The sequence below is a fragment of the Onychostruthus taczanowskii genome, unplaced genomic scaffold (assembly GCF_017590055.1).
Source record: "Onychostruthus taczanowskii isolate IOZ18803 unplaced genomic scaffold, ASM1759005v1 scaffold130, whole genome shotgun sequence".
Lineage (NCBI taxonomy): Eukaryota > Metazoa > Chordata > Aves > Passeriformes > Passeridae > Onychostruthus > Onychostruthus taczanowskii.
Window position 1 is genome coordinate 233635 of NW_024498463.1, and position 254610 is coordinate 488244.

The window sequence follows — 254610 nt, forward strand, 5'->3', positions numbered from 1 at the left end:
TTTGGGATATACCTTTTTTTTCCCGGGGTTGTGTTTTTTTTTTTTTTTTGTTTTTTTTTTTGGTTTTTTTTTGTTTTTTTTTTACATAGTTACTTTAATATAAAAAAAAATTTAAATAATGCTCTTTGGGATATGTCCACCTCAATCCCACCCACACATCCAGCAGAAGCTCCAAACAGATTCACATTAAAACAAAACAAACAAACAAAAAACTTTAAAAACCTTACTAGAATCTAACAGAGTTATAGAATAATTTATGGGAAAGGGAGTAGCTACCAGGCTCTTATGCATCTGAGTAGTTAATTATTAGTTATCTGTAATTTTTTTTAATTTGAAATTATTTAACTTTATGAAGTTATGTTCTTAAATAACATCAAAAGTAGAACTTGTCCATTTTTTTTCCACAGTATTTAATATCTGCATATCTGTGCAGTGGTCAGAGCTACAGATAAGACTTTCCTATAGGGAATTAATGCAGCTTCACTAACAGACATTTATCTATACCATATGTTAGACAAATAGGAAAATGCTGCTATATTTCCATTTCTTTCCCAAGGGTAACCATTTTAAAGATTTATTCCCCACCACCTACTTCTTTTATTGTGCTCATGCTAAAAAGAAAAACTTCTTACTTCTTCTTCTGTGTTCAACCCAATCAGTGGCAGTACACCCATAAAATAAGATCTCAAAAACTGTATGGAATGGACAGAATATCAATTATATCTTAGTTAAGATAGTAGAAAAACTTAAATATTAAAACATTAATATCAATCCTTAATTATTTAGAGGGAGAAGTTAGAAAAATACCTCTTTACTTCCATCTAAATATTCCCCCTTGAAGAAGACAAAGGATTCTGAAAGCTTTATAAATAATAACAAAGGAAATGGAATATACAGAACTTGGGCATGGTTTCCACACCGTAACTGCTAAAGCTAATTAATCAAATCATATTAGCAGAACAGTTGCTTATTTCCTCCTAAGGTTGTGGTGAGTGTTCCCCTGGCTCCAGGAGTGCATTTGGCAGGGCACTCAGCAGCCAGGGAATGCAGCTCCTGTGTCACAGCTCATCCCTCTGATGCTGTGGTGGGTGACCTGGGGAAGCTGCTCTGAATTCTCACAAGGAGAAGAGGGAAACACCCCCCAAAATAGCTAAAGCCAGTGAGATCCCTGACCATTACCTTCACAGGCAAAGCAGCCTCACAGAGTGTTAATTTATTATTAATTGAAGGAGATTTAGGTGGCGAGAAACAGAGGCAAACCCAAAAACAGCTCCCTCCACCTCCTTTTCCCAGGTCCTATTTCAGTCTTTCATTCCCAGCTCCTCCAGGCCATTTCCAGGGCTGCTGCTCCTTCCTCCTGTGCCTTCCCCAGCTCCAGCACAGATCCTTCTGTGTGCTGCAGTCCTCCAGGACAAACCTGCTCTGATTTGGGGCTGCAGCTCCTCCAGGAAACATCACTTCCCTGGGCTGCAGTGTGGGTGTCTCTCCAGTGACCCTTTCAGGCAGCAGGTAAATGTTGTGCCATGACATTCCTCTGCCCAGGCTGCAGGAATGTCCACTCCAGCACTGGGAGCATTCCCTCCTGCACCTAATTCCCACCTCAGTGCACACAAGATCGTTTATTTCCTTGCTTTTCAAGTGCTTTTTCACTTTTCTTGGCTGGATTTTCCCAGAGACATCACTGCCTTTGTTCCTGTCTCATCTGTAACACCTCAATGTTGTCATCAGATGGATGCCATGGATGGTGTTATTTCTCCTGAGAATACCGGGGGGGTTTAAATATTTTGGGGAAGCTTAAAATTCTTCTGGTATATCAATTCAAATAATCTAGAGCTTCGAGGTTTTTGAAGGCTATAACTTGTGGTTTAAAAAGGAAAAAAATATCTTTGATTCTTGCGTAATTGTAGTGATTTGAGTCTGTGTTGGTGCTGGTCTTTCCTGCTGTAGATTTGATTAACAGGAAGAAGTAGGGTTTATTTTATAAGTGGTACTTCATGATTTTATCAGTTCACATCTTTTCAATTTCAAAAGGCTTGAAAGCAACACTGTATTGTAGCATCTTATTAAATTGTAGTCCCTTAGCAATGCTTTTATATGAATGCAGATTTCACCTAAGAGCTAAAGGCAGGACTGGCAGCCAGGAGTCAGTAATGAGTAGATTCAGGTGTGGGAAAGCTTTGTTACACAATTTCTCACCTGAGGAGGGGCCTGGCCTGCCAAGTAACATCATGGTTGAAGCATTTGCGTTTCTGGTTTTAGGAGAGTCGATACTTTGTTGGGACCAAAAATAATTTTTTAAAAATTATTTTTATTCTTACCATTGGCTGTTTCAGTAATAATGCTGTTTTCCACGTAACATTTGCCTTGTTATTCTCTTCCCCCCTCACAAAATTTCCCAGCAGTGTCCCTAATTGCCTCCTGACTTTCCTGGTGTGGCCCTTCACACACTCCTATAGACAGCATGGCTCATGGAGCTTAATGAGACTAAGTTCATTGAATTAATCCTAGTAATTAACAAACTTGCTGCTTACTTCTCAGTTGTCTAATTTGTGACACTCTTGGCAATTGGTTTCCACTGGAAGCAGAATTGCATCCAAAAAACCAATAAAAGTGAAAAATAAATTCATCTTCATTAGAATTATAGTATTGAATTTAAAGCCTTTTGCTGATGCCTATTGACTTAGAAATGTGGGGGTTTTTTCCCCCCAAGGAAAAGAAACCAATAAGGAGAGAGTTCACTGCAGGAGCTTTTCTTCCTATACATCTGTGTCTGGAATAGGTTTTGGATTTTCTCCAGCTCCCTGAGTCCTTCTGAGCCATTAGAATACACCTTGGGCTCCATGGGAAGTCCAAGTGGAGAGGGTGGGAGGCAACCCATAACTGCATCAGCAGCCTGATCACTTCTGAAGGTAGCAGTGAATCTCAGTCCTGTCACATCTGGAGCTGAACTAAACTTGTACCACACTGGCAGCTTTCTCCTCAAAGTAAGTGCTGGGAAAACACCTGAAAAAATTCCCCATTTTATTTCTCTTCTCACAACATACATGTAATATTGCAGTGGTGGGGCTGGCTGTTGCTAAAACAAATTTTTGCTGCTAAACTGCAACTCCTGACCCTGAAATATCCAAATGTCTGTTCTGTGGACCCCATCTACAGTCACCTGGAGTGCTCTGACCAGCTGCTTCTGAAAAGCTGGGATGGTGCAGCAGCGATAAATCCATGGAACAGGAAAGCAGTGGGGACCAGGAGTGCACTGCTGAAGGAGCTGATGATGCAGAGACAGGATGGCCTGTCCAGGGCACCAGGCAGGATGAGCAGTTGTGGTAATTGCACGTTCTACCGACATCTGTCACTAAAAAAAAATCCCACCCCCTCCCAAAAAAACCCCAAAACAAAAACAAACAAACAAACAAACAAAAAAAAACCAAAACAAAAAAAACCAAAAAAACCCCAACCAAAAACCCAACCCACTATGTCATTAAATGAAGTTCAGCTTAAAATAACTTCTCTAAAGTTTAGGTTGTTTAAGTGTAAGGTGTTTTTGTCCGATGTCCTGCTCCCAAAATACAATATAGCTTTAACTGCAGAATAAGCAAAGCTAAGGAGATTTGTCTGATTAGACCATGGCAGAGAAGTTAGGGTGACATCTACTCTTGCAGATGTGAATTTAGTTTTAATTTTCCTGTTGGGTGAATGATTAACCATTTTGACCGTCCTAGCATTATTACAATTAGTGTTTGTCCATGGAAGAGATTCATGGTGCTTTTAGGCAGGTGGTCTAAATCACCTGATCTAAAATCTTTAGAAGTGGCCATATCTGCCTGGATTTTCAGCTTTATGGGTTTGCAAATCACTGGCCTGCATGTGAAGGGAGAGAGTGGTTTTGTTTTTTGGGGTTTTTTTGAACCTGATTTAATTCAGCTTTCCCAAGGGGATTGTGCTAATGATGATCTAATTCAAACCAGGATGCCTGGCTCTAAGGCAGGCTGTATTTCTGCTTAAATACCAACAGGAGGGAATGCTCTAAGAGAGGCAGAGAGAGGCTGAATGCAGCATAGATCACACTAAAAAGAGAAAACTTCTAGAAGGAAACATTTCTTCCTAAGATCACTGAAAAATTATATTTAATCACAAAATCATTTGGGGTGAAGAGACCTCCAAGGTCATCCAGCCTGATGCCCACCTTGTCCCCAGCCCTGAGTGCCACCTCCAGCCCTTCCTGGGACACCTGCAGGGATGGGCACTCCAAAGCTCCCTGGGCAGCCCCTGCCAAGACCTGAGCAGCCTTTCAGTGGGGAAATTTTTCCTGAAATAAATAATAATAAAAAAATTAAATACATTTCTAAAAAATGTTTTTTAAAAAAATCTGAAACATGTAACCAACTGCCTCTTTTTTCTCAAACAAAGTTTGTAAAGCCCCACAGCCTGACTTGTTTGTGCTGCCTGGAGCTGCTGGTCTGTGAGAACTCAAAATGTGTTTCAGACTGTTGTATTATGGGAACTTCTGCTTCCATCTGGTTTTTATGGCTTTTGATTTCACTAGTTGAGAGGCATCACACCTTTCCAATTACCTTGATTAGCTGCAGTTAGAAGGTTCTGAATGTCTGTCTATTTGTAATCTTCTATGATTGACTTCAGGAAAAATGTTTATTTTTAGTGTGTGAGTAACTGAGATCAAAATTATTCTTCCATTGTTTGCACTCATCCAGGTGCTTTCTTTCATTTAAAATAATGAAGTGGTTCAAAAAAAGAACTCAGACCCTTTGTGTGTGAACATGTGCTGCATTTCTGATTTCCTACTTTAGAAAAATCCAGAAGCAATCCTCACATTTAAAGACTTTAAAACCCTTGTTGAAATTTTGCAGCTAAGATTTACCTCAGTGGTTTTGAGTATGTTCCTAGGCATTAAACTTTGCAAATTTGTAATTTCTAGGATTCACAATTCTTTTTCTAAAAAAAATTTTCTTTCTAAATTTATAAGTGCTGAAGAAAAGCATTAAGTACAGTGGTAAATGTAAGGGGAATTGAGAAGCAATGGTAATTGAAGCATTTCAGACCCAACTTCAGTTATTTCAGTAGTAGAAATTGATAAACGTTTGTGTAAGTTTTCTAGGCAACTTTGCAAGCAAGAGTTGTAATTTAAATGGTCTGGATCTGCTTGGTACAAACTCTCTTTATGAATCAAAATTCAGATTTTATATGCAAAGTAAAGAAATCCCTGCAGGGACAATAGAAAACTTAGTACTTAGTGGTACTTGGTGAAATGTGGTATCAGTTTTGAGTGATACTGGGAAGCAAATAAAAAAATGTTTGGGGAGCAAATAAATGAGAATAAAATTACAAATAAAGGAAATTGTAATATCCTTGGAAAACTGTGGAGTAGCTAGTCCAGGTGGATAAATGCCTTTCTGCAGGGGTGGCTGGATGGAGACACCAAGAGTGGGAAGTGCAGTCTCTGTGCTCTCCTGGAGAATCTGGGCTCAGCTCTGCACAATGGCAATGCAAACCTGTGCTGACAGCAGCACAGCCAGGGAAAGGATGAGCTTGAAATGCTTTTAATTAGAATGCAAGAATTAATTTGCCAGTAGAGGGGCCTGTGGAATTTTGCTGTGATCACTGTGCAAGAAAGAAAGAACTGCTGAGGGAGGCTCCTATTTAGGAAAGCAGAACAATGTTGGATATGCTCTGAAAAGTGAAGTGTCTGTGTTTTGTTTTACCCTATTTTTGTGGCTATTATGTTTTGATAGAACCGATATCTTAATAACTGGTGAATAAACTGTGATAGCTGTTAAATAGAAGAGTGAAATTAGCATCAGCCTTTTAATCTGGATGATTGGTTTAAGACTAAGTCGTTAAAATCATAGTTGGTAAAAGTAATTTATTCTGTAATGAATTATGTAATCAATAACAATAAGGGATTTTGTGAAGTCATTATTTTCCTGAGTAAAAGGTGTTTAAATCCATTTTTAAAAATTATTATTTAAGATCTATTTATTGCTGTTCATGTTCTTTATCCTTGTACCAAGTCCCTACTTTGTGCGAGCTCAAAAACAAGAATACAGTCCTCCGTTAAGTGGCAGATTTAGTAGTCAGGGGAATAAAACTTGTGACTCCAGAATCACCTGTCCTGTAATAATTTACTCATAATTCTGAACAACGTATTTAAAAAAAAAAAACAACAAAAACCCCAAAACACACTATCTCTTATGTTGTAATTCATTTGCCTCCTATGAAGCAAAAATATATGAATTGTATTTTCAAGATGAAAGGATTACTTACTGAAATAATTGGGCATATTACTCTCAATTTAAAATAAGTATATGTTCAATAAGCCTGAAATGCAACAGGTTCTTATTCTAGAGAATATGGAACAGAGCCAGGAATTTCCTGAAGGCTGTGTTGGAATATGATTGGGTAATGATGATCAGTATTGATCTAAAAGCCTGAAACATCTTTATATTTTTTTTTCAATGACATGAAGACAGTTTTGATACTGAGGAGAAGGAAGAATTGAAACTGTACAGGTGATATGGTATTTTCTCAGTAAATTAGCAGATAGTTTTGAGTTTTCTATTAGCAGAGCTATACATATCCTGAAAGCTCTTTCAGGTGGGAAGAAAAGAATGCAGCCAAGTCTCTTTTCTGTTATGTGTTTGTCCCACAAGACCTTTGGCTTCATGTGAAATGAGAGCTGCAGGTCATGCACAGAGATGCAGGTAATGCAGAGAGCCGCATGCTGACCTAAGATAATTGTCCCTGCCATGCTTGATACTTGTCTGTCAGTATCAAATGAAAAAAATAAACCAACTTGGTGTAGACAGAGTAGTTCACTTCAGACCAAACTGAGCTGATTTCGTGTTTGCTTGGTATAGGTCAAGAGCAGAGACACAGCTGTCCTGGTGGTGAGAAACAGTTAATCTACGTTCCTGAAGCACTTTTCAGTGCAGTATTATTTGGCACTTTTTGAATTGCCATTCCAGAGATCTTGGCATTTTGAAGTCATTGCTTTGATGGCCAAACAAAAAGAAATAGTAAAAGATGGATGTTGTTTTTTTGTGGTAAAGATCTGGTAGCAGCTTGTGCCCTGCAGTGGTGCAAGGGGTGATGAGAAACACAGAACCAAAAAGCAACCATTGCTGACCCATTCATTTGGGGGAGAGTTCACAGAGTCATAGAATGGTTTGGGCAGGAAAGGACCTTAAAGCTCATCCAGTGCCTTCTCTGCCACGGCAGGGACACCTTGTACTGTCTCAGGCTGCTCCCAGCCCCAGTGTCCAGCCTGGCCTTGGGCACTGCCAGGGATCCAGGGGCAGCCACAGCTGCTCTGGGCGCCCTGTGCCAGGGCCTGCCCACCCTGCCAGGGAACAATTCCTCATTCCCAAGATCCCATCCAGCCCTGCCCTCTGGCACTGGGAGCCATTCCCTGGCTCCTGTCCCTCCAGCCCTTGTCCCAAGTCCCTCTCCAGCTCTCTTGGAGCCCCTTTAGGCCCTGCAAAGCAACTCTAAGATCTCCCAGGAGCCTTCTCTTGTCCAGATTGTCTTCTCCAGCAGTAAATTTGGAGTAATGCATGAATTTCTCATACACTTTCTTAGTGGTTGAGAAGCAGGAATTTATTTCCTATCTCTTATATATTTAACCACTTCCCAAGATATCCCTTTATACTATATGTGTTTTTTCAGTGCCATGATTCCTAAATCCTGATATTTTCTTGTACAGTGACCAAGTCACATCTACTGGGAGTTCCACTTCTCTCAGGTTAGTACTAGAAAACATAGTCTGTTTTATGCTTTAAAGCAACAGAACCGGGAAACTGTTTCTTTGTGTTCAAAGTTTTCCTTGCTTCTTTAAAGAAAAGAAATGTTGGTCACAATACTGTAATGTCTTGGTAGCCTTTGCATTTTCTGTTGTATCTTGAAACCTCACATGCTCAGCTTTTCCTAGGAAAATTAAATGATGCCTCAGGTTTAGCTTTTATATTTTTCAGATTCTGTGCTGCTTTACTGTGTAGTTCTGAGCTTTGTATTAGGGCATGGTGAGCTCTCTGTACAGAGCAGGGAGACAAAACAATTCCTGCTCTAGCTGGGGACCAAGGACAAATGATCCAAATCTCAGGCAAAAGAGCATAAACAACGTGGGTTGAAGAGAGAAAAACAAGAAGGATGGAACTTCATGGGCTAAAGCTGGAATTGGACAATGAACTCCAATATGCAAATGGAGCAGAACTGATCACAGTGAGAGACCCCGTGAGCGCTCGTGCATTTTGTGACCATTTTGGTTCATCTTGGGTGCAGCCCTGGCTGGGCTCTTGTGCTGCCCAAGGTGGTTCCATTAAAGGCCTTTTAGTAAATCCCTACTTTATTCTTTAGCTCTGTCCAGCCTCTGTTCTAGGGCAGCCTTCAAAAGGCATCAATAATAATACTGCAATGTTCTCCAGTTGTCAAACCCAGACATTTTTTCATAATTCAGATTGTGTACATGTGTGGACATTGAAAATATGACCTGTCATTCCACACCTTTGTTTATACTGGTCCTGTCTCAAAACATGTTAAGCCTTGTTGGTTTAATCCTGTGTTCTTCTTTTCCAATGGACTTAGATAAAACATGAAAGGCAAAATGGTGATGAGAAGTGACAAAAAGCCTGAATTTCTCCTGATTTCTTTATTTGTGGTTTTTTTTCTGTCCCAAATTTCGGGTTAAGGCATGTTGTACCAGCCTTTCATCCCTCTGAGTGTTAAAAGGAAGATCTCCATTATGTGCTGTCACAAAACCTTTTTTTAAAGGCAAATCTTTCAACATATTTGAGATGGAGAAGAGGATAAAACAGTACAAAAAACTCTCCAAGTTGTAAATGAACCTACCTGCCAAAACAAATCTGATGACAAAACTGAAGCATTTAAAAAGACAAGAAGCATTGAAAATAACATGAAGCTTCCTCAGAGGTGGAGGTATTTTTAGTTTGGGGTGGTGGGGTAGAGACAGCCTTTGGGAAAAGTTTCCAGTCTGTGGAAAATATTTTACTGAGTTTTGTGCATATTAAACAGCTGCTTACAGAAAGTGGACAACATGAGCATGTGCTTTTCTTTTCTGCTTGTGGATATTTTCAAGATTTGTTGGCATTTTTGGGTTTTATGATCACTTGGGAGTGATTGAGTTCATGGTTTGATTTCCACCCTCTGCCAGCAGACTAGTTTGTACAGGTTTTGAATCTCCAAACAACTTTCTGTAGCTACTCCATGGGGCTCAAAGTAATTTACCTCATGGCTCAGTCTTGACATAAGAATGCTCATGTGATTTGCTGACCTTTATCTCATACTTCAATGACCGACCCTTTTTTCCCCCCTTATCTTGCTTCATGTCTCTGTGGAGTGAATATTTTTTGGTAAGGTGAATAAGGCTCTCTAGTGCTAAAACATAGTAAGATTGCAGTGTGTTCTCTTTTCCCAGTAATGATTTCTCTTTGTATATATTTGTATTTTTATATGAAAAAGGCACATAGAGAAAGTATCTTTTATTTCTTGCATTAAAGGATGAACAAAGCAAACAAGTGGAAAAGAAAGTGAGATATAGCCAAGTATTATGTTACTCCTTTCTCTTGTTTACTGAATTGGTGTTTGCTCTGAGAGAAGATGTTTCCCTGCAGAGTCCAGTGCCTTTCTCCAAGTTTGAAATGTTTGAGGAAAATGAGTGGGTTTTTCTTTTGCTTTTGCTTCTTACACAAAGGCGATAACTAATTCAGTTAATCAATGTGTGCTAGCCTTTCAGAAAGGCTTAGAGATGAAATTTTTAGACACATTTTGATGTAAAGGCTTGCACAATGCTTTCTTTATTTTTTTTAGTTTAATAATAAAAATAGTGCAGGTGAGTTGAAGCAGACTTCATAAGTGCATGGTGAGGCCAGAGGTGTTTCAGGTAGATCTCAGGTTTTGGAGATACAGTTTTCAAAATCAGCTTTCACATACTTGAAACCTTTGATTGTGAACGTTTAGTAGTGATACCATTATTTCAGAATGAGGTTCACAAGGTGCTTGTACATAAGCTTCACTTTGGAAGATGACCTGGCAATGTGACATAAGAATAGAATATCTCAGTTCTGTGCCCTGAAACTCAGAAGATTGCAGATACTTTAAATGGTTATTGCTTAATGATAGCTGTTGACTTACAGGAACAATAGAATTACAGTCAGCTGAGTCAGCTGTAGAATTAAATACAAGTTCTTGTATCCTGGAATGCTGTAACTTGTACACTAAGGAGTTATTGCCTCTGTAGTTTTTAGCTGCTCATTTGTTTGAATGGTCTCTCGCTGGTCTGTAACCAATTTCTTCATCTTTTAATGCAGAGTGGAAGCAGTAACAGTAATGTTCATGTGATACTTGGGGATAAATTGAAAGAGTAGTGCCAGCAGGAGCTACTCTCTAATCCACTGGTACTCTTTCAGACCCAGAATGTGACAATTTCTTTGTCCTAGATTGCATTTCCAGCAGGAGAGAATACTCCAGCTCTGTGGCATTGTTTCCTCTCTCCGAAGAATGTGTCCTACCCTGTTTGTGTCTGAGGGGGATGTGATTTATGCAACCAGCAGTTGGTTTCAGCACCACAGAACAACTCTTTTAGAGTGAGTCAGATTATTTACGTGTTGTGGTAGCATTGCTTATATCTCTGCCTGGTGACTTCTGCTTCGATTTATGTCACTGCAGAAAGCATCTGGTTGTTCTTTCAGTTCCCTGACAGTTCAGGTTTGGGTTTCACACTCTGCTTGCACTGTTTTCACATTTCTGCCTTCTCTGGCTGACTGTTGTTATAAATCAACGTTTGGTCAATTTGTCTCCCACTCTGTCTCAAGGTTCCCCTAGATGCATGTTGACAGTCCAAAATGCTTTCTTCAGGCTGACCCAAATGGTTGCTGCTTGCATGTAAAACAAATTAACTTCTGCCTCCCCAGGATGAGAAAGGATTGAATGGACAAATTAAACCCAGACTATATTTAGCAAATAAGCGCTGCAGGAATTTCCTGCTCTTGCAGTGCTTTAGTAGCTCCCTGTGCTTCACTGAACCCCAAAGTCCCTGGTGGCTGTCACAGTGGAAAGCATCACCACCATGGTTTTGCCAAAGGAATGGTTGCTTCATTTAAAAGTTTTGGGTCAGGAGACAGAGTCAGCCCACTGGAGAGGAGCAAATAAGGTACAAATGTCAGAATGACCATTTCTTAGAGAATAAGAGGTTGTGCAACTCAAGAACTACTTGGGAATTTGAGACCTCCCCTATGGAGCCAGGCTGGAAGAACTGGGTCTGCTCAGCCTGGAGAGGTGAAGTTGTGTGGAGACATCACAGCACCTTCCGGGGTCTGAGAGGCTGCAGGGAAACCAGAGAGGGACAACACCTCAGGAACTGCAGTGACAGGACAAGGGGGAATGGCTCCCAGGGCCAGAGGGCAGGGCTGGATGGGAGATTGGGAATGAGGAATTGTTCCCTGGCAGGGTGGGCAGGCCCTGGCACAGGGTGCCCAGAGCAGCTGTGGCTGCTCCTGGATCCCTGGGAGTGCCCAAGGCCAGGCTGGACACTGGGAGCAGCCTGGGACAGTGCAAGGTGTCCCTGCCATGGCAGGGGTGGCACTGGATGATCTCTAAGGTCCCCTCCAACCCACACCATTCCACGATTCTATGACAGAATTTTAATAATTTTGAAATGGTTTGTGGGTTTGTGGGTTCTTACTTCAAGGAAAAAGGTGCAGAAACACTTTTGAGCCCTACAACCTCTCATGAAGCAAATAAAGCCTGTGAATGCAATTTGCAAACAAGGGAATTCCCTGCTTTGCCAAAAGATGAGCTCTAAGTCAAGTGCTGTGTATTTACTCTCAAGTAAAACCAGTGCTTTCATCTGGCATGTTGAGCCTATTTTCGTTGCTCTGGCAGTACAAACTCTGTAAGCTGTTTTTAAGTCTGAATAGGGAAAAGGTGGGAAAAATTCACCATGGTTTTGATGAAATCAAATTAAAAATTCATGGAAGTAAAGCACTGTTCTGCCTGATCCAGTAAGAGACAAGTTTGGGAAATAAAAAAGCATTAGGAGATGCAGAAGCCTCTGGTGCGTTATTTTATTTAATTTTAAATGTAACTTGTCTATTTTGTGGTGATATTATCACTTGCCTCTTGAATACAGTAATTCTCAGAGGAATAATCTTCCCTCCTACGCTGCTGATGTAGGAATATGCTGTATTTGATGATCAACAAGAGTATATTCCATAAAGGGCTTTAAGCCAGTAGTGCTTGGAGGAAAGAGAGCTTGTATCAGTAGCAAATCAATACTTTCCTTTTATATTTGTGGAACATACATATTTGTGCTAGATAAATACAGCACTGCCTAGCTCTGTTTAGTTTGCTTACCTGCACAAACTCCAGAGACCACATCTGCATTTTTGTCATTATCATCTCACAAGTCTATTTACAACAGACAGCCACAATACTAGGGTGGGGTTTTTTAACATTCACTTTTGCATGTTGGAAGAAGCCATGGCCTGGAAAAGAACTGGGAACTAACAGTAAAACTTGGTTAAATTAGCAGTGGAATTAGCAAGGAAAGTTAAATATCCCTCACAGAAAGAATTTAGCTTTTTCAGTGGGATACCTCACGGATGTCTGCTTTAAGCCAGAGCAAGGCAGGAGCACTAGGAGACTAATTTGCAGCATAGGAGCTCAATTAAAATGAGAAAAAATACAACAGTATGAAAATGGAATGGTGTGATGAACAAGTGCAAATTGTATCTCCAGTTTCATGCATTTTGATAATTACAGTTTCTTGACAAAGTCTCTGTACTTCCAGCAGTGTGTCAGGCAATTTACAGCAGGAGAGAAGGTCAAGTTCACTGAAAGTCCAAGTGTGGTCTCACATCATTCCAGCAGAAATAAATCAAGCTCCCAAGAAGTTTGGGGCTGCCCAAAGGCATACTGAAGTTTGCAAATGAGAACTGCTCAGTAGACGGGCAATATTTTGGGAACTGGGCACCTTGGTATGAGATTTGCAAGCAGCAGATGCCCTGAACGGGGAGCTGGAGGTGAAGCAACGTGACCAGGAGTGCTGGGCATGGAGGTCTGCAGAGCAGAGCTCAGTCCCAGTTCAGGGCCCCTGGGCTGTAGGGAGGAGAGGAGAGGTTTTGGTCACACAGCACAGGGGCTCAGGGTCTGGTGCTTTGCTCTGTCCGTGCTCAGCAGTGTCAACATTTTCATAAAACACACCTGATCCAGAACTCTTCTCTTGGAGTGGCTGTCTAAGCAACAGGAGACTTCCAAACTTTGAATTAAAACAGTAACCACCACTCCAAAGAGCCATCAGTGGGGAGAGGGGATTCACTGCTGCTGCTGCTGCAGAAGGGCACACAGAAGGAGGGTGCTGTGGTCTTCTGTGAGTGCAGATTGTTTCAGTTGCTTCAGTTCTATGTCCCACCTTAAATATTAATGATCTCCACGCAAGTGCTTGATATGGCTGTAATTCCCAGGATGTAAATGGTAGCCTAAAGGAATAGATTTTATAAAGTACTGGGAAATTGCTCTGCATTATGTTCAGAGGAGCATTATGCAATGGAAGCAGTACTTTAAAAATTGTGCTTTCCTCTCAAGATGGAGAAAATTTGGGAAACCTTTATTATCTAAAGTGTTTAGTGCCTGTGAATTCCATAGAATATCCATTCTGGATCTTGTAATAAACATTGTCCTAGTCTGCCACGGGACAATGTGGCAACTTCAGCTATAATAAATGAAGAGCATTGTCTGAGTGCTGTAAGTGGATTGGATTTAAAATGGTTAGATTGTGGCTTTGTCAGGGAGAGAAAAAGGACAGCTTCTCACTGAGATAGCTGTTGAACTGAATAGTCCTTTGGAGATAAGGCATCAATAACTTTCTCCTAATCTTAGTTGAGCTTAATCAAACACCTCACTTATCAGACTTAGCTGCTCTCAGGTAAAAGCCTCCTTATCTGGCATTCACAGGGTTTTATAGGAAGTTAGTTAACATCAAAAAGCGCAGATTTTGAGCATGACAAAGTCACCTCTACTCCTCAGAATACAAGCAATCACACTGCTCCCCACCAGGAAAAGCAGCTCAATCTGAAATCTTAAAAGGTTCCAGTCACAATTGGAAAAATTTTCTTTATTAATAATGATAATGGCTGGTATTTTTGTTCTTTAGAGCTGTTGTGCTCCTGAACAGAATAGCACTAGGTTATATGAGCAAAGAGGGTTGTAAGCCTTCTTGCTTGGGAAAATAAAATCTACAGGACAGGGAAAAAGACATAAATTTACATTGTTGAAGATGTAAATGTACAGATTACATTATATTTGTAATAATGCTGTACACCAGTGGGTGATAGTAGAAGGCCTGTATTGCCAAGTTAAGTTCTATATAGCAAACAAACTGTTAATTTTATTTGTTTGATGTAATTCTATCTCTGTGTTTTCACTTACTGCACATGCCAGCCCATGAAGCAGATGAGGGCTGCCTTTGTTCTGATTCTGCTAATTTGGGTTAGAACAGTGTCCTTTTTTTGTGAGTAAACACCCTGAGAAGATCCAGAGACAGGATATTGTTTGCTAAATGGCAAAAGAGATATGAGAGGAAAGATGAAATCCAGAAGGGGAATTGACTTGGCACTGATGTAAAGTAATAGGGGTGATATGAAAGTCTAAGGGAAATGTTTCATTTCAAAAGATAAAAAGCATTATGAAGATTTCAAAGACCTAGACTGCTACTGAACTCTATCTGGTGCAAGAAGAGTGTGAAATATTAAAGCATTTGAAATGTTTTGTTCATATGGGAATTCATTTGAAATTGTTGTTGATTTTATTATGCAGTTCATGTTAATGGATATTTGACTGTAAGGTTGATTATTAATGAAGGACAAATGAAATCTATGCTTAATGTTATGCCATAGTATGTCACCTTGAAACTTTAATTGTAAAAATTCAGTAGGGCCAGACTTGATCAGTATTTCAATTGAGAGCCACAAGACAGATGCAGTAGTGCTGTGACAGGGCCCTGAACAGTTCATTGCAAATCCTGCCACCTTTAGAGACAGGGGCAGAATGGCTGCAGCCTTTCATGAGAGTATATTATATTAATATGAAGAAGAAAGTAACCAAACCACCCCACAAACCACTTTGGAAGGCTTTGGTTGGCCACCAATCAACAAAATCTGCGTGACACTTTCTATAATAAAGAGGTTTTGCAGTCTTGCTGGCTGTAATATTTATTTCAGACCATTCTGAGAATGCTGAATGGTTGTTTTGTTTCATTCCATGATCTACAAGTACAAATTCTTCAGAATTCTAAGGGTCCCTTAAAAAAATATTTTGCAGAGGCACAGAAACACTCATTGGAGTGGGCCAGGACTTTGTGCATTGTCCATGGGGCTGTTGAGGGTGGAGCTCTTTGATAATTTGTTTTTTATTTTCAGATAGAAAGTATTGGTTTGTCAGAAGCGTTTCACTGAATATAAAATATTAGCTATAGGATGGGGTTATTTTAAGAGCTAAGGAAAAGCAGCCTCTATTCCCTTTCCACAGTCCCAAAGCACAGCTGCTGTCAGTCACCCAGCACTGGGATTGCCCCCTTGTTCCCACAGGCATTCCTGCAAAGTGGGAGCCCAGGAACCTCTGGACTGGGACCCACACTTGGAGGGGATGGGGACTGGGGGAGCAGTGCTGCAGAACGCCCCAGCTGCTTTAGGGGCCCCGTTCCCCGGCCCAGTGCTGTTTGGGGGCTGTGTCAGGAGCCTGGCTGCAGGGAAAAAAACCCAGGTTTGCAGTTGGAATGTCACAGTGCCACGCTGTGGTGGTTTGCAAGATCGATCATAGGCAGGAAACAGCTGGGGAGCCCTAAAATCAGGGGACAGGGCTCAGGACCTCGCTAATCGCTGCTGTGACAGCTCTCTGCACAAGGCTGGTACCTGGGAATTTTGCCAACATGGCTGTTTGCCTCCTGCTTTTCTTCTGCATTTCACTGAAACCAGCACTTGGCTTTGGGAGGGTTTTATAGTGAGTAACTTGCTCTGAAGTCAGCAGAGGGGAATATCAAGAGAAACAACATAAACTCAATAGTCTTCAGTTTGGTTTTGTTTTCATATTTTTTCTAAAGAAAAATAAGTGTCAGTATCCAGTTGCTTTAGTCAGGCTTTAGATGTAACCTGTATATTCAATATAATCTAGTATTTATTAAACAATTCTTCAGGTTGATTGTTCAAAAATGTGTCTGTCATTAGGGCATCAGATGGATTCTCCTAGGTGATCCCTGTGGAACTGTTCATCCTCAGAAATCCCTTTCTGATCTCATCTGTCTCTCCTCTCAATGTGCTTGTGAAATTAAAACCCTGCACAAAATCAAAGAAATAAGCAGGGAGGGAAGGACAAACCACTCCCTTAAAGCTTCTGCTTTCTTTCTCTGTGCCTCTGAAACAGCACAGGGCTCACCCTGGAAAAAGCAAGAGAAGTCACACTAAAGCAATTATCAATCTATTTCAACTTCTGTATCTTCAGTCTGATTTCTTCAGATGCAAGTAGGGAGCAGTGGAAAGCGAGTGCAGCCACTTGCATTTTATGTTGTTTGTGCAACAGGTCCTTGGATGCTGGGCACACAAATTTCAAATCTTTTGAATTACGGCAGTTTGCAGAGTTCTAAAAGGTATAAAGTAAAAGAAACATAGTCAGGAGTATAAAGTAGCTAAAGCAGAGCTAGAAAGAGAATTAGGAGTTTACTCTTCCACTCCTACATGTGAGAAGAGATTTCTGTAATGGTGTCAGGTCTCAATATTTTTCTATGAGTTGAGGAGAAAAATTTAAATCCATAGAAACTTTAAATAAGATTTTTAATGAACAAATCAATGCTCCTTTGTGACACGGGCTACTACTGCAACCTTCAAAGTTGAGATATATGGCCTTAACACAGGTTAGGCAACCTGCTTATAATTAAGATTACAGAAGCCTTCTCAAGTTATAATTACAGTGCAGTGTTTCAGGCACTGTTGTTTTTCTTGCATTCCCTGCTACCAGCAGCACATATGTGACTTGCCATTTAACCATGTGCCTTGTTCACATTATATCACATTAATAAGGTCACTGCACCTGAGGTGGAAGGAGCTCTTGCACAGCTTTCCCCATCTCTGCTCCTGCCCGTGTCACAGCAAAGGCTCCACAGGTCTCTGTGCTGGTATCTCTGGGCTTTCTTCTGCCAGATGGTTGGGTTGTAAGTGTGAGGTCTCATTTCTCATTCTTCTTTTATTTTTTTTCCCCTACTTTGGTACATCTTTAATTCTGAGTTTTTGTTAAATCTGAGTGCAGCAGGTATAATTTTCTCATTAAATCAAAGGACAAGGTCATTATATGTTAAAAGCAGGAAATAACTAGTTCACACATGTTATCTTCACAAAAATATGAGCTGAGCAATTCTGTACTGACCTTTCAATATCATTCAAAATTAAACCCCATATGCACTCTGCTACTGTCTTATGTTCTGCTGCTATGACACTAGAATGGCTTTTAGAAAAAATAAAAATGGGAACTGTTTCTTTATAACTATTCCATTGCAGTCACTTGGCCCTGATTTTTATTTGTCCATATTTAGCATTTTAATGTAACTCACACATGGTCTCACTGTATCGATCATGGCAGCATCAGGTATTTTCTAACTGCAATAAAAAACACTGTGATCGTTTGTATGCACTACTGTCTCCAGAAATATAGGCCTTGATATGCTTAAGAGTAACAAGTGGAAGGACTTGCATCATTAAATACTGTAGAAAAGACATTAATATAGATTTGTAGTCATAAAATGAATTGGTCTGTCTCGGTGGCAGGAAACAATTTCTTCAGGGTGTAATTCCAAACACAAAAGAACATTGCTACAAAGGTGCTGTGCAGACACAGAGCAGTAACAGATAAGCCCCCAGAGTACACATTTACTAGAAGAATATTAGAGTGATTTGAGAATGAAGAAATGGAATAGTAACACTCAGGGCTGCAGTGTTCACATCTGTGAATATGCTTAATTGTTTCATTGTAGCACTTTGAATGTGGTGCCTGACAAATAGGACTCTGTAAGAGGCCTCCTCATCCTGAGGCCTCAGGATGGAGGTGTTTCTGTTTGCTGGCAGGATTGTCCTGTGTGAGCCAATAATTTATGAAAAGGCTTGGAAACTGCTAAGGGAGGCAGGTACTTTGTGAGGAAAGCTTTGTCTGCCTCTGCTTTCAGAAACCAGCAGGGCTGGCTTGTAATAGCTCCTGTGGTCCTGGAAAACAGCAGAACATTGATAAATATTTGGGGTTTGAGTAGGGATAATGATGACTATAAACTTTCTGTGCCTAAAATGGAAGCGTTGAGGCCAGAGAATGTGTTGGATAAGTGGGTAATATTTTATTGAAGCCTCTTGACCGAGACTTGTTCTGATGGTGATGGAATTAGAGATGGGTAAGAAAGTGTTTCATCTTAATGTGGGGTTGGCTTTGGAAATTCCAAACAAAAGGTCTTTACAGGAGGAGAACAAACTTTGCTAAGGTTGAGGGCAAAATATTAAACAGCAAGAGGAGTGCCATGTTCAGATGGTTCTGCTCTGTTCCAGATTAATGTCCTGACCTTTGTATTTTATTAGTCTGGGATATCTCCATATCTTTCTGGGTTTGACCAGAGACCTTTTCCAGCACAGCGCTGTAGTTGATCTATTCTCAGCCTTTTGTCTATTGTCGCTAAAAATAGTTGAGTTGAGCTAGTCAGGAGTTTGGCTGTTTCAAATACAGACAGAGAGGGTGACTTGCCAAACTGGAGGGAGCACAATGAAATGGTTTCACTTTGAAGCTGAGTTCATCCCTTTGCTTTAAGATAAGAAATTCCTGAACTGAGAAGGCAAATACAACTTCCACTTTAAGAAAGGACACAAGGAAAGGTCAAAACAATTTAGAAGAGATTTGTCTCTTCAAATAAGGCAAGTAGTTATGTTGTTTTAAAAAAGGAAATGAAACCGTCATTGTGGAGGACTTATTCATGTAAAACAGATTAAAATATGCATTCATAATATGTAAATATAGAGTCAATTAATATGGAGCTTTTTTACAGTATAAGTGATTGTAACCTGCCAGCGTCCTCTGGGACGACTTTGAAACTGAAATGCTTCTTCTCTATAGTCCCAGTTAACAGCAATCAATAAACAGTAAACATAAAGCAGTCTGTTGCCAAGTGAGCAGTGTCTGAATAGGACAGTTTAATTTTCAACAGATGAGCAGAATTCACCAGGAGCAGATAGGCTCAGGAGCCCAGTATGCATTCCAGGACCAATTCCAGTAGGCAACAGAAAGAGTAAAATTCAGAAAGGATTAAAATCTGTGGGTTTGGGCTAACTCCTGTCTGGTTTCTCTCAGATTTCATCACTTACACCCCTGTGAAGTCAAGATGAAGAGGGCATAAAAACTCTGAAGCATTTACTTCCCACTTCCAGTTTGATCTTTTCTTTGATCCTTGAAAGATTCTGTCAAAGCAGGACAGCTGGAATCTGTCAGGAGGCCTATTGGTGAAGGAGGTCGTGGTGTGTCAATTTAGCAAAGGTGACATCTCTCCCCTGCAAAAGATGGTTCTGCTCACAGCCTGGGAAAGAGGTGCCAAGGGAAGAGGCCAAACTCATTGCAGCTCTCACTGTTGCCACAACTCCCTGTAAGCCTGGTGCTGTCAGGAATGCTCAAGTCATAGTAAAGAGGTAACATTATTTATACTTCAAATTATACAAGGGGATGTCTGAATATTTTTCCCTTGAACAGGTGCAGTAGTTACTTGATAATTAAATGATGCCATGTGACACAGTGTTTTAAGCAGTCATGCTCTGCTCCCCTTCCTAAAATTTAGCCTTTTGGAAGTCATAGAATCATAGAATATCCTCAGTTTGGAGGTACCACAGGGATCATTGACCCTGTTCCTGTCCCTGCCCAGACCCCCCAGCAATCCCCCCTGGGCATCCCTGGCAGCGCTGTCCAAACTCCTGGAGCTCTGGCAGCCTCGGGGCTGTGCCCATTCCCTGGGAGCCTGGACAGTGCCAGCACCTCTGGGGAAGCAGAACATTTCCCTGATCTCCAGCCTAAGCCTTCTCTGCCCAGCTCCAGCTGTTCCCTCTGATCCTGTTTCCAGTGACAAATCCAAGGGAACAGCACAAAGCTGTGTCTCCTATATGAAGTCTCCTTATAGGAACACAAGTAAGAAGGTATTTGGCCATTTTCACCTGTGATCTGGTTGTGTACAATGTTCTGTTCATTTCTCTGATTTTCACTTGGCACATGATCCTTGGGGTATTCATTGCTGCATCTTTAATTGCATTAATCCAAGTTGCAAATACACACACGTTTCTGGTGGTGCAGAGGTTGCCTCAACTAAGTACAAAACTCTTAATTTTAAGTAGATTGCGGAGGGTTTTGCACATTTGGTATGTTCAGCTTTTGAAAGCAGTTTCTGCTGAAAGTCTGGCTACTTAAAATTCAAGCACTCTGCAACTAAGGAACTCCAAAAAGAGGTAATGAACCATAAATTATTGCCGTTAGATATTTAATACTCAATCAGTATGTGCTCTCTCATGCATATCCCACTGGCATTGCATTTATTCTGACAGTGTGGTACTAGTTCAATTACTTTGCTCATTTACAATAAAAGATTAATGAAAAGAGGTATATTTTAGTTCACAGAGATTAATTGCATCCCTTACTTTCCCTACTCTAGAAATATTCAACCCATAATCCTGATAGCTTTTTCGTCAACAAGTACATGGAAAATTAATAGACTTCCTTCTGCTGGAATCCTCAGTAGGCTTGCAGATACAAACATCCACGGAAAAGCTGACTGAAAGTTGGCTTTCTGGTATGGAGGAATTAATTTACCTCCTCTCCCTCATTCTTTCTCTTTCCTTTGCTCTTTAATCCATTCTGATGACACTTTGAATTAGGCAGAAGAAAAACAGGTTTGTGCAGTAAATGTTCAAACCAGCATGTCCTTTGTCTTCTGTCATCCAACTAGAACTTGTGGTGTCATTCACCTCTGATGTATGCCCAAAGACCATTGTGAGAGGAGATGGACGTTCCAAGAGCTTACTAGGGTGTTAATGCCTTATAAAATTTAACACCCTTTATGTTTGCAGAGTACCAGCCAAGGTTACTAATAAAACTGATTTTTAATCTTGCTATGAATGTAGTTGGTACTTGTTTCAAAAAAAGCATGCTGTTGACATGTAAGAAGAGGAAAATATTTTGCTTTATTTTAGAGGACTTCTGTTTACATTAAGAAGAAAGTGAATCTAAGAAAAGGCAGTAAGTGCAATATCACAACAAAACACACCAGTGGCTATTATTTATAACAATACAAATTGTGATTTACACGCAAGCTGCAGAACCTTAGAGTAGATCTTCAGCACTAAAATTATAGCAGGGCAGATTTTAGAAGGGATTGCTTTGAGTTCAGCTTAGATAACCATCCAGAAGTTCAGAACTTATCACAAATTTCTAAACCTGCTAACCTTACAAAATTAAAGGGGAAATCTGATTAAAGGAATCATTCTTGTAATGTTATCACAGTTGTGGATCTGCCCATTACTGGAAACTATTGGTGGGGGGAAAAGGGATAAAATAAATATTTTAAACCTTAGACAGTGGTATAAAAATCGATGTACACTTTGAATATGTATCCTAGCACATGCACATATTTGTCTCTCCATGGTCATATAGAAAAGGCTCTTGGAACTACTTTTGAAAATGTTTCCTGGAAATCCTTCTCTAAAGCTTCAGTAAAATATGTAACAGCCTGCACTATGATCCTTTTTAATCTGTACTATTTTCCATCTTATTAAAGCTCAGTATTAATTCAGAGTGAGCCCCACAGACTTAGGGAGTAGAACAGAAGCTGTACTGGTTTTTGATGCGTAGTGCAACTTCTGGGGCAGTTTGGGCAGAGGTGAACGAAGAAGCACAACTTCAGGGAGTCCACATCCTCTGTGGTCACTGCACAGCCACATTTGCCTCTTCCAAGGGCTGAACAAAGACGTGGATACAATATTCAGCTTTGGATTGTTCCTGTCTTACTAATGAGGACTTCAGAGTTCTGTAGAATCCATCTGGAGTGGGGCCTGTGCCTCCCTCTTCAACCTTGTCTCACTAGCACTGGGCAGAATCAGGAATTCTGAGTCCTGAGCTTGAAAAGGAGGGTTAAACCACACACATGTGCAAGTTCTGAAGAACTGAGTGGGGACAATATTGCTTAATCCACTGTGCTCTCCCTCTATGATGCTATTGTCAATTTTTCTCCTATTGCGAGGCATGAGGATCTTTCTAGAAATGTCTTCACTGGGGGATAAATGTTCCTTGGCTGCTCTTCAGGCCAGGCTGGGTTTATCTCTTAGTTTGTTTTAATGAGAGTGGAATAGTTTGGTAGTGGCTAGATCTGATTTAGAAAACTGCAGCAAAACACTGCTGCTGTATATAATTCTTCCTGTGTGAAAACTGTTTTAAATCAGAATAATTTAGCTTATTTCATGTCTGTCTATGCACACTTTTTCTTTGAATGTTGGATGATTCTGTATTTAATTTCTGATCTTTCTACTAGGAGATTTTTTAATTTAATAATACAATAATATGCTTTAGAGCTGCCTGTAATTACTTGGAAGATATGAGTTCTCTTTGTGTAAGTTATATGTCTGTAATTAAAAGAAGATCTGGCACATATATCTCCAGTTAATAATACTCATGATAATAGAAAACTTGTGTCGATTTTAATAGGAAACAACTTTTTAATTTGCTTTTATTGAATCCTGTGTAAATTGACACAAAACTATTTCCCTCCCATTGCACAGTATTTCTTAAGGAGAAAATTTGATAAAAAAGACAGTTTTAAGTTCTGCATAGTCCTACTTTAAGCACCTTCACAGAATGTCCCAGGGAGCTGTGCTCAGCCATTGGATTTCTCTGCAGGAAGATAATACAGCATCTGAAATCAGAAGCTGGTTGAGTGTTTCTGCTCAAGTCAAAACTTGTAATGCTGAAGAATCACTTGTTGCTTAACCTTGTAGACACCAGAGCTGCAATACAGCTCAAATTTTGACCTTCAACCTTTTGCACAGAGGTGGAATTTCACATGTTTGTTATCAGTGTGTCCCTCTCCAAAGCCTGAGCAATGAGCTGGGAGCCTGAGAGTAAGAGCCGGTGGATTTAAATTCCCTGTGGCAGAGAATAGACCTGAGATAAGGACAGAGTTCCAAGTCCAGTGTGACAGCAGAAACTGCAAGAGGGAAAGCAGATTGTAGAGGCTTTTCTACAGCACCATTCATTGTCCCAACAAATATCATAAAATCATAGAATGGCCTGGCTTGGAAAGGACTGTATAAATCAACTTCCAATCCCCTGCCATGGCAGGGACACCTTGCAGTGTCCCAGGCTGCTCCCAGCCCCAATGTCCAGCCTGGCCTTGGGCACTGCCGGGGATCCAGGGGCAGCCCCAGCTGCTCTGGGCCCCCTGTGCCAGGGCCTGCCCACCCTGCCAGGGAACAATTCCTCATTCCCAATCTCCCACCCAGCCCTTCCCTCTGGCACTGGGAGCCATTCCCTGGCTCCTGTCCCTCCAGCCCTTGGCAATTGTCTCTCTCCATCTTTCCTGCAGCTCCTTCAGGTCCTGCAGGGCCACCCTGAGCTCAGCCCAAAGCTTCTCCTGTGCAGGTGAACAATCCCAGCTGTGCCAGCCTTTCCTCCCAGCAGAGCTGCTCCATCTCTGAGATCACCATTTCAAGTTGCTACAACAATTATGAACTGGTATGTGCTTTTAAATTTACCTTTTACTTTGGGAGTTTCTGTTCACCAAAGTAAAACATCTTCATTTCTAGTTTCCCAACTCCTCTGCCACTGTTCCATGTTCACGTGATCATTGCCCTTTCCTCTCCAGTGAAACTCCAGCTCCTTTGGCTGTAGTTGCCCTTTCCTCACTGCTGGAGAGTGGAATGAGCGCACCTTGGATAAGTCTAACTCTGCACTTCTCTTCTGCTGCCTCAGTCTGATCCCCAGCTGGTTGTTAATATTCTATGTGAATATTTATATCTCTGTGCCTCTGTTTCATACCAGAGAAGGACTTGGTGGTCTCTAATTTGAAAATGTAATTATTCTTCAAGCAGTGCTCTTGCAGAGACACCCCTTAAACTAAATTTATCAAGTCTTACATGCTTGTACAGTTGCATCCCAAGTCCTGAACCAATTAATTCAGTGTGGTATTAAAAGACAATAGCAAAGGATATTTGAGGGGGAAAGACATATTTTTTAACTGGGTTTGGTGATCTTTTCTCACTTTTTCTCTACTCTGTCTTTTGCCTTCTATCAGAGACCACATCTTAAATGGTAATATTTTAAATCTCCTTGAAACTCTTCCAAAACTGCTGCAAAACTCTGTATTTTTCTTCATCTTAAATCTTAACTAAGTCTTTATCTAAAATTTTGGGCAGATAATTTTCCACAGTCCTCATAGAATAAATCAAAGCATCTGTTTCTTTAGCATTTGATTTTCTTTTCTGCAGTCAGGGATGGACCAACCAAGGGAGAATAGAAGAGCATTGATCTCTTTTCTTCCACTTGGCTGAGTAAGATCTCTGGTGATGTTTGTTTCTAGGACATAATTCAAAAGTTCAGGAAAATCAAAAGTCTTCCCATTTGCTTCAGAAAGCTTTGAATATGGCTTATAAAAGATAATCACATTTATTTTTTGTGCACGTATATAAATATTAAAGGCAGGATAATATCTGTATGGAACCACCTTGCTTAATTAAAATTTGGCTTATACAGATATTGATTCTTTAGCTCAGCAAAAGCAAAAACAATGCCAAGAGTGAAATGATGACAGGTCTTGGGGGTGAATATTCTAGCAGAGCACGTTAATATCAAGCAAGTAAAAAGTAATGTGGAATAAGAAAAAGGGCCTGATGTGCTGAGTTCTTTTAGTGAACTAGAATGCTGACTCAGATCGTACAGAATCTTAATTATTTTTTAGAGGGGGAGGAAGATCAGCTTAGTACTACAACGTGTAATCATATGCACCTCTGCTCTACCTTTAAGAAAGTAAGACAAGATAAATTTTAGTCATATTACTTAAAATTGAATTCTGTTGAAACTTAGTGTCTAACCTTTATTAGTGCAATATTTTAAGTCAGAGGCACTCTCTGAATGACTTTGTGAGGCAGAACAAGCAGAAATCAATCACTGAATTAATAGTTGTGTCTAAGAGTGGTTCTTGGTGTCTTCTCAGAACTGTTCTCCTTTAACAATGTCTTTTTTTCTCCTGGAGTGAACAAGGAAGGACTTGCTTGAATACATCAAATATATTTTAACATTTTCCTAAATCTGTCAGATTCTCATCCTGCTCCCTCCACAGATTCTCATCCTGCTCCCTCCACACTCTGACACTGTCCAACTCCATGACAATAAATGAACTAGGTAAGATTATAGAAGGGTTTTGTGATGGAGGCTGTTGTATCATCAGGAAACTCTGTCCTGAGAGGGAAGTGCAGGCACAGTCTGAGCTGAAAAACTTAAAATTACTTATGCATTATAAATCATACAGGGGTGAGGAAAAGATCTAGAAGCTTAAAAGGTCAAGCTTAGGTATCTTGTTCTAAAATCAGGCTGCAGTGCTTCCATGATCACCCCTTCCATGGATTAGATCCTGGAGTTCTCAAAATTGGTCTTATTTGGATTTTATCCAGTTTAACTTTAACTATTGTTTTTTATCCTCCAAAAGTAATAGCTAAGGATGTTAAAATTGATTACCATTGGGGAAATTCACAGATGCTTCATAAAATAGATTCTCTTTTACACACAAACAATGCATCTGAATCTCCATATCTTCAGAGATTTTCTTGTGTTCTGTTTCAGCTCCTTGTGAGGAAAAGATGGAGTTTCGTTGCCTGAATCTGCTGTATAAAAATGTTACTGGAAAAGCAGCATATACTGATACTGGCTATTCCATGTTGTGTATTGCTTTTTATTACCAAAACTGCTGGAAACCATGAATTAAAAAAGCTGACATGAGACAAAATCCCAAAAATATCCCCAAAACAAACAAAAAACCTCCAAATTTTTGTTAGATAATGTTTATTAGCTGAAGAGTAGGCATGGTTGCTGAGATACTAAGCAAGTTGTTGTTAAGATTGGTCTCAATCTTAACAAAAATATAATCAGGTGAGAAAGATGATCAGGGTTCAATATCTTTTGCCTTTTATCACAAATTATTTAGTATCTAGTTCTATTTGGTTATGTGAAAAAAGCTTAACATCATTTATTATCTGAACCTTGTGGAAAGAAAGCCAAACACAACAATACTGTTTGGATAACTTGTTCTACATAATAGCAATTCTTGGTAATTTTGGATAAATTTAATTATATATAAAGAGCTGTCATTAAGTAGGTGATGATTTCAAGGAAAAGTACATAGCCGTCCAGGGGAAGTTATATCTGTTTGTTTTTCTTGCAGCAATAAGAAACACCAAAATAAATTAGGCTCTAAAAGCAGTTCTTTGTGGCATGCTTTACCCTGCTATTGCTCTTAAGCTTTGGCATGTCTGAGAGCCCAAACATTGACTCAAATGCTCATTTGGGAACATTTTCCTCATGAAGCTAACATGGATGTGATCAGCAGTTCAGCTGGACCCCTAGTTTGTTGTTCAAATAAAGAAAAGGATGAAGCAGTGTGTGTTGGAGGGGACCCTTTTGTAAAAGGTGTCTTTTGTGTATCCCACTGCAGCTAAGGCAAATGTTGGTGCTACAAAGCTGACTTGAATGGAACTTAGTTTGAATAATAAGGACTAAACAAAACAATTTACTGTAAACCCAAGGTATTTGGTAAAAGTGGTGGTTCTGTTGGATTACCAGGAAAAAAGCAAAGCTCTTGGAGCTCCTTTTTTTTGTTTGGTCTTTGTCAGAGTATTATTTTACTCAATATCTATTAAATGGCCATTAAATAGCTGTCAGGTTTTGCACTTGGTCAGCTGCTCAGGTGTCCTACTCAGTCTCTGTCCCCACTGACTCTCTTCTTGATCTTCTCAGCACCTATGTGTGGAAGACAATGCTTTGGAAGGCTTGTTGTGTCTTCCTCTAAAGGAGCTCTGTACCGTAATTTATAGTCATTAGGATTACACTTAGAGGGTAAAAATCTCCAAAGTTCCTGAAGTAACACTCGCATGAATTTGTTTTGTGGCTCTGGGGAGGAGTTAACTGCCAAAGACTAGCTAGTCCTGCTTTGAAGCACAAGAATGAAAGCAGCCAGGAGGTGCAGAGGCTTTCTCCTAAAAAATGAAAAAAAAAAAGAGCTGGGGAGTACACAAGAGAGTAGGGGGGTCTGGAGAGAGGAGAGTCAGGTCATTGTAAATGGGGGATATGCTTCTGGGCAGAGTGGTCAGAGTGACACCTGGAGAGAGGCAAAACAATTCTATGAAAGCTAATGACACTACTGACAATTACCAAATGTATTTCAGCATAGGACTTGATGTGAATACAGCTGAAATGACCAGCTGGTGCATTTATAATCTCTGAACCTTTTGGGTTTATCCTCTTCCAAACTCCAGTGATTTCCCTTCTCTGAATTGTTTTTTCTTTGCAATCTCTATCTCACTCTAGGGTTCTCTATTCAAAGCATAAAATGAAAGAGTGGAAAAAAGGAAACGGAACCATTTCACAAGAAATTTATTGCAGATAGCAATTTAGTAGACTCATTATCCCAGTGTGAGGAAAATATAGTAGAATCCTAAGAAAACCAACACAATAGAAATGCAGTGAATATACCCAGGGATTGAATAGACAATTTCATAATTTCTCAGTTCAGGTTAATAAAGATCGTCATTCATTTTGCTCTAACAGAATGTATTAAGTAAATGTTAAGTGCTAATTAGTATCCTGCTATTGAAAAAGCAAGAAATATATCACAAGAGATAAGTTCAAACTGGTAGAAATTGTTAAGTTTCTGGGTAATTGGGAATGGTATAATGAAGGTCTTGGCAGAAGCCTCAGTAGGAAAAAGGTTAAAAATGCTTGCAAGAATTTTTCAAGCAAGTCTAGTTACAAAATATATCCATTGCTGAGAGAAAGATGGAGAAAGGATGGTTTTATATTTTCAATATATATTTTAAGACTGCAGCAAACAAACATGAAAGGCAGTTTCAGCATTGCCAGTGCTATTAACACAGCTTTCTTGATTGCAGCAGTTTAATGTATGCTGTTTCCTGATGGGTCCCTCCCTGTATCCCCACTAAACACTTGTTTTGAAATGCAAACACACTCTTGTTAGTGGAGTCAACAGAGCTGGTCAAAACCAGTGAAAAGAGAGTAATTTTTTTGGACATATTCTGAGGCTATGAAATCAATAACACTTCAGAGAGTGCATTTAGATATATGCTTATCTCTGTGGTATATCTCAGGTTTTGGCTCAATGGGAGAGACTTCTGCCGTGGATGTGCAGGTCGTGCAGTAAACTCTGGTGTCCTGAAGTGGATTGTGTTTGTCAGGCAGCTTTGACAGCCTAAACTGTGCTCTCCCAAATCTGTGCTCTCTCCCCACTGCAGAAGCAGTGATTCTAATTTACCAAGTGAAGGGATCAGTAGTGCATCAATTTATTCTTAAAGGACATGTTTCACAGAATCATAGAATGGTTTGGTTTGAAAGAGATCTTAAAATAAGCTCATTCCACCCCCTGCCATGGCAGGGACACCTTGCACTGTCCCAGGCTGCTCCCAGCCCCAGTGTCCAACCTGGCCTTGGGCACTGCCAGGGATCCAGGGGCAGCCACAGCTGCTCTGGGCACCCTGTGCCAGGGCCTGCCCACCCTGCCAGGGAACAATTCCTCATTCCCTATCTCCCATCCTGCCCTGCCCTCTGGCACTGGGAGCCATTCCCTGGCTCCTGTCCCTCCAGCCCTTGGCAATTGTCTCTCTCCATCTTTCCTGCAGCTCCTTCAGGCCCTGCAGGGCCCCCCTGAGCTCAGCCCAAAGCTTCTCCTGTGCAGGTGAACAATCCCAGCTGTGCCAGCCTTTCCTGCCAGCAGAGCTGCTCCATCTCTGAGATCACCATATCAAGTTGCTACAACAATTATGAACTGGTATGTGCTTTTAAATTTACCTTTTACTTTGGGAGTTTCTGTTCACCAAAGTAAAACATCTTCATTTCTAGTTTCCCAACTCCTCTGCCACTGTTCCATGTTCACGTGATCATTGCCCTAAACCCTTTCCTGTCACTTATTCTGACTTATAGCCCAAAAACATGGGCATTTGATGCTTCCTGAGGGGTACTACCTGCAAATCTAATTTCAGGCTTCTGGTGAACAAGGGACTCTTCCAGTTCCTTCAAGGATTTCACTTTAGTGCTTGGCAGGCTACATCCATGCAATTGTTTGCTTAAACTCTGGGTTTGACTGACCTTTTTCAGCCTGTGGATGGTCTGGAGAGTGTTGAAGAGAAAACTTAGTGACACAGAAAACAAACTGTAGGAGTGCAGTCTGATGTCTCATAAAACTGACAAAATAGGTAAAAAGCAGATGCTCTTTCTCAGTTCATTCTAAAAAAAAAAAAAAGAATAGATGGCCTTAATCCTTCCTCTGTCTAGAAGAAAAATGTGTTCTTATAGTTAGTTATGTTAACTACTTGCCAGAGTCACTTTGTACCACCCAAAGACCTTGTAAACCTTTTCTAAGAGGTCTGAGCTATTGAAATACACTTTTAGATAGACTTCCTGTAATGGATTTGTATTTGTACTGCTGATACATTCAAGAGAAGTTATTGAGTCCTTCAGTGCCTCTTTACCCATTCACTCAAACACTGCCATAGAAAGGGTTTTCCAGGGCTAATGCTGTATTTTCTGTGAATAAATTTTTATAAACTCATTAAAATTACTTTTTATGTAAAGAGTGCTCCTCTTTGGGGATGAGATTTTAAAAAGTCTTCTGCTTGAGAGCAGTAAGGACAAAAATAAAGACCATTTAACAGTGCACCAGATTTGGCTCTTTTCTGTAAAATAAAGCATTACAGCAATGAGGAAAACTTGTACCAAATCAGGTGCTTCAGCATGTGAGATGGGGTTCTGTATGTGACACAAATGTGGGGAAACTTACTGTTGTTGCTGTACTGCTGCAGAATTAAGGGTCTAATTTTAATTGAGTTTCCATGTAATGATGACTTCAACAGTAATTTACTAACTTTAATTAAAATACTTTCCAGCTAATCTTTGGACATTATCCCTTTAATTATAAAAGGCATCTGTTATATTAATAGCCTTGGAGACTGCCTTATTTGCTTTAAAATGTAGGTACATGTACAATTAAACTTTTGCCATGTTTCACTGTGTTCTGGGCAGGATCAGTGACCATTATGCATTACAAGGTTTACAGAGCTGTGATAATGAAGCAAATTTGTGCTGAAAACCTGTACTTCAAGGGAGTATTAAAGCTCATTAATTTCATTAGCTGAATGTATCTTTTTCAACATAATTTTAAAGAAATCTTTCAACCCGTGTGAGAATACCCTGGCACTGCAGAATGGACCAATTTGTTTAATAGCTCTGACTTCATGGCAAATAAACATTTTCACATGATTAGTCTAATAGCGTGCTAAGATGGAATTTTCTTTCAAAGTTTGGCATTTTCTCTTTTGCATATTTCTTAACTGCATTCAGCAGTGACATGTTATATTCCACATCATTAGGAACCAGTAGAATCTCAAGAAATGACATTGCTTGGTACAGAACAAATGAAGCTCAGAGTTGCACAGAGCAGTCTGGAGCAAAGCTGTAATCTAGGATGGGAGGACAAATCAAACTGATGGCTGAGGAGCCTGGAGTTGGCTGCTTTCAGCTCAGCTCCAGTGTTACTCCTGCAGCTCTTTCAAGCTTCAGTTGTTGCATTTACCATGGATATGAATTGGAAAACCAGTCTCGTGGAACTGCTGTTCTAGTCCAATGTCTTTCTTCTGAGCTCTTGTGTTTATTGTAAAGACCACAGATCTCTACATGGTTGTTTTTTTGGTTTTTATTTTTTTTTTCCTTCCAGTAGCTGGGAAGGATACACAACATGGAGAAAAGAAAGCAAAGCTGTTTCTTTTGCAGAGAGTGTTGGTTGAAGAGAGCTTGAAGGTGCACAGTCATAGGACAGGGGACATTGGGGGTGTCAGAGGAGTTTGTGATCAGGGAGGGGAATTTCAGGAGTGAACTGAGCAAGGATGGCCTGAGGTGTCTCTGCCCCTGTTCAGTGTGAGTTGATGCAAACAGTATAGTAAAAACAGGGTGCCCCCGACAAAGGAAATTATTGTCATCTGACTCCATTGAGTCAGAATGCTGAACAATTGCTTTATTAAACTATACTATATACTATATACATTAATACTATACTGTAACTATATTACAAAGAATACTAAAGAAAAGCTCGTGACTGTCTCCCAACAGTCAGGACACAGCTTCAAGTGATTGGCTAAGGAAACAAAACAATCCTCAGCAGAATCCAATTGACAAATCACTTCAGGTAAACATTCTTCCTAACACATTCCACATGTGCAAAAATAACAGGAGCAGCAAGTAGAGATAAGAATTGTTTTCTCTTCTTCTCTCTGTGCTTCTCCAGGAAGAAACGCTGAGAGAGAGATTTATATCTCTCTGTTCAGAGAATGTAAATGCCACAAACAGGACCCAGAGTCCTTGGAGGGAGAAGGATCCTCCCTTCCACTGTTGGGGTGGGCAGAGGACAGGGTCACTCATACCTCTTTGGGTCAGCTCTAAGTACCTTCCTGAGCATTGTTTTGGGAGACCACCTACTAGACACCCACTCAAAAGACAAATTTCCCTTTTTCTAATGAACCCGTTTCCACACTGGTACAATGGAATTCCTAGAATGCCAGCTTAGAAGAGACTTCAGAGATCATCTGGCCTAACCTTTCCTGGCAAAAGTTGCTTTGTGTTTTTGAGAGTGCTGTCTTCTGTGCTATGGGAGTGGCTTTGCTCAGCTGCCACACTGGAGGATATCAGAGCTGACTCCTCTTGAAGGTTGTCTCCAGATTTAGGTGGGTGTCTGTTAGGTTTTCGTTTCTTCTCAAGAGTTTTGTGTCAACAATGAAAGATGGTTCTCTAAAGGATGAGGCTGTGGCATCTGCTCTGGAAGGAGCAGCAGCCCAATCTCCAATGCTGGGTTCAGCATCCCACTGAAGGTGCTAGTATTGTCAGGAAGCTGAGAAAAGATATCAGAATTTACCCTGAGTCAGTCTCCCAGAGATTGTACAGCCTCGGCCACTTAAGCAGTTCTGTTTCTTTACTGTTATTCCAAGGAATACTTGTTTTACTAAAATAACCTTCTATTGGTGAGATTAAGTGCTGCAATTAAGGACTGAAAGTGTCTAAATATCCTTTCTTTGACAATGCACTATTACATAAATATTTTCCCTTCTTTTTCTCTTTAATGCAAGTGAGATCGAAGTGTTTGGTTCTCTAAATTAAAAAAAATCTCTATAGCCCAGCTGTGTAGCTGAAAGTACTTATCAGAAATTGTTGCCTTCATATCTCCCACATCTTAATTGTTTATTTACATTAAGAGCTAAAACCAAAGAAACCCCTCCTGTTAAAGTCATGACAGATTAGTCTGAAAGAGATGAATCTTGCAGTGATAATATAGTCCAACTAAGAAGTGCTTTGCTGTGAGCTGAAGAACTCTATCCACTCAGTTACTAAAAATGTACTCCCCACAAATAAATACAACTCTTTACTTTTAGACAAGTCCCATATTTGTTTCTGTATTTGAGGAAGCAATTTAAATAACAACTTGATCATTATAATGATCATAATTCATCCTAAGATTGGTTGAGCTAATATTAACTCTAAGCCTCCTTCCATAGCTGTTCATCTGGAGTAAGACCGTTCTGTACTGTCTGAATTCTGGTTCAGTTTCTGACAGATCATTCTCCCTGCTGGCGCTGAGGTTTGGTACTTTGGATTGCCAAAGATGTCCCTTTCTTTTCTGCATAGTCACTATTTTTTTTTCAATAGGCAGAAGATACAACAAAAAGTTCAGGACAGCTTAAAAGTGTCAACTGTTTCTAAAACAGGGTAAAAGTTTGGTTTGCAATTATGAAAAATAAGTTTAAACGTGATCCCAAATTTTATCCTATCAAATAATGGCAGTATATTTTCTCATAAAAATGTTATTGCTTTTATCTTAAGAGGACAACTGAAGGAGTTAAGATAGGGAAACTGCAGCCCATAATATTTTCCTTAGTGTTGATCATTTCCAGGCTCTTTGCATTCATTCCACACACACAGCAGAGCACCAGTTACAGAAAGGACAAACACTTTGACACAAGATGTAAGGAGCAGCCAAAACTGAGATGAGTGAGGAAAGCCTTCATCCAGAGCTGCACTGGCAACTCCTGGTGCTCACCCAGAAGACTCTTCTGAAATTTTGCTTCTTTTCTTAATGGGTATCTTGTGACTCCAAGGGTTTTGTGTAAATCCTGTATCCTGGCTGAGAAGGGTTTGCATTCCAGCACCTTTACCCTGAATTGCATTGTTTACCTGTTTTTGTTGGAATGTAGGTGTGGTTCAGTTTTTTTTTTCCCTTCTTTTCCAAATTTGTCTGCTGTAAGCTATAACACAGCATTTCCCCTGATTTACACAGACAGGAGAAATCCTCAACCAGAAAACAATTGTTGTTAATTAGTATCACACTGCCTTAAAGAAGAGTGTTGAGCCTTTTAATTTTGCATAGTTGATTTTATTTTAATGTCCCTGCAGACTGCTTTCTCCACGAAGTTTAATGATGTTAATGATAATAAAGTCATTTGCAATTACTGTGATGCAACTTTGGTTAAGACAAGCTAAAAGGAGAATTGAACTAGGAACTAGTGATCCTCTCCTTATTCAATAGTTGCTTTTATTAACTAATTTAGTTGCAGGGTATTTATGAATGACATGGGGTGGTAAGTTTGGATGTTTACCTAAAATTAATCAATCACCAGAACTTTCTGACACAGACAATATTTCACAGTGGTAAAACTGTGGGCCAGGCTCTCTGCTTCGCTTAACTTGATTTGACTTCACTAGAGTCCATTAGTTCTGCTGCTTCAAAGTGACTTCAAGTCCCATTATCTTCCATGGAAACATTCATCCACGTCCTGATCTCTTTTGAATAGAAACCCATTTGGCAGAAGAAAGATCATGTGCCACCCTCTCCTTCATGTTTTCTTAATTTTGTTTTTGAAAATCTTAACATTGCAGTATTCCAAAATTTTTATTATGAATAGTCTATATTTGAAGGGGGGTAAAGGTAAAAATACAAGGCAGCATATGTTATACTTGCATTTTTTTAATATTCAGACTTTTTCTGGCTACAAAATGAAATTACAGGGTTTCAGCACACTGTGGATATTTGTAGAAGTAATGTTGTCTACACTTACTGTGATAGAAAACCAGAGAAAACAGCTCTCTGGAGTTGTTGAAGACTAAAATAGAAGATTTTTCAATCTAACTGCAAGGTCTTGCTGATGTCCTTACCCATGATTATACTGTTTATTCTACAATGCTGATATTCAACTTGGTGTTGTGGGGTATCTCACTAACTTCTAATTGCTGTATCTTTAATGGAGTGTTACTTATTAGGTCTTGCTCTTGATCTTTTCAAAATTATCTGTTTAAACCATCTCAAATGCAGTTCTTTTCAAGACTGAAATAGAAGAGGATAGATTTATCCTATTAATGCTTAACTCTTGCACACTACCTCCAGTTGGTGACATGGCTGATTAAACATCATGCATTATCTAGTGGGAATGACTCCTCACTCTCTGAATGTCTTGTTCTCCCTGTCACCACCTCCAACTTGCTGATACTCAGTACTGTGAAGCTGGTTTTTTTCTGCCTCTTTTTTTTTTTTTTTGTTTAAACCATAGTCTGCCCTGAGGTAACAGATGAAGCAGTATTATTGGTGTAAAAGGGCTCATGCCTATAATAATTCAGAAACTCTGACTGTTTCTGATGTATAACTATGTCTTGTGATAGTCATCTTGTCTTCAGGATTTCCAGAGGTTTTGGTTTTATAAAAATCAATCACGTAGTAGACATTTTTATATCAGACTTAGCTGAATAATCATTTGTTGCTTCAAAAATCATGGAATCGTAGGAGGATTTGGGTTGGAAAGATCATTAAAATCATCAAGTTTCATTCCCCTGCCTTAGTCAGGGACACCTATCCCAGGCTCCTGCAAGCCCCATCTAACCTGGACTTGGACATTTCCAGGGATGGAGCAACCACAGAGTACTTCCTGTGAATTTGGAGTAATCTGGCCTGGAGCAAGGGATTCATAAAAAGGCCCATTCATTCAACAGCTGACTGAATAAAGTATGGAATTTTATTTTTTTTATTTTTTTTTTTTTTAGCCTGCATATATCTTAATTTGAAAATCTTCCTGGTTCTTGCAGCCTTGGCAAGGTTAAAGGCACTGCCTCGTGTCTCTTTAAAAAAAAAAAGTGGACATTTTCTTTTGACTTCCAATGTTATAGAGTTTTGAACAAACTGCATTGATATCTTCCTAATTTAGAAATATTATGAACCACATATTTTTGAATTACTGTGGATTTTTGATAGGCAATCCTGCAGTGGCTTTTAATTAAAAAAAAAAAAAAAAGTTTTTATTTTGTCACTGGGGGCCACTTTGATAATCCACACCCGTCAGATGGGATCAGCTGGACAGCACAGCACTGCTGTGTTCTGCTGCAGGTATATGTGGGATGGAGGCCTAAGGCAGAAAAAACAAATGCTGGATATTCAAGGAACAGGTCATAGCATGGGAACTGAGAAGGGGACACTGGACGCTTAAAATTAGGTGGGCTTTTAGGAGAAATAAACCCAGAAGCTAAAGGACCTTGATTAAAGACAAGCAGTGTGAAGAGATTTCAAGATTATTCTAAGACAAATATCTCTTGAATATCCTGTGACACTTCTATATGATGCTTTTCCTTTGAATTAGCTTCATGATCCAACCACTTTTTCCTTCCAAAGGTCCAGCAAAGCATCTGAAATCATTTGCACTCAACTATTCTGAGTTGTATAAATATTTGATGACATGAGCTCCTGTGGGCGCTGCAATAATTATACAAATTGTAATGCTAATCCGTGGTATCAATAATGCCTTTGGAGAAAATAGCATTATATACTTCAGTCCCAGAGAATAATAACAATATTAACGCAGCACTGACACTTGGCAGCACTGCCTCTCCAGCCTGTGTTCACTTGGCAATTGGAATTGCAAAGAAGCAGGGAAAGCAGACATTTCTGGCTGCAGTTCTGCTTCCAGAGTGGCAGAAAGAATTTGGCATTTAATGATATGCAAAGTGTTGTTCCTGTTTTATTGTAGTATACTATACATGCCTTGGAGCATGACTTAGAGTAATTTAACAACTGGAATAACAGGCATTTGGGAAGAAACTAATTTCATAGGAAGGCAGATCACAGACACTAGGCTTGTTCATAAAAATGTTGCCTTGTCATGCTTTGTCACATTGCACCTCAAGCTAGCAAGATGTGGGGGGCAGCATCCCTCATTTCAGACTGGATGATCCATGTGAGAAAACACCATCATTAGTGGATGTAAACATGGTCCCTAACCTTTACAGACCGACATCAAAGATCCAAAAGGTTGCATTTTTTCATAATTTTTCTCAGTCTGTCAGTTTGGACTGTTGTACAGGCTTCCCTGTGGCTGCCCGATCCCTGGGAGTGCCTGAGGCCAGGCTAGATGGGCTCTGAGTACCCTGAGATAGTGGAACGTGTCCCTGCACATGGCACGGGGTGGCATGGGGTGGGCTTTGAGGAGGTCCCTTCCAAGCCAAACCTTTCTGTGAGATCCCAGGATGGGAGAGGCTGGCAGGGCCCACAGGCTGCTCTGGTGCCACCTCCCTGCTCCAGCAGGGCCACCCCAGAGCACAGGCACAGCAGTGTGTCCCTGTGGTTCTGCAATGTCCCCAGGGAGGAGACTGCACAGCCTCTCTGCACCATCTGCTCAGGGCTGGCACTGCCCAGGGTAGCAGTTCTGCCTCCTGGGCAGGGGCAGCTCCTGGGCTCAGCCTTGCCCGTGGCTCTGGGGCCATGGCTGGGCCCGGAGCAGAGCCTGGGCCTGCTCTGCCCTCCCTGCAGGATGGACACTGCCAGGTGAATCCCATCTGGCCTTGTGGGTGTCTAACTGGTCATTAGCCATTGTCCCCTGGGTTATGGGGGCTGGAACAAGATGATTTTTAAGGTTCCTTCCAAGCCAGGGTGTTCTGTGATTCCATAGGGGCTTCAGTCAGTCACCAAGTTCCAGCTCTGGGATCTGGGATCCTGAGATTGGTATTAAATGGAGAGAGGCAAGCAAGGCATGAAGCAGCTCAGCCTTTCCCTCATCCCATGACACTGTCCTGCCCTCTGCATCCAGCAAAGGATGGAGTCTCTCCTGAGCCTTCCTTTTGTTGCCAATGCCTTTATACAAATCTTTGTTCATTGCCTTTACCTGCAGGGGCCAAATTAAGATCCAGTTTGGCTTTGGCCCTTTCAGTTTTCTCCCTCCATAACCTCTCAACGTTCTTTTAATCCCTCCAAGGTACTTTCCCTCCTTCAAAGATGATAGACCCTCTTTTCTTTCCCTGAGTTCCAGCCTGAGTTCTCTCTTTAAGGAGTTTCCAGTCCTGCAATCACAGGCAGTCTTTTTCCTTCACAAAATTTAGAGCTCCATAATATTATGGAGCTCTAAATGATTATATAAAATGCCTTTCTGTGAGATGTTTTTGTATCATTATTTAATGAATAGGATGACCATATAATATAAAGGGAAAATAATTTGGAAGAAATCTATATAACCAGCCTTCAGTCATTGGACTTAGTAATGTCTTGATAAGAATATCTTGCTTAAAAACTCTACATATTTCCTAAAGCAAGTAAGAAATCAAGACTGAAAGTGGCATATTCTTGCCATTTCTGTGTTACTGTGAAGACTTCAGGGTGTCTGACAATGCAATAGAGAAAAAGCAGTAGGAGATGGGTGTTATATCCTGTTCTGAATTTTGTTACAGTTGCCATTTTTGGTGAATATTAATTCAGTTCTATGTGTCACCTCTCCTGAAACATTAGAATTCAATGATATAATGAAATTCAGAGTAGAACATGCCAATGCTCATTTGAGGCCTGTTTATCATATTCCAGTCAGTTGAATAAAAGAGATCACTTAGGAAATGTTTTAGGTGAAAGTATAGATTAGTTTTCTGTGTGTTCATGCTAAAAGTTGGGTTCAATTTCAGCTGTGGTGGCCTACAAATTTGGTATTTTAGAGGCTTTTTTCCACTGTAGTTCTTAAATTTTATTGTGTATTATCAAGTGATCCTTTTTGCTGCATTTTTAGCAAGTAATCTCTGATCAAAGGAATATAAAAACCTAAACATCAAAAGTGCTTCTTAAGGGTTTACAAATCTTTGCATTCTTCTATACCACAGAATGTGGCTAGTTTGGAGTATCTGCATATTATTTTGGGGATGGAAGCCTTCAATCACTTAAACAGTATGAGATTTACTGTTAATTTTTATTATTCTATGTTATATTAGCTTTTCCGTTTTTTCATCAGAGCCATCTGGAAGGTAGAAAGCAATAAAGACATTGACTATAATTATAGTAATTTAGACTCAAAAAGAGAAAAAAACATAACATTGTTAAAAATTCTAGTATATTACAAAAAAATTCTAGCAACTTTCAGTTTCTGAAAAAGAAAAGCAGCACAACTGACTTAAAGAATAACAAGTGGAGCAGAGAAGTCAGATAAACATCAGTGCTAGTTGCTGGCCATCTCCCTGGTTCTGGCAGTAACTGAACAGGTCCATGCAGCAAAATTTTACACAATTTATTTTTTAATAAATCACAAATAGATATTTCATATCCATTAGTGTTCCTCTCTTCAGGAATATTACTGTAATGAGAAAATCTGAACGCCCCCAAATGATGGAACATTTATTAAAGCTGTAGGTGTGAAGGAGCATGGCAGCAGTGTGGGGATGTGTGTTTGAATGTGTGACTTCATGGGGAAAGCACTGGGATCCTCAGGAGTGGTGCTGCCCTACCAACGAGGAAGTGAAGTGTTTGTCAGGGCAAAACCTGGCTAAATCATAGAAACATGGAATCTCAGAATGGTTTGGTTGGAAGGGACCTTAAAAATCATCCAGTGCCACCCCTGCCATGGCAGGGACACCTTGCAGTGTCCCAGGCTGCTCCCAGCCCCAGTGTCCAACCTGGCCTTGGGCACTACCAGGGATCCAGGGGCAGCCACAGCTGCTCTGGGCACCCTGTGCCAGGGCCTGCCCACCCTGCCAGGGAATAACTCACGCAGAATTCACAGAATCCACAGAATCAAAAGGTTGGAAGAGACCTTCAAGGTCATCGAGTCCAACACAGCCCCAACACCCCAATTAAACCCTGGCACCCAGTGCCACATCCAGGCTTTGTTAAACACACCCAGGGATGGTGACTCCACCACCGCCCTGGGCAGCCATTCCAGAATGTTATCACTCTTTCTGTAAAAAACTTTTTCCTAATATCCAACTTATATTTCCCTTGGTGCAGCTTGACACTGTGTCCTCTGGTTCTGTCAGTTCTGCCTGGAGAAAGAGCCCAACCCCACCTGAGCACAGGCACCTTTCAGGAGATGTAGAGAGTGATAAGGATTCCAATTCCTTCCCAATATCCCATCTAATCCTGCCCTCTGGCAGTGGGGAGCCATTCCCCCTTGTCCTGGTACTGCATCCCTCGCAAATAGCCTCTGTCCATCTTTGCTGTAGCTCTGTCAGGTAAATCCTAGGGTCAGTTGTTTATTGTATCCTAATATCCAACTTATCTTTCCCTTGGTGCAGCTTGACACTGTGGCCTCTGGCTCTGTCAGTTCCGCCTGGAGAAAGAGCCCAACCCCACCTGAGCACAGGCACCTTTCAGGAGATGTAGAGAGTGATAAGGATTCCAATTCCTTCCCAATATCCCATCTAATCCTGCCCTCTGGCAGTGGGGAGCCATTCCCCCTTGTCCTGGTACTGCATCCCTCGCAAATAGCCTCTGTCCATCTTTGCTGTAGCTCTGTCAGGTAAATCCTAGGGTCAGTTGTTTATTGTACATGTGCTGCTTTCACTGTTTTAATCTCCAACAGATCTCAAAAGAGTTTTCAGTCAGCTCTGCTTTCTGAAGTTTTTCAATGAAAATCCCCTAAAATCCTACATTTGCTGCCAAATTTACTGTATTATGATGATTTCTCATGTACTTTGCCATGACACTGTTTCTCTGAAAGCATATCTAATCAAAAAGCTACCATTCATGGAAGAGAAAAGAACACCTATTTTACAGGCCAGGTGAGATCTCAAGGTCTGTAAGACCCTCTGATCTCCTCTCCCTTTTGATAAAGTTCAGGTGTGGTCTCTGTACTGATTCCTTTGACTTTTCTGCTCTTTTTAACTCCTTGCTTTCTTCCCACTGGACACAATTCACAATGTCATCTGCTCCTGTTATTAACCACTGCTGGTCCTTTCAGATTGTCATAAAATCATAGAGTATCCTGAGCTGGAAGGAACCCAGAAGGATCATTGAGTACAACTCCTGGCCCTGCACAGGACATATCATTATTCTTCCTTTCTCACCTAATTTACAGGAGTTCCACGTTTTTCCCTTTTCCCCTCTTCCTGCTAGAGATTCATCCTAGTGTTATGGTTACTGAGTTTTTAATTTACTCTGTATTTGCCAATTTTAACTTTTGGATGCTTTTTTTTTTTTTTTCCCCTGCTCTCCTGCCGTAGTGACAAGCATAGGGAAGAGTGAGCTGCACCCCTGGGGGTTTGCAGAGCTTTGGTTTCCTGTGTGTAGGTGGTGGGACAGCTGTGTTGTCTCCACTTGCAGTAACATTTCATTCAGGAGAAACATGGTTTAAACCAAACTGTGACAGGCCATCACTTCACACTCATGGTGAAATATCGGGTTTTGTGCTGGGCTGTTGGGGTCCATTCCGGCTAGCTATGGACCCTTGCCCACACGATAATTCATAGACGAAGGTAAAAGATTGAGAAGCGCTCTTCTCCACGTGGGAAACATTCTCCTGTATTGCAAGAGACACACCAAGTGGACAAACCTATAGGAGAAAGAGGGCGTTCCCTGGTGGCAGGGAACTTTTATACCCTGGGGATGGGGACAGAGGGAGAGGTCCACAGCCAATGGATGCCAGTGAGGAGTGTGAGGGGAGGGGTAACCCAGGGGAGAGACCACCAGGGGGTACTGGGGTGAGTGAGGGAAAGACCATGAGATGGTGGAAAGGGATAACAAACCACATGATATAACATGAGCTATACAGTGCAATATAAAACTATTCTGTGCCAATTCCCAATCATCCAGTGCAAGAGAACAACTAAAACTAGTGCACCACAACATCTTGGGAGAATAAAGGAGATAGTAACAATGTCTGGGGAGAGGATCTGCTGCCAAGCCCTTCTGAGGAGGTTTGTGACCCTTCTGAGGTGGTCTGTGACCACCTGCCATCAGCTCTTGTGAAACACAGGGGTCCCACACTGTGTGGGGTGGCCCAGATGTACGAGGTACAGATTTTTAGGAGGTCTGTGGTTTCCCCGTAATTATCCAAGGTCACGGCATGGAATTCTGCATAAAGTAACTACATGGCTTTTCCTTTCCTGTTGCTCTTGTCCTGGAAAGTGATGTTAAACTCCTCATTGATCTGTGTGGGAGCTCAGCTGGACTAGCTCCAAAATGCTTTTGAAAGTCCAACTGTTTCTCCCCACACTTTGATTTATCCAGTCTATTCTAAAGGGCAATTTCAATCCCTAATGGAAACCATCAGTATTTTCAAATGAGGCACCTTTTAAAATGTGGAAATAGCTTGGAGAATAATTCCTGGTAAAGTAAATGTTGAGTGTTAGCTTTTTGTTGTTGCTGTGCAGAAAAATACAGTTTTGCTTGGGGTCGATAAGAGATTGAAAAGTGTGGGTAATAATAAAAGCTGAAGTGGGAGTTACTTTAATAATGGAATGTCATGTGTAAGCCTATAAAATAAACAGTAATTATCACATTTGAGAAACGACTCTGTTAGAATTCACATTGCTCTTGACAGCTTCATCTGTACATCAAGCCTTTCTGGAATATGCACTTTCTTGTTCCTAATGAGCAAACAAATGAAACAGGAATTCTTACCCTGATAGAAGGTGTTGATTTCAACAAAACCTAAACAAAAAACTAGATAAAAGAGAGCCAGAGCAGCAGACTGGAGGATTAGTTCTTGCTAACACATTTTGCTTTTACAGAGCAAGATAAAAAACAGAGCTGTAGTTTTATTATTTATGGTTTTCCTCCATCTTTTATATGGCACATGTTGAAGGAAATGGGCTTTATGTATTAAATCAGACTTTTAAAGAGCAGTAGTGGATTCAGAATAAACTTTGTAGATTTTGCAAAGACACGGTAACATCTCTTGATTGTGAATCATAAACTTGGGTGCCATAGACAGGTAAAAGAATTATGAAAGAAAGTTAAATTTATTATTTTAGCTCCTCTCTGTCTTTTACTTGTCCTTCATCCGTACTTGTGTTTTTGTCTGCTGTAAGTGTAATCTCTCTCCTGAGAATGGCTGCAGCTCTGTGTCTTTCTTCTCACCTTTGGTCCTCTCCCTACAGCATTCTTCATGCTTTTGGTCAGAATCCTTAGATTTTTTGGTCCTTTTGTCATCATCGTCAGAGTGGTGGTGCTTTTTCTTCTTCTGTTTTTTTAGCCAAGTGCGACTGACTTTGTGAGACTCTTCTACATCCTCATCCAGCACAAGGTTTTATTTGACATCTTGCTTTGGTTTTACCTTTTCTTTCAGAGCAAATTTTGAAGGTTTGTCACATTCCTTCTCATAGTCCTTGAAATTTTCCTTGGTAGATCTCCTTCCATTCACCTTTTCCCTTCCATTTAATCTTTGCAACAGACTGGCTAAAATCCACATATATCCACCTGTCATCTACCAGCACATTGACCATTTTGAGGCAGGCTTTCTCACAGTCTTCCTCCTTCTCAAACTCAATGAAAGCATAACAAAGAGATTCACCAGTCTTCCAGTTTTGGATCACTTCACAATTTTTAATGGGACAAAATTGTGAAAGTATTATCTGCAGGTCTTCACCTGTGGTGACATGATCCAGTTTACAAACAAACAGCACATTTTCTGGTGGCTGGATGTCTGCCTCTGGTAAGTCTCCCATTTCTAGAAGGATGACACGAGTTTTTGCTTCTTTTTCTGCCTGAACTTCTTCTATTTCATCTGCAGTCCGTCCTTTCATGTCATCAATTTCTTCATCTGCTCCTATTCTGCCACTGTTGAGCTGTTACTTTGTAGGTTTTGATAAGTGATCAGGAACACACAAGGCAGGTGAATCATCAAAGGGATCATCTAAAATTACTGTATGATTTATCCTGATATCTTGATATGGGATAAAAGCCTTATCTACAGAGGTTTCATTAATTGTCTTCAGTACATCCATGCCTTCTGTCACTTCTCCAAATACTGTATACTACGAAGGTAATCCAGGTTTTCCCCTGTGGTAATGAGGAACTGTGATCCATGCTGATCCCTGCCATTGTTCACCATTGACACAGTTCCCTTCTTCTTGTGCTTGATTCTGGGCACCTTTCCTGCCTCAAAAAAGCTGGCTTGATCACCATACAGTTGACAAAATATGGATTCCCTTCCATGGCCAGTTCCCATGCAGTTTGGATAATAAAATCCCTCTGTACATGATAAATAAGACAGTAGTTGTAGTCCTTGACTTTGCAGAGCTTCAGGAAATTCAGAGGAGTGCAGGGGTGCTCCTCCATGTAGAGGTTGCCCACCATGGTCCCCAGCAGCACGGCCATGGCCACATGCACCCAGCACGTGGCTCTCCCCTTCTCCCAAGATTATTTGATTATTATCAATTTTGAGTTCTTAGCTAAGTCTAGAACCTTGAATTTTATTTGCAGCAGTTCTTGAAAGTTTAGAAATAATTAGCTCTTGAGAAAAAATATTACTGCTCAAGCAGAAAAAGTTGTTTTAATCATGCACCTGGTTTATTGCCACAGCTCTAGAAATTTTTTATCTAAAAGTGTTTGCACCAAGTAATCTTTAATTGTTTGTTATACCTGAATCTACATTGCATAAATTTATAATGGATTTGTCACACCCTTTTCATTCCCTCCAGAAAAATAATTCTGTTCACAGATTGTCTGCAGTTTTGTTGTTAATAAGATTAAACAAAGGTCCAACATTGTCAGATTTGAGTAATACTAAGATATGTTTTGTTGATTTGATTAAGGATGAGTTCTTGGTTGATTTTGTTAAGTTAATCTCTGTTAATCTCTGTTAAGTTTGAGTGTTACTGAGTTCAGACAATGTCCAGTTTAATTGTTCTCTTTAAGCTATTTCCTGTTCTATTCCAGTTTTACTGAGATATATTTTCAGTTCTGTTCTGTTTTTTATTTAGTGCAAATTAAGTGTTGGTAAAATTACATAAAGTTAAGCCTCAGTATTTTCAGATTTGGAGTAATGTTAAATTACATTCTATTAATTTGATATCCTTTTTGGGCTGAGTCCTATTAAGTACATTTTGTTCTGTCCAAATGAATTTCTACCAAGTTTGAGTGTTGTGTAATCTAAGTTATTGTAGATTTTGTTAATGTTTTGTTTTGAAAGACAGGTGTCTGCTAAGGAAGAGCAGGTAGGGTGGATTCACTACACCATGTGTTTTTTCTTAATTGTTTTTGTTTGTTGAGGAAATATATCTTCAATAAAAGTGAATTCAGTGCACTGACTTCACTTACAGGCAAAATGTAATGGCAAAGCCATTGATTTGGACATCAGCAGGATTACAGATTTCTCTACAGTTTGTCTGAATTCAGCCCTGTGTCCGTGGGCACACTCTGGTGCCAAGGAAAAGGGGAGATGTGCTGTCCAACAGGGCAGAAAAGGGGCTCCGTGTTCAGAGAGCAGCAAAGGGCAGGAGCAGCACTGGCTGAGCCCTGCACGGTGCTGGGGACAGAGGGAGCCCCTTGGCTGGGCAGGGCAGCCCCGGCACGCCCCAAGTGCCACCCATGGCAGGGCTGATACCGACGTCCTGCCTGCCCACAGTGCCTGGGGAAGTGGCAGCAGCACACCTTGGTTCCCAAACCTGTTTGTCACCCTGCTCAGCACAAATGGATGTTACATTAGTCCCAGCGACAGCCTGGCGGTGGCAGGCTGGGCTGTTACTGGTGTCACCCCCGGGCAGGGGTCTCAGCCTCCAGCCAGCCCTAGGGCTGCTCTGGCAAACTGCTGTGGCAAACTGCTACTGCAAACACTCCTCAATTCCCTGGCAATTGTCACCCTGATTTTTTAAGATTTTCTAAGTCCTCTGATATTTACATTCTTGTAACGACCTTTCTCACACACTTTCTGTAAATAACTTGCTGTTTTGCATTCTTTTATGGAGGAGGAGAAAGTTGATGAACAGTTGGTTTGTCCGGTGTCATTGGAGAGGTGGCATTTTCACCTTCCATTCCAGTGTCACTTTTGGAAATCTATAAATGCTGGAGTCAGAAAATAAACTGCCTTTTTTTTACCTCGAGAACAGCAGCATGTTTGTGTCATGTTTTTTCATATTTTATAGTGACAGACAATTACACCACAGACTGAAGCCTTGCCACAGTAGAGATCCTTTTTGGATAAGGATAGTGTTTGAGCTAAACTCTGACGTGGAGCTGACACAAGAGGTGTTTCCTTGAAGCAGCAGGGCACAGGTGCCAGCATGGCACAGGTGGCCAGCAGGGCAATCAGAGTGCAGCACCTCAGACGCTCATTGCCCCCCTGGCCCCCAGTTCCAGAGAGGGAGGTGCAGTCAGATGTCCATTGCCCCCCCGGCCCCCAATTCCAGAGAGGGAGGTGCAGTCAGATGTCCCCACTCCTGGAATGTGGCACTGAGTGCTGAGGGAGGGGACCAGGGCCAAGTAGTGCAGATGGCACAAGGGGCTGTAAAACCCCAGAGGCATCTTCCTGGGCAGGGTTTGAGCAATATGTCTCAGGAGGGAAGAGCCATATTTGAAATCTGAGGAATCTGGGGAGTTTATCTTCAGCTGTGCTTGGCTATTCAGCGAGCAGTCAGGGAATGTGCAGCTGGAGCACTGTGGCAGGTGACTGGTTTGGGTTTTCTGCTGGTGCTGACACAGCTCCCAGGCACTGGAACGTGGTCTGCAGCTCCCTGGGTGTGTTTCCCCCAGTGAAGTGTTTGAACCTTTTTGATGGTGCCTTCATACAGCATTATTTTTTTATGGAGGTTTCCTTTGTGGTGATGATGCAAAAGAAAAACATCTTAAAGCCAGGGCAGGTTACACACAAGGAGTATGTGGCTGTAGGAGACTGATGTGCTGTGGAAGCCTGGAAGGAACAATCACACAGGGCTAAAACACTCTCCTGAACCTATTGAGCTCATGGATTGATTTTTTTTTTTTTTTGGTGGTTTTTGTCAACTTCCATCCTTACTCAAAGCTTTTTAATGTTCCAGAGAGCCAAATACAAAGGCAGAAAGGAGAAGGAAATCGAGGGGACAAATTAGCTGTGGTTTTGAAAGGGTGAAATGAGGAAACAGAATGAATGCTAGGTCAGTATGATATACCAGGAATTGTGTCCAATTCTTGTGTCCAAGTTCAACTCTCTTAGCTTCAAAAATCTTCATAAATGCAGAAATCTCCCCTGACTGTGGTCTGGGAGGAGCCTGTAATTTGTGTTCACTTTGTGCTGATTCATTGTTGCACATAAGTGTTTGCACTTTAGCCATGGAACAAAATCTCGTCAAAAATAGTTGTGATAAATCAGTAGCAGAAGACAGGACAGCACTAAACCCCAAGGATTAGGAATATCTTGGCTACTCCACACCATGTCAGGCAGTCAGGCCTGGGCTCTGGTTGTACATTCTTTTCACAGGCTCCATTCTCACTCCAGTCTAGAGTTAACTGGATCACAAAATATTTTCTGTAGGAAATATCAAAGGCACATCTACAGGTGGGGTTGAGAAGTGATTGAGAGCAGTCCTGGGGAGAAAACAACAGGGAGGATGGGATCTTGGGAATGAGGAATTGTTCCCTGGCAGGGTGGGCAGGCCCTGGCACAGGGTGCCCAGAGCAGCTGTGGCTGCCCCTGGATCCCTGGCAGTGCCCAAGGCCAGGTTGGACACTGGGGCTGGGAGCAGCCTGGGCAGTGCAAGGTGTCCTTGCCATGGCAGGGGAGGAATGGTCTCTTCCAAACCATTCTGAGATTCTGTGATTGCAATTCCAGTGGAAGACATTTATTTTCCAAATGTCTTCTTTTCAGCTGTTCACAGATAATGAAAGCAACTGTCTCTGGTGTTTGCATTTCTTTTCAGTCAATGTAATACCTATTCTTTGCTTCCTCCTTTTTTAAAGCAAGGATCATCCCATATGTGGTGGTGCTATAGCTCTGCAGTAAATTTTACCTCAATTCACAGACCCATGGGTGTTAGTTTGCATTTGAGGGAGAGGTGCTAGTTTTTCCTTTTAAAAATTAACATTCAGAGCTGTAAATCTTATTTACCAGTGTCCTGCTGTGTTGAGAATAACATTAATATATGACATAGCTTTAACTAAGCCAAGATTTCTATCTGGTAATTATTTTTTTCCCACCTGAATTTTTTTGTCCCTCACAGAGAAAATGCTTTGTATTATACAATGGAGTTTAAAAAGCCACAAACTGATTTAGATTTGTGGTGCATAATTTCTAGTAATTTTTATGTATATTAATGTTAAATCATGTTCTTGATTTCCATAAATGACCCACATAACATGCCACATTTCTTCCATGTTTTAAACAGCCCTGGGTTTTGATGAACAAAAATTGATAGGTATGAGATGAACAAAAGAATACTGATGACACATAATATAAGCCTTGATCTAAAGTTGTGAACTTGTCAGATGATCTGCCAAAAATGGATTATATTCTAAAAGTTTGAAATATGGCTGAGAAGCCTGCTGGCCATTATTCAAAGCCTTTAATTTATTACATTGATGCTGTTAGACAAGTGATAATCATAGGCTTTAATTTCCTGCAGAATTGGGCATAGGTGTAGAATGCTTTATACCATTTAATATGCAAAAAACCCCTCAGATCAGAGAATGGAATTTCTATCTGTGTCACTACAGGTTGTGTAATCTGACACAGATTGGTATTAATACACTACATAAAACTGGAATTTTCCTAGACCTCTGGTATTTCTTTGCATTCTTGATATTCACACTTCCAAAAAATGTGCAAGTTCACGTCCATCTTCAGTATTATACAAACTGTAGTCATTTGCTGCATTAAATGCCCTATAATTTTCTTCTGCATTCAAAATCCTCTTGTTCTTTACTGGAGCTGCATTGTTGAGATCTGTGGTGGGTCGAACCAATCATAAACTTGTTGTTTCTCTTGTCTCTTTCTGCAGTTAATGGTAGCCCACAGCACTGTTCCCAACTCATCCAGCACAGATAATTGTTTTTTTGCTATAGGATTTTAGATTCTGTTTGTGCAGTTTTGTCTTCCTTTGCAAGAGATAAAAAGACACTTGGTCCCCAGGGCATGGCTCCCCTGGCCCTGCTGAGTGCCTGAGCAGCTGAATAGAACTGATAATCTTTGGCATTTAGCAATAGGTTAATTTTACTCAGCTACATATGGGGCTCCAAGAACAATAGGTTTCCAAACATTTTAATTTTTTGAAGGCTTTTGTGAAAAGTATTTCATGCAAATTGTTTTAAGCTTAGCAGCTTACTTCAAAGCATCTTTTGCCCTCTGCAGGTTTACAGAAAACTTTCCATTTCCATTCTGTGTGCTTTTTCTCTTTTTAAAGTTTATTATTTTTATTAAATACTCTTCACAACGTGGAGAACATACTAAAGATATTTAACAAAAAGTGTCCATTCAGCCTGGAGAAGAGGTGGTTTCTTAATTGTGGTCCCTGAAGAACCTACAAGAAACATGGAGAGAGACAGTTGACAAGGGATGGAGTGCCAGGACAAGGGGGAATGGCTCCCACTGCCAGAGGGCAGGGTTATGTTGGATTTTGGGAAGGAATTCCTCTCTGTGAGGCTGGGGAGGGATTCCATTATCATAACAATTTCATTGTCTTTAATTTATATTACTCAATAATCTAACACAGTATCCGAGCAAGTGAAACATTTTTCTATTTAATGTTGTTTTTGGTGGACTAAGAGTATAAAAGGATCTGACTTCACATTGTAGCATAGAACAGGCTATGTCTGCTTGTAAGTAAAAGCTAATGTTTTGCATTTTAACAGGGAAGGAAATGAACAGTGGCACTAAAACCACATCTGCCAGAGCAGAGCCTAGTGGCAAAAGTTACCTCTTGTTACAGTGATGACAGTATCCAGATGTCACACAGTTAGGGGCATTTGCTAAAATCTTTCTGAAGTAGGAACACCTGTGACCGTCAAAAGTGATAAATATTAGATAATAAAATGCATTCCTGGTAGGTTCACAGTGTAACCAACACAGTCTGGGATAGCGCAATCACATTTCCTCCACCTCCCTTCAAAACACTTGCCTGCCTCTGTTTACTCCTATTTACATAGTGCTGAATCTTTGAGGGCCTCCTACTTTGTTTTTTTTTGCAGCTGTTGTATATATAACATGCACTATTGCAGAGTTTCTCATGTGCTTTCATGGGGCATTTTGGGGGGCCTTTGAGGGGAGTTTTGCATATGGATTTTTTTTTGTTGTTGTTGTTGTTGTTTGGTTGTTTTTATTGTTTCTGGACAGATATTCTGCAGGAATAAAGTTCAAATGTCTGGAGTTTCAGGTTGGGGGTAACCACTGAGAACTGAGGGTGTGTTTTTCTGTGCAGCTGCACGTTTGCTTGGGGCCTGCTGGGTGTTGCCCCATTAAAAGTAATGAAATGAAATGCACACATTGCCATGAGCTACATTTAAGCACAAACACTTGAAATGTCATTTTGAGAGAGGCTTTGCTCTCCTCACTTTCAGTGAATCTGAAGCAGAGTTTGAGGCTATTGTGGAAACAGAGCCTACAGCATGCCTGAGTTCTTAATTCATTTGAAGATGGCCTCACCTAAAGCAAAAAAATCCCAAAACAACACAACAAATCCCTTTGTTTTGCAGTGGCCCATAAAAGCTTGCCCTGTTGCAATCCCTCCTTCTGGAGAGTTAACTGGAGCCATTCCTAGCTCGGATTTGCTTTGCTCCCTCCTTACAGCTTTGAAGCTGCTGGTAACTCCCTCTGTTCTCCAAAACAACAAAGAGGGCAGTGCAACACTGTCCTCTTCCATGGAGGAGAATGGTGTCTTCTATAACTGCACTGCTTTTAAACATGCATGTTCAATTCCAAGAGAATATTTAAGGTATCCTCTGAGTATCTGTGTTTAAATGGAAATGGATGCAATTCTACATTTCAGGGAAAAAAAAATATGATTACACTTTTAGTTTTTGAATAAAAATGAAATTATTTAAGTCCTTGCAGTATCAAAATCCACTGTTTCTGTTTGATGCATCGATAGTGACCTCTGGGGTTGCTGTTCTGCTTCTCAAGGGGATTTTGTCTCTGCTCTTTTGGCTGGACTCCAGGTTTGGATGACAATTTCAAGGTTACAGTTTGTTTATTTTCTTATCCAGAGACAGGGGAGATCAATCCTAATCTACAGAGAGACTGAATCTCAAATGCCACAGTGCCAGAGGCTTGACCCTCAGGAGTGCTGAGCACTTGGAGCTCGCGGGCTGCGTGGCACCTCAGGGGTCCCTCCTGCCCCTGCCACCCTCTGCTGTGCCCTGCGAACTGAATTAGTCTCACTTTGCTTTCAGAGCAGAGGATTTTCTTCCAATGGACTCACTTGAATCCTGTCTTTCCAAGTAAAGTGGATAGTGGAATTCCTGAGTTTCTCTTCATTCTCAAAGGTAATGTTTGAGACTTACTGGCTGTTTTCCTTTTTTTCTTAGACTGTTTGCCACTAGTCTGTTCTGCTCTTGCATGCTGTGATCCTTTGTTTTCTATGTTAGCTCTGAAATATAAGAAAACCAGGCTACTGGTTCAGGCAGCAGCTCCTTTTTTAGGAACTAACCTTTGGTCTTTGGTGGACTTGAGGCAGTGCTGAAGAGCAGAAGGCACTGCTGCTCTGGGTGTTGTCAGCACCAGTAAAGAGAAACACAGACAAACTGATTCATTTCTTTCTACTTCAGATTAATCCTGAAAATATTTTCCTGTGGTCACCCAAGTGGAGGTCTCCCTCCACCTCCCTGGTGCTCGGTGACCTTTAGCAGTCCCAAAAGGAGGCTCAGTGCTGGTAACAGTTGGGAGATGTCAGCAGAACCTGAGCGAAAATATCCCAGCACAGCACTTCTCCAGGATGACTGAAATCCTATTTTTGGAGACGATAACATCATAACCTTTTAATTTTCCCTTCTATTTTTTTCTGGGTGACAGATTGACAAGCCTAGAGGATGAGGCTGTCTATTCATAGAGCAGGTTTGGCGTGGGCAGCAGCCCCCATTGTTCCCCATGCTGTCCTGCTGGTGTCAGCCCTGACCTTGGGATCTGCTCGGAGCCCAGGGCTGCAGCCCTTCCAGAGCCCTTCTCCAGGTGACTGATGCTCAGTGCCAGAGCAGAAGTGGCTCTGCAGAGACAACAGCTCCTCCCAGGCATTGCATTGATCACTCACCAGCCGAGCTGCTCCGAGCTTGCACTTCCAAACAACCATCTGAATTCCTGCCCCAGCCAATCTTTTTCATCCTGTCTCATCTTTCGTTCTCTTAACCACTGCTCACTTCAGATGGCATAATTAAAATCTAGGAGCAAAATATGGGTCTTTTCTCATGCAAAATTATTTTAAGTATTACTAGTATAGTCAAAGAAATAAGAAAATATCATTTTACAAGTTGTTGTTTATTTAATGTTTCCTTAATATAGACAGCAGGTTATAACACAGGTTAAAAAAAGGATGTGCCATAAGTTAACCTTTGCAGTTTATTTTTCTCTTACAGAATCACAGAATCATGAGGTTGGAAGAGACCTCTAAGATCATCAAGTCCAACCTATGCCCTAACACCTCAACTAGATTATAGCACCAAGTGCCATGTTCAGTCTTTTTCTAAACACATCCAGAGATGGTGATTCTACCACCTCCCTGGGAACAGCATTCCAGCACTTTATTATTCTTTTGGGAAAAATTTTTTTCCTAATATCCAACCTATACCTTCCCTGACGTAGCTTGAGACTGTGTCCTCTGGTTCTGTCAGTTGCTGCCTGGTGGAAGAGACCGACCCCCACCTGTCTGCAACCTCCCTTCAGGAGCTGTACAGAGCACTAAGGTCACCTCTAAGCCTCCTCTTCTCCAGGCTGAGCACCCCCAGCTCCCTCAGTGGTTGCTCACAGGGTTTGTGTTCCCAGCCCCTCTCCAGCCTCGTTGCCTCCTCTGGATGTGCTCAAGCATCCCAAGGTCCTTCCCAAACTGAGGGGCCAGAACTGGACACAATACTCAAGGTGTGGCCTCACCAGTGCCCAGTACAGGGGAAGAATGACCTCCCTGCTCCTGCTGGCCACACCATTCCTAATGCAGGCAGGAATTGCCTTCTTGGCCACCTGGGCACACTGCTGGCTTATATTCAACCGGCTGTCAACCAGCACCCCAGGTCCCTTTCTGCCTGAACACTGTCTAGCCACACTGTCTCCAGACTGTAACGTTGTAGGGGATTTTTGTGGCCAAAAACTGCTACTTTGATCAGTAGTTCCCCTTCTCTAATCCTTATTTTCAGTGCTGATGTTTGCACCATCTCCATTTGTTGTATGTGAAAGATAACACTTCTTGATAATGAAGATATTAGTCAATTACCAGAATTGCTGCTTCTGAGTGTTTTATAATGGAAGTGTCAGGGAGGGAGGCTTGCAGGAAGAGATTGTGCACAAGGAGAGTGATTCTGCTGTCCCTGCTCTTGCTGGTGGGGATTCTCATCTGCTGCCTCTGAGAATGAACAGCAATAAAGAATATCCAGAACCAAGATAGGATAATATCTAATCATTTCCTGAATGGATAAAGAAAGTTTTAGGGCGAATTTAGAAGGGTATTACTATCTCAGCTTTAATGATAGGATACTTTATATTAATTTAAAATTTCTCAACTTCAAAATATTCTTGTGGCCTCCACTCAGCCCACACAAAGCTAAGACAAGGTACCTTTCCAGGCTAGAAAGAGCCATCAGTCAGCAGCACACAATAGATATCAAAGACATCCCACTTCTGAAGGTATCATTAATACCAGTGCAGAACAAAGTGCACTGCAGCTTTTCATACCTCATCTGAAAGAAAACCACAGTCAATCCCACCTTGCCTAGCTGAGAAGGAGGAAGGGATGTATGCTTTCTAAGGTTTCTCAAGGATGAGCACAAATTATGTCTGTTCAGGCAGTGTTACTTGGCTTTCTATTTGCTTATGGATCACTTTAGTTATTCCTTTAGGAAATAAAGCATTATACTGTCAGTCTTCAAAAATATGTATTGTTAACATTAGCTTCACTTTACATTAAACATTTAAATTATGTATGAGACAGCTCAGGGTAAGGGTGTGCAGTGAGCTGTGGCATGGAGACTGGAAGTCTGTGTGAAGGCACTTTCAGAGAGCTTTGTGTGAAGGCCCTACACCTGGCTGAGCATGGCCGGGCTCAAGCACAAAGGAAATGATAAACCCTGTCTTAGTCCCAGCGACAGCAGAAGGAAGGTTTGCAAATCTCCCACTGAGCCCTCTGTGCCCGTGGGTATGGTTTGGGAGGACAGAGCCTGGAATGGTGCTGGGAGTCGCCCAGCCACCCTGAAGTGAGAAGGAAAGGCAGAGCTGCCATGGGGAAGCTCCCTCAGCTGGGTGGCTCCGGCCCTCCTGTCTGTGCTGGCAGCATCTTCACATTTTCCCCGTCAGCCCAAACACACAGACAGAGGATAAGGCAGGGGCCCTTCAGAACTGGCTGAGGTAGATCCCTGAAGTGCACCCAGCTGAACTCTTGGTGGGGGCACAGCTGGAAGTGGTTGCCACAGAATTTTCCATGTTCCCTTCCCCCTGCTGGGCTGTACCTGTGCCCAGGCAGACTGCTTTACTCCACATTTCAGTGGTGAGCCATTTGGACCCACAGTATGTCTTTTAGTCCTCATTTGTTCTGCAGATTAAACTTTTTATTTGTGAGCATAGTGTCACTTTTCACTATTCTGTACCCTGCCTGCCAGGCAGAAACAGGTGCCTTATTTGTGGAAACTTTAAAGCACAGTAATGCATAACACTAGTGGAAGCTCTCATGTTATTCCTACAGCCTCTTGAGCCTTAGTTAAGTGAAGTGATAGGATATGACACTGCTTTTTGTTTGTTTGGTTGGTTGTTTTTTGGTAACTTTCCCAAATAAATTTCCTGGAAATAAGGCATGACATTATTAGGCAGGTACTGAAGTGAAAGCTCGGTGCTTGTTTGCTTTGTAGCATTGTTTTACTTGTGCAGAGAAAAGAAAAGAATACTGTGGCAATGTGAGTGGCAGCTACACATAATGGAATATGTGTTTATCCCTGTTTATGATTGCAGCATCAGGAGTGTTAATTAGAAGATTCTATCTCCTGTGCAGTCCTAGCTGCCATATGTAAATAAATGTTACCTAGTTTGAGGTGAGTTATCCCATGTGTAAACAAGCAAACCAGACTTAGTTCAAACTTTTTGATAATTCACAAGATTATTCTTTCACTAAGACTTGATTTGTATGATTCTTTAATATTCTGCACAGTATTTGGACTGCATAATGGCAGTACTCCTGCCAGCAACCCTATGCATCTGTCTATCAAAAAATAACATTTCTGTAATTACAGGATGGGTGATGATGGGTACAGGGGAGGGAAATGCTGAGGGACAGCAGGAAGACAAACATAGCAACAAAACACACAATCTACAGAAGTCAGAGGAATATTGCAAAAATAAAATTAAAAAAAAAAACTTGTGCGAATTAGATCAGAGTATTACTGTTGTAAACAGAAAGAATGGTTTAACTGCAAAAAGCACAGTAACTAAATAGAGAGGGCCTCAGAATTTTGTGTGCTTGCAAATGAAGAGAATTTCCACTAAAGCATCATTAAACTGTAGCCTCTGATAAATCTGAAACGCTGATGAGTTAGATTTGATTTGTCACTGTTTGTCATTTGATTTTAATCAGTGTTTGTGCCAGTGCATGCAAAACCTGGCTTTTTAGGGAAAAGCTGAGACAGGCAGATCCCCGGCTGTGGGGTTTGTGTGCACAGCCAAGGCAGAAATGGGGATGGGAACACACTGAAGAAACAGAAATGCTGCTTTGAAGTGTCAGTTCTAGAGGGGAATATTAAAAGTTTTGGAGGTGTGCTAGGAAAAGAAACTTCTTTCTGGTAGGAGTGTAACGTGGGATGAATTTGGGTCGATTCAGAAGCTTTTTGCTTTAACTCTTCTGCTGTTTGTAGAATAATTGGAAAACTCTAGAGACATGAGGTGAACTGAATTAATGTTCAGGAAAGAATCTGTGACATCTCCAGAGAGATGATGGGGGGATTGTACCCCTTGTACCCCCAATCCTTTGCTATCCAATTGACCCTTTCTCTTTGCAAGGTGTGGATTTCCTGAGGATTCCCTGGAAGTTCCCAAGTGCTGCTTTCACGCCTGTGTCCTGTCAGGGATGAGTCAGATGCTCAATGGAACAAACATGGACAGAGACAAGGTTTATTTATGCTGGATTAACTCAAGTTCATCAGCATAGAGAGAGCCAAGCTAGACCTAAAATAGAAGAGAATAATTGAAGAAAAATGCTTAACAAAGACACAGCCCCTTACCAGCCCATTCAAGCAGGGAGCTGAGGCTTGTGGAAGTTCTCTTGTTCTCTCCTGAGAGCTGACCTTGAGCTGAAGAGGTAACATGGCTCTTTTCTCACTTTGTATTTTCATAGCTATAAAAAAAAAAAAAAAAAAAAAAAAATAAGCCCTTCCTTTTTTTTCCCATTATCTTAAAGGCATTTTACTAATGTAATAGATAGACAAGAAATATGTTAAATAAAAACATTTATTAGAGGGCATAATTTTAAATATTTAATGATATAATTAAGTCTTATTAATGTAATGGTCTTTATTCTTCAGTTTAAAAATTCACAAGGTTAATTTCCCTTTCATCTTTATTATGCAATGTTTGCCACAATTATTTGTTATATATTCTTATAAATATGTGATGAATATTAGAGATTTTAATTTAAATAAAAATATAGGTCATGTTTTATCATAGTGTTATTCCGGTGTTAGGCTGGAATTAGTGAAATTAGCACAGGAGTGAGTCAGGCCCTGCTATTCCTCCAGTTATTCCAGAGTTGGCTTCTTTGACTTGAGTGATCCACGGAAAACACACCTTTTATTACTCTCTCCTCACTTTTAAAGACTTGCAAAGAAGCTGAGGGTCACCAAGCTGTGGATCGGTCACATCATTCCCATGTTGTCTCCTCTGGGCGACATTATTTGTATCATCTCAGTCTCAGGTACTTATTCACTTGATTTTACTGCATTTGACAATAAAAACCACCTGTCAGCATTGGTAAATTAATTTAGACTATATTTCACGATATATTTACTTGATTCATTAAATTACTGGCATTAAAACCAGTTGTTTTGAGTAACTTGATTCTCCCTCTATATGCTCTGCCTGTTTAGCTCCTTATGAAGGAGGAAATTCCTTCAGCATGGAGTCCTGTGCATTTAAATGATTGATATTCTCCTTCATTAGCAGTACTTCTTCTATATGCACCAGAAATATTTTTAGGGGAAATGGATGCTTTATTTTACCACAGCATTACGATTTTTTTTAAGATCAGTCTGCCAAACTACAATGTCAGCAGCTGCTGAAAAAATCACTTTATGGGCAATATGTTGACTTACCTTCTTAATTAAATAAAAAACCAAAGCAGAACTCTCTGGAGAAAAGTACTTTGAAAGAAGCATATACTCCTAATCTGTCACTGCATTCAGAATGGAAAACTACCATTTGAGCTAGCAGCCAAATTTCAGCTTGTGCTGCTATTAAATTTGGGTTATGAGGTGTGCAAAAGTACCTTTTGGAGAGTTTCTTCAGGTGGCCCATGCTGAAACCTGGGCTTGTGCTACTTTTGTGTTTGTGCTTGTGTTAGTAACCAATGCTCCCTTTGGATTGCTGGCCTGCTGTAGTTTTCACCTCTCAGGGACCTAACATCTGCTGGTCTCCTCCAGATAGGGGAGGCACTTCATGGAGAGCTGGGCTAAACTGAAGGGATTTATTGATTTATTGTCTTCAGGACAGGGGTGGCGGAGTGCTGTCCATTTTTAAGGTATCCATTTTAGAAGCTGCCCTTGCCACTGACTGGTGTTTCCCCTCCCTGCTGCTCTCCAGGTGTATTTGCTGCTGCTGTTCACTCTTATCCCTGCAGTGATGAGGGCCGGACACATCTGGGGAAGTTGACTCAAATCTGATGGAAAGGCAGTTTATTCGCCCAGATCCCTGCCAAGACCTGTCTAACCCTGATGTACTTTAGCTTTCAGTTATGAGAGCATCTATTGCAGTTATTCCGGAATAACTCTTTTGTGTTGCTGGCAGCACGGTGCCTGGGTGCAGTGTGGCTGTTAAAATAGGGCATTGTGTGTTAGAAAACCTTGCTCTGTCCTGTCTGCCTCCTATGGATGCTAAACTGCACCAGAACTGTGTGTTCTCTGCAGAATGCACAAGCAACAGTCAAGGTACAAAAATTAACCTTCAGCAGAGCCAAGCTGGCAAACGGGAAACAATCCTGTGGGCTTCTCTCAGCACCTCACTTGGAAACCACAACTCTGCCACCACAGCCCAGCTCAGAGGTAGTGATGATGACTCTTTCCACTTATAGGAAGTCCTACTGATTTTACAACTCATAAAAGATTCAATTCTCTCACCCTGTGTAGCATATCCCTATTATAGGCAACCATTTCATCTCTCCTGGGATCCACCCATCCCTCTTACCTCAGCTTTCAGAAGTCCATTAAAAATCTGTTTTGTTTAGAGTATGCTTAGGTTTGCTATTATCTTGGAATTTTATGGTAAATCCTGCCTGAAAGTGAATATTTGGCTTTGAGGTCAGGGCACAGTGAAATAAGCAATGGGGAAACACTATTCAATGGTTTCCCCCAAAATGAACTCATCTGTTCAGTGGAGAAAGTTATGTGGGGACCTCAGGTGTTAAGCCTGCACTTTAAATACAGGGGAACCCTTAGAAATAAGCTTAAATATGTTAAACTTATTTAAAGTTATTATTAAAACTTATAAATAAGTTAAAATCCCTCTTGCTTCTTCAGAGTTTTTCATTCTTTGTTCTTGGAGCTGCAGCTGGTAATTTTACCTCTCCACACTTTTCTCTCCCAACATCTTCTCACTTCTCCTCCTGTCACTGTTCTTTGGTGTCAGGCAGCTGCTGCACAGAGCCTGCTCTCACTGACAGACACCATTGGGTTAGTCCAAACACATGATGTCAGAATTTTGAGGGAGAACCTCAGCATCACAGGACAGATGAGAACACACAGAACTTGTTACATGTGTGCCCCAGTAATTATTCTATTTATATTCATGTAGGCTTGCCTGTTTTCTAAACTGCAGATGAAGAGTACTTTTAAAAGACCCTAGAAGCATAATTAGTGGGTTTTTTTGTTAGTCTTGTTCTAGGGTCATGTTTTGTTGATGAATATGGTAATTTCCTTTTGCAGAGAGAAAACTATTGGTTTGGATCTGATAATACCAAAAAATGTTTGTACTTTGACATTTTCACAATGCCCAAAAGAATTATCAGGCTTTATTTAACTTATACATCTGAGAATAAAAATCTGACAGCAACAGGAATGATTTGATTTTGCATGGAGGAGATAATTCATTTTTAGCCACACAATTAATGCAGTGAACATTGAATTTCTCTTTCTCCTCGAAGAAAAGCAGTGTTACATATTACGTTGGGATTTAGGAGAGTAGCTATTAGGAAAAAAAAGGAGAAAAAACTTATTTTAACCTGCTTAATTACTGCACACTAGAGGGCACTTGAGGTAGAGCAAACAATATTTGCACAGCTCCTGCGACTGAGCCAGCTCCTGACGCTCACAAGGCAGAGTGAAAACCCACAGCAAAAGATTAACTTCCCAAATTGCATCCTGTACAACTTGCACTAAAAAAAAAAATAAAAAAAAAAATGGTTGAATGCCTTGCTGGATATAATTTCCTTTTGTCTTTCTCCTAGTGTTTGATGTACTAAAGGAATAATTGTTTTTCTAACAGCCAACCTGACAGCAACTAGTCAAAATTGCAAACAGTGCCTGAGGAATAATAAAACCTGATAATGCATTGTTATTTTTATGTACTCCCTAATATCACTGGTGTAAAAGGTACACAAATTAGTAGTTGGGGGGGTTATATTTTATAATCTCTGGAGAGTGGAAGTGGCTCAGGGCTAGTTGTGTTTTATAGTGCTAAATGAAGTGCTTGGGGATGGCAAAGGATGTGCTGAGGGCCCACGAGCCCAGGGCTGCTGCTGTGTTAAGCTTCTGTTTCTGTCTGACAGAACAGACTTTTCCTTGGGAGAAGGAATTTGAATGATTATAGGAATATGTTTGTCCAGTCAAACTTCAAAATCAATGCACATTTCTCCTCACATCTCAAGTAACAAAGGAATGGAGTTGGATTAGATACCATTCTCAGAAGGCCCAGAGTCAAAAGCAAGGATTTTTGGGTGGCTGAGAATCACTTCTGTCACTTCTGGCTGCTGCTCTTTCTTCAGTGGGGCTTTCCAAGCTTTCTCTTCCAGTGCTGGATATTGAATTTTAACCATGTGTGATCTCTGAAGGAATCTGGCATTCCTTTGCAAATTCCTTACTTCAGTCTCTCAGGGTTTCTAGCCTTGCCTGTTAAAATGTAAACACGAATTTCTTTCAGAGGGAAAAAAATTGAAACCAAACCTACCCCAACCCTTTACCTTTATCTCAGAGGCTGCTTGTATCATTTCCCTTGTTTTAATCTATAGGATCACTTGTAAGCATTATATAATGGATTTTTTTTTTCAAGTTACAGATGTCTTCAGTGACTTCCCAAACACAGGAGATCATTATTTTTCCTGATAACCAAGTTGTGATAACTGTATGCAAGCAGGTTTTAAAGGTTGCAAGACAGTGATAAGAACCTATGTTCTAAAGGTAATTATGTTTGTGTGCTGGCACAGGGAGCTGATAAAAGTGCATATTTTATTCAGAAATGTTCTGGACTTAAGATAAACCTTCTTGTTTCTTCTTATTTTATGGAATGTCAATTCTAGCATACAAAGCAAATTAAATTAAGGAATAATCCCTCATGTAATTTGAGCAAGAGGTGCCAATGATGTAGAGTGGGCATTGCCTAAAAAAACATCATTTAATGTGTTTAAAGATTTAATGAAACAATGGCAGGTGATGCCACTAGTCCATAAACTTGCTTTAGTAACTTGCAAATCAGTTATTAATTTCTTATTACTTTGAAGTGGCATTTTAGTGGCAATCCCTGTAAGCAAAAGTAGCTTGCAGTAAAGTCATTTATCTTGATCAAGCAATTCACTCTGGACTCATTAATTGCATGTAATTTTGGATCCATTTTATGTATTAAAAACTGAAATCAGCTACTGATGCTTTGAGGGAAATATCTCACTGGTAGGTGACCTGATGAGAATAAAATGTGAATATGAGGAATTAGCACAGTAGTTTCTTTTCCCCTGTCCAAGCCCTGACTTTGGCATTGTTATTTAAATGAGATGACCCCAAACACTGACTCCAGTAGTAACCCTGGCAAGGCTGTGCTGTGACTGAGTTGCCCCTGAAGAGCTCATTTCAAGCCACTTCTACTGGATATTTTTAAGCAGTAAGGTCTAAATTCTCTGTCTTCAGGAAACAGTTGATTGCACTGCTGAGGAACAAAAAATTAAATGATAATCAACAACTGTTTCCACAAAAACGTGAAACTGAGAGAAGATGGTGGAATTCCATTATGCCACATATTTTAGGTGACAGATACTTCCTGTCTGTATGTGTATGGGAACTCGCATTGGGGTTTTAATCCTTCTTACTCAAAAGCAAAGCAATATAGAAGTAAATCTCCCAGTTCTCTTCCAAGCTGAGGTTAATTTTTTCTCAATTCTCCATGACGACCAGTCAAAAAACCAAACAAAAACAACTCCAAAAAACTAAAACACACCTAAAAGAAAAAACAAACACACAACTCCCCCCCGCCAAAGAAAAAAACCCAACCAAGCAAAAAAAGTAACCAAAAGATACCACAAATTCAAGATGAAAAATAACCCCACAATAACAAAACCAACAGCTAACCCATACCACAAGCCAATATATTTTGTAAATAGTCTGGTTGGTTGTTTGTTTTTTGTTTTTTTTTCCACTGATCACACCATTTAATATGAAAAATTGCATTCCAGTTGGATCCAGGGTGGGATTCAATCATATGCATTTTGCAGATGACTTCTTTCTTCAGTACAGTCATTAACTAAAAATCTTCATCCCATTGCAACTGGAGGCAGAGCTGCTTTTTGCTTAAAAAATGAAATGGCCATTTAGAAGATAGAGGAATAATCTTCCTTATAATATTTATTTAAGAGGAAACAATTTCTAGCCAGCATATTCATCAGTGTAATGCAGTAGTGTGTATATATATATCTCACTCTGATAAATATCATTAAATCATTTCATCTGGATAGGATGCAGAAAGCTGCAAATGTTCCTTTGCTATTCCAAGCTTATTTTTACATTAATTTTAATCTATACACTTCTTCCTGTCAAGATTTACTCCATCATCTGAAAGGCTTTCCAGCAGGGGAATCCATGGATGGCATAATCCATTTTAACAAGACACTTACCATCCTCTCCCACAACCTGAAGATGAAAGAGCACAGCTTTTGCCCTGATAATTTCCAATTGCAAGAAAGGTCACGTAGAACAAATGGCACAAGTCAAAGGTTGAAATCAAAACAAAAAACTCAACTTTTAAGCTGCACTTGGAGGTACAACCTCTACCATTAGCTTTCTTCCCACACACAGCTGTGCTGCCTATTTAAAGCAAGGACACGAGGGTTCTTTTTAGGAAGAACTTTTATTCTCGGTTGCTTCCTTTAGGTGTTTTTAATAGAAATTAAAACAAGGTGTGCAACCACTCTTACTGAAACCTAAAAGAAGTTTGAAAACCGGCATTAATTCCCAGGAGTAAAGCCAGGTTGAGCATCCTCACGCTTTCTGTGTGACAGGATCTGTATTTTCACTGCGTTGTTCAGTTGGTGGAACGATGGGGGAGAAAAATTCTCTTTGCCTCAACAGAACCCCAGGTAAAAGGAAACCACATTTCTGACCTTATCTACTGCACTGCCAAGTGTTTTGTATTTCCCTCAAGGCTCTCTGCCTGCTTCAAGTATTGGGTATTTTCATATCCATCCTCCTCCAAGCAATCCTCCCAGGCTCACAGCTCAGAAAGTAAGTGCTTGGGCTGAGGGAAACAAAGCCATGGTTAGATGTTTCTTCATTGACCTTGAAAAATGGCACATTCTGGGTGCATTTTGCTACATCCCCATGAGTCTGAGACTTTTCAGGAGGATTTGTGCAAGCAGAAATGCACCTGTTATCTGCACTAGCTTGCATTTAGTCAAAGACAAGCAGGTAAGAGCTACACATGGAGGGTCTCATGCACTGTCATGCGCTCATAGGATCAGCAAGGAAAAGAAGATTAACAATCATGGAACTAAATTATACGGTATTCTAACTATATAGCAGAATATTAGGCTCCACTTTCTGCAATCCTAGGTAGGTCTTCAACAGCAGAGTAGTCATCTTATCTTTTGCTTAAGGTGGAGAGGTTTGCAGGTGCTCTGGAGGTTCGGATGACCAGCCCTTTAAAAATAAAGTTGAGCAATGAACCTGCTTTGTTAATGTAACACGTTCATTTCAACCACACCATCCTACTGGTCATGGAGAGTTGGAGAAGGATGGAATTGAGGGCGATTAAACTTCCCCAACAGCCCCAGCCCAGTGTGGAGCCAGCCCTCCATTTTAAAAGTCCCTGCCCGCACCTGACCACGTCTACACCTTGTGCTCTTACCCCTTCCCTTCCGGCAAACGTCGGACTTGGGGAGGATTCAGAACTAGGATGTATTATTAAAAATAATACATTTAATCTGCTAAAATATAATCCATGCAACACGACAAGGAGAAAAGCTCGGTGCATGAGGAAGGTGGGCAGTGGCCTGTCCCTCGCGGGGTGCTGGCCGTGCTGTTTGTCCGCCTCGGATGGGACGAGCCCCCCCAGCTCCGTAAGCCAAAGGCAGGCGGCGATGCCCAGCGCTGCGCTCCCTGAGCCTGCACCTAGCGCTCCAGCAGCCGGGGCTGTGCGGGAACCCGGCGCTGTCGGTCACAAAGAGGATTTGGGGACGGGGCGAGGGTCAAGGACTTACTGCGCGGTGCTGCCTCCATCCAGCTGCGCGGAGCTCGCCGGGCGCTGCCCTGGGGCCGAGGCCACCGAGGCTGCGGAGAGGCTCGAACCGCCCGCAGCTCGCCGGGCCGTGTTGGGAAAAGGGTTTTTAAAGGATGCCCTCCCTGTCCCCAGGGCGCCCGCCCGCAGCGCCGTCGCACGGAGACGAGCGGCTGCCCGCGGCCCATCGGGGTGCTGCCGCATCCACCCCCGTCCCTCTCCCGGCGGGCATCACCCCAAAGCGCGGGGGCGGGCCGGGGGGGCTCCTGCTCGCCGCCGCTCCGGGCACGTCCCAGCCCCGGCGGGCGCGTCCCCGGTGGCCCCGCTCCGGGCCCGGCCCCCCCGCCCCGGGTCAGCCGGGTGCCCACCCCCGCTCGCCCTCCTCCCTCCCTCCCTGCCCGCATCCCTCCCTCCCTCCCTCCCTCCGTATATCCCGGGCGGCCGGAGGAGATGCCCCGGCGCGGAGTTGGCGGCCCGGGCGCCCGGCAGGAGCGCGGGGAGCGAGCGGCGCCGCCGCCCCTGGAAAAGTTGTGTGCCTGCCGGGGGGAAGGCGGGCAGCGGAGGGAGGGGGAAAACCACCACCCCAAAGTGCTTACACGAATTTCCCAGCGCTAGACCTGCCTCCGAGATCAGCCCAATAAGAGCTGTCAGGGGAGGCTCCCGGCTCACTTTTCCACATCGCTTCACAGTTACGTTTGGCAGGCAGGCAGGCACGGTAGCGCGCTCAGCCCCGGAATTAGCGGATTTATTTGGAATATCCCTGCTTTCCTGGAGACGTGCGGCTGCCGCTGGCTCGTGCGAAGGGAGAAATTAATAACTGCACTCCAGCATGCAGGCACAGAGACCCGGGAAGCCCAGCAACCAGCGGCTCCGCCAGCATCGGCAGCCTCGGAAAGCATGAGAAGAAAATCTGGAGCGCCCTGCCTGTTCCCAGGGACCGGCTGATGGTTTTTTACCTCACCCTTACAATCCGTGCGTGAAGTGGCTGTGGGCGAGCGGCTCCTTTGCTCTTGAAAGAGTGAGTATTCATTTTATTCAGACAATTTGTGGCTGGCTGGCAGAGGGCTCTCGCTCCGTGGGTTTCTGGCTGACTTGGGCTCTGTGTGCGTGCAAGGTGCGCTGGGCGAGCGCCTTCCTCGTCCGTAGGTGCGGTATTAGACTGAACTGGGGTCCCTCATTAAGTCGGATGTTTCCGAATTGCCGATAATTGAAATGTCGTGGGATGCTTGTTAGTATTTTTTTATTATCATTATTGTTCTCTCGGGAGAAGAAGTGGTGGTAATTGTATTTGTCTTCCCGCTTGTTGGTGTTTATTTGGGGAGGTTTATTTTTCCTTCTGTTCTACAACCCTCCTTGAAAGAATCAGGAGGACTTTGGATCACAGAGGGTGGCTTCTAAGGCTGGCGAACCCGTTTCTTCTCCTTGTTTTCTTATTTAGTACAATAAGTCTCTGGGCTATTTCACTGTGTTGAATAGATGCAGGGCTGCATTCATGCATTGAAATAGATTGCAGTTTTCGTGCTGAGAATAAAAATCACCCACCAGCCAGATATGTAAATGAGGGAGGAGGAGGCTGGAAGAACCTTGAGGGGGGGAAATCCCCCCGATTTATTATCACCTTCCCTCACCACAAAGCTTTGCACCCCCTAAGTAAGTAAATAAATAGGAATGGCTTCATAGCTTCCTTTCCTACTTTGAGAGGGAAAAGCATCGCAGAAATACTGCTCTTGAAAGCTGCGATGGCAATGAATCTGTAGCCATAACTAGCTAGGAGTCATCCCTGTCCCACAAGTTGTTTTCCTTCCCATCCTTTGGCTCACTAAACAGAAGATGCACCCAGCCGAAACTTGGGAGAGGGAGAAAGCCCCTTAGCCCCAGCCGCTCCTTTGCTGCCAAGGCAGCAACGCAGGAGCCCTGCAGCCCCCTGGAGCTGCTGTGCCACCAAACGCTTCGTCTTCTCTTTGAGGACGGCAGAGGAGGAGCACATCCTTCTATTCTGCTTGGCTCCGGTCTCTGCTGGGTAGCAGCATCCCAGCCGGAGCGCCGAGCCGCCAGGCAGCATCCCTGCTCGGCAGCACCAGCGCCGGGCTCGCCCGGCAGGCACCGCCAGGCTTCAGCACAGGAGCCTGTGGCAGCCTCTGGGTGGGTAATAGAACACAGATTAATTCAAATCCTTATTTAGGCTCTGCCTACCGCCACGAAGGTGACACTACTTAACACAGGCAGGAATTCCTTTGCGGTTCGTTGCCGTTCAGTCGTGTCTTGAATTTGTCTCAATTCAAGCAGTTTGCGTTTAGTAGCAGACTAAATAGAGTGGAATCAATCCAACCTGGCATTTAACGGCGCTACACAGACCCGCCGGCGTTGCCAACAGGTATCAGACTGTACCCTGGCTCGCCTCCCTTTCAGACAGGCACAAACACTCTCTGTTTCACGCAGGCGAGTCTGTCTCCTCTCGCTGAGAGGGGAGGAAACACTCATACAACTTTTATAAAGGCTGACACCTCGGAACAGCCAACTTGAGCACATAGACGGCTCGTATCGCGGACAGGTGTTTTTTGGGAGGTGCTGATGGCAAGAACTCAAATAGCGACAACTGTTTATTGTTCCAAATGGAACGTGTTAGCGCTTAATGGCAGGGAAGTTAACAGCTGCTCACTTCAGTTTCAATTAAAGAATAGAGCTGATAACTACCAAAGCTATAGATAAAGAATCCTCTTAACTTCACTCATCCTCTTTTGGAAATTCTTCAAGAGTTTCTCTGCACCAAGGATAAGGAGAAATATGCCGTTCTCTTGTATGTTTCCCCTCTAGGTTCAATACTAGACTGCTGTGAACAAGTAGAGACTTCACAATAGGCTTCTCAGTATATATAAGTAAATAATAAATAAATTCAGAAGAGTGGGAAATTACTCTCGGGTACATTTCACCTGTCTTAGACAAGGTGGTGAATCTTCTGGAAGAAGTTAGTGTTTGACCTACCCATTTGGCATACCCATAAAATCTGATACCATCAGAATCCAAAAGCTCTCTGTAGTGTTACCTCCCAGCCTAATTGTATGGATGGTTGTGACAGAAGAACCCTAGGAAGGGAAGTAGTTATTACATTATATTTTCATCCTTTAAGCCTTATTGTTCCACCTCACTGCTTACAGAAGGAGCACATCTTTCTGGTAGCTTCCTCTAAGCTATTTATTAACTCCCTTATTTTTCCAAACTTGCATTCTGGCTGTGGAGGACTTTGATTTCCATGCTTAGTTGTAAGATGAGGGCCTTCAGTGCCCTTGGAGATTGAGGCATTTCATGTAAGTTGGTTCTTAAATTATCCAGGTGAGCAATTTGTTAACTGGGTAGGCTGCTAGCCAAGAAACTAACTTTGGACATTTTCTTCAATATTAAAAAATCAATAACACTCTGTGCGCCTGCTTAACAAATGCAGCTGGTTTTAATAAGAAGTATGGCTGTATATGACAGCTACTCCTTTTATGCCTTTCCTTAATAAAGCAAGTTTTAATGTCTGTGAGGTGAGGTAGAATCCTTCTTAGATGAAGTCTCTCAGTGCTTTTTGAATGTTGTTTAGTCATTCCCATCAGCTCCTGCTACCGAGGTGCAAAAAAGTACTGTAAAGGGGGAAGTAGTCCCACAATCTTTTTTGTGAAATTTGTTATATTTTTTTAATATTTTTGTCATTTGTGATCTTCAGGATTTTTCCAATAACATTGCACCTTTATCAAATCAATGTATTGATCTCTGGGCACTTTATTTGCACCACTGTTAACATATGAGTCATTGTCTTCTCTAAAAAAAATATCCTTCTCCCTTATTCAGGATGTAGAACCATTTCAAATGAGAATTCACAGTCAGCCATGGACATACATTTAGGTCTGTTAGCCTCCAAAGATCTTCTTGAATTTTCTTTCTATTTCCTCTCATAGAGCTGCAGATTTCATCTTTTAAATCTTGGCTTAGGAAGACCATTCCCACGGACTTTAGCTGGGACCTTTTTGGATGTTTATTGAAAATAGGGGCCTGGAGCCCTCCCACTTGACCCTTGGTACATACAGATTATTTGATTTCCAAAACCTGAGGGATGTTAAAGAGAGAGAAATACTGATCTCTGAGATTATGGACAAGTAGGGATGTGAACATGCCCTGTAATTTCTCGGAGCTGTGTATTTCCAAGTGATGATTGTGCATGTTTTGTGACAGAAAGCAACTGCTCATGCAGGTATTTTTATAAATCTCCCATACCTATCAGATACCCCACATCTCAGCAATATTCCCTTTCCATCTCAATATTATTAAAGCCTGACCTAATATTAATACAATTGTATGCTTGTAGTATACAGTAAAGTGGTATCATAAGAGTCTTTCATCTATGAGTATAAAATAATAAAACCTAAATTCTTTCAGTGGGAGGCAAATGCTACGGCAATTTGAGCTTGGAGCATTTTAAGCATCATTGCTACTGTAAGATCACATCAATAGAATTAAATTAGATCATGGAAACTCAACATTTTTCTTAGTGTTGTTGCCATAGAAAAGGTGGCTCACTTCAGAGCTTTCTGAACATAACTATTTGAGCAGTAGACAGACAGAGAACAAAATAAAGTCCAATTTGAGATTACAAATGTGTGTCTATATATATACACACATTTATTTTCCTCTCCTTTGTTCTAGAATCTGTCCAGCATGTTTCTCATTTTGTCAACCATGTAAATAACATCAACTCAGTGGCATTTCAACTGCATTAATAAAATTTTGTTCCCAAAATACACTGGGTACTGATGGTAGCTGGAGTAGTAAGTACATGCTGAAAAGAAAAAAAAAAATAAACCTGTGAACCAGTTCAGTTACCAACAGATAGTGTTTTACCTGGAGTCAGATGCTAAAAAATCTGATTTCCACCTGCCTTAGCCATGAGAGCAGCCTTTATCCATGGGTTGGTTGCAGTGATAGCACTCACAGAATTGATTTGCCAAGGTGTTGATCGTGATGTGTCTTGTGGAAATCGTTTGAAATTGGGAATGATGAGCACCCTTTACACACCCTGGCTCAGATTTGAGATTAGCACTGTCTCCCAGTCCCAGATCTGTGAAGGGGAAGCTCCCATGGGAAGTGTCTCCTGTATTCTGTGGTGCCCAAGCCCTAGACAAGCTCACGGAGGCGTTTCTCAGTGTGTCTTTGCAACAGATATGGAAGTGGAAAACATTATGAAAACAGTCTTGGCAGTCCCTAGTTCACAGCTTCAGCTTTCGTGTACATTCACCCAAAGTGGCTTTTTCCAGGGAAGCAATGCTCAGCCTCATTTGAGAACTTCCATTTACACCCATTTCCTTTGCAGTTGCTGATGATCAGAATCATATGCACATATTTTACGTTTTATAAAAATATAAATATAAAACATATTTTTATACATATATATTATTTCAAAGCCCTAAATACTACAGCAAACGGAGAGCAGGCACTCAAGAGGAAGTGCAATTCTCTAACTGAATTTTTCAACACTTCAGATGTGAATTTCTCTTTTGGATTAAATGTAACAGCTATGATTGCCCCTTAAGTAATACAATATCAAAACTTAATGTCACTGAAATTTAGATTGTGTCCTGTGTTTTGGTCTCTGACCTTTATTTTTGTGTGTTTTCCAAAGTTAGATGAAAACAAATGAATGGGGGGAAAACCCCACAAAATCTCAGCTTGGCAACACCAGAAGAAATAAGTTTAACATTGGAGAGTCCTAATTCTTTCCAAACAACTCATCTAAATTGATGGTACAAGTGCCATCAAATTCAGTGATGCAAAATTAGAAACCTTCACTTCTAATTTCACATATCTCAGCAGAGATTTGAGGTTTCCTGAAGCCATACTGAATACAGTTAGAAAAGTCCAGGTATGTTCAAAATTTTTCTCTTTAAAGATTTGTTTAATGCACACACATGCTCATGAATATGGCTGGAGAGTTTATGTAGCTTTTACTAAGTCATGATATCCAGTCATAATTTAGAATCTTAGTTTAATTGGAATGCATGTCAAGGGAAAACGTGGGTTTTTCCTTAGGTATTATATTTTGTTTAATTCTACAGAGAATGCACAATATTCGTTAAACAAGGAAAGTTCTGTTGTACATATTTAGATATTTTTAAAAAGGCTGAAAAAGAAGCGCAGAAAGCAAGATATTTATGTCCTCCATTAATATTTAAAGATTTTTTTCAGGAAGTGCAGGATAAGCACATCCCAGCTGCTGAAAGTCTCCTGATAAACAATGCCCCAGGCAGAGCGCGGTTAGCACCTCAGTCTCAGTCGCAGGCCAATCTGTTTGCCTTTTTATGAGCTCTGCATGTTGGGCACAAGTTGTCTTTTGTCCCTTCTCTGGTGGCAGTGCCAGAGGTCCCCAGTGATGGAATTCACCTTCCGAGGAGGGAGCGGGGCTCTGACAGCCCCGGCCCAGGGAGCGCTCGGTGCAGCGCGCTTCTGCTTCGGTCACGGCAAAACCACTCCGATCACTGGGCTGGAGAGAACAAAAATTACTCCAGATCGCTTCTTCCTCTTGCTATAGGATGAAAACAGTGCTGGTGCAACTGCTTTTCTTCTGTTTAAGTTTTTGGACCACTCTGGAAGCCTTGTCTGTCTCTCCTCTCTGTTTGAACCTGCATCATGAGATGATGTTCTGACACGCATCAGTGGAGTGTCTGCCTCCCAGAAAGCCAAACCTTTCTGTTTTCCTAAGTAGAAGAAGTTGAAAGGGAAGGTTGCAATTTCCTTTTGTTCCTCTGTAAAGCTAAAACACCTGTACTGCCATTTTGACACCTATGGCTTTAGTATCAGCTTTCATGGAAAAATAAATCCACACCAAAAAAAACCCCAGTCCAATCAAACAAAAAACCCACCCAACCAACCAAAACCAAAATTACCTTAAAATATTTTAAATACTTATTTCATTAGGGAGGAAATGTCACCTTCAGCTGCAAACTTCGTAGCACTTGCTGTTTCTTTGTCTTGTACCTGGGCATGTGTGGCACACTGGAAGTCCAGAGCACTGCACAGAGCAAGGAATAATAAAGAATAAAAATAGTTTGAAGGTTCTGATGACACACTTGGTGGGTTTCTTTAAAAGCATTCTGGTTCCATAAAGTAGTGGCTGCTTCTGGAAAGACTGACAGCTTTATATATAAAAAGTCTGAGTCTTGACAGCTTTAAAGTTGTCCCATATTGATTTTACTATCGAAAAGTAACAAAAATAAGAAATTCTATTGATACCAAGAGAAGTTGTACAAAAAGCATATCACTGGGTCAAGATACTCTTATGTGGTTTGGTTTTTTTTTAAGAAAGAATTACCTGATAGTAAATATTTGTCAAAAATTATAAAAAAATATTTAGCTAGTTGCATAAAACAGACTTTGTAGATATGATAAAGTACCATGTTAAGCACACATAATAACAAATAATTTATTATAATAGTAATTGAGATATATTTCAGTGTGATGGATGTTGTCATTTTCTCTCTATCCCAAAGCCTCAGTGAAGCTGTGACAGATAAACACCTATATCCTAAACCAGCCTTATCTCCACTCCAGAACACCAGGTTATGATGTTTCCCAGTTAAAGCACCAAAGTAAGGGAAAGAAGGCAGAGGAATTTATCTTAGAAAGGCTTTTCTAAACCTTCCTTCTCTCTGCTGCTGAAACAGAAGTAACCTGGTTTTGATAATGCTAATCTTCTAGACAGATTAATAAATCCTTCAGTAATTATTAGAGCCCTAAATGTTGAAGAAACTGTTGCATTTCTGTAGCTGCATGTCCATATTTTCCCAGTGCATGGATTCCCTCAGCTACGTCTGATGCAGAGGTTAACACTGTGCCTAAACCAGTCCTTTAGCATTTGACACAAGCTCAGGAATTCACTCAATAACCTGCAGAACTGTGCAGAAGACTTTAAAGAGTAGCAGAGCATGACTAAGCTTAAAAAGATAAAGTGACACATGAATTCAGCTCACTGAATTACTCCGTGTGTGGGTAGGGCAGAACACCTAAGACAAAAGCAGGAGAAAGGTGGTGCCTGTTGCTATTGCTGCTGAAATAAATAATGCTTTAGGAATCTGCTTTTGATTTCCCAGGCAGCCATAAGCAAATTGCCACGAGTTGTACATCAAGATGAACTCAGACAATGGATTTGCACTGGGATTGGCAGGGAGCTCTGACAGCACCAAGGATTTCGTGTAACATTTCCCAGCTCATTTCCCTCCCTATGCAACTTCAGGTGCGTGGCCGAGGGAAAGGATGTGTGGATAATGCTTTAATGCTTTTCTGTGTTACAGCTAACTCCAGGTGACGGAACAGTCCCTTAAAATCACTGTTAGTGAAATCTGCTGCAGCTACCTGGGGTAATTCTGCTTTGCAGCAGTGCCCGGGCCGTGCCTGGCGCGGGGTGTGGCTGTGGCTCTGTGCTGTGTCCAGCCTCTCTCCAGGGCTCTGGGCTGTGCTGGCCCACAGGAGTTCCCTCCTGATGGAGCCTGCTCTCTCACCAGCCCATCTGGGGGAGAGGTTTCTGTCCCTAAAACCTGCAAGCACCAATGCATAAAACCACGGCAGGTCACCGATAGCAGGAGTCCACCAGACATTTATTTAAGTAGTTTGCTGTCCCTAATTGCCCTAATTGCCTGTTTCTTCTCTTCTCCAGAAGTTTTCTTCCACTCAGTTTTGTTGATTCAACTATTTCTCAGCTCTCTGAAGTCTATAGTGAAACTTCATATGCTTTTTGTCAGCACAGTTGTTCTCAAAATTTCCTGTTGTTTGTCCTAAAGTTGATGGGTTCTTTAGTTCTGCAATGATCTGGGTTAGAGTCTTGAGGGAAAAGACTTTTTGGAAGAAGATTTTGTTGCAAATTGTGTTTGTTAACCCACATTTCACTGGCCTGTCTTACAGTGTTGATTGCAAATAGCACAACTGCGGGGACAGTAAACTGCAGTGGAGAAGGAATGGGAATGGAGACCAATTATTGGGAATGTGTAGCTTTAATGTTGTGGGGGCTGAGGGGGGGTAAGAGCCTCTTAAATGAAAATTGCTCTTGGTGGAATTATGGCATGAGCAATGGCCTAGCCCAGCTCTGTCAAAATGATTTGGTTTTAAAAACACCTTACTATTAAAGGCGTTTAAGTTAACAAGATCATTTTGACAGAACTGGGTTAGGGAGTGCCTGCACACAGTTCTGCTGGCAGAGAAGAGGCAGGAGAGCCTAGCCAGGGCATGCAAGTGGCACTCTGAAGTGGGCACTGCGAGCAGGATCTGAGCCACTGCTGTGGCAGCGTGGCTGATTACAGCCTCACTCCCTCTTCGTCTTGCTCTTGGGTGGAGAACTGCCTCTTAATTTGACTGTTTTGTGAGTAAGTGAGTAATCTTTACACAAACAAATAATCCCCTGAGGAATAAGCGTTGTTATTTATGGCAAGAAGTATTCATTCCTTTGCAGAGGAAAACATGAGCCTGCTGCCTTATCCAAGGTGATTTAAGTTGAGTTTAGGTACAATTTAATAGAGAGGTACTGGAAAGAGGATGAGTATGGAGCTAAGTTATGCAGGTGAGGATGACACTCTTATTTGTTAGATATGGTGTTTTGATAGTTCTTTTCTGATAGAATTTAGGCTTGTTCTGCTTTAATGGCAAATTAAAAACCACAGTTCTCTTGTGAGAGGGATGGAGCAGCTCTGCTGGGAGGAAAGGCTGGCACAGCTGGGATTGTTCACCTGCACAGGAGAAGCTTTGGGCTGAGCTCAGGGTGGCCCTGCAGGGCCTGAAGGAGCTGCAGGAAAGATGGAGAGAGACAATTGCCAAGGGCTGGAGGGACAGGAGCCAGGGAATGGCTCCCAGTGCCAGAGGGAAGGGCTGGGTGGGAGATTGGGAATGAGGAATTGTTCCCTGGCAGGGGGGGCAGGCCCTGGCACAGGGTGCCCAGAGCAGCTGTGGCTGCCCCTGGATCCCTGGCAGTGCCCAAGGCCAGGTTGGACACTGGGGCTGGGAGCAGCCTGGGCCAGTGCAAGGTGTCCCTGCCATGGCAGAGGGGGAGTTGGATGGGTTTAAAGGTCCCTTCCAACCCAGCTCTTTCTATGATTCTATGAAGGAGAGTAAGAAGAATTCCTACAAGTGGGACTGGAGCATCAAGACCTTTAATTTCTGTTAGTTAAAATGTAAGGCTCTGTTGTGCTGCCTAGCAGGGATGAGTGAGGCAAAGATAATCACTCTGCCCACTGTGGGAAGGCTTTGCATCATTTTGCTGCTTTTGGTGGGAAAGAACCTCCTCTGAATCCTTGAGAAAGTGGACAAGGAAGCAAAAGATGTAGTGTAGCCAATACCTAGAGAGGTAAGAACAAACCTAAAAAAATTAAGAAACAAGAACAGTGTGTAGAAAAAAAAATAAAATCAACAGATATTGTAAACCTGTGGGGTCATCAAATGAAGGCCTCTCATCAATTATTTGAGGTTTCCTGTATTGTAATGAGGATTTGCCTATATTAAATCAGCATCTAAGACAGAAACAACATATTTAATGTACAAAATATAGTGGATCCTGAAAATTCTACCAAAAAACTCTTTTGGGTAAAAATCATCAGGTTTTCTTTTGGTATCTCTGGAGTAACTAATTTAAAGAAAGCAGTACCCAAGGGTTTTATTTTACCTTAACAGCAGTTATTTTGTAACTCATAAAATCCATCACAATGAAATAGTGAGGTCAAAGGGCTGAGATGCTGCATATCATCATTGCAAATGAAATAATGGAAAAACTTTGCTGCAGTTCTGAAGACAACCCTCCATGTCTCTAGTGTGGAGAAACACTAGAGGGGCTCTAAAACCTTTTAAACTGAGATCACAGTGTAAATCTATGCAATGACATTGTAACAAAGTGATTTATTTGACCAGATGAATATTCTGTGCTTTCAAAATGAAAAACAATTTTTTTTTTTTGGTACAGCTTTTTATGATCTTACTTTGCTTCTTTGTCAATGGGAAGTTTATACCTTCAACTACTTTTATCAACTTTATTAATCTTTTTAACAAATTACTGCATTCCAGTGGTCACCTTTTAAAGCTATAAGATGATTTAAAAATGATTGCAGTGAAATAAACTCTGTTTATTATAGAAGCGCTTTCCTCCACTCATGCACAAAATGAGCTTTATGTCTCTGTAAGTGTCCACTGCCACACCTGGCTCTAACTCTGTGCAAGGCAGGAACTCCCAGCTGTGACTGCATAGATCTGACTTCCAGAAGAGGTCCAGTGTGTATGACAGTGTTTTCTGAAGCCGTGTGCTGGTTCTGTCCTCCTGTTAGCTTATAAATCTCTTGGTAATCGCTTTGTGTTGTACTTGTACAAGACTTACACACTCCATGGCTCAGTTTTATGAGTAGAGTTCAAAGATGCAAGTTCCTGTGAACAGAATAATATTTTTCTAAAACACCATCACCACACAGAATGCAAAACAAACCACTCAGCTTTATCTGTACTTCTCTATAGGTTGTGCATAGAGAACAACATTTATGAATACAGTTTTAAGTTTTTGAGGACATAAGGCAGTTGTTTGAATCTCTGCTCCATGACATAGTGGAGCATTTTCTTTCATCTATTTGCAACATTAAAGACATTCTTTATATTTTAAATATCACTTTCCCCTCTCAGGCATGACTGGAGAACTAAAGCTGTTTTGTAAACAGCTTTGCTGGGTTAGAATTGATCTGAAGTTGTATATAACCGACAGTGTGCAGGGAAACCACTCAGAAGATCACTGAAGTTTTGTTTAAGGCAACAGCCCAAGGCCATCTGAACATGTGGAGATTAAAAGCAAAAATTATACTTTTATCAACACCAGCAAAATCTTGATGAAGGTGGAGCAATGCCTCCATCCCTGGGCCCAGCACAGGAGGGACCTGGAGCTGCTCAGAGAGCCCAGAGGAGGCTCCAGGATGAGCAGAGGATGGAGCAGCTCTGCTGGGAGGAAAGGCTGGCACAGCTGGGATTGTTCACCTGCACAGGAGAAGCTTTGGGCTGAGCTCAGGGTGGCCCTGCAGGGCCTGAAGGAGCTGCAGGAAAGATGGAGAGAGACAATTGCCAAGGGCTGCAGGGACAGGAGCCAGGGAATGGCTCCCAGTGCCAGAGAGCAGGGCTGGGTGGGAGATTGGGAATGAGGAATTGTTCCCTGGCAGGGTGGGCAGGCCCTGGCACAGGGTGCCCAGAGCAGCTGTGGCTGCCCCTGGATCCCTGGCAGTGCCCAAGGCCAGGTTGGACACTGGGGCTGGGAGCAGCCTGGGGTAGTGCAAGGTGTCCCTGCCATGGCAGGGGTGGCACTGGATGGGCTTTAAAGCCCCTCCCAACCCAATCCATTCTATGATTCTGTGAAATACACTCTTGAAGAACCACGTGCCTATTTTCTTTTTGTAGCTTAGAAAAAGGTCATTCTGGCTTCACTGGAATAATTTTGCTGTCATTCCATACTCACCACTGCTTTAGACCATAGCATAACATAAGAAGGGAAAGTGCTACAGTGCCTCACCTTCTGGTCTTCCTTGATTTCCAAGTCTGCCTTTACATATGGCTTTCAATATGTTATGGCTTTTAATATGTTATCATAGCCTGGTTTAAGAGCCCTGTCATCACCTCCTAATCCAGAGGATTACAATTTAACTGCTTGGCACTTCTCAATTTTCCTATTAGCCAATGTGTAAATTGCTGGGCCACATATTTAAAATGCCTTCCATCAGCTCCCAGCCACACACAGTGTTCTGCTCCCAGGAATGGGGCAGAAAAGTAATTTCAAGATTTGGTAAAGAAACCTGGGAGCAATGCCACTTCCATGCATTGCATAAAGTGTATGCCCTGAGTCACTGACAGGGCCTGAATGAGAGTCTGTTTCACAAATAGCTCTTACAAGGCTCCTGCAGTCCAGGCTGACCTGTGGAGTGTAGAATGCAGGGAGCCCCTGACACAGGGAATGATTGGCATCTGACTCCATGATTCAGAATGCTTTACAATTGCTTTATTAAAACTATACTATATTACATTAATACTATATTATAACTGTACTAAAGAAATACTATACTACCAAGAATACTAAAGAATACTAAAGAAAAAACCATGACTGTCTGAGACAGCCAGAACACAGCTTTGACCCAGTTGGCCAAGGACACAAAACAATCCTCAGCAGAATCCAATTGACAAATCCCTTCAGGTAAACAATCTCCATAACACATTCCACATGTGTAAAAACAACAGGAGCAGCAAGTAGAGATAAGAATTGTTTTCTCTTCTTCTCTCTGTGCTTCTCCAGGAAAAACCCTGGGAGAGAAAATTATGTCTCTCTCTGTTCAGAGAATGTGAATACCACAGTGGAGAACTTTATCCAGCTCAACAGTTCCACACTGATCATATCCCTCTGCACGACTGGGACGTGCCAAAGTCCCTTTGGGATTTTTCCCTTTGCCCTGACCAAGTTTGCCCAACTTTGCTGCCAGTGCTCAGAATCTCCCAGCTTGGAGTGCTCTGAGCTTGTGTAACTGTGCTTCTCACAGGGCTGTCTCACTGAGGGGGTTAATGGCACGGTGTGTGCATTGCTAATATTTCTGATGTGCTTTGGACTCGTTTGCCTTAAGGTATTGCTGAACACACAGCTACCGTGAGGACAGCCCAGTCACAGTGAATCTTCTGTATTAGTGTGAGTGGATAGGACCTAAATTTGATTGGAGTAAATGAAGAGTAACAAGCAGGAAATCTGGGGGAGGAACCGAGGAGAGATGCACTGAAATGAACTTAATGCTTTCTAAGGATTGAGAGTGGCAGTGTGAAAACCAAATATCCTGTTCTTTCTTCAACCAGAAATTGTTCTGGGAGTGCCATATTGTTTTATCTCATTTATTTCATTTCTTTTAGAAGGCAGCCTGTGGGGATTAATTAGTAATTCTTTTCAAAAAGCTTCTTGAATATGAAAGGAAGTGTTTTATTATTATTCGGTTGTGTTGATAAAAAGAACTATACCAACTTGTGCTGCAAGTGTAAGGAAGTCAGTCATGCCCACTTGGGTCCTTTTCTCTGAGGGGTTTTTGGAGTTTATATACAAAGTGGTTTTTCACCCAGAAACAGTCACTCTAAAAAGAGAAGACTACATCACATCTTGCTCTGTTCAAGCCCTAAAAAGGACCCTTGTGTTTTCAGTTTCTGCCCCCCATTTTGAATTCAATCCTGGGTGTTGGTTGAAGATGCTGTCTCTTGCTCTGTTTTACAGTGGTTCTATTTCTCCTGTGTTTTGATTCTGGCTCCATTGAAGAAATCAGAAAAATCTGTCTCCTGGCAGGCACAGGCACCCACTCATCCAGTCAGATAGAAAGAGGATCCCATCTGAGCAAAACCAATCACTTTGAGTGAAATTTGGCCATTTCTCTCTTTCCATACCTTCTATCCCCAAACATGCCCCTGGAAATCTCTGCTTAACATGTGCCAGAAAGCAGTAGCAGTAAACTCCATTTAATTCCCTGGACTGAAGAGGTTTTTCAGAGGGTGACTGATGCATCCCATCATTAGACTGTTTGTTCCTCTCCCTTCTCTGGGATTAAGAGAATGTCAAGACATTTAAAGCCTCTCACTTCTCTGACATTTTCCCCAAAACTTCCTCTCAAGAGCTTGCTGTATTCTCTGATTCCTTTATTTCCACCCCAGTTGGCAGTGAGGCCTATAAAGCTCCAGGTTCTCCTGTAATGGATATTCCCTCATTCTGGATGCATTGTCAAAGCACTGCACTATTAGCTCACCATTCTTCCATGCTGCTTGAGAGATTGAGTTTCACTTTGGTAGCAGCTCCTCTTCCCTTCTAACAAGACAAGTTTCTCACAGTTTCAGGTTTTCATGCAACAGATTTCACAGTTGCTTTGGCAATTACTGAAGTTTAAAAAAATGCTTTCTACATTATTTGCTTTTAAAAGAACAGCCGAATTTTACTGGTCATGTAAAAGGTGTTCTGCATGTTTTATGCCATAAGTGTGTATGAACCTTAAAAAAGAACAACAAGCCACCACCCCCTCCCCCCCAAAAAAAAAAAAAAAAAAAAAACCACCCAAAAAAAACCAAAAAAAAAAAAAAAACCACACAAAACCCCAAAACAAACAAACAGATAAAAATTTAAAAAGGAAAAACAAAACAAAAACAAAACAAAACAAAACAAAACACACCAGAAAACACAACAAGGAGAAATTGCAGCATTGGTGGACATGCAGCATGAGGAGGGTGGGTTGTGTATCACCTAAAAAAACCCAACAAAACAAAAAAACCCAAAAAGCCCAGCTAAGCTCTCAGGATTTTCATAAACATGCAACAATACAAATCAATCTTAAAGTAGAAGAAAACCAGCCTAAAACACAGTGTAAGCTTAAGAATAGGCATTCCTACTCTCTTGTATATAGTGGTTTCTCCTGAGATTGTTTGGATATGAATCAAAGAAAATTTATCAAGACTCTTTTCACATAACTCCATAACCCTGTAATTGCAGCTCTTCTCTCTGAGCCCCATCCCATCTAGTTTTCCATGTGATCTATGGCTGCATCTCTGCCTCTGCCCATCCCTCTGGCATCAGCCCTGCTATGCTAACTTGCCTTTCCGTTTCAAAGATTATTTGCTCTGAGATGAAACGTGGTGTGACCTTTTAGTACATCAAAAGGTGGGCAAGGAAAGAAAGACAAAATGCTCCCAAGTGTCCATCTAGGGAAAATGTCTCTGAAATGAAACATGACTGTGCGCTTTCTCCAAAAATGAAGGAGAGACAGTGACACCTGTAGTGCAGAGGTGCATAAATGAGTTTCGTTAGGTCCTGGTGGTGGTCTGTTTGGCAATCATGGATTTCACAGAGGATTTAGCAGTGCTGTTTCTCTGCTGGGCTGTGAAGGGTTTGCTGGGCAGTGGTGCTGCTGCAGAGAGGTGATGGCTAAACTGACAATGGGCTGCTGGAACCTTGTACTCGGGAGAAGTTTGTTTTTTTCCCTTGTGGAGGAAAGGAGCATAAGAATGCAAGGATATGATTCTGATGTTCTTACATGACAGAATAGGTGTTTGTAATGACCACATTAACAGTGCAGGGTAGTGAGAAGGTTGGCAGCTTCTTCAGACCCTCAGATGAACTGCAAGATCCCAGAATGGTCTGGGTTGGTAGGGGCCTTCAAGATCCTCCATTTCTGCCCCCCTGCCACAGGCAGGGACACCTTCCACTAGACCAGGCTGCTGCAAACCCCATCCAATTCTTAGGCCTACATATTTTCCTAATTGTGTGTCATCATTTATCTGGCTCTTCTCTTGGTGTTTCAGCAATGAAAGAATACACAGAGTCAATTTAACTATGCAATAATATTATGAACTACAAATTTAAAACCTAACATGGCTTATTTATGATGTAAAAGTAAATAAGATATTTCAGAATGCTTTCCTAAGCTCTTTAGTCACTGATTTGAACTTTCTTTTCTTCTTTCCCTCACCAGGAATCTTTAATGACTGGAAAACTCAATGGATCATGTTTTTCTCATCTAAGCTATTTTTACATTGACTGTGCTGTAAACACATGGAGGAGCTGTAAGTAAATGTTCTGTACTGCGTGATGAATTGGATTGCTACAGTCTGGAGGAAAGCAAAATAATAATTTCATTTCTGCAGTGATTTGCGTAGCGTGTGGTACGATGCCAGAAAGACTAACGGAAATGCTTACGGATACATGGACTCCATTAATAATATTATGGATTACTGTCCTTCCTTCCATTTATATGGCTCCAATGAATCAATCTCAAGTACTACCAAGTGGATCCAGTACAGGACTAAAAAGGCTAAATGAAGAACAAAGAGTTTTGCACCGTTCCAAGAGAGGCTGGGTTTGGAATCAAATGTTTGTATTGGAAGAATTTTCTGGACCTGAACCAATCCTAGTTGGCCGGGTAAGGCAAGATTTGGGTTTTTTTCTCTGAATGTATAAATGTGTGACATGAGAAGGTCCTCAGTCATTCAGGCTCTTCTAAGGAATTTCAGACTGAGGTGCTTTGTGATTCCAAAATAGTTCTCTAATATCCACAGATTTGTGCTTTAAATGTTCCTGACTGTAAGGACACGATTTCCTAGTTAGCTAACCTGCTATTGCCAACAAAAATATGCATATTCCATTTGTCAAAAACCCCACAAGCATGTTCACATCCTTTCTTTTGTATCATTAGTCACCACTCCTCACCTCTGTCAGCTGAAGACTTTTTACCCAAGCAGCTCTTTGCAATATGTTCCTGTGCATTCCTAAAGGTTGTTACACCTATAGGTCATGTTCTATCTCCAGTCTGATGAATCAAGTTGTTTATGCTCTGAGGATTTTTAAAAAAACAGGAACCAAAAAGGAAAGTGTGGACTGTACAGCAAATTATGAGGTCCTAGTTTATATGGAGGTCTATGCACACATATGAAATAACATTATTGTCATGGATTTTTTAATTTAATGTCAGTGTTAGGAAGATAACACAGGGCAAATCATCATATTTTTCAGTGTCACAGCTTTGCTGCTGCCCTAAAGCTTTGCTTGTTGCCATGCATTAGATTATTCTGTAGCCTGCAAAACTCAGGGTGTTACCTCCAGCCAGTGAATCAGCCTTGCACTTGTATGAGCCATCTGTATCCATCAGGGATGAATTATCCTCAGAATTATTCTTAGAAAAGAATGATCTGTTCATAAATGCATGTTTGGCAGTGAGCAGGTATAAATACCTTAATTGTTTATCACTAAAGTTCAATTCCCTCTGAACAACCAAGTGCATTATTGTCTTGCTAGCTGGCTACTGAGGTTGAGTAAAAAAAAAAATCTAGACAAAATGATGGATAACAGTTAATTTCATGGTAATCTTGGAATTTCTATGGATAAATGAATAGCATATAGTATAATATAGGGACTGTCAATAGCTCTATTCTATTATTGAAGAGAACATAGATCAAGTGCATTCCCAAATCTTCCCTAGTGTAGCCACTTTCCAGGTGAGACAGGGTCAGAAGGTGTAATGAGCTTTCTATCCAGTGACTTTTGGTTCTGTGTCAATTTACATTTATATCAGCTATTTGGTATCTGTTCTCATTTGTTTTTCTGGGCTTAGTAACGTATCTCAATTTCACAGAGACAGCAATATGCATATTTCACATCTTAAAATGTTTTATTCAGCCCATTCTTTCTGGAATATTTTAGTCGAGCTTTTAAAATTATTTTAAGTAGCTGGGGAGAATCCTGGATTTGTACTTTGTGGTATTTTGATTTTCAGGGTATATCCAGGTCTAAATATTTCTACTGTTTTAAGGGTTTTTTAGGTGGTTATAATATCCTGAATTGTTTGAGTCATTGGTGAATAGAAGTGGGTAGGTTAAACTAAGCCAAACCAAGGAAGACATTATCCCATCTTCTGCTGGCATTTTAAATAGAATTAGCTAAAATGCTGTGACACTCTATTTGTTGAGACTGCTGCATAATTAAAACACTGCATGTTATAGACGGAAATGAGCAAGAAGCGAAGTTTGTTCCCATAGGGAGGAATTTTTGGTTTATTCATTAGAACGGCACAGAATATTTTTGGAATTCTTCTCTCTATTTTTTCTCCCTCTCCAGAAAAATCATCCATATTTTTGACTTATTTTTCTTTCCTAAGGCTTGTGAGTATTGAGAGTACTTTCAGGCTGGTGTGCAGCCAGTGGGAGCAGAGGTACACCACAGCTTTCAGAGCTGCTCTTAATCCTTCCTGACTGGAAAGCAGAGACTCCCTCAATTATACTTCTTGGCAATCCTTCCCAAAACTTAAGGGTGTACAGAATGTCACAAGCAAAATGCTTTCCTTTTCCGTGAAGTTGGGCTGTGGTTTGTCTTCTGTCACCCTCATTAGTTTCTTATGCACTGCAATTTAAAAATAACCTCCTTTTCAGAACTCGCAGTAGACTTGCACTTACCTGGTTCCTCCTCCTGCCTTTTCCATTTGCACTTTTCCTGAAGCCTTCTGAATTTTTCCTCTGCCAAAGGATTTGCACACCTGGGGTATCTCCTTTGTTCCAGGACTTTATTAACTATTTTTTTCTGCCCTATCACTTACCTTGATTTTCTTTTATTTTATTTTTTTTTTTTTTGCCAGACTTTGAATGAAGGACACTCAGTAAAAAAAGGATATAGTGAGTGCAGAGAGGCTTAACATTGTGGGGAGAATGATATCAAATGTCTGACCCATTTTTGCTGCATTTTCTGGATATAAATGTGCTTTTGTCCTGTTACAGAGTCAGTATTGATTGCTATGTGCTTTTTACATGTTGAAAGTTCTAGTATAATCTTCAAATATATCTCTTTATTTGGTGGTTAATTGCTTCAAAGAAAACATTCTAGAAGCAAATGTAATTATGTAGATCTTGGTTGCAATTTTTGTCTCTACACTGTTGTAGAGTGTACCTGGTGCTTTTCATGTATGTTTTGTACAAATATTTAATTAGGTGCTTTTTAAGAATAAATACAAAAATAAGTTTTGCACAAACAGAAACAAAACACACACAAGCGGAATTTGTTCTCAAATGTCCCATTAAAACCCCCTGAAAATTCAGCTCTTAAGAACTGCTCAGAATAGAACTGATACTTAAATAATGGTTTTCATGTTATTGGGTGGAAAGGCACTGAATAGAAGCATTTGGTCCTAATGGAATTGATGGAATACATCAGCAAAATAAAATTGAAAACTGAGATTAATTTTATAGGATACAAACAGAACACAAATCACTTTGCAAATAAAAGTCTGAGTGCAGAGATTGAGTGTTCCTCCTGTTGCTTAAAAGAGTCTCATACCAAAGTTTGTGAAGTGCAGGGAAATTTAGCAAGACAGGATTACAGAGGTCTGTAGTATCTTTTATTAAACTGCTCAGTTTTAGCAGGGGAAACAGCTTCCAGACATAAAGACTCTTCTCCAGAGTTTTAAGTGTTGCAATGCAACTGCACACACTTCAAAGGTGCGTGTTCATTGCTGTTCTGCATGGATATAGAGTAATAAATGCATTTCCAGTGTATTTGCTCTAATAAATGAAGTAAACTGGGGTGAGACTAATAGGAGGAGTTAATGTGAACACCTTTTAAAGTGTGGTGTCTTTCTTCAGTGACTCGAGTAAAGGTCCAGAGCAAATTTTTTGCTTTCATTCTTGAACCTCTTTGAATTAATTTGAGCTATATGCACTTTTAATGCCAATTTTTGTCATTATGTTTGGTAGGATCAAGCTCAAAATGAGAAACTCTACTCGAGCTCACACGTCTATAAAGAAGTGCTTTCTGAATTTATGAGATTTTGTATAAAAAGCCACAAATATTCTAGTTTTTAACTTACTTTTTTTTGGGCTTTATTAATATGGCATTTATTTTGCCACATGGTATTTTCATAGAATCACGGAATAGAATATCCTGTACTGGAAGGGATCCATCAGGATCACCCAGTCCAGCTCCTGTCCCTGCCTAGACCTCCAACAATCCCCCCTGGGTGTCCAAAACCCCCTGGAGCTCTGGTAGCCTCGGGGCCGTGCCCATTCCCTGGGGAGCCTGGGCAGTGCCAGCACCTCTGGAGAAAGAACCTTTCCCTGATTTTCAGCATAACCATCCCCTGGCACAGCTTCATGCTCTGTGTCCCTCCTTTGGACAGTCTCTTTATGATCTATATCATTCTTATTAAATTCTATATCTTCTGATTCCTTCTATATCATTCTGATTTATATAATTCTTATTAAGTCTCCTGTTATTTTGATCTGCACCTGTAGAAATGCATATGTGCATTTTGAGAAACCCGCAAAGTTACCTTTTTTGTGTTCATGCAACACACGTCAAATGAGTTAGGGTTTATTCCCAGCAATGGATCACCGAGTGACAGATTTGCAAATACCCTTTTGTACTTAATTTCTTTTTCCCCCCCTTCACCCACAGAAGCAGGTACATTACAAAGCTTCTGTGTCTCCTTTAGAAGCCTCCCCACCCTGCACAGTGCTGTCAGCAGCTTGCAGCCTCCCTGTGGCTGACAACCTCATTCAAGTGTAGAGTGATATGTCTTGTGACACTGCATGCTGTCCCTGTGGACTTGATTAGTTAGGTAGAACTTCCACTTGCTATACACTGCTGCATCTTCTCCATCTCCTCTGCATGCTCTTACAGCACCACGGCAGATGTGCTGTGAAATCTGGGCTCTAGCAAATGCCACTGTTCTTTCACAGGAGACAGCCTCTGAATCCACAATGACATAGGTAATAAAGTGAAAAAGCATTAGGAAGCTGCATTTGGGGTTCTGCAGCTCCTGGTTTATGGAACATGTCTTGTTCGTGATGCTTTAAACGGGTTAGGACCTGGTTTAATAGATGTTTTTAAGCAAAAATATGGGATAGTTAATGTAATAGCAGTTGTTTTTAATTAGAATTATACAATCTCCTCAGTCAGAAGGGATGCACCAGGATCATCCAGTCCCGCTCCTGTCCTTGCTCAGACCTCCCAGCAATCCCCACTGTGCATCCCTGCCAGCACTGTCCAAATGTTCCTGGAGCTCTGGCAGCCTCGGGGCTGTGCCCATTCCCTGGGAGCCTGGGCAGTGCCAGCACCTTTCCTGTGTCATGTCTCCAGCTCCTTGTTCCAGCCTGTCTGTACACCCAGGGTGCTCCATCCTTGGTGCAGGATCTGGCACTTGTTTGTCTTTGTTAAACCTCACAAAGCACAAAAGAGGCAATGAAGGCCACAAAAGTTGTTTCTTTATGTTTTCTGTCTTACTAATAAATGAATCCAAATTTACGTCCAGACACAGAAATCCAACAGCAGTCACTCAGGTTGATGCTGTCCGTGTCACACCCCTCCACTGGCAATACTTCCCAAGTTGTCCCAGAACCTCCCCCAGACTTATTTGATTTCCCTGTTTTCCGTCCCAAAGAAATAGATTGCCTGTTTTGTCTGTGAGGAGAGATTTGGGAAGTGAGTGTGGCAGGGAAGAACGGCCCCTGTGGCACACCCATGCCTGCTCCAGGGCTCTGGATAAGGTGCTCTGAAAACCTTGGATGGGAGGAAACCAGTGAGAGAGACTCTTGGTGAGGCTCAGAAAGCATGGCCAGGTTGTGGTGAGCTCAGGGAGGTTTTCCATCCATGACTGCTTCTGAATTCCCTGGTTTGTGTCTTTTCACTCAGTTCAATGCAGATTTTCTTGTATGGTTTGTGGGATGAGGGAGCTGGGTCACTTTTGCTGTTTGGAGCAACAGGGATTTTTCCCTTATGTTTGGGACTTGGGTTCAGGGCTGTAGAGGAGAAACAATTTTCCTGTAGGAGGAGCAGTGGAGAGGCATCCTGTTTTCACATCAAGTGCTTCAGGCTGAGCTACTGTAGAACCTGGAAATGCAGAGAGCACTTATAAATAGCTTGGAGCTGTATGTTCTACATTTTCCATTCTCTGTGCAATCCTTGATTTCTTTGCTAACATGCATTTTCTGTCTCCACCAGGAAATGGTAAAACGTTGCTTGTTTAAAATCATGACTAGTTCTGTTGAAGCACAAGTGGTGCAAACAGGCAAAATAAACAAGGTTTTAATTAAAGAAATTCCTTCCTCACATTTGGCTTTTCATTCCTGCCCTGAGCTTGTGATTATGATGGCTGCCTGAAAATACTGTTGTACTCAGGTGATGCAAACCAGAAATGTGTATAACTAAGGGTAGCAGTATTTTGAGGGGTTAATTACACGCTATTTCCCTGAGTGAAAAAAATCCTTGGGACATGTAGGAGTAGCAAAGTCCTAGCATAAGTTTCATAGGATATAGCATAATCCTACATTAATTGCTTTAATTACATTATAGCACAATCCTACATTGGTAAAGTTTTCACAGCAATCACAACATCATATTAAATAGATTCTACTCTTTTTTTTTTTTTCTAATACACACTTGTATGTTTTTCTGATTTAAATGCATGCCATAAAATATTTAGTATCTGAAATGTTGCAAAGTCAACATTGCTTTCTGAGCCTTAGATTTTTGTTGTTATTTTGCAACCATAATTACACACTAAGTTTTCTGCTTAAGTTTAATAAATTCCCAGAAGCTGAAATGTATCAATTATTTTGTTACTGTATTCTTTATGAAAAATATGAATTCCCCCTGCCTTTTGTGTTTTTGAAAGGGAAGAGGTGACTGTGTACTGCACGGAATGCTCCAGTTTGCATAGTCTCAATCAGCTTAGTAAGCAGGAGTATAACTAGCTGAGAAAAACCTCTGTAATTAAATGTTACTGCAAAGAAAATAAACATAGCAGACAACATTTTATAGACGTCTGATAAAAGTATTGTTTTTTTAAAAAAAAGTATTCCTGAGCCTGCACAAATTTCATTTGTTTCTTTTTTAGCTGAGAACAAGTTCCAAGAAGAAATTTCAATATAAAGCACAAATTTAAGCAAGAACAGTTTGACTGACCCGTGTCTACATTTTCTACTACAGTGTAAAAAGTATTTTACTGATTTCTCTAAGATTTAAGAAACAAGGCATATCTCCAGACACTGAAAATCTCATTTCTGTATATTTCTGGGAGTATTACTGCATACAGTTGAACACTTTCATGCTCCTTCATCTCCAGCCTGGGGCGTGATATAACCACAGTTTAAGCAGAGAAACAAGTTAAACCCCTTGAACATCAGCTATAGAACAGGACTGGTAATAACTTCAAAGAGGCGTTTTATCAGTTACTTATGAATCCAGCATCTTAAAGGGTCAAGCTGCAAAACACCAGGCACCTCCTCAGCTGCCTGTGTTTTCCTTCATGGAGTAGGAAAATGTCTATGGTGTGAAGAATAACTTAAAGTTGGGCAGGGGTTTTGCTGGTTTTGTTTGGTTGGTTGGTTTGTCTTTTGTTCTGTTTGGGATTGGTGGTTATTTTAAATTTCCTTTTTTTAAATAAAAAGGGATGGTATAAGCTATTTTAACATTATTCACTTAAACTTCTTGGTCATATTTTTCTAGAGCCACAAAAATCCCTGTTATTCTGAAAAAAGAGTGGCTAATATTGAACATTTTGTTTGTTTGTTTATAAAGAATTAGAAGCTTGGGTGCTTTTCAATATATCGATCTGAAAACTTTATCTTCCTCTCAGTGAAACGTTGTCCAAGCATGCATGCAAAATGGTGAAGTGACACTATGAAAAATTGAGTTGAGCTTTCCCCATGATATTCTGGGATGCCCTATGATTGTTTAATCTTTCCAACATTGCTTCAGTAAATGGTTTTCAATTTCTACCTGTAGGGCCCACCCCTCGTGCTGTCAGGATGCTTCAGTTCCAGTTGTCAATTTAACCACCAATTAGTGCCAATTGTGAGGGGAGTTTTTTGCTAAAAGTTTGTCCTTGCTGAACTTGACAAGCATATTTCCCATCCATCCATGAGCTCTCAGGTAGTTGTGATTTCCCAAAAGTGCCAGGATGTGTCTTTCAACCCATGAAGTGAAAGGGAAGTTTTATTCTTCTCGGGTCCAGACAGGATATTCCTCAATGTGCCATGGTTTTGTGTGACAAAAACCTTAATTTTGTATTAAAATGAGAAATGCTTTGGGACCAATTCCTTTGGTGACTGTAGGCTTCCAGAAGGAGCTGAGGAGCTCTGGTGGGTGATACCTCATGAAATGAGCTACAACTGAGAAAGGCTTTGTAGCTGCTGGACAGCACTGTATTTTTAGGATGTAATAAATATACAATCACAGGAATCACAAGAAAAATAAGTTTTCAAGTGAAAATAATGAGAATGAGTTTGCATAAATTATATTTCTTGAAAGTTCTGTTTTAAAAGTTGTGTTTTCTTCCTATTCTGATAAACTCAAAGAAGAAAAAGGGAGTCATAGTGTGTGTGGTGCAACAGACCAAGGAATTCACAGCTGGAGGTCTTTTGTTTGGCTTTTGGTTTTGGTTGTGGGGTTTTTTTGACAAAGCCACGGATGTTGATGTTGGGCAATTTACGGTGTCAGTTTCATTACGGAAGTAATTTGCTGCAATAAATATTTTAGGCAGTGTTTAAAGGTAACTATTATTTGCAAGCAGTGTGTGAGGCATGTAGAATTGTAAAATAAATGCAGATAATTTTCCTAAAGATATTTAGGCAAATATTAATATGTTTGAATAGACTCTCGGTGATCCCCGAGGAACACCTGTAGTGATACAGAGTACTTCATAACTTTCCTTTTTCCTGAGGACTCCCTGTTAGTGTAAAAATTCCCCGCAAGGATTTCTTTTAAAGCCTTTATTTTGCAGCAGTCATGCCAGCAGCTAAGCAAAAGTAAGTGCAGCTCTCCCTGGAGACTGTCAATGGCATTCCTGAATTAACCGCAGGAATCATTAGGAGCCACAGAAGACATCTCTTTCCTTGCTTCGGGCTCTGAGCTCAGCAACTGCTTCCCACCCAGCCCCCGGTGAGCAGAGGCAAAGCTGAGCTTTGCTCCAGCCTGGGAATGTGCTGGAATGAAAGGCTGGCTCACAGAGCATCACTGGAGGTGAGCAGCAGCGCTGCAGGCACAGCCGGCAAAAGGGATTTCAGAGCGGTTCAGGGGGCCCCGGGCGTTTGCTGGTTCCTATCCAGAAGCCACATTAGCTAATTCTCCTTTCCCTGGCTCAGGGAACTGCGAGTGTGCAGTAGGGGTACTGCTGCCAGGGAGAAAAGGGGATTTTGGTATGGGCAGAACCAGTGGTGGGCACCCAGCTGTGCAGCACAGGGAGGACAGAGGAGCTGAACCAAACCACACCTCTCCCATCCCGATGTTTTCTAAGCTCATCGTGCCTCAAACATCGTCAGGATCTATTTAACATTTTATTTTGACGCGTTGTACACCCAACCCAAGCAGTCAGGATTTTAAAACGAATGGGCAAAACCACTGTATGATTTTTTCCAATTAGTTTGGAATAATTGGCAGCAGAATTAGTGCAGCATGAACCTGTGTAGTAAAGCATGATGCAAAAGGCTCAGAATCTCCTAGTGCTCACCTCAGAGAGCTTATTAAAAAATATGCTGTATTTTTGCCGAATAAAGTAGTAGTTAAAGAATATAGAATACAGAATAAAGTTCTAAATGGAATTTCTGACATACTTGCTATCTTGCTATTCCCTTTTCAGTCTTATTTCCTTTTTTTTTTCTTTAAATTTTAAATTGCCTGCTTTTCAGGCCACCTGTTCTTTAATTATTATTCATTCTAAAGCATTTCACACAGACCACTGGCACAGTGCAGTTCCTGGTGTTGTCCTGCCATGCTGACAAGAAAATACAACGTCCAGAGGCAAAGGGAAAATGCTTGTACTTCTTTCTTTGCATAAAGTCATCTAAAACAAGACTTAGTGCCAACACAGTATTTCCAGCTTGTTCATATATTTCTGCTAATTAATGGGTCTTGATTATGCTCTTGGCTATCCCACATGAACTGAGAACTTTAGTGCTCTAAATGTACAAGGACTTTTTATTGAGTTTTCATATGAACAAATGGAAGTTATTTTAATCATTTAAATCATATACCAGGATTTTACTTGGTCTGTAAGACCAAACTGATGTTTAAACTATGGGCCTTTTTGAAAGAAATCTCAATGTAAAATTGTTTCTTGGGCAAATTTTTAAAGTATTGTACATGTCCTCAAAGCACCCTCACCATGAGGACTGATGCACCAAGTAGCCAGAAATGTGAAAAATGTTAATGCTGCCATTTATATCAAGAAGCCTTGGCTAAAATTTTCATCCATTTTGTTGAGCAGGAGACAATTCCTTCCTTAAAGCTGTTGCTGTCTAATTGAAATATTTAATTTATTAATCACTGAAATGAGATATAATAGGAAATATGTGTATGTTGAATATACTGGCCCAGTGGAGTTATCATAGCTCAAAAATAAAGAAAGAAAATGGACAACACTAAATTGTCAGGGAACATTAGTTTTCTCTTTCTGTGTAGAAAGCAATGGCACTGATCATTCCATTAAATAATTATTTTGTAATTGATCTAAATTCTGCCCTTCCAAAAGACCACCTGCTTGTTCCTGCCTATCACTGATAAGACAAGGACTGCATGGAGCTGAGCAGTCTGTATGCAAAACCAAATATTTGGATTTTTAAGGGAATTTTTCAGTAAATGTTTCTATCTAAATGCATTCTGCACAAATCCTGTAGTAGACAATTCTCTGTGGGGGACAGACTGATGGATAGTAAAGCAAAACTTTGCTCTGTCAGGCTGGAGGTCATCCCTGAGAAAGGAGGTTCATTGCAGAATGGGGGATGAAATGCATGTGTTTTATACTCACAGAGTGAGAAAAGCCATAGCATGGCTGAGTATTTATCCCTCAGACATCTATTCAGAATACGGAATACTTCTGTAATTCTTGCTGAATAACTGGATAAGACAGGAGATACTTTTCCAACTCTAAACCAGGCTCTGTTTGCCACTTTCACTAGGCATCCAGTCCGTCCTAATATATTTATTGTAAAGTCAAAAATGCAGTTTATGCAGGGTCTGGTGGAGCCAGGGAGGTGAAACAAAGAGTACTGACTACACTGAGATGAAAACTGGTGTGTGTGTGATATGTGAACAGGTTGGTAGGTGTGTGAGGGGATATTGAAGGGATTTCTGTTAAGGGGGACCACAATAACCAGTAGGGCAGGGGTTTAATTAGGGAAACTGTTGCTCTTTCTGGCATGAAAGTGTAGGGGCACAAGAAAACCACAGCACTTGGGTGGCTTCCTTGTCAGGTAGAATGGCCACCCTGAGCTCAGCCCAAAGCTTCTCCTGTGCAGGTGAACAATCCCAGCTGTGCCAGCCTTTCCTGCCAGCAGAGCTGCTCCATCCGCTGCTCATCCTGGAGCCTCCTCTGGGCTCTCTGAGCAGCTCCAGGTCCCTCCTGCGCTGCCCAGGCTGGGGCAGCTCTGCAGCTGGGCTCTCACTGAGGGCCAGAGGGGCACAATGCCCTCCCCTGCTGCCCATGCTGGGCCCAGCCCAGGGCGAAGTTTCATAGAATGGTTTGGGTTGGAAGAAACCTTAAAAATCATCCAGTGCCACTCCCTGCCATGGCAGGGACACCTTGCACTGTCCCAGGCTGCTCCAGCCCCAGTGTCCAACCTGGCCTTGGGCACTGCCAGGGATCCAGGGGCAGCCACAGCTGCTCTGGGCACCCTGTGCCAGGGCCTGCCCACCCTGCCAGGGCATAATTTTTTTCCTAATATGCAATCTAAACCTAAATCCATCAGTTTGCAATCACTCCCCCTCGTCCTGTCTCTCCAGGATTCTGTAAATAGTCTCTCCCCATCCTTCTTGTGGGCTCCTTCAGGCACTGCAAGTCCACATAGATTGACCCCTGTAATGTTCATGATCTTTCCAATTCTTTTAGAAATGCTGCTGAACTTTTCTCTAGTGTCTGTGCCTTCATCCTCAATGCAGCAGGATTGGGAGCTGAAAGGGAAAGAGGAAAAATAAAAAGAGAATGCACTGAAGGTAATTTTGCACGTGGTACCACGTTCTGCTTTGCAATAAGAAAAGATTTGCAGCCACTCAGAAATCCTTTATTTTATAATCACCCCTATTGATCATACCTGTATTGAAATCCTGAATGTGGGAGCTCAAACATTCTTTACTGGGCTTCTTAGAAATAATTGGGTTATCATTTATTTCATCAGAGTATCAAAAGGGGTAATGAGACATCCTTTAATCTTTAAAAGTGTTTTGTCATTCTGTTCATTACCAACAGAGCACTGGTCTGGATCCTTTGGAAGTGCAGATTGCTCATTAGGAATGCGTGCAATGAAATCATTTAAGAGCGGGAACGTTCATCCTGTGTATTTCTAAATCTCCACTGTTTTCAATTGACTCTTCATATGAAACATTTCTAGTTAAGGATGTTTGGAGAGGTATAAAGTGTATTGTGTGCTAAATCAAAGCTGCTATGGTTTCACTTATAGGAATTAATGATGGGCCATGTAAGTAGAAAAGATATTGTTATGTATAAGCTGTCACAGCCAAACTGGGGAAAGGTTTGTCCTTGCTACTGTTCTGGCCTTTTATTACAAAGAGAAGGAAGAACAGTCAATAACCACTTATTAATGATTTTCTCTGTCCTTTATTGTAGCTTTAGGTACATTAGGCTCTCAGTAATTATCTCATTCATAATCCTCCATAACAAGTAATACTTTCTGTATCTTGTGAAGCATAATTGGAAAATATTTTCTTTGGATGTACACTATTTCTATCCTCTTTTTAATATAACTTTCCCCAAGAGTATCTTGCCAAGGAAAAATGAGCAAGCATAATTTTATACAGGTAATCAAATCTCTCAAATGTTGGCACATTTTCCTTTATCTCCATGGGACCAAAAGCTAACCTTCAAATAGACCTAGGCATTAAAGGGGAGAATTTCAGCACACAATTAGAACTCAAACAAGCTTGTACAAGGCAGCTTGAACAGAAGTGCTATTTTGAGTTATTAGTACTGCATTTCTACTACAGAATATTCCATTTGATTAATACAGAACTGCAAGGGAACATATATACACACACGCACTATATATTAATCTAAGTGCATGTGTTGTGTCTTTGTGTATATATAGATATGTCTAATACATTATTTAAACACTGGCTTATAGCAGGAGTTTACAGCCTTTGTAAATAGTTCTATTTTTGCCCACTTAGAACTCCAAACCACATCTTGATGCAGGTTTTATCTTACTGTGCTGAGCAAAATAAATGTGAGGGGGAGGGAAATAAAGAAAGAAATCAGCATGTCTTTAGATTCCTCTCAGTTGCAATACCCAGTAGAACAGTTAATTTATTCCAAACTTTCTGACATAAATCACGCTGAAGGGAAGACAAGGAAGCCCTATGGGACTGCAGATACAAAGCTCAGGACTGGTTTCAGGCTGAGCAGACACTTTAATCTGTGCTGGACCTACAATGAAACCTTTCAGCCTCCATTTTTGTTGTGGAATTGAACATTCTCATTTCTATTCTCATTTCAGTATCAAGGGCTCTGGTGAGTACAGAACCCAGGGAAAGATGATACTGAGAGAGCATTTGAGTCCCCAGCTGTAAATAATTCACCAGGACTCTGTAGTGTAGTGTATAACCCAGCAAGATAGCTGCCATGTTCACTGTGCTTAAGCAAAGGAGACTCTAGATGGCTCAGGGAAGATTTTTTTTTTCTATTCTAACTTAAAAGTTCTTCTTGACTTTAGTTGCATATTTAAATGCAGCAGTTGGTAATTCAGAATTTTATGGTGTGAATATGCTCATTCGTCAAGACCTGCTTTTGGATCATTTAAAATTCCATTTTCAGTTAGCTAGTTTATTCCATGGCTGCCCTATGTAAAGTCTGATGATTGAGGTCAGAATTTGTTTTTTTATGTGCTTTGGTCAAGATTTTTCTATTTTGCTTTGCCACGAATATATCCACTGAGTTTTTTCCAGTTATAACACTTGAATTCTAAGATAATATGCTTAGTGAATCTTTGTTAATTATAGCCTTAATTCACTGTGAAAACATTGCTAAAAATGGGATATTCAGTAATTGGCTTTTTAAATCTGGTGCAAGTATCATTTAAAAAACCCCCAAAAACCCCAAGAAAGAACAAAAGCCCTCAATACAGAAGTAATATTTTTTTGCCTGAGTCAAAACAGCAATGGAGATGAGGTGATTTGGTAATAGTTTGGATGGTCTGCGTGGTTTATTTGCTGATGGAACAAGCTCAGATCAGCTGTCTCTGTCTGGAATTTAGGTGAAGGTAGAAAGCACGTGTAACACAACTTTGGTTTTGAGTCTCTCCAGAGTCAGGCTCGTAGCTCAGGCCAGTATTTCTTCTCCAGAGGAGCAAGGACCTTATTCCAAGGGCTCCTGACAGTCTGAGGTGGCTCTGTTCGGAAAGTTCTAACCTTTGCACAGCAAAATTGAATGTCATGAGCACAACGAAGACCAGGGATAAAGAGAAAGGTGTAACTGAGGAGGGAATTGAGAAGGGTGGGAACTGCTGTTCAGCTTTCTGTCCTGGGGAGAGGAATTTAAATACCTGTCTAATTGTCAAAAACACCAATCTCTTGTTTTAAAATTTTAAAAGTTTAATAGTAATAAAATGGTTATAAAAATAGTACTACAAATTAAAGCAATAAGAATTTGAGCAATAAGAATTTGGAGAATCAGAGTTATAATAAATAAAATAAAAGCAGAGAATTACGAATGTTTGGATGCTTTCCTCTTGAAAGCATGGCTCGCTAATGAAGGATTAACCCTTAAAAGCAATAGCCTGTTGCATATTCATATGTCTCATACTTGATGCAAAAATTCTTTTTAAACAAAGGGTATTTTCTGGTTATTGTCGATTTCCCCTCGTCTTGTAAATCAGCCATCTCGGTCCCCACCAAGTCTGGTCCTCCCCAATAAGGAGGCAATAATTCTTCTCTGGGTGATTTTGGTGTCTTGTTGCTGTTATCTCTGTGCAAAGAATTTATTCAGCTACTTAGAAAAAGTATTTTACATTGCATAGTTTCTATTTTAATATTATGTTACAGCCTGAAGCTTTATTTAACACACTACTGAAAAGGAGTAATACAGTATAACTTTCTAACATAACACATATAATATTAATTTTAATATTTGTGACAAGCCAATCATATAATACGCATTTTTCACATGAATCATGTAGCTAAAACACGGGGTGAGGGCACTGTCAGCACGTTTCCTGTTTCTCTGAAGGCTGGCTGTGGAACTGTCCATCATGCTCTTTGTGAGAGAGTGTGGCTGGTTTTACACCCTAGTGATGTGGAAGGCTCACATTGGTGAAAACTGATGGCTGGCAGCTCTTTTCCAGCCTGAACAAAGGCATTTTGTTGGTTCAGAGCTAGAGAGAATTCAGGCAGAGTTGCTGAAGCTGCTGGTGGATTTCTAGGTCTTTGTGCCAATGTCCAGATTAGTGCTAGAGCTGACCTCACCTGCACCTGTGAGCTTAATGACCTGGGCGTTGCTTAGGAAATCAGATTTTGTCATCCCCTGATGGCACTTTTTTGTAGGTGAGATGACCTCTAAGATTGCTTATTTCCTCTCAATATTCCTTGAACTATATCTCAGACTATTTTATATATAGATGGTCTTAACATTAGTCAGTGTTTCCTGTGAAGCTTGCACAGGCTTTGAGCCTGTCTGCAAATCAGGCCTTGCAGATTACCTACAAAATGTGTATTTGCGCATCTTGTCAAGTCTTAGGGCTGATAATGTGTTCAGTTTTTAAAATAGAAATTTAAAATAATGAAAAGAGCCCCCTTAGAGTGCAGATAGTGCAAAGGCCACAGCAGGGAAGTCAGAGGGGTGCCACAAGTCAGAACATATGTGGTGACATCTCTCTAAAGAGCTGCTGGGTGAGCTTGTACAAGTTCTGCATTATTTGCTGAACTAGAAACGGTACCATGCACCTTTCCCAGCTGCGTTGTGCCTCCCTGCTACTGAAATGAGCTTCCACAAACTTCTCTTCAGTGCATTTGACATTTTTGTTGTGTTTTGTATCCTTTTGTCCTGTAAAACAGTGTCCTTTGCACATTCAATTCGTTGCTCAGGGTCAGCTTCAAAAGGTTCAAGAACTTAGTGGAGCACTTCTGTTGTAAGATGAGGAAACCTTTGCTCCTCATACTTATTTTTCTCCTTCTCTGCATTGCTTTATGCTGATAAGGAAACTGAAGTTTGAGAGAGATAAATTGTTTTTTTTTAAATCCTTTGCCATTTACTTTCAATATGTCCAAGTGCAGCACATCTGTGCTGACTCCCTGTTCAGTGTTATCATTAGGACAAGTTAAGAAGCAGGGAGAAAGGATTGTGGGAATAGCAAAAAGGAAGATTTCAAAGGAATTAATCTTTATTTTTACTTAAAAAAATAAAATGTCCATTGTTATTTAACATACTGGTGAGCCTCACAAATGGATGAGACTTTCTCTGTTGGAAATAGGAATTTCAGAAAATTAGTTTCTTTCTAAACTTAGGAGATTAATAAGCTGAATAGAGACTCTGTGCTGTTGTACTTGTTAGTTTGAGACATCCATTGTTCTTGGAATTCTCTTGGAGCTCAGTGAACATTTGCATTACAACAAACACACCTTTTATTACCAAGACTTTGACACAGCTGGGCAGGTCTGGAGCAGGGAACTTCCTTCTCTGTTCCTCTTAGTATTCATCTTAATTCATCACACTGGGTTCATGTGGCATAAAAATGGGATGCACTTCACTGAAAATATGTGAATTTATCCTCAGAAATATGCAGTTGTGTGTACCCTGAGATGAGAGAGTCACTTTTAGTATCTATATTGGCTTTTCAAGCGGCAATAAAGGAAACTCTGCAATAATAACTGAGCACTTGTGACTGGCAAACACACTCCTGCAGCTCAGAACTGGAATATGAATGGGCACCACAGGAGGTTTGCCCATTTCTGATGAAAACAGTTTTAACAGCATGAATTTATGAATCTACTCAGTGCAAATGAGAGTTTATTATGCTGAGAGTCCAAAAATGATGCTTCATTTATTAAATTAATACAAAAATGGTATTCAGATAGTGTTGGAGAGTTTTGTAGACCTTCCTGAATATGAGAGCTGAGGCTGAAACCATTGACTTGGGTTATGGGAGGTAATGGAAAACAGGACAAGCTGCCAAAAATTTCCTATTCTTTGCTTGATTGAAATGAATGTGTATTTGGAACAGCACCTGTCACAGTTTCCCAATCTGTGCACTAGAGAAAATGGTGCTTGCCCATTTTGAAATTTCTGGTTTGTTTTTTTTTTTTTTTTTTTTTTTAATGAAAGCTTTCTGTAATTTTTTTTGCTCTATAAAAAAGCTTTTGCCCTTTTCAGATTATTCCTCCACCACATGGGTCAGCTGCAGTTATTGCTGCAAGATTTGAAGCATTGACATCTATTGTGGTACAGTCTGAAGCAGCTGCAAATTTCCATGGGTATGGCAGAATTCATAACATAAAATTCAGGCAAATTTGATACCTAGTGCCACATAACTGTGAGTCTTTTTGCCAGATTTGGATATCTAGTCTGCCAGCTGCAATGTGCACTGCCCAGCTCATTCAAACCATATGCCTTGAGCAAACAATCAGCAAAGTGTGTTAAAAGCTCTGAGAAGTACCACATTAGCCATACGTCAGCCAGCTGCATGTCCTGCCCTATTAATTTCAATAAAAGCTTACCCCTTCAAACCTGATTTTTTGACTTCTTTGTTCTAAAAATATGGCTTAAATAAAATCTGTGCATCTGGCGTTAGGTTTACAGCAACAAATTTATTCTATCTGCAAAATAATATTGAAATTTTGGTTCAGTTTTAAAAGTTTCCCTAGAGACAGAAGAATCCATTGCAAGCTTTTCCTGTAGCTGGAAAGGAAACAGTCACTCATGAGCACCCTAAAGCCATTTGTAGCACATATTCTTCATACTCTTGAGGGACTTTTGCCCAGAGTAGAGTGCTCAGTCTTGTGCCATGAGAAAAATGAAAAATGTATGTATTGTTTTTCTTCTTTTTGTTGGATTTAGCTGATGCTCACCCTGCTGGAGTCACTACCCTGAGGCTGTTTGCAAGAGTGAGTCAAGAATACACTGGTAGTAATAAACATGTAAACTGTGTATTTGTATGGCTTCCTACATCTGTGAGGCACTGCTTTGTCTCTACACCTCTGTATATTTGTTTTATGTGCCCTGGTTAAAATGGATTCTCTGGTGTTTACATTTATATAGCCACAGATTGTTATTATCTGCATATTAGAAGAAGGGGTGGATATGAAAAAAAAAGAGATAGCAGTGCCATCGTGACAGGTACAAAATATCTCAGGGCTCAGGGTAATATTATTTTAGATTCAGTTTTGTGGGGTTTAAAAACCACAAGAACAATGCATATTAATACAAATGTTACAGCATCTCTGAGCGGGAACAAAATATTTTGTTCCAAGATGTCTTAGCTAAAAAAAAAGGGTAGCAAGTATATTGTGAATGAAACATTTTCATTGCTGATTTTTACCTACATAGTCTTCTTCTTTGATCCTCTGAAATATTTTATCAAGAGAAACCAGTGTTGCAAGTGCTAAGGCAGAACAGCAGAGCAGCCTACTGGGGTTAGTTGTCTGTTCTCCACAGTGCTCACAGTTAAGCCAAAGTGAGGAATAATTAGGCAGGTAAATTCAATATACTTTCTATCAGTCCTACTGATTTATACCATTATCAATATCACCCTGCAATGGTAGGGGGAAAAAAAACCCCTTTAAATATTAGGGGTAGTAGAGAATCTGACAGACTTTTGTTGTTTCTTTTGACTGGAGCATCTGGGTGCCCAGGAAAGGCTGAGGGAGCTGGGGCTGCTCAGCCTGGAGAGGAGCCCCAGCTGAGAGAGGCCTCAGCCCTGTGTGTCCCTGTGTGTCCCTGTCTCTCTGTGTGTCCCTGTGTGTCCCTGTGTGTCCCTGTGTGCAGAGGGCAGGGCAGGCCCAGGCTCTGCTCCGGGCCCAGCCATGGCCCCAGAGCCACGGGCAGGCCTGAGCCCAGGAGCTGCCCCTGCCCAGGAGGCAGAACTGCTGCCCTGGGCAGTGCCCAGCCCTGAGCAGATGGGGCAGAGAGGCTGTGCAGTCTCCTCCCTGGGGACATTGCAGAGCCACAGGGACACACTGCTGTGCCCTGTGCTCTGGGATGGCCCTGCTGGAGCAGGGAGGTGGCACCAGAGCAGCCCCGTGGGCCCTGCCAGCCTCTCCCATCCTGGGATTGTGTTTTATTTCTCTCTTGATCTGTGAATTCTCACAGTAAACACAAATGACAAGGACACAGCTCTACTCTACAGGCCTTAGATTGTGTGCAGTAGATGTTAACACTCCATTGTTTATCCTTTTTTTCTGCTCATCTCATCTCGTCACAGACCTTTAATGACTCAGCTTCCAGTTTCCTTTTTCCTTCCATCCGAGGTCATTGCAGAGAGAATACATCTTGAATTGGCACAAGGTATCTCACTGTTCTATGTAGCTTAAAATTACTAAAGCTCCTCCTTTGTGCAGTAGTTCTGGATAATTGGTCTCCTCCAAATTCTGGTCCCCAGTTTTAACAGTGTCAAACATAGTTTAAGACACTGGGAAATTGTTGGAGCTGTACTTGTGGTGGAAGTGACTGGAAATCCAACAGCCTTTTACCAGGTCATGACGGTGGCTATGAAGTCTTAAGACAGATCTGCAGAGACATAATAACTGATAAAAATACATGTTTATAAAGGTTGCTTCAAGGCTGGGGAGGTGGCTCCCTGAAGAATTCCTCCAGTGTTAAACTGATACTACACTGGATGAGAGCCAACAAGCCCTGAACTTGCTCTTAAAAACCTGGAGCTGGAGATCTTTTCAGACAATACATCTGTATTGCTAATTTGCACCTTGAAGGAGGAAATTGGCTGGAGAGTTGGTGAGAATGAATAAATTGATTCACAGTGGGTTGACAACTCCCTGTGTCTGACTTTCTGTGAAACATCTGTGGGTGATGCCACCACAAAATTTGACTGCTGGCTTGCAAGCTGGTCTACTATCAATATGTGATTAAAAACCTGTTGCTCAGATATATGAACTGGATTCGTGGCTCTATTTTCCAGATTACTTTGTCTAGCTTTGAATGGGTGATAAAGGGGCTGCAGCAGAGCAAGGAAAAACCTGCTTCTTCAAAAAATGTCTCATAGATGTGCAAGCGGAATAATGCAGCAGAAAATCAAGCTCAGATCTGAAAGTAATGATTTATCCAGAAAATATTTTTCTTTAGAAAAAGTTTTGTTTTTACAGTTTTAGGGAGAAAAATAATGAAGATGAGTAAGTTTTAGCAAGCATTACAAGGTGAAATTTCTAACAGCTAAATCATTAAATGCACTCATTTGTAAACAGCACTGATGGAGATGACAAGTTGTATAGATCACAATTCTTCTCTTCCTGTCATGAGGAGCAGTGATTTATTATTTGAGTAATCATGCAGCACAACACAGGATTTAGATTCCCCAAGAAAAAGATTTGCAATCTTTATGAATGTATGGATGTATTAGTATTTCATTAGAAAATTATGAACTCAGAAAAAAAATTATTAGTTTCTAAAATGTGATGCTTGTACACTGAATAAAGCTATAAAGTAAACCAGACAGGCAGGCCTGTGAATCAAATGCTCCTGCACATCATATATTAAAGATTTTCCTGATTTGTGTCTGCTGTAGACAAAGAATACTCATGTTTGTGCCACTTTAATCCATGATGAAGGTGCAGCATGTACTCAGAAAAATGTCCTTATGTTGAGCACACTTAGTAAGTTTTTTTTCATCCTGAGAATTGTCCAGTTTCATACAAAGATTAAATGAGACAAGAGACTCAGATGTCCTGGCAGTCTACATGTGGTGCTGAAGAATGAACAGATTAAATATATGAAATTCTTAGTTAATATCCTTCTGCAAAGGAAAACATAACATTATGCAATTACACAGTATGGGCATTTAAATTTATTCAGCCCTTGTAGAATCTGCCCATGGTGTCTTTTTCTCCCCAAACAGACATTATTGTATCTTTATTCTGAGAAGCAATTTACCATATCACAGCTGGTCATCACTGAGGCATTGTAGCCCTAATTCCATGGCTGGCCCTCAGTGAGGAGCTGTGCTTCCCTCGTGCTGCTCTGTGCCAGGACACACTCAGTTCTTAACGCAGTGAGGAGTGTTGGATGTGGATTTGTTGGGAGCAGAAGCTGCAAGTTTGTTTTTTCAGGCTAAAGGGAAGGACTATTAACCACAAACTCTAGAGCCTCTGATTTTATAATTGGAAATCAATTGGGCAAAGCCTAGTTTTGCATATGCGACCTCTTCCTGTGACTGTATCCCAGAATGGCTTTCTCCTGAAATGATTTGCTTAACAATTTTACATTAACAGCTAATCTATTTGCAAAATCAGTTTGAAATACTAAATTACCTGTGTGCTTTTGGCGACCACATAGAAAAAAGTTTAACCAGCATGGAATTATCTGAATGGTGTTTTTTTGGTAATTTACATTTTAATCTCGTTGTTCATTTGCTTTAATTAAAAGGCATCACAAAAGTTATTGGCACTATGGAGTTGCAGTGACTTTGGTAAGGGCACAGTGGGGCCTATTACATCTGGAGTTTATATTGTTCTCTGGTGTCCGAGGAGGGTAAAATGCAGCTCAAGTGTGTTAGGCCAGACGTTGCTAAAAGACTTTTACTCAACTGGTTTGGCCACCATGGGCCTGTGTGGTGGCGTGGACTCATTTCTGTCCTGATTACCCTGGTGTTTGGGAATGCCCGGGTGGCAGGGATATAGCATTTCCTATTATTGTATTTCCTATGATTATTTCTCTGCTATTGTGCACAGAGAGCTGTTTAGCTCTCTGAAAAGAAGGTGCCTGGCCAGTGTATTTAATACCAATGACCTTCAGATGCAGGGCTGGACTAAAAGGACCCAAAACCTATTTTGTTTCCTGGAAAGTGAACTGTGCAAGCTGTTAAAAGTGACAAGTTCCTCAGGGGCCAGCATGGGGTCAGTGTTATTTCATATCTTCATTAAGGATTTAGGTGAATGGATGGGATGGGTGGATTAGATCAGAGATTAGGAAGAAGTGAGGGTGGGCAGGCCCTGGCACAGGGTGCCCAGAGCAGCTGTGGCTGCCCCTGGATCCCTGGCAGTGCCCAAGGCCAGGCTGGACCCTGGGGCTGGGAGCAGCCTGGGACAGTGCAAGGTGTCCCTACCACTACCATTGCTTTTTCCTATATTTGCAGTGCTTGTTCTTATACAAACATTTTGACATAGCAATGTAAAAAATACGTTGCTGTTCTGATTAATTTTATGTTGGAAATATAAAGCTCTTTCCATGTCAAAGGGGAAATTCCTAATTATTAACTCAGTATTTTTTTTATTTTTATTTTGCAATAATTAATATATTGTGGTGGTAGCAATTTATATGCTGGGAAGCAGGAAGGAAGAAATAATCTATTGGGTTTTCTCTTTCTGTCTGAGGTCTCATTATCTGTGCAAGTTTATTATTTACTACCTCAGAGTAGTGCTGTTGTAAAATGTGCAAGAATATTTGAGATTTGTAGTGTGATAGGGCTGAATTGGATTGAATTGGATGTAAGTAACTGCAGATGTGGCTGGTTTCATCTTTATCAGCTTATCTAAGCTTCTGCACTTAAAGGCTTCTGTCAGTTCAAAGCACAGGCACTGCTTGGTTGAACAGAGCTAAACTATGGTAGCACTTCTTAGCCTTTCAAAAATAATTCTAATTTTAATTCAAACATATGTACTACAGAACTTGGAGGAGTTTAGATATGCATCAATTAAAAATTCCTTTCTGTTTTTATAATATAAGGAGGCATAAAAAAAGGAAACATATCAAAGCTCTTGAAGTTTAATTTTAGTTTTCTCAAAAAATGTGTCTTCTTTCCATGTGAACAAATGTAATTGAGTTCTTTCCCCATTCCCTTGCTTAAAAAAAAAAAAAAATCACTAAAATATAAATCAAGATTTAGCATCAAAGAACAATTTTGTCAATACAGGCATTTGGGGAGATTCTTAGAATGTCGGAATAATTATAACATTGGATTTCTGTTCAGCTTAGGGATAGACAAAATTTTGCTGCTGCAGAGCATGCTGAGATATCTAAGTGCATTTTTGCTTTTGAAATGATGGCAGAGCCTACAAGTGCAGCAGGGTTAAAATGGCTATTTTTTATTTTTTGTCTTGGGTTTTGGTTTGTTTGCATCTCCAATTTTGATAATTTTGTCTTCAGCTGAACATCGTGGCATGTTCAGAAGAGAGCTGAATCCTTTCTTTTGATTGTGTTTTTCTCAAAGGGCAGAAATATGGGGCAGATATGGATAGATCTCTCCAAAAAGAACATAAAATTTATGGCTGGAGATTTCCACAGTGAGAGCAAATTCAGCCTAATTAATTTGCTAGTGAAATATATTCAAAGCAATCCCAGAAAGGGCTTTGCACAGCAATGGCTGGGTTTGTGCATCAAGACTTGTAATCCAAAATCCTTTGGCCGAGGTAGGGTCTGTGAAAGATACGCAGGAAGAAATTGCTAGGAAGAGACTGTTAAAGAACTAAGGAGATCCCAGGTCTAATAATTTCTTTTCTCTAAACTCAGTCCATCAGCTTTCACACTCCCGTGTGGTATGTGCCATTTATGAAAACTTGACCCTTAATGACCTCCTATGTAAGGTTAAAATATGTTTTGAAAATGCAATATTCCCATCTCTGGAAAAAAATAAGCAGTTGGATCCCCTGTAGTGCACTCAGCCTGGGGTGACAAGAGCCAAGGGATTATGTTCAGGAAGCTGCCTGTGGTGCCTTGAGATCCATGCTTGACCCTGAGGAAGGGATCCTTCATCCATGGTGGCCCTGTCCCCCTCCCTGTGGTACAGCACCATCCTTGTCACAAATCCCAGATGAGTCTCAGAGAAAGCAGCAGGATGTTCCCTTATGCACAGTGCCCCAAATGATGGGGAAAAAAGGGGAGAAAACAAAATTTGAGAGATTTGTTTGAGCATGTGAGGTCTTGATACCATGGGGTGACCCTGTCACTTGGCAGTCTCCGAGCACAGAAATCAATTGTGCCATCCTCCCCTGAGCCTCCTGCACTGTGCTCCATGTTCCTTGGCACTTGACAACATGTTTATTGATTTCCAAATATGTTTTCTGGGGGAAAATTGTTGCTTTCACAGGTGAGATTTCTCTGTGCTCATCTGTGGATTGCTGAGGAACTGGAAGGGACTCCTGTCACTGGGAATGATGTAATATACTTTAGGACGAGACAATATGGGGATGTTTGTCATCCTGTGATGCAGCTCAAAGATTTTCATTACAAACTACAAAAAAAGTAATAATTTAAAGGTCTTTCTAAATCCTGCACAAGGAGGAGTTTCAGTAGGTATTTGTACATGTGGAATTTACTCCAGTCTTAACTCTTCCTGCTGGGATTATTTATTCAAATTGTGCAGAAAGATGCCAAGTCATAGTTGTGACGTCCTTTGTCACAGACACACAACACACAATTTTTCCTGTTAAGATATACTAACAGGAGATACCTTGATCTGTATAACTCAGGAGCACAATCTAAGAAGTAGTTTTAGAGATAAACTAGTATTTACTAGATAAATGATTGGATGTGATTACTTATCTTCTGTTGATTTGAAGCCAGGTGACAACAGGCTCAATGTGAGTGACCAGTGGTACTACAGCAGAGAAAGCCAACAGGCTGCTGGGTCACACCAGCAAGAGCATTACCAGCAGAGACAGAGTCATTTTCCCTGTCCTGAGTAATGTTGGGAGTGTTGGGCTCAGTTTTGGTCCCTGCTATGCAAAAAATAGGTGGACAGGCTGGAGAGGGCCCAGAGAAGGGTCACAAAGGTAATCCAAGGGCTGGGAAGCTGCCATACAGGGAGAGGCTGGGAGGATTGAGTTCAGCCTTCAGAGAGGAAGGGTTAGGAATTTATCACTGTGTTCCAGTATTTAACATCTGGAAGATCTTAGAACCATGGATCAGCCTGAGTTGAAAGGGACCACAAAGATCATCCAATGCCACCCCTGCCATGGCAGGGACACCTTGCACTGCCCCAGGCTGCTCCCAGCCCCAGTGTCCAGCCTGGCCTTGGGCACTGCCAGGGATCCAGGGGCAGCCACAGCTGCTCTGGGCACCCTGTGCCAGGGCCTGCCCACCCTGCCAGGGAACAGTGCCTCCCTAATCTCTAATCCAAACCTGTCAGTGTGAAGCCATTCTCCTTTTTCACCAGGAGTCACATGGAAAAGATGAGGGGTAATGGGTGAAAGTTCCTTGTGGGGAGATTTCAAGTGAACATGAGGGGGGATAATTTTCACAATGTCAACAACCAGCCACTGGAATAATCTCCCCGGGGAAGTGGTGGATTCCCCAGCATGGGGTATTTCTCAGATTCAGCTGCTCAGGCTGCTGGGCCATCTTGTCTAGACCATGGTTTCACCATGCTCTGGCCAATCAAGGTGGAACCAGATGATCTTTGAGGTCCCTTCTGTCCTGGTGTTCTATGATTCCATGAAGTGTTTAAAGCACTCAATAAAATGAATATTTGCTGTCCACTCCTGAGTCGAATGCCAATTCTTGTTTATAACATTGTAAAGTTAAAAAGCAAGTCTGATAATTGTCTCCAGCAGACTCATTTGCATTATTTCCTCCTAGTAATTACATGAACAATGGGGATTCTCTACCTAAGAGCAAAATACATGTTGATCTGTATGTGCTGAAATATAATCACAGCAAATGTGTTTTAATTATGTGCAGAAGTAAAGGCACGGCAGAAAGCTGCTCTAATATCTACAGAATGAGTCATCACCTAAAAGGACTAAAACATTAAAATAAAGCTGGTTCTAATAAGGAAAATAATTAAATTATGATAAACAAATGAAATGAAATTGCTTTATTTTTGTTGGAAGGAAAGGTTTAATTGGAGGATTTGTGTAGGCAGTAGGGATGGCTTTGCTTTTAAAGGAAATAAGAATTTAATTCTCCTAGAACTTGAGTGCTGTTTCTGAGATGAATGACAGATTTTCATTTCATGTGCAGTTGAAAAGTTGAGGAGAAAAGATACTTTTGTGTCACTCAAAATACAAACTCCTAAAATACCAAAAAATGTTTTGGGGTAAGCATAGCATTTTAATTAGATGAAAATGAGACTCCTTACACGATAACAAATAAAATTAATTTAAAAGGACACATTTTGTTTACGTTTTAAACATACTAAAAAGAGAAACACTTCAGAAGAATAAGATTAATGCATATACAGGTATAAAAATCTTCTCAATAAAAATAATATTGCTTCTCAATGAAAAATAACATTGAAGAAAACAACATGTTGAGAAAAAATACTGCCTTGGTCCTTCTCTAAACTCTTTTTTTCATAACTTTTTAGCAGTATGAATACTTGGTGTCACTGAATCATTATTCAAAAAAAAAAAAAAAAAGAAAAAGAAAAAAAATCTATGCAGCTCAAAGGGTAGGGCTGGTATTTTGGGGGTGTCTTCTTGGTGGTCTGAGCATCCATCCTCAGTGCTCAGTTTGTTCTGTGTTGGACCTCCATTTCTGTGAGAGTTTCCCCAGCAGTGGAGTGGGCAGATTTTTGCTTAGCAGTGGAGATGTTCTCTCAGTTACTGTGGTGACACATTTGGCACGTGGAGTGACATCCCTGTATTCAGATCTGGATGTTGATAACGTCCCCTTGATTGCAGGAAGACAAATAAAAGGCTTGTTCTGGCCTGGGAAGCTGGGACTGAATTGCTGCTGTTCACGATGTGTGATCACTCAGCTCTGCACCCCAGGGCTGGATGACACGGCCACTCTGATGATGACTCTCTTTGCTTGGACTATCAATATAAAGTGTCACTTCTAGAAGAGAATCAAGCCAGAAGAGAGCTTTAGCCATAGGCAGGGAGATGAAACTATCTTGGCAGTAAGGTTCAAGGCAGAATAAACAAAGTCTGGGAGTATTCTTAGCAAAAAAACAGTCACTATTGAATAGAATGTTATCCAAGTCAGGTATTATTTCTGGGGAAAAAAAAAAAACAACAACTCAGAGGCTCCATATCCATCTCTTCTGCAGTCAGAGAAGGTATTGAAATCCATGTTATCTCTGCAAACTTGTGGACTGCCTTACAGAATGTAACTCTTTGTGTTCTCCTTGGTTTCAACCAGCTGCTATCCTGATTTTCTTTCATGCAGATTTCCTGGAAAAGCTTCTTCCCATCAAGCAACTCCCCCATCCTTCTGATGATGAGGGATTGCTTCTCCAGTGCTTGCCCACAGGCCTAAAAATTCAGTAATTGTCAAATCTCTTGTAGACAAGAGCAGGAAATGGAAAGAAATGTAATTATCAAATGTAAAACTCTCCAGGTAACCCTTAGAGTGAATATTTTCATAAGCATTCCTGGATTGTTGGGGCTTTTCCCCTCTTTGCTGAAGAGTGTGGTTTGTTTGGTTTTTATTAAAAAAAAAAAAAAAAAGGAAAAAAGAAAAAGAAAAGCTCCAACCATCTTGCAATCAATAAACTGGCATCTGGAAGTTAAATATTCTCAGCTTCATTTTCTGTGGCAAGATTTAAATTGCCTAACATTCCTGTAACTTTTTTCTCCATGTATTTTAGGAGCCATATGCTTGGTAGTTATTTTCTTTTGTTTCTTCCTGCTTTGCCATGTATTTACCACAGATATTTCTATTTCTTAGTTGTTTTCAGCATCCAAACTGGCTGATATTTTGCCTTTGAGTTTCACTACCAGTGTCCCTTTGGAACTACATTTCAGCAGATAGAAGAAAGCTGAGATATGAGGATTATTTTTTTCTTGTGACAATATAGCATAATTCAGCTGGAGGCTTTTTACATTTTTCTCTATTATCCGTCACCTAATCTGCATAACCTCATTCCTTTTTATTAGTAAGGGACAGATGTTAGACTTGTAACTATTTAACTCTTATATAAAAGTTATTTTTGAGTGATGAAAAGTAAGTACACTGCACAGAATACAATTTCACTATAATTTTTCATTTTGCCTTAAAAAGTCTTTTTAGATCTAGAGAATTAATGTGATGTTCCTCTAAACTGTTAGAACTGGACTGCATTGAGACCAGAGTGGCAAACAGCGAACGAGCTTTAAAAAGTTCCAGGTCAGCTGTAAGAAATCCCAGGTATTCATGGATCTGGTGGCACTGGTTCTTTAAATGGGGATTTCCATCCATCCTTATGGACACTACAGTCTCCACAAATGGGGTCCATCTGTAAGGGGCTGCTCGTGTAACACCTGAAACCTAAGAATTTTCCAGTCTTTCTGGATTCTTTCACAGAGCTGGACCTGTTTGTTAAACCTGCACATCAATAATATATGAAACCAAAGCAGACTATATAACTGGCACAGGAACTCTGCTTTTCTTATGGATTTCTCTCCTGTTATTGGGAATGTCAGTGCTGCAGTCCCACAGAATTGCTGTGTGTTTTCTCTTGGGTTTTGTGCTGGTTAGAAGCGCAGGGTTTCATTCAGCCTAATTATTTTGACTTGAAAATAACGCTTGAGCTTGTTGTAGCGCTGCATTCACACTTCCTCATCACACAGTCAGGAAAGGAAAGGAGACTGGGGAACCCAGGGGGTTTCCCTGCTCAGCCCCCTTGCCAGCACTGCTGCTGTATAATCAGCAGCAGTTATGCACCAGACTGGAGAAAATGATGGCTCCAAGCGTTCCCATCCTTCTGCCTTTTCCTGAGAGCTGCTACCAGTTAGTGCAGTTGGCACAGCTGAGACAGGCAACTCTCGGCCAGCTGGTAAACACACACCAAGCCACAGACCACTGCTGAGGTATTTAAATAGCCTGGCATTTTTAGTGTGGGTGGAAAAAGAATTTGGTTTCATGCTGGTGTGATTGTGATTTCTGACTGGCCGTGGTTCCAGCACGTCTCAAAATAGAGTTAATCTTTGATGAGCCAAGATATATTCGTTAACTCAATCAGTTTTTGTGTCAGAATATTCCTGACAAGACTGACCAACAGTGCATTTGACACTGCTGATATTTTGTTGAAGAACTTCATGCAGCAGATTATCTTTTCAGTTAACTTTGCCATCAATGTCCATTTACATACCCAATAATCCCATCTCCACAGGCAAACAAAACATTCCATCTCCTATATTCTGAGTAAATGTAAAAGGGCAGCTTTACTGACTTGATAAATAATCTCAAACATTTTACTTTATATCACGGTCTTGCTATTTTCAACACTTTATTATCTACCGGTCAGATAATTTTTAATCTCATTATTTATCTCGTTTGTATGGAAGCCAATTACACCTCTGTTAGTTATCAGAAAAAGTACAAAAAAAAAAAAACTGTAGGCCAGAGGTAAACTCTGATTTTAATTGGGCTATAAATTGTGGAGTCATAATATGAATTAATAACTAGATGTTAGTTATGAATGGGTTTTTTTTGAGGGGGTGTCTTTGCTTCTGTATCATTCTTATAAGTCTTCTCATAGAGTTTTGTCCCTTCAAATTTGATACAGAAACTCCTACTGAGGTGTTCATGTCAGGCCCGAAACCATTCAAATTAAAAAAATATCGTCTCAGGACTAGAAATTTGTGAAGGCATTCAGCTCTATTTTTCTGATGAGTTTGACTCATACTGAATCCATAGATGACAATTGTAGAAATTAGCCAATGTCTTAGAAACTTTTTTGGTTTTTTTCCCCCCAAATTATGTATTTTGGGTTCATTCTTCCTTGACTCTGGTTTAGAAACAGGGAAGGGGAAAAAAACCATTTGCTATTTCCCCATCAACAGAGGAGAGTGAGGTAAGCTGGGGAAGGCTATAGCACACAATATAAGAATCCTTGTTACATCAAGGACCTCTATGTGTTATTGCAGTTCAGGTAATTAATAACCATTATTTACAGCTCAGTACTGACTGCACTTGTCCCCTGCCTGGCTGCCGTTTGGTGCTCTCAGCAGATTTCCCTCAGGAACTTCTGCAGAAATAGCAGGAACCTTCATAAGATATTTAGATTTTGTTTAATTCTTGTATCCAGGGTATTATTTGGATCATTTAAGAACTGAACTTCACTTCTTAATATTGTACCTCTTCCTCATCTTTTTGGAGGTGGCTTTTTTGTGGGCTTTTTATCCTGAGCACACATTTTATTAGAGAAACCTCAGCAAAGTCCTTGGAGATCTTCAAAGTTCTCCCGCATGCAGCTGTTTCCCTCTTTTGTTGTTCCTTTTATGGAATTTATGTTCTCCAGTGGGCAGCCTGATGATCAGTTCTTTGAAGGAGGTGGAATACACATCCTGTGTACTTGAAAGGTCCTCAGAAATCATTATTTAGCTCTATATACCTCAAGTGCTGCCCCAGCCCTGGCCCCAGCACAGGAGGGACCTGGAGCTGCTCAGAGAGCCCAGAGGAGGCTCCAGGATGAGCAGAGGATGGAGCAGCTCTGCTGGGAGGAAAGGCTGGCACAGCTGGCATTGTTCACCTGCACAGGAGAAGCTTTGGGCTGAGCTCAGGGTGGCCCTGCAGGACGTGAAGGAGCTGCAGGAAAGATGGAGAGAGCCAATTGCCAAGGGCTGGAGGGACAGGAGCCAGGGAATGGCTCCCAGTGCCAGAGAGCAGGGCTGGATGGGAGATTGAGAATGAGGAATTGTTCCCTGTGAGGGTGGGCAGGCCCTGGCACAGGGTGCCCAGAGCAGCTGTGGCTGCCCCTGGATCCCTGGCAGTGCCCAAGGCCAGGCTGGACACTGGGGCTGGGAGCAGACTGGGACAGTGGAAAGTGTCCCTATGATGGCATTGGATGGGCTTTAGGGTCCCTTCCAACCCAACCCCACCCATTCTGTCATTCTGTGATTCTTTGCCTGCTGTTTTTAGCAGAGTGAGTATCCTCTCCTTCCTCCCCAGCAGAGGGGAATGCAGGACAGCTGCTCCTTCCTGTGAGGAGCATTAGGGACATCAGGGAACAGCTGAATGGGGACAGGGCCATATGGGGTTTGGGCTGTTCCATGCTCACAGAGTGCTACGAGCTCCCCCCAGCTTGTGTGGGCAGAGCAAACCGACAGTGATTCAGCCGTCATTAAATTAGTACAGATGTCTCCTGCTGCCTCCCACAGGAGTCTTTCCATGAGCTCAGACAATTTGGATAAAGGTCTAGACTAAATCATTGCTAAGTCTATATGGATTCTGGCTGCTTTGAGATTGACATATGTTACACACTTCCAGCTCCTGGGATACTGATTTGTATACAAGTTGGCTGTATCCATGCTTAGCCAGAGCTTCTTTTTTGATGGGATGCTGACTCCAGATTTTGGGTGTTTGGAATCACAGGTAGCTCAGGTGCTTATAGCAAATGACATCAATACTCTGAACAGTTCCCACACTTATACCACTGCTAATTTTTCTTCCTTTGAAACAATTAGGTTATCTGATATGTCAAAAAAAGGTGATAATTGTCCCTGAGACTTGAGTCTCCAAATGTCCTGGGCGAGGGACTGCAGGGCTCAATACAAGTAGCTAGAGGATCAGAGGTAATACATCACTAGGAATGAAACCCTGCTGGAGCAGGCGCAGTGGTTTATTTCTGCATATTTAATACTGTCGATGTGTAATGGTTTATGCATCCTCTCCCTGTTCAATTCTTCCAGAAAAGCATTAACAAAGGCAGAAGCAACGATCTTTCTCTAGTGGTTTAAGGAATATTTCAAATTTAATGGTGTTGCAAATTGATCGCATTATGAGAGACATAACCTTTGCAAGTGAGTTTGTAAGAAATTCACAGGAATGCATGACTTAGTGGAAATGCATGGGAAATTATATTAGGAAGCTTTGGAAACCACACAAGTGATGAGGCAAATAACTCCTTGTGAAACTGCATGAAATGATAATAACTAGTTTCAACCAGGTTCCTCCAAATAACTTACAATTCTGCATGAGTTATCCCTAATAAACATCTAACTGCAAGAAAAGAGGGAAAAATAATCAAATTATCCTCATGTTACATCTATTCATTCTGATGTATGACACTCTGATGTTGCTATGTAATTGCAAACAGAGCAGCTCTGAAGAGCTGGTTCTGGTTTGTTTGACATCTCATAAGGAGTTTGTTTTGTAGCATTTCCTGGTTGTGTTTATTTTCACATTCTAAGTAATTTGAAAGATATTTCAAGTAAGAAAAACTTGCTACTGCACCCCTGTGAACAGTTCACAGGTTAGTGTAAGTGCACTAGAAATCAGTCATATTGTCACCTGTAAGCTGATAGTTTATAAGAGAAGCAATATATAAGTACCCACAGTTTAATTTTTCAGCTCTCTTTATTTCACTGTTACCTTCTCAACAGCTTTCAATTTTAGCTCGAGCTGGCTGCAGAGCTGATGTTTATATTTCTGCACTGTAGCTGTGTTTGACAGCCAATTGCTAGAGAAGAGCTTTCTATTTGCACTGCCAGCTTTACACATTATGTGGTTTTAGACAGTACTTACTTCCTTGTTCAGACACTGAAGGATGTTAAGCAGTACTCTTAAATTTAAAAAATTACCTTCCAAAAAAAAGGTATTTTACTGCTTTCAGGCTGGTTTTATTAAATATTATTAGCAGAAGACATCCTGCATGGATTTGAAATTCTTTTATTAAAAAGGAAGACAGGTTAAATATATTATCTCTGGGACCCTCCCAATCATTTTGAGCAAAACATAAGCTGGGCTGGTGAAAGCAGCTGAAAGCATGACTTTGAAGGATTTTAAAATCATGACAGCTAAATATGCTTAAATAAATAGAAATATCTTCTCTGCTTTGACCACTCTGGCCTGTTATACTTTTCTGTGCCTTGGCTGATCTAGACTCTAAGCTTGTCTAGTTTGGCAGATTTTATGAGCAGCCTTCAAATTACTGCTGTGCCTACGTAGTAATTGACTTTTTTATTCCTCTTCTGCAATCCAAAGACTATGTGCTCTGAGATATGGCTTTGACATTCACTCGAGGAAATAATTTCAACAACACAAAGAAGTTGGTGCTCAACTTCAGTGAACTCTGGGCCTGAGAATGAAACCTGGCAAGTTCTAATAAGCTTTTAAGGAGGAAAGGGAAAAAAGAGCTTAAACACCACAGCAGAAAAGCTCAGAACATGGTGAATAAGATGACGATGATTAAATGGACAACAGAGTAGGATTTGGGATGTGGGAACTGCTGAGCTTCTGGCTAGCCTGTGGAATGGGAATTCCTATAGCTTATGGTTTTGTACAGCAACTCCATATTTTGTCTGTATTGAGGATGGATCATCAAGTTAGTCTCTGCTGGCAATAAAATTGACAGCCCAAAGGGAAGAGCTCTCTAAAGTCATTCCTGGAGGCTTTGCAAGCCTTACATATAGCAAAAAACTGCAGCATAGTTTGTGTCCTAGACAAGCTGGAGGAGGGAGCAAACGGCTTTGCTGCTCTTTCTCTGGGTTGGGAAAAGAGTGACAAGTGCAGGAGGAGGCACTGTTAATTATAATGCCTGAAGCACTGGAATTGTTAATGTAAGAGCTTGACCCCAGACAGTGGGAGATGACAGACACTTTTTTTCCCCCCATAAAGACACAAAAGAGGGAATGTGTTTTACAAGACTAAAGCTGCATGCAATTTTTGAGGCTCTCTATGCCCAGCTCTCAGATCTCCTGTGGTGAACCACTGTTCACTGTAGATGAAATAATAGGGAAGTAAATGAGATGGGAAAGGATTCCTCTTTGGCAGCGTGACACAACTTCATCTCATGCTTCCAAGTGTCAGGAACAACTGGGTTAAGAAAAATCCAGAGCTGCTTACAGGAGCAGTGTGTGCTGGAACAGGGGAGAGGAACAGCAGTCTGGGTTCAGAAATAGTTGCATGAACTCCCAGCTGGGCAGAGAGCCAGCTACAAAAAGGTGCCAGCCATCTGAGGCCACTTGACACGGGACACTTGGGCGTTAAGGAGCCGTGGGAAGCGGGGACTGGAGGCGTCAGGCCAAGCTGCGGTGGGACAGGGTCAGGTGTGGCACGGCGTTCTCAGGACAGAAGGGAAGACAGATGGTATTCCCAAATGGAAAGGGCCAAGGCCAGAGCTAGGGAAACAGAAAGATTTAGCTATCATCTGGCTTAACATGAGGACTCAGAAACAGCAAGGTATGTAAGCAATGGATGCAGGAAAAATCAGCCTGAGTGTTTAGGTGGGAAAAAAGCACCTTGTCCTCGTCACCATCACAGCCACAGGTGGGGCTGGGGAGTTGGGGAAAGCTTTGCGCCTTTGGGGAGTGGTTTCCTCCATCCTAGGCTGTTCCCCTGGCAGGGGGAACACAAGAGTGAAACAGCACCAGAAATACCTAAAAATTCTAATTGCAAATTCATATAGAGACTAACTGGAGATAAATGCATGAAGCTGTCTAAGAATGGCTTGAGTAGTCCCACGGTCTGGATGTTTTTTCCTAATGTGAATCTTTGTGAGACTGAATGTGGGTTTATCTTTTCCTCTGTTCCTCCCATCTGTAAAAACAAGTAGAGCTGTATTTTTTTTTTTCTCTCAAGACATTAAACAAAATTAGATATTAAAGATTGTTAATTCAGCCTGTTGAGGAAGGCAATAAATGATACAGAAAGGACCAATGGACCTGTGACCAGGAAGGATTTAGATCAAGATTCAGGCAGGTTCCTGATCTCTTTCCTTACATCAGCTGGTCGTAATCAGTGGATTAAAATAACCTGGCTGTTAGAACCCAAGCTTGTCTGCAGTTTTCAAACAGCAGTTCACTTCAGTGTACTGTGGGATGATACCAAAAGGTAAGCAATGAAAAATCATTCCTGCACAGTTGCAGCATAAATATAGACAGAGACAAAATTAGCAAATCAAATAGAATAAAAAAGCAGTAACAAAGAATAAACAGAAACATAAAAGAAGCCATCTGGAATCAAAGATACTCAAATGACACAGTAGGAAACTGAGGCAGATAAAAGCAGAGATTACACTCTTAAATGAAATTGTTAGGGATATTATTGCTTTAATTCCCTTTGAATCTAGTTATGAAACTGCAGCTGAGCAGTGTGAGCAGTAATGTTTTTTGACAGTTACTCCAGAGGCTTCAACTTACATGGTTCCTGGATATTAAATGGAACCTTTGTCATCCATGGACATGTCTGTTTCCCTTCTGAAAGTGTTCCAAGGACTGACATTATGTCAAGAGCATCAGCTCTGTGCCCCAATTTGTTATTACCCTGAATAATAATGCAGAATATTTGATTCTCCTCTTCCCTATTGTGCACTTCCCATAACTAAAGATAGGACCAGCCTATCCACTGAGAAAATGAAAGATTGAAATTTTAAACTGAAATTAAATTCACTTTATTAATTCTGTGTTGTGGGCAAGTGAATCAAATCTATTTATAATAGTTTAATTAGGAATGACTCTTTAAACAGTGGGTCAACAATAAACATGTTCATTGTCCATGATGTGTCAGAGCCCATCTGCAATACACAGCAAAACTTCCTGTAACTCCTAAAGAGGTTCATGTCTTCAGGAAAAAAAAACATCCCTGCAAAGCCATGTACAGAACGAAACACCTGAAGAGCAAGGTGCATTACAGTTTTTGAAAGCATTTTGAAGCCCAGCATATAGTTTTTGCTATATATATAAAATGGTTTTAAAAGTCACTAAAACCCTTCCATACTTTCACAGAGTGAGTGAGAGCTTCTTAGAAGCCAGCAGTTTCAGAAAAGAGTCATAAAAAGCTGAAAATTCTATCTCAAAGTCCATTAAATGGGGTCTGCCTCATAAATGAGGAATTTTATTGCAAGGCAAAGGTAAAAAATAGAAGAACCTGAAGCATTAGGACAGTGCTGGTGTCTGTGAAACATCAGGTGAAAATCAGTGAAGCACCCTTAAAAGAAAAAATTCCAGAGTTAGGACAGGGAAGGATGATGCAAAAATGAAGTTTTAAGGGCAGATGATTCCTTTTCCCTTGAAACAAGTACAGGGTAATTCCCTTGTAATTACATGAGGATGAATTAATTACTTTCTAACAAACTCAAATAAAAACTTGACTACATAATACTGCCTTCTCTTGCCTTAATTAAAAATGTCCAGGAGCATTTTCATAATGTGTAGATGCTTCCCCACATGAAATATCTCTATATTTATGCTTTTTTTACTGATACAAGGAAATTGGGATTACAGCTCCTCCCACTGATGAGGGATCTATTATGGGCTGTTGTGTATCACGTTGTGCATCAGCACCACACACCTGAGAGGGCTGGAAGTGCCCAATCCTCCTGCAGAGGAAAACCAACAGCTTTCTGCTCATCTGGGCATGGCCCAGCCCCAAGTGCAGGTTGCACTCTCCTGATGGTGAACACATGGAATTCTTTGTGCTGAGCAACCTGTTGTTTTGGCTGCCATGGGTTTGCCAGGTAGCTGAGTGAGAGCAGGTGAGGCAGCTCCCGTCTGCAGAGGAGGCTCGTGAATCTGCTCAGAATTACAAAGGAGCTTCACCCACCTTGCTCCCAGCCTTTGTCCATGCATTAAATCCCTGGCTGCAAATGCAGTTTGGAGCCAAGGACTTGCTAAGGAAACCTTGTTTGAAATATGCTGAACAAAGGGTTATGGAATAGGAAAATTTAATAACAACCCCACACTCCTGGAGTTGTGTTTTACTGCAGAATAACACTTTTGCATCTGCAGAATATAGAGGCTCTTAGAATAAAATTAATCTCTGCAGTTTCTCTGGCATGGATTTTAATTATACATATTTGCAATGTATATACATGAAAGACTATAAAGGCATTTTATACCCTTGGATGGTGTGTTGGCAAGACTTTTAGATGTGCATTAGTGAAAACAATGTTAATTTTGTTGCAGCACTCTGTATGTGCTGTTCCTGTTAGTCCTGGCTTCATTGATTACCATCTGTATTATCAGATAGAACAGCAAAGGAATTAATAAAGACTAGAAATTGCTTTAGTCTGAGGGTTCATTTGGAATGAAGGTAATTTTTTAGGGAAAAAAATGATTTGTGCTGAGGCTATAGGGGAGCTATTAGTAAGGTATTAATACAGGGCATCTGCATCACCATTAAAACTCAGAGCTGGTCCAAAGTAATTCCTGTCTCCATAAATCCAGGCATGAATTGGGTGATGGACTTGCATCTGCTGCTTTAAGAGAGAGAGGTGTGTGGATTTATAGTCCCCCAGGCAGGGCAGTGATGGAGGAAGATGATTTCACTTCCTTTGAAGTCTAATGAAGTGAATCTCACATAATGGGAGTGATTTTACCTCTCTCTGAACAAGATGAGGTCCTCCAGTAAATGTGTTTGTTTGTTTTGGGGTGCTCTCTGGCAGTGGGACATTGGGGCAGATACAGACATTTTCTGTTTCAAGCAGAAATTCCTGTTGCATGTGGATGTTTCTCTGAAAAAGGTCAGCTTTCAAGTATAGGTACAACAAATAAAGCTGCAGATGTGGAAAGCAGTTTCTTATTTACATTTGTGAGGCTTTTTGAGCAGAAAGCACTATTCATTTCTCATATTCATTATGCCCTTCTGTCATTCACCTAGATCCTATATAATTACGTGTTTAATGATCTTCACCCTTCACATGAACACAGCTTGCTGAAGCTTGACTCTTGCAGTAAATTATCATTCATGTCTGGTAGGAGAGAGGAAATATTACTTGGGAAAAATGCTGTGCTATCTGACTTAAGATTTCAGTCTGTGATATAACTTTGTAGTAGGTGATGATGACTTCATCTTAAATCTAAACAATAAAATGATTTTGGAGAAGTGGCTCTTCCATAGGTAATTTGTTATTCTATTTTGATATTAGAGTGTAAGTACTTCAAAACCTAGAAAAATTATCTTAATTATTTAAGTCAGTTTGGATGCTCCCCACAGATTGCAGTAAATCCACATTTATGTCTTTTTTTTTTATTTATTTATTAAAGAACTTTAAAAAAAGAAAAAAAATTGCCACTATAAATCTTTGGGTAAAAAACTGATCTTCCACTCATCAGACTTAATTTCAACTTTAATATTATAAAACGCTCCTATTTTTGTACTTTGTTTAATGTTTAGCCCTTCACCTTGTAGTGTTTCAAATAGCAATATTTGACTAACAAATAGCAATTCTTGCTTTTGATACAATGGAATTTAACTTATTAGAGGAAACGATTAATGTTAATCATAGACATTTTTATCATTTTAACTGTTGCTATATCACTAGAACTGCAAAGGTTTTATAGCTCTGCATTAATATCTACCAGAACTGTTTTATGAACCATAACTGCTGTTGCATATTATGGCTAAAACCTGAGATTATACAGACAGCCTCTCTTACTTATTAGCAAATAGCATATTCTAGAATGTTTAAGCCTTCTCAAATGTCCATGGGGAATATCTGATTTATTCTTAAAAGTTCAGATTTTAGCTTTTTATTGTGTGGCTGGGTGAGCTGAGATGTTCCCAGCTCCTCTGCTGAGCTGTGGGTGTCCAGACAATGCTGTGATATTACATCACTCTAACTCAGCTCTGAATATGCTGCCAAAACCTTCATATGCAATGTTAATGCCATATAGATTTTATTCAGGGAGCAAACAGATGCTTAAATTATAAACAATCTGTTTAAAACACAGATTCTGGATTGATCTTTACAGGCTCTGGGGCCCTGAAAACAAGGGTCATAAGGACAATAATCTTAAAGGCAGAAGGAGTCGTGTTAACTTTCTGAGCAGACCAATCTGACACCAACCAAGAGGAGAGGGCAGTGGCTCAGTAAATGGGGCTGATTGTTCTCAAGCAGGAGCTGATGGCAGGTGCAAAAAGAAAACCAGATTGAACTTTTGGAAAAGGGACTCAGCTGTCACTTGACATCTCTGTGTACGTTCCTGTGGGCTGGGTAAGAAGAGTGAACTGTTTTGAGTCATACATATTCACAGCTAAAGTGCTCTGAAAAAGTTGTTAAAACAATGGTGGTGTAACAAAATGCTGCCCAGCAAAACGGAGAGGATGAGTTTACACCTCATGTGGTTCGTGGGAGTTGTGCCATTATTGCAGAGCTGGGAATGCACTGGTGGCCAGGATTTTGTGTCTGTAACAAACCAGATCAACAGGGAAATCAGCCCTGGCTGCTGCTGTCCACTGTGCTCATTGCAACAGACAGAGCTTTGTGTTTCCTGAGCTCTTGAACAGCTGAATTCCTGAACAGATGAGCTGAAAATACAACTGTTTGTGACCAATTGTGGACAGAAGGACCTGCAGAGCCACTTGTGCCATAAGAATCTCCTGTGGTTTGGCTGTAGCTGGTGTTACAGGGCTTTTTTCCACACCTATTTTAATGTCCTAATGCCAGGTCTTATTCTAAACGATGCTGCTGCGTGGCCCTGGCAACCCCTGCTATCAATTGAGAGTAAAATGCATAACCAGCAACAACTTCTGTTGAGCTGTCTGCACAGAATGAGCAAACAGGAAAAAGTCTTTAGTGCTGGTTGTAACTCATGCTGCAACCTAAGCAAGTTGTACATATTTCCTTCAGACTGTCTTTTGTGAGGCAGAGAGAAATAATAATAGACACAAGTTACATTTTTAATGATGTTATTCACTTCTTATTGATCATGTTGAGTGTGTTAGACCTAACAGTAAACAGAATTTAAACCCCTATTACTGTGTATTCAAGCTATTATTCTGTATTTTTGATGTGTTGACAGTGATACATATGATCCAACCATTTCACACTCTCACAACTTAAAAATTATTGGAGATAATCTGCTATTCAGTATTTGGCTCTGAGCCTACCAAAAAAAAATCAATGGAAGTCCTTTGTCCCCTGGTTTTTAATTAAGAAAAACATTAAAAATAATGAATATATTTCTCATACTGCTTCATTTGTTATATTTCTCTCTTGTTTTTTGAAAAGCCGAATACAAATTTAATACAATATTTTTTTTCCTGGTGGGGCTTTGAAGAGAATGGGAAGATATGTGCGAGGGTTCTTCTACCAGGGCATGTACTTTTAGAATAAAGATCTTAGAACCTTTTAAGTTCAGCAGAGATCTGAGTTGTGATAGAGTTCTTAATTTTTCTGACTGCTGTCTGTGACAAGATTCCATAGATGCCAGTGTTCAACCATTTCCATTCACCTGGAAATAAGTTAAAAGTAACAAGTAAAAATAAGAAGTTAGATTAAAACATATGTTATGGTTAACCCTTCCCTCACCCTTTGATCTAATAGGTTAAGGACATTTTGTACTTGTTCATTTGAGCTGATAATGGTTCTGTAGGCATTTACATTTTAGAATGGGGATTTAAAATATATATAACAGCCGCTTTTTAAATAGAAAGTCTAATTATACCTATGATTGCATCAATTTTTGATTAGTATGCATACAAATCCCTGCTCTCTTGTGTATTCAAGCTGAGCTGTGGATCACTGGTGCTGGGATTGAAGCACAAAGGATCAGCTGACAAAATGTATAGTTAGACCAAAGCAAAAAAAAAAAAAAAAAGCAAACCAAAATTCAGTGTGTACATTTTTTTTTTTTTTGTTTCTAAAATGCCTTTTTTTTCCTTCCTTTTAGCTACACACAGACCTGGACCCTGGCAGCAGCAAAATCAAGTATATTCTGTCAGGAGATGGAGCTGGAACCATCTTTGTGATCAATGACAAGACTGGAGACATCCACGCCATGAAAAGGCTGGACCGGGAGGAGAAGGCTGAGTACACCCTCACAGCCCAGGCAGTGGACAGGGACACAAACCAGCCCCTGGAGCCCCCCTCAGAATTCATCATCAAGGTTCAGGACATCAATGACAACGCTCCCGAGTTTGTAGAGGGCCCCTACCACGCCACGGTGCCAGAAATGTCTGTTGTGGGTACGTATGTGTGAACAGCCCAGCCTCTCCCTGCTCACGGCTTGGGCTGTGCCAGGAGGCTGTTGAGTTGGTGATGAATAATAAGGTATTTATTATATTGTTAGCATTCATTTGCATATTTTCAAATCTTTTCTTGGCCAAAGCTTTCATCTGCAGCACAATAGTTGAGTCCCTCAGTAGTAAGGAAATGATTAACAGCTGTATTAATGTCTCTTTGTCCAACAACACTTTAATGGGCTAAATTTATATTTCCCTTCTGACACTGCAGTTAGAGAATTGTTATTGAGAAGGATTTATCAAGATTTGCTCCAGCATGATGCTTTAATCCTATTGATATTTTGTTGATGTTTAATTATCTGTTTGTTGTTTTCCTACACTTGCAGGGCATTGATACATACTTATTTGTTTTCCTCTAAGTGCAACTGTAATGAGGCAAAAACATTGAAATGAAAGATGCTGTGTCTGGGAATTGATGGTTAGGCTGTAGAGTGGACTTAACCAATTAGCCACAGGATTTGCATGGATGATGGAAGGGAAAAGCAGAGAAAGCTGTGGAAAAAAGATGGTGAAAAGGGAAATTAACTGTGTGAAAGCAGAAAAGAGAAAGGAGAAGAACATAATCTTCTTAATATATTTTACTTATATTTATTCATTTTGTCAGATTAGTGTGAGTCTATTTCTTCATGGATTAATATATTAGAATCTTTTCTGCATGGTTTGTCCCTGTGTGTGCAAGTGAGCATCCTTACAGAGGCAGATATTGACACTCTGCAGGACACACATCGAGTGCAGCTCATCTTCAGCTGCCACTGAAGCCAAGGGAAGCAAACCCACCAAACCAAGAGAATCCATTTCAGGGCAATACAAGAATTCAGCATAAGCAAAGGCATCAAAATCTGGCCATGAAATGCAGAGGAAATTCTAATGCATTTTAGTGTTAGGTTGAGGATAAAGTGCTTTTCAGTGATTTGTCTGCATCTGTCAAAGCAAGATAATTGAAGGAGTGCCAAGGCACTTTGTGGAATAAAGCAACATCCTATCACAAAGTTTCAAAAACACTGTCTCTGGTTTGGAGAGAGTTTATTTAGCTAAAAGGAGGAGGAATGTGAGGAGCCAGAACCATCCTCACTCACAGCACAGAGAGGTCCACCGAGTCATTGTCAAATACAGGTGTGAGTGCTGACTGCATGGTCAAACCTGAGGCTTCACCTTTCAAATCAACTCTGCTCCAACAAATTTTCATATCTTCATTGCACCAATTTACTTGTACCAAAAATGATATGTGAATTTTTGAGCCTGCATTTGAATTCTTTTATTAAACCATAGCTTTTATATGTTGAGTTACTTTTAATTATACAGCAGCACAAACATAATATGGAGCTGCTTTCAGAAGATATTTCAGCCAAGCTCTAGGTGAGCAAATGACATAATTAAATAAAATGAGAATAGAAAACCAAAACCAAAACAAAACAGTGTGGGAGAAGGAGGAAGAAAAATTGAATGCTCTCACTCCTTATGTAAATGGGATTTATATAGTATTCTAGAAGAAAAGAGAAAGATATATGCAAGAAAAGAGAAAGATATATGCAAGAAAAGAAAATATGGTTTCTGATCACAAAACCTATATAAAAATAATTTATACTGTACATATTTATAATTTGTGATAAAGACATGTCCACTATGCAAGCATTATTCACTGTAAAGAGAGGAGAAAAAAAAAAAAAAACTACCAAAACTGAAAACTTTGAGAGAAAACTAATCAGGAGATGAGGAAAAATCTAATAAATTGTTAACATGAGATTTAAAAGATGGTAAATGCAATGAGAGTAAGGGAATAAGAGAGAATAAAAGATAAAATATTAGTGGAAGAGAGGTAAAGTAAGAATGGAGAAAGAGTGAAAGAAGAGGGGAAAATGTGAAGAAAAGTAATGAGAGATGAATTATAAGTTAAAACTTCATCTAGAAAAACTATTATAGAGGATTGTAGCAGAAATTTCCAATGGCTGGATGTAGTTTAGGGAATAGCAAAAGGAGCTGGCTCCATAGGTTTCATCTGTTCCCCAAGCATGTTGGGAAAAGAGAGACGCTGAACTGCCTCTGAAATTACAAAGTTTCACTTTCTTGTGCTTTGTTAGGCTGCATGAAAGAGTTTTGCTAACAACAGAAATGGTTGTCACCATTACTAAAACTATATGTGTTAGAGATTTGCAATAGATGGTCTGACAGGTCTGGGGTTTATTACTCAGAGAGCTTAGCACATTTACCCCTTAGGATCCCTGGCCCTTCCAGGTGTTTTACAGGACATTCCTAGGGGTGCAGGTTTCCAAGCTGCTGCTCTACAGAAGCACCAACGTGCACTCCTGCTCTTTTGTTGAGAAACAAAATCTATTTCTCTGCTGTTGCTTCAAAGCTCAGAGAATGTTCCTGATTGCATTACATGGGACATGAGTGAGTGTGAAGTCTCTGAAGTAGAGGCAGTGGAGTCTGTGTCATAATCTCTGATGGAACCAAATGTCAAGGCTGGAAAGTGGAATGTGAGGGTGTTACCCTTCATTAATATTGCTGTTCCTATTTCCTTCTGCTTGCTTCTTTTCACCCACAAGTAGCAACATCAAGAGATGAAGGAAAAGATGCTCTGTAAATTATTTCAAGTTTTTAAAAGTTTTTTTAGTCCTCTTAAAATTAGATTAGCTCTTCTGTAATGTTTACCAAAAAATTGTCTTCTTTCAGAGTTCAAGGAATTTTTACTTTCCCCCTGCTAAGAGTATTTCACTTCCATTATCCACTTACTTAATTCCCTTAAAGAGATCTCCACCCACTGCCAATTTCTTGCCTTGACTTTTGTACAACACAGGCATCACTAGGCAGTGTTCTTACTCAGGATAAAACAAAGTTCTGCTGAACCTTTTCTTTCCTCAAAATGCTTATATCAATTTTCTCCTCTGAAACAGAACAGGAACTCATATGCTCTCTATATATAGTGCTTATGTAATAAGGATGCGGTACAAGGCACTTTATTTTTGGGCCTCAGGGGAAGGCAATGCATGAAATACAGATGAAGGCTTTAACCTTTCATTGTTCTAAGGCTCTAACACGATGCTGTTTTCCAATAGGTGCCTTAGACCTGGTCTTATGTTCCTGGCTAGAGGAGATGTATTATAGGAATGTCAGGGGTTATTTTGACTATCTAGCACTGGAATGAAACACTGTGGGGGTATGACAAGCGGCTTCAAACTGACAGAGAGCAGGTTTAGATTAGAGGTGAGGAAGGAATTGTTCCCTGGCAGGGTGAGCAGGCCCTGGCACAAGGTGCCCAGAGCAGCTGTGGCTGCCCCTGGATCCCTGGCAGTGCCCAAGGCCAGGTTGGACACTGGGGCTGGGAGCAGCCTGGGACAGTGCAAGTTGTCCCTGCCATGGCAGGGGTGGCACTGGATGGACTTTAGGGCCCCTTCCAGCCCATTTCTGGGATTCTGTGCCTACCTGCAGTGTGTGGCAGCCCATGTGGGGCTCCGTGTGTGTGCCAGTGTCCAAGAGCCGCACGTGGCCACAGCATCCCCTGCTTGGTTTTTATTCTGTGTTTCGGTGCTCTCTGGAAAATCCTGCTCCCCTGCTGAAACAAAAGGATTTGCATGGCTCTCTTCCCACTCCTGGTGCAAAGAGGATCAGTATTACCCGGAGCTCTCTCTGGGAGGAGTGCTGCTCACTTCTCAGCTGTCTGTGCAGAACACACTCCCACACACGCGCTCGCTGCTGGCCGCGTCACTGCGCTCAGAGTTATTCTGAAATCATTTATTTCTCTCTGTGAGTAAAGACATTCCAGAAAAATAAAGTTTTGAAAACTAAATTGAATTTTTTTATTGTAATTCCCACATTATCTACCATAGGAACCCCTGCTCCCCACCTCCTAAAATGATGAATTTGCTCGTGAAAGCTAATAGTGTATATGGAGAATATGTTCTTTGCTGAAACTGTGCACTTTAATCTTTTAATTATGATATTAATTTTCTTGAAGAATTAAAGATCAAAATGTGAAATCTGTGGAATTATGTCGTTATGGCAAGTATTACAAATAGGAAATAATTTAATTTTTTCTGTAAATCTTGTTTAATCACTTTTAAACATAAAAGGACACACTGGGGTAGAAACTCAGTTAAAACCTTAAAAAAAAAAAAAAGGATTTATCTGTGCTTCTGGGAGTAAGAACCCCAAGACTCTATTTTTTTCCCTCCCCATTTGTCTGTGAGCTCTGTATCTATGCCTGCAACGAAGACAGAATATTATGTAAATGAATGAGCAAGCTTAGAAGATCCATAAGGGTAATTGGAATGAGTTCTGTAGCTTATTTAAAGAAAAAAGAAAAAAAAACCAGGAAAAAACCACCCCACACCTTCCCTTGAGGGTGTTCCGTTTCTGTGTTACCTTCTTAGCTATACACAGATTCACAAATTCCCCAAAACACGTGCAGAGGTGGTAATGGGAGCCAAAGTGGATATTGTCTCCTGACAGCAGAGTTTTGGATTCCCTTTTTTCAGGAGAGGGATGAGGAGTGAAATCTCTTGATTTCGCTCTCAGCGAAGCCGGGAGTGTTTAGACAGCGAGTGTCATGTTGAAAGACAGGAGACGATGAAGCACAGCGACAAACGTGTTGGTGAAATAAAAAAGGACACAGATGGAAAAAGAACAAAAGCCATAAGGGAAGAGAATTCTCTCATAGTTTGCCTGAATTAAGGTAAACAGGAAAACTTTAATAATTTCCAAATATTCAGGTTTCTTCTGATAGTCATAAAAAAAATAGATGCAGTGGCATTCAGTCTGACATTGCTCTAGAAATGCTTTTGCCTTTGCCGCTTGAAAATAGTAACAATATGAAAAAGCTTAGAATAATAATATTTTTGTCCTTAAATGCTTCCATGAAAGGTCTTTACTGGAAAAGGTTTAGGCTTTCGGTTGAGTCAGAATATCAATTTTCAGTTTTGGCACAAGCACATCTCCTCAGGACTGTTTTCCCTTGAATCAAGGTTTACCTTTGATTACACCACTGCAGATAAGAAATTCTATCATCTTTTTTTTTTTTTTTTTAGTAGAGTAGAGTTCTTTAGTCCAGCCAGGTGTATTAGGATCTCTCTACATAGTGCAGCTTTGTTTTCCAGTTCTTCCAAAGATATTTATTCTCTTCCACTTACAAATTTTTTGCAGAAGGACAAAATCTGCCCCATATGAAATCAACATCGACATGAATAGTGATAAAATAACTTGACAAATCAGAAAGTTGTGATAAAAACCTGACCTGAAATGTCATCAAGATCAACCACACTGTCTTGCTGGGGTTTTTATCATTGATTTTTAAGGCAGTGAGCATGACTGTTAAATCAATGATAGTTTGTCACAAAATTGTGGAGTAAGGGGTCAAGTAGACATTAGCCCAAAGGGTAAATGCAAAGGCAGTGCAAAAGCTAAGGGAAAAAACAGCAGATGTTGTCAAATATGGCAACAGTGTAACAGCTGTTAAAAAAAAAGTATATTTTCATGTTGTCTTGTTCCTCTTGTGCATAATCACACACAGGAGCTGTGGCACCAAGGAGTTTTATGTGAGATTTCTTTGATGAGTGTGTGTGTGTATGTGTTTAAAATGATCACACACAACTTTCAGGAAGGGCTCAGGACATTCAGCACAGGGCTGGCTGGCTGTTCCTTAACCTGACTGGCTGTTGAGCCTTGAGAAAACACAGTTCTGAGCACCTGCTGCTATTTTTGTACTTTTGTGCTTTTATTTCTCGTGAGGTCTGACCAAAAATGTCATTATCTTTCCTACTGTCCTTACGTGCTCATTATGAGCTCAAGGACAATGATGAAATTAATATTCTTTAGGGGTTTATAGGCTGATCCTTTAGTTATCCCCCTCTATATTGTCCTATTGTGCTAAACCAGTTAATTGACAATACAGAATTACCAAAATCTGTGGGATTGCTCCAAGTAGTTTGTGCCAGTGGCAGGAAGTACTTGAGTGCTGAAGTTCTGAAGGCACTGTCTGGTCCTTAGGAGCAAGACCTGACTTTCCTGTGCAAGGTGTGGAACTACTGATGTGTGCTGGTTTCTGAGACAAACACTGCCTTTCTTCCCCTCCATTCACTGGCAGCAATTTGTCACAAATTGTCCACTTTTTGCACACATGCATTCCCTTGGCACGAAGGAAAGTTGTGCAGATGACACATAGAGAAGATAAACTCTGCAGAAAAAAATCTGCGGGGATCAGAACTGAGGACATAGTTCCTTATGGAATTCTTCCAAATAGAGAAATTCATCTTTCGATGATGTTCCAGTTCTGGGATGAGGACAGACAGAGCTGTCACATGTTCATAGTGCGATGGCAGAGCAGAGGAAATTTGGCAGTCTTTGGTGAATGTCCTGTGTACCTACAAGAATCCATCCTATTGTGGTTCTTCCTCTTGACTCCTAGTCACAAACACCTTGTGCTTGTTGCAGATATTCTGCTTCTGAAATCCTTTGTGGTCGCCTCCATTTGTACATATCAAATGCGTCATCGTGTTTGTGTTCTGTGACTGTGTGAAAATAAGTCTCTGACTCAGGTTTCTGATGCGTTCTCTTCTGGTTACAAGTTTAAATCTATTCTCAGCATGGATTTTTCACAATTTCCACAAATGTAAAATTTTGAAGGGGAAAAAAAATGCTTCAAAGAGTGATATGGTTTGGTTTTGCAGGCTTTGAAGTTGTGTTATCTCATTTTTCTAAGCAGCTTGGCTGGTGACATGAATCCATTTGCTGGCCAGGGGATGATGCCTAAGTAGAAAACAGAGGGATGAGAGGAAGTGGAGCAGCACAGGTTCCTGCCAGACTGATGCTCTGTGGAATGCCACAGAACTGGTCTGGAGCATAATCTCACCTTTTTCCATTACAGAAAATATAGACAAGGTCTCACCACAAAAGGTAGAAAGTTCTGGGTCAGAAAATTAAGTTCACTGTGGTAATATTTTCACCGAAACTTTGATTACTGTAATTTCTATTCTTCTGCTAGCACGAAGACTTGGCTTTGGAACATCAGGGACCAATACTCCTGAAATTCTTCATTCAGTGGCCTGTGTTAGACATCTCTCTGATGGACACATTTGATATTTGCCAAAATGAGATGCAATTCATTTTTTTTTTTTTTTCTCTGGCACTGGTCATTCCCCACCCTGCCCTGAGCTGACACCTCTGTCTTTGGTTAAGTGCTGAATCTGCAGCTCTTGTTTTTCTGTGAGAACAGCTCACAACTGCCTGTGGAGCTGCTGTCAGCAGGGCTTCCTGGGGAGCCAGCCCCGGAGCTGCTGGGCAGCTGATTCAGCTGTGCCCCTCCTGCTGCCATTTGCTGGCCCTGCAGTGGCCTGGGGGGACAATATTTCAGACCCTGCTTCTGCACCCTGTGTTACAGCTGCTGGCACTCCAGGCTTCACTCTCCAAACAAAGCCAGCAGAGCATCAAAGCTGTGAGATGATATCAGCCGCTTTCTGTTCTCACCACACAAAGTCATAAATGAAAGAATTTCTGCAGTAAACAGCCTAGGCTGCTTTATTATTTATTTCTAATTTTTTTTTTTTTTACAATACACCTGAGCATAACCTGAAACTTCCATTGGAATCAACAAGACTTACAGTACCTTTTTTTTCTGCTTGGTAATACAGTGTACAGTGATCATCCAATTTTACTGCCTTTGCCTGGGGACCTCGCAGAATGAATGCTGATGAAATAGTCAATTGATTAGAGACAAGCAGTCTTTCAAAAAGTCCTGAACAGAAGAGGAGCTATTTCCCACTTCTCTCACAAATATCAATTAATATTCTATAGTGAGGGTGATATCTAAAGGGAGAATTTAAAAAATAGCATGAAAAGAAAACATAATTCTTTAAGCCAAACATAAAATATATTTGACCCTTCTGCTGTTGCCTGTGATGTTTCAAACCATGTACTAATCCTAACAAACAGCCACCCAGGGGAATTTGCAAAGGAATACCTGCAGGCTCTCTAATGGCACCATCTCATAAGTTGTAGCAAGAAAGAACTGCCAGCCTTAAAGCTGAAAAGGAAGAAGGTCCCTTCTTGTTAGATCCACACAGGTAAACCCAGGTAACATCAGCCAGGATAATTGCCACGGAAGAAATCCATATCCCTAAATCTGAATATGTATTTCCGTTGTAAACTATTTCTGATTCCAAAATGTTACATTAAAGAGGCAGCATCAGGGTTCCAAAACAATTAGTTTATGCAGACAAGAAATGGTAGAATATGCAGTTGATTAGATTTCCCAGGCACGCTTCCCCCAGCCTCATTATACAGCTGTGAGGTGCGGGGCTGCCAGCTCGCTCCGCTCCCTGCATGCTCGCACAGCCTCTTTCTCCAGGCATAGCCAGCTCCTCTCGTACTTCTGCAGTCACACATTTGCATACAATATGTTTTTTCCATTTCCCTCACATGATAAGAAGCCCTTCAAACGGCACACGAGCAATGTGCACAAACATTGTTGTGTTACATGCGGCAGGTCATGCATTTGTGCAGAGGTTTTGACTCAAGCATGTGCTGCATGGCATTAACATTCTTTCAAGGTTTAATTAGTCTCCTAAAGGATCTACTCCAGCATTGAGAAATGTGTAACATTTGGGAGAAACAGTCTGGACACCTCTTCTGCTTATGGAGCTAAACATCACTTAGTGTATCAAAGGAATGAAAGGATTATTTTTCTGTTGGAACCAAGAAACAGCTTCTTGCATTTTCCTGCATGGTACTTAATAATAATTTATTATGGACCAAGCTGTTAGATTTTTCCAGATTCTTTCATTGAGCCAGATTTTTAGGTGCTAAAACCTTTGGTTTAGATTACCAATTCTTTAGGGCAGCATCTGCCATTTCATATAGGTCTGTAAAGTACTGAAAAATCTCTCTGTGCATTTCAGTGAGATTACAGTCAACTACTTATATAAAACAAAGTGGCAAAATAAGCAAGTAATGTTTTGTCACTCATGCTTAATATCAAAACCAAAAATTAACTGTATCAGTGGCAGTTTATTTCAGAAAGTGTTTACAGGTGTCTATATGAGTATGTAAGTGCACACAGGTGTTTAGACAGAGATATATACAAGAGGAAAGGGCCTTAAAGTGCTCTAGAGGAGGTTCATGTTGGACACCAGCAGGAATTTCCCCATGGAAAGGCTGCTCAGGCCTTGGCAGGGGCTGCCCAGGGAGCTTTGGAGTGCCCATCCCTGCAGGTGTCCCAGGAAGGGCTGGAGGTGGCACTCAGGGCTGGGGACAAGGTGGGCATCGGGCACAGCTGGGACTCCATGGGCTGGGAGGGATTTTCCAACATTAATGATTCTATGATTCTGGGATTCTGTGATGGAATTTAATGTAAACAAACCAGAAATTCTTGCAAGGTTCTCCTTGTCCTGTTTGGTGGAGTGTCAGCTCCACATGCTTGCAGTTCCTGGAGGGCTGGAAGGAGAGCCTGGGGTGGCCTGTGTTGGGTACAGCCATAAAAGAGAGCAATCACAGGACTGGAGTTTAGTCATTCACATTAGCTGGCCAATTCCATTTCTGTTCCTCTCCAGTCAGCCAAAAAAGGAGGATTCCAGGAGAAGATGATTCTGTCTTCCTCCCTCAGGTAGAGCAGGCAGCTGGTGCAGCAAGATATCTAATTTAGCCAGTTGAGCCTAAAACTGAGTTGTGTGAATAACCCTCTTTTCCTTCTTCCTTACCTTAATCATCATAAACAAGATCATGACAGCATCACACTATTTCACTACTTAGAGTCAAATAAATTACAGCTGGGAAAGACAAATTACCCTATTAGTTAATCTTCCTGTCTTTCTAGGGTTTTCCCTTAGAATACATTATTCCAGCATCCTGTGCAAGAGAGTGAACTCTTCACTGAGGAAGATTCTGTTATTTCCCTTGGGAAGCTATTCCTTCTTGTGCAATTTCTCATTGCAAGGAAGCTTTTGTTGTTGTTTTCCTCTTTGCAGAAGATAAAGAGAAGTCTTGTATCTGGGTATTTATGTGGTTCTTGTCACCAACATACCTGTATTACACCTGTACCATACACAAATTTTCTTTCTCATTTCTGCCTCTAGAAATGATTGCATATTGGATTCTGCCATGGAAACAGCAGAATGCATGCTGGCCTTCCTGTTTCTCCAGCATGGCAAGCACAAGTTGCCCATTTTTCCCTCAGTGGAGTGCTCTGACCTGTATCTCTATGCTTTACCTCTGCTCAGGATGTCATCTATTGCCTCATTCATGTTCATTAATGGTCTACTGGACACTTAAAACCAGAATTTTTTATTTTTTCATGCTTTCCTCTAAGTATGGGAAGATGTGAAACACTCCCCCAAGCTCTCTGTCATCTGTCCCCAAAGCAGTCCTTGACATTTCTGTGGTTCTGAGGTCCTATGGGCTCTGTTGGTCAGGCAGCAGCAGCACCACGTGCTGGCAGCATTGCTTCCAGGGGGATTTACATCCTCTCCTCACAGAATCATGATATCGTGGAATTCCTGTCTTGGGAAGGAACCTCAAGGATCATCAATTCCATCAAGCTCCTTGTCTCTCCTCGGTTTGTGTTTGTCTTTCCTGGTGCTTGGCTCTTGGGGTCTCTGGGGTAGAACCTTCCTGCCCTGTGGGACCTGATCCACACATTGGACCCCCAGAGCTTTGGCAGTGAAGTAGCTGTTAATAATAATAATAACAAAAATAAAATTACATTCAAATATGGGTGCAGAAGGTAGGGCTGAAATAATAACATATGATCTGCTAAAGAACCCTTAAACACTCGTGCAACATTCCCACAATTTGTGTGTGTATGTATTTATATATCTGCATGAACACCAAGATATGCAATGATATTTTATGTGGGTAATTTGCATATGTTAACAAGTTCTGTAGTGCTTTAAGCAGATTCCTATTTCATATACATTTTCTTTATTTGGTTAGTGAAACCTCTAATTCATAGGTTTTGTGTTTAGAAGGGGTCTCATGCAATAAAGCAGGATGGTAAGGCTTAAAACTATGTTTTTGCATTTTAAAAAATGAACAACAATGGAAAACAAATAAGAATAAGTTCCTTCAGCTTCGAGGCAGTCATAATTTACATGTCAAGAAGTTATGCAGGTTTTTATGAGATTATTGCAGTTTTATTCAATAAAAAATTGTTACCATGACAACAACTGTCATGCTACCTGTGAGATTATAGCAAAGAAGGACAGTGAAGAAAAGGCTTCATTTTGGAAAGAATGCTTATCTGACCTGCTGCCTACAAACAATGCTTTTTGTGACCACCCCTGGCTGCAGGGCTTCCATCAGCCCAACTCCAAAGCCAGCTGAAGGATTGAAGCTTAGGATGTTCTTAGGGAAACAAAAGAGTTGGCAAATAATGGTGAGGCTTTGTCATGCAAATCCTCTCCTAATACCCCATCAGGCTGGTAATCAGATCTTCAGAATGAAATGGAAAATTCACCCTGTCAAGATTTGGGAAGATTAGGCGAGAAAGAGTAAAGGAGACCGAAAAGGGCACCAGGAAAGGAAAAAAAAAAATTAAAAAAAAAAAAAAATCCCCAGAAGTCCTTGGGAAGATGAGACAACATGGTCCCACCAGGTTTCATTATGGTCATGTTATTTATTTTTACCAGCCATTACAATCATTCAACGAAAGGGTTGTTCACTGAATATGGATTCATGTAAATTCTTGGCACCAACTATGCATTACCTCCTCTAGAACATTCAAATTTGATTTTTTGGATTTTTTCCCCCCAGTACGCACATTTCACTGCCACACTAAAAGAATTTGCTTTCCTACTCCCTGAGGCAGCTTATGCATTTTTCTTTCTGACTAATGTGCAGAATCTGTACCCTGACTTGCACATAAAAACACAGCCAAAACAACAGAAAAGCACTAGCTGGGCACACACATCTCATTTTTTATGATGGTTTTTAATCTTAGTTTGCCAGCAAACACAGGTTTTCTCACCTAGCCATATAAAAACAGTCCTGTTGTTAATTGTGTCTCTGATTGCTGGCCTGTTGTAAAGACAGAGTAAAACAACCTGACACTTACAGAGTAAAACAATCAGCAATAGCTAATGGTTAAAGCATATTAGAAGTGGTCATTAATTAAAATCTGTTGAATCTCTGTGCAGTCTATATTTATGGTGGGTAAATCCATATTTAAGAGTCATTAGCATTGCAAAAGTGTACCTGAGGGAAAAACACACAAAGTTTTTTAACAGAACATCTTAAAATTTGCCTCATATCTCAAGAAAAAAAGATTTTGGTTTACCTAAGGCAACATTAGGTACATAAAGCAAAAAGAAACAGTGATTATGTTGTTGGGCCAGATTATATAAAACCTCAATATTATTGTAATTAGGACAACAGTGGCTTGGACTACAATAGTGGCTTTCTTATAAAAATGGCACCATTTCAAATTTATAGTCTCTGGCTAAATGAGTTTGTTGTAGCATTGACAAAGCAACAAACACAAGCCAAATGCAGTCAAAATTAAACACAAACAGAAACCTTAGCAGTTTATTTGCTGAGCAGAACCTAGAATGTTGTTTTTCCAAAAGCACTTAGTTAATAAATGCCCTTCCCTGCATTCTTACAGCTTTTTCAATGCAAAATTTTTATCTTTAAAACTTTAAGCACATTATGCTTGTAAAAATATTTATGTACATGTAGTTTATAACTGCAGTGTCAGCAATGGAGTAAAATCCTGCTTAAATATTGGTAATCCAAAGCTTGAACAGTTCTGGTGCGGAGGTTGGCTAAAAAACAGCCATGGTGGCTGAGAGTTTCTTTTTTTCTGCATTGCTTTTCACCATCAGGAATCTCTCAGTTCTCCAAACCTTATTTTTGCACAGGTTCTGTCACCTGTGGGAGTGGGATTGGTGAACTCTCAGCACATTGCAGGGGAACCAGGGCAGCACTGACTTAGCAACACCACCTGCAGCTGTGGAGGGCACGGGGTTTGTTCCTAAATATGCTGATTATTGCCAGTGTGAACAACATAAGTGGTGTGTTTCACACCTGCAGAAAATTTGACTCAAGGCATAAAGCAAAAAAAAAAAAAAAAAAAAAAAAAAAAAAAAAAAAAAAAAAAAAAAAATCAAATTAAAGGTGATAAAATTTAAACTATGCCAAAGCTTTGCTAATTTCAACAGTGGAAGCAATTTCTTTAATTTCTGTTTCATGATCGCTCACATCTTCCCTAAACAATTTTCATCAGTAAGATTGTTGGGAGCAAATTACTAGATTTGACAGGCCTAGAAGTGTGTGATGGTTGGAAATGAAGTGCTGAGTGGCAGAAACTGGCTGGGGAAGAAATGGATTTCTAGGAGGCAGGAGAGTATGTCAGTTGTCCATTCCCTTCATTAATTTTATTAGGTGAGATTATGATCACACTTCAAGTGACCTGTAAGGGAAAGAAAAAGAAGATTATGCCTTTCCCCCCGCCTTATGTGTACTGTAACTGGAAATACTGACACACATATTACCCATGTATTTTTAATACATTTATAAACTTCAGTTGAACTTGGGGTCTCAATAGGTGATTGAATTATTTTATATCACAAGAAGAAAACCTTGGTAGCTTAGCATCATGATTGGAAGCAGTGTTAGACACTGATTAACTCTTTTTATTAGGGTGTATTCAACTTTAGTATCTAATGAGCACTTAGTGCTTATCAAAGAATCAGCACATCCCTTCAAGTCTGGAAATCTTGAAATAAATATCTATAGAAAGTCTTCAGGAATCCTCAAGTGAAGTAAGATAAGAATAGAAATTATATATCAAATCTTTCTAAACAAGCAATGTAATTATTTCTGAAGGCCTTTGAAATGAGAGCCAGCTAGGAAAATCAAACACAATCTCCAAGAAGTCAACAGTTTTATTTCTTTATTTTCCTTTGTATATAAAATATATAATGGAAACAAAACGAAACAGTCTCAATAAAATACTCCAACGAAATTTTTCACTTTGTGATGAGCCTTATCTTTTTCCATCCCTGTCCCACTGTATGATGTTCTACACAAACCTCTTCTGTCTTAGGAGATTACAAACCACCAGTTTTATGATAGCAGCCACAGAAATGAGCACATCACCTGCTAAATCAGCCTGAATCCAGCTGAAAGAAGCTCTGAGCCTGCATTCATGGCTGGTGTCACCCTGGGACAGCAGCCTTGAGCTGCAGGGAGCCTGGGAGATGTGCTGGGATGTGCTGGGATGTGCTGGGATGGTGGGGCTCAGCTCCAGAGAGGGGAGTACAGCTGGGCTGAGGGATGGTTGTGTGTGGGAATAGCAGACAGAGCCCTGCTAATGGGTGTGAGTACAAAAGGTGAGCCAACAGAACTTTAGCAGGGAAATGATAGCTCAGGTTTAGCTTTTATGTTTTTCAGGTTCTGTGCTGCTTTAGTATGTAACTCTGAGTTTCATATTAGGGGATGGTGAGCTCTCTGCACAGAGCAGGGAGACAAAACAATTCCTTCTCTAGCTGGGGACCAAGGACAAATGATCCAAATCTCAGGCCCAAGAGCATAAACAATGTGGGCTGAAGAGAGAAAAACAAGCAGGATGGGACTGCATGGGCTAAAGCTGTAACTGGACAATTAACTCCAATATGCAAATGGAGAAGAACTGATCACAGTGAGAGACCCTGTGAGCGGTCGTAAATTTTGGGACCATTTTGGTTCATCTTGGGTGCAGCCCTGGCTGGGCTCTTGTGCTGCCCAATGTGCACCCATTGAGGCCTTTCAGTAAATCCCTGCTTTATTCTGTAATTCTGTCCAGCCTCTCTTCTAGGGCAGCCTCTCAAGTCATCAAACATGTGAGACAATCCCATCCGCTACAGCTCCTCAAACCCTGTAACTCCTGTGGCCAAGCAACCACGGTGCCTTCTGTCCCTCTCTTCCTGATACATCCCCACTCAAGCTTCCTGCAAACTCCCTCATTGTTGTTCCCTGTTTTCTGCAGCCTATGCTGTGGCCTCTCAGTGTGCCCAGGGCTGCTTCTCTCTTCCTCTCTCTATTGAAGGAGGGCATTGAAGGTATCTCCTGTAGGCTGAGGCTGCTGGACTTGCCACAGGGCTGGGCACCACACGTGTCACCTGTCCCCTTTATCATTTCCACTCACAGATGTCAGGAGTTGTCTGTTACTGTCTGGTTGCTGTCACTGGGCAGACAATACATTTCTGATGTTAATTCCTCACAAACTAACCACCAAGGGGAGGACAAACTCCATATCTCAGGCCCCCATGACAGGTTAAAAACTATTCTGTTAAAGGTTAGGTGTTAAGATCACCTTTCAGCATCAAATACAGTTAAGCTTCAAACATGCACAGTTTGCATATTTATAAAACAGGTTCAGCAAGCATCTGTCAAGGAGAGATGTGACATAATATTCCTTTTCCATGGGATGTGCACAGCTGCAGGACTCCTCTGGCTCCTGCTGAGCCCAGGAGAGATGCTGGGGGAACACTTATCCTCTGCCTCCCTTTGCTGATATTCTCCCCTGTAAGAATGGGTACATTTACACCAGAAATAAATGACCAATACCAGCCAAAACCATTTTTTTCTCTGGTGAGATGTATTTCTGCAACCCACATTCCCTTCACCAAGAATTATCCCATTAGTTCCACGTGGCAAACCTGCCACAGCTTCAGTCCCTGCAGAGCCTGTGCTCCCTAAGAGAGGTGTTCTCCATCCTCCCAAGCCCTGCCCTCCCAAAGCCAGCCCCACAGCTTGCCCTGGTGTTTGAAGTGCCCAGGTGGGAAATGGCAGCTCTTGGGTCATATGCAAATTTTATCTGGATATACGAACATTTCTCTAAATAATTTACATGTGCTGTAACCCACAAAACTGCCATGCAGGAAGAGAGGAAAAGGGAGAACAGGGCTGTGCAAAGGGATCTCCTTCCGTCTGCTCTGCTGTCCTGAAGGGCCATGGGATCAGGATTCACAGCACACACAGAGAAGGAGCTGGAGGCTATTTTTATTAGCATATCCAGAAAGGGTGATTTTTGGTGGGTGCTGTAATTATTTTCCTTTCTGAACATAATTCAACCCTTAACCTTTCTTCTTCTCTTGCTTTCTCTCCCTCTGTAGATATTGTCTTTATTGTCAGCCTAATTAACACCATCATACTTTAATGTCAGCCAAAAAAAACCCTCTCTGCAGCAACCTTAATGCAACCAACTGAATTTCATTCCATTTTGCTTCTTACAGAAATGGCAAGTGCTATGTTGTCTAAGAAATAAAAAGGGTAATTTCCTTTCTTTTTTCCTATTTATTTTTGTCAGAGTATGGAATTTATAACTCTGGCTGAACAATGGCCCCCTGAGTGGCAGAGACTCATTTCAGAGACAATTGTTGTTGTCCCAACTCTGTCACTGTGGCCACATCAAATCATTATCATGGCTGCAAGCCAAGGGAAGAAAAAAGAACCCTTTTTATTATTGTTTTTCTATCTGGTCTCTGTAACTTGGCAAAGTTCTTTTGAATGTGAATTTGCAAGTCTTAAATGCAACATATTATACTGTATTATTAACCTTGTGTTTTGTATCCCTTTGATATGATTCCTTTGCAAATGCTTGAAGACTACACAGATCTATTGGGTAGCTTTAAATGCATTCTACAAAGAAACTTTAAATAATACTGATACTGAAAGGGTTTTTATTTTGCCCAGAAATTCAGGCTGCTGGCACACATCAGCTTGAAGGAAAATGTTTTGTTTCTGTTCCACAAGTAATATATTAACTTGTTACTGATATTTTTCCTTCTTTTATTATTGTTATACAGCTCCCAAGGAAATGAATTTTTGTTTCAAATTAGTTTTTGAATAAGATATGCAAATTTCTAGTGAGTGTAAACATTAATTGTGTGTATTCTTTCTATTTAGGCACCTTTGTTACTAAAGTAACAGCTACAGATGCAGATGATCCAGTGTATGGAAATAGTGCCAAGCTGGTTTATAGCATTCTGGAAGGACAGCCTTACTTTTCTATTGAGCCCCATACAGGTATGTGACTCTGCACAGCAACCCCTGGCTTGGGAAATCACCTCAGCTTGCTCCAGCGGAGGCTTAGACTGGGGACTGGGGAAAATGACTCCATGGGAAGGGTTGTGCAGCACTGGCACAGCTGCCCAGGCAGTGCTGGGGAGTGCCCATCCTGGAGGGATTTAAAGCTGTGTGGATGTGGCACCTGGGACCATGGACAAGGTGGGCTTGGCTCTGCTGGGGAATGCTTGGGATCAATGTTGCAGGGACTTTTTCCAACCTGGAGTAATTCTCTGGTTGTATTTGCAGAGGGGACCATCCCAGGCCTTCTGTGCCAGGAATGGTGTGGCCAGCAGGAGCAGGGAGGTCATTCTTCCCCTGTGCCACTGGTGAGGGCACACCTTGAGTGCTGTGTCCAGTTCTGGCCCCTCAGTTTGGGAAGGACCTTGGGACACTGAGCACGTCCAGAGGAGGAAACGGGGCTGGAGAGGGGCTGGGAACACAAACCCTGTGAGGAACAGCTGAGGGAGCTGGGGGTGCTCAGCCTGGAGAAAAGGAGACTCAGAGGTGACCTTATCACTCTCTACAGCCCCCTGAAAGGTGCCTGTGCTCAGCTGGGGTTGGGCTCTTTCTCCAGGCAGCAATGACAGAACCAGAGGTCACAGCCTCAAGCTGCACCAAGGGAAATATAGGGTGGATATTAGGAAAAAGTTTTTCACAGAAAGAGTGATAAAGTTCTGGAATGGCTGCCCGGGGAGGTGGTGCAGTCACCATCCCTGGGTGTGTTTAACAAAGCCTGGATGTGGCACTGGGTGCCGGGGTTTAGTTGGGGTGCTGGGGCTGGGTTGGACTCCTGATCTTGAAGATCTCTTCCAACCCAGTGATTCTATGGATTCTCTGGATTCTGTGATTCTGTGAATTCTGAGTATCTCCTCACCCAGGTGTAACTCAGGTCTCACTTGTTCCTCAGAGTCTGATCTCAGGGAAAAACACAGGGAGAGCAGGGATTAATGGTGGTGGGGTGAAGGTGGTGGCAATGTCACAGAAGTTACTGGAGCACTGAAGGCAGAGGAGGAGCTGTGTGACAAAACTGCTCAGGGAATGCAGGGCTTGGCCTGAGGGGTTTGAGGAGCATAATGTAATGTTCAGTATGAGTCTGCAGCATACAGTTTAGCTTGGGAATTTCAGTGAATATATTTTATGCTTTCATTGAAAGTTCTTTTTCTTTCTTGATTGGTTGGATCAATTTGGGGAGACAAAGAGTATCAATCATGAGTGTTGGTGTGAAGTTTTATTAGCATGCATTTAGGGTGACTATTTCTCTGTGGTTTTGTAGTCTTGAAAGTCATCTGAAAGAAGTGCCAATAAATCCATTCCCTCTTGTTTTCTGTACATTGGTTGTCCATACAGCAAATTAATTTAGTTATGTCTAAAAAGCAAGTTTTAAGGTGATTTGATAATTGCTAATATACTGTCATCTGTTACTAGAAATCCTTTTAAATCACAGTGAGTGAAGCAGCTGTGATCTCTTAAGGAGAAGGAAATGAAAACTCTTTTCAAAACATACAAATATCCACCTGAATTTATACAGCTGCAAAGCAGTAAAACAGGAGTACAAATTCTTGTCCTTGTGCAGAGTAACACAACTACAAAAAAATGCTCAGATAAATTATTAAAGGATGAGTTTGATAGATTAAGTGAACTATGTTTTCTCATCAACATTAAACACAGCGCTCTTGTAATCTTTAAAAGCTGGAATTTCTTGAAATCTTTCTGATGAAACTGCATGGAAAAATTATTTCCCATTCCTAGAATTTCCCTAACTTTATGGGACTTTATGTAAGTAGTGTGCATCAATAAATATTAATGGATTAGTCCAAAGCAGATTTTTCTGGTTGAAGGACAGCTATCCTGAATGTGAAAGGGATCTCTGGAATGTGATTCAGCCTTTTATTTTTACACTGCATGTAAAATAGAATTTTACAGAGAAAAATTCTAGCACAGTACAATGGAAAAAGAGCAGCTTGTTCCAAAAATAAGTGTGTTAAGAGAGTGTTTATTAGTGAAGGCCCTTAGTTCCTGTGGCTCATTTGTCATAATCAAATCGAAATACAACTCTGACCATCAAGTATCGAAATATACTGTTTGGTTTCTTAAATATTACAAATGATTGCATGCAGTAACAACTGGTGTGAGCTGTCTTAATTAGAGAGGAATTGAGTGTACAGTTTTTCTCAGTTTCTACTTGGGAAAGTTAGTGCCTTAGCATGGGAACACGTCAGCATTCCTAAAGGAGCTGAGAAGTGCATTCTCCACCTACACAGATTTTCTTTGACAGAAAAATGGCCTGAAAGAAATATTCCAAATGTAAAAAAAAAAAAAAAATTCATTTTACTTAGTTTTCTTATTTGTATTTCATTAAACCCTAATGCTCAATCCAAAGAAATAACTATTCTTCACCTAGGAAAGTGGTTCCTGTTATCATGAAAGCCAGAGAGAGCTCCAAAGCCTCTTGGTGAACCTGAAAATCAGGGTTTTTCTCCTGTTTCACTGACATTAATTCCCCCCTCGTCCCTTCATTTCCAGCTACAACTATTCCTTTGCAGAGCAGTTCAGTTACCATGAAAATGACATGTTAGTGTCTAAGGGGAATTCAATGACAAAGAATTCAACTGTGGCCACAGTCCCCACGTGGCTTCATCTTGTGGAGCTGCTTCTGAGTGAATTAATGTTTTCAGGTCCCCCAGTTTTCTAGCTGTGGAGGACATCAGTTATGTTCTTTAATTCACTCTAACTGGGTTTCTGTGCTGAGGCTGTTCCCTGTTTCTTTGCCATCCCATTCCACTTCATCTGCAGTGGGATCACCATCCTGCTCTCACCAAACAGCACACTTTGGTTTGTTTAGGGTATATAAAATATAAATCTACATGAAAGTTTAATCATTAATCCAACCAGATGCAGGTTGTTATGTAGAAGCTGCAGCTACATACACAGGGTGAAGAAGATTGTTCTAAACCAAAATGTCCAAGCAAAGCAAATATGAAGTGTGCAGATTGTTTCTTTCTATTTGTCCAATCTTTGCAATGTGAACCATCACAACTCTCAGTAGCTAAGCCAGGAAAACACATTATCTTGTAGTCCTCAGGACCCTCAGGGGAGGTTTTTGTGTGGGAAGGTGTTTGGATACTGTTGTGACAGTGTACATTAATTAAAGCAGAGCAGGTATATTAGTATATCACCCCAAACAAATCAAACCTGAGGATGATCCTCCAAGTGTGGTACATGTTCTAGGGTCTGAGGGTTGTTTGGGGTTTTTTGGGCGTGTGAGAGGGAATGTGGATGTGTGTATAACTGCATTTTCTCTGTGGTTACAATTCATTAGTGCCCTGATAAGTTGAAAGCCTTTTCAGTTAATTTGAAGCAGAATTGTTTCTGAGCACAGACATTGTGTCTTCCCCTAAATGGAATCGGCATTTCAAGAAATGGGCTGTGTGAGAGTGATCCACTTCAGAAAGTAAATATCTTCTGTCATTCATAGGAGTGTATCAAGTGTTATCAAAAGAATAGCCATTGAGAGCTGATCTGTTTACAGTTTTTTCTAGATTACTGGCCTTTTGTCATGTTTCTTAGTAACCAAGAGTAAATGTAGATCTCTGCAGCTACCAACACCAGGGCAGTACTGTCTGTAATTTTTGATTTTCCTGGCTCAGAGTAAGGATTGTCTGGCCTTCCTGCTTGGTTTTAATGGCAGGTGGAGAGTGAACCATGAGGAGTGATCCCAGCCATGCCTCCTGATTCCTCTGCCTCTGTAACCCTCAGAGCAAAAAGAGAGAGCAGAGGAGTGGGGTGTGGCTTTGTGCCTGTGCTAAGGAAGGGTTGTCACACCTGAGGGTAAATGGCAGGAAATCAGGTGTTTGCTCTCCTGCATTTTGGTTCCTCCTGCCTTGGCAGGAGCTGGCAGTGCCCATATCTGAATCACTCTCAGCTGGAACTCACATTACTCAGTCTCCCCACTGAAACAATTCTATGATGCTGGGCACAAAGAAACAAGTGCTGGTGAGTGACCCATAAAACAATAATTTTCCATTACCTGAGATGAAAAATGCATATATTGCTGCAGTTCTAGTTTGCAATTTCTTGTGTAAGAGTTACAGACACATCAAAGGAGGTTATTTGGAAGTTATTTTACATTGAGTGCTCTGAATGTGGCTTAGGATAAATGCTTTTTTGATGGCTTGTTCTGAATATGTTTTGCTTTTTGTAGGTGAATTTTGTTATGACCACTGGTTTGTTGGATAGAGGGTGAATATAATTAATACATGACAAAGATACAGATTTAGATTTTTTTTTCTGTGAGAGCCAGATCTTGCAATGTGATGGCATCAGATTAGTAACAAAACTCATGGTGGGTAGAAATATATTCCTTATATCATTGTGGTTCCATCTCAGTAAGTGATGCCAGGCTCCCTGCCTAGTGTGTTTTATTTATAAAGGCACAGGAGCTGTATGGATTCTCTCATAATCCGAATGATGACAATACAAATGCTGGGAAAGGGGGTTCCTTAAGACTGCTAAAAGTAGCTGGAGCACACTTCTCACTTTTAAGCTTTTTCAAGGATATTAAATCATGACTGTCAGCTTTAAAATAAGATTATCATAATGAAAAGTAATATGAAGTGACACTATGTTCTACAATATAGGGATGGCAGAGGAAACACATTTTCAGCTGTGTCTGACTTATTTACATTTCACATGAACTTAAATAATGTCACTCCTACACATACCTGAAATACAGTTACATGAAGAAGGCAAATTACAGCAAAACCCTACTGGCAATGGAAGGCACGTGGGATCAGTGGAGCACAAACACTTAATTTGGCTGAAAAATCACAGCTTTTAAGCACTGCCATCTTGGATATGGGCATTGGTATAAAGCCAAGGCTCAAGGAGGTAAAACTGAGATGGGTGGGAAAGTCAGCAGACCCAGAAAGATGAAGACTCTCCTAACAGAACATGGATATCTTTGGAGAGTGGATAACTGTGGGGTCTTCCCCTAGACCTGGTTTAACTTTCAGCTGGAAGAGCCCATGCTTTAAACAGCAGAGTTTTTAATTTAGTGTGTGGCCCTCTCTGGTCCACAGTGTTGAATCCCTGAAATCAGACCATAAATGAATAGGCCTGGGAGGAATGAAAACTTCACTCAACAGAAGCCAGGTTTGAATCTTTTATTTTAATTTGCAGTCTTGCCTCCATTAGGACCTTATAATAGAGTCCAGCAGAATGGAAGCAGGTAAAGGGAGCAAGAGGGAATAAACCAGCACCTTTTCAGTTACAGATATGGTTGTGATGTTCAGGCTATTTCTTCTGTCTGGTTGTTAATGTCCAGTTCATTCCAGTGGTACAAGGTGCCCTCAGAATATTGTGTGTAGGGCTGATAAGAGCTGTCATCATTAAAAAAAAAACCAAAACCCACTGCTGAGATACTGAGAAAGTTCAAAGCAGGGTAGCTAAGGTCAGGAGAATATTACTTATAATGAAAGATTGATTGAAATAAATTTGTATAAACTGGATCAGAGGTGATTAAAGAAGGATATGAAATCACTGCACAAATATTTGAGAGGTGTTAATAAAAGAGAGACATGGGGACTGTTTTTGTAATTACTCATGATACAATGACAAGGAAGGAAGCACTTCAAGCTGGAGAGAAATGGGGAAACGGTTTTGGTCCAGGAAGGAATCTACTACTGCAACGGGAAAGTAATGAGCTGCTAGGAGCAGAACTCACTCATGTTCAGCAGAGCCTTCCTAAATAGTTCAGCTTCTAAATACTTTAGATCAAAACCCTCATGGGATTAGTGTAGAGAAAGTACTTGTTAGACATGAGTCAGAGGGTGGATTGAGCTGCTGCTTTCCAGCTCATGTTATTGACTGCTGCTGCTGCCATGGCTGTGCCAGTTACTGCAGATTTAAGGTGAAGTAAACTCCTGAGTGAAATAATAAAAAGAGGCATGAACTTGGATGGGTGGGTGTTGTTGTGCTTTAGCAAGAGCCGTGTAGAAACTCCTTTCCACAGAATGGTAGTATCACAGAATCAGAGTGGTTTGGGTTGGAAGGAACCTTGAAGCTCATGTCATTGCACCCCTGCCATGGCAGGGACACCTTCCCCTAGCAGCAGGCAGGTGTGTGCAGATCCATGGAGCCCAGAGAGCAGCATTCCCAGGGCAGCAGTGTGCTTCCAGCAGCATTCCCAGGGCAGCAGTGGGGTTCCAGCAGCATCCCTAGGGCAGCAGGGTGGTTCCAGCAGCATTCCCAGGGCAGCAGTGGGGTTCCAGCAGCATCCCTAGGGCAGCAGGGTGGTTCCAGCAGCATTCCCAGGGCAGCAGTGGGGTTCCAGCAGCATCCCTAGGGCAGCAGGGTGGTTCCAGCAGCATTCCCAGGGCAGCAGTGGGGTTCCAGCAGCATCCCTAGGGCAGCAGGGTGGTTCCAGCAGCATTCCCAGGGCAGCAGTGGGGTTCCAGCAGCATCCCTAGGGCAGCAGGGTGGTTCCAGCAGCATTCCCAGGGCAGCAGTGTGCTTCCAGCAGCATTCCCAGGGCAGCAGTGTGCCCCAGCAGCATTCCCAGGGTTCCTGCAGCACTCTGCTGCTCACTGCTGTGGCAGCGCTCGGGCGCAGCGCTGCAGCCAGAGTCTGTTCTCACAGTGCTGGGAGTCCTTTCATGTCTTTGTGTACCAAACAGTCTGTGCAACCCGAGGAGATGTGTCAAGGTGTTTGTGCCGAGGTGTTTGGTGGCCCTGTGAGTTGTCTTGGTGACAGCCCATTAGGAGAGGGCTGGGCTGGCAGAGGCAGAGCAGAGCTCAGTCAGTCCCTCAGCTCTCGCTCGTTAGCTCCAAGTACAAAGTGCAGCTATTATGGATCAGGGATTTAGGACTGGGCCCTTCAGTAGCACCAGGAGCTGTCCTTGCTGATTAATAAAGTAAGTGTAAAATCACTGCAAAGACGTTTGAAAACAGTTCTGCTGGTCTGCAGCTGGTAGAGCTGAGTGGCTTAAGATCAAGGCAGATTGGCATTTGGAAAGAAGCGATTTCTGCTTCTTGAGTTTATCAAATAATAGCAGTAACAAAAAAAAGCTGATCCCACATATATTTCTTGCATTTCAGAGCAATAGCTCTATCATTTTAGAAAGCTTGTGAGGTACTTTGAACTTGACTGTTGCTCATGCTGGGTAGGAAAACGGGCAACATGTCTAAATAATGTGCTTCAAGGGCCTGAATTAGAGAGAAGAATTTGAACTACACAGCTGGAGCTAGAAAGCACCTGAAAAAGAATCCAAGGCTACTTTCTGTAAAGTGTCTGTTGTAATCACAGCTATTAGATTGCTACAAATAAAATCCTAAGGAAACGAGGTCGTAAATGCAGTGCCAAATGTTTATTTACTGAATTTGTTCTCAGCTGGTGGGAGAGTGATCCTTTCACCATGCCATGAAAGGGTCCCAGGGAAAAGGGAACAGCTGGTAAGTAGAGCTGAAAGCTTTGAACCCATTCTCTAAACCCAGAGACAAGTTCACCTGAATTAAAAAGCCAACATTAGGTGTTATCCAGTCATGTCCTGTAGGATATACTTCTAGCAGAGTGCACGTAGACAACGGCAGGTAATTTCACATGCAGTAAGAATCTTGCAGGGTCTATTTCAGAATGAAAACAAGGGTAGAAACTACAAAGATTGTAGTAATATGGGTTAGAAGAGAAAAGACAATAAATCCTGGGTTAAAAACCCAAATTAATAAAACCATATTCAACCTTGAGCTCTCTGTTTACCAAAAAAGTGCCATCTTCCCATACACTTTCTAAAAATAAGCATTGGAATAAAATGTGTACACTATTAGATTCTCTATTGAAAATACAAAAATGGCACAGAAATAGGAAATAGCATTTGATTCTTTAGCTAATCATTATTTTTGCTGAGTTTAATGTCTTTGAAATCTATCTAGATCTGAATGTAGTTCACACAACTTCTGTAATTAATAACTTTTATAGAAAGTTAGGCAGCCTTGCTAGTGATTGCAGATATGTTTCCTGTCTTGCTTAGAAACAAAGTAAGAAATTAGAAGATTTGATGATAATTCTTATTAAGGAGATTATGATAAAGGTAAATAAAATTAAAAATAGTGCATCAGTATTCTTGTATCACACAATCAAACAACATTTTTTAAAACTTTGAGTAAAGGTAGTTATGATCTACTAATTTTTTTAAAATTGTGGCTCAAGTTTTCCACAGATCTGCAAGTAAACATTTTTTATGGACTGCTGAAACATCACTGAGGTCACTGTGCTTCACAGGAATACAAAGAATGCCACTCATGGCTCTGAAGAAATTGCAGGATTGATTTTCAGGAGTTTGGGTCCTAAATGACTGTTATATTTAATAAGAATCTCCACCAAGATTCTAGCACGGAAGAAAGATCAAAGCAATTACTTAGCTCTTGCAAAATGAAGTAGGGAAAGTTCCAAAGTATCCAAGTATTCAAGCTGAAATAGCAGGAAGTCTTCCACAAAGCATGTGTGAGATGAATGGGATGCTTGAGAAAGGCTTTTCAGGTTCCAATTTTGCATAGTGCTTGCTTGGTTTTGTTCCATGTGCTCAATTATTATTATGTATAGTTTTATAGCATTATCATAAAGAGATCTTTAAAAAAATGGAGACAAAAGTGAAATCCAGGTCCTTCTTACTGTTGCTTTTTTTGCTTCTTTCTTTTCATGAGCTGCAGCCTCTGCCACTTTGCCTCCTTTCCCCTGGACTTTTTCAGTGACACAGTGGATATTCTTCCAAATGGGTTTTTGAATGTAGTCCCCAGGGGTGCATTTGAACTGATTCAAGTTGTGAGGCAAATTGCTCAGGGTGTGCAGTCAGGACCACTGCAAAAGTAAATCCCCTTCTGCAGCTGCTTTATTTGCAGTGGGACTGTTCAGGAAAAGCAACTCAGCTAAAAAAAAAAAAAAACAAACCCAAAAAAAAACCCCAAAAAAACCCAAACAAACAAACAAACAAAAAACCCGCTTCAGTATTTGGAGGTTTCATGCTTGGAAGGAATAGTTTGCTTCTTGACTTCTTTACCTTCCAAGCTGTTTCCTGTTCTTTCCAGCCTGAGGGAGAGGATCTGTAGGGAAATTCTGGGGGGTGCATGTTCAGTGGTTGTACCACATGTCTGTGAATGTTTTCATGGCAGCAGGGTTTAGGAATTATTTCAGGCTACAAGGAGACAAAGCCTTGACTTAGACATTATGGAGGGAAGGAACCTCGAGTGAGAATGCAGTGAGTGCCATTGGCTCCAAAAAGGATCAGATTTGCCCTTCCCATTCTTGGCAGATGGTTGACTGATACAATCTTAAAAACTTGCAGGAATGGGAACGCTGCAAGTTCTACAGGCAGCCTCTGTGGGTACTCCCCTAATGTTCAACTGAACTCTCTGTTGGTGCAGCTGAAACCCATTTTGGGGTTATATTTTAGGTCCATTATTTCTTCTCTTACCCCCAGTAGAAAAGGAGAGTAGTTCCCAGTAATTTTTACATATTTGGCTGTAAAAGCTCTCCTTATACTTCCCTGACTATATAAATCAATATTTTTTTTTTTTTAAACTGGACCCGCTGTTCCAGCTGCAGCCTTACCTGTGTGAGTGCACTGGAAAGATTATTCCACACTTCTTGCACATAACATACTAACTAATATACCAAGAAATGCTTGAGCACTTTTATCAGCAAGTAGCTGTTGTCTCACATTCAGCTCATTTTGACTCCACCTTCTCTTCTGTCTTGTGAGTCATCTGCTCTATTGTAATTGGGAAGTTAATTGTTTCCCTCACACAAAATGCTTTTTGCTTGCCAAATTGAGTTGCATCCTGCTATTTTAGACTCTCCAAATTGTGAAAATTGTTTTGAACGCTAATCCTGTTCTTCCTGTACTTGCAATGGCTCCCAACTTTGTGTCATCTGAAAGGCTTGATAAGTTCTCCCTGCCTTCTGGCTTTCAGGAAATATTGAATGATTCTAGAAGCAGAACAAACCCCATGAACCACGTCATCCATCTCTCCACTTGACAGTAAGGCATTGATAACTGTTCTGAATACAATCTTTCAGCAGGCATCTACCTGCCTTACATTAGTTTATGGTAATTCTCTCGCTTTTGAACTACCACTGTTTGGCACATCTCCTTCCCATCCATCACTGCATGCTGAAAGTGATTATGATTTTATTCTCCATTTGTTTCTGGGCTGAACTGAAGCAGAGCAGGTTGAATGCTCAGTGAGTTAATGTTCTGTGTGCTGGGTGTGTGTTGGTGTTTGGTGAGCCTGGATTGTGTTCTAAAAATAAACAGATGGTTCCAGTGCTTCCTGCAAGCTTGGCCTGAGGACTGGTGAATAAAACAAAAGAACAAATAAATATCCTTGAGATTCTCCATGCAGAACTCTCCTAGCCTGTATTTGTCTTGATCATGATAGATGAGGATGGAGCTTTTTGTTGTTCATAAATTTGCCTCCTAAGAGGTATCAGCCCTCGCCTGTTGCTGACCACAATTCTATAGATTCTGAATGTAGTGGCAACAATCAGCCTGTGTAATTTGGATAGATTTGGTTCTTAAAAACCTGCAGTTCCTCTTATAGTAATTTAAATAGTAAACTTCTTTTTAGCCCTTTATTGTGTTTGAAATGGAAACTTGACTTTGACGTAGCTTCTGGCAGGTGGTTTATGGTCTGTGACAGTGGATATGTATAAAACTGTTGAAACAACAGATTGTGTTAGTACCTTTATACAGAAAAAAGAACCCCAACATTTTTATGTCTTAAAAGCCAAAATTTAAATGTCTATTTTGGCACTTGTGAAGGTATTCAATCTGCCTGATATATTTCAAACCATAGGCAGGGGCTAAACTGTTCAATACATCAAGAGACAAATTAAAATACCTGTCTGGGAAAAACCATCAATTTAGTGAAATAATTGACTTTTCTCAGTGGAAACTGCAGAATACAAAATATGGCATCTGATACAACTCATCTGTAGGCTAGAGCAAACTATGTAAATTAGGTTAAAAAACCAAAACAAACATAGAAACTCTGCCTAAAAAAATAATGGAGATAAAGTACAGTGCACTTAATGCAAGCCCTATTGAAATAAGGGTTCATTGATATTTAGATCTGCTATATTAGTGAAAAAAATGAATGTGAACCAAATTCTGATAGCCAAGTTTGCATTAGAATGCATTTTATGAGTCATTTCACTTATAACAATAGACTTATTTGCAGAATGCATCATTATTATTCGTCAGTAGTTACCCAGTCAGTCCAAACCAGCCACAACTGTCAGATGCTTTTAGAATTAAGCATCATTTACTTTCCTTATCCAGGCTGCCATGGAGGAAATGACCCTACTCTTTCACTGACTGTATTTTGCACCTATCAAATCTGATAAATGGGGTTTATTGTTCCCCTGCTTTCACTCAGAAAACTTAACACAAGCATTTTCTTCAGTGTGTGGCAGAATAATGTGGGCTCCCTCCTGAGGCACTTTTACCTGCTGGGCCATTGGCCTTGAAGCTCCAAACCCCTCTTACTGTGGGTTTTTATTACCTGTGCTGGAATAAAAACTCACTAATTGAGAGTTTTCCTGTCCCTCTCTCATGTTCCTGTGCCACCTGCTGCAGGTGACCCTTCCTTGGCAGAGGGGCTGGACCTGCTGATCTCCAGAGGTCCCTTCCAACCCCAGCCCTCCTGTAGCTCCCAGTTCCTTGGGAATAAAAGATTTCTTTGCCTTGGCTGCTGCAGACGTAAGGCAGAGCTTTCATTTTCCTGCAGAATTATAGAATATGTGAGCCAACAACCAAAAATATTGCATGGAAAAATATTGCAAGAGTGTAGGTTCCAAGCCTGCTCTCATGTTATATTTGGTGGTTTATGGAGGAAGTGTACTGCTTTATCATAAATGCCTTACACCCCCTTGTTCTTAGTGTGGTCCTCAGCCATGAAAAGAAGGTCTGATCAGGTTCTTAGTATTAGATTGTTAAAGATAAAGGGATATTTCATAAATAGTAGCATTTTCTTTATAATTTGTAAATTTTAGAATTTACTGAAAGGCATCTCTATTAATGCAAAGAGACAATTTCTTTATTCTATATGAATAGGTAATCTCAGCATTTCAGCCAGAGTGTCATTTCTAAAAAGCTTGGCTAGTACAACCCTGTGCCAGACAAAAGAGGAAGAGGTGGATGAAGTCTCCACAGCTACTCCAATCCCAACAAAGAAAACAAAAGATTTGTTGTGTTACTGTCAGTGTCTGCAAAAACCCACTATTTTTAAATGGAATTTTAAAAATGGATTAAAAAAAAAGGCCATATTACAATTGAACATTTGGAATTGTTTTCCCTAGGTTTAGTGGGGCTTCTTTAGTCCCTTATGATCTTATGATTATGGTGGACTTTGCTAAACTGCAATGAGCACTATTTAAATTTATCTTTAAACATTTAGTATTACACTTTCAATACATATTGTAAATGTGTTAGCACATTACAGGTGGAAAGATTTTGGAAAGAAAAAATAATTATTTCTTCTACTACATGTCCATTAAATGTATAGGGTTTACAGTGGATCTGGCCCCAGAATTAACCAAACTCTCCATTGTTGTTATTTCCTTCAGCCCACTGACATTTTATATTTTGGTATACAGCAGATCATTGAACTTATCTAGGTTTAAAAGCTTCTTACCTGATAAAGTAGGTGATGGCAGCTTCCTGTTCCACAGGTGACCCTCTTGAGCAGTGAGTGGAGTCTGTCTTTCTCCTGTTCAAATTTAGGCACTCAGTTTAAGGCTTAAGAGTACAGCTGTGGCCTGCAATATACACAGGAGCAGATTAAATAATGTTTATTGTTTAATAAACATTTTTTGGGTTTGGGTTTAAATTCTTTTAAAAAATATGAACAGATGTGTTTAACAGTGTTCACAGAGTCAGCTTTCTATGTGGTTGACTTCTGTGGGAATTCTGTGGGGAAAAGATGGATTTCTGTGGGAGGTAGGGCAGACACCAAGAAATTTGTCAGGAATAAAACGAAAAAGAAATATGTATCACAGCTATGATTAAGTCTTGGGTTTTGAACCACAGTTTCAGTGCACTTCCAATTAAATCAAGGTAAGTGGCCTCTAATACAGTTTTTTTCAAAATCTCAAATTATTTTTCATCCTTTGTATTATGAGGCAACCTAACCGGACCTTTGACATTTTTTGTATACCAATATTTGCATATATCCATAAAAACAGCTGCAAACTGAATTTGTGTCTGTACCTGATTGTTTCCTCCCCCCCATTATTGTAGCTATAATTAAAACAGCTCTTCCCAACATGGACAGAGAAGCCAAAGAAGAATATTTTGTGGTCATCCAAGCCAAGGACATGGGAGGACATATGGGTGGACTCTCTGGAACTACAACAGTGACAATTACCCTCAGTGATGTGAATGACAATCCTCCTAAGTTTGCACAGAGTAAGTGCCATGTGTGTGTGCTCCTATATGAGAAGCTATTATTGTTGGTTTGGGTTTTTTTAATCAAGTCATTTTTTTAAATCTTCATATTGCCTGGGTTATTAATGTAATTTAAAAGATGTAGTTGTGACTAGAGAAAGGTCAATTGTCCTCTGCCTGATTAAGAGCTTAGGAAAGAGGGAGTTATGTCCACAACAGTGTACAGATCTCTGCCTTCCTTGTTACCCCTCTTGCATCCACCCAAAAGGGCCTGGACACTGCTGAAAACATATTTATTTCCTCTCAGTGCAGTTGTTTCTGTATGCTTTGTTGCTTCCATCTCATGCAGACAAGTGACACCACCAGTAAAAGACACATATAACAGATAAAAGGAATAAAAGCCTTGACTAATTAGGCAATACTGAAGAAAACAAAGGAGATAAGTCTGAATCTAGATAATTGTTGATCTTTAATTCAAAATCCATATTTTCTACTGTGGTTCCAATGGGTATCTTGCTGAGCTAGGTTAAAATGAGTTGGCATCCTGCTGAGATTCTCTGCAAGCTTTGTAGTCTATTTCCAAGATGAAGACAAAAAATAAAAAAAGAGGAAGAAAAGCATAATGACTGGATTGATTTTATTTGGAGCGGGTGCAACCTAATACACTCTTAGAAACTTAGCATTTTATCCAGCTTGTTCTGGAAAATTAAAGTTAAATGTTTTTGAGGCTGCATCTAGATTTTGCATAATTTTTGTTTTCCTAGAAGTATGTTTTTCTAACAAGGTGCTCAGGGGGTCAGCATAAAGTTATTTTTTTTTCCATCTATGGATGACTTCAACTCCACTTTTGCTCTGTTCTGAGAACACAGAGTAAAATGGGTTTGTCCTACTGCTCAGCAAATGATAAATCTGCTTCTGTAACCTGTAGAAAATGTACATAGAGATGGAGAGAGAGAGAGAAATCTAATACAAATAAGCAGAGGCAAAAGCTTATTTTCAAAATATATATTTTATTACCTCATCTTAGTGTTTTTTAACAGATAAGCACTCTGCACAATAAAAGGTTTTCTCTCATAAAGCAGGAAATGCATAGATGTTTTACTCTGTGTCCCGTTGCATTGCCTTTCCCTGCGCTAGTGTTTTCCAAGAATTTCCCTAACAATGCAATGTCTACAGATGAACTCTATCACCAGCCTGCAGAGGGATGTCTCTTTTATACCTGCAGTGTCCTGTGCCTCCATCTCAGGGAGCACAGAAATGCCTTTGCCAGCCTACCTGGCTTTTATATTTTACAACACTGCCTCAGGAAGCCTTTGCTGCCAATGTGGCCAAAGTGTGACCTGGAAATCAGCAGCACAGCTGGTCCAAACTGGGGGCAGCCCAGGAGCACAGCATGTGGGGGTGAAACTGCCCTTTCCCAGTGCTTTTGGGGACAATGGCACACTGACCAGCAAGGCTGCATCCTTATCCCTGGTATACATTTGCTCCTGGATGAGTTTTCCTGCAGCAAAGAGGAAGGTGCTGCCTCTGAAGCTGTTACAGCCCTTGCAGGATTTGAGTTTCCCCTACGAATAACCACTGACCATTATGCAAATTCTTTAGGAAAAAAGCCCTGCCTGTTTTATCACTGGGTATTCTGTATTTATTGCTTTAATGATGAGCCATAGCAACATTAGAGCTGGGTGTTATTACAAATTCTGCCTTTTGAAAGGCAGCATTCTGAGCTGGCTGCCCAGCACCACAGATTAGCCACGACTCTGCCCTTGGACAAGAGCCAAGCAAGTCTGGCTTTTTTTTTTTTTTCCACTGTTGAAGCACAGTTTGCATTTGCCTGGAAAGGAAAATAAGAAAGGATCAAACTTACAATAAGCCCGACCAGAATGAAATCGAAATTCATAAGATGTAATACATGCTGCTTGCACAATAAATGGTAATGAGCTCAGGAAACAGGGTGTTATATCAGGTTATTGTTTCTAGGCAGGACAGAAATGTATATTTATGGTTTGATTTCAGAGCGTTAGCCTCCTGGGTTTTAGAAATGAAAAAGATGAACTTTCACTACTTCTGTGATCTCTCTGAAATAATTTTAGAGGCGTTTTATAAGTCACTGAAGTTTTTAACCTGGCAGTTTAGCACAGAATTGTAATGAGGGGAACTGTGTGCTGCTGTGGAAACCCAGGGCTTTCAAAGACGCCCAGTGTGGATATTTTGGTCAGCTCAGCACTACGACACAATTCATAATTCTGGAGAGGAATTTGTGTAAAAGAGTAATTTTTTCTTAATATTTTGTAAGCTATTTTAATAAAGCTGAGAGCAAAATTTCAACTTAACAATGCAATCAGCTGTATCTGGAGATTTAAACCACAACGTGTGGACAGCAGAGTAAATGATGAATGCATAATTTAATCTCCCAAGGCACTTCATTTCTTTGGCTGCTCATTGTTTTTGAGCCATTATGGATATTCTGAGCAATCTTGATGATCACCAAATTATCTCTAATAATTTAGCCTGGGAACATTAAAAACAAGTCACTTTGGGACTTCATTGTGTAGCTAATACATGTATTTGTGAATTCCTCAGTTTCTGTCCTATTTTCAACTGTTGCTACTGCAATCACCTACAACAGGTGAAGCAACAACTCCAGAACATTGTTTTTGGGAAATTATTAGCTGCACTTAACAGAGTGTCTTAGAACAACAGGGAGGACAGAGAAGAACAAGGCCAGAATCCTGTGTCAATACCTGTTTTAATAGTCTTTTCTATTATCCTTGAGTTCTTTTTGCCTATTTTAATTCCTGAGCAGCATTTTGTTTGATTAGCTCATGTAGTAACCTTAGCTTCAATAAGAGTCAATTATAAAGATGTAGAAATATGAGGACTCTAGAAGGAATTTTGGGCATAAAATGTTTATCTTCTGTTTTTTTAGAGTACTGTTAAGAGCAGGGAGATACCCACTTTCTTTTGTATTTTGGGTTTTGCCTTAAAAAATTCTGCCTAAAATAATATATCTAAATAGATTTTTGATGTTTTTTAGCTTAAAAGGTTTGAAGCAGGTGTAACAAAAAATAAAACATTGACAATTTGAATAGCAATTTCAGATGAATTTTAGTGTAACTCTGCAACAAATAGTAAACACAGTAATGATTACTATGAAAAGTTATTGTTTTCAGTAAAGGAAAAAAAAATTCGGGGGTTGCTTGAATGTTTCCTGATTAGTTTCTTACCACAAAAGAGAGGTGGAAGGGTTTAAACAAACAAAATCAAATTGCATTTTTAAAAGTAGTAAATATTTAAAGATATGTAGAAAATATTTGAAGTTATGTAAGCATTTGCATGAAAGATTTTTAAAGAATTAGACCAGGTTTTTTTCGGGGTTTTTTTTTTTTTTTTTTTTTTTTTTTTTTTTGTGTGGAGTAAAAGCCAAAGTTTCTTGGCTGAATTGTAACTCCTTGTCAATAAGATATCTGTATAAAAAGGTAAGTTCTGCAGTGTTGAAAGGAGCTCAATATTTGTGTTTCCCAACACAAAACATCCCTGCAAGGCAGAAGGAGGAAACTGCTGGAATGGAAAGGATGCTCACCTCCAGTGAAGTGAATATTCTTGTGTGAGGACCACACTGTGCTGCTTTCAGTCAATAACTTATGCAAATGGGGCTTGGATCAGCTGCAGATCTCAAGAGTTGGCACTGGGGATGTGTAAACATTGAAGAGCACACAGGGGACATCGGGAGCAGCTGTAATGTTTAGTCTTTTCCTCTTATTTGTAAGGTCTCTATCACTTCTCAGTAATGGAAGATGTTGCTCTTGGTGAACCAATAGGAAGGGTGAAAGCAAATGACCTGGATATTGGAGAAAATGCTAAATCATCCTATGATATTATTGAAGGAGATGGAATGGATGTGTTTGAGATTACTACGGATGCCCAAACTCAGGATGGCATTATTAGAGTGAGAAAGGTAAATCATAATCTCTGTTAAAAACATAAATGTTTATTGTACATGCAACTACCCAGCCGGACTTGGCTCTGTGAGAAGATGCTGGATTTCCAGGGATTCTTCCATCTATGGATGAGGTGTCCAGCCAGTGATAAAAAAGAGTCTACACCATGTTCCTCTGAATTTTCATGGAGAAAATTGACCACTGGGGAGACATCCACGGGTGCTGGAAATGTTAATCTTATCCAGGCTCCCATGTGGCCACAGGATGCAGGTTTTGCTTCCTTGGATCCAAAGGAGAAGAGTAGATTAAATTCCACTTTGGTGGTGGTTTAAACTTCTATAAAATCTTGGCTGAGTATTCATCAAATAACTTCTCTGCATTATTTGATTTCTTGTGTAGCTGTTCAGAGAAAAATAAATCACAGTGCATTAATTAAATTACCTGATATGTGAGAGCTTAGTCTTTCACCTTTTTCTCATGTTGAACTGTCTTCACTCAATGAACAGGGATTTCAGTGAATTTTATTAAGGAGATTGGTAGTTGCACATGAGAAGTGTCAAATTTGAGCCCTCAAGAAAACCATGTTGTCTTTTCTGTGCTTTTACAGTCTTGAAGTGTGCAAGGTGAGGTATTTGCATGTACACAACAAAACCACCACCCAATTATCAGAAATATGAGGAGAGGCAGCGTAGAAGAAAACTCCTCTAGTAAAGCCAGGGAAACATTAATTGCAGATTTAATTGTCACTATTTTCTGGGAAAGGACAAAAAGCTGTTCCTCATGCTGTGTTCTGAAAATAGGGAATTAATATAATTTATAGCAGTGGCAGAGGGTTTTAACTGCATAGCACAGATCACTCTAAATGAATCTTTGTTTATAAAAAACAAAAGTAAACAAAACCCAAACCATGATACTCCAGTGAGAAAAGGTGAATCCAATGAGCACAGGTAATTAATATTCCACTTGTACCTGTCATGAAAGAGGTCAGACAGATTGCCTGTCAAAACTTTGTGTTTTCTCTTTCTCAGTGAGTAGGTCAGCACTCTAGCTTTATTATAAACGGATGTATATTTATCTAAATTTACATTTGTTTTTCTAAAGAGAAAATTATGATATACATCCCAGCTATTCCTTACTGTTATTTATTGTATGCTGTGGCCTCTCCTGTAAGCTGAGGCAATTAGCCTTTTGCCCCAGTTCCCTTGGCTTTATTTCATAACTGAATCTCAACCATAATGTTGTTTCATATTTTCATTTTGACAGCCATAATAATTTTGGTTCTACTCCAGTAGATGATGTATGTAGGGTACTGCTCACCAACAGATTTTCTTCAGCATAAAATCATGGGCTTTAGACAATGCTGAGTAAATTTTCAATATGATATTCTGATTAGGCATGACTAAATGTATTGGGGTGCTGTCATTTCTGTAAAGCATATGAAAAGCAATTGAAAAAGTGCTACAGGAGCCATGATTGGCAAATTGTGAATATGCTGATTTGTAAATCCCCATTCATAATTTCAAAAGGGTACTAATTTAAGAGCTGCAAAAGAAGCAAGATTTTCTTGTGTTTACTAGAATTTGTGAGAAAGAGCAAATCCCATTAGAGCTTGATTCATACCTGAAAAAAAATCCACAGAATTTGAAGATATACATATTGAAGGCTTTGACAGACTTCCTGAAGATTCCTGTTTGTGCTCTTGCTGGTATTTGCATTACAGATTCAGAGTGTCTATGTCCTCTTCTTTTTATCCCTGAGACATTATAATGCAAATCTTAATATCTTTCCAATGCTTGGCAATTTGCATCTTTGAAATTTGAATCGTTGTGAGACACAAGAGAATTATGAAGTGAATATACTGATGTGCTTCAAGACACAAACTTGAATCTCCCATAATGAAAAAGTCTACCACTCAAAAGTGTCACAGATTTGGGGTTTATTTGGTATTTCAGTCCCTTAAATCCACAGAGTTTTCATCTTTTATGAGTTAATACAGGACTGTAAAATAGTAAAAACAGTGGTAATATGGCAGGCATATTGATAGAATAAAGTAATTTGTTTTTTGATTCTGTCTGTGGAAAAAAAAAAAAAGATAAAAGATACAGAAGTAGAAATTGCTACAGTTTTAAGAAATTCCTGAGAGATGTCTACCTCATTTAGTCCTATAAACTGAAATACAGAGGTACTTGTAGTGCAAGAATATTGAAGTACCTTCTCATATGATTAGCTCTACATTTTGCCTCCCCAGTCCAACAAAAAATAATTTCTAGTTCTTTGCATTTCTCACATTGTTCTGGAAGTAATAAAATATTTATTCTTTGTGGAACCAGTTGAATTTATTTTCTTATCTCCAGCCAGTAAAGCACTGATGAAGTGCATTATTGGTATGCAACTCGTGTCATCGCAAACAAATTTGTAGTATTTGTCTGATATGTAATTGTAATGGTATAATTCATGAGAGGGAATATTTCAGTAAATTTCTTGTGAAAAACAAGGAAACAGTGCTGTTTTCTCTGAAGCTGGTAAATAAACAGATATCTTGATGTGCCTAGAAAATCTGGAGGTTGGGCTTCTGGGAGAGGGAAGTGACTGCATTAAAACTCGTTCCATGTGCTCAAAAATGCACATAACTCCAATCCATCAGCATTACAATGACTTGCTCTCTATGGCCATCAGTGAATGACATTTATCTTTGTCCTTCTCAACAGCCACTGGACTTTGAGACCAAAAAGTCCTACACCCTGAAGGTGGAGGCAGCCAACATTCACATCGACCCTCGGTTCCTCAGCGGGGGCCCCTTCAAGGACACAGCAACCGTGAAGATCATGGTGGAGGATGCTGATGAGCCCCCAGTCTTCTCCTCACCCACTTACCTTCTGGAAGTGCATGAAAATGCTGCTCTCAACTCTGTGCTGGGGCAGGTGACAGCCCACGACCCTGATGTGTCTTCCAGCCCTATAAGGTAGGGTTGTTTTAAAGGGTTCTTTGGGAATGCTGCTGGCAGATCCCAAGTGTATTTCCCCACTCACTGTGTGGCTGTTTTCATGCTGTTCTGTTTCTGTGGAAATGCCTGGATAGGATTTAGTTGATGATGTTAGATTTATCAGTTCAGATCATTTTCGAAGTCCTCAAAATGCTCCTTGCCATAGGAGTAGTCTTATAAAACAGAGGAATGCAGTGAAAATAAGAAATGTGAGTGGCTCTTATGAGAAATGAGGTTGGATGGGGTTGAATCATCAGAGTGTATCTCTGCAGTGAATTTAAATAATCCAGTAGTGTCTGCACTAACAATACTGAGTTTGTGCCATGCAGTTGTAAGGTTGTCAGAACATATTTTGTATTCCTTTGTCTAAAGCCATTCCTGGTTTAAAGATACAAAGTCAGAGATGATTATGCCCATATGACTCCTGCATCTTTAGTTTATAATATTTTCCCCTTTTGATCTAATTTGAACAATATCTTTTATTCCAGTTGGATCAGATCAGTGGATTTTATCTAATTTGATGAGCACACGTGTTCCACTCCCCCTTGGTAGTGATTGCTTGGTGTGGTGAGTGCTCCAAAGCAAATTCTGCTCTGTGTAGTACTGCCTGCTAAAAGCATTAGGAAAACCAACACCAAAATGTGGAATTCATAGCAAAAGTATATGTGGAGAGAGTCTATTTAATAGTAATCATCACTGTGCATTGCTGCCTCAGGGATTTAAGCCAGGCAAGTAGTCAGCAGCATCAGGAGGATGATGTTAGCTGTTATAATCCATCATTTTCTATCACTATCATTTTCTAATCATTGTCACTTCCATCAGGTTTGTTGCAGAGCTGGACTTTAAACCTTTATATAGAGGTCCTGCATGGTGCATATCATAGCATAGTGTCTTCAAAATTAGAAATTCAGAAGTGCCAACACATTCGGATGCTTTGAGTCTTGTGTGTGAAGATGTTGGAGAGTATGTTTGAGTTTAACACAACTTCCTCCTGAGGGGCAGCTCTGATCTCTACTCCCTGGGCCAGGAACAGCACCCAGGGAACAGCTGGAGATCAGGGAAAGGTTCTGCTTCCCCAGAGGTGCTGGCACTGCCCAGGCTCCCAGGGAATGGGCACAGCCCTGAGGCTGCCAGAGCTCCAAGAGCGTTTGGAGAGTGCTGCCAGGGATGCTCAGGGGGGATTGCTGGGGGGTCTGCAGGGATAGGAGTCAGACTCAATTATGGGGTTTTTTGAAGGAGTTTTGAATGAGTTAGACATGGGACCTCTGAGTTTTTTAGATAACGTGATTTATTTTTCTTATCTTCTGCATAGGCAGCAAGGGTGAGTTCAGCTCACATCTTCACCACATGGTTCAGAAGGTCACAAGACCTTTAGTTACCAGGCCTTTTAAGGAGTTATTGACCAATAAAACATTGCCGACAAGGATATTTATGTTTTTGACCCAATCCTTAAATATTTCATCTTATGGACTCATGGTACAGCATAAGCTTTCTAAGTCAGTCATGTTATAACACAAACCTACAGTGGTCCATTCTAAACTCCTTGTTTACCTTTGTAGCTACTTTTATTTTTTCTGTATCTTAAAGTCTAAATCTCTAAACTTTACTTAGCTTAACGTGTCTCTGGTCTAAACTATAAATCCACATTCTTGCTTCTGTCACCTATGTTTGGAAGCCTTTTCCAAGGTCTCAGATCAAATCCGGTATTTAATTCTAAGCTTTTCCTTATAGGTCCAAAGTTCTGAGAATTCCCTGCATTTCAGGTTCTAACACTCAATAATAATCCTTGTGGGTCCCTTCCTACTCAGGGTGTCCTCTGATTCTATGATTCTCATTTCTAAATCAGACTTTCAAAAGCAGATAAACACAGCATCAGCTGCGTTATAAAATCATCATAGATTCCTAAACAAAAATACTGTAGAACATCAGGGTTCGATCTGTCACAGTTGAAGCAGTGGCTCCATCCCTGATTTTTTTGCTGCTGCCCACTGTGAAAAAGACAAAAAAGATCCTCTGTGAGGAATGTGAGACCAGCCATGGTGACAGCAAGTCTCTTCCCTGTATTCCAGCTCCACAGTAATCTCTCTCTCAGTGGAAACTCAGCTCCTTCCCTCTGCCCTGCTCTGCTTTGCTCTTGCCTCGGTCCTGGCTCCTCTGTCTCTGCCCCATCCCCTCTGTTCCTCACCCCAGCCTGCCTCCACCCCTGCTGCACTCTTACCTTGGCTGCTTTTCCACTCTTGTTCTGCTGCCCTGGAATTTTTTTTCTCACCTGCCTCAAACTCTTAATAATTCAGACCTTTTACAAACCTACCCCTGTTCTAAAACTTAGCCTTTTTATTCTGTCCAAGTCCAAAAAACGGATCTGAGTAAAAGACTTATCTAGTTTCTACTTTTTCATCATTTTATAAATCAAGAGACCTTCAAACTTCTAAAAAGAAAAATACTTTGTGTTTGGAAACTGAATTAGAATGTTATTGCTCATCAAGTCATACAAAACACTTAGCATACATGAAACAGAACTGGCCAAAATTCATTACATTTTTTTTTTAAAGGTAATTTATTAGTATGATTTATATATTTTCTTTAAATAATAGATACAGTACTTAAGATTTTATGTTTTCTAAAATATTGGCTTCATAACCAATTAAGGAATATACCGAGCCCAACTTTATGTGAAACTTTTTTGCTCTTGCTTGCTTACCTGATTAATTTGGCTTTATCTGGCAGAGCTCTAGAAAGCTCAAGTTCTTCTATTTTTTTCCCATTTTTTCCATAAAAATATTTTAAGGACAGAAAACGTTTCAAGTTAGTAATTCTACTATTAAAAGAGGGAAAATAGTAGTTGGAGATAAGTAGGGAGCAGAAATACAATTCCTTTCTCTCCAGTTTGCAACAAAATAGAAAGCTGGCAGGTTCTAACAGAAACATATTCAAGCACTGGTTTTATTGGTTGGAATGTACATTTCAGGTGTTTCTTCTGTTATTGTATCATGTATATGATGCAGATTTTATGCATATTTTCTATGACACCAAAAATATCAAACTTTAGTTAAAAATCTGAAAAATTACAACAAGCTGTTCTAAAACTGATGGACTGTTTTAATGTTAGTGTTGCCTGGCCTTTCTAAAATCCCTTTTTTTCCCTTCAAAACAGAATTTTAGCATGCCACAATGAATTGTACTTCAAGGAAATTACATTTTTTCAATAGATATCTGTTCTATCAATATTTAGCTTAGACAGAGCTACTGTGTACATTTGTTATAAAAACCCAGGCAGCACAAACAAAATATGAATCACCTTCTGTGCTCCCAATAGCATGTCTGCTTTGCATTAGTCTGATACACAAAGGCTCCACATGTTCAGAGGATTGCAGTGCCACAAATGAAATCAAACTTGGATATCTCTGAACATGGGAAGAGTCTGATAATTGAGTCAAAGGATAAAATGTTAAAGAATTTAGAAAAGTTATTATCAAATACAGCCTGGAAAGAAGGTTGTGGTCTTAGGGGAAGGTGTCCCTGCCCAAGTCAGAGGTTGGAACGAGATGATCTTTAGGATCCTTTCCAACCCAGACTATTCTATTGCTTTCTTTTCTTTTCTTTTTTTTTTTTTTTTTTTTTTTCTTTAAGGAAAAAAAATTGTTTTCCCTAATTTCTAACCAATTCACCAGTAGTTTGCTTTTAATGCTTGCATAGAAAATATAAAGCATTGTCTGAACTTTCTCTCACTTGGCCTAAAGGCACAAAGCATCTCACAGGCTTACAAGCAGGTGTGTAGATGGATTTTTGGGGCTGTCCTGTGCAGAGCCAGGTGCTGGAATTCAATTATCCTTGTGGGTTAGGATATTCTGTGATTCTATGATATTTTTTTCTAATCTATCAGCTTTAAAATACACAACACAAGTTCTTTTTGGTCCTTAGTGGCATGCTGCTTAAGAGCCTCCTATTTTTTTAAGGCTGATGGTGAAAAGGCTTTACAGAGTTGGGTAATAATTGCAGTTTGCTGTGTTCCAGCCCAGTACGTGCAGGATTTTGTGTCAGGGCCACATCTGGATGCATGCCTCTCCTTTGGGGAAGGGGCCCAGTGAGTCCAGCTGAGCTCTGAGGCTTTGCTGTGGCTGCTGTGGGCAGGGTGGAGCAGCTCTAGCCTGGGAATGTCATCCCCTGCTGGCACAGCTGTGGGCCCCAGCAGTGCCCACTCCATGCTCCTGCTGTTACTTTATAAGGATGCTCTCTTCATCTGCAGTGAGTTATGTGGGATGAAGCATGATCCAGGCACACAGCAAAACAGATGAGCAATAATGTTTCTTCCTATACTGCAAGTGCCCTCCTATAAATTACTGCCCTTCAGTGGCTTTCTCTATGGAGAGATAAGATTCACTGGAGCTGGTTTTCCCCATTCCTTTTGGCAGAGATTTCATCTTTGGCAGCAACTGATCATTTTCTTAATTCACAGCAGGCCTTAAAAACCCAGATCCAATATTTTGTACCTCCCCAATGGTGCAGTTGTTTATCTGTCACTAAGTACCCTGTCCAATCTGCCTGGCATTAATAAAAATGGAGATTTACCACTCCTGGGGTGTCAGTGCTGGGGTTCAAATCTCAGCAGGAGCAGCAAAAAAAAAGGTTTTTGTTCCTATTTACATTAGTGCAAATAAGGAGTAGATAAAATAAGTCATAAGAGCAGCAGTGCAAGAGCAGGACTGAGAATCCTTTCCAGGCTTCTGTTAAACCACTGTGGGGTTGTTCCTATAATTGCCATAGCAGACTCATAAACTAACCCAAACTTCCCAATAACCTGTGCTGGCTTTGTGGCAATTTCAAAAGATATTATTTCCCAAGATATTATTTTCTCATTTTTAGAGAAATATATGTTTTATGTATGTTTTATGGATCTGACAATGCATTCCCATTAAAAAGAGTTACAACACCATTATCATGAAAAGGAAGCTGCAAATGTATCATTAGTTTTCCCAGATTTATGACACTGAAGATTTTATTTTTTGGTTTTGTAACAAATATTTATCACATTAAAATCAGGAGAGAGTTTTACCTCTTTGTTGTCTTGCAAAGACACACAACTTATGTTAAAAATGTTTCCTCTTGAATTGCTGGGTTTGTCTTGTGAGTAAATACTGCTGGGATGAGATGAAATATAACAAACTCACGAATGTGTCACTCCCTCTTTTATAACTTCAAAACCTGCATGGCAGAAATGCCGTGAGTGGAAGTTTAAGGAAGGATTGATCCTTAGAGAAAAACTGACTTTCCTCAGTGGAATTTATGTCAAGCCCAGGTCAACTAAACACTGAATACCATATAAGCATTTCACATTTTATTTTGTTTGTGGACTGGGAAAATTTCTTATATGCTTGGATTCAGCAGAGTGCTTTCAGCATCATTGCATAAAACTTGAAAATGAAAAGACAGTTTTAAGTGATGACTTCTTACAAAGAGCTGACTGCTGTCTTTTCTTGTATTTTCTTGAGTGAAATCTTAAACCTGTGAAAGGTTGTAAGGTATTTTTTACTAACTTCACTAGTACCAGAATTTTACTTCTAATACTTTAAATGGAACTAGGGAGACATCAAAATACAGTTTCAAAAATGATTGCCTGAAGTTAAGTACCTGCAGCTTTATTCTTCCACACAAGTGACCTGATTTTCAGAAATGCTGAGTTTAGTGCAGTTCCCGTTAAACCATTGAGAACTGAGCATGTGGAGCTCATGAGAAAATCAGTTTACTTCAGTGTCCAAATACACATGCATGTGCCCAGCTTGAGGCACAGATATTTGGAATTTGACGTTGTATTTTTCTGGTACTCTTCTTACCAAACTAGTAATTTTTCAATGAGGAGAACTAGTTCTTCTGAGAGCTTCAAACAAAAAAAGTAAATATCTAACAAATCCCATTTTGTAGTTAAGCTGGGGTTTTCCCTCTTAAATGCATTACTTGTGAAGTACCTTACCAGTGTGGCCAGGTTAGCCTTGAACTCTGGCAATGCAGTATTTAAACACTTAAACTTTGAGATTTTGATAAGTTTTCATTACTTAGAGCTCTTTTTGAAAGTGAGCTGTATCTTCCAGAATGCATTGCACAAATAATCTAATTGCAATGTAACTTTCATTCTGAATATGAAAATATCTGATACTGAAATAAATAAAAAAAAAGATGAACACAATAATCCTGAGCTTTGAAATCAGATGCTAATGCCGTGTCTATTAAAATCGATTGTGTTAGGCTGGAATGAGTTTGAGTTCATTGGAATATATTTATTGTAGTGTATAAAGGGACCTCCAAATCAGAATATTTTGTGGAAATTGCTTCTGCTAAAGCACAAACCAGAATGGAATAGCTGATTTTCAGATAACAATGCCATTCTCACTGCAGTAAAATACATTCTTTTACTTTTATTGGGGTATTTTAACAATGTGCTTGCAAAAGGCAGAAAAGTGATGGGAAAGTGACAGTCTGGAGTCACTTTTCTGGCCACTCCATAAGGTAATTGAGTGTGATACCTTATCCTAACTCTCCTAACTATTGTGCCTTGCTGTAATGCAGAACAGATGTAAAAACTGCCAGTGCATGCTGGTAGCTTCTGTAATACACAGACATAAAGGCTTAAAAGGCTTTTGTATAAATCCACAATCAGGATTCAGCAAAACCCCTTGAAGTCAATTGCTGTTAAACCATATCAATAGTTTATCACTCAACTCCCTCTTTCCCCACCTTTCCTGTCAAGAAACTGAAGGCTCAATTTTGTCATTTAGTTTCTTTTCAAGAAGAATTCATTAATAAAATAGCTCTGTGCAAATGGACAAACATAAAAGCTTTCTGGAGATCTGGACCTGAGCTTTAAATCATCATCCTGCTTAATGCACCGTTGGAGCAATCCACTGCAGCTCTGGCTCCCTGCTTGGGCTGCAGAATTTACCTGGACATTCGCATTTGCAAACTCTGACTACCTGTCAGATGGAAATTGTTTGGCTAAAAATCAGTGATGTTAACCCAGAAAAGAATCAAGCCTCCAGCATTTCTGTGTTTTATAGGAAAAAATGGTGATTGACTGTGCTTTGCCCATGGAGCTGCTTGAACCATAAGCAAATAATGTGCTTGGTGAATCGTTCATGCTTCGTTAATCTGAAATTTATTGGCAAAATAATGTTATTCAGCCCTTTTTTAAAATAACCACAAAGCCCACTACTTTTGTGACTTAATACATTACTGTTGAAATTATCATCAGTTACTGTGAAATACCATAGAAGCTGTCCAATAAATGTGATGGATTGTGTAATTAACTCTTGATCAGCACCGTTTTTCAGAGATGCTACCCAGTGAACCTGAGGGCACTTTACGACCTTCACACTGGGTATACAGCTAATTACTCCTTGGGCAATAATTATTAAGTTTTTTTAGCCTCAGTTTGTCATTTTGTCTACTAAATTATTATGCTATTGAGCTTCTCAATCCGTTTGGCTATAAAACTACAGCTCTCAGAGGGCTCCCTAAATTGTCTCTGTGACTATATGGATTACACCAACTTCATTAAGTAGATTACAGGGATGTCTGTTTTACAGGTTTTCCATTGATCGCCACACTGACCTTGAGAGACAGTTCAACATCAATGCAGAGGATGGGAAAATAACTCTGGCAACACCCCTGGACAGAGAAACCAGCACATGGCACAACATCACTATTGTAGCCACTGAAACCAGTAAGTGTTTGAGTGTTCTGTTTGGTTTATAATTGATTTTGACAGGCTGTGCAATGGAAACTCTACATAATTCAGTAAAATAAAATGTTTTGGGTGTTCAAGTTAGAGAATTTTGGAAAGAAAGCTTAATTTTTGTGCAAGCTCCATTTCTTTTAGTTTTCACAACAGCATTTTTTTTTCCAGTGAAAATGGCAATAGATATTCTGAAGTGATAGATGAGTACATATGTACAGAGTATGCAGAGTAAACGTTAAAAAATAGTTTAAAAAGCCCAGACCTAAGCATTATAATTAGCTCTGTTAGGACAGAAAGAATTAAAGCTTTGCTATTGTAGAAGTAAATTGAAGGCTCAACCCAGACGTTCTTAATTCTGAGTGCTATTATGTTTCAGAGCCATAAATGATTAAGCACAGGGGTAATGTTGCATGAAAGTAGTGCTGTTGGATACATATGGATGAGTTTACTCACACCCAGCTCTCAACAAGAACCTGCATTGTTCAGGTCCACAGAGCCCTGGTGGCTGCTCTGCACACCTGAGTCAGGAGAGCTGCCCTGACAGGTAATACGGGTCAGAGATTTTAATCAAGGAGAATTCTTAATTAATTTGGAGCTGCTGACAGGATCACGCATGACAGCGTAATTTATTATTCATATTAGCACTGTATTTTAGACAATGCATGTGACACAAGAGGATTGAGGCAAAGAAGCAGGTGGGGAAGGCGGGGCTGGCACCCCGTGTCGTGCCCTGAACTGGAACACAAGCCCTGGAACCCTCTCTGTTCTGCACTCCGTGTGCAGCAAAACCCAACTGTGCACTCACTGGAGCCAGCCCAGGAGGAATATCTGTCTGCAGAGCTGGGTGACCAGGGCTGCTCTCTCCTGCACAGAAAGAACTGCCTGTTTGCTTTTCCCCAAATCTCTGCTTTGAAGGATACAGCATTATGGTGCAGAGCATTTGAAGCTCAGTTTCATAGTACTATAGCCACGAACATAATAAATTGGGGGATAAAATATGCTTATTTGGCCTGTTTTTGTTGTGTAATACCTTTCTTGTACTTGTCAGTGATGAAGAGAAATGGGGAAGACTGATTTGGTTATCAGAACCTGAATTTATTCTGGACAACCAATGTTTATATACTTTTATGTTTTAGGAAGACTAGTAATGTTTACTACAATGGTTAGGTTAAAATCACATGCACAAACTTATGCATATTACAACATCTCTTGCTTGCAGAGTTTAATGAAATTTTCTTTTTCTGATAAACCAGTCTGATTGAATCTTCTTTTAATTCTCAAAGTTCTCTTTGCTCTTGCCAAGGCATTCTGCTATCAAATCTCTTAGGCCAACCAGGTCCAAAATCCATCATCTGTCTTTTGTCCCAATATCTCAACAGTCCTTGATTTCAAAACCAAACCTATTAGGAATCCATGACACACATGAGTGGGAAGTGTGGTTCTGGGTGTGAGCTGAGCTCCCAACTTAGAATCCTTGTATCCTGTGTTGCTCTGACCCACCTCAGGAATTTGGGGATTTCATTGCCAGCAGTGCCCTGTCACCATGCCATCTTGCAGCCAAACAATACTTTGATAAATTAGCAGAAATGCTTTCTGCTTGCAGGGAAGCCAAGCCACAGGGAAGCACATGAGGAGAGAAAGGAAGCTGTGATTTCATAAGGCATACTTTTTCTGATTAATATCTAACCAGTTAATAATTTTAATGTTTTTAAAGGAAAAATACATAAAATGTCCATGCTGATTTTCTCAGATCATGAGATTTACCAGCAGCATGTAAAGAAGAATTATTAGTTTGTGATCCAACACTCTCAGATGTTGGAAATAGTAAGATGTAAAGTGAAGTCATTTTACAATTTGTTTCCTCCAAAAAGTTGAAAAGGAACAAGATAAAACAAATAATTTTGCAAGACACTCCTCCAGTTCTTTTTATCTCCTTTACATGTGTGTGTCAGAGCAAAGTTGCCAGAAGTGCACTTTACTAAGCCACACAAGCATGAAGTCTGCCTGTTGCATTTTCAGTTTTTTGAAACTTAATTATACTCAAGAATTTTGCAAGAAATCAGTCTTGTCATTAGACTTCATGGGAGCCTCAGCATCTACTGATATTGTAAAATTGCCTCTTATCAGACTGGCTATGAAAACAATAATGCCAATCTTGTTCTAAGCATTTGTGTTCCTGCTGATGGCTTATTTTTGCATTCCTAATATAATTATTTGACATTTACATAAAACAAGGGCTTAATTTCATAGACTACTGTCTTTGCTTATTTAAGTGAAATTATTTTTAAGCTCCTCAAGCAGAAATTAAATTTGCTTATAGAACTGTCAAACAGGGGAAAATGGGCATTTTTAGATTTTTTTCCCCAAGACAGTAATAGACAAAATCTCTGTAGTAAAATGACAGAAATCTGTTGGAGGCAGACACAAGTAGCAAATGCAAATACAAAGTGTGTCATTACAATGCCTTCACTGACAGCCTTATTAATGGACTGCTGATCTCTTGCAGGAAAATAAATATGTGGGAATTGTTCGTGCAGGAACATTTCCTCTCCCTGGGCTGGCTGCTTCCCAGAGCTTGTGCAAGGCTCTCCTCTCCATCTGCAGGGCAATGACCAGGCCATTTACCTGCCATTAAATTTGCTTACTACTCATAAGCCATCATACTGGATTTTTATTTCTTTATTCCAAGCATGGTAGATCCTAGATCATATGAATATGCCCTAATTTAGCAACACTTTCATAGATAAACACCAACTTTTAACAAACCATAATTCACTATTTCAGAGCTTTGTGATGGTAAGGTACCTGCATCTAAATTTGTGCTTTAAGCTGATTTAATTTTTTTGCAGTTTCCTGCTTGTCATCATGACAAAGTTATCTATTTGCATCATCCCTCAGCCAGTCTCTCAGGTAGGAGTCTTCCAAGGCAGGATTGGTGTGGCTGAATGGAGCGTTACTGCTTCTGCATTTTCACTTGAAATGGGGGTGAAGCTCCTCAGGCTCACACTGGCTGATCTTTTTAAAAGTGATCAGATTTAAAATGTGTGTGGATAATTTTAAACAGTTTTTATCTTAATGCTCCAAAATATGAATTTAACCCTTTCATGTCTAGGAAAACAAAGGGGAGGAAAGTGTGAGCCAGTGGGGAATGTGATTCTTCTATGTGTACTTGATAGGTGAAAGATGAAAGACCAGTTTGGGGGGTTTTTGTGTGGCTTTTCATTTGGTTGGGTTTTTATTTAGAAGAAAGACATTTTCTGTTCTCATTCATAGGCAAGTGTCTGGCCAGTGCTTGTTCAGACAAAATTCATGCTATTGGTGACAAATAGTATTATCATTGTATTCTGAGACCTGTGCAAAGTGAGACATTTTGGGTGGTCCTGTTCCCTCCTTTACTTTCCCACTGCTGACAGACTCTTTTGAAGGAGTTTCTAGTTTTCTGCAGCCTTTGTTTTCAGGGAGTTATACTGGCCAGCCAGACTGAAGAACAGCTGCCTTGAGTGGCTCTCCCTCAGACCTTTGCCCAGATTTTGTATTGCTTTTACATTCTGGTTCCTGAAATGTGTGGCCAGTGCCACACATTTTTGCCACACAGTTTTGCCTCCTGCTAAAATCCCAGTAACCGTTGTGCGTTCTGCTTGTGTTGAGGGCCACACCTGGTGCAGGTAGCTTGGTTTGCAAGCTGCAGGTTGAGCTTTGGGTTGGAGCTCTGAGAGACAGGAGGATGTGACCTGTGACCCTTTGCATGCCAAGGTGTCCTGTGGCACACTCTGGGTGAGGGACACCCAGAGTCAGGACAGGAGCCCAGGCTCAGGAAGAGGAGCCAAAACTTCCCTGTGCTTAAGCTGTGAAGGGATAAAAGTCCAGAGATAAAAGTCTTTGTGGGGGCCCTCCTCAGAGGCACAGGCTCGGGCTGTGGCTGTGTTACTGTGCTGGGAATAAATGGCTTTATGGAACGAGAGATCTGAGACTCTGCCAAGGGAAACCTGGGCTGGAACCAGTGAGGAAATCTGCTCTGGCTGTGAGCCAGGAGAAGCCCTGGAGCTGCTGTTGGGTCCCAGCAGTGACAGTGGTGGGAGTGTGCCTGACAGAGAATCCCATGAATGGTCACTCTGGGAGGTTCCCCTTAATAGCTGCATGCCCACAAGAGTGAATTCTTTAATCTTGTTGTGGTTACTAGAGATTAAACCAAGCAAAGAGCCATCTGTGGAAAAGAATGAACTGAATGAGATTATTGCAGGACAGGTGATGTTTAGGTGATATAGGTGATATTTAGGTGCTGGTTTCAGTATTTCAGATTTATTTATACATTTAGTCATATATTTTCCTTTAAATTTCTTCTGCAGCTCTGGTCCACTCAACTGTCATCCTTAAATTTGTCTACTCCTAAATATCTTTTGCACATTTTTCCTATTGTGTGATTTCTTACATCTCTTTCTTATGGGATCAAATTAATTTTTGCTTCTTTTTTGCTTAACTTTTTTTCTCGCTCGTCTCCTCTGTGCTGATGAATTCAGCCATATGGATTTTCAAGAAAAGATAATATTAGAAAGAGCCTTGACATCTTTGAAAGATGCCTCTGAAATGCAGGCTTAGGGTGTGCAGAAGAAATACACTCATGGCAAGGGCAAGACTCAAAGCTATTGAACCTGTGAATGGATTCTTAAATTTTCTTTCTACGTTGCCATTCACCAAGTTTACCGTGCTGAATGGAAAAGAGCAGGAATATCAAGGTGATGACAGGCTGGAGGAAGCAGGTCCACTGGCAAAATGATTTCCTGAGAATGAACCTTTGTGCTCTGTGGATATAAAGGGTGAACGTTGTCACTGACTCTGGACTTTAAGCACTGACCTAATGAGATTTCTCATTAGTTTGTGGTGTAGCTGAGACTTCCATGAGCTTAAAGTCGTAGCCAAGGTTGGGAGGTTTATTTTAAATTTAAATGCTTGAGAGAGGGGTGAATGTAGACTTGCTCTGTAAGTCAGGGTTGATAGTGCTGCTCATGTGTTTGAGCTCTCTGGAGCTGTATCCTGAACAGGAAAGGAATCTGGGGGCATGTGCAAGGGTTTTTTGACAGCCTGAATTGCAGTGCAGTAAGAATGAATGATTAAATTACAGACGTCTCTTTTGGTGCATCTTCTTTACATGTACAAAGGCTCATCACATCTTTGGTTCTTTGCTACTTGCTAGAAATGAATTTTCTACCATTCAGAAAATCTGGTGAAGTCCGGATCCTAACAGTCAGATGTGATCCAGTTCTCCTGAACCCACAAATACATTTTTTCATTGTGTAGATTACAATTATAGCTGTAACTCCTGCTCCCATTGTGCTGCTGGCATTAACTGGCTGCCAATTTTGCTGGGCAGTGAAGCAGAGCAGGGTTCAGGCTGGGCTTAACCTCCTCAGTATTCTCCCTGTTTCTTGCACAGGTTTTGCAGCACTTACCGCGTTGCGTGTTGTCAATGCTAGTCAGAGGAAAAGAAAATCAAATAGCCATGACTTATTTATTAGACCATTTTTTTCCTACAGATTCTGAATGGAGCTCAGAATCACTGATCATTCAAGAGATCAGATTGCCAGACATGGATAAGACATGTAATAATTAAACTCTTTCCTCTTTCTGCCTCCAGCTCCATGGATTTGCATTTCCATTTTCTAATGGCTGGCACAGCCACCTTGCAGATATTTCCTAGCACACTCACAATGTGGGCCATTAATACTAGGGAAATGCCCATCATTGCTGGTTAATTGACATAACAGCAGTAATAAATGGAGAACTAGTGTAGTTTGAAACCAAAGCAAAGACTTATGTAAGAGAAGCTGGTTTAACTTAGCCTAGAAAGAAACTTATTAGCAGTAGAATTTGACTGCACAACATTCCTCTGATTTAAATATGAATATCCTGATATTTGCATATTCATACCTCCAAAACTGAAGCTGAGATCTGCTTGAGATACAGGATTCTAGTGAATTCTTTGGAAACAGAATATACTGCAATGGCTTCATTATTAGCAATGCTTATCTGAAATTCTCTTTTTTAAAAGTGAGGTAATCTTTTTCCCCAGTATATTTGTATTACATAGTTTAGCTTCCTTGAATGATACCATAGATTTCAACAAGTAAAGACTTCTAAATATATTCCACTTGGCCAGCTCAGATTTGTGACAAATACATCAATAAATAACAGAAAGCCTGGCTCATTATCTCTAAAGACAGCTAAATGATGTTCCCTTTCAAGTCCCCAAGCTGGCTTTCACTACATGTAGCACTGAGTGGACTACTTAAGGTTTATATTTTCCTCTGAGCTGTGTTATGATTATTTGCAGCACTGGATTCTTCTCCCTCTTAGGCTGGATATTGGGAAGAACTTGTTCCCTGGGAGGGTGGGCAGGCCCTGGCACAGGGTGCCCAGAGCAGCTGTGGCTGCCCCTGGATCCCTGGCAGTGCCCAAGGCCAGGTTGGACACTGGGGCTGGGAGCAGCCTGGGACAGTGGAAGCTGTCCCTGCCCATGGCAGGGGGTGGAAGAAGATATTTTTAGCTCCTTCCAGCCCAAACCACTCTGGGGTCCTGTGATCCTCACACTCTGCACATCACACCCACAGACACACCACTGAGCAGTCCACTAGGGAATCCCAAAGCCAGTGCCTGGGACAGGATATTTCTTGTAGCCTTGAGCTGTGCTTTGAGCCAAGGTTTAAATCTCTGAACGAAGCGTTTAATAGAATTTCTGATGTCCTTATTCTGCAGGCACTGCAGTCACAGAGATGTTATTTTGAGTGGGATTGACTGCTTGATCAAAGCGTTCTTGGCACTCAGCCCCACGTGCCAAGCAAGCAGCACTCCCATGGCAGCCTCAGCCCCCTGCCCAAGAGCTGGGCAAAGCACCAGAACTCAACAAGTAGAAATTCTCCTGAATAATTATTCAAAGCAAGAGGTGAAAATCTAGACAAGATCTTGAAACACAAATGGTGATTTGACAACAATAAATACTTTCCAGGCCCAGAGCAGAGGCATCTCAAGGACAAAGCTGTGGGCTCTGACACAGGTAATTACCCACACCAACAGCATTCTTTGGAAATGAAGAAGTATGAGGCAATTTTGTCACCTAATGGGAAAGGGCATAAAGCCAGAAAGGCTCTATATGGTTTACCGAGAACATAAATAGCGTAATTGAATCATCACCCAGCACATGCACTGCTAAAGTTATCTATAATGTGTATTCCTTTAAAAAATGCAAGAACACTAATTAAAAAGGAAGAGAGACATATTTCTTCAGAACAAGCCTTCAGCTACAATGTACTTTTTAATGCCACGAATACCTGTGCTTTCACTATGCTTTCATTTATTTAATTTAATTTAGCCTTTTATGGTAAAAATAACTATAGGCATTATTAGCAATAATTCTAACATTTTAGAGAGTTACTTTGGTACATCATATAATTATCTCTAACTTAGGGCTGAGTAAATTTCGGTAAGTTTGAGAAAAAGAAGGAAATAAGCCTTTATGGAGGTTTAAACAAGGGAAGCTCAGGAATATTAACCTTTTCTGCTTGACCCTTTTTGCTTTGGTTTAGTGGAACTCAAACTGTATAATCCATCATTTTTACACTAAAACACAGAATTTGCTAAGGTGTTTTTTTTTATTATTTTGCACATAACTAGAAGGTTACACAGAGCTCCTCAGATCCTAAGGGGTCATAGAAGGTTTGCATTGGGCAGTGGGGGGCTGGTGCATCTTGTCAAGCCAGTTTGCAGCTGTGAAAGTCTGCTCAAACATGGCACAGATTTTCCCATTAGTGTTTCACACAGCTCAAGAATAGCAGGAGAGGTGATCCACCTAGCTAATAGCATGGGAGTGGCCATATTATGAGGAAATACAAATGGGAAAGGAGTGTGCTTGTGAAACAATCTCTGTGTGAAATGGCTTCAGTAGTTCAGGAGTGAGCACTAAAATTCAGGTATTGGGCGCTGAGTAGAAGCTGGAGACCTCTGATTCCAGAGGAAGGCATGGAAGGCAGCTGTGAATAAAGCATCTGAGTAATTCAGTAAAAAAAAAAAAAAAAGCTAAAAAAAGGCCAAAGAAAGTAATGAACATCATTATGACAAGGAAAAGGAGAGAGATTTGCAGTAACAGTCTAAATTATACTTCTGTTTTCTGGGCATTATAAATCCGGGTTGAACATCCGAGTTCTAGATTGGCAAATACTCATTTTGTAAAGTTATAAAGGAGTTCTATATATACAGAGTAATATATAAATGTATATATATACAACGGGTAATGAATAAAGCTTAAAATACAAAAGACTGGGGCATTGGGTGGTGTTTTAGAAGGAAATAAGGTTTTCTGGGGCATAAAGCAGGGAAGGATTCAAGTAAGAAATGCAATCAGAAATGTACATGACTAATTAGCACAGAGAATATTTATTAGTTATTTTGAGGAAATTCAGAGATTAACCTTATAGGTATATAGCTGATATATAAATATATGTTATATTAGCCAAGTGCATCTTTACCCTGACCAGCTACCAACTGGCCATCCTCACTTTGAACATTTGAATTAGAAGTTCAAAAGAAAATAAGATTAATGTTAGAAATACTGTGTGGAATTCACCTCATTTGAGAACCTGAGTTCATCAGCTCTGAGCAGATTGGGACTATCTGAAATCTCCACTGGTTTTTCTGCATGAGGGCAGGTCAGAGTAGGGGTTTGCAACTCAGTATAATTTCAGTCAATCTTCTTGAGGCACATTTCTGTCTGGAATAAAGACTGAGCAGCATGGTCTGAGCTTCTGGCAAAGGTGCAGGGCAGGAAAGAATGGAACTATTTTCTGTCTGAAAAACAAAGGAGATGTATTTTTAAAGGTGCATTCTGATGTGCTGGAGAGGTCTTTTTTGCTTATTGGTGAAGGTATGCAAGTAAGAAGGTTTGGTGCTGAACTCCTAGAACCTGATTCATATCCAGGATATCCAGCAATATTTCATCTGTGAAGGAAACATAAGATTAATTAAATTGTACTGTTAAGAAAATCAGTCTCAGAAAGCAATATGAGCTCTAAAAGTAATGACATTTAAATGCTTCCATAATAAATACTGCTTTAATAAAAATCTTTATTAAAGCATTTTGATGTTTTGTCTATGAGTAAGGGAGGGATTTCTTTTGAGCTATAAGTTATTTTACTTCAATCATGCAATCATTTTAAATAAAAACCCCCAAATATTCCTGACAACTCGTCCTCAATCAGTCTGCTTATTGTTATTATTATTGCTGCTAGTCATTAGAAAATTTCATAGCTAATTATAATTGACAATAAGACCTTGCATATCTAAGTCAATATTTTTATAAGATTTTAATATGCATGAGTTATTAGCATATTAATAATATAATTGCTCTAAAGTGTGGGACAGATTCCTGACTCTTTTATGGCAGCACAACTCCCTTGGTTAAGCTGGAATTGAGAAACACAGCAGCAAATAATGTCCTGGTACATTTGTTGTGTCTTTTTTTTTTTTTTTCAGTCAATTTCTTTTCCTGCCTGTCCACTGCCTTATTTTTAAGTCAAATTCTTTTCTGTCATCCAAGGACACCATATTATTTTCTGGAATTTTTTTTCTCATTGTTATATTTAGAAATTAAAATCTGTTACTTCCTCACAACCATTTAAGTCATTACACTGCCTCAGAAAATCTGGAATCCTAATTAGGCTTGTGGTGCTTTGATCCACAAAAGTACAGATCCAGTGGCATTTCATCACACTCGTATTATTCTAGAGTGTATAACAAAAGTGTCCGAAAGATGATTCTGAGGTTCTTTGTTTTCCTAACTTTTTTCCTTCCTAGTGGTGCTTGCCACAAGGAAATGGAAAACCTTCACTCAAAACCGTTTAGTAGCCTCTTTTGCTGAAATGCTGGGTCTGTAGATCATGCTTTCTTCTTGGAGATGCTTCCAGAGAACATAAATGTTGGTTTTATATTGCTCAGTCTTGACATGAGGTATCATTTTCCCATTTGTTTCATGTTTGTTTGATTTGCATTGGCCTTTTTCACAAAAATCAAACTGTAAAACTTCAAATATTTCTAGGTTGCCAGTTCTTGTAGTTGTTAATAAGTGCACTGCTAGTAAGTGCTAAAACTTTAGCTGTATTTTTAATTTTGCAGTTGTAATGATTCCCCACTTCAGTACTTAGCACAGCTAATTTACTGAGTGTGACATAACTGCAAACTACCTCCTGACTTGTGTCCTCGTTAGAGATAAATAAGGCTCAATTAGACAGTGCTTTATCACAAATACAGGTTGTTTTCTGTCAGAAGTTCTTTCAGTTTGGTCTCTGGATAGATGTGTGGGTGGAAGGATATCGGCAGTGTTGGGTTTTTTTAATTGTTTTCCCTTAAGGATTTACTTAGGATCAGTGAACAAACTGAATTGCTTCATTGTCCTGAACCTGATATGACTTCAGCAGCTTCCAATACAGTCCTCTCAAGCAGCTGTACTAATACTTTATTTTGAATTATGTATTTGTTTACTCATATTGATGTGTCACATATATCTTTATTATGTGTCACTGTGAATATAAACCTCACTGTGGTCAGAATTAGATATGCAGAGCAGCCTCTAAGAACATGCTGTTTTATCCAGAGCATCTGTCAAGAGACAGGGACCCATAATTCTTACTCAAATATTGCAAAGATGTTACAACTTCTGATTAGGATACTCATTCCAACACTTTCCAAGTCTCATCCCATCCATTTGTTCCCATTGCTTTCAAAGCCCACTTTTCTCTCCTGCTGCATATTCCATGCATTCACAGAATCCCAGGATCACTGGGGTTGGGAAATCCCTCCCAGCCCATGGAGTCCCAGCTGTGCCTGATGCCCACCTTGTCCTCCAGCCCTTCCTGGGACACCTGCAGGGATGGGCACTCCAAAGCTCCCTGGGCAGCCCCTGCCAAGGCCTGAGCAGCCTTTCCGTGGGGAAATTCCTGCTGGTGTGCACCCTGAGCCTGCCCTGGCCCAGCCTGAGGCCGTTCCCTCTGCTCCTGTCCCTGTTCCTGGGAGCACAGCCCGACCCCCGGCTGTCCCCTCCTGTCAGGAGTTGTGCAGAGCCAGAAGGGCCCCCCTGAGCCTCCTTTTCTCCAGGCTGAGCCCCTTCCCAGCTCCCTCAGCCCCTCCTGGGGCTCCGGCCCCTTCCCAGCTCCATTCCCTGCCCTGGACACGCTCCAGCCCCTCCAGGGCTCTGGTGGCCATGACAGGCCCGGAAGTGGCCACAGCCCTCGAGGTCCCTCAGCAGGGCCAGCCCAGGGGACGGGCCCTGCCCTGGGCCTGCTGCCACCCCAGGGCTGGCACAGCCCAGGTGCCACCGGCCTCTGGCACTCCTGGCTTTGTGTCCAGCCCCTGTCACCAGCACCCCCAGGGCCTTTGCCACCAGCAGCTTTCCAGCCCCTGTGCCCCAGCCCAGCTCCATGGGGTTGGGGTGACCCCAGGGCAGGACCCAGCCCTTGGCCCTGTTGTCCCTCAGCCCATGGATCCAGCCTGTCCAGATCCCTCTGCAGAGCCTTCCTGCCCTCCAGCACATCCACACTCTCACCCAATGTGATGTTATCTGCAAACTGCCTGAGGGTGCCCCCAGTTCCTTCATCCAGATCATTCATAAAGACACTGAACAGGACTGGGCCCAACACTGAGCTCTGGGGGACACCCCTGGTGCGCGGCACCAGCTGGATGTGGCACCATTCCCCATTTCTGCATTGGACCGTCAGCCAGTTTCTCGTCCAGACAAGGTGCACCTGTCCAAGCCATGGGCTGCAGCCTCTCCAGGAGAACGCCATGGCAGCCTCCAAGTCCCTCTCTAATGCAGTAATCCATGTAATCAGCACTCATGTTATCGTGTACATGGAGCATCTCCTGTCTCTTCTAGCATTTGCTCTTTGGAGCCCAATGCCGCTGAATAGGAAGTGATGACACCAAGGTGGAGTTTTCAAAACGTACATATTGGGATTAAAGACAAACCACCATTCAGAGTCATTTGGAATAACCAGCAAGCCTCAAGTTTTGGGGTTGTTGAGTTTTTGGAAGGATGGCACAAGGGGTGGGGGTTGTCTTTGCTTCCCAATCTCCTTCAGCCCCAAGGCGGATAAGAATTTCTTTCCGAATCCTCTGCTCCCTCCAGGACAAACTTAGAGCTCGCTCAGTGTGGTCCATGTTCTCATTCTCATTGCAGCAGAGGAAAACTTCTCCTCTCTCATCATGCACAGCTAAATCTAAATAGAACAGGATCTTCTGATTTTCCCTTGTAGCCAGGGTTGTGGTAGAAGAGGCCCTTTCCACACTTGTGAACTACATTTGAGGGGATGTTTTGCTTCTCTGATCTAGTCTCTCCTTTCCAAGCCCTTTTGATCTTTCTGTGCACTCAGACAAGGCAATATCATGCAAATACACCAAGTGAAATAAGATACTTCTGCAGAAAATTACAAACCTTTCCCGTTTTGCAAATGGATCTCACAATTCACAGAGTATCAGAGGTAATTACAGAGTAACTATTTGTGAAGCTGCTGAATAACTGCACATCTTCATGGCATGAAAAACAGCAGAGAGGTTGCATTGGAATGTCAAATTACAGCCTGACCTCAGATAAGCAAAATGAGGGCTAACTGATTCTATCAGTATGCATTGTACCTGTAAGAAAGGAATAGGTTCCCTTTTTAAAATCCATTGTCGAGTTTTATAAATCAGTGTTGATCCTTTGAAGTTAACAAAGCACCCAGTTGAAATTCCTGGTTCAATTTAAAGTATATTTTTATTTGGAATCCTAAATGATTTCAAATACAGTAAATAACTCAGTATTGCTACTTACAGTGGCAAGAAAAGAGCTGACAGCAGGGCTAGGTGGAATATCACTTATAAAAAAAAATTTGGTCTTTTTGCAGGCATGTCTCCATTTTCTACATAGTTTAGGTAATTGATTCAGGATCTGATTGGTGCTGAGTTACATTAAATAATTTTAATGTCTTATGTGCACTTATGTACCAAAAAAAAAATCTCACAGAAAAAGAAAGTGAGTGAAAACAGGACTTGAAGGATATTGTATATTTAATTAGCATATTCTGGGATGGTGTGTGCACGTATCAAATAAATTTTAATTTTTATTTTTTGTTTTGGTATTGTCAGTGACTTGAAAGTAAAATCAGTCCTTTAGTCCCAAGTGCTACATCTCATATATTAAATAAAGGTAGGTGAGCGTGGCCTTCCCGAGTCACCTCTTTACAGATGGAGTTGCTGAGCTTTGGGAACCTCTTAACTCCAAATCCAGCTTTGAAGAGGTGGATGATATTAAGCCACTTCTTGGTTAAACTTGTGACAGTTTCTCAGTGAGGAAATAGAAATAGAGTGTGACAAAGCTTTGCTCTTGCCTCATTCATCCTTCTGGAGCCCACAACAAAATACACCCAGGGAGCTACTGAAAGGAGACAAAACTTCTCAACTCCGTTATTATTTTTCTCCCAAAGAATGACTGAAGGAACAAACCTGAGAAATATGTTCCACATCCTTTCCTTTCCGCGCCCCTCCCACACATGCACACACAGACACTCGCCACAATCTGTGCTGCTCCGGCGAGTTCCATGCGCTAAAGAAATACAAATTGAATAATAATTAGGAGGCCGTGTTTGTTTCTTGTCTTAGCACCTCGTACAGGAACCTTCCCGCTAAGTGCTGATATGTTTATATTGCTATTTCAATAATCCACGACTTCTCATCCTTTAAAAAGACAATCATTTCAATGGGGAATCGAAATCCTCCTGGTGAACAGTTCTGTCTGGGTTTTTCATTTGTTGTTAGAATTTTGTCCTAGCTCAGAAATAGCTTGTGTTCTGGTATTTTTAAGAGAAATGTTGGCAATTACTGCTGTCTTCTTGACAATTTTGGAGTGGGTTTCAGGCACTCAGCCTCTCTTGAATCAGATCATTACCCAACGATGCAGAAAAACGAGCCCAGTATTTGCTGCACTATGTGATTTCTGGAGTTAAGCTTCGACATAAATAAAGCTACTGTTTCACAATAGCATCTATGTATCTAAGGATTCTTTAAGTCAGATTTGTCAGCTTTATATGACAGAAAGATTGTTATAAGCTGTGGCATTCTAAAAGTAAAGGATTGCCTAAAGAAAACAACAACATAAACTCTAACAGGAGAAATAAACTCGTTCTGAGCATTATCTTAATAAAGTCATCAGATAAAACTTTGATTAAGTAATGGGGTTTTGATCTGTTAAAATACAACTTAATAAGTTTGAAACATAAGGGATGTAAACCAAGCACTGTTGTTTTTATTAAGTCAGTGATTCAGATTTTGTTTTGATTTCTTTGTTAGAGCTAGGTCTTCCTCTACTTCTAATTTAAAATGTTATTATTGTAGAAATTTCCTTGAATCAGAGAAGTATGAAATAACCATTTCCAAACCATGTGGTGGTGGTAGTGGTGATGATGATGATAATAATAATAATAATAATAATAATAATAGAGTTATTTTCTAGGAATCTACTTTCTATTCAGGTAAATTTTAGGTAAAATGCAAGACAGCTAATGAGCTTTTTATAGAGAATGTTGAAGTAATTTTGGATTATTTAATTACCTAAAGGAAAACTGAACTAAACTAGTTTTCTTTGGGTTAAATAAATTATAAACTTAATTTTGGGCCACAATAATTCTCTTTATCTCAAAAAGCATTTTATCAGTCAAGAGAAGACAGGGAGAAGTGTTTTAAGCAAGTGTATGAAGTCTTTAAGTGTTTATGGGAGTAGAAATGCTGCATTTTATTTTGTTAGTTGTGGTACAAGACCAAAAATTATAAGCTCTAGTTACTCCTAGAAACTCTTGTTGTGTGCAGTAACAATGTTGACAACGCTCAGTGCTTTGTAATACAAATTTCCTACAATACAGGCACATCTCAGTTTTGTAGGATTATTTCCAGGAAGTACGAAAAGTGTTGATCCCAATAACAAGTGGTAAAACATGGGGCTCTAGCCTCCAAAAGTTCAGGTTTGGAGACACTGAGTTGCTTGATAATGTTTGTTTTTTTGCTTGTTTGCTTTAATTTCGCTTTGGTTATTTGACCTGCCTCATCATTTTAGTATCAAACTCTACAGTGTTTTTAATCCCTGAGTTGGTTTCAGTGGGTTACTCAGAGGAGTACCAGCAAGTTGGGTATTTCAAATATTTAATGTTCCAGTAGAGTCTTGTGAACTGAGAAGAAAACAGAAGAGCTTTTTAGGTCCTTATAACCCTTGGGAAGCTTTCAGTATGCATTTCTAAACCCAGGTGGATTTTCCATAAATTTTGGAAGTTTATTTATCCACCCAAACTAAGTTCCACTAGTTATTTTTGCATTGAGTCTTCCTTTCCTTGGATCTGTCTAGATGTTCCTTTCTGTGTTTGTTTTCTGTGCTCATCTGGATCTCACTGCTTGAGTTCAGAAATGTTCTGTGCTCATCTAGACACAGATTGGTATCATCACATTACTAAGTCCTTCTGGGCAGCCCTAGCTTGAAAAGATTTTTATTTAACTAGACTAGTGGAAATTTTCTCAATATTTTCAATACTGCATCTCAGAGTGCTAAATTTTCAAACAAAGCTGGTGTTCCTCAAGTGACAGCCCTAATGATACTTTTATATTGCAAAATTCAAGGTAGGTCTTTTTAAACTGTGCATCACAATAAATACAGGTGATAAAGCCTTAAAAAGTCTGGCTAGTTCCTTAGAGAGTCTCTAACTTTACCTTTTTTTTATGATTTTGCATAAAATAACAGATTGTGGAAGTTAAGCAGTCAGTCTAGCTGTCTACCTGCATGAAAGAAGATTCTGTCTCCCTTAAATCTACTGACTGAGGGGTTTATTGGGCAGAAACCCAAACTAAACAAAAACCCACGCAGTAATTAATCTCAGTTTTGTTCCTAGTTTAGAAAGAACTGACTGTCCATTCATACAAATGAGGAAAAGTTCTGAACATTGAATACTAACGAGTGGGACACCCAAGGGCCTGAAGGGCAGTGACCATGCAGATGGGGCAGGCTGTGACCAGCCTGGATCCACTCCAATCCCTTCCTACTCCCAGTTCAGGCCTTTGGGGCATTGCCAGCAGATCTGGGTTTAGGCTTGGACATCCTCTGTGCGTGTTTCAGCACCAAGAGTCTGCAGACATGAAACGTATGGAGATGAACAGATGCAACTGTTCCATTCTGACGGCGTTTTCAACCTGGGTTTGCTTCCTGAGGACTCACTCATTTGTTTGAATAGGTGGGATCACGGTGGAGGAAAACACTTAGCACAAAGTGGAATTTCCCTGGGATGATGAAATAATGCAGTGCTTTCAGGGTGGTGGGCAGTACAAGCCGTAGATACATTTCCCTCTCCCGTCTCTCTCTCTTTCTCAACAACAAATTTCACCAGAGTCACAGGAACCCTAAAAGGCAGCGGATATCCCCTTGTTTGGAGATTTCCAAACCAGCTGGGTCTCTCTTGTGTTTAGTAAATTAATTTTTTAAATGAATTCTCATCAAGTTTCTAATTATAATATCTTTAAACTTAATGTTTGTATTTCTGATGAAAGACAAACATTTTGGGGGCAGTCACAAGGGACATGAATAATTTCTTTAGAAGCTTATCTAATTAATTATATTTCTCTGTAATGTCTTTAAAATTTGAACTGCCATCATTTCATTAATTTAGATAAAAGTAAATCTTTAGTGTTTAAATATGACACTAGTGCTGAGAATTCTGATAAGCTTGAGATTCACTGTCTGTATTTTTATTAAGTGATGATTTCAAAAGTGTTTAAAATATTTGGAATTCATGATTGCATGTTAGGTTTTATTTGGTTTCAAATACACTATTATTTCATGGCATAAGTGTTCCCCTCACCTGTTAGTAAGTAAGATCATAAGATGCAAAGTGGCATAAATATTGCTCATATAATATTTTGGTGAGTGTTTCTTTTTCTTCTGTAATATTCTTTCTGTATTAAAACTTTCGTCTCCTTAAGATGGAAAACATTAAAATCCTGATGTGTGGTGATCCTCCATGTCCTATCCAGGAGGAATTTTGATATTTCAGATGATCCCAGAGATATAAAGCCTTTTATAGCATCGGTATATTTGAGTTTGCATTTTTTAAATTGTTATTTTTGTGCCATTTCAATGTCAGTAGAGCAATTGAAATTTGCACATTTAGATTTATGGGTGGAGCCTTCCATCTTGTGGAAGTCTTTAGCACACAAAGAGGAAACAGGGCAGTAAGATATCAGGTTTGATTAGGTCACAACAGCATTAACCCTGATGGAAACCACAAAACCCACAGTGTATATGGTTATTCTGCCTTTATTCATCTCTGTCACTTGTAGAGCTGCCACCAGTTGGTCCCTGACCACTAGTGGAGCCTGATCTTCTTGTACTTTGTAGTCATTCGTACTGAGATGTGCACTGAATATTGAGATTTGTCATTGCTGATGATACAAATGAGGTAGAATGCCACGGCTGGAAAATAATATTCACCAGGAGATGAACTTTGACACTAGGGTTGAGGTACCTGTGGAGGTGTGCATGTGCTTTGGAACAGTTTATCAAACTATCCAAATCAGCTGGTGACCTCAGTTTAAACTGAATTCATGAGCTTGCTCCTGGAAAAATAATTTAAAATATTTATAATCATCTGTAAGCAAATTAACGATGCTGAATTGAGGGAAAGACACAGGCAGCTGCCTCTGAAAGCCATTCAAAGCTATTCAAAAACTGTTGGTTTAGCTTTTTTTGCCTTACAGCTCATTCTACTTTTCACAGTGATAAGCAATTTTATGCAAAGTAGCTCTATATTATAAATAATGAGTTGTTACTTCAGTGAAAAAAGAAGTTCACAGGTCACAGTTTTGGTCACTGGTAGATTATCAAAGTACTTTAATAGTCCAAATTACTGTCTAGTTTTCCTCCTGTCAGTGCCCTATCTATCTTTTTCCCAATGTTGGTCAGTACTTTAACTGTGTTTGCAATGAAGAAATAATAGATGTGCAGTCAGAACAATTAATGGAGTAAAATGTGCTGTTCTCTGCCAAAGATAAACAAAGAAATAAATCTCTGCTGTTTGCAGCCTTCCCTTTTCCATATATAATGGACTTTATCAATAAAACAATACAAACTTCATCAAAGAAAAATCTTACCAATTTAGACCAAGAAAGGTCTTCATTGAGCTAATCTCCAACAAATGCTGTTTGCAGCAGGGATCTATTTATTCTTTTCAGCCACAAAGCCCTGGCCATCCTTCTTCAGCTGGCGCTCGAACTCCACGATCCGTTGTAGATGAGGCAGCCCAATTAAGCAGGGGTGGGAGACAGGAAGAGCACAGTCACAGTGCCAGCGCTGCTGTATTTAATTCCCAATTAAATATGCTTACCTCGGGTCCTTTGGTTTCTCTCCTCAGGGAACCACAGCCAGGTGTCCCGGGTACCTGTTGCTATCAAAGTTCTCGACGTGAACGACAATGCCCCTGAGTTTGCATCAGAGCACGAGGCCTTCCTGTGTGAGAATGGCAAGCCTGGACAAGTGAGTATCCCACGTTTTTGTGGTGTGAGACAGGGCTGGAGTTTCTCCCTGTCACCTTATGTCATCTTTATTCCCAAAATGGGTGCCCATGTGTTTGTGCTAACAGCTCTTAGCATTAACTGAAGATAAACCCATGATCACTTACATGGGATGTCTTCTGTAATTTCACTTTGGTGGGATGTCTTCTATAATTAAACAAACTTTTTTTCCCTTAAGGTATAGTTTTAAATTAAAGGTGAGTACTTTGGGACAACATCCTGAAAAAATCCTAAGTGTCTTTAAGCTCCCGATGTCACACTCTGTGTGATGGAGCTCGACACTTTGTAAGTTCATGTGTGTTAGTAGCTGAAAGTATAATCCAACCTGAATTCCAGTTCAATTATTGACCTGCACTGCAGCTGCTCCCAGGTATGATTTAGAATAAACAGTTAAAACAATAAACCCACATCCCCTTGACCTTATCTCAGTTATAATCTCTATTCAGTTCTTACTTTTTTATGACAGTTGGGGAAAAAATAAGGCAGCACACCAGAACTTGATGGAAAGTGAAGTAAATTGTAACTGTGTTTGAAGTTGATGTTGGAGAAGGGAAGTTCAAGTTTTCATTATATTAAAAAATGTTATTACCTTCTTCATTTAATGAAAAAAAGCTTGGTGAAGAAACTCACACAACACTCTCCAAGGTGAGGTAAACAGCAACGTGTCAGAAGCAGGATTTAAACTGTTTAGTCTTTTTCAAAGAAATGAAGCAGATTTGTTCAAAGGTATTCACTTTGAAGGACAAATGTACAGAAATAGGGAAGACTATTTCATATGCCACCTAAATGACAAGGTGAAGATTCAAGAATATGCACAGACATTTAGAAAGTAATGCAGTGTAAATGAGATGTAACTTTTGTCCAGCAACAGAAACACTGGGTGTTACAATAATTCAATGTTTTTAATCTTTGCCATTTATTTCTAGATTGTGACATTTTATGTAAATAAACAGCAGCTGACAGCATGACATGGCTTGTTAATCCAACTATTCCTGTGTCTCATGTGGGTGTTAGACATTAAATGCACTGTTCTCCAAAGAAGGTTACCTGACAAAAGAGTTAGAAGTTATTTTCTTTTTAGTAGTATTAAATGACAACCTGTATAGCAGTGTATGACAACCCAGTTCTACATACAGGATTGAATTGTTACAGAGGATGATTTGACTTCTAGCACCCCTTTTTGTTTAGTAAAATGGTGTCAAAAATGTGCCACTAAGGAATGAGAATTCTCTTTATCCACTGAAGAGGAGATGTGCCCTCATGGGCAGACAGTCCTGTTACTGTTGGCAATTCAGTTCTTGTAGCTCAGAGTGGATTTCTGTTTAGCTCGGGGTGGATTTCTGATGCTGAGTAGTTGCATTTTCCAGGATAGATTAAATCCTAATGACTAAGCCTTTATCCAGGACTCAGTGAACCTCCCTAAAATCAGAACGTTCTGTTGTACAGTGTTTTCTGACTGTATTTATCTAGGTATTCCTAACAAATTTCAGGTGGTTTAAGAGATGGTGAAAAATGTTCACATTTCATTTGGAATAAAACAATAAATGAGATGATTAAGAGTCAGCAGGTAAAAGAGGCTTTTGTTTAAGCACTTACAGAAAACTTTCATTAAAGCATGATACTCTTTATCTACCATTGCCTCTTACACTCTTGATCTGATGGCAGATGTCACTCTTGAGCATGAATCCTCATGTGAACTTTACAGATGGTTATTAAATATTTGGCTGCCAGCATGGATGAGGTTGCACTGATCCTGTAATTTATTCTGTGTTTAAACAAATAGCACTACTGGAACAGTAACCAGGCCAGAATAATCACCAAGGTTAGGTTCTGAATTGAAGTTGTCATTCAAAAATCATCAGCTCCTGTAAAGATTTTAGTAACTCCACTGCCTTATTGTATTTTCTTATGCTTAATTCTATATTCAAGTTTTAAAAAAAGTCCTATCAATAAGTTAGGATGTAGAATTCAAGAAACTACATATATCTCAGTTATGAAATAGGTGATATGAAAAAGATACTACTAGTAGCAAAAGCCTAATTTGGATGGTTGTCCAAAGCTTAAACTCAAATGTTACACATGCAGGAAAGGTGCAATTGTCTTAAGGTATTCCTGTCTGTTGACATTTGCAGTTCCATTTAAAGCTAAGTTTAAATCAAATTTAATTTACCATAAATGAGATTATATTTGAACCATTGGTAAAACCTTATGTGCAGCCACTAAATACATTGCACTATCTATTCCAGTTCACTTTCTAAGTGTTCTGTTTTAGGTTCTGATATAATTGCAGTAACAAGTACAGCTGCTAGTGAGGTGACACAATGCATTAAAAACTCTTGATGTGTAACGCTGCCAGATGCATTTTCCTTGCCTTGACCTACCTCCGAGTAAAGGTACCACAGGCTGATAGGAGAGGAAAGGGAGGGAGAAGGAAGTGTATTTTTTATATTTTTTATGCATGTATTTGTGTGCTCCTTGCCCATTTTTACACACAACAGAGAGTTGCCAGAAGTGTTTTTTGTCAGGTTTTTTTTTTTCTTGGGGGGGTGGGGAAAGGGAACAACCCCCAAAAATTTGAATGTACTGTTACAGTACCTCAAAATTAGCCACAAATCACCTCTTGCCTTTTCCTATTACCCCTTAATTTTGCATAATTGCAGTTACTAAAACCAGAACATTCATGGTTTGCTGACTATAGCTGTGCTGTTGGTTGTTCTCCAGCACAGTAAAATTATTTTCCTGTGGACCTAGAACAAAACTTCTGCAATGTTGAGTAAGAAAAGTGCCTCACTTGCTATTTCCCTAGTCCATACTCAGACTTTTCCAGGGAAGTGCTGTTTGCTGGAAACAAAGCTACAAAATTTTCACTTGAGTAGTGCAGACAGCGATATATGAGAGCTGAAGCCAGCTTTAAACCGGAGCAATATAAAACTGAGCACAGTGCTCCTCCAGCCTCCCACAATTTCTCTCTATTTTATTCCCTTCTCCTATTAGACTATTTTTCTTTCTAATGGGGGAAATCTTCAGGTAGATCTTTGCCTTTTCAGCTAGAGCCATCCCTTTACTGCCAGAACCTGCATCTGACTTTTCAGGCAAAGTTAAAATTGCTCTGTAGTGACTCTAGTCTTACCAGGTTTTGAGTCTGCAAAATAACGCAGAAATAACTATGAACAGCAATGGGACTGCAAAAGCTTTTCCAGAGTTGGAAGATCAGTCTGATTAAAATTAGAAAAATGTTTGTTAGTGATGAAGAACCATTCTTAGTGAGGTTAACAAGTTGCATCACAAGAAAAGTCTTTTAAACAGTACCATGTACTAAAATTGCATGTAGATAGCTATGATGTGTTGAAAATAACTTTTTTTTTTCTATTTATCCTTGTGTATATTATTTCAGGCGCATGTGGCTTTGTAGAACTGCAATGCAAACCTACAAATTAGAAAGTCAAGCTGTCCTAAGGGACCATTTAACTATTCATTACAATCCAGTGCTGTCTGCTAAACAAAATATGCTGCTTTGCTAAGTTTCTGCTAAATGTATGTACAGAATTAAATGCATGCATGAAGTATTAATACAACATCAAAGTTGGAATTTTACATGTAAGAATTTCAGAAATTTCAAGACTGAACAGCCAAAGGGTTATTAACTTTCACTGGATATGTAGTGAAAAAAAAAATCAGTTCTTGTCTTCTTTATTGACCAATTTCTCTGTTGTGGAAGACCTTTGGGGTGCATGTTGTTACCAGGAATGAAAAGACATCTGTAGTGGGCAAGAGGAAAAAGGCACCTGGGCTCTGCCAGCCCTGGGGTGGCCACAGGACCAGGGCAGTGCCCATCTCCTGTGCTGGCCCTGCTGAGGGATCTCCAGTGCTGGGGGCAGTTTTGGGACCCTCACAAGAGAACCCTGGAAAGGATGGAGTGTGTCCAGGGAAGGGAACAGAGCTGGGAAGGGAAGGGGCTGGAGCCCCGGGAGGGGCTGAGGGAGCTGGAAAGGGGGTCAGCCTGGAGTAAAGGAGGCTCAGTGGGGCCCTTCTGGCTCTGCACAACTCCTGACAGGAGGGGACAGCCGGGGGTCGGGCTGTGCTCCCAGGAACAGGGACAGGAGCAGAGGGAACGGCCTCAGGCTGGGCCAGGGCAGGCTCAGGGTGCACACCAGCAGGAATTTCCCCACGGAAAGGCTGCTCAGGCCTTGGCAGGGGCTGCCCAGGGAGCTTTGGAGTGCCCATCCCTGCAGGTGTCCCAGGAAGGGCTGGAGGTGGCACTCAGGGCTGGGGACAAGGTGGGCATCGGGCACAGCTGGGACTCCATGGGCTGGGAGGGCTTTTCCAACCTCAGACATTCTGTGACTTTGTGATTCTCAGCCATGTCGTGAACCACAAATGAAGAGTTGGAGAATTGCCTCAGTAATATTCCATTGCATGACCACACAACACGGAGTAGTAAAATATGCCTATCAGCACACTAATAAAAACTTGGAAATGAGAATTACTGGACTTTTCTGACCCCTGTGGAGTAAAAGATACCACAGTTTAATATCACTGCATATATATTATGTTTTCTGTTGTGTTTTCTATTTTTTTTATTTAAAGAACTTATCTTAATGCAAACGCACAAAGAAATAAGGTTGCTATGGGAACTCTAACTCTTAATTCTGTGATGTGTGCGTGTAACACAACAAACGTAGCAGTGCACTAAGCCTGACTTTTGCATATAATTTTTGGTGAATTTTCAGAAAAAGAAGGATATTATAAACAATGTAGGAAATGGATGGAATACTGGAACATACAAAATATTATAACAGTCTGATAAACTGCACCTGTTACCTGCACTTGCCCTTCCAGATTTCACTGTGCCATTATCCTTTTTCCCTATTGCTTTCCCATTCTGTCAGTGTTTGAAAAATTGAACAGCCATAAAATATATCTATCTAAATATATCTGCCTTGTTCAGGATCCCAGCCCAAGCTGCACTTCCCTGTGATGATGAATTACTGGTACCTGCTCCAGCCCTGGGCAAATCACAGTGGGTGCTTTAGTGCCTGACACCTCTGCAAAAAGAAAGCTGAAAATCCTTCCCATCTGCTAATGGCTCCAGCTCTGCACTGGGGCAGACAGAGGCTACTTAGATATTTTTCCACTGTTTGTATTTTTTCCACTTTAGGATCCGTTATTCAGCTTTTAAATTGAAGATCTACCTCATAAAGTAAAAAAAGCAAAAGTTGAGCTAGGCCTATTTTTTTGTCCATCTCTTCTAATAATACATTTGTTTGAAATCCTGTCGAGGTGTCCACCTTGATAGATGCAGTTATCAAACAAAAAACAAAATACCCCTATTTATGTGCTATTTAAGCAACCTATTTTTTTTTCAGTAGATTTTTGATAATAATTATGATAAAGCTGACCTATCCAGAATATGATTAGGCTAGGAATTAATTGTCTCACATTTCTTCCTAAGCTGAGTTGTCCTACAAATATCTACTTGCTCAAACATTTTTTTGCATACATAATTTCAGATGTTTATGTTTTGGTGTTGATCCCTGTGGTTATCTAGTAAAGTTTTGTTCTTTCCTTGACTCTTGAAGAACATAAATAGGATTTTGACTATTGTCATACATATAACACATACATACTAATAGTCCTTGTGGTTAAACCAGAGCAAAATGTTAGTTATTGGCATTTTCTTAGGGAAATGTGGAAATTTTAAAATAAAAGCCTATGAATTTGGAGAGCATCAAACCCTGCTTCCATTTTTCATTCTATACTTTAAATTTTTTTGTGATTCCTACTTTGAATTTAATTGTACAAGAAATTATTGGTGCATTGCTTTAGACATTGCAAATAAATACATAAGACAATTGTTATTGGATTCAATGGACATGGAAAAGGTCAATAATTCTAATTAAATTTCTTATGAACCTCATCCAGCATGAGCTAACTAGCTCTGAAAGCCAGCTCTGAGGGTGGGAAATGGATCCATGGCTGGTTTTGTTTCTGTTTCTCTGGAAAACCTTTGGCATCAAAAGCAAATGTGCCAACTATTTTAAAATTCCCAACGAAACAAAACAATCACAAAGAAACCCAAAAATATCAAACAAAAAACCCCAAACCTCCTGGTTATTTTAAAATAGTGTTTATTCCCTTCATAGTCTTGTGCAACTTGGTATGATTTCAAGATGATCAGCTGCAGTACCTGAATAGTGTAAAAGGTAAAAATTGTAAATGGAGGTAAATCCACTTCAGACACTGCAGCTGATCATGTAAATCATATGAAATACTTCATACAAAGTTACTTGATTATTCAAAGTTATCTAAACTACCCAAAGCACTCTTCTCACCTAATTATCTTGCATTATTCTAGGAATCATTAATTTATAATGATGTTATTAAAAAACAAACAAGCATATCTTCCTAGTACAGGAATAAGTGAGGTTTTATTAGAATTAAGGGGAAAAAATACAGCCCTCAATATTTTCTCTTTTTTCTTTTTTTTTCATTTTTGATTTTTTCCTCATCTAAAATTTCACATCCAAATTAATTTAAAAAATAATAATTATTCTATGAAGTGAAATGTGAGGTAGGGGAAGGAGAAAGGATTAAAGGTATATTATGTATCCAAGTCCACTGAGAAGCCTGGTTGTGTAAATGAAAGCTTGCCATAGGCAATATGAGTGTTTCTGAAGCCCAATTTTGCTTTTTTTGTTTAATAATAATTTATTACTAGTCTAAATCAGGAGCAGTTTCTGCTGGCCTCTCTTACCTGCCTCTCCTTATTTGCTGGCTCTTTGGTCTGGAAACATTTTAAAAGGGGCAGATACAGTTCCTCTTCCCAAGGTTTTCAGCCTAAGGTCTATAAAAGCCTTGTAGAGTTATAAATTATCTTTTTAAATCTGGCATGGAGAGAAATGAAATGTGTCCAATAAAAACCATTTTTTTCAGCACTGTCTGTTTATCAGGAGTGTGAAAACTTAATGAGCCCATTTATGTTGCAGGTAATTCAGATTGTCAGCGCTGTTGACAAGGATGATCCTAAAAATGGGCATTATTTCCTGTACAGCCTTCTTCCTGAAATGGTCAACAACCCAAATTTCACCATCAAGAAAAATGAAGGTAAATAGAACAAATATAAAATGTGTATCTCAACAAGTTACTTTAAAATTGTTTTGTTGATTTCCAGTTACTTTACCAGTGTGTCCTTTGTGCAATTAAAATGTAAATAATCTGCTGAATGGTACCTTCATTATATCACTTAAGCTATTTCCAATAACTTTAAAGTAGATAAGAAGCAAGTAAAATGAATGTGGAATTTAGATCCACAAGATAGCTCACTGGCTTAAATAAAATGAAAGCTTGGATTCACTGCCTGCATTATTCCTATTAATTTGAAGTTCCAGAGATATGGTGCAAGATGAAACTCTGAAACTATGTTGATAAATAAATGTTGATTCCTACAATGACTGTTTATGGATGGGAACATAAAATTAAGTATTTACTAAATCTCCCAGAGAAAGCACCTTTTCAGCCTGTTTGTTGTGTGTATAAAGGTTCTGAAGTATTTTGGTGAGGAACTTTTGCTAGAAAGACAAATCCCTTAGGTCAGCAAAGCCCAGAAGGGCACTTTGAGTCCCTGTGTTTGGAGCACTTCTGGGAGGGCAAAATACCATTTTGCAGGGCTGTAGAAGGGACCATTCACGTGTGATGGAAAAGAAAGACCCATTAATATTGCTGGGCAATAAATTTATACTGATCCTATTCTTTGGCACACAAATCTGTTTGAAGGTCATTGGAGAGAAGGAGCTAGGACTGATCCCAAGAATGCTATAAGGAGTGCTCCATGTGTTTGTACTTGAATATTCAGCAAAGTTGTTCTATCTTGGCTCTTTTTAATAAAGCACACCCTGCCAGGAATTCTAGTCAAATTCAGTTTCTTATTTGAAATTGTAAGAAAGTAAAGCCCTGTTTAGTCCATTACTAATAGGAAGATGAATGTGTGTGCTGTATGTGCAGGGGTGTAAAAACAATACACGAAATGCCAGTTAAAGAGGAAATGCTGTTTGCATTTTTTTTTATTCTATCTGTTCCAACCTAGCAGCATGATGACACTGTTTTGCTAAATGACACTGCACCTAAATTCTTAAATCTGCTTAAATATATTTTCCTTTTCTTTAGATGTGTTTTTCTCTTCTAGCATTCACAAAGTGTGTCTACTTATATCTCTATTTTCTTGTAAATGAGTCTCTGTGTGTTTTCTGGAGAAGATAAAACAAATCTCTTCAAAATGCATTTCATAATCATCAGCAGTGTAACACAAATTGAATTAAGCATCCTAAATGTGAGGTGGTTTGCTTGGCACAGCATGACAAAGTAAAAAAGATCTTAGCATTTCTTTTCATGTTTAAATACTGAGCTCATGTTGCTAACTACCTTTGTCCTTCCAATCTGTTACCTATTTAAGACCCACTCCTGCTCCTACTCACAGACAATGGCAAAATGAGTCCTGAGCTGAGTGGGAGTGAGGAAACTTTCTATGTAACAAGGTTCAGAAAAGTAAGTCAAATTTTCTTAAATCATTGCCTCTCAGTTTTATGCAGTTTTAAATGTGTTTGAATCAGTTAAATGCGAAAATCCTCTTAAAACAACCACCTGAAATCTCTTGAAATTAAAAATCTGCTTGAAGAGACTTTTCTGATTTAATCCTCCAGTATTCAATAATAAAATTCCAACTATGCATGCCATCCTTGTCTATCAAGGTTGTTCAGTCAGCAGTGCAGTGCATGGCTGATGCTAGATGATGATCTGCCACAGGAAGCAAATATTCCTGTCAGAGCCAAAATCAGTGTATCATTTGGCTGAGGTGAGTTTTATGTCCTTTAAACATCATAGATCTTCAGTAACTCTTTATTTAGCTATGCCACTTAAACAATGAACTTGACCATGACTCTGTCTTGTATATATCTGCCAGATAAGCATGAGTGATTATTCATGTTGAAAGACACCAATATCCCTAAAAAAAACCTGAATTCACAAGTGAAATTTCTCCATTTTTTTTTGTATTCCTGAATGTCTGGGCAGTCCATAACCAAGCTGGTGTGGTGTAGAACTGTAAGGAAATGCCTGTAACAAACCCTCTTCTCCTTTCTGGAGATCAGATCAATGCTCAACACAGTAAAGCTTGGAACAGAAAAACTTTTCATCACACTGGTGGCCAAAATCCTTGACATCTTCCTGACTGTGTCTCAGCCTCAATTTCCTCCCAGATTAATTAATTCCTGCCAAATTAATTCTTCAAGGCAGCAGAAACTTTATGGCTGCCGAAGAAATGCTGTCTACTTGTGAATACCTCACAGGGACTGCATTTTCTGAGGAAGCCTCCTGTAGAAAGCCAATTTTTACTTGCTAAATTTAGCACATCTCTTTATCTAAATAATTTTTAATTCCCCATCTTTCTTCAAAATTCTCTTGAGGGTTGAGCTAAACAGAAGTACTTCTCCTCAAGAAATGATATTGCCCTTTTGGGTTCTCTGGTGCTTTAGGTAACTGTGTGGCATTTGGCCTCCACATAATGGTGACACTGAATGTGGTGACATTGGTGTGTCAACACCTGCCAGGAGAGGTCTGCAGCTTTTTCTCCTGCCAGGAGAAAAAGCTGCAGTGCCCTCTTTCTGTCCCTCCTGCCAAAGAATACATAAGATGCCTGTGATTTGGAATGTTGCCTTCCTGTGTAGAACATAAGCATAACCATTAATCAATTTAGCTTGTTGCACACAGGCTGATTCTGTTGTTCAAACCTTCCAGATCACCCTAAGGCAACTTCCCCTGATAGTCAGTAATTAACTGTGCTGCTGACATGCACTGCAAATATTATGATTGGCCACGTTGTTGAGAAATGTGTTTAACTAGGTGACACAACAGGTGTCTTCATCAGGAACCACACAAAAAAAAAAAAAAAAAAAACAAAAAAAAAAAAAAAAAAAAACCCAAACATTTCTCAGAAGATTTTATTACATATATAAAAGTTATGCTGTGCTCCCAGCAGAATCTGTGCCTTGAAATGGTGCACTGGTGTTCTTCATTTGCTTGGTTTGTTGAATTTCCATATTAATTTCCCCATATTAATTTATTAATTTTTATATTATTTTTCCATATTAATTTCCATATTATGAATTTCCATATTCCTTCTGTAGACAAGATACCCAAAACTGTAGAGGCTGTGGTGCCTTTCTGATGTAAATAATGTAAAAAATGTAAATTTAAATGCCATCATGCATCTCACTGAATATCTGTAGATCATCTCTTACTTTCCATATCTCCTGATGCTTTTCTTCTGTCCTTTTGTGAGCTCAGATGTCCATTACTGGTGGGGTTTGTAGGTTTAGTGCCTTGGGCTCCTGGGCAGTGAGTGATAATCCAAATCCAGGCAATCATGCCCTCTCAAGCTGTAATCAAGGCATGCTGAGCACTTGGATTGCCAGGTGCAAAAACCTTTATCCCCTCTCAAGAGAAATAATAGAGTTATATAAAAGAAAATATACAAGAAGTTAATGCTACATGAAAATCATGTCATGTTTTCTGTGTTGGACCTGTGACTAAACCTGTGACTCTGTGACATAACAAGTCCCTGACTGCACAAACTCCTGACTGAATCTCTGGGCACGTTTCACGTGCTTTTGTGCTGGGTTTTCTGCATAGGAGCAGAAACAGGGAAAAAAATGAAAATCCATGTTTTGGGTGGTGTGTCTGAGAAACTTCTAACCAGAAAAACCTCAAATTTCTGATGAAAATATCTCATGTTTAGACAAGTGTTGATACACTCTAGCAATGTGTTGTAGACTGCCTGGAATTAACCCTTCCAAAAAAACTGTAGGCTCACAATAAATGACAAAAAACTGACAGGAATCTAGACAACTGATGAGGATTTTGTACTGTCATGGCATCAGAAAACTGCAATGAGACCTCTGGAAATAGAATTAGAATTTGTTGACAGCCTTTTTTTTCAGGTGAATGGTCTTCACAGAGCGTTACCTAAAATCTTCTGCTGCATCCCAAACAACCCTCTCACAGCAGTACCTGTTTTCAGCATTGACTCCTTCAGGTTCCCTTCGATTGCTCAAGTGAGAACAGAATTCTGTGATAGGAGCATTTTCACACATGCAAACATTTTGATATGCTGCCAGTGCAATTTTTACTGTCAAAAACTACCAAACACATCTTTGCCATAAAGAGACCTAAAGTTTTTCCCATGAGAAGTTGGCATTGCTATTCCATTTTTCTGATGCCAGAATCTGTTTGCTAATGGAATAAACCCCAAACTGAACATTCCACAGTGCCTTTGGATGCAGTAATTCTTCTGACAGGAAAACTGGCGCATCTTTCCTGGATAAATGGGATATTCCATACTTTTTGTAGGGCTTATGTAGCACAGCAGTCCTGGGGTTGACTGGCCCATGGGTAGGGTTTACCTTTGGGTTAAGAACCTTACTGGCATGAGCTCATATTCCTGCAGAAGTCCAACAGCCTGATTTGGCATGTAATAGGCTGGTTATCAGTGACCAGCCTCCTCTCTCCTCAAATATTCAGCGTCCATCTGGCAAGCTGAGCTCTGAGTTTGGTCCTGACTCCAGTGAGTGCTTAGTAAAATTTTGGTTTTGGTTTTTGTTTTGGTTTGTTTTTTTTTTTAGTTGAAGAATTATATATCTGCCTGAGTGATGAACTGTTCTGTTGGTTCTCTCTAACAAACTAATTTTTTTTTCTCAGTTACACTTAGTCTTTTACATCTATGATACATATAACAGCTTCAAGAGTGATCATGTTTAAATGTGAATTTCTTTTGTTCTTTCCTTCAAGTTAAATCTTGCTTATGTCCTCCTTGCGCTGCCTTGAAAGTGCAGGCACTCTGTCGGGTGTTTTAAAGGAAATGACCTGATATTATCACTTCAATCACTGCCTTGCATGCCTTTGTATATTATGGATTATTTTATATTTCATCACCTCTTTACCATTAGAAACCAAATATTTCTAAACTTTCACAATAGCTGAGGAAAACAATTACATGCAAGCACTTTTAGATATCCCAAATAATAAGACAAATTATTATCACTTTTTTTTTTTGCTAAAGTACTTCTCTGTCACTGTGATTTTAATACAATAAAACCTGGATTTTTCTCCAGCTTTTTTCATCAAAGTATTTTTAGCAGCATCTGTCAAATACATACCTGCAGGGTGAGTCTTTTGTTCCCACCAGAGTAACTCTCATGAGTTAAAATAAGTCTTTCCCTGAAACAGTTTCTTTTTGGCATTTCTGGATAAGTCTCTCTGCCATTGTCTCAGCTGCCAGCTGAAGCTCCTTCTGTGTTTTTGATTGACTTTTCTCTCCAAATGCATCCCTCAGAGAGCTCTCAGGTGACTCCTCTGTTTCATTGCCCTCCTTTCACTGCCCAATTTCAAAGTTAACCCCCTGACCCCAGGTACAAATTGCCAGAGCAAGGACATCATTAAACCCATCATTTCTGGGTGGATGCGCAGTGAACATCCAGAATCACAGCACCCAAACAGTACCTTGGATGTGAGCAGCACATCCTCACACATTGCTGCAGTTTCAGGCAATTTTGGGAAGCTTTGTGGCCCAGCTGCCACGTGCCAGAGGGTGTTCCACAATGGCACTGCTCGAGGGAAAGCACATGCTTATGTATTTCTAATGGGTTTAATTATCATCCTCATTTCTTTTATATATCAGTAATTAGACTTTCAAACTCCACAACATTCCAAATCACATCCTTGTTAGTGGTTTTCTTCAAATTAAGTGATGTGCTCAGTCTTGCATCTTATAAGTTATTATTTTTCTACCATCTGTCAATATTAGTGATATGGAATAACATCCAGAAGATATAAAGGAATATGAGGCATAATCTAAGGAAAAGATTGATCATAATTTCTTTTAATAGATGTGGTTTTGTCACCAGAAATCACAAGGAATACTTGCATAACAAGGTGCAAGCAGTGTGAAAGGATCAGAGTTAAAAATAAAGCATTGCAATGTATTAAAAAATAACAAAGTATCCTATTATCTGGCACTTGTGTGTCAGGATCTGCCATCCACAGGCACACATCATGTTTCTCCAGGAGTGTTCATAGTGTGAAAAATGTACTATAAATATCATACTATCAGTATTTTTCTCAGCATGGCATTTAAACTGGAGTTGTTAAATAGCAAAGTTCAACATTTTTATAACCTGTGCATGCCAGAAGAACCTCAGTTTATTGATTTTTTAATGAATAATAGAGTTAATAATGAAATTGCTAATACAAAATTATTGAAATATTTTCTTTGTGGTGTGGTTGAAAAATTTTGTTCAATAAGTTCCTTTTTTGTTTCTATTAGATATTTTAAGTTAAATAAATTAAAACAAAGCATAAACACGTTATTTTGCTGAGTGGGAAGATCTAAATATTACCAAAACAAATCATGTGGTAGCTAAAGTAACTAAGTTCTATGAAACATTGTAATTCCATGAATTAAGAATAATTTGGCATTATTTTTTTTTCCTAAAAATACTTAATTATATTTTGGATGCATACTTGCCTTTCTCAGCTAAAAACAAAATGTGATTTACAGGCCTGAAGTAACACAGTCTACTGATGGCCTGCAAGTTATCCTAAATTGCTGAGCCCCCTTTTAAGAATTATGTCTCCGTGTGCCTTGCTCTGCTGCTGGAAATTGTGTCAGGACCACAGTGGGGCTGGGAGGGGACCTCGGGACACTGTGCTGCCACACCCCCCCACTGTGGCAGCAGGCAGGGACACAGTGGAAAGGACAGGACTGATTCAAGCTTGCGCTCCATTAATATGCAAAAAGTGATGTTCAGCCAGTGCAAACAGCTCTGCTGGAGTGAGTGGTTGTGCACTGGTTGGCAAGTGGCAAGTCCCTGAAATAATTCATGCAGTTCCTTATTTATTATACTCAGGTTCCATTACCCTTGGTCCTAAGACAATTCACCTGCCTGAAACTGCTTTGGATCAGAAAACATGCTAGATCATCTTTTGTGAGAAAAGTAATCAATTTTCTTATTTGCATATCTGACAATTCTAAGATGTAATGTCATCCTATGAAGTAGGACTGTGCCTAAGAACTGAAAGAGAGGAGCCTGTTTTCACAAGTGATGAGCTACGTGAGGAGGAAATCAGTGTTATACATCTTTAGATTATTCTCAAATTCTAGAAGACTTGGTAGAATTGCAAGGTAATGATAATATTCCCAAGGGACCCCAATGCATTCCAGTAGTGCTCAGAGGTTCTGTCTTGCCAGGCAGTGGATGAATTTCCATTTTCACTGTATGATTTTACATTGCAGTTGAAGTGATATATCTGACTCCTGTGTACTATTCCTAGCAAGGCTACACTTTTCCCTGGTACTGCAGTGTTAGTCCCACCTAGCTGGTGACAATATTCTCAGTGTCATTCTGTGTACTATTCCTAGCAAGGCTACACTTTTCCCTGGCACTGCAGTGTTAGTCCCACCTAGCTGGGAATGCTGGTGACAATATTCTCAGTGTCATTCTGCTGATAACTTTCTGCTTCCTTTCCCCCTTCTTTCTTCACTATCAGCTGTGTTCTGTTGTTCCCTCAAGTTCTGTTTTTCCTTGATGTTGACTATCAGTTGAGTGAGATTTGAAACAACTTCCCTGGCAGGGATGGCTGTGGTGTTGTTTTCTGAAGTGATTGCATTAATGTAGATGGGAAGCCAGCATTTTTCCACTCCAATCCTTTGTCCTTCACTGACACCTGCTTCTGCTGTCTTTCCCAGCTTTTTTCTTGCATGCAGATCACTGCTCTTTCCAGACTCCTTTCTGGTTAGAACCACAAACCAGGTGAAGAGTCAGTGCAGTTCTTCCTTTTCAAACACTTTTCATCCCTGTCTGGGTGATTTAAGCTTCTTACAATGGTTATGTGCTTTTCACCACTCCAATAGGCTAAAGAGGTGACTCCTTCTTGGTGCACACAGCTGAAACAGAGAACTAGGATCAACTCTTCAGAGGTTAACTCAGCTGCCAGCTCCTCCACCCTGCGAGCCTTCTGTCTGTTCTGTCCACCTGAATCCTTATTCACTCCTCTCCTGTATTCAGGATGCAGGACTCCAGACAGATTCCCTCTCTCCTTCGCCCTAAGGCCAGAGGTGATCCATCAAGTCTTCACTGGACTGGACAGGCCAAGCTGATGGATGAACCAGCAAGGAGGGGGCCATCTGGTAAGCTGATTGTCCTCTTGCAGGCATCTCCAGCTCCTCTTCAGCCCTGCCGTGCTCCCCAGCACGTCTGCACTTTTTACAGTTTTGCACTGGCAAAATGTTTCCTGGGAGCTTCTGTTCCAAATGCTGTTTAACCTTTCCCTCCTGGTTCAGTTTAGCTCTGTGGTGACAACTTCTTTCCAAGCCTCCCAAATGCAAACTTTCAGACAGCTACAGAGGAGTTGTTTTTGCACATTGGAAAATCAGACTGATTCCCACATCATCCCATCCTTTCAGAGACTGCCTGTTTTGGTCATTTGAATCAAGCACAATTACAGAGTTATTGCAGAGCATTAGTGCAAACATGACCCAGCCCCAAACAGCTTCCAATGGGAGTGAAGAGACCCAGCTAATCCCAAATACATGCAGCCTGCCATTATGCATACATGACTAAAGAGACTTTTACTTCACTCGTTCTTAATTTATTATTTGTGCTGCTAGCAACAGAATGTTGCCAAGACGTCAATTATGTTTCATTTTATAAATCAAACTAATTGAGAACCAGATGCAATCTGAGTGAAAAAGATCTGAGGTCAGTGTTGTGCACCATATGCACGACAGTGCTTACTCATGATGAGGGAATGGATTGGACAGCTGTGAATTTTCCTGCTGTAGGAGTCTCATCAAGCTCAGTAGTGTAACATCCTTAGATCTCTTTTCCAGTTTATTGCATTAATTTCATAATAAATCTGAAGAAGAGTGAGTAAGGGATAAAAGGTTGTGAAAACAAAACAGGAGAGCAAAAGAATTTGGTCAGTAAGTTAGCTTGAAAATCTGTCTGGTTTAGTAATAACATGGAACATGGATGAAAGAAATAGCAGAGAAGAACAAATTGAATCTTCAGTGTGACTTAATTTCAGACATATAATGGGAAAATAGACATTAAATCAAGGTCTCAAGACTGAATTGCTTAGCAGGCAGAAGGGTGGTGTTCTTACTAAGTGCACTAACAGCAGTAAGATCTGCAGTACCAGCTCCTTGGAATTTATCCATGGGCAGGGCCTGAGCAGGAGCTGCCCCTGCCCAGGAGGCAGAACTGCTGCCCTGGGCAGTGCCAGCCCTGAGCAGATGGGGCAGAGGGGCTGTGCAGTCTCCTCCCTGGGGACATTGCAGAGCCACAGGGACACACTGCTGTGCCTGTGCTCTGGGATGGCCCTGCTGGAGCAGGGAGGTGGCACCAGAGCAGCCCCCGTGGGCCCTGCCAGCCTCTCCCATCCTGGGATTCTATGAAACATTGCTCCATCAGCCTTTAAGCAAAGGTTCCCTGAGTGCACTAACTCCTTAAAAACTCACAGTACCCATGATTATGATATTCTAGGACTTTGGAAGTATTTCATAGTAATATTTATAGCTAAGTGAATATATAATATTTGGAGATAAATTTCCAGGTTTTTAATCGGCTACCTTCTGAAAGAGTTCAGAGATTTCTAAGTACCACTTCTGGCTTGATGGGTACATCTGATTCCTCCAGGTTTTCTGCAAAAAGCAGTTTCTGTGGTGGAAATGTTCGTGGACATTTGCACTGACTATGTTTGATTTCCTGGAAATGGGTTTAATTCTGAGTAGGAGGAATGATGTTTGAGGCCAAAGGTTCTGGTAGAACCTCTGTCCCATCACCACCTCAATATATTGCCCAGCAGGGTCATATTACATCTAAGAAGTTCTTCTGTGTTCACCCCCTGGTTAGCTTTTGTTTTGGTTTGAATATTTGGATTTTATCCCTAGGTACCTGATTGGTCCTTCCTTCCTTCCTCCCTTCCTCCCTTCCTCCCTTCCTCCCTTCCTCCCTTCTTGCAACTGCCAGTATGTGTGTAGGCCATTTCCTTCCTTCCTTCCTTCCATCCTTCCTTCTTCTCCCTTTCTTTCTTTTCCTTTCTTTCTTTTTTTTCCCCTTCTCTCCCTCCCTCTTTGTAAATTTATTGGTTGCTCTCATTATGGAATATCTCTTTGTTTTATCGTATCCTAAATGCAGACTGTTGAGGAGGAATTAATTTAGTAGTTGCTCTAATTGCATTTTTGTCAATTAATGAGAAACTAGATAGGAGTCTCATTTTAGACTTTCAGTTGCAGTAAAGATTAAAAGACCACCAACACTGCTCTACTAGAGGAAGAATAAAAAGGCTAAAAGTGAAAAAAAAATTAAGCAGGAATCATCACCTATTAACAGTTAATTTTTCCTTTGATTAAGAAAAATCAAATTTTGTCATTATATTTGCACATGGATGCTCCATTAAAAATAGAAGGTATTGATTGTTCACACTTAGCCTTAAGGCTTATCTGATTAATTATTACACAACTGACATTATAATGTGAGTTTAAAAGGCTCAGATCCTGGTCTAATTTGTATCTTGTTTTGAACAAATCCAACAAGTGTTTTACACAAGGAAGGAGTTACAGGTGGAATCACAGTCATTGTTCCTGCAGGGTGACCCCAGCATTGATTATTATGTGAATTCTGAGTCTCTGCATTCTCCTGAACCTGTCTGGGGTGCTCAAATAAGTTTATATTTTATATTTTATGTACCCTTTTTATATTTTACATACCCTCCTCCTTACTCATCTTGAGGAGGTGACTGTTTAAGAACTAGTTGTATTTCTCTGTCACAGCAAGTACACAGTGAAGGAAACGGGCAATTTTTTAATGATTTTTTTACTACAGCTTCTGACATCAACCTTTAGAGAATAAGGGAGACAAAACTTTTTTGGGGGTGTGGTTTTGTATCACTTAGGTTATTTTCCCATCAACTCCTGATTTTGTAATTTTTCTGGGTGATCTTGTTGTAAAATATGTCACTTTGTTGGTCTTCATTTAATTCTGTCTAATTAGGACATACTTTATTTGGCAAGCAGCCAGTAATTAGCAACATATTTATGTAATTATTAGCATGTAATATTTATATAATAAATCTGCCTAGAAGGCAATGCATTCAGAGGGCAGAGAAGAGGTAGAATACATGATTTGACTGAACACAGGGATCTTACACACTGAGCCAAACGCAGCAAAGAAATGAAATGCATCAGTTGACCTGTCTAGTCTGGGGAGAGAGTTTGCATATCCTAAAATGATAGGATGTGCACACTTGGTAATCAGCACTGATTAGAGAGGGAGTGAAGATGGGCCCCTGTTTGAAGTGAGATAATAAGGCAGCTTGTTAGGGAGAGATAAATAGAACTTGAAGAAAAGGACCAGATGTCTGCTTGATGGCACTGAAGAGGAAGAGCTTGTGGGGTCCTCCAAAGGTAACTGATGGATGCTGCAGGAATCAGGGAAGCAGTGGGAGCTCTCTGCCCGTGTTCAGAGAGCAAAGACTGAGCCCCCAGCCTGGCCTGACTAACCCTGGGCTCAGACTAGCACACTCCACTCTGGCTGTAGGCTAAGGACTGTGTTCATGCCTAAACAGTAACTCTGCAGGATTGGGATTTTTTGTAATCTGACTCTTAAGAGCTAAATCAAGAATTAAGTCCTCTTGGTGGAGTTTTGAGTAGAGTTTGGTGTTAAAGTCATAAACCTTAAAAGGAGCACCAACAGTAATGTCTGAATGCTGATGAAAGTTCTCTGTTCTGTTCTAAGAATATTGGGCTGTCTTGAACATGAACACTGAATTTTTTCTTCTCTTTAATGACATAACAATTTCACATCACTTTTCGTAAACACAGGTAAAACTTTCTGGCTTTGTGCTGTGTTATGAAACTCTCATTCAGTCTAACCTAAAACTGAAGCTAAAATAGAGCTTGTTGGAAATAAAATAAAACTAATTCGTGTAGGCTTTTCCAACTTGTTGCTCCCTAACCTTGCTTAGCTGGGTCCTGTCACTTTCTATAACCTTTTCATCCATTACGTGTGACCCTCCTGTAAACTATGCAGTGTTCCCCCAGCAAAGATTAAGACCTTGTGATCTCAGAGCACTCCACAGGAGTGATGGGTTTTTGATTGAGGAATTGTTCTGGAGTTTGGAACACTTCTGTTTAGCTTGGCTACGTTTCCTGTATGAATTTGGATAAAACTTTTAATCACTGTGTTGCTGTTGTGCTGTGCAAACACTGCAGAGCTGTGAGCAGTAGGACTGGTAAAGGCTGAGAGTTTCAGGAGTGCTCTAAGGGAGGGACATTTTGGATTCTTCTGGAATTCCCAGAGAGGAAACATGAGGAATATGTGCTTGTCAGGGGAGGAGATGGTGGAGCCCAGTCTGATGGCAGCTGGTATCTTTGATATGAACTGCAATACTGAGTACAGAGGGAGGTAGTTTAGACTCAGTTCTACCTCTGACATCTCCTTCTGTATCATCTTTGTCTAATCCACATTGTTATGGCTTCTTTGTACTAATATTTTCTATTTCTAAATGAGAAAAAAATTATAACAAATCAACTTTTTCTTGTTTTGTGCCTTTTTTGTGCTAACAGACAAGATCAAAAGATGTAGTTGCTAAAAATTTTATAGAGTTCTAATACAGTCTGTCTAGCAGAACCGCTTGCTTCAAAAATTCATTTGTAGAATGTAGCTTTTGCTAAGTGAAAATTATTTTTCTTACATATTTTCCTTTTTTTTTTTTTTTTTTTTTCCTTCCAGTAAGGAAACATAACTTTCTCAAAGTGTCTGTTGGGTTTTTTCTGCTCACCTTTTTGACTTTATATGCTTTTTCTTCATGATCACAGAGGTCTTTTTGGCATATTGAGATGTATTTTCCTCTGGCAGTAGAATCCCCATCTCTTCTAATATTTTTATGTGATCATGCTTTGTATTTTTATTGCAGTTTCACCTAAACACTTCACTTGTACTTTATCAGACTCTTGATCACAAATTAGAAGACAACAAGGAACCATTTGCAAGGTGCTCTCTTGGCTTACAGATTCTTTATATATTTATACCTCATAACTTCTCTTCACGGGATGAAGAGAAACACTGAATAAGATGTCTTTTGTTTTGTCACAGCTATATATTGATTGTAAATACAAATGTTTTACTATTTTTAGAACTCCCATCCTTGGAGATATTCAGAAGGCAGCAGGACAAGGTCCTGGGCTCTGGGTAGCTGTGGTGAGCAGGGTTGGACCAGGTGACCTCTGGAGGTCCTTTCCCACTTCACTCAACCTGTGATTCCATGAGAACTCTAAACAACTTCTGAACTGCTGCTGTAGTTTCATATATTCATAATATATGAACATATATATTCATAATATTCACCCATATTAGCACTGACTTCGTCACGTCTCTGTGGCAAGGCTGAATTCAAGTGCTGACATCTTTCCCTGGCTGCTTCTTTCCAAGTTCTGTGTTGTGTCCCACCATGTGCACAGCAAAGGCAGGGTCTTGCAGTATGTCCTGGGCTTGGAATCTAAATTCAGATGTGTGTGTCTCCTGCTGTGATTCTCCATAATCCAGCTGTGTATCCCAGTCTGGAACTTGTGCCTATTCCAGGTTTTTTCTATGTAATGTTTTCATGCTGTCCAGAAATATTCCAAAGAGTATCTGGAATGTTTCATTTGAAAACTTCTTCAAGCTATGCATTTTCCATTCTATAGATGGGTAATTGGGTTTTTTTCACTCACTGGAATTCCTTCTCTGGATGCCTTTTTCTCTTCCCTGCATTTCAAAAGGCCATGAGTTTTCCCCACGGGAATCACGGTGAGAGGTGTGCATGTAATAAGGCATGTGTGAATCCTTTGGGTGTGAGACAGAGGCCTGAATTACTGCCATTAATGGTCTGATGATAACAAATTGTTATTGTTATATGTAATCTGCATATCAGAATGTCTTCCCAAAGTCATTATCATGCTGCCTGTGTGCCCAGGGGCAATGTTACACCATAACATTTCAGTCTTTCAAATTACAAAAAGCTAATATAACTCTTGATGACATTTACAAAAATGTATAATGGCACTCCTTTCAGGGCTCTCACAGAAATTGTTCTCAGGGAATTTCAAGGGAGTTCTGCATGTATAAGAACTGCAGGATCTGGCACTTTTTACTATCAAAGCCACATTTTTTCTTCAGTGGCACCAGCTCAAGAAAATGTTAAGTCAGAATTGTTTTTAATTTATTTTCTGACTTAAAATGCCCCAGCCAACATAAGCTGTATTTAACTTTCAATGCTCTTTGGCAGAGAGTCCACATTCTAAATTTCTTTTCATAGGAAGTAGTTATGTCAGAGTTATAAACCTCTGAAAATTGGCATTTTGTAATGGAAGTGCTGACAAGACCTTTATTACACCAGTACAAAAAGGCAGCATTCCAATAAATGCTGGTTGCTGTTTTTATAGTCTGCTGGTTGCTTTCTGCTGCTGTATTTCAAAGTGGACATTATGTAAAAAGTAAGTGGCATAATAGAAATGGTAGGGCTGGAATTTGGCTTTTACTGTTGCAACAAAACTTCAATATGGTTGATAGGTCTGATTACAGATTTAGTTTTTAAGGGCTGGTGTATGATTTACTGGTAAATTGCTTTAAATCCCTAGCAAGCCCCTGTGTATATTCAGCACAGAATTGGAATGGAAAAGGTGATAATCATGGCATGGAGAAGTGGATGTTAAATTACTTAAATGGCAAGAACACATCACATCTTACACTCAAAAGGCTGCTACTTGAGTTTTATGTTTTTTACTGTGATATTGAGAGTTTACATTGTAAAAAGAAAAATTCACTTCAAACATCCATGATTGTCTTCACAGTCACAAGGTCTGTGAACTATTCCAGACCTAGAAGTCACTGATGTAAGAACTGGAGGATGTGTGTGCAGTGAGGAAGGTGAAGAGCATGGCTGGGAGTTCTTGGAACTTTTCCATCACCTGGCAAAATCACTCTGAATTTCACTGAACCTGGTGGAGATTTAGCTCTACACAGAAGAGAACAGCAGTCAGTGTAATGTTTAAAGCTGTACCTGTCACTGTGGCCTGAGGGGCTCAGATCCCTGTCTGCCACACCTTCTCCTCCCACACTGCATTTGTTAAGTAGGTATTCATAGAAAGATTGAGAATCCATTATCCCTCCAAAGAAAAGCAGATGGCACAGCCTTGGGACATCTTGGCTTTTTTATTTATCCTTGCAGCATTTTTCTTGGAATCTGGTAATACAGTATTGGAAAGTTCTTGGTTCAAATGCAAAATATAGGCATTATTTTATCAAAGTGCTGTAAAACACTGTATCACTTTCTGAAACTTCTTGGTTAAAATAACAACAGAATAGAATTAGCTAGAATATGTAGATTTCAAAAATGATCCATCAGTCTATGCAAATTGCTGTGTTAATAATGTATTTTTAATGCTGAGCACATTTGACAGCCATTTCATCTCTCTTTCTAAACCAGAGCTTGGCAAGCTGCATTAATTCTTACACTTTACAGATGTACCATTCAATGCACGTGCCGTGCAGTGATGCGATCTGAATGGAGCAAAGCATGTCAAAGCAGGGGCATTATTAGTAAACAGCTTTGTGACTGGCTGCTGGGATACAGGAGAGAAAAGAGGGGCAAAAGCCAGTATTGGTTTAATGCATCTCACACCTCACTGGCCTGGATTTGCTTCCAGTTATGGGAGTGCCAGCCCAAGTGGCACCAGGGGTTTGGAAGAGATGAATGGACAAACCAGAGTCAGTGAGGTTCAGTCAGATGTGCTGGGTGCAGTTCAGACAAGGTGGAGCTTAAACAGACCCAGAACCCAAATTTCCTGCTTTGACTTGCTCTATGTGTCTGTAAATTGAAAAGAGAGAGAGAGAGAGAGGTATCAGGTCCTAATTATTTCTCTACTCCGTTAACAATAAAACTGGTATTATTTCAGACTCAATGTGTTCTACATCATTATTTCTTCAGGAGGGATTTTCTGTCCTTTCTTCAATGAGTTAAAAAACCAAGGTACAAAATACAGGAGTTGCTGCTAGACTGCAAGGGACCATATAGTTATGTTTGATTGTAGCTCTGCTGGCCTAAAGGTCAAAGGAAAGTTTTAGAATACTTAAGAGACAATTATCTAAAGTTCAGACTTTTCCAAAGGAATAGAACTAGAAATTATACAGACTATTATCTAAAGTTCACATTTTCAAAGGAAAAAGGTAGGAGGAAATGCTTATTCATCGTCACTTTGCTGTTAATTCTTCTGGCTATTTTTTCCTTCTGTCAAGAATTTATTTACTACAAGTTCTGTATTACACAGTAGCACTAACATAATTATTCCCCTTTTCAATAAATTTTAACATATGAGAATGATGTATACACAATTAAATATTACTTTGCTCATGATTCAAAATTCCCAGCAGTACTTTTTATTTCTGCAAAGGACTACATGGAAATGTGTTTAGGTTTTTTTATTCATTAGTTGATTCAGCTGCTCAGTTCTGGCATAAACTGTGATTATTTAAGCCAACTGGTAAAGAGGAGAAAATAATCAAAGATACAAAATATATGACATTTTCCAATTATTCTTCTACCAATACATTTTCTCACAAAAAACACTTTTTCTTTCTCTGTGTTCTTATTGGTGTTTTAAGGGATTGCAGAAACTTCAGGTCTATAAAAAAACCAAAAACATTCAAGAATTTGTTAATTTGTCATAGGAATGTTTTGTGAATTACCATTAAATATGCCGGTAAGGAATGCAACTTGCTATGGGGCAGGAAAGAGAATTTGATCAATCAGCTGAATTTTTATGACAAAAAGTTTTTTCTTCTGAACCTGATGTCCTATTGCTATCCAATTTGATAGCAATCATCAATCTGCTTTTTTGAAGACATCACAAATTTTTGACATTTATGAAAAGCAGGTCAGTTTGGAATACCTGTGAAGACTTCAGTGCCCATATGGTTTGGCCATCATAAATCAGCAAAAATATACTTTAAAAAACAGCCTCTCTTTATTTTCAGATGATTTTGTAAGCTTTCTTTTTGAACAGAACATTTATGCCTTTACTATACAGATTAGGCAAAGGGTCCTTTTTCTTGTAAACTGCTGCTCAAGAGGATTCTGTTTGAGACAGTCATCAAGGAAGGCCTGGTACAGCTGTAAAAAGATACATGACACAGTTGTGTGCATATATAGATATATCAATATACATACATATATATAAATATGTCATCATAAAAATGTATTTTTATAAATACAGGCATGTTGAAAACACTTGAGTTTAATCATGAAACAAAATTGTTATAGCAGTTCAAATGAAAAAATAGTTGGGTTTTTTTCAGCTACTAACTATTGCTAAATTTATAACGTACAAACTTATAATTGTACCCTTTTAATCAAATATTCCTTTAAAATGTATTTCAGCCTAAGGCAGAAAAATAAAAAAAAAATATGCCTTACATGGGTTTCTCATAAAGCATATTAATTTCATTCTTTTGGAAGCAGGAAACTGATGCTTCCAACTTGTACTAAAGTGGAGCCTGAAACAAATAAATCAGTTTTTCAGCTCGGGGCCCATTTTTGAGCAGTGGCTTTTTAAAAGGTGAGCATGGATGAGGGTGTGCTTGGAATTGTCACTTCTGGTTCTTGTGGTGGACCAGAAAGGAAATCAGGACTATTCCTTCCCAGGGGTTTTGTAATTGCAAAAGGAAAAGAAAGAAATTTCGAAACAAGAGAATTAGAACACGTGGGACTGTGGGCAGTGACTTGTCTGGGCTGCAGTCACTGGGTTTTTCCTGCAGTGCAATCCTACCAACCTAAAAAGGTGTTATTTGTAAATCTTTTCATAGAAAGAAAGTATGACTGAGAAATTATTCAAAAAGAATAATGATTAAGGTGACTTATACAGTGACTTGTTGAGACACCTCTGTGTCTCTTGACAGATTTATTCTGAGGCTCTAACAAGGGGATTGGAATCTTGCTATCATCCATCCATTTCTTTGTCATTAGGTTTGAATTCTGAAGACAAAGAAAAATACCAATGTTCAAAATGATCTTTTAAAAATCTGTGTTTGACATTGTAAGGTTTCCCTAATGAATATTAACTATTGCAAGAGGCACATGCATATTAATTATGGTCATTATGGAAGCTGAAATGGCATCAGCATTCTCTTGAATGTTCTTTTCTAGTGCCTTTGCAGCTGGTTGCTGAGTGTTCTAGAGCTCACATTCCTTCAAATGTCATGTGCTCTGGTGTTCTGCCTGTATTTTGCTAGTTTCCACTGAAACCTTGATGATAATAATTCAATTGCTCGGTTATTTCAAGTTTGGGGTTTTTATTTAAGAATAGATGCTACTTTTGAACAGAGATTGGAGACGAATGGGCTGTCCCTGTCTTTTCCTTATCAGAAAAAGCAGGGAGTGTCACAGTAAGGATATTCCTGCTGCTCTTCTACTTGTGTCAAAGAACTCTATTTTACAGAGAATCTGAGATTTAAAAATGTACACAGAATGATAGCTCTAATAAACAGGAAGAAATATATATTTCTGTCATTCTGCTGTTTCCAGCAGTAGAGTTTCCAATTAGAATTCCTTCTTCACATAAGTAATATATCCAGCATAGATAAAAACTTCTACCACAAAGTCCTTAATACCATTAATTATTTGATCTATGTGAGGACATTATAAAAGGGATAAAAAAAGAAAGACAGAATTCTGTAGGTGTAAGGTAGCACAGCAGGGAACTCCGCTGATTTCAACGTATTAGAGATTGCAAGGGAATTAAAGAATTACAATAAAGTGTGCAGAAAAAATGACACTTAGATGCAAACTCACTGCTTCTGATTTTTACTTTTGTTCTGTTATTTTATTGTCTGGCTTAAAATTGCAAGATGCATTCTTGCACAAAGTGGGAGATGAAGGGGTTGACTCCTGCCTGCTAATTTCACATCCTGATTGCTGTTGATGCCATTAAAGTCACTCGTGTCCAGAAAATCCTGAAGTAGCTTTGTATTAAAATGATTGCATTTACATTTTCTTAAAATCGTTCATCCATGAGCCTCAAAAGAGATCTGGGAGATTTGAGAGCAGTTGGGGAATGTGCAGAAAGCACTTTGTCCTGGGGTAATTGCTGTGGTTATGCAAACTACCTTTGTCTAGAAACCACACTGGACATCTTTTAAAGACCTTCTGCATTGTCATCCTTTGTTCCAGCTGTGAGGGAGATATTCCCAAAACAGTCCCTTTCATGGTTATTTCAAGAATCTGCTTGTAAATTTCAGAGACTGAGAATCAGCCAGGGAGCTGAGCCACCAGGTTTTTTTACATGTAAAAAAGGCAGAAGTGAGCTCCAGCTCTGAGCTATATTTGTGCACGCCCAGAGCTGTGTTTCTCTGACCTGACACTGATGTTGTGAGAGTTATTAAGATTTTACACCATTCCCGAAGGCTGCAGGACAGGATGCAGCTCCTGGTCCATCCTGGGTGGTGGGTCCATCACCAGGGAGAGGGCATTTCACAGGGCTCAGGCATTTCCATGAACTTCTCCAGCTCCTTCCCCACAGAAGGGCACAGAATTCCTGGAGACTCATTCTGGTGGAAAATGTCAAAGCCCCTCCTGGATGTGCCTCCCTGGCTGGAGAAACACTCAGTGGCTCTGTGCCTGTGGCAGACAGCTCAGAGCTCTGTGAGCAGGGAGCTTTGGGGCTTTTCTGCACGTGCTTTTTCTTGTTTTGCTAAAAACACCATGAATAAATAAACAACCTGAGCAATGCCGTACTGAAGGATCAGTGGGTTAATTAGGAAGATGTGGGAAGGTGATTGTCTCCTCTCCTGCTCAGCTCCTGCTGCCAGGTTCGTTCCTGCAGCAGTGCTGGAGGTTGTTCCTGGAGGAGATTCTTGATGTTTTGTCAGCTCTGAGAGAGTGGAATGTCCAGGAGAAAGGAGAAAGCAGATCAGATAAATCGAGTTTATTGCTGATCAGCTGCTAGGATTTATCTTCAAGTTCTAGGAACCAACTAAAATGTCAACCCAGGGAGTCATTGTTCTTCACTCAAGAGCCACATCTCGAGCTACATTAAGGAATATTTATTTTAAGACATAGCAAGGAAGGGGAAAGTATTTGTTGCTAAACAAAATTCCTAAGTCAAATGGAAGACTTGCCACCCATTGGCAAAACAATTTGGTCATTTCATTTTGCTTTTTCTATTTTCTGCTTGTTAGTTTCATTTCTTTCCAGGCATAACATGTTCACTTTTAGTCAAACATGGTTTCTAACAAAAAACAAGCAAACAAACAAACAAAAAACCCCAACCAAAAAAAAAAGAACCCAAAACCAAAAAACAAACAACTAAACAAGCCATCTGTAAGAAAAGAAAGTTATTCTCTTCTTGTTGTTTGACATCTCTTCTGAACAATTCTGACTGTCCAGCCATTGCAACTTATTTTGCACTTAACTAGCAGTTAATATCCCAAATACCTTGCATCTCTTTTGCTTTCTCTCATTACTTCTGAACTTGAATTGATAACCAGGTGGTTTCTTGCACTCAGCAAAACTTCACTGATGAGCACTTTATTTTCTCCATCTCTCCTCCCTCTCACTTTTTCTGCCCGCTTCTATTTGTCTCTTTAGAGTACACCCTTCCTTTTTTTACTCGGTTATGCTCTGGTTTTGGCTTATTAGAATTTTCTGCAGCAGACAGGATGGCAGTGAGCCTCTCAGGAGGAAGGAAGGGATCTGAAGCTGTTCCCAACAAGTGCAGCTTCTCTTTTTTAGTTCCTTCCTCAAGCAGGTGCCTTCCCTCTTTTGCATATCTGTAAAGTGCAGGGCTGTTGGGCTCAGCAATCAATCCTGTGCTCCAGCTTGGGCAGAGAAGGACTGCAGCAGGTTCACAGGAAGGAACAGGCTGAATCAGTACAGATTTTAGAGCACTGTGTTATAGAACTGTAAAAGTCTCTGGAGTTCCAAATAAATGACTACAGATGTGACACCTCTGAGTGGGATTTGTCTCAAAGAAAGAGCTGGAAATTGAGCATCATATAGTTATTTTCTCCTTTGAAAGGTTAAAGCAAAAGGATTAAGGATGCAGCTTATGCTGGGATATTTTTAATTTTGCAGGAGAATGACAGCAGACAGGTGAATTTATTTTCCAGTATTTGAAAACAGGGAGGGGTGCTGAGGGGGAAAAGAAAGCTATAGATCAAAAAAGGAAACTCTTGCACATCACGTAGTCACTCTCACTTTGGTAAAGCTCTACACACCCATATTCAGGGAAGCTGAACTTTTCCAACATAACTTTTCCCTTTTTGGCCTGCAGAGAACAAGGATGGCACTGGAAGTGGTTTAACTTGCACACATATGTTAACACCTCTGGCACACCCAGCCAAGGAGGAGTGCAGGGTTTGTTCAGCTCCAAATGTGTGGAAGTGAATTGTGTGTTAATTACATGTGTGTTAATTATTGGCTTCAAACACACGTGGCTTTTCCATGCAGCACACTGGCACATGTGGCACTGGGTGTCATCGGGGACTTTGGTCCTATTTGAGTTGTCAGAATTCTTAAGAGCTTAGACCTGAAATTTGTCTTCAGTAAACACATATGCTTCCTTTCATTTTAAAAAGGGCACAAGGAAGAACTAGACTATTTATTTAGCTCCAGGGTGCCATCAGTTTTGATGTGACTGTTTCCAGCTGGAATAGATAAAACCTCAGGATTCCTGTGGGGAAAAAAAAAATTATTAGGAATACTTTTTGTTCTGCAAAGTGATCATATTTATTCTGCTTTATGAAGGAGTTAATTTTTAGATTGACCTTCACGTGTTGTGTAATCTAAATTTATGAAAAATACTGAAGTGGTTACATCATCTGCAATATAAATTACAGGAAGAACCTCTCTAGGCCAAGTAAACCTGATTGGTAGGTGATTCTGCTGTGGAAGGGTTAGAAAATTATAGAATCACAGAATGTTTGTGTGGGAAGGGACCTGATCTTCAGGAGAAGCCTATTGTCATATGAGCACTCCCAGTGTTTTCTTTCCTTCCATGGAACGACATTTAGCATAGCATGTGTCCATTTTAGAGCATAAAATATCAGGAGGCTTTCTTTTGTTCATGATGCATCAGGAAAATGAACCTCAACTTCTTCTTCTAAACAAGAAGTACAGCTTTATTTTTAAATTGTCATTGGATTCCACAGCAACACTCACACACACACACACACACACACACATTACTCTTCTCTGTGCCTCTGAATCACTTTTTTTAAAAAAAACCACAAACAGTAAACTAGTGCAAGTCAACACGCATTCTGTTAGTATAATTCCTAACACTGAACTATTATTTTGTTCCACAGAATAAATCAGTTAAAAGTTAGAGATTATTTAAGTATATAAAGAAATCAGGATTTTCTGCATTTGACATGCCATGAATCATTGGTTTATACCTGAGCACTATGACACATACAAGATTATTAATCTCTGATATGTGTGTGTTTACAACTATCTAGAATCTGTAATTTTTATAACTATGCAAATTAAAATCGTATGATTACCCTATGAAAAATCAGCTTGTACTAATATGGTGAACTGAGAACTGAGTGACTGAGAGATTTCACTGTGTAATTCTATGGCTGTGTAGGATGCCATGCAGTCAGATGCCTCTACATATTTCCAAAATTAACTTTCTGCATATGTGCGCAGAGGTAAGATGTCCTAGAGTCATTTCCTGTCTGCCTCCATAGGAGATACAGCCTAGTTTGCTTTCTTGTCTTCATGAATGTCAAATAATTATTTAGACCACTTAAAATTAGACCCACAACTTTTAATGCATTTAGCTTTTCTTTTGTCTTTATATAAAAAGGACAATCTTATAGCAATGGAAAATGTGTACTTTTTGGTTATAAGGCAAGGAAGATTTGTGTTAATTGGTGAATATACTTTAGGTCTGGGTTTCTTTAACATCTAATTTCTCTCTTGTTTTACTGGCTGGATTTTTATGACTTTGTGACTTGAAAAAAATGTGATGAATCTTGATGGGAAGATATCTGCAGTGTTGTATGCAGAGGAGAAGTAAGGGATCATGATCTTCATACCATGTGACACAAGAAAATGTGTATATTGCACTTCTTGAGGCAGCTGGACAGAAAGGGGAAGCATTTCTGTGCCACGTGCTGCTGGCACAAGCAGATCACAGAATGTTTGCTCTGAGGTTCCTGAAGGCACTGAGGAGGAGCTGTGTGCTGAGATGCTGCCATTTTCACAGATTTCACAGAATGACTAAATTGGAAGAGACCTTAAAGATCATCGAGTCCAACCCAGCCCTAACACCTCAACTAAACCCTGGCACCTAGTGCCACATCCAGCCTTTTTTTAACACATCCAGGGATGGTGACTCCACCATCTCCCCGGGCAGGCCATTCCAGAACTTTATCACTCTTTCCATGAATAACTTTTTCCTAATTTCCAACCTAAATTTCCCTTGACGCAGCTTGAGATTTTGCCTTGTAGATAACACCCTGAGCATCCTGGCCAAGCACAGCGGCTTCAGCCGGCAGAAACAGGAGGTGTACCTGCTGCCCATCGTCATCAGCGACAGCGGCACGCCGCCCATGAGCAGCACGGGCACGCTGACCATCCGCGTGTGCGGCTGCAGCAGCGACGGCACCGTGCAGTCCTGCAACGCCGAGGCCTACGTGCTGCCTATCGGGCTCAGCATGGGTGCCCTCATCGCCATCCTGGCCTGCATCATCCTGCTGCTCGGTGGGTGCTCGCGGCACGGCCTGTGGTACGGCCTGGCGTGTGGCATGGCCTGAAGTATGGCCTGGCTCATGGATTGGCCTGGCCTGCGGCACAGCCTGCGGTACGACCCGGCCCGTGGCACAGCCTGGCCTGTGGCACAGCCTGCGGTACAGCCCAGCCCATGGCACGGCCTGGCCCACAGCACAGCCTGCAGTACAGCCTATGGCATGGCCTGGCCTGTGTCACAGCCTGCGGTACAGCCCAGCCCATGGCACGGCCTGGCCCACAGCACAGCCTGCAGTACAGCCTGTGGCACGGCCTGGCCTGTGGCACAGCCTGCGGTATGGCCTGGCCCACAGCACGGCCTGCGGTGTGGCCTGGCCCACAGCACGGCCTGGCCCATGGCACAGCCCACATCACAAATCCCCCCGTGTCTGCCAGCTCAGAGGAGGCGTGGGGTTCAGAAAGGAGGAGGGACAGTCCAGTCCAACACTACGTGCAGCAGCACTGACAGTGCTGCCAGTAGGACTGAATCCCTCATGTCCTAAGAGCTGGACAGCAGCAGAGAGAGCAAAAGCCTGTTCTGAAGTAATCACACATGAGTTACAGAATAAACAGGGGTGGAATGGAAGCTGAAAATCACATTGGGATGTTGAGCAACAAGGTGAACACAGTGTGGGCTACACCTGATGGAAAATGGATCTGTTGTATTATCTAAGACTTGTGTGAATCATGGAATCAGAGAATGTCCTGAGCTGGAAGGGACTCACAGGGATCACTGACCCAGCCCCTGCCTCTGTAGACCCCCCAGCAATCCCCCCTGTGCATCCTTGGCAGAGCATCCCAAATGCTCTGGCAGTCTTGGGGCTGTGCCCATTCCTTGGGAGCCTGGGCAGTGCCAGCAGCCTCTGGGGGAAGCAGAACCTTCCCCTGATGTCCAACCTGACCCTGCCCTGGCCCAGCTCCAGCCATTCCTGGGTGCTGTCCCTGGCCCAGAGCAGAACTCAGAGCTGTCCCTACAGCCCCAGGGAGCTCTGCCCTCAGCCCTTCTGCTGAAGCTGACCCAACCCAGTGCCCTTAGCCACTCCTCAGGTGGCCCCTGCAGGCCCTTTCCCAGCCCAGACTCCCTCCTTTGGATGCCTTCTTATGGCTTTATCTCTTTCCATTATATATATATTTATATTTGTATATTTCTATTAGGAGTTTATTCTGGATTGTAATGGCACAAGAGACACTAAAGCTTTACAAGATAAGCACTGTGGTATATTTTAATAAAACATACAATGTTTGTATACAACATCAAGCAAGTGAGGGAGAGAACAGTGAAAGGAGAACTCTATTTCTGCACTTTGCAGCTTCACTTTGTGACTGAGATTTACATCAGTAACTGAGGTTTAAGCATTAAACTGCAAAACCAAGCATAATCCATCTTGAGTTTTTTATGCATCTGTCCACGATTCTGAAAGTGAGCTGAACTCTTTCTATCTCACTTATTTTCTCACTCTCTTTTTAATTATATAATAGGAGTCTCTTGCAGCAGGTAGAAAAAACACTGATTTCCTCCTCCCATTAGGGCTATGATTTCAGAAAAACACTCTCTGATATTTGAAAACACCATCCCTAATGCAGATTATTATAGATTATGTTAATAATGATAGCCCAACTTCACTTCCAAAGGGAAAAGTCAAGGCTTGAAATTAGAAGTATGGGAAATCTTATTGTTTCTATAAAATTGAATTTCAGATGTAAATATGAGCTGATAATCAAAGACTAGATGACTAATCAGAGCTTCTGATCCAATTTCTTTCACGTAAAGTGCGTTGAAGTCATAGGTCTTTCAGCTTTTCACCCTTATTTCTCCCAATCCCACAAAAACAACCTCTCACCTTCCCCAACTGCACTCACCATGTGGTGTTTGGGTTGGAAATGTTTTGCCTAATCAGCTTGTGGTGCTGTCTTTGCAGTCATTGTGGTGCTGTTTGTGACACTAAGAAGACACAAGAATGAGCCTCTAATCATCAAAGATGATGAAGATGTGAGAGAAAATATCATTCGCTACGATGACGAAGGAGGTGGAGAGGAAGACACAGAAGCCTTTGACATTGCAACTTTGCAAAATCCAGATGGAATTAATGGATTTTTGCCTCGTAAGGATATTAAGCCTGATCTTCAATTTATGCCCAGGCAGGGTCTTGCACCTGTCCCTAATGGTGTTGATGTTGATGAATTTATTAATGTAAGGCTTCATGAAGCTGATAATGATCCCACAGCTCCGCCATATGACTCTATCCAGATTTATGGCTATGAAGGAAAGGGGTCAGCGGCTGGTTCCCTTAGCTCCTTGGAGTCCTCCACATCAGACTCAGACCAGAATTTTGACTACCTCAGTGAATGGGGTCCTCGCTTTAAAAGACTTGGAGAACTTTACTCAGTCGGAGAAAGTGACAAAGAAACTTGACAGTGGATTACAAACTTTTCCCCTGTTGACTTAATGATCATGTAATATTCTAGGGCCACTGCTGTTAGTTAAAACTAATGTGGCTTTTTGTTTTAGAGGCAAGTTTAGCGCCAGTCATCTATAAAATCAACTACATTGTAATGTTGAACCAAAAAAAAAAAGTATATGTTAGGAGGTTAAGTCTTGTGGAGTGTGAAGTAAAGTATGTGGAGTGTCTAGAAGTCTTTGGATATTTGATATTCACTTGACCACTCTGAAGATGGAGATTTGGATCTTTGATTATCTTCAGTGAATTGAAAAGAACAAAAAAGAAATTGGTGCTCTCTTAGGAAATGGACTTGCAGGGATTTGCTGTTGAGCAGTAGCTCCTGCCCAGTATGTGTAAAGCTAAAGGTTTGTTTCTGCATTGCCAACAAAGATCCCGCCACAGAAATGTTCAAAGCAATATCTTGGTCTTCTTAGCAATGCTGAGCAGAAATAGCATTGCCAATTCCTACTGGCTCCTACTGTGCAGTGACCATCCATTGTACATACAGTAATTGTTGGCCACGCCACCACAGACTGAATATCATCTTTAAATATTGTGTCAAGCCTTAAAATATTCACATGTTCTTAATCCATTCCAGTGATGGGTAATAAATACTACTAATGTGTAGAGATTCAGAGGCAGGGCTGCAAAACTTTGCTTCACAGAAGGATCTCTTTTACTAGAAGAAGGATCAACCCTGTGCTTCATCTTCTGAAAGAAAAAACTGTGAAATGGGATGGACTTACATAAATGAAAGAATTGCTGATTTTATTGCTAAAGATCGAATTTATTTGTTTAATCTTTGAAATAAATATTTTATTGATGTCCATTTCTGCTTTTATTTATTAAAACTGATAATCTATAGAGTAAGATTATGAAGAAAATTAAATTATATCAGTTAGATTTTTTTTTCTATATATAATGAATGTTTCATACATGTACATTTTGAAAAGAAAAATGACAAATTGTTGCAGGTTAAAGCAGTTCCCTGTCCATTTGCAGTAGCTGAATTTTAAGAGAATGCTGGCAGGAATTAAACATTGCCAGAGAAAACTTTTGACAGTTTTATATCTTCTTCATAAATCTAGTACCTGGTGTTTTTAATACAAGCACAAACAGCTGGAAGTAAACTGGTTCATGTGAATATTTAAACTATAGACTTTTAGAAATCCACGCATAACACAGTACAGTAAAAAACCCATGCTTATAGTTCTCCACTGTATTAGAGCAGGAACCAGTGTGTACATAATTTTACTGCTTCTGTTATTAGCATTTTTTTTCTATAATATTCATAGTGATGCACCAGGGCTCTTGCACACAGAGAAAGAACACTAGAAGCTGCAAGCATACTCAATTTGTAATGCAAACTTGCCATTTAGAAGTAGCAATTGTATAAGAAAACTACGTATTACATGCAAATCATTTTAATTTTCTACTTTGTTTTGAAGCTATATTATTGTTTGTTTATTTACTCCATGTATTGTATTCAGAGAAACTCCTGTATTGTTTCCTACTTTGTGAAATATATTTTTATAAATACTTTTCTTGTTATTGCTTTTCTTTCAGGTTTACCTGGGCACTGCAGAAATGAATCTGCTGGAATAACTTCAGTTTTTGGAGGAATGTAGTTTCTTCAAAATCATTTATTTATTAGTTGAATACAGACAAAATAAAGAAAAGAAAAAAAGGAGAATATTTGAAATATTTGACAGTGATTGCAGAATTTTGACAGTGATGGAAGCACAAGAGTTATGAGAGTCTGATTCACTGCACCATGCTGAAAAATAACCTCACATGATTTTTGTTAAAGCATTGCTGGTTAAATCAACCCACTGACTTAAAGCTGCTCAATAACACTTATTCTGCAAACAAAGAATTCTTAACACATCACCCCCACCTTTGCCTGTATTTCAGATGGTAACACTGACTGCTTTAGCTGCAGCACAGCTCGGTTCAATGGCTGTAGTCTGTAGGCAACTAATACATTAATACCACTTTGGTATATATTATAAAGATTTTATTGAAATTCATGAAGTACCCAGTACATTTAAGTTATACTGCAGTAAAACAAAAATGCTTTTGAATAATTGAATTTAAAACTTTTGGCAAAACATTGATCTAAACAGTCAAGTCCTCTAAGGGTAGGAAAGGAGATATCCTGGAGATATCAATGAAATCAAATGCATTTCTGTAACTCACTACAAGAAAAACCAAACACACTCTTACTCATCACTTGCTCTGGCTGCCAGGCTGTTCTGAGCTGCCATGGCAGATCCAACACCAGTTTAAACAGGAAAGGGACTGGGAACTGAGCCAGTTTCTGTGTACATCCCAGTGCTGGGAGCCAGGGAAGGTGCTGTGAACATGGATCATGGCATTGGCTGGAGCCGCCTCAGTGTTCAGGGGAAGGCACTCTGTGAGTTAGAGGCTGCACTGGAGAATTTAGCAGAGCTCTTTTGTAGGAAAACTCACAAATGGAAAACCTTCTGATTGCCTTTCTGATTGAAAGTTCCATCTGAGATCAGGACAGTGCATTCAGTAATAAGATTTCCAGGAAAAAATCCCATCACTGGCCCTGTAGGAGAGGCAAAGCATGACAGAAATCTCATCATTGTCAGTCAAAAAGAGATGGGAGTCACTACTGCTGGGAAAGCTCAAAATTGGACATTTCTACAGCTTTTTAACAGGAACAGCTACAATGCAAAGGGGAGAAAAAGAATTGATGAATTTCTGACCTGTCAATAGAGATGAGCTGTTTCTTGTGTCATTGCCTCCTCACCGAAGGGAAATGGTTAATTCTGCGAAGTAATTCCATGTAATCTGAATATAAAATTTATACCAATACATGTTAGAGGGTTAAACGTCAGTCATTCAGTTTTCCAGCACTTCTTCTTTTTTGACAATTAACTCAGCATAGAATTATTTTGGATAACAACAGTATTTAGGGGGATTAGATCATATTTCACATTTCACATCTAGATTCAGACATATTAGCAACACTCTTTTTAAGCATGTAAACGTGTAATTCATCTTTTTCAACAACATTTAATTAGCAACTGACTCATTGCAAGTGACAAGGAAAATTCATTAAATGAATTATTAATTCATTAAATGATAAATTTGAGAAGTAAATATTCAAAATCTTTTACAAGTGCCAAGTGCCTTGGAGCCCCATTGATCCTGGCCTGCCTTCACCAGGCTGTGCCTCACATCGTTTGTCACAGCCACTGAAGTAAATCATGGCACCCATGAGAGCTGGAATTCTGTGCACATTGTAAGGACACAAAATTCAGCTCAGGCATTTCAACACGAAAGCTCTGTGAAGGGAATGTGTGTACATGTTTATTAAATATAACTGGGGTGGCTGGAGGTCCTCAGCATGTCCTGTCCTTTACAGCAGCTGAAAGCAGAGGCTGTTTGTGTGCTCTGACCTTGAAATCAGATCACAGCAAGCTCATTTAAATACATTTTTTACCCGGTATTATTACACCTTTTTGTCTATGATGACTTTGAAATGACTGTGAAATACAGAGGAGAGAAAATGGCTCAAGACTTTCATTTAAATCAGCAGTTGCTGATCACAGGAGAAACATTTAACACTATGGCAACTCCAAATCCCATCAGCTCTGTGGCAGCACAGCAGTGACAATTCTCAGTCTGGAGAACAGACAGGATGTCTGCAAAATAGTCTGCTTGGAATAACTCTATTTGTACAGCTCTGCTAGAGATGGAGCTGCTGATTTTAATAGAAAGAGAAAAATAAATCAGCTTCTCTGCACCCATGCAGTTGCATCTACCTACAAATGTGTGTGGCAATTTTTTTTAACAACCTGCATGGTCATGGGACTCTAGAACTGGATAAATGGGTTTAGAAAGTTTTTCCAAGGTCTGTCTAGCAGGAGGAATTTTTTGCAGGTAGCCTTTTCCTGTATCTTTTTTTCTTGGGGTATAATTTCAGTCTGATGGAGCTCTTTGGCTGTTTCTCCTCCTTTGCCTGCTCCTCTCTTCACCACATCTGTCCTGAGCTGGAATCCTGGGAATATAGTGTTAGGAAGTTCATTAAGACCATGTAGCTCTTTTTCAGCTGGTCAGTGTTCAGGGACTAGAAAATGCTGCTCACCCAGGAGTGTGTGGTGCACCAAGCTCCCTTCCTCCTCTAGGGAAGACTGAACAGTCTGAGTTACTCATACAAATTTAAATACTCATCCAGTATTTAAATTATGCTGAAAAATCTGAAGCTAATGATGGTGTTTTTTAATTAACAGAAAAATATAAATAATAGAAAAAATGTTCATTAATGGCAGACATTCACAAGTGCTTCTGATCAAGAGAATTGGAACGTTCATCAAAAGTTTATCAGAACTGAAGTGCCAGGAGCCAGGGAATGGCTCCCAGTGCCAGAGGGCAGGGCTGGATGGGAGATTGGGAATGAGGAATTGTTCCCTGGCAGGGTGGGCAGGCCCTGGCACAGGGTGCCCAGAGCAGCTGTGGCTGCCCCTGGATCCCTGGCAGTGCCCAAGGCCAGGCTGGACACTGGGACTGGGAGCAGCCTGGGGCAGCGCAAGGTGTCCCTGCCATGGCAGGGTTGGGATGGGATGAGCTCTAAGCCCCCTTCCAAAGTGGGCCATTCTGTGATTCTATGTAAAAAGGTTGCTCAAAAATTATTTTTCAGATTTGGAAAGTCTTTAGCAGTGGCAGGATGTTCTAGTAAATTGAAGCTTAGTAAAGATAAAAAAGTAAAAAGTAAAAAGTGAGAGCAATCACTGTTACTAGAGTTTGCTTTCAGACCGCAGCTCGTGTCATTAGCAGAAAATAGAAAGTTCTGATGGAGTGAGCAATGAAAGCTTTCTGTGCTCTATCATTCAGATAAGTTGGACTTCTATTATTTCTACATTTGTATACTATTTGTGCAAGATAATATTCTGGCTTTGCAGAAGGTGGAAACCAATTTAACTTGCTGTATAATTCACAGTGATGGGTTTTGTAATCACACTGCAAAATGAGTCTAGCTGCTGTATTATACAATACTGATACTGGTTTATGTGCTGCAGAACCAGACCCTCTCCAACTAATGTCACAGTATTCAAAATGAGAAATATAAAAGTCCTGACAATGCTTTTTGTGCAACTGCAACTAAGACATCTTCCAAAATGGCTAATAAAAGCGAGCTGAAGCTCAGCGTTGCTGGCAGAGCCTTGTAAATGTGCTCATTAGCATTGCAACACAACAATAACTTCTTTTTTTGTTCTTCCTCCCCCCCCCACATTGCAAACATTACACAAGTGAAATCTTAGCCTTCTCTTCAGAGGGGATATGGAACAACTTGCAAAATTCCCTTTCTTCTCCTGCACTGTTTCTGGTGCCAGTTTGAAGGAGAGGGAAGGGATGAGTAGAGGTTGCCTGTTTTATTCCATGACTGGAGAAAGCATTTCTAGTATGGGGGCAGTAGTACGCTCCCCTGATATATTTCTGGACGCTCACAAATTAACACTGGCAGCTCAAATTCCTGTTCATCAGGAGGCCCCAGGCCAACCATCTTGTGTAGACTCATGGATGAGTGGGATTGGAAAAATCATCGCTTTCCAAAAGTGACCAAAAAAATCATCATTTTCCCCCCCCTGCCATGGGCTGGACACCTCTCACTATCCCAGGGGGCTCTAAGCCCTGTCCAGTCTGGCTTTGGACACTGCCAGGGATGCTCATCCAGTCGAAATACAGACTCATGCCATGGGGCTGAGGAACACAGAGATTTCTTCCTTTCCTCCCGTGGAAATGATCTGATTTGTGAAGTCTGGAAGAAACAGCCAGAAAGGCATCACTGGTAACTGGTGGGGCAAAATGATGGATGAATCTGGACTGGGTTCTCATTTTGTATCTTGGGTCTTTGTGTTGGCCAGGCCTAGCCTTGATTTTTTTTTACCTTCAAAATATTTAACAGCAAAAAAAGTAATTTCCCTGTCTTTCATAACAGCTTGCTTTTGAATTATAAAACAGGTCTTGTGGTTGGGGGGCCGTTTTTGTCTTTTCTTCCTTTGTTAGTGTAATGTTCCCTCATGGCAACACTGACACAGTTCATTCTGCCAAATTTCACAAGCTGGCAGTTTTACCACTGAATATGAAAACAAAAGATGTGCATTTTTAAAACTAAAATATTATTTATATTATTGGGAGCAACAAAGCCAATTGAATCACCTTTAAAATAAACTCCACTTCCACATTTCCTGCCACAGATGGGATTGCTTTTGGACTCATTTTCAGATACTGATATACCAGTGCTGGGAGTTTTATATGCAAGGGAATACCCCTTCATTGCTGAGGAATATTTCCCATATTTTATAAAAGAAGAATATCATGACTTTAACCCAGGATCACAGAAACAGGGTGTTTTACTTAAAATCACCTGAACAAGTAGGATTCAGAGCTGAATTCCAAGGATCTCAGGCGTGAGACAGGGCAGCTGGTTAGAATTAAGCTCCAGGTGATTTTGGCAATTTGTGTGACCTCCCCCTTGCCAGAGCCCAGGGCTCTGGTGCAGCTCTCAAGCCCAGGGTGATTCTGCAGGGCTCCATCCCAGTCTCTGCCAGGACACGGTGGGGAAGGTGGCCAGGAGCCTTTCTCCTCCAGAGGAACAGATGAACCTTCTGGTCCTTGTCCCAAGACTTCACAGCTTCCTGCAGCTCCTGCAGTGCCAGGGGTGAGCTGGCTGCAGCTGTGGCCACCCAGAATCACCTGTTACACCAAAAAAAGGCAGGCTGGGTAAAATGTCATTGCAACACAGAGCAGGAGATACAATTAATCCTCACCAAAAAAAAAAAAAAAAAAAAAAAAAAGAAAAAAATAAAGAAAGAAAAAATAAAACCTGTAGGGTTTTAATGGATATTTTCCAGGCCTCTTATATTACATGAAACAGCAGCCATTCATTTTGTTCTATATAATGCTTCTTCCATAAATAAAACAAACAGTGGATGACAAAGGGGCTTTATTTAGACTGCCATAAATGTCTGCTCCTTCTGTTTTCATCATTTACAAAAAAAAAAAAAAAAAAAAAAAACCAACTCAAAATCAGGGAATTTTCAGCCCATGATTATACAGACCCAGTCCAATGTTTGACTAAAACAGAAGTCTCCATTACTCTCTTCTTTCTGTTCCATCTTCATGAATGCTCTGGCTTAATGAATTAATTAAATTTAGCATTGTGTCTGTGGCAATGTCCATGTGGCAATTCATTTGAGAGCTTTTAAATTCAGAATCTAGTAAGAACTTGTCCTTTCAGGCAGCCTGCTAATATCAGAAAGGGAGGAAAAGTGTTATCTTACGCACCTGTGATGGCCTTAATAACTATTTCTCAAGTTTTCCCACAGCTTCTCTTTCTGAAACTATTTTATCACTTAAAATGTATGAAAGGATTAGGTGAGTGGGGTTTTTTGCAATCCTAATGTGACACAAACAGATCTAGTGATTTTGAGGATTTATTTCCTCTTATGCTTCGTGAGGGGCAAATGAACACATATTGATACGAAGACCTTTTATTACCAAAACCAACTTACAGCTACAAAGAGCAAGAAAAAACATTTAAAATAAAACCAGAAAGATATATTTTCCTAAATTTTCAGAATGATTCTCTCTAGTTTTAACTTTCATTTCCAGTCATATTTTCAGTGTGTTTTCTGGATTTTTTTTCTGGCAACAAATGCCAGTCAAATACTGACAGTCATAGGAAAATAATTTGTGTGAAGAGAAGGCACATTAATGCTGCAAGTGTTAATTTCATCATGAATTTGATAGTCTGATACCAATTCAGTTTTTGGCAAGGAATTTTGGGAACTGTAGTCCTCGTGGAGGGCTTGGATGAATTAATTTGTTACAAGCTGGGTAAGGCAGTGATAGGCCTGGTCCCACCCAATGCCAGGTGCAGGTGTAAGGGGTAATTTCTGTATTTCTGTTTGATATTTCTGATTGCTTTTGGGTGCTAGGTGAAGCACAGAGAACTCAGCAAGGCATGAAGTCAGATATAATTCAATGCATCCTGGTCAATCCTGATTCCTGTTAAGGTAAGTGTGTACTAATTAACAATTTTCAAATTTACTAAAAGAATTTCTCTTAAAAGCTGGAATTCAAATTTTGGAAGTGCTGATAAAATGTTGCATTCAATGTACTGGGTGTTACACATAAAACATCCAAACGAGTTTCTAGAAGTGATGAGGAGCTAATGAGGAGAAAGGGCTACAGCTGAAAAAAAGAAAAAAATAAAATAAATTATTGCTGTGAATAGTTCACCTGTCTCAAAGGATAGAAACTTCCCTGTGCAGGGAACCAGAGTGAGATCTATTCATCACTTAATTAACACTTAAACCCACAAAATATGGCCCTGTGCTCTGCAGTGATTTTCTCTGAGGACATGAGCACAGAGAACAAGTTTCAAACTTGCAGCCCTTGCTGTTCCTCTGGCAGTCTCATACATCACTGGAACTTTCCTGCAGCACCCAGTGGCTTCAAACTCTGCTGTGCAGTGCAAGCTGGAGATGCTCAGAGTTGTACCAGACAGCTGATGAAAATTCAAACAATGCACAGGAGCTGAAAGGGAGTGAGCAGCTAAAGCACAAGGTGCCACTCGTAATCCAACCTCTGTGCTGCAGTCTGGGGCTGAGTATAATTGTTTTTTGTGTTTATTCAGTAAGCCTTAAATCAGATTGGGAATGTAGTGATTTGTGGGATGAGTAGCAGAGCAGAAAGCAGCATAAACAAGAAGAAAAACGCTGATTTATTTTTTTTAACATGCTGCAAATGAGACATACTCATAAACATGAGTAAGTGCATGTAGGATGAGCGAGAATGACAAAGAAATTATCAACATTTTGAAAAAGATTCTCCAAACATGGAGATTTAAATCCTTGACATTCACCCTTTATAAAAAGGACTGGTAGGTCAGTTTATACAGTTCTTAAGCATTTCTAGTTTTGTGGGATAACTCCTAGAAAATTTGTACATCTACTCAAGTTATTTTCCTCACTGCAACACAATCAACTTTGTTTTTTCTTTATATAAAGGAATCATCATCACAGTCACATGGTCTGAACCATAATATATGGCTGACAATCTGACCATGCCTTAAACAGAATTTTGTGTTTCGGGCTGCCTTTCACCCAGGGGTGAAAGAGAATCAAGCATCTCATAGGTGCTCTTTCTGCAGTGTTTTATACCCCTCACCTGGTGATATTTATACAAATCCTTTGTCTATTGCAAACTGAAGGAATGATATGTGAGGTAGACTTTTTTAAAAAGAAGGAATCATTCAGAAGTGAAGAAATAATTTTCATCCAGTTTGGTAGAATTTTACAACAATCAAAGAAAATAATTTTTTTTCGTTATCGACTGTCTTATAGAACAAATGGATTTTTGCATCACCACTGATTTGCACATGTATTAGGAAGAGAACCACAATTATCCTGATGATCTTATTATTGATGCTAAAGACAGCTGAATAACTCCAAGTTTTCCCTGAATTCAGAAGTTTAAGCCTGAATTGGATTGCAGATGAATCCTTCACTGTGGTACACACCGTGGACAGCACTGACTGAGCTGGGAATTGCATCCCCTGCACAGCTGTCTGCAGGCACTGAGCATCCCCAGGTCCTGCTGCCAGAGAACACTCTCATATTTTCCTTAGAATCAGAGGAAAAATGCATTTGGAGGAAAGCTCCTGAGTCCTGCTTCCCTGCTGGTACAAGCTCTAAGCAATTCCAGACTTTGTAGTGCCATCCTTCCCTCTGTGAGGCTGGAATGTCTTTCCAGGAAAAGCAGTGTCAAGGTCTGTGTATGGCCATGGGATGCATTCCTGGAACTCACTAGTTAGATGCAGCCTAAATGAGTTCAGCCATATCAGAAAAGATTGTTCTGTATCCTCAGGTTTTGAATCACAAAACCAGAAACTTCCACAGACCTTGAAGGATTTGATCTATTAATCTATTTGATTAGATTAATATAAAAATACAATACACAGACATTAAGCAGAAAAATTATAAACTTATGTTTCTATAGTCATAAGAGTAAGAATATGCCTTAAATAAGTCAAAACTGTACTAATAAGATGGTGAAGAGTTTATAATGTAAGGGTGTAGTTATATAGAGCAAACTAAGAGTTTAGAAGTTATAACAGAAGCATCTGTGTACATGTGAGACAGGAGCCTGCTAGACAAAAGTATCCACAGTACAGTAGAAGTAAGTAAAACAAAATACACCTTGTGACAACTATCTGTTAGACTAGAAAGTTATATATTATCTTGTAACAAAGAACTTGTAACTACTTTAAGCTATGACTGGCTGCCTACTCCTCTAAAATCTCACAGCCTCTGAAACTAATATTTATCTGAGCAATAAATCGTTCTTAACCCAATGATAGTCCCATCCCTTCATTATTAGCAGTGATAATGATCCTCAGGGGACCAGAGCAGGACAGTTTTGCTCTCTCACAGTAACACAGAGCACATTCCTAAGTGTAAATAAAGAAGGGCATTAGAACCTAAGCCACAGCAGGTGAAGATTGGAAATAAAATTTCTAGTCCCTTCCAAAATTATTCCCTCTTGACAGTTAAGAAAAAAAGGACTTTCAGATCTTGTTTTGTAAAAAAATGTGTTAAGCTTAAAGCAGATCTATGGGACTATAAATAAGTTGAATTTTTGAGTAGGAATTGTCATTGTAATACATGGATCAATAAAGAGGATTTATATAGTCCCCAAGCAGATACTTCAGAACCATGGTCAATTCCTCATTACCCTTTACTCTGAGCATGTCTCATTTTATGTGCTATCCTCTCAAAAAATATTCCTGACTGATGCCTGTGTGCTTTGCTGATGATGTTCCTGTGGAATATGTTGCATACCAAACCTTTACGTGGCCAGAAATAAAAAAAGTTCACCCTCCTGCCAATTCTCCTCTCCTATCTCTACTCTGGTTTCTGACAAGAAGGCAGATGTACTTTCCTGAGCTAAATACCATTTAGTCAGTTATCTTTTTACTTATCAGCCCTTTGGTACTGAGATGAACTGTGTGTTCATCACGTGTTTTGTGTTATGTTTGAGTCCTGGGTGATAAATGATTTTTAAACATACACCAATCATTGAAATGAAAATGTTATGTGCCAAAATAATGACCCTTTCAGGAACTGGGACTGTGTGAACAGATAACTGTGCAAGGAGAGCAGAAGATAAACTTGGTTAAAATTATAAAGTCTCTGGAAGAAAAAAAATTAAAATGTGACATTCAAGCTGGGTAAATTCTGAAGTCCATCTCAACAGTAAAGAAGAATAAGGACAATTTGCTCTTGTATTGCCTGAGATTAGTGAATGGTAGAAAGGAAGGGAAAAAGGAGCAAATGATACTGCATTGGTGAGGCAAAATGATGGAGGGTAAAAAGTAGCTGCTATTCACAAGAGGTTCCTCAAGCACTAACCTGGTTATTTGTCTCCCTACTGGAGCAGAGAAAGAGCACATTAATAGTTTAATTAATAGCCAGGCTTTAGAGGCTCCAGCTTTGCAAGGCCCTGTAACATTTTTTTTTCTTGGAGATTGGTTCCATCAAGAGTCAAAGTGAATTGAAGGGGAGCAATACACTTCTCTCTAGTGTACATTACGATAAGTTCCCATTGTGTAGTAGCTGGTTGCATCATTTTTTTCAGTTACCTGCACAACACCTCAGAGCTGTAACAAAGTGTTGTTTGACACCTTGCACAAATTAAACACCTGAAACTGAGACACTGAAGGAGCTGGGCAGGGCTCCACAGAAAGTGTAATAAAGCAGGAACCTTAAAACCTGTGCATGTCCTGTAAGACCAGGAGAGATTTCTTCCCTGCTTGTGTTAAAGCAGACAAGAGCTGGAACAATCCAACAGAACACACTGTAGCTGTAAAGTGTAACAGAAAATAGGAGATTTAGTGTTTCTGTTGTTTGATTACTATTTCTTGTGTTAACAGAGTTGGGATGTTGTTCAGCTGAAGTGAACAACAAGAGAACTCTCACTGAGTCTTACCAGTGTGACCAACTAATAATTAATGGTTTCTTAATATTCAGATAAGTGAGCTGCCTCATTACTTAGGAATATTTTAAATGAACCCATCTGGAATGTCTCAGTTCAAAATCTGGATATTTTTTGGCCTGCAAATTAGTTCACATGTCCCCCACTCCTTGGAAGTACCTCTGAGTGCAAAGGAAGGGAAAGTATTTCTGAGTAGTCCAAATGGGGATGGTAGTCTCAAGAGATGAAAAAAAATTGCTCTGGTTTGCTTTTTGTACCAAAGGGATGCTCTGGATAATCAGTTAAAAAGCCTTTGAAATGAACCTTCAAAAATTTTAGACTCATCCTTCCCTCATAAAAGGCCTTTTTTCCATCACATCAGTGAGATAAAATGAAGATAAAGGTTGCTCTGTTTAAAATTATTTCCTTCTGACATTAGTTTGAATTTGGCTTTTTTTTTCACTCTCCAGCAATCTCAGTGGAGATCATGTGGCATGGGCTGCTGTTCCCCTGCTCAGAAATTTTACATTTCAATGATATGTTTATATTCCTAGATCTAAGCGGATAAGTAGTGATTTGGGCATGCCCTGAATCTGGAATGTGCTGTCCTGGAGTTAGGGAATAAATGTACTCACAGGTTTGTTGTTGATGTCCCAGAGGGAGTTGTGGCTGGAGGAGAGGATTCTGGAAGTCAGTGCTGCTGAGCTGAGCCCTGCCCTGTGCTCAGTGGGAGGGCAGTGAATCCCTGCGTGGGTGGCGCCTGCTGGGAGCCCACTCTGGAGCCCACAGCAAGGCCCTGCTGGTCTGAAGGGGCTGCTCTGGCATGGGGAGGTGTTGGGCAAATGGCCATGATTGTCTGTGCTCAGCTGGGCTGTGAGGAGGAAACACAGAGGGCCTTCTCTTGGGAAAAGTGGACGGTGTGTTTTGTGGGAGGAAATAACACATTCTGGGTGATACTGGGGGAAAGCTTGCAGCTTTCTCACTCAAATTATTGATATGTCACAAGCCTGTTACTCTTCCTGTTCATTACAAATGATACCTCAAATTTTAGCTTTTATATTTTTCAGATTTTGTGCTGCTTTAGTGTGTGGGTCTGAGCTTCATATTAAGGGATGGTGAGCTCTCTGCACAGAGTAGGGAGACAAAACAATTCCTGCTCTAGCTGGGGACCAAGGACAAATGATCCAAATCTCAGGCCCAAGAGCACAAACAACGTGGACTGAAGAGAGAAAAACAAGAAGGATGGGACTGCATGGGCTAAAGCTGGAATTGGACAATGAACTCCAATATGCAAATGGAGCAGAACTGATCACAGTGAGAGACCCCGTGAGCGCTCGTGCATTTTGGGACCATTTTAGTTCATCTTGGGTGTAGCCCTGGCTGGGCTCTTGTGCTGCCCAAGGTGGATCCATGGAGGCCTTTTAATAAATGCCTACTTTATTCTTTAGCTCTGTCCAGCCTCTGTTCTAAGTCAGCCTCTCAAGGCATCCCAATGTGTGTGACAGTGCTGAGGGTCATCAGGTCATCACCTCCCCCCTCAACACACCCCCTCTCCCTCGGGATTGTCTCTGATAGTGTGAATTGTCCTAAGATAAGAACACGTGGGAATTGCAGGAGGAACTCTCTGGGTGCTCAAATAATGAATATATTCCAGAGATGGAGAGCTGTGCTAATTGACTTTGGTGCACATCAGGCTGCAAAAGGGTATAAAATGTTAGTGGAGGTTGGGCCAACTGGACAAACTGGTGTCCCAAGGTTGCAGGCAGGTTCTGGGTGGATCCCCTTGGCAGGGACTCCTGCAGGGTATGTCCAGGTCCAGCCTGACCAAGGGACACTCCCTTTGGGATGGGTGAGTGAAGGCCAGATTGTCACACAGGGAGATACCCCAAAGCAGCTCCACAGGGGCTCTGTGCCTGTGCATTCTGCCAACACGTGCATACCCACCCAAACCCATTTCTGTTACCACCATCTAGACCTGCTTCTATTACAGACTGCACAGGCAATATTTCTTCATGGTATCAGCAATAAATCTGATTGTAATCCTCCACATAAGCAGTGCTGCATTTCTCATGCCTGAGTGAGAGCCTTCTCTCCACTGCTCTGCTCCAGTGTGCCAGCTGGGACCCAAATAAACAGGGGGGCTTTCTGGACAATGAGATTTTTTTTCCAATAGTCATGATCTAGAAGGCTTTAGGTAAAACCAATTTTTTCCATAAACTATCCATCACAACTCCCAAGCATTTCTTCCACCAGTGAGAATCTGCAATAATTTCAGTGGAATCATCCAGAGCCAGGGAAAGGAGCTGTCACTGGGTTTGCCTAACGTCCTGCTCCTCCATTTGCACTGGACACTGACCTTGGTAATGCCTGTGCAACAACCCCCATTAGCAATTCTGCTTTCATCTTGTTTACTGTTTTATTTGTTCTGTATGATAAAAGATCCTAGCTATTTTTTCCTTCAGTTTTAGGGAAAAGCAGTAGGCCTGAGGAGAATGCAAATGACTTCTGCTTTGCTTTTTGTGTTGATTATGGATAAAAGGATGAGATAATAGTAGTTCCATAAAAGATCAACATTCTTTAAAGGTATGACAGATTATGCATTCTTTGTTATCTAAATATTTCCTTCTCCCCATTCTCTGTGTTTTGAAAATAACAGAAGTTATCAATCACCTGGAACTGTGCTGATGTTTCCATGGCAGTTTAACAATTAGGTCTATTCACCAGGGGCCCTGATTAGTCCAATAAAATCCTTTGTGCAATTCCTTCAGATAGAATATCACCCTGTGTTGCCACCCTAGGAATAAAATAAAATTATTCTGGCCATAGGCACTTATTTTCTAATTGATACACAACACTTAAATGCCTTCATTGTGCTCCTCTAGGAGACAAGAGCTCATGACCAGGAGAAGAGCCCTGTGAACAGTTTGCTGTGTTTTGCCCAGCTAAGCTGCACATCAACATCTAAGATTGCCCCTTCTCCTGAGTTCTTGTAAGCCAGATTTAGGAGTGGAGTGATTAAATAATTTCAATTTATTAGATGGGTTCTTCTACCCACTGTCAGCGTGCTCCCAAATCTGCCACATGAGCCCCATCTTCACATGGCCTTGGCTCACAGGAGGAAATCCCATCCCCACAGCTGTGATGTGAGTGAGGATCCTGTCACACTTCTTTTCATGTTCTCCTGTCCATCCAGGTGACATTGCTGAGCTGTGACATTTCCTAGGAAGGGGCTGGTAAAATTGACATAAGAAAAAATTCAGATTCACATTGGACAGCATAATAAATATAATAAGAAAAATATTGCAAGTAATATAATTTTTTGTGGGGTGGGTGTTTGACACTTTACAGTTAACTTCTTCTTTGGAGATATTTTAAATCCAAAACCTGATGTTTACTTTGATTTCTTTGAAAAATTCTCCATTCCATTACACTGAAAAATAATGCTGTCTACTTTGGATTAATTACATTTGCCTCATTATTTCTTGACATCTTCCCCACACTAGAAATTGGTGTGGTTTAGTTCTGTGTTAAGATGGTACAAGTCTGTGCTCTAGACAAAAAGAACAGGAATCTTTAGGGAGGTTAGATCCAGGTGATGCTATAGTACAAATGCCCTGGGATGCACTGGAAATCATACCCTGGAATATTAGGTTAGAGTGGCAGAGCTGGCTTTTATTAAAAAACAGACAAAAAGGAGACAGAGGGGCTTAAGAACGGGACATTGTGCAAATGACTCATTCTTGTGGATGCTTTTTGTTTGTCAGTGCAGGATTCCAAAGTAAAAAGAAACTTAAAGGTATTTGAATATTTCATTATTATTTTCTTAAATAATAATACAGAAGGATATAGCACAGAACTCAGTATCCAGCATAAGCAGAACAGACAACTGGGTATACAAGCATCAGAAAGTCACCCTAGGACACACATCTGGTCTGAAAACTCTTGTCATCCTCACTTTGTTTTATGTTCAAGCAGGCAGCTTTTGGGTTTTCTTCCTGTCAATTAATATGACTTCTCCACTTCTCTAAAATACAGGGAAACCAATGGAGTGTGAAGTTCTCATAAACAACTAGTCTGTGACTATACCCCAAGATAATCAGTGCCAAGTAGATTCAAAATACGGCCATCTTCTTTTATTCAGAGAGAACAGGCGCTCCACCCACATCAAGGGACCTGGAATTCCTGAATACCCTGTTGAACCCTCAGAGATGGAAATGGGACATGCAGAGCACAGAGATCTTATACAGGTTTGCATATGCATAAATATAAAGATGGGGTATCATCTAGCTACATGCAGCCTGTAATTTCCTTCAGAATGATTGGTGGGTATCAGTGCCAATTGAAGTCCTTCTGAGAGAGTATGTTGTGTTTTCTGTGAACTAAAGAGCAGAGGCTGACCTTTGAAAGTACCTTGAATTTTCAAATGTGCTCCCAGGAGCTGGAGCAATGCCCAAAGTTATCTGGTGCAAAATCAGTAGACTTTGCCAAATGGACCATTATTTTGAGCTTCATGTGTAACCAATATTTTGATAAGAATAATATGTAGCTATGTCTTGTGGAGATGCTTTCCCTAGTAGATATCATGGATTTACAAAGGCACTGAGGTATCTGTCAATGTATTTGATGTATCTGAAGTATTCTTACAGATCTGTCCATGGATTTCTTGATCAGATAGCTGGTTATGTAATCACCATGATTATCCCAAATTAATGTGCTGAAAATTATAATGTATTGCACAGTTCATTTACATTATTTAGTCTTACTGGATTAACTCAGATCAGTAATGCTTGTTCTCTCCTGTTAAATATTTCTCTGTTGGGTATACTGTTCAACATCAGCCAAGTACTACATGATTCAGGATGGACATTGGCACAATAGCCCCAAATAATCCCTACTGAGGGAAGAATGCTGGATTAATTTGGAGACTTTCTGCATGACTGCAGAAGAAAGAAAGAAATATGAGGACAAGTGCTGTGGCAGGTAGTGAGAAAGCAGAAGGTGGCAGAAAGCACAAGGCACAGCAGCCTTGTGCTTAATTTTGTGCTATTTTCAGACTGAGCATATAGATTTTGAAAATTAAATATTTTTACTGTTTTGACCATTTTAAAGTCAGGGCTGTTGTCCATACAATTCTGTCCTGTAGTGCACTAAGCTGCCTGAGATTCTTCTAGCAACTCAATATTAAAAATGCAGGCAGCAGCAAAAAAAATTCCTACTATAACACAAGGAAAACCTCTGTAAAACCTTCTTACCCCAATCACCTCATCTTGAGATGAGTTTTGGAATTGAATTTGATTTTAATGAACTGAAAAATTGAATGTTCACGTTCAGACCGCGCTCACCTTTGATATTGTACTTGCTCACCAGATATTTTTCAGTGTATTCATCTCTCCCCACAGTCCATTGGAGAGTTCCATATCCATCAGCTGACTGCCTTGGTAGCAGCTCAGGCCAAGCTAACAATGTTTATCTCAAACAAAAAACAATGGCAGAGTTCTTCCAGTAATGCAGAATTTTTTTTGTTTAATGTCTTGTCATGTTATGCTCGGATGTCAGTTTCCAGTTAGATGAAATGAAAATTATATCCTTAAGCAAACAATGGGGGACTCTGCCAGTGTGACCTTTAGGGTCAATCATCTCATTAACAGTCAGCTTTTACAACTGCATGTTATTTATATGAGAGGGATTTACAAGCTGTTGCTAAATAACAAATTAAATTGTCCATGAGCCATTGTCATCTGATAGAGAAATTCCCCGTGGGTAATAGGCTGCTGCTCTCTCAATGGGAAGTTTTGGAAACATTTAATACAATTTATTTTTTGCCAGCATAACCTTTATAGGGAACAGTCCCTTTTTTATGATGACAGAAAACTGTGCCACCAGTGCAAACAGCTCCAGATGTACAGTGAAATTCAACAGTCACAAACCACAAGCCTCATTTTAATGAATGCTCACAGGCATCTCTCTCATCTGCTAATTGTTTTCAATCATATTTAAAATACCACAAATAAGAGCAGCTCAGTAGTGCATTTACAGTCTCCATTAACTAACTTTTTTTTGAAAATATATTTAAAAAGCAATAATCTGAGAAGATAGCTTTAGGAAAGGCATGCATATCTGCATTTTTAAAATAGTAGTATTGTTTTAAATAAGCCGTCAGCTGGAGCATGATGTGGTATAATAAAGAAATATGTTGTGACATCATACATACAATGTTCTTGAAGATCAGGGAGGGCAGATTTCTGATGTGTCTGATGGTGGTGCTTTACACTGACACATTTTTTCTGTACAAGAACTTTAGTTACTCTCACAGGGACCCTTCATTTTGCATGTTTTGCTGTTTCTGCCTTAATATTTCAGGTATGTCAGTCCTAAATGTTAGTCTGCTCATACAAAGTCCATTAATTGCTCTGTTTGCAATCAAATTGCTTATTACTTTCAGAAGTCTTAAGTCATTGTGCTTTTGTGTGTTTGATCTTACCCCACGTTTGTGTGTTCGTTTTCAATACTGTCCTTTTTAAAAAGAAAAAAAAAACCAACCTGGTCTAGTCCTAGTCTATCATTTCCCCTTCTTTCCAGACTTCATTTTTGACTGAAAAACACTGGTTTCAAGACAAGACCAAAGAAAAGCTGCTTCTGTAAGTCACTGTACTTGTCCTGACCTCTCTTTATGCTGCACATGGATAGGCAGAGAAGTGGAGAGCTGCATCCAGGGCTTCTGAGTTTCTTACAGGCCACTGGCTCTGGAAAAGAAACAGAATAGAGTCAGGTACTTAAAAACAAAACAAAACCCCCTAAACTTTCCTACACTTTATTATTTGCTGTATTAGAATTTGGCAGGTGGGGCAGGGGAGCCACACCCCTGATGCTGTAAATCCAAGCAAAACGATTCCCACTTTGCATAAGAACTAAATGCAATTTGTGAGATCTGCCTTAATCTCTGCCACAGTCCAGTCAAGTCAGCCAGTCCTTGATAATTCACTTCCTCTATGACCTGAATCAATGCCAGACTAACTTCCCAAATGTAATCAAAGCCAATGATTTTTGAGAAGTCTGGTGACTCTGTAACAGATAACACCACCCACAGGCAGGCCTGTATGCTGACCCTGTGCTTAAATTAATGATAAACATACAAAAACTGCCCTGCAGGACATACAACATGACATAAAACTATTCTAATTTCTTACACAGCAGGAATGTAAACCCAGTTATTTGCAGAGAGAACGTTTGTAAGGGTAGTGGCTCTATAAAGATTATGACTTTTTTCTAGGTTTCCATGGAAAGCTGAATCTGAGTTTAGACTGATGAGAAGCCTAAGAGAATATGGAATTTTCACCTCTGGAAGGGCATGATCTGTGCCTAACTTCTGATATATTTATCATGGACTAGAAAATTGAACAAATTACCATGTTACAAGCTGTGGCTGCCCCTGGATCCCTGGCAGTGCCCAAAGCCAGGCTGGACACTGGGAGCAGCCTGGGACAGTGCAAGGTGTCCCTGCCCCTGGTAGGGGGTGGCACTGGATGAATTTTAAGGCTCTTTCCAAACTGGGCCATTCTGTGATTCAATAGTTCTGTGATCAATTCTGAATAGCTCTGAAACAGATTCAATTAAACAAACTGTTACTCAGCCAAAACTCACAATTAGACTTACATTGGGTTTTTTCCTCCTCACATGTCAGAAGAACATTGTCTAAACACCACGGCTGGAGTTCATGTTAAAGAAGGAACAATATTTAAGGACATCTGAGAGCTTTTGGAAAACAACTCAGCAGAAAAGAGCAAAATAATAATCATTACTTTAAACATATGCAAATGTTTTAGGAGTTAGGCATTCCACATTCTCCACTGATAGTACTGTGTACTCCATGCCCAGCTCTAGAATCTGCATCTCAGTGAAAGACTTCTGCCAGATCCTGGGTATCATCTGCTGACATCACTCTGTCCCACGTGCTTAATTCAAGTCCCTCACAATCCCTCGAGTGGCTTCTGGTTTTTATTTCTGCTCCCTGCCCAGCCAATGGCAGGGTGAGCTGGGTGTTTTGTTACATGCGTCAGCGGCAGAACTGCAGCTGGGTCTCACTTGAGAACTTTTATTAGAAAGATGATGTATGAAGCAGAAGGAACACAGCTTGACTTTCAGAACCCAGACTGAGGCTGTTGCTCGAGCAGTTGGAGGAGTTTTTGACATGCAAATTTTGCATAGTTTTGGTACAAAGGCGAATGCTGGAGGATAAAATCCGTGTTCCAGCATATACAATTTACAGTGAGCAGTGTGAGCCACACTTTGATGGGTGCACCAGGGCAAGGAGCCACACAGGCACTATGACAGGTGTTATGAATAAAAAGTTATTTATTTTTGTTTAAGGTTACAGAGCTAAAAACCGGTTAGACCAATTGCTGTTAAATTAGCTTCATTTTTAAGAGTTCTTCTTTAATTGCCCATCAATGGTTGGTGATTTAGCCATTGTCCTCCTGATGCTTGCCCGGGAGCAGCACCTGGACACAGCAGCATCAGGAAAATAGGAGTGGCCTGAGACCACGTATGCAGATGAGAAATGCACTGCTCCAAAATCTTTCCGTTTTCCAGGAAAACCCCTAAAAACAACGAGCCAATATAGAATTAGGGGACCTAGGTGATGTCTAAGGATAGGTGCGAAGTCCAGTGCCTGCTTGGATCCTTTTTGCTTCTCACTCTGACCTCAAAAGATGTTCACTAAGGAGGGGACCCGAAGTGTTGGACCAAAAAGTAGGAATCTGCGAATCTCCCGTGAGGACGCAGTCCCCAGCTCTGCCTGCAGACCAGCGGACAGAGCTGCATCACCCTCCTCCTCCTCCGTGCCACTCTTGGGGACAGCGGCGGCGTGGGAGCGCCCCGTCAATTTCTTCCCCCCCTGACCTGAATCGCTTTAATAAAGGCATTAAAAAGGAGAAAGATCTTCTGCCCATTTATTTCAACAGGGACATCAGTGTCTACAAACAGCTGAGCTGCAGCAAGCCCTGTTGTGGAACTGACAGTGGCTGAACAGGGCATAAGGAGCAATAGTGTGAAATGACCACATAAAAGGAAACACTTAAACATTAAGGAAAAAGAATCTTAACAACAAGAAAATTACACAGCGGAAGTAGCTATTTTTAGAGACATTTGAAACATTGCTCTGTGCTGCTCCAAAGTGTGATTTCACTTGACAAGGAGTTATGAAAGTTGCAGCTTCTTTATCCATTGTGTCTGTTTAGTCACATTCACTGATTTTAAGTGACAACAACTTGGTTTTATACCATGCAGTTCTTGTCATGGGCACTGACAAGTAATACAGGGAGAGAAAAAGGTGAAGCTTACCGGGCTTTGGTTAAAACTGGGGAAATTTGTGCTCTTTAGGGTAAGTTGACAGTGTCTTTTGGATTCCTGAATTAATATTGGTATTTTAGGACTAATTTTGTAGTAATAGCAGTAGACAAGTCATGTGAAGTAAAGTGCAAAATTCAGCCATATGGCTGCTCTAAGCAGAAGCAAAACTTTAAAGCTGTGCAGTAGAGAGTTACTGAGACTTGGTGTAACAGGGTGCAAAAAATCAAGGAGTCTTTTTTGAGGAAAAAAATCTTTAATTAAACTGCTGTTAGTGCTACAGAGCCTATTTTTGTAATCCAGCATGGTAGTAGCCTTTAGGTCTCAGCCTCATTTTGCCAGTTACAATGAAAAATGGAAAAAGTCCAAAGTTTGGAGTAGTATGAACATGCTGAAATGCACAAGAAATAGTGAAAGTTGGCACCAGATCCTTTCTGCAAGAAACAATGAAGTTTGCATTCAGAGTTCCTTTAGTGTGATGAACTGTGATAGCACTTTTTTATTATGAGCAGTTAATACTTTACACTCATGAATTACAAGAAAAACATTTTTAATATATCTATTTATATACATATATGGTATGGTACAGCATTTAAAGTTGTAGTGTATTGTGTTTAGCTTAGTTTAGTTTAAGATAGACCTGCTGAATTTGAATTTCTTAATTTTCAAGGCACTTACTAGCATTGTGGCTAAGAAAATGAGTGCCCAATCACAATGTATATTCTTTTTTATCACTTAAGATAATTCCAGTTAAAGCAGCTTTTGCACACTTTAAGAAATAGAATGTTATAAGCATTTAAAGAGGATTCAAGGACAGAATTACTGAAATTCTGAAATCATGCTTAAAGGCCAAATTATCTACTATATATTAAACTTTTCAAGGTGTTTTAACTTTCCTCTTAGGTAATCATTTCACATTTGTTCATTAGTCCTGGGTGTGAACTGCCATGTCTTGCCACTTGTAAATCACAAATCCTTGTATGGATCCATGGCTGTTTCACCTTGCTGGGTCTTTCCTGAGTGTGTTTGTTCTTCAAGAAGGGGGATCTGGCTGCCAGTCTGCTAAACCCTGCGTCATAGGTTGTAAGATATGTGTGTATTCTATTTCCCATCTGTCAGGGGTGGGGCAGTTATGTTGTGTTAATTGGGCAGTTTTCTTTATCTCTTCCACAACCAATCGTCCCTCCAGGAGATCTCTTCTTTTAATGGGCCATTAATTATCCCTGCCTGCATTCAGAAAGTCTAACCAGTGTTGGTGTGGGGTTTTTTTTTCCCTCATTTCAAGCATTATTCCCAGTAATAATCAGTCTGTTTGCTGAATTAAACTGCTGATGGCACCCCTTGTGCAGTCTGGATAAGTCTCTATAAGTATTTGGAACCAAACAAAATATTTCCATCATGTACTGGCAGCAGCAGCCCTCAGTTAACTCCAGACCATTTTGGCAACAGGAATAAACTTTTGTCACTGATTAGACAGGACTGGGTCCATCTCTAGATGAGATTTGTTGAGGAGGAAGGTGCCATTCCAGCCTGTCACTTTGCAGAGCAGGGCAGTGCTGGAAATAAGAGCTGACAGAACACTGCTCTCCCTGGTGTCTGGGCGCAGCACTCGATGCATTGCTGTGGAACAGCACCATTTGTTTGCAGTGCTGCAGCCAGCTCCCAGGCCAGCTGGCTCCTTTCCAAGGCTTTTTGAATTACTTTTGGAAGATTGTGTAAGACATTCTGTCCAATGGTTTATTACTATAGAGATCTTGAGCCAGACCATCCTTTCAGAGACTTCATTTTTCCCTGTATTTTTCTATATTTCAGTAAGGGGGACCAGCCCGGAAGCCAATTTGCAAAACTTTCAGAGGAGCTCTTCTAAGAGGAAGAGAAAATCCTCCTGAGGCAGGCAGGGACTAGAGGATCCCCATCTCTTGTTGTGATTGTTGTCTTCTCCCTTTCTTGCACCTTCTAGAAATGCTTCTTTACTCCTTTGATATAGTTTTGTCTTACAATACTGTCAAAATGGCTAAAGTTAATGAGAATACTGAAATGCATTGTGGTGAACTTGATTTTTTTTTAAAACTGCCCAGCTCCTAGATGGCACTGAGAACTGTGTGTAGCCTTTTGGGGTTCAGACCTCAATTCCATTCCTTTGCCTGAACTCTTTGCCAAGACTTTTCGCCTCTTTCCTCAGTCTTCTCTTCCCCAAAATAGGAATAAGGAAACTGACCTTTGTAAATCACGTTATCATCACTCTGTTAAAAAGTAGAAGTTGAAATTTTTTTTTTTTCCTTCTTTTTTGGTAGGCTTTAAAAAAAACCCCAGAAATTAGTACTGAAGCATAAGGGGAGGGTGGGAGGACTGTGACATTTTAAAGCATTCTTCCCATGCAAGATGCACTAAACAAGATTGTCCTTTTGGGGTTAGTCTGATCACTGAGATCATATTAATTTTCATATTAATTAGAAGAAAGGAGTGTTTTTTCTCTCCTAGCAATGTCTCATCTTTCATTTTTCCTGCAAAAGTAGCAGAACAGAACTTGGAACTGTTTGGTATTGAGAATTTTCTGGTGTTGGAGGGGTTTTTTCAGTGCTTTGGTGGGTCATTGTTCAGAAAGATGTCAATGTTTTCTTGCACTGCTGAGAAAAAGAAATAACAGACTGGATAATTTTTAGGTTTCTATTTTTCTAAAAATGTAATGTCATAACTCTTCAATTTCCATGTTTTCTACTTCCTGTTATGTCTAAAAGAATGAGTCAGAGAAATGGAAACAGAGCTGCTGTAAATAATTTAAAAGTGGTCTGAGAATAGCTAACCATTACTTCTGGTGATGCTGCTTGTGATGGTTACACAATGATAAGATTATCAAAAGGACTGTGGGAGACAGAAAAATGGAAAGAATGCATTAAGTCATGTACTCATTTTTGCTACTGTGGAATTATGCCTTACATTAGTTTTACTAATGGCTTGTCTGGCTACCTTTAAAAAGTTTGAGAAAATGGATTTCCAGTATTTCTTAAACATTATCCCTACACCTCTTGCTTGCATGAAAAGATTTTTTTTCTCATTATTGTTTCATCCTATTGTCACTGTAATATTTTATGAAAATCCTTTTGCCAGGATTTTTCTCCTGAGAAGCTGAGAAGCCTCAGAAAAGAAATGCAAACAATAACTGTCTGATGGCTGTGGAATGTGGTCTGGAGATGGTTTACCAACAGGTGCATCTTTGATTGGTCTCATGTGAATTGTTTTTACTTGATGACCAATCATGGTCCAGCTGTGTCAAGGCTCTGAGCAGTCAAAGGTTTTTCTTATTCATTCCTTTCCTAGACTTCTGATGTATCTTTTCTCTATATAGTTTAGTATAGTTTTAGTATAGAATTTTTAATATAATATAGTATCATAATATAATAAATCAGCCTTCTAAGAAATATGGAGTCAGATTCATCTCTTCCCTTGTCCTGGGACCCACAAACACATCGACATCCTATTATCCTAGAGCTGGTTTGTTCAGCTAAAGACTCTGCAGGTTCAAACAGTGATCGCTCCCCTTTCCCTTCATACAAGTGAAGAAAAACTCACACTTCAGATTTGTTGTGTAACAAAAAAAAACACATCTTCATAAAAATGACAGCATTTCAAAAAAGTCACTGAACTTAATGAATAAATGTTTTTACTTCTTTTCTTTCTCACCTCTTCTGCTTTGCCTTCATCCTTCCCACCACTAAGGGTAAAGTAGGATCCATAGCCCAGAGACTGGAACTGTTGTTCAGCCAAACAATTTGATTTTCTATGAAAGTAGAATGTCACCATACTTGCCACAAATACTGTCTAAATAGTGAAAAGATTTTTTTTTTTTTTGGTCATCAGTAGTCCTCAACAACTTGTGTACCTCAGTTCAGTAAAAGTTTGATACTGAGCCTGAGGATGGGACAGAATTTACTCCTTCATACTTGTTTTAGAAGGCTAACATCATAAAAAGCAATTAAAAATGAATTTATTCTAATTTGGTAACCGATTTCACAGTTTCTTTTCAGGCTTTGGCTTTGCCATAAACCACCAAATGCTGAGGAACTGTAAAGATCAAGTTTTATCAGGATGGGAGGATAAGACTTTCCAGACTGAAATTTCAGAAAATAACTACCACCTCAAAACCAAGCTTTCCTGTTTGCTTTTCTCCTGTTAACACTGTTTTCATAAGAGATTTTAATCCTTTAACTCTGACAGAGAAAAGGTCTGGAATTAGAGATATAAATGGCTTAGGGATACAGATAAGCATTGGGAAATTTTTTCTTCTGTGTTTCCTGCCAAAAGAGAACACTGGATATTTCCCATTTGGCTTCCCTTTAATTAGTTGATTTCATTGTAACTACACAATTACCTATCTATTAGTACTGCTTAAGCCCTGCTAATTTTCAGGAAAAGTCTACCTGTGAAACTGAGTCCCTTTTTGTGGTTCTACACTGAGCTCTCTTCTCCGGCTCTGAACCGCTCCACGGCAGGGACACGGGCAGGAGGTGACTTGCCAGGGTGACCCCCAGAGCTGTGTGTTTGCCCAGCAACACAAACAGTGACACAAACAGTGACAGAAATGTGGTGTCCTGGCTGGCTGAAAGCTGACCCAGCTCAGAGCAGCTCTCTACCACTGCTTCTCAGGACATGGAGGAACAGCCAAAACATTTCCGCACCCTTGAGCTGCCCGTGCCTGATCACACCAGGAACATCTGCACCAGCACATGGGACAAAAACCATTCCTTTCACTTGAGGTTTGGAATTCCTCAGGTTTCGTCAGTTCCATGTTTCCACCCAGTGCTGTACTGATGTTTTATCACCACTCTTGCTGTTCCAATGGAAAAAGCAGCTGGGCAGCTGTTGTGGAGCAGGGTTCATTTGGTTTGTTCTGTTTCCCCCTAAAGTTATAATGGTTCGGCAGCCTCCCTTCCGTCACAGCCTGTGTCTAATGGGCAAATATAAACTGGGGCTGATGCCTTGGAAATCCCTCTAAGTTTCACTTAGAGGTCAAGTAGTTACAATCCCCTGAAGTGGTCTGTAATTTAACCCTAACAGCTGCTGATTTTCAGCTGGATTCTCTCTTTATCCCCCTCTGGACTATTTTTCTTCATGGATTCAAGTAAAAGCTTTAAATCTTGGACAGAATTGGCCATTTGTTGTGGCTGCTGGATCTTTCAACAGGATGAAATCCACCTCAGGGAAAGACAGTCACCTCTCACTAAAGTTTTCTGACATTGTTCTCTACAAGAAACTACTTCTATTTGGGTTTGACTTCAGCAAGTTTCAATTATAAAAGTTAAAATGTTTCCAGCTTGGATGTTTCTGTGCTTTTGGGGTTGAGAGTGGCAGACAAGACAGGACAAAAGCTTTATGAAGCAGCTACCAAAGTGGCTCTTGGTTTTGCCTGTGTTGAGGGACAAAAGGCAATTTTTCCTTTGGAAGTGCTGTGTTTCTTTCATGTGGACTGGATATTTTTCTCCTTTCTTGGTCAGGAGGTACCATTGGAATGTTAATATTTGTGTGACTTTTTTCTAAATTAAAAATTCTGATAAATACCTTAGGGTCTAAACAGGCTTTTACACATTGAGATGTTCTGCCTTGACAATAATTTTGTAATTAAAATGCTGCCCATACCAAAATTTCCATATTTGATTCTACCAAGCACATAGCTTTTTATCCTCATTTGGGATTTGAGGGGTCAAAGTTTTACCCTTCCAGTGCTTCATTTTCAGTGCTGTGCTGTCAGCTTAATTTGAAGGAAAGTAAAATGATAAAACCATAGATTGAGGGGTCACAGCAAAAAAAAAAGAAAAAAAAAGAAGAAAAAAAGGAGAAATCAATATCTTCAATAGTCAAGTATGTTTTCATAACTCCCTACAGCCTCTGTATTCTAGTCCTTTCTGCTCCCTCCTTGCTTCCACAGGATAACAGATTGTTTCTTATTTTAGGTAGTGTTACAGATGGCAATTTAAGGGATGCAGAGTTTGGCCAAAACTGACCCCCTTAGAGTTCAGGTTTTGCCCAGCAGTGGAGGAAATGGTCCCAGACTACACCTCCAGGGAGCCTCTCAGCTTTTTGGAGATGTTTAAGTAATCACCAAGTGGTGGAACCAAAACTTCTGCCTCTTGTTAGTGAACACTTACAGAGAAATTACATTGTTAATGCACATTGAGTCTGTGTTTTTATTTTCAAACACTTACAAATGTAATCTGAAATACTTGTGTTTTAGCTGGAGGGGGTAGGGAGGAATATATAGTTGTTTCATATCCATGGCAACTCCTATTTTTTTTATTAGTCATTAAAAAGAAAATTTGTAATTCTTTAAGCTCTTGTAAAAAAATGATTGAAACAAAGACTCTTTGTTTTGTATCAAAAATATATTCTGCTTATTAAAACATTGAAGTAGTTCTTTCTTTTTAAAACAGAATAAAAAGAAAAATTAGTATGGAAAATGAAATACTTTAAAGCAGTATCTTTCTCGTTTCAGTTCAACAGCATTAAATATTTCAATGCTGTGTGACTCCCAGTATATTTATTTTTTATGGTGGAGAAGTGAGGCCTATCCCTTTATAGAGAAACAGTTGTGAACTTTGGTTTGCTTCCAACTGCTGATAAAATCCTGCTTTTTCTATTTTTTTATTAATTTTTTTTTCTCTCTGACATACATGTCCCAGATACTGACTGCTCTGTATATACCTTTTTCACATTTAAGAGGTGAAACTAATATAGTGCTTCAGCTCTAGCACCCATTTTATGGAAGGAAAAGAATGCTTGATGTTTTGGGTTTGTTTTCTTTTGTTTGGTTGAGTTTTGGTTTGGATTGGGTTTTTTTGGGGGGTGGGGGGTTGGAAAGAGAGGAATATATACATATTAGAAAAATAAATCAAAACCTGTTGTAGTCAAGCACCAAAGCAAGATTCTTTTTTCATGTAAGCTCAAGTACACAAAATATGGAATTAATCATAGCCATGCTCTTTGAGCAAGATTGGATTTTCATCAGATTTAGAAAGAGCAGGAGATGGAAGGGACAGAGTTAGTTGCAGTCTCTGTTATTACCAGCAGTCACTTGAAGGGGTGTGTATGGACTGGGAATAACCTGGGTTGGAGGTCTGCAGCAGTGCCCTCAGGATAACAGAGCTGCTCCAAGCTGCCTTTCCTGGTCTCCAGGCTGGGCCCAGAGTTTTAATTTCCATTAGCCTTGCCACGTTTTCCATGAAGAGTGATTCCAAAACTTTGCTCAGGCCGTGCCCCAGCTGTGGGAAATGTGACTGATCCCGCCCTGGGAGCTGCTGAAGGAATGATGCTGCAAAGAGTGACATTTCTGTGCTACACTGTGCTTTGTGTCTGCAGGGAAGGGATGGGTGTGGGGTCAAACAGATGATGCAGAATGGGTGCTTTTGTGGATGGAATGTAAGAAAATAGAGATAGTGATGAAGGTAATCTCACCCCTAAAGAGTTACAGCTGTGCTAATTATCAAGAATTAGTAACAGGCCTGCCCTTAGTAGGCCACAGCTAGATCGAGTTAGGGATAAGTATTGTAAAATAGTAAGTTGGCTGCTCAAGAAGAGAAGATGAAGTTTGTTGGCTGTGCTGAAAAGAAGGAGTCAGTGCTGTGAGGAGCTGACCATGAGAAACCACCAAGAAGGTATGAAACCTTTGCAATAAGATGGCAACATGCTTTGAAAAAAGAAAATACAGATTTCTTCTGTTTAATGGATTCCTGTCCTCTATCAGACAGGGAGTGGCTGGGCTGAGCCCATACAGGTTAAAGGGGTTGCTCTCACGTGGGATTTTTTGTAGGGTGTAGTGAGCAGCAGTACAATTCTGCTTTTTATTTTTTTCTTTTCTTTTTTAATAAGTTTTTTTTTTTTGGTAAAGTGAACAGTTTTGACATAAACATTTGGGTTTTGCTTAATTTGCCTTTTGCTCTGTATTAGGCTCCATTTGTTTGGAGTTTGTTTGGCTGATGGAAATCTCCTGGAGGAAAGGAGAACCAGCTGCCCAGCGAGCTGCTGCGCAGTCACTCTGAGCAAGGCAAGGTTCAAGGGGCTGCAGGTGTGGTGGGAACAGTGCCACTGGAGCTGGTCATGAAAGACGGAAAGCCAGCCAGCCTGGCCAGGGACAGCCCAGGCAGCTGCAGGCAGATTTTGAGGGTCAGGAACAAGCTGCAGCTGAGGGAGTCTTCAAATGAGCAGCTCCAAGCTAGGAAGAGGGACCTGGATGGATGTAGGAGGTTAAGGAAATATTCATTTAATAGTGAGAAAAAGAGTGCAGTCACAGTTGCTTTAATATTTGATGAAGCTGGTCTTGAAACTTTGCTGTACTTTCTGTTGTGTTGTGTCAGTGGCTTTTGTATCATCCAAGTTGCTGGTTTTAGGCTCATCATTGGAAGGTATCTGAGAGAGGGGGCTTAAGACTGTGAGGTATCAATTTTTATTAACGTGTTGGTCAATTTTTGACAGCTGAGAGCTGCAGACTAGAATGTACACATAGTTTGGAATAAGAGTTACAGCAGATCCAACCACGTTAGGTTCTGTTTACATATTCCAAAGGGAGAAGTTGTGTGACCTGTACTTTATATCTGTAATTAGTTGTGTGATGCATTAAAACTATTGGGGTTCAAAGAACTAGTTGTGACTATTCTTCCCAAATAGCTGTATCTGGTGCAGGGGGAGGGGAGAACTCTTTATTTCAGAACCTCTGAAGTTCTTGAAGTGCAGGACGTTTTCTTTGGGTCAATTGATTATTGACATCAGAAATTCCCGTTTCTGAGATGGGGAACTGGAACAAGGCCTGCTTGGTGAGAACAAAGGCTGTTCTATTACAGTGGATTATTATACTTGCAAACCTAATTATCCCCTCTGGGACTCAGCACAGGCCTAATGCAGCTTGGATTATGGAGGCAGGTTCTTACTTTCAACTTTGTTCAATAGATTTCTGACAAGTCTGGTCTTACAGATGATTAAATTTCAGTACAATGATTAGAGAGTTTTCTGCAAAGGAATCACTGGAATTTTTGGAGGTTGGAATGGGACAGCTCTTCTCTTTCACTCTGAGCTTTGCTTGGGCTTTTTCCTCCCCTTTTATTTTTATTCAGAGGAAAAAAGTAGGATTTTTCTTTTCAAGCAGAGCTATCCTTCAGGTCTGGCACGGGAGAAGTGATTGATGTCCTGGGTAATTACAAACTGTATAAGGCTTATTTATGACAATTTAATTCCTCAAACATAAGTGGTGACTGAGGAATCTTATTGCTGTATCTAGAATTAGCTTGGTGAGCAGCTGAATGTCACTGAGTGTGTCCCCAGGGCTGTCAGTGGAGGTGTAACAGGGTCTGGGTGGGTTCTGGAGCTCCAGAGATAAAGCCACTTCATCCAGCTTTAGGTGTTTGCATTAGTTGGTTGTTACTAAAGCTTCTAAAGGATGAAAGTGTACCTAATTTCCCAGAGAAGGACAATAAATTAGAGGAGAAAAAAAGGATTTTATTGAAATCTAAATTCCTAAGCCTCAAAAACTTACTTCTGAAATATTAACAGTGTAAACATCTATCCTTTTTCCAGGCTCGACTTGCCACTAAATGCATATTTTTATAACCCTATATCCAGTACATATCCAAATTATCGTGATTTTTAATATACTGCACTTATGTTTCCTCATTCACATAATGAAAGTAGGAACACTTGCCATTAAGACTGCAAACACCAAAAATAGAAAATTTGTGAAGGTTTGTTCTTGCAGAATTGCAAAATACTTAATCATGAGCACCCTTATACAGAAGCCTTTCTTGTGGGCTTGCTTAGGTAGATTTTTTTGTGTCCTTTTGTCCCTTGAGAAGGGTTTTAATAATTTGTCAGCCGATCCTATTTTCTCTGAAATGTAAATTACTGTCATTTATTTGAGGCAGACATCTCAAAAAAAGAAAAATAAAAAGGAAAGAAAGTGCCCTATAGATTAAGGAGTGATTGGAAGGGAGAGGTACATTAGGAGGCTGGGGTTTTTTTAAGCCTTATTTCTGTATGAAACTAGGTTAAAATATCTTTCCGTAAATTTGTGATCTGTCCATGAGCTACATGGTTTCTACACTGGAAGAAGAAAAAAATCTCCACAGCCTTACAAACAGCTATTTGCCACAATTTTTTTTTGTTGTTGTTGCCTGTAAATAATAATTTACATGTAATAATTTACTGAATAGTAAGAATTCACTATGCATAAAACTGATTAAAAAATTAAATTGAAATCTCATACACTAATAAGATAATTTTTACTGTAGTTTGGTGCTGCTAAGAATCTAATGAACTGTACTCTGAGTGTTATAAATATGTAGTCTGGCCCAAATATTGGCTGTCCGAGTGTGTTGTGCACTCTGTGGGGTTGTATATTGAAAAATCACTGCTGGTAGGGAAAGAAACAGTCAGGAAAATAGCTGAGAGTTCTGACTGCACTGCTCCTGGTATCTTATCAGTGGCTATGGAGTATTGGCAGAGCTGAATGATTTAGGAAAGGGCTTTATGCACAACAACGTGAAAAGGGTTTTTGGATCCTTAGGAGCCCTCTGAAAATAAAAACCAAAACAACCAATCTAAGGACAAGGCAAACAAACTCTAACCAAGCTGACTTTGCTTCAGTGAGAAGTTCTGGGTGGTCTGCTGTGTGTATCCTCTATCCTGATTTGTTGTTCATCCACATCAGAATTCCTGAGAATCTCCCTATTTCTGTGCTAGATAAAGAAAATTACCAAACATTTTGCCTTCTGCTTACTGGTAATGATCTCATGAATGAAACTCAAAATTGATTCTTTCAGAGAAGAAACATTTTCAAGTATTTTTGAAGGCTTGTACAGGATGGAAGGTTGCTCTTGGCATGGAAGTGTAAGGAAGTAGAGAAGACCAAGGTTTGCAACAACTTCTCTTGGCCCAGCTGTGAGATGAAGGTAAGATGAATTTTAGAGCACGTAAGCCTTCTCAGAGTCTGAAATAGAAACAGAGGGTTTCAAAGCTAAATACAAGTGGAGAGAGATTGCTGAGTTCACCGGAGCTTTACAGAAAATATTCCATAGGTAGGATCCCTGCTGGATGGCAGCCTCGATGCTCAAGTGCACATCAAGAGATTTGACTCCAGAGCTGGTATCTGTTATGTTTGTTCCTCAAAAGAAACTAAAAAAGGTTTAATTTCTGTTTTGATGTGGAGCATGAAAATATGTGCAAGGATGTTTTTCAGACTCTTCAGTTAATAGTCATGTTACACTATTTTTCCTCATGAGAGTTTGTTTAACTCAGACTGAAATAACTTGCACTGAATCTGTTCCAGTAAAACTGTTTAGTGTTTGGTCTCCCATCTTTTGTTTTTGTGACTGTTTTTTGTGTTTAAGATCAGAATGAATGCATTTGTACTGCAGAAAGAGTTTTTTGGAAAATGTGAATGTATGTGTTGAAGTATGTCTCAAACAAGTTGTTAATTATTATTTCATGGTTTTTAATCTATTAATTTATTGATTCTTATGTAAAGACAGTACTTAAATTAATTTGTTTACTTATAAAATACAATTCTCAGTTGTTTAGTCATAGGCTACTTCCTCTGAAATGCACTGGTAGTGATAATTTGCTATAAAATAAGAAAGCTCTAAGGGAAAATTAAAAAAAAAAAAGGCAAATAACAAAACCAAACCCCAGTGATTTTGTAGCTAGGTACACAACAATCAGGAAGGTCTGGCCCTTCTGTGTGTCAGGTTCTCCCTGTGTTGAACACACTGTGAGATCAGATCCAAGCCTGGCAGTGTTTAAATCATGCTCTAAGAGAACATTGGAATACTGCCTTGAGTATTTCATCCAAGCAAGGGCTGAATTGCAGTATTTACCTTCTCTGTGCTGGGGCTTGCCAAAGAATGTTGCACTTTGTCCTTGTGTAAAGTCATGGTGATGCCAGTGGACCGTGTGTGCTAAGCCCTGCAGAGTTGGGACTGGATATAGAGCAAGAATCTGGCTCTGACCTAAGCCCTGTGTCTCCTGCTCTCTGATATTTGCCTTTGGAAAAATCAGTTCTGTTGAAATAGCCCAGCATTGAGTGTATCTGAGAAGAATCTGTTTTCATCTTAAAAAGGTGAAGATGTGGAAGCTTTGGGCAAAATGTTCAGCAGCAACCTTTGGATGGATCTGTTTTTTACATTACCTTTTTTTTTCTTGATGCCTTGAGAGGCTGCCCTAGAACAGAGGCTGGACAGAGCTAAAGAATAGAGATTTATTAAAAGGCCTCAATGGATCGACCTTGGACAGTACAAGAGCCCAGCCAGGGCTGCACCCAAGATGAACCAAAATGGTCCCAAAATGCACCACCAGTCACAGGGTCTCTCACTGTGATCAGTTCTGCTCCATTTGCATATTGGAGTTCATTGTCCAATTCCAGCTTTAGCCCATGCAGTCCCATCCTTGTTTTTCTCTCTTCAGCTCATGTTGTTTATGCTCTTGGGCCTGAGATTTGGATCATTTGTCCTTGGTCCCCAGCTAGAGCAGGAATTGTTTTGTCTCCCTACTCTGTGCAGAGAGCTCACCATCCCTAATATGAAGCACAGACCCACACACTAAAGCAGCACAAAATCTGAAAAATATAAAAGCTAAAACTTGAGGCATCATTCTATATTGTCTTCAGTAAAGAGAAATTGATGGAATTCTCAAAAATAATCAGTGGGGCAGCTGAAGGCTTGATTTGTGGATTTTACTGACTTAGGTTGATATCCATTCCTGTCTAAGAAATGATTTTGTTCAATTTAGTAGATTTCCATGTAGCTTGACCTGTCTGAGTTTTGTCAGTTTTTAACCTCTGTGCTTATTTGGTCATTTTGCCTGAGGTGTTCAACAGCTCAGAATATTGAGATACATTATCCACAGTTAAAGGTTTTTGTGTCTTTGAAAGCTGCTTGGCTCTCTTCTTCCTTCCTCAACTGCATGTAAAACATTCCACAGATGATGTAGGGCCTCATTTAGCTGTTTGTGAGCCAGACTGGAACTCACCTGTTTAAAAGGTGGCCCCCTTTTAGGATGTTAGCAATATTTTCTAAATAATTGTAGTTGTTAAAGTGCAAGTACAATGTAATTAAGTAGAAATGTCACTTTACAGCATAGAATTTAACACAGAGGCAAAGCTCACTCTCTGAAAAGAGCAGAGAGCATGAAATGCAGAGCTATTTAATTCAGTAGGAAAGGTTTACAACCCTCCCACTTTAAAATACAGAACAAAACTGTGTTATTGGAATGGTAATACACAATACTTCTTAAAGCCAGAGGTGTCTAACCTTCTTTAAATATTCTTCAGTAGCAATCAGATGGCAAACACACATTTTCACAGAAGCAGTTTCTTCCACAAAGCAAGCAAGCTTTATAAAGCTGCTAAGCCTTATAAAATCTGTTATTTTTTGTGTCCTTTATACTCTAGGTGTTTTAGCTTTTAAAGTGATATTATCAGTTTAATTAAAAACTTATCAAAGCCTGCCTCACACAGAAGCAATTCAGAAATTCCAAACACAAACATCTTACTGTGTAAATGAGATGCTAGAATCATATCAAACTTCAGGTATGTTAATTATTTAAGAAAAAATAAATCTCTGTCATTTAAAGAACTAGATAACCAGAGTACCTTGTTGTTAAAGCTGGAAATGTCTTTGACCTCAGAGGGGATGGAAGCAGTAATCCCTTTGGTGCAAGCAAGCTTTGATTTTTGTACTTAACCATGTCTAGTAGCCTAAATCTGTTTCATAGAAGGTGGTATTAATTATGGGCTGACATGACAAAAAGGCCATTGAGGCCTTCAGAAACACTCATCAACATTTAGAGGACTTTGGATCAGGTTTTCTGTTAAGGCCTGAGCTTCTGTAACTCCATTTGTGGAAGAACGTACTTATTTCATTGTGGTTAGATTGAGCACCAGAAATAGAACATATTTTTTCCTACGAATATAATGGATAAAAAGTAACATAATCATATATCTATACTACTTATATTCCTTTAATGAGGAACTTGGTTATGACTAAGTTTTAAAAAACAGTCTTTTTGGGTTTTTTGTCTTTTTTTTTCTTTTAATTTTTTATTTTCCTTGAAAACCTTGTATTGCTTGGGTGAGTGCTGCAGTATGAACTGATGCATTTGACTGGGCCATCTTTGCCAGGGTGTACCTGCAGCAGAGCAGAGTCAGGCACTTTACTGACAGGTAATCAGTAACTCTACTATTTAAAAAAATGTCTCTTTTGGTTAAGATTGTCACTGTTACATGGTGCTGCCAAGTCTTGGTGGGCGTAAGGTGAAAAATGGATTTTTTTCTGAGCATTCTAGCATTCCAAACCACGTCAGGCCCTTGACAAGCATCTAAAAGTCTCTTCTAGGGTCATTATGCCCTAGGTAGAACCTTAGTGTGCTGAAAACTTGTGGGGACAAAAGTCCTCTCTGGAACTTGCTAAATAGGCAAAATCAGCTTTCAAATTTTGCCCCTTTGAAGTAAGTTGTTAATGATGGGTTGATGGGCATACATGTTTATTTTAGAAAGTCTATTTTCAAGGGACTAAAGTAATTTCAAGCCTTGCTTTTGCTTATCCTATACAGGAATCCTGAGCATTGTTATTTATTGTGGCAAATTACCTAGACCATGTCAATAAGTACATATTTAAACATTTCTCTCTTCCTTACATGGCTTCAGAGCTCAGAGTAAATTGGGGTAATATGATTTTAATAACTAGAATTTACACCTTAAGCTGTATTTTTTTAGAGTCACCTGGTTTATTTATTAAAAACACAGTGTAAATTATGTGCATATTTTAGTGTTTAGAGTCCAGACAACAACCTGTGTATAGACAGTATATGAAAATGCAGTTTTTCAGAGAAAAATCTTTTATTGATGTAAATTTCCATAGGCTCAGCAACTCATGGAATAACAGGTGTGTCCTAGCTGAAGATGTCTCTGTGGTTTTCATTTGGGGTTTGTTTGGTTTTATTTGTTTGGGGTTTTGTTTGATTTTGTTTGTGTTTTTTTTTTTTTTTTTTTTTTTTTTTTTTTTTTTTTTTTTTTTTTTTTTTTTTTTTTTTTTTTTTTTTTTGGGGTTTTTTGAAAAGT

At 40.3% G+C, this 254610-nt stretch overlaps 1 protein-coding gene and 1 pseudogene across 2 annotated transcripts; one reads left to right on the forward strand and one right to left on the reverse strand.

Moving 5' to 3' along the window:
* Positions 1-42613: 42613 nt before the first annotated feature.
* LOC121331951 lies at positions 42614-43933 on the reverse strand (annotated as a pseudogene).
* Positions 43934-64284: 20351 nt separating this feature from the next.
* On the forward strand, positions 64285-218134 carry CDH8 (cadherin 8). Of its 2 annotated transcripts, XM_041396796.1 has the most exons (12): positions 64285-64617; positions 80102-80548; positions 120754-121048; positions 137978-138097; positions 151431-151598; positions 155345-155532; positions 158224-158477; positions 166076-166212; positions 184686-184807; positions 191832-191949; positions 215446-215697; positions 217641-218134. In XM_041396796.1, the coding sequence occupies exons 2-12, from the start codon at positions 80297-80299 to the stop codon at positions 218132-218134; spliced, it is 2400 nt and encodes a 799-aa protein (XP_041252730.1). In that variant the 5' UTR covers positions 64285-64617; positions 80102-80296. The 2 variants fall into 2 exon arrangements, with proteins under 2 accessions (XP_041252730.1, XP_041252731.1); XM_041396797.1 differs by lacking the exons at positions 64285-64617; positions 137978-138097 and having other exon boundaries at positions 80480-80548; positions 166076-166226; positions 184700-184807.
* The last annotated feature ends 36476 nt before the right edge of the window (positions 218135-254610 follow it).

Bases quoted from the DNA above. Each gene is read 5' to 3' on its own strand.
- CDH8 (XM_041396796.1), top strand. From the start codon at position 80,297: ATGCCAGAAAGACTAACGGAAATGCTTACGGATACATGGACTCCATTA. The intron at 155,533-158,223 runs GTAAATCATAAT...CCTTCTCAACAG, and splicing joins GCATTATTAGAGTGAGAAAG to CCACTGGACTTTGAGACCAA. The intron at 191,950-215,445 runs GTAAATAGAACA...TTTGCCTTGTAG, and splicing joins CACCATCAAGAAAAATGAAG to ATAACACCCTGAGCATCCTG.